Here is a 265,240-nt window from a genome sequence, read left to right as displayed (position 1 = left end):
CGTCTAATATACCTGTTAGGGGTTAAAAAAAACACATCTCCAGCCTGCCAGCGAACGATCGCCGCTGGCAGGCTGGAGATCAACTCTCTTACCTTCCGTTCCTGTGTGCGCGCGTTCAAAGGAAATCTCGCGTCTCGCGAGATGACGCATATATGCGTGACTCTGCGCAGGGCTGCCACCTCCGGAACGCGATCCTGCGTTAGGCGGTCCGGAGGTGGTTAAAGAGGACCTTTCACCGATCCTGGCATTGTGAACTAAGTATCATGACATATACAGCGGCGCCCAGGGATCTCACTGCACTTACTGTTATCCCTGGGTGCCGCTCTGTCCTCCGGTATGTTCGGGGACTTGGTTATAGTAGGCGGAGACTTAGGGGACTTGGTTATAGTAGGCGGAGACTTAGGGGACTTGGTTATAGTAGGCGGAGTCTGCCCTTGTTCTGCTGGGCGTCTCCTTCTCCTAGGCTGTAGCGCTGGCCAATCGCATCGCAGAGCTCACAGCCGATTGGCCAGCGCTACAGCCTAGGAGAAGGAGACGCCCTGCAGAACAAGGGCAGACTCTGCCTACTATAACCAAGTCCCCTAAGTCTCCGCCTACTATAACCAAGTCCCCTAAGTCTCCGCCTACTATAACCAAGTCCCCGAACATACTGGAGGACATAACGGGAGAACGGAGCGGCGCCCAGTGATAATAGTAAGTGCAGTGAGATCCCTGGGCGCCGCTGTATATGTCATGATACTTAGTTCACAATGTCAGGATCGGTAAAAGGTCCTCTTTAAATAGTATGGGCGTTTTCAGTTGCGGTGATACCCATGATGTTTATTAGGGATGAGCGAATCAACTTCAACTTCAGATGAAACATCCGAAGTCGATTCGCATATAATTTCTGAAAGTGTTCAGCTCAACTACCGATGCCCCATTTGGCCACACAGGACATCAATAGGTATCTCACTTGGTCACGGCATCTAAAGCATTTAATTACCGCGATCGGCATTATTGCCAGTCACAATAATTAGCCGCAGGTGGGATCTGCTGGCCATGGTGCCCGCTGCACGTGCGAGCAAGCGCCATGTTCACACATCGCTCCAGCACCGTACATGTATGGCGCAACCGGACGTGACTTAAGAACCAGCGCCGTATTACGACGCAAGGTCCGCGGTACGCTGGGGCACGATCGCGGGGGAATCGGGGCACCATAACTGCTCTTACCGGCAGGTAGCCATGCCGGGTAAGGGCAGCATGGTGCTGTACCGCCCCCCTGCAGCTCCAAGCGCTGCGATTGGCTGGTCAATGAGGACTGGCACATATACAGCTGTGGGGCGGGGGTAGGTCAGGGGGAGGTGACCAGTGCTGAACTGGTCAGCACTGGTCTCCTTCAAGGTGAGGCAAGGGACACCAGTTTTTGGGGTCCCCTGCCAGCGCTGCGATTGGCTGGAACAACACTATAGCTGCACAGGAAAGGGCAGAACCTCTCTAAATGCAGCCATCCTAGCTGTGACTGCATGCAGAGAGGTTCTGTGCCTTTCTGTGCTGCTTTTGGCTTGCTGGGACTGAGACCATGAGCCGGAAACGACTTGAGTCAATTCGGAAATTCCTACACTGCAACGACAATGCTCAGTGCCCACCACAAAACGACCCGAAATTTGACCGTCTGTTCAAGGATAGGCCTGCCAATGACCACTTTAACACCAAGTTTGCTAAGGTGTACAACCCAGATAAAAATGTCAGTGTAGATGAGTCCCTATCAGGGGCGGACTGAGAACCCTCAGGGCCCCTGGGCAAAATAAATCAAGGGCCCCCTTACAGGCCCCACCGATGTTCTGCTGCAAGCCCCACCCTTGTCCCGCCTCCATGCCCCGCCTCCAGCCACACCCTACACAATCTTTAATAAGATTTCAAAGTTAAAGTGACACAAAAGGCACCCAGACCCCTTCGGCTCATTGAAGGGGTCTGGGTACAGTGTCCCTTTTGCAAATCGAGCTGCAATGTTCTAGAGAAGCTGCATTGTTCACGTTCCAGCAATAAGTCAGCCTCTAGTCGCTGGCAGCCACCTGAGGGCTTCCTGGAGTAAAACAGACCTTTGGTCCGGTCTCTGACGCTGGACGTCCTCACACTCTGCATGATGACCTCCAGGGTCAGATTTTTCCCCATAGGAAAGCATTGATTCAATGCTTTCGTATGGGGTGATCTAATCTCAGCGTCCATTAGTGAGCCTCTGTTAGAAACAGTACCCTCCACCTTGTACTTGTTCCACTGATCTTCTACTTGCGAGCTACGTGGGCATGAGTTCAGTCACTTCGGCGCGTGATCCCGCGAGACCCATGACCTACAGCGGCGGGTCTCGCGGGATCACGCGCTGCAGGACGGGATTGCGCACCGAAGTGACTGAACTCATGCCCGCGCAGCCCACAAGTAGCGGAACAATTACAAGAGGGGTGGGGAATAGCCAAATAAAAAAATATTTTAGTGTTGAATCTATTTTTATTGAATAGAAAAAGAACACAACAATCATACATAGCAACCAAGACATTGTATGAAAAGTATATCTCCAATTCCATTTCCAAGACCATGTAAAACATAAAATAAAGTGCACAGATGGATTCAGAGACCACCATATTTCTCTGGGACGCAACCATGAAGACCAGAGAAAACAAATGCCATCAAATAAATGCTAAAGGAGAGGTTCAGCAATATTAGATACATACAGTACGATATGAAGAACCTTGACTACTGAAAGGGAAGGCAAAAGGAACTTAGGACACAATCCTGAGATACTCAGTGATGGCGTTTTGAACAAAGGGCTACTAATATGTAACTCTTAAGTGAAACAGATTAAATCGTTAACCTAGGAGAGACAGGGGGACAGACAAGAACAAAACACGACGAAACAAAAGACAGGGGAGGGAGGGGGGGTGGAAAGTAGGGGGGGCGGGGGGGAAGGGGAAAGGACAAGACATCATATCACGTATCCCAGGTACAGTCACCTGAGACCAACCAGGTTTGAAAACGAGAGGAGCTCCTAAATTGATTCCAAGGTTCCCAGGTTAGTGCAAATGTTTGGACTTGGTTACAGGCCTCAGCTTCCATTTCTTCCATCCTGAATAAGGCATCCAGGGCACGTATCCACGTAATTCTCTGCAAACTGTCTGAGGATCTCCACTGGCGTGGTATGATCTGTCTCATAGAAAGGACAAATGTTTTAAGTACTCCCTTTTTGACATGTTTGATCCTACCCGGGAATATAGAGAGCAGGGCAATCAAAGGGGAGGGAGATATAGTAGACCGGTAAAGTGCATTATACAGAGAAAAAACATCTTGCCACAAAGGGGCGACCCCAGGGCAGTCCCACCAGATATGTAGCATGGAACCAACCTCTGAATGGCACCGCCAACAGGTGTTGGGGACCGATGGATAAAAATGATGCAACTTAACCGGCGTCCTATACCAACGAGTAAGGATCTTATAGTTCAACTCCTGTAAACGACAGGACCTGGATGATTTATGCGTAAATAAGAGGGAACGATTCCATTGCTCAGAGGACAGGGAGAACGTCAGTTCACTCTCCCAACCAGAGGCAAACCCAACACCTCTCATCTGTTCAACGAGTGATAGGTCCCCATCTCCACCGGCACCCAGCAAGCCATATATCAAAGAAATACCATGATCTGGGCCTGTGTTGGCAACACAGAGCTTTTCAAAATTTGTCAGAGGGGCAGACAGCTGCGATCCGGGAGCCAGAGAGCCCAAGAAGCTACGAAGTTGAAAGTAGTGGAACCAGCGGCTCGGGGAGTTTTGGAATATGTGTGATAGATCCACGAGAGGTAGGAGCCCTGAGCTGTTAAAGATGTCCCTAATTAGGATCCGGGGCGGGGGAATTGTGCGGAAGAAGGGGAGATTCTTGATCTGTGAGGGGAGGCCAGGATGAGCCACAATATGCGTCAAAGGACCCGGTGCGGAGATTAACTTGATTTTGGAGGCAAATCTACTCCATAGTTTGATCAGGATCTGAAGTAGGGGAGAACAAAGAGTATGTAGAAGGCTATTTAGTGTTGCTATAGGGAGCCAAAATATCCCAGGTACCATATGGGGCTCGAGGGTGTGTTCTATGTCTACCCAAAGTTTCAGAGATCGTTTGTGTATAAGGTCTAGAACACAATTAGAAATGGAAGCTCTAAAATATGCCTGGAAGTCAGGAAGGCCAGCTCCCCCCACACTCTTCGCTCTGGATAAAACTCTGTAACTCACCCTGGCCTTAGTGCCATTCCAGATAAACCTAGAAGCTAATGACCGCAATTGGGCAAAAAAACTATTTGGTATAATACACGGGGCAGTCTGGAACAGGTAGAGGAATTTGGGTAAGATATCCATCTTTAGGGCATTTATTCTACCAAACCAAGAAATCTGCAGGGGGGACCACTTCTGGAGAGAAGCCTCTACCTTCCTAAATAAGGGTTTGTAGTTCATTTGAAAGAGGAGATTGGGGTTTGCTGGGAGGTTAATGCCTAAGTGGCGAATCGAGTCCGAGGCTACTTTAAACGAGAAGCTTTCTTTAACATGAGAAATTTCCCTGCGTGGTAACGAAATATTCAAGATTTCAGATTTCTGGATATTAACTTTGAAGTTACTAAGCCTCCCAAATCTCTCAAATTCCCGCAGGACCGAAGGAAGGCCTATTCTGGGGTCCGAGAGATAGAGAAGCAAATCATCGGCAAAAAGGGAAAGTTTATGCTCCTTAGTTCCAACTCTCACCCCCTTTATATCTTGATTATTGCGCAGCGCATTAGCTAAGGATTCCATGGTCAGAATATATAGGAAGGGGGATAAGGGGCAACCCTGGCGTGTACCATTCTTGATAGCAAAAGGTGTGGATAAAAGGCCATTAGCCCTTACCTGAGCTGAGGGAGAAGAGTAGAGAGCCATAATACGTTTAATCATTTTAGAACCGAGTCCTAAATGCTCCAGGGTTAAGGTTAAGAAGCCCCAATTGACCCTGTCAAAGGCCTTCTCTGCATCCACTGAAAGTAAACACAGAGGAGACCTAGTATTCCTAGCTCTAGCTATGATGCCCAAGGTCTTCAAGGTACTATCTCGAGCTTCCCTGCCCGGGACAAAGCCCACCTGTTCCTGATGGATATACTTCGGGATGAGGGGGTGTAATCGTAAGGCTAGTAATTTAGCGTACACCTTTAGGTCCACGTTTAAAAGAGAAATAGGCCTATAATTGGAGCAATAAGAGGGATCTTTATCAGGTTTAGGTATAACCGTTATATGGGCCTGTAAAGTTTGGGGAGGGAAGGGGGTTCCCACTGCTATGGAATTAAAAGATTCGAGTAATAAGGGGGATAGCTCATCTATAAGAAGCTTATAAAAGCGTGGGGTAAGGCCATCTGGGCCTGGGCTTTTCCCATTTTTGAGATCTCTTATAACTCCCGCAATTTCTGGGGATGAAAAGTCATCTTCCAGCGCCAAAGAATCTACGCTAGGAATCTTTTCAGGGCCGAATTGGTCTAGATAATCTTTAGTATCCTGTGTAAAGGAAGCAGACGCTGAGTCCCTCCCTGTGTTCAAGTCATAAAGAGAGCTATAATAGGTGCGGAATTCTGATGAGATTTCGGATGGAGCATAAACAATTCCCTTGTCGGATGTGTTAAGTGAGGATATCTGGGTCTGGGGTAACCTAGGATGTAGAGCTCTGGCAAGCCACTTCCCACTTTTATCGCCATATTCAAAAAATCCAAATTTTACCTTATCACGCAAACATAGTGATCTTTGGTCTAGAATTTGAATTACTTGTTGGCGGAGCAGCGAGATATCAGCTTTCAACTGATCAGAGGGGGTCAATTTATTTGAGGTCTCTTTCCCGTCGAGTTGTGAAAGTAGGGAGGAGAGTTTAGCGGACTTCTCCTTTTTGAGTCTAGCGCCATGAGATATGAAAATCCCCCTGAGCACACACTTAAGGGCTTCCCATTTAATCGGCGGGGGAGAGGGGTCTGTTTGGTGGTTAACTGTAAACTCAGAGATGGCCTTCCTAATGTCTGACATGCACACCAGGTCGTTAAGAAGATTGTCATTCAATCTCCACGTGAAGGGACGGGAAGGCGTCTGCTGAAATCTCAGTAGGCCATACACTGGAGTGTGGTCAGACCAAAGGAAGCCATCCATTGAGCTAAGTGGATCCTCCTCAAGCAAAGATTGTGAAATAAATAAATGGTCTAGTCTGGCATAGCTATTGTGGGCTAAAGAATGAAAACTGAAATCTCTGACTCCCGGATGCAGCACCCTCCAGAGATCTACAAGGCGGAGAGAGGACAGGATTTCCCTAAAGGAACGCTGGGATGTCGGAGAGATAGCTGACCTACCAGACGAAGAATCCAGATCCGGGTCCATCACCATATTCAGATCACCGCCCAGGATGATAGAGGATCCATCTGCAAAGCGAGCCAGTTTCCTGAGAATCTTGGAGCCATATGGAATCTGCCCCTGGTTGGGAAAATAGACATTAGCAACCGTGTATACACGTGGACCATCAGACAGCTTGAGGAATACATAGCGCCCCCTACTATCAATATCTGTAGCCAAAATCGTAGGCCGAAAAGATTTATGGAATGCAATAGATACACCTCCTGCTTTTTTGACGGGGTTGGGACTATGGAACCAAGTCGTGTAATACCCACGGTCACACCTGGGAACCGAGGCAAGCTTAAAGTGGGTCTCCTGGAACATAATAAGCATGACCCGCTTCCGGTGAAAGCGATATAGAATCTGGCTACGTTTTTCTGGTTTATTTAGGCCCCTGGCATTATACGTACAAAAAGAGAGAGGGGACATCTTACCGACCTCTGAGAGGAAACTGGATTAAGTGGGGGAGGGAACACGAGGATCCAAACAAAAGGAAAGAGACAAGGACTAACAAGCAACACGCAGATAAAACAACAAAGAAAAAGAAAAGAAAAAAAACAAAACAAAAGAAAAACCTCCTATAAGAGAGAGCCAAAAACTATGGCTCCGAGGTAGACTAGTAAGTGACTATAGTCACGTTCGACACCAGGTGTCGATACCCCTAACGAGGGGAGGAGAGGTCAAGGGCAAGGCAGCAGCCCCACTGACCCCCGGCATATAAAAAGGAATATCAAAGATATATAACATATAGCATAAAACATTAGAACATGAATACTATACACTGAACCAGCGCATTGGGATAATATGTGAAGTCCCACGAAAGCCAATTAGGCTCAAACAGGTGGTCTGGAATGGCGTCTGGGATGCCTCTGCGGTTTCGGGATCGCCTCTTGCCATTCTTCACGATCACTAACGGGCGGCACCATGAGGGGTCTGGGCCAGTCAGGCAGCTCCACCGCGGGGAGATCTAGTGTAGCCAGAAATCTGGGGAGGTCTTCAAGAGATTTGAACGTAGCAGACTTCCCGTTTCTCTTGGCCGAGAGCTGGAAGGGATACCCCCATCTATACAGGATCTCATTGTCCCTGAGTGTGGATAGAAGCGGTTTCAAGGCCTTCCTAAGTTGTAAGGTGCGGCGTGCTAGGTCCGGGAGGATCTGGATGGTATTCGGGCCCGATTCAGGGCCAGCCGCAGCTCGAGCAGCTTTGAGGATGGACTCCTTCTCCTTGTAAAAGTGAATACGGCAAATAATGTCCCTGGGACGTTTCAGGTCCGTTGATTTTGGGCCCAGCGCCCGATGGATCCGATCTATCTCAATGATCCTGTCCGGATTAATTTCCAAAAGTGAGGCAAAATGGCGTTGCGCCCAGGATGGCAGATCTTCTACAGATTCAGGGACCCCCCTTATTCGGAGGTTGTTTCTCCTATTGCGGTTTTCAATATCGTCCATGTGGGTTAGAATGTCCTGCATTTGAGCAGCGTGCTCATTAATGACTGCACGGTGACAATCCAGAGTATTAAAGATCTGCTCCTGTTTGTTCTCCACCTCCTCTACCCTCTGCCCCACATGCCTGATATCCTGATGCAAGGCCGCAATATCTTGCTTGTGGGAAGCTTCCATCCTGCTGAGCAAAGCATCTACCTCAGCAGTAGTGGGAAGGGATTTTAAATGGAGCTTCCAGTCCCAGTCATCCTCATGGGAGAGGGCAGTGGGCGATCTACTGGAGGCAGCCGACAAGGCAGGGGAGCTGTGGTGGGAGAGCTGTGGGCCTGAATAGGCCTCTGAACCCCTGGAGGCTGGCGATGAAGGGACGGACCCCAAGGTAGGACTCACCGCTGCTGCCACTGCTGCATATGAAACCGGAGGTCCTCCGGTGCTATGTTCCCCCTGGTTCCTGGAGGTGAGGGCCGCAGTTTTCCCTCTAGTCAGAGGAGTAGAGGCGCTCGTTTCCCGCGCCTGCTCCGCCATCTTGGAGGTTGTGGCGCCGGATCTCAGGCTTTCAGGCTGGCTGGACGGGCACAGGAACTTTGTGATGTCCCCCGATTCTCGTGATGCGGGTGCCGGGGTGTTAGCTGTGCCCCTCTTGCGACCCATGAAAAATCTGTGGGCTTCTGGATGCTATATGGGGCTGTAAATGCCGGCGGTGCTCAGGAGCTCAGGCAGTGTGCTGCTCACTCCGCCATTGGCCATAAAAAAAAAATATTTTAAACCATAAGGTGTGCTTTTGGTGGGTTTTGAACTAATGGTGGTCTGTGGATGGCACTGTTGTGGGGGCTCTGTGGATGGCACTGTGGGTGACACATATATAGCAGCTTATGCTATATATGTGTCATCCACAGATCCCCCCATAACAGTGTCCCTGTGAGTGAATGACCCCCAATGCAGGGTCTGGGGGCCGGCATCTGGTGTTGTAATGGCAGCGGGCCCGCTCACTGTAATACTAATTTTCATATGTGAACAAGAAGAGAAATCCTCTGCGATCTTCTCCCTCTCTGTACTCACAAACTCAGTAGTAGGCAGGTCGGGCGGCAGCGCAACTCACTGACGTCACGCGCCTGCTCCTCCCACTGACGTCAGTGAGTTGCGCCGCCGCCCGGCCTGCCTGCTACTGAGTTTGTGAGTACAGAGAGGGAGAGGATCGCAGAGGATTTCTCTTCTTGTTCACATATGAAAATTAGTATTACAGTGAGCGGGGCCTGGTGCCCGACCGGTCAGTCCACCCCTGGTCCCTAATACTGTTCAAAGGGAGGATTAGATTCCGCAAGTACCTGCCTAGCAAACGGGTAAGGTATGGCATAAAGATATACATACTATGTGATAGTAGCTACGGGTACACCCACAAGTTCCGCGTTTACAAAGGGAAAGTTTCCCGGATAGAACCCCCACAATGCCCCCCCATCCTAGGAGTTAGTGGGAAGATTGTGTGGGACTTACTGCAACCACTGCTAGATAAGGGTTACCACCTCTATGTGGATAAATATTATGCCAGCATACCCCTATTCAGGTCCCTAATTGCCAGAGGTACTGTGGCTTGCGGCACAGTGCACAAAAATCTGAGAGGCCTCCCTAGATCCTTTGTAGGGTAACCACTGATAATAGGTGAAAGTAGGGCTCTCCTCCACGAGAACATGCTGGTGGTTAAGTACAAGGACAAGAGGGACATCCTTGTACTGACCACCATACACACTAACGCCAGCTCCTCTGCTCCTGTACGAGGTACCACAACCACTGTCCCCAAACCAGTTTGTATCCTGGACTACAACAGGCACATAGGAGGGGTGGATCTTTCAGATTACGTTCTGAAGCCCTACAATGCCACCCGAAAAACAAAGGTGTGGTACAAAAAGCTGGCCGTACACATTGTACAGGTGGCAATGTGTAATGCGTATGTGCTATTTCAATCTTCAGGCCATACAGGAACTTTCCTCCAGTTCCAATAGGTGGTTATCAAGGCCCTAATTTTTCAAACCCAGGCCGGGGAGGGTCCCAGTACTTCATGGAGTCATGGTGCCCGTGTCGTACCAGGGCAACATTTTCCAGGTCAAGTCCCCCAGACAGCAAGGAAGGGAAGGACCCAAAGAAAATACAGGGCATGTTCCAAAAGGGGGATAAGGAAAGATGCAATTTACCACTGCGAAACCTGCCCTGAAAAACCTGGCCTGTGCATGCAGGAGTGTTTTAAAATCTACCTCTCATCCATGGAGTATTAATTTAATTTCATCCTTTATGCTCCCTGTAATATTTCCACTTTATATCTCTGATTTTGTCCACCTCGCTTGCATATCCACCTTCCAACAACCACTACATATTCTTTTCTGTGAGACAACTGTTAGGTCAAAAGTGCCCTTTCCACCCTTTTAAATGTTAGTACGGGGGTGCTCTTTCCAAAATGGGGTCATTTCTTGGGGTTTTTATTTTCTGGGGACCTCAGGAATCTTTTAAATGTGACCTGGCACCTAAAATCCATGTCTGCCAATTCAGATCAGCAAAATCCATATTTTGCTGTTTGACTCTAGAGCCCTGCTGTGCACCCATACATCATTTTTTGAGCACATATGGGGTGTTGCCGTATTTGGGGGAAATGGGTAACAAAATGTGGGGTGCATTTTGTCCTGCTACACCTTGCAAAAGTGAACGGGTGTAGAGCAACTTTTTCTGGAAAGATTTGTAATGTTTCCTTTTCACAGCCAAGTGTTTCCTAATTCTGTGAAACGCCCGATGGGTCAAAGTGCTCACTACACACCTTGAAATATTCCTTGTGGGGTGTAGTTTCCGGAATGGGGTCACTTTTTGGGGGTTTCCACTGTCGGGCAACCTCAGGGTGTCTTCATATGCGACATAGCTCCCAATTACTATTCCAGCTAAATCCGCTCTCCAAAAGCCATATGGTGCTCCTTCCACTCTGAAGCCTGCTGTGTGCCCATACATCATTTTTTGAGCACATATGGGGTGTTGCCGTATTCGGGGGTAAATGGGGAACAAAATGTGGGGTGCATTTTGTCCTGTTACTCCTTGTGAAAGTGAAAAGTGTGGGTGTAAAGCAACTTTTTCTGGAAAGATTTGTAATATTTCCTTTTCATAGCCGGAATGGGGTCCTTTTTTGGGGGTTTCCACTGTCGGGCCACCTCAGGGTGTCTTCATATGCGACATGGCTCCCAATTACCATTCCAGCTAAATCCTCTCTCCAAAAGCCATATGGTAAACAAGAAAAAGACAAAAAACAGCGCCTCATGTGCGGTATAGTCTTAGTAGCAGTATAAGTATATGGTGCGTATTGCGCTTACCAGATACTGTTGTGAGGAGTCAGAACAGCTTTATAAGCCTTGCTGGTATCTGGCCCCACCAGCATCAGGGAATGCCTTGCTGCTGCCTGGTCGGGCTTCAGGAGGATTATTGGTAGGATAAAATGTAAAAGACGTGAGACCACTTCTTAGGCGCTGCTGACATATGGAGGAATCTTCTGGATAGATAAATATTATTTTATTGAGTATCAGTCAACGCGTTTCAAGGGTGGAGCGCCCCTACATCAGGACAATTCACAGGATAAAAGTTTGTTACATGTTGTACAACTTAAAAAGCAGTTTTGGCGGGCTTATCTGGGGGGGAAGGTGCAGGAGCAGGAGCGTGCGTGTTTAGCCTAATGAGGCTCTTTATCAGTGAACCTCCTTATCGGAACACGCCGCTGTTGCTCTGCTCAATCCAATACATTCCTTATATGGTTAAACCAGCGAATTAGCACATCGGTAGGATACATAGTATTTAATTGTATTTGTTGGTTGTCATGGGAGCGCTACATGTGATACATCATACTCCATTCTTTCTGGCGCATGAGCGCTGTATCGGGCGCTAATCAACACCTATCAACCTATCTATTGGGATTGGTAAACTCTGCACAGCGCTGTCTTCTTTGGGCGCTGTGAGGTACACTGCCTCACTGCGCTGTACTCTCATTTGGCAAGCGCTCCCACATCGTGTAGCGCTGGAGCTGTTATTTTTACTGCTCCGATGTACTCACTGCTGGCCAGCGCTCCCCCATCGTGGGGCGCTGGAGCTGCTGTTGTAAATCTTCTATGCCTATGTGTATAGCGGTTCTGTAAACCCTGAACCTTATCATTGCCAGAAGGTAACAGCTCATACCCCCGACGATAGTAGGGACTTTGGGACATTTTTGTAACCTCTATAATAGGGGAATAATTATGTTGAGAGGTAGAGGACATTAGATAGATATACTGCGGGGATAATTCCATTTGGAGGAACAAGGCATTACATAGATATAATCATAAGGTATATCCCTTGCTCTCTATAGTGGCTCACTTCAAAGCATGTAGCAAAAAATACAAACATAAATAAATAAAAAATAATAGACAATAGATAAATACATAAAAGTATAGCTAAAAAAGATACATAAAATGAACTGCAATTGACTAAATAAAACTGTATAAAACCAATTACATAACCATAAATTGGGTAAATGGATAAAGGCGATTATTTAGTACATTTGAGTATATAAGTAACAAAACCATAAGTACATACTGGTTTTCATAGGAGGCGTGCTGTTTCAATATATATATATATATATATATATATATATATATATATATACTGTACATGTATGCACCTATTATGTGCATGTATCTATATATATAAAAAGAATTACTGATATATGGACTAGATGGAATGAAATGGGCCCTAGTGAATACATTGTTTATCATCATAAAATGGTCTCGCTAAGAGTCCCCGCGGGTTAAGCGTATCTAGTTGGTATGTCCAATAAACTTCTTTTTTTGTAGGTTTTCAAAGCGATTAAACGGATTCTCTGGTATGAAATCAATGGGAGTGATTTTTATCTCATGTTTATCTTTTTCTGAGGTGGACGCACAATGTCCGGAGACACTGTGCTTCAAATATTGCTTTTGAATATTATATCTATGTTGGTTTGCGCGACAGTGGAGAGCTTGTGTAGTGTGGCCTACATATTGTAGGCCACATCCACATTCAATGAGATATATCACATAGGTAGAGTGACACGTCAGATGATATTTTATTGGAAATGCCATTATAGTTAGAGGTGAACGATGATTGTTTGTGATGATTTTGCAACATAAACAATTTTTTGCTCCACATCTATAACTCCCTTTTTCCGTGCAACCATTATGTATACTCCCCCCTTGTATTTGAGTATGTTGTTTTGGTTTACTCGGGGCTAGTATGTTTTTGATGGTAGGTGCGTGTCTATATGTAATTTTCGGAATACTAGGGAGATGTTTGGCTAGATATGGGTCCTGCAGAAGGACATGCCAATGTTTTTCAAGGCTTTTTTGTATCTGTCTATAGGATGTATTGTACTGGGTAATGAACCGAACTTCTTCCATTCTTCGTTGAGATTTGATAGTTGTCACTAGGCTTTCCTCCTGAGACTGTAAACTGCTCTTTTTTATGTCGTTTTTCACGAGTTGTTTGGGGTAGCCTTTTTCTTTGAATCTTTTTTCCAAGATCTTTGTTTGTAATTTGAAGTCCTCATTATTAGTGCAATTCCGTCTAATCCTTTTGCATTGGCTGTAGAGTATATTTTGTAATGAGTTGGTTAATTTGACAGGAAATGACGATATCTAGGAATTCCATTTCCACTTTATTGTAATTCGGGGTAAAGGAGATCCCCCAGTCTGTTTTGTTTAGTGACTCACAGAAGGTTTTAGCTGTTTCCTCATCACCATCCCAGATGAAGAACAAGTCATCAATATACCTTTTGTAATATTTGATTCATTTTTGGAAGGTGGGGTGATTTAAAATAAATTTCTCTTTGAATTTCCCCATAAATATACACTGCTCAAAAAAATAAAGGGAACACTTAAAGGGGTTCTACAGTTTGTTTTAACTGATGATCTATCCTCTGGATAGATCATCAGCATCTGATCGGCGGGGGTCCGACACCCAGGACCCCCGCCGATCAGCTGTTTGAGAAGGCAGTGGCGCTCCGGCAGCGCCGCTCTTCTCACTGTTTCCCTCAGGCCCAGTGATGTCACGACTAGTATAAACTGGCCTGGGCGCGGCTAAGCTCTGTTCACTTGAATGGAGCTTAGCCCCACCGAGGCCAGTTGATACTAGTCGTGACGTCACTGGGCCTGAGGGAAACAGTGAGAAGGCGGCGCTCCTGGAGCGCCGCTGCCTTCTCAAACAGCGGATCAGCGGGGGTCCCGGGTGTCGGACCCCCGCCGATCAGATGCTGATGATCTATCCAGAGGATAGATCATCAGTTAAAACAAACTGTAGAACCCCTTTAAACAACACAATGTACCTCCAAGTCAATCACACTTCTGTGAAATCAAACTGTCCACTTAGGAAGCAACACTGAGTGACAATCAATTTCACATGCTGTTGTGCAAATGGGATAGACAACAGGTGGAAATTATAGGCAATTAGCAAGACACCCCGAATAAAGGAGTGGTTCTGCAGGTGGTGACCACAGACCACTTCTCAGTTCCTATGCTTCCTGGCTGATGTTTTGGTCACTTTTGAATGCTGGCGGTGCTTTCACTCTAGTGGTAGCATGAGACGGAGTCTACAACCCACACAAGTGGCTCAGGTAGTGCAGCTTATCCAGGATGGCACATCAATGCGAGCTGTGGCAAGAAGGTTTGCTGTGTCTGTCAGCGTAGTGTCCAGAGCATGGAGGCGCTACCAGGAGACAGGCCAGTACATCAGGAGACGTGGCGGAGGCCGTAGGAGGGCAACAACCCAGCAGCAGGACCGCTATCTCCGCCTTTGTGCAAGGAGGAAAAGGAGGAGCACTGCCAGAGCCCTGCAAAATGACCTCCAGCAGGCCACAAATGTGCATGTGTCTGCTCAAACAGTCAGAAACAGACTCCATGAGGGTGCTATGAGGGCCCGACGTCCACAGGTGGGGGTTGTGCTTACAGCCCAACACCGTGCAGGACGTTTGGCATTTGCCAGAGAACACCAAGATTGGCAAATCCGCCACTGGCGCCCTGTGCTCTTCACAGATGAAAGCAGGTTCACACTGAGCACATGTGACAGACGTGACAGAGTCTGGAGATGCCGTGGAGAACGTTCTGCTGCCTGCAACATCCTCCAGCATGACCGGTTTGGCATTGGGTCAGTAATGGTGTGGGGTGGCATTTCTTTGGAGGGCCGCACAGCCCTCCATGTGCTCGCCAGAGGTAGCCTGACTGCCATTAGGTACCGAGATGAGATCCTCAGACCCCTTGTGAGACCATAGGCTGGTGCGGTTGGCCCTGGGTTCCTCCTAATGCAAGACAATGCTAGACCTCATGTGGCTGGAGTGTGTCAGCAGTTCCTGCAAGACGAAGGCATTGATGCTATGGACTGGCCCGCCCGTTCCCCAGACCTGAATCCAATTGAGCACATCTGGGACATCATGTCTCGCTCTATCCACCAACGTCACGTTGCACCACAGACTGTCCAGGAGTTGGCAGATGCTTTAGTCCAGGTCTGGGAGGAGATCCCTCAGTAGACCGTCCGCCACCTCATCAGGAGCATGCACAGGCATTGTAGGGAGGTCATACAGGCACGTGGAGGCCACACACACTACTGAGCCTCATTTTGACTTGTTTTAAGGACATTACATCAAAGTTGGATCAGCCTGTAGTGTGTTTTTCCACTTTAATTTTGAGTGTGACTCCAAATCCAGACCTCCATGGGTTGAAAAATTTGATTTCCATTTTTTAATTTTTGTGTGATTTTGTTGTCAGCACATTAAACTATGTAAAGAACAAAGTATTTCAGAAGAATATTTAATTAACTCAGATCTAGGATGTGTTATTTTTGTGTTCCCTTTATTTTTTTGAGCAGTGTATTTGCAAATGCCGGCGGTACTCGCGTCCCCATCGCGGTCCCTTTACACTGGTGGTAGATCTCATTATTTTATATAAAGTAATTATTCTCAAGGATAAAGCGTAGGCTCTCAAAGAGAAAGTTAACTTGTGGGGATTTTAACGAGGCATCATTTTCTAAGACCGTTTTCACATACTTTATTCCTAAGTCATGTTGAATATTGGAATAGAGAGATGTGATATCCATTGCTAATCGAGCAGATGTGTCCTTCCAGTCTATTATTTTCAATTCTCGGACAACTGGCTAAAATCATGAAGATAACTTGGGAGGCTTTTCACGTAGGGTTGTAAGTACATGTCCATGAATTGTGAGAGGTTGCTGGTAGCACATTTTGTATTTGATACAATAGGTCTCCCAGGAGAGTTATAGATGTTTTTGTGAATTTTGGGTAGATGATAGAAGTATGGTGTACATGGGGTCTTGTGGAGTAGAACATTTTGTTCTTTTTTATTTATATACTGTTTTTCATACGCTTTTTTTTTACCAGATCGTTTAGTTTTTTTGTAATCTCGGGAAATGGGTCGTGTGTGATTTGTTCATAATAGGTCCATTTATAACTATACTATTCATGTTTCACCAGCCTCCAGTCCCCCCCCCCCCCCCCCTCTTCTCTAATTAATAAAAATTATCATATCACCATCATTGATAACACAGAGTCGGGCGTAAATGCTCTTGTACCATTTCTAAATCAAGCCAGACGTCTGGATACACCCACTGTTCCTTTTTTTAGAAGAAATTAAGCACAACCCGTCCCACCATCGAAATAAAACTCACAGATTACCCATTACTTCCCAACAACAAAAAGAAAATTAGAACACGAGGAAGGAGGGGGGGGGGACAACATCAAAAAAGGAAGAGTCGTATTAATAAAATCTAAAATAGTATTTCCACTCGATCCAAGGAAATATCCACAGTAAGAATATTTAACTTATCTACACATATGTCATCAACCCATGAAACCAGACTCTTACAAAAAGGATTATCTTTTTGTCCCCAGAATAAGTTTGATACCCTGGGGTTGTTTATAGACGTCCAAAAATTCAGACGCAATTTAACAATAAAAAGGCATTTTGATATAGAAAAGAACAAAATACACACACAAAGTAGAACAAAAGAAAAAAACATTGAAATCAATGAAGAGGAAGAAAATACGTCAATTGATAAGCATTGACAATTTTAAACACATACAGTCAGCTCCATAAATATTGGGACATTGACACAATTCAAATATTTTTGGCGCTATACACCACCACAATGGATTTTAAATGAAACGAACAAGACGTGCTTTAACTGCAGACTGTCAGCTTTAATTTGAGGGTATTTGCATCCAAATCAGGTGAACGGTGTAGGAATTACAACAGTTTGCATATGTGCCTCCCACTTGTTAAGGGACCAAAAGTAATGGGACAATTGGCTTCTCAGCTGTTCCATGGCCAGGTATGTATTATTCCCTCATTATCCAAATTACAATTAGCAGATAAAAGGTCCAGAGTTCATTTCCAGTGTGCTATTTGCATTTTGAATCTGTTGCTGTCAACTCTCAAGATGAGATCCAAAGAGCTGTCACTATCAGTGAAGCAAGCCATCATTAGGCTGAAAAAACAAAACAAACCCATCAGAGAGATAGCAAAAACATTAGGCCTGGCCAAAACAACTGTTTGGAACATTCTTAAAAAGAAGGAACGCACCGGTGAGCTCAGCAACACCAAAAGACCCGGAAGACCATGGAAAACAACTGTGGTGGATGACGAAGAATTTATTCCCTGGTGAAGAAAACACCCTTCACAACAGTTGGCCAGATCAAGAACACTCTCCAGGAGGTAGGTGTATGTGTGTCAAAGTCAACAATCAAGAGAAGACTTCACCAGAGTGAATACAGAGGGTTCACCACAAGATGTAAACCATTAGTGAGCCTCAAAAACAGGAAGGCCAGATTAAAGTTTGCCAAACGAAATCTAAAAAAGCCTTCACAGTTCTGGAACGACATCCTATGGACAGATGAGACCAAGATCAACTTGTACCAGAGTGATGGGAAGAGAAGAATATGGAGAAGGAAAGGAACTGCTCATGATCCTAAGATTACCACCTCATCAGTGAAGCATGGTGGTGGTAGTGTCATGGCGTGGGCATGTATGGCTGCCAATGGAACTGGTTCTCTTGTATCTGCTCAGTGTATAAATGAAAGCATGTGGTAAGAGGACCCCTTTGTGCTGCAGGAGATTAACCCTTTAGGGGGAGGGCTCTGGTTACTGACACTTTTGGGGGGCTATTGTTACTTGCTAGTGCATGTGAGGAGCTGTATGCATTGTGGGTAGTGAGGGCAGGCGGGATTAGCCTCAGGGTGAGGGCAGTGGCGGCCATCTTAACTGAATAGTGAAATTGCAGTTTTATGCAGACTGGTTGCTAAGGGCTGAATCTTATTAAATATGGGGTAAGTCAGTCTAATAGTAATTGATTCTGGAATATCATGTTATTAGTAACTACATATATGAAAATTGAAATTAAGGTCTAAATGTGACAGTTATCCTTTAAGGGACCAAAAGTAATGGCACAGAATAATAATCATAAATCAAACTTTCACTTTTTAATACTTGGTTGCAAATCCTGAAGTCTGGAACGCATAGACATCACCAGACGCTGGGTTCCATCCCTGGTGATGCTCTGCCAGGCCTCTACTGCAACTGTCTTCAGTTCCTGCTTGTTCTTGGGGCATTTTCACTTCAGTTTTGTCTTCAGCAAGTGGAATGCATGCTCAATCGGATTCAGGTCAGGTGATTGACTTGGCCATTGCATAACATTCCACTTCTTTCCCTTAAAAAACTCTTTGATTGCTTTTGTAGTATGCTTTAGGTCATTGTCTATCTGAACTGTGAAGCTGTCACGAATGTAGCAGGGGAGAACACCAAAAGACAATCAAGAAGGAAGGGGAAAGACACTAGGACTCATCGCTAGGGAAGGAAAAGGGTCACCACCTATAAAACCCTGCTCCTAGCCCTAACTCCTATCCGTTTGGGCACCTCTCGAAGGTAGAGAAACCCATACACGGGAACTTGGAAAACCCTGGTGACCCTCAGATGCCCTAAAGATAATGACAGGGCAGAGACCACCCGTTCCTTCCCTGGTGAAGGAACTAGCGTCTCACTGAGGCCTAGTAAACAACCGGAAGGGGGGGGGAATACAAAACACGACAAGCGGAACACTTAACTTCAGAGTATGAAGGATGAACAGGACTTCAACACGAACCACACTCCAGCTCTTCCAACACCAAATGAAGCTATCCAGAGCAAGGAGTAATGGGAAAAGTCAGACTAAATAGGGCGATGTAAAGGTCACATGATCCACACCTTAACAGGAGGTGTGGACATACCAGCAACACACAGACAAAGTGAAATCAACAGAGGCTGTCAGATCACTAATGTGCAGATAATCTTTCAGACCTTCTAAAACCTGTCACCGGTGTGACAGTACCCCCCCTTCTACGGGTGATCTCTGGGCACCCAGGACCGACCTTAGCAGGATGAGCTCTGTGGAATGCTCTCACCAGACGACTAGCATTAACATCGGTCGCTGGAACCCACATCCTCTCCTCTGGTCCGTACCCTCTCCAATGAACGAGATACTGGAGGGATCTCCGGAGAACTCGGGAGTCCACAATCCTGCTGATATGAAATTCTAAATTGCCGTCCACCATGACAGGAGCGGGAGGCAAGGAGGACGGCTCAACAGGTTCGACACATTTCTTTAGCAACGATTTATGAAATACGTTATGGATTTTCAATGCCTGAGGAAGTTCAAGACGGAAGGCTACAGGGTTAACAATGGCAGTGATCTTATATGGACCAATAAATCTTGGGTCCAACTTCCAAGAAGGTACCTTAAGTTTAATGTTTCTTGTAGACAACCACACAGAATCACCCACTCTTAGGTCCGGACCACTCGTACGTCTCCTGTCAGCCGCACGCTTATACCTGTTGCCCATCTTTTTCAGGTTATTTTGGATTTTCCGCCAAATAGAAGACAAAGAAGAGGAAAATCGCTCCTCCTCAGGAATGCCGGAATTTTGAGTACCAGAAAATGTACCAAACTGTGGATGGAACCCATATGCCCCAAAAAACTGTGACTTATCAGTGGATTCCCGTCTACGGTTATTTTTAGCAAACTCAGCTAACGACAAAAATAAAGACCACTCTTCCTGATTCTCTGAAACAAAACATCTCAAGTAAGTGTCCAGATTCTGAATAGTGCGCTCCGTTTGTCCGTTCGACTGAGGATGAAAAGCCGAAGAGAAGGACAATTGTACACCCAGACGAGTACAGAACGCTTTCCAGAATCTGGAAACAAATTGAGTCCCTCTATCGAACACCAGAGGGAATGCCATGTAGTTTCCCGATGTTGTCGACAAACACCTGTGCAAGAGTTTTAGCATTGGGTAGACTAGGTAATGCAATAAAGTGTGCCATTTTACTAAAACGATTTACAACCACCAGAATCACAGTTCTTCCCGAAGAATTTAAAAAATCAGTGATAAAATCCATGAACAAATGGGTCCAAGGTCTCAACGGGATGGGCAATGGAAGCAGAGATCCGGAAGGCCGAGTATGTGTCACCTTAGCACGTGCACAGGTACCACAGGCTGACACATAGTCCTCAACACACTTACGCAACCCCGGCCACCAAAATCTGCGAGAGATGAGATCGACAGTCGATCTGCTCACAGGGTGCCCAGCAAGCACCGTACAGTGATGTTCCTCTAAAACCTTGTGACGTAATTCGGAGGGAACAAACAACTTCCCCGGAGGACAAGAGTCCGGAGCAGGGGCTTCCGGTTTCGGCGCGCATGAACGCTCGCGTGTAGTAGGAGCTCCGGACCACGCTACCCGAACTCATAGGAGCCGCCGAAAATCTAGGGGAAAATAACCCCCACGGACGTACCTGCTGAGCCCTCTTGAGCTCTATGGAGAAATTCTTGCAGAAAGGCGTCTCCCGGCAGACGGCATCACCGCTCCAGCAGGAAACGCCGAGACAGAGCAGCAAGATGGCGGCGGCAGCAGCAGGTAAACAGCAGAGGCAGACGAGATCAGCCTCCCAACCCCCACAGCCTAGCTTTGAGTCTACAGAGGCGCAGACTAATGGGGAAGAAACACAGTCGAGTCAGAGCCCAGACTTTACAGCCTCATGCCAGGAAATGGCTGTTGCAGTGGCAAAATTGCTGGCCCCAGATATAAAATCCACATTGGAGGCTACTATGTCCACGACACTGCTGCAGATTCAGCAGGAGGTCTCCCAGCACACGACTCAAATAACAGAGCTGGAACATAGAATCCTACTAGTGGAGGAAGAGCTAGAGAAAACCCAGATGCAAACGAAAGAAGTACTCCACAGTAACCAAGCTCTGAAAGAAAAGCTGGATGACTTGGAGAACCGCTCTAGGCGAAATAATTTGTGGATTGTGGGGCTCCCAGAGTCAATCCCGCCGAATCAACTAATACAGATCTGCGCGACTGAAATTCCACAAGCTTTGGGCTTACAAGGAACGTTCACGGTGGCGAGGGCCCACAGGTTAGGCCCAAAAAGACCTCAAGGCCAAGAGCTGGGCATAAATAGGCCCAGAAACACCATTGTAAAATACCTGAATTACGCTGCAAAAGAGTCGATACTTACCAGTTATCGGCGGAATCCGCAGAGCCTAATTTTACGGGGCCATAAGCTTTTACTCTTCAGTGACTATTCGGCAGAGGTGGCGAGACGCAGGAGAGCCTTCTCGGACATATGTTCAGCCCTGGTGCGGGAAAAGCTGAAGTTTGCCCTTCAATACCCAGCAACGCTGCAGGTGTTCCAAGCGGATGGATCCGTATCTACCTTTCTAACGCCGAAAGAAGCTCGAGATAGCCTAGGAGTGGAGGTGGACTCTCCCGCTCCTCACAGCGACTCACCTACCGAGGAATTGGTTCCCTGGCAGAGGAAGAAGAGGGTACCGATATCAAGGCCCAAGGTCCCCCAAAGAATCAACGGAAACTGAAGGTCACCAGGCAGTGTTTTCTTCAAGCCGAGAGTCCGCGTGGGGATGAAGAGGATGCAGAGAGACTCATGTGAGATATATGTTTTTCTTTTTTTTGTTGGTTCTACAGTTCCAAGATCTTACTGATGCCTCCTGTTCCAAGATCTTACTGATGCCTTTGTCTTAAAAAAGGGTTAGCGGTAGGGAGGCTAACAGTTATTGAGTTAGGGCGAGAGAGTAATGGATAGCGACAACGACTATACGTTGCCATGCGCGAAAAAAAGTGAAGTAAAAATGTTGGATGATAATGTTGTTGTGTGGGGAAATTTTCAGGGTAGGGAATGTTGGGGAAATGGTGGGGGGTAAGGTGATTCTGCCAAGCGGGGAAACGAGTGGTCACGGGCCTAGGTCTGATGTAAAGATAACACGAGACGTACTGGGGGGTCCGGATGGGGTCCGCCCAGGTGTGCCTCTTGAGCTCTACCTCATGATCTATACATTATGCGTCTGGTGACTTGGAATGTGAAAGGCTTGAGATCACAAACCAAGCGTACAGCTATTTTGAGGCATCTAAAAAAGTTAGATGTAGATGTTGCTTTGCTACAGGAGACACACCTGGGAGACTCGGATTTTTGGAGACTCTGGAAAATGTGGGTGGGCCAGGTAGTGGGTTCCCCATCCCTGGGGAGAAAAGCAGGAGTTATTATTCTGCTTCATAAGCGACTACAATATACTGTCAAGCTCAATATCATAAGCTCGATCACTATATATAACATATATGCGCCAAATTCTTCCCAGCAGCCTTTCTATAGGACACTGGAAATAAATAGGTCACCTGGTGGTGGAGGTAGGTCACCTGGTGGTCGCGGGCGACTTTAATAGGGTACATGACAATGAAGAAGACAGACGCAGCAGCAACCCACAAATGAGATCCAAGATAGGTAAGACAGGCATTCTCTCTCCATTGTTGCAAGCCACAGGTTTGGTGGATGTGTGGAGACACCGACACCCTATGGAAAGAGAGTACACACATTTTTCCCACTCGCAAATGTCATGGTCGCGGCTGGACTTTTTTTGTTGTCCCCGCACTTGCTGGGAAGAACGGAATTTGCAAAAATATCTGACATGGTCCTGTCAGATCATTCTCCAGTGACGCTGCAGTTGCTGGATGATGTTCCACATGGGTCGGATTTCATCTGGAGGTTCCCCCACCACCTCCTGATAGACGAAGATTTTATAGATAGACTCAGAGGATGGTGGTGGGAGTTCTCCCAGGATAATAAGGAGCATAGCTCTAATCACGCCCTATTTTGGGATATGGCAAAGGTGGTATTACGGGGGCAGGTCATGGCGTATACGGCGGGGAAAAAAAGAGAGTCTAGGAAAAAATTTGACTAGGCCACTAAAAAACTTAGGTCTATGTACACTACTTTTCTAAATTGCCCGACGGAGTCCAATAAACTGCAGTGGGTAACGGCCAAACATGCATTTGATTATGAACTAGAACAGATAAAGTGGTTTGGAGATAGCAAAAAAGCTGACCTTTTTCAACATGGCAATAAGGCGGGGAGGCTACTCTCCAACCTCACTAAGCCTTATGCTGCACGACCGCCTATTCATCCCCTAAAAGATGAGAGTGGCGGCCTCTTTAACAAGCCGGAAGACATGGTGAAAATAATGGGAAGGTATTACCAATTCCTTTATACCCGAGACCCCTTTGTGAAAGACAGGGCAGACGAGCTTTTGAATAAAGTATCCTTACCACTGGTGTCGGAAGAAGCCAGAGTGGCTCTGAATTAAAAAATAACTGAAGAGCTGAAAACGACAATTAAATCTCTTGCGAATGGTAAGGCCCCAGGACCTGACGGCTTTCCAGCCGAGTTTTACAAAGCTCTGGTTGGAGAGATAGCCCCCAACTTAACCTCATTATACAATGATATTCTGAAAGGCAATGGGTTGCTGTTATCGGGGCATCTGGCGTACATAACATTAATTCCCAAACCTGATAGGGATTTGACCCAGCCGTGGTCTTACAGACCCATATCACTTATAAATCAAGACATCAAACTCCTCTCGAAAATAATTGCTAACAGGCTAGCCTCTATATTACCAGACATAATAGGAGATCACTAAGTAGGTTTTATGAAGGGGAGGTCGGGGATAACAAATATGCGTAAGGTCCTTGCGGTACAAGACGGAATACGAGGAAAGGGTCCAGAAGACAATCCGGCTCTTCTGGCGCTAGACGCAGAAAAGGCCTTCGATAATGTCAGTTGGGAGTGGCTTTAAATGGTCCTAGATGCTACAGGCTTTACAGGAGAATTTTGGAATTGTATAAAGGCCCTTTATTTTAGACCCCAAGCAAAAATCTATATACCTGGCTACTTATCTGGTACAATAATTCTGGAGAAAGGCACAAGGCAGGGGTGCCCCCTATCTCCTCTGCTTTTCAATTTAGCCCTGGAACCCCTTGTCTTGTGCCTGAAGCATTCGGACCTATATAGGGGCATTGTGGTAGGGAGAGAGGAAGTCAGAGTAACATGTTTCACAGATGATCTGTTGCTCTATCTAGACTCCCCTGACTCTCATCTCCCAAAGGTGTTAGATGCCTTGCTTTATTATGGTTCAACAACGGGATATAAAATAAATGTGGCCAAAAGCCAAATTCTCTTCCTAAATCCTGGCCAGTGGGAACAACAGAAAAAGTTGCTCTACACCCGTTCACTTTCACAAGGGATAACAGGACAAAATGCACCCCACATTTTGTTACCCATTTCCCCGAAATACGGCAACACTCCATATGTGCTCAAAAAATGATGAATGGGCGCACAGCAGGGCTCTAGAGTCAAACAGCAAAATATGGATTTTGCTGACCTGAATTGGCAGACATGGATTTTAGGTGCCAGGTCACATTTAAAAGATTCCTGAGGTCCCCAGAAAATAAAAACCCCAAGAATTGACCCCATTTTGGAAAGAGCACCCCCGTACGAACATGTTAAGGGGTGGAAGGGGCACTTTTGACCTAACAGTTGTCTCACAGAAAAGAATATGCAGTAGTTGTTGGAAAATGGATATGCAAGTGAGTTGGACTAAATCAGAGATATAAAGTGGAAATATTACAGGGAGCATAAAGGATGAAATTAAATTAATATTCCATGGATGAGAGGTAGATTTTAAAAGACTCCTGCATGCACAAGCCAGGTTTTTCAGGGCAGGTTTCGCAGTGGTAAATGGCATCTTTCCTTATCCCCCTTTTGTGACACACCCTGCATCTTCTTTGGGTGATTCCCTTCCTTGACGTTTGGCTTCTTTACAATGCCCATATGCAGCACAAGTCCCCAAAATGTCATCATCTCTGCTGCACTTACTGGGGTCCAACCTAGGGGGTCTAGAAAATGCCAGTGTAGGGTTCTGATCAATGAATTGTTGGGTGTACAAATTGGTTTGGGCCACTATTAGGCCAGGAGCAGCCCCATTCACACGTCCGCAAAATGCGGAACGGAATTGCGGATCTATTTATTTCTATGGAGCCGCACGATGTGCGGCCCAGCTCCGGAAATGCGGACCCACACTTCCGAGTCCGCATTTCCGTTCCCGAAAAAAAATAGAACATGTCCTATTCTTGTCCGCAATTGTGGACAAGAATAGGCATATTCTATTAGTGCCAGCGATGTGCGGTCCGCACATTGCCGTGTCCATGTTTTGCGGATCCGCAAAACACGTTACGGACGTGTGAATGGACCATTTTACTAAATCTTCAGAGAAGAAGATTTTGAAAAAATCTAGTTCAGTGAATCCCGCACTGTCTATCTGTGTTCCGGACCTGCCCTCAAAATCCATAATTTGGGGGTGATAATCGGCAGGGGGTGGGGTCCATATGGGCTCACTCTGGGGGGCTGCCTCGGCTGCTACCCTGGGGCACCTTCTATCTAGGGGGTCCCTCATCAGCAGATAATGATGAGAGGGTAGAGGAGTAGAGGAAAGTGGCATCCTTTTCTCCCTCACTGGCAGACTCAGTATCGGAGGCAAGCATGGCGTATGCCTCTTCAGCTCAGTATACTCGTTGGGACGGACGGGCCATTTTTATTTTATTGGGGTGTAACGTGTGAAATGTGTAAACCTTTATTTAGTGTGAGGGGTGTGTATGTTGTGTTTTCACACGTGAAGGGGCTTGTAATAAATTTGAAATTAAATTTAGAAAAAAAAAGGAGAATTTTAAAATAAATAAATAATTTTATTTTCTACACATAAAAAAAACTTGCAGTGCAAACTGAGCAGACGTGATCAGTAAGGCCTCTTGCTCACGAGGGTGATGGATTGGCTCCGGATGCGTTCAGTGAAACTCGCACCATTTCGCAAGCAAGTTCAGTCAGTTTTGTCTGCGATTGCGTTCAGTTTTTTCCGCGCGGGTGCAATGCGTTTTGATGCATTTTTCACGCACGTGATAAAAAAAAACTAAAGGTTTACAAACAACATCTCTTAGCAACCATCAGTGAAAAACGCATTGCGTCCGCACTTGCTTCCCGATGCAATGCATTTTTGACGCAGCCCCATTCACTTCTATGGGGCCAGGGCTGCGTGAAAAATGCAGAATATAGAACATGCTGCTATTTTCACGCAATGCAGAACTGATGCGTGAAAAACAACGCTCATGTACACAGACCCATTGAGATGAATGGGTCAGTATTCAGTGTGGGGGCTCTGCGTTCATGTCACGCATTGCACCTGCGTAGAAAACTCGCTCGTGTGAAAGAAGGCCTAATGGACACTACTGATCGGTGCTCAGTGGTTGCAAAATGCACATACGCAGATGGTGCGTTCGTGCAAAAATCTAAACTGACACTAACTGAAATTTATATATATCTAACGTTGATATGGAAAAACCAAAAATGTGCAGATGCTACTGAGCACACTGCTGATCGGTGCTCTACAGCACACATCCAGATCGTGCGTGCAAAAACTGTAGTATAAAAATTCACTACAGTGTTAAAAAAGTGAACACTGGCTAAAAATGTAACATATATATATATATATATATATATATATATATATAATCTCTCTATATATATATATATATAATCTCTCTATATATACACTGCTCAAAAAAACAAAGGGAACACAAAAATAACACATCCTAGATCTCAGTTAATTAACCTCTTGCCGCTACGCTAACGCCGAAAGGCGTCATCTCGCGTGAGCCAAGATTTCCTGTGAACAGGCGCGCGCGTTCACAGGATCGGAAGGTAAGCGAGTGGATCTCCAGCCTGCCAGCGGCGATCGTTCGCTGGCAGGCTGGAGATGCGATTTTTTTTAACCCCTAACAGGTATATTAGACGCTGTTTTGATAACAGCGTCTAATATACCTGCTACCTGGTGGTCCCTTTTGTTTGGATCGACCACCAGAGGACACAGGCAGCTCAGTAAAGTAGCACCAAACACCACTACACTACACCCCCCCCTGTCACTTATTAACCCCTTATGAACCACTGATCACCCCATATAGACTCCCTGATCACCCCCTGTCATTGATCACCCCCCTGTAAGGCTCCATTCAGATGTCTGTATGTTTTTTACGGATCCACAGATACATGGATCGGATCTGCAAAACACATACGGACATCTGAATGGAGCCTTATAGGGGGGTGATCAATGACAGGGGGGTGATCACCCCATATAGACTCTCTGATCACCCCCCTGTAAGGCTCCATTCACACATTTTTTTGGCCCAAGTTAGCGGAAATTTTTTTTTTTCTTACAAAGTCTCATATTCCACTTTATTTTTTTGAGCAGTGTATATATATATATATATATATATATATATATATATATATATATATATACACACACACACTGCTCAAAAAAATAAAGGGAACACTTAAACAACACAATGTAACTCCAAGTCAATCACACTTCTGTGAAATCAAACTGTCCACTTAGGAAGCAACACTGAGTGACAATCAATTTCACATGCTGTTGTGCAAACGGGATAGACAACAGGTGGAAATTATAGGCAATTAGCAAGACACCCCGAATAAAGGAGTGGTTTTGCAGGTGGTGACCACAGACCACTCTCAGTTCCTATGCTTCCTGGCTGATGTTTTGGTCACTTTTGAATGCTGGCGGTGCTTTCACTCTAGTGGTAGCATGAGACGGAGTCTACAACCCACACAAGTGGCTCAGGTAGTGCAGCTTATCCAGGATGGCACATCAATGCGAGCTGTGGCAAGAAGGTTTGCTGTGTCTGTCAGCGTAGTGTCCAGAGCATGGAGGCGCTACCAGGAGACAGGCCAGTACATCAGGAGACCTGGAGGAGGGCAACAACCCAGCAGCAGGACCGCTACCTCCGCCTTTGTATAAGGAGGAACAGGAGGAGCACTGCCAGAGCCCTGCAAAATGACCTCCAGCAGGCCACAAATGTGCATGTGTCTGCTCAAACAGTCAGAAACAGACTCCATGAGGGTGATATGAGGGCCCGACGTCCACAGGTGGGGGTTGTGCTTACAGCCCAACACCGTGCAGGACGTTTGGCATTTGCCAGAGAACATCAAGATTGGCAAATTTGCCACTGGCGCCCTGTGCTTTTCACAGATGAAAGCAGGTTCACACTGAGCACATGTGACAGAGTCTGGAGATGCCGTGGAGAACGTTCTGCTGCCTGCAACATCCTCCAGCATGACCGGTTTGGCATTGGGTCAGTAATGGTGTGGGGTGGCATTTCTTTGGAGGGCCACACAGCCCTCCATGTGCTCGCAAGAGGTAGCCTGACTGCCATTAGGTACCGAGATGAGATCCTCAAACCCCTTGTGAGACCATATGCTGGTGCGGTTGGCCCTGGGTTCCTCCTAATGCAAGACAATGCTAGACCTCACGTGGCTGGAGTGTCAGCAGTTCCTGCAAGACGAAGGCATTGATGCTATGGACTGGCCCGCCCGTTCCCCAGACCTGAATCCAATTGAGCACATCTGGGACATCATGTATCGCTCTATCCACCAACGTCACGTTGCACCACAGACTGTCCAGGAGTTGGCAGATGCTTTAGTCCAGGTCTGGGAGGAGATCCCTCAGGAGACCGTCCGCCACCTCATCAGGAGCATGCACAGGCGTTGTAGGGAGGTCATACAGGCACGTGGAGGCCACACACACTACTGAGCCTCATTTTGACTTGTTTTAAGGACATTACATCAAAGTTGGATCAGCCTGTAGTGTGTTTTTCCACTTTAATTTTGAGTGTGACTCCAAATCCAGACCTCCATGGGTTGAAAATTTTGATTTCCATTTTTGAATTTTTGTGTGATTTTGTTGTCAGCACATTCAACTATGTAAAGAACAAAGTATTTCAGAAGAATATTTAATTCAGATCTAGGATGTGTTATTTTTGTGTTCCCTTTATTTTTTTGAGCAGTGTATATATATATATATATATATATATATATATATATATATATATATACACACACTCACCTAAAGAATTATTAGGAACACCTGTTCTATTTCTCATGAATGCAATTATCTAGTCAACCAATCACATGGCAGTTGCTTCAATGCATTTAGGGGTGTGGTCCTGGTCAAGACAATCTCCTGAACTCCAAACTGAATGTCAGAATGGGAAAGAAAGGTGATTTAAGCAATTTTGAGCGTGGCATGGTTGTTGGTGCCAGACGGGCCGGTCTGAGTATTTCACAATCTGCTCAGTTACTGGGATTTTCACGCACAACCATTTCTAGGGTTTACAAAGAATGGTGTGAAGAGGGAAAAACATCCAGTATGCGGCAGTCCTTTGGGCAAAAATGACTTGTGGATGCTAGAGGTCAGAGGAGAATGGGCCGACTGATTCAAGCTGATAGAAGAGCAACGTTGACTGAAATAACCACTCGTTACAACCGAGGTATGCAGCAAAGCATTTGTGAAGCCACAATACGCACAACCTTGAGGCGGATGGGCTACAACAGCAGAAGACCCCGCCGGGTACCACTCATCTCCACTACAAATAGGAAAAAGAGGCTACAATTTGCACGAGCTCACCAAAATTGGACTGTTGAAGACTGGAAAAATGTTGCCTGGTCTGATGAGTCTCGATTTCTGTTGAGACATTCAAATGGTAGAGTCCGAATTTGGCGTAAACAGAATGAGAACATGTATCCATCCTCTGATGGCTACTTCCAGCAGGATAATGCACCATGTCACAAAGCTCGAATCATTTCAAAGTGGTTTCTTGAACATGACAATGAGTTCACTGTACTAAAATGGCCCCACAGTCACCAGATCTCAACCCAATAGAGCATCTTTGGGATGTGGTGGAACGGGAGCTTCGTGCCCTGGATGTACATCCCTCAAATCTCCATCAACTGCAAGATGCTATCCTATCAATATGGGCCAACATTTCTAAAGAATGCTATCAGCACCTTGTGGAATCAATGCCACGTAGAATTAAGGCAGTTCTGAAGGCAAAAGGGGGTCCAACACCGTATTAGTATGGTGTTCCTAATAATTCTTTAGGTGAGTGTATATCCCTAAATACAATTTCTTCTTTTTGAACCAAAAAAAAGGAAAAAATTGGCAAAAAAAAAAAAATCAACACAGAAAAAAAAAAAAAATCAACACAGAAAAAAAAAAAAAAACGCAAACAATAATCCCCAGGGCTGATCAGGCACTTATGCACTGAACAGCACTTGGGGGTCACAGCTCGCACGCAGAAAAAGTGATGCAGAGCTGGAAAATAGTAAAAAGATAAAAAGAACAAAAAAAGCGCACGGACCAAATGGTGTCCGTAAAAAAAGGATGGGGGGGGAGGAAGGGACGGAGGGTAGTTTAGGGATCTGGAATAGCTGCAAATGAAAAAATAAATAAAAAATCAGTGCAATTCCAGATGTTGTTCTTTCGGCAGGAAAGGGTTAGAGCTCTGTGGAGTGAACCACAAGTCCCAGCAAGCCTAAAGCAGCACAGAACCTCTCTGCATGCAGTCACCAGCTAGAATGGCTGCATGCAGAGGTTCTGCCCTTTCCTGTGCAGCTATAGAACTGCCATTGGCTGGAGCGTTCAAAACAAACACTGGTGTCCCCTGCCTGACTTTGGAGGAGACCGATGCTGACCAGTTTAGCACTGGTCACCTCCCCCCACCCCACAGCTGTATACAGCTTCCGGTGCGGAGATGTGCCGGTCTTCATTGACCGGCCAAGCGCAGCGCTTGGAGCTGCAGGGGGGGCGGTGCAGCACCATGCTGCCCTTACCCGGCTACCTGCCGGTAAGAGCAGCCCGAATCCCCTGCGATCGTGTCCCAGCGCCCGGCAGACCTTGCGCTGTACATGAACGGTGCTGGTCCTTAAGGGGTTAATAGCCTGCATTCAGTACATGCATCTCACACACATCAGTGCGTGGTGCAGTGCGTGATGTATGAGAAGCATGTGGGGCAGTGCGTGAGGTGTCGAAGATTACACACTGCTGTCCCCTTGTTCTGCACGTCCATCTTGGTGTCTGGGATGCAGTCTCCACCGCCACCATATTTGCCGGGGTCCTTGGGAAGCGCGCCCGGCTCTCCTTACTATAGGGACCCCAGGAGCTAGCCCCTACTCCTTACAGCTCCCGCCAGCTTTCTCTGCTGCAGGACAGTGTACCAGCCAAACTAACCAATAAACCGGAATTAGTCTTACCGGTAATTCTGTTTCCATGAGATCATCACGACGGCATACAAGGAGATTGACCCCTGACCTCTGTAGGGGCAGGAACAGAGAAAGGTTAAATACCCTCCTCCCACCACCAACACCAGTGTTTCCAAAATCACACAGAGCAACCCGGTGGTGGAAAATAGTGAAACAAAGGTATTACTTCATACCTTCTAGAGACCTACTAGGTCAAAACGATTTAAATCATAGGGAGGGAATAACGTGCCGTCGTGATGATCTCATGGAAACAGAATTACCGGTAAGACTAATTCCGGTTTTTCCATAGCATCATCACGACGGCATACAAGGAGATATAAAAAATATATCAGTTAAGGGGGGGCTACAGCCTGGAGGACTTTCCGCCCGAAGGACAGATCAGAAGATCTGGAAAGATCCAGGCGATAGTGCTTTATAAATGTATGAATGCTGGACCAAGTGGCAGCACGACAGATTTCCTCCAGAGAAGCCCCAGCTCTCTCCGCCTGAGAGGAAGACATGGCTCGAGTGGAATGGGCCCTAATGTTGACTGGACATGTAAGGTTTTGTATCTGGTAACAAAGACTAATGGCTTCTTTGAGCCATCTAGCTATAGAGGACCGGGAGGCTTTTTGGCCCTTAAATCTTCCTCCAAACAGGACTAGAAGATTGTCAGATTTTCTAAACTTCTCAGTCACCGTGATATAGTTTAGGACTGCCCGTCTAACGTCCAGAGAGTGAAACGCCGATTCTTTATCATTAGAGGGGTGCTGGCAAAAAGAAGGTAGGGTAACCTCCTGGCTCCGATGAAAATTGGATACGACTTTGGGGAGAAATCCAGGATCCAAACGGAGAATAATCCTATCATCTAGAATACGGAGGTAGGGTTCCCTGATTGATAGGGCTTGTAATTCCCCTACTCTGCGGGCCGAAGTTATCGCAATTAAGAAGGCCGTTTTCAAGGACCATAATTTTATTGGACAGTCAGACATGGGTTCAAAGGGTGGTAAAGTAAGGCCTGTAAGAACGACGTTCAGATCCCAGGAAGGGACACGGGCGGTGATCGTTGGGCGGAGCCTCGTCGCCGCCTTAATGAATCTTTTGATCCAACGATGGCCGGCTATATCTTGGTCAAAGAAACAACCTAGGGCTGAAATTTGGACTTTCAAGGTAGAGGGTCTAAGTCCCAGGTCCAGACCTTGCTGTAGGAAATCCAGTATTCTTTGGATGTTGGGTTTACGCAAATGTGGCGATTCGTCCCCACTCCAGGAACAAAAACGTTTCCATATCTTAAGGTAAATTGCTGACGTTACCTTCTTTCTGGAGGCTTTCAAAGTAGCAATAACTCCGTCTGACAGGCCCTGAAGCTTCAGGGTTTGGGACTCAGGATCCAAGCCGCCAATTTCAGAAACTGTGGGTTTGGGTGTAGAACTGGACCCTGCTGGAGTAGATCCCCCCGCACAGGAAGGAGCCATGGATCTTGTAGGGAAAATTTTTGGAGGGATGAGAACCAGCTTCTCTTTGGCCATAGGGGAGCGATCACAATCACCGTGGCCTTGTCTTGAAGAATTTTTTGTACCACCTTCGGAATTAGAGGAAGTGGAGGGAAGGCATAGCACAGATTCCAATGCCAACGAATGGCGAAGGCGTCTAAGGCATGAGGTCTGTCCCTGGGGTTTAGGGAACAGAATGTTTCCACCTTTGAGTTTGCCCTGGTGGCAAACAGATCCACGTCGGGCATACCCCATTTCCTTACTACTAGCCCGAATATTTCTGGACTTAGAGACCATTCTGTATGGTCGATTCTGTGGCGACTGAGAAAATCCGCTTCCTGATTTAGTATTCCCTTCAGATGAACTGCCGATATCGAGGCCACATTCTGTTCTGCCCAAGCAAAGATTTTTGTTGACAGTGCTTGTAGGGTTACGGACCGCGTTCCCCCTTGATGGGAGAGGTAGGCAATGGCCGTAGTGTTGTCCGACAGCACTTTTATGTGATGATGACACAACATTTCCTCTGCTACCTTTAACACCTCCCAGACTGCTCTCAGTTCCCTGAAGTTCGATGACTGGGATCTGATCGAATCTGGCCAAGTGCCCTGGAACATACGATCCCCCACCTTTGCACCCCAGCCGGACAGACTTGCGTCTGTTATTACCTGGACCTGGGGAGTTTTCTGCCACGGATTTCCCCGAGATAAGTTTCCGTGGTCTTTCCACCAATTTAGGGACTGCAGAATCTGAGTTGGTGGACTTACTTGATGATCTAGAGAGGATTGGCACTTGTCCCAGACACTCAGGATCCAGGACTGTAGGGGTCTGAAGTGTATTTGACACCAGGGAACTGCCTGAATACAGGATGTTAGCAGGCCCAGCAGACTCATCGCCTCTCTGATAGAGCAGGATCTTCTTTTTTGAAAGGACCTGATCTTTTGTTGGAGAACTGATTTTGTCTCGAGGTAGGAATACCGCTTGCCTTCGGGAGTCTAGGATCATCCCTAAGAAACGAACTTCCCTTGAGGGGGTGAGGACGGACTTTCCTTTGTTCACGATCCACCCCAGATCGTCTAGGATGGAGAGAAAAAGCTTCAGGTTCGAACTGATTTGGCTGAGACTTTCGCTGACTAGAAGGAAATCGTCCAAATAAGGGATTATCATAAGTCCCTGTCTTCGGGCAAAGGCGACCATCTCTACCACTACTTTGGTAAATATTCTTGGCGCAGATGAAATCCCGAAGGGAAGGGCCCTGAACTGGTAGTGATGGACGTTTCCTGATATATCCTGGATTGCAAACCGGAGAAACTTTTGTGAGTCGGTGTGAATGGGAATGTGGTAATAAGCGTCTTGTAGGTCTATTGTGCACATGAAGACGTCTTTGCTTAGCAGAGGGATTGTAGATGCTAGGGTCTCCATCCTGAATTTTTGATAACGGATGAATCTGTTTAGTGGTTTCAGGTTTATGATAGTCCGAAAAGTGCCTTCTTTCTTCCTGATTAGAAATAGGGTTGAATAGAAACCCCTGCCTCTTTCTGGAGGCGGGACCGGTGAGATTACATTCATTAAGTGAAGTTTCTGGACTCCTTGCCAAAGGTTCATTTGGAACCGTGTCAGTGAAAATTTGTTTGGGGGTCTTGAAGACCACTCTATTTGGTAGCCTGCCCCGACTACCTTGGAAATCCAGGGGTTCTGGGAGATGGATTCCCATGACCCCAGGAATCTTGAGAGTCTTCCCCCCACCCCGACGTCATTGCTTATCGGAGGATTTTGGGTGGGAGAAGGATTGGCCTCTTCCTCTTCCCCCTTTTGGATAGCTCCAACGTCCTGATTTCCCTTTCCCCCTGTAGCTTTTTTCTTGACCCGAGGAGGGGCGAAAAGGATACCGGCGTCTGGAGGGGCGATCTTCCGGAAACCCCTTCTTTCTGTCCGCGGCCTTCTCTAGAATCTTATCTAGCACCGGGCCAAACACATATTCTCCAGAAAAGGGTATGGAACAGAGCTTCAATTTAGACGTCTTGTCCCCTGACCAGCACTTCATCCAGAGGGCTCTTCTGGCTGCATTGGAAAGTGCCGCGTCTCTGGCTGAGAATCGGACTGATTCGGCAGAGGCATCCGCCAGGAAGGCCGTGGCGGATTTTAAAAGAGGGAGAGAACTAAGAATTTGTTCCCTAGATGTTCTATCCTTAATATGAGTTTCCAATTCTCCCAACCAAAGATACATGGATCGGGCGACTGAGGTAGCCGCAATATTGGTTTTAATATTGAACATGGACGCCTCCCAGGATTTCCTGAGAAGACTGTCCGCTTTACGATCCATTGAATCTTTAAGTTGGGAGGTATCTTCAAATGGGAGAGATGTTTTTTTGTTCACTTTGGCCACCTGTACATCGATCTTGGGAATTTCATTGAAAATTTTAGATTCCTCTGGATCAAAAAGCAACCTATTTTTGAACGCAGCCGGGACTCCCAGACGTCTTTCTGGATCTGCCCACTCATCAAGGACCATATCCCTAATACTCTCGTTAATGGGGAACACACGAGTTTTCTTGACTCTTAGGCCCCCAAACATTTCTTCTTGTACTGAATGGGTACGTTGCACTTCCTCCACGCCCATGGTCGACCTTACTGCCTTAAATAGGTCGGACATTTCTTCTGTAGAAAAGTAATATCTACGACTGTCATCCACTGAGTCTGTATCAGAGACTCTCTCCCCCTCTTCCCATGACTTAACGGAGTGGGCACTTTCATCCGCCATAACTTCTAGGTCCGAAGGGGACGGAGACCTAGCCCGCTTCCTCTTAGGTTGCGGCAAGTCGGGGGGATTAGTGGACAGGTGGGCCAGGGATGAACGGATCTCTTCCTGAATCATGGTTTTCAATTCCTCTTTTAAGGAGGGTGCTTCATCCCGTACAATATTAGAAATACAAGACTTGCACAACTTTTTAGGGTAGCAGTCAGGAAGTCTGCTATTGCAGGAGATACATTTGAGTGTTTTTTTGATTTTTTTCGGGGCTTCTTTAGCCTAAAAGAGAGGAGAAGGCAGGGCATCAGGGTATGACCACTAGAGGGAGAGAGAGAGAGAGAGCAAGAGGGGGACAGCAGAGGCGAGCTAGCTGCCCCTGGAAATAACTTCCTCTCTCTCTTTTTTCCCCCTTCCACCCATTACAGCAGGAGAGGGGGATCAACAGACTCCCTGACCTGCACAAACAATACCCCCGAAGGGGACTCACAGTTGGTAGCAGCGCCGGTGGCTCAGCTCTGGGGGATCGCTCAGATGCTGACATCGTCCTCTCTGTAGGCAAGGGTTCCGCACCAGTGGGGACCGATCCTGGGAGCGTTCTGACACGGGCGGTAACCAGCGTTTATGCCTCGGTTTTAAACTGGGCTCCACGCTGCCGCCGCGACGTCACTTCCGGGTCGCCGGCCGTGACGTCAGAAACATGCGCTCCATGCGCCGGCGCGCACCCAGCTATCGCCCTTTCCTTAGGCTAGGAGGGAGTCTGCGCCAGGGACAGGCCCCGGAATAACCAGGACGAGATAGCCCTGAACCCCCTGCCCAGCGTTAGTACTTGGACCGCGGGAGGGCAGGGGGACGCCATGCTGGATGCCGGCGTTTTCCAAAGGTAACGGAAAATAAAAAATAAACAGGTTCCATTTCCTTAGCTTCATCTCCCTGCATACAGGGAGACCTTTCTCTGCCCTGTCCTCTGTAGGGACAGGAAACACTGGTGTTGGTGGTGGGAGGAGGGTATTTAACCTTTCTCTGTTCCTGCCCCTACAGAGGTCAGGGGTCAATCTCCTTGTATGCCGTCGTGATGATGCTATGGAAAACAAAGCTGCTTATTTCAGGCACAGGCAGCAGTGATGCACTTCCATGTAGGGTTGTTATGTAGGGTTTTTCCGATACCAAAATTTTTATTCGATTTCGATACCATAAGAAAGTATTGCGATACTCGATACCACACGAAAAAATAGAACACCAAAAAAGGTGCGTGGATTCCGCATTTGAAAAAATAACGAATCGCGCAGTTTTAATTAATTTTTAATTTTTTTGTTCCGGCGTTCACCGCATAGATTTTTTAAATATTTTGATAGTTTGGACTTTTCAGACGTGGCGATATGTGATATGTTTATTTATATATTTTATATGTAAAATTGGGATAGGGGGCGATTTATACTTAATAATTTGGTAGGGGTTTTTTTTAAACTTTTTTTTTCATCCCTTGTCCTATTCACCCTGATAGAGCTCTATCAGGGTGAATAGGACCTCACACTCTCCCTGCTGCCCTGTGCAAAGTACACGCAGCAACAGGGAGGTTACCATGGCAGCCAGTGCTTCAGTAGTGTCCTGGCTGCCATGGTAACCGACCGGAGCCCCAGGATTACAATGCTGGGGCTCCGGTCAGAAGCTGTCACTGCCACCAATGAGGAGGAGGGGACCTTGTGGCTACTGCCACCAATGACTTTAATATTGGGGGGGGGCACACTGCGCCACCAATGATAATTAACCTTTAATACAGGAGGTGGGTGCCGGCAGCAGAATCACATAGCTGGGAGTTGCAATCAGCGGCAGTTAACCCCTTAGGTTCTGCACCTGAGGGGTTAACTGCCGCTAATCGTGGCTATGTGATTCTGCTGCCGGTATTTGTATTAAACATTCACTTTCATTGGTGGCGCAGTGTGCCCGCCCCTCCTCCCCTCTCTCTTCTTAGCGGCAGCAGCAGCGGCACAGGGGGAGGGAGAGACTGCTTCTATGCTGTGCTGCTAAAGGGGACATGAGTGCGCCCCATGTCCTCTGATGCTAGGCTGTGCAGCCTAATATTGATAAATGCCAAATCTTGGTATTGTATCGATACTGGGACAAAGGTATCAATTGGGTATTGATATTTCGATACCCGCTACAACCCCACTTCCATACGTTCAGAGCGCCCTGCGCTGATGAATGGCATGTAAAAGTCTACGGCGTATTGGTGCACCTTACACTTTTTTCAGAGTAAGACAGCCTGAGCAGGCATCTCCGACGCTTGTACAGGCGTTACTGCGACCTCTGGTCTGAAGTCATCCCAACAGTCCTATATCATCAATACAGTGTAAGGCCCTCCTGCACACGAACGTGTGCGGCCTGTGCTGCGGACCGCAAAGCATGGACACCGACCGTGGGACAGCCGCATACGGATCGCGGACCCATTCACTTGAATGGGTCCATGATCCGCCCGTTCCACAAAAAGATAGGACATGTTCTATCTTTTTGAGGAACGGAACCCCACAAAAGCATCTCCGTAGTGCTTCCGTTCTGCATCTCTGGTTTGCGGACCCATTTAAGTGAATGGGTCTGCATCCGTGATGCGGAATGCAGACGGAATGGTGCACGTGTATTGCGGATCCACATATGTGGTCCGCAATACGCCAACGGGACACCCGATGAACAAGCAAACGGCAGATCGTGCTAATTACAATCTGCCGCTGGCAAATAACTGTGCAGCATGGAGACAAGCAGTGGTACAACGACCGCTCCTCCGCATACTGCGGACAAGATGGCTGCATGTTATAGGAGCCGTCTCCTCAGCAGGCGATTCCTTCATTATCACCTGTAAGATCTGCCTATGTAATACAGCCTTTACACACACTACCAACATACAATCCCACACAAGACACCCCCCTCAGCATACACACAGCTGCCCCCCCATCTCAGTCTACAATCCAACCCAGCCCCCCATATACAATCCAGCCCCCTCCGTCACAGCATAAAATACGACACAGCCCCCCTATACAACCAGATACCCCCTCCGTCAACATCCACAACCCCCAGTGTACAATCCCTCATTTACAGCCCAGACACCTCTCTAGAACAGACCCCCCCATTTCAGTGTACAACCTCTCACATACTGCACAGCAGATACCCCCCTACCCTTTGCATCCACACAGCAGCCCCCCACACCTCAGTGTACAACCCCTCACATACCGCACAGCAGCCCCCCACACCTCAGTGTACAACCCCTCACATACCGCACAGCAGCCCCCCACACCTCAGTGTACAACCCCTCACATACCGCACAGCAGCCCCCCACACCTCAGTGTACAACCCCTCACATACCACACAGCAGCCCCCCACACCTCAGTGTACAACCCCTCACATACCGCACAGCAGCCCCCCACACCTCAGTGTACAACCCCTCACATACCGCACAGCAGCCCCTCACACCTCAGTGTACAACCCCTCACATACCACACTGCAGCCCCCCACACCTCAGTGTACAACCCCTCACATGCCGCACAGCAGCCCCTCACACCTCAGTGTACAACCCCTCACAGCAGCCCCTCACACCTCAGTGTACAACCCCTCACATACCGCACAGCAGCCCCCCACACCTCAGTGTACAACCCCTCACCTCAGTGTACAACCCCTCACATACAGCACAGCAGCCCCCCACACCTCAGTGTACAACCCCTCACATACCACACTGCAGCCCCCCACACCTCAGTGTACAACCCCTCACATACCGCACAGCAGCCCCTCACACCTCAGTGTACAACCCCTCACATACCACACTGCAGCCCCCCACACCTCAGTGTACAACCCCTCACATACCGCACAGCAGCCCCCCCCCCCTCAGTGTACAACCCCTCACATACCACACTGCAGCCCCCCACACCTCAGTGTACAACCCCTCACATGCCGCACAGCAGCCCCTCACACCTCAGTGTACAACCCCTCACAGCAGCCCCTCACACCTCAGTGTACAACCCCTCACATACCGCACAGCAGCCCCCCACACCTCAGTGTACAACCCCTCACCTCAGTGTACAACCCCTCACATACAGCACAGCAGCCCCCCACACCTCAGTGTACAACCCCTCACATACCACACTGCAGCCCCCCACACCTCAGTGTACAACCCCTCACATACCGCACAGCAGCCCCTCACACCTCAGTGTACAACCCCTCACATACCACACTGCAGCCCCCCACACCTCAGTGTACAACCCCTCACATACCGCACAGAAGCCCCCCCCCCCTCAGTGTACAACCCCTCACATACCACACTGCAGCCCCCCACACCTCAGTGTACAACCCCTCACATACCGCACAGCAGCCCCTCACACCTCAGTGTACAACCCCTCACATACCACACTGCAGCCCCCCACACCTCAGTGTACCACCCCTCACACCTCAGTGTACAACCCCTCACAGCAGCCCCTCACACCTCAGTGTACAACCCCTCACACCTCAGTGTACAACCCCTCACATACCGCACAGCAGCCCCTCACACCTCAGTGTACAACCCCTCACATACCACACAGCAGCCCCCCCACACCTCAGTGTACAACCCCTCACATACCGCACAGCAGCCCCCCCACACCTCAGTGTACAACCCCTCACATACCACACTGCAGCCCCCCACACCTCAGTGTACAACCCCTCACATACCACACTGCAGCCCCCCACACCTCAGTGTACAACCCCTCACATACCACACTGCAGCCCCCCACACCTCAGTGTACAACCCCTCACATACCACACTGCAGCCCCCCACACCTCAGTGTACAACCCCTCACATACCGCACTGCAGCCCCCCACACCTCAGTGTACAACCCCTCACATACCACACTGCAGCCCCTCACACCTCAGTGTACAACCCCTCACATACCACACTGCAGCCCCCCACACCTCAGTGTACAACCCCTCACATACCACACTGCAGCCCCTCACACCTCAGTGTACAACCTCTCACATACCACACTGCAGCCCCCCACACCTCAGTGTACAACCCCTCACATACCGCACAGCAGCCCCTCACACCTCAGTGTACAACCCCTCACATACCGCACAGCAGCCCCTCACACCTCAGTGTACAACCCCTCACACCTCAGTGTACAACCCCTCACATACCGCACTGCAGCCCCCCACACCTCAGTGTACAACCCCTCACATACCGCACTGCAGCCCCTCACACCTCAGTGTACAACCCCTCACATACCGCACAGCAGCCCCTCACACCTCAGTGTACAACCCCTCACATACCACACTGCAGCCCCCCACACCTCAGTGTACAACCCCTCACATACCACACTGCAGCCCCTCACACCTCAGTGTACAACCCCTCACATACCGCACAGCAGCCCCTCACACCTCAGTGTACAACCCCTCACATACCGCACAGCAGCCCCTCACACCTCAGTGTACAACCCCTCACATACCGCACAGAAGCCCCCCACCTCAGTGTACAACCCCTCACATACCGCACAGCAGCCCCCCACACCTCAGTGTACAACCCCTCACATGCCGCACAGCAGCCCCTCACACCTCAGTGTACAACCCCTCACAGCAGCCCCTCACACCTCAGTGTACAACCCCTCACATACCGCACAGCAGCCCCTCACACCTCAGTGTACAACCCCTCACATACCACACTGCAGCCCCCCACACCTCAGTGTACAACCCCTCACATACCGCACAGCAGCCCCCCCACACCTCAGTGTACAACCCCTCACATGCCGCACAGCAGCCCCCCCACACCTCAGTGTACAACCCCTCACAGCAGCCCCTCACACCTCAGTGTACAACCCCTCACACCTCAGTGTACAACCCCTCACATACCGCACAGCAGCCCCTCACACCTCAGTGTACAACCCCTCACATACCACACAGCAGCCCCCCCACACCTCAGTGTACAACCCCTCACATACCGCACAGCAGCCCCCCCACACCTCAGTGTACAACCCCTCACATACCACACTGCAGCCCCCCACACCTCAGTGTACAACCCCTCACATACCACACTGCAGCCCCCCACACCTCAGTGTACAACCCCTCACATACCACACTGCAGCCCCCCACACCTCAGTGTACAACCCCTCACATACCACACTGCAGCCCCCCACACCTCAGTGTACAACCCCTCACATACCGCACTGCAGCCCCCCACACCTCAGTGTACAACCCCTCACATACCACACTGCAGCCCCTCGCCCCTCACACCTCAGTGTACAACCCCTCACATACCACACTGCAGCCCCCCACACCTCAGTGTACAACCCCTCACATACCACACTGCAGCCCCTCACACCTCAGTGTACAACCTCTCACATACCACACTGCAGCCCCCCACACCTCAGTGTACAACCCCTCACATACCGCACAGCAGCCCCTCACACCTCAGTGTACAACCCCTCACATACCGCACAGCAGCCCCTCACACCTCAGTGTACAACCCCTCACACCTCAGTGTACAACCCCTCACATACCGCACTGCAGCCCCCCACACCTCAGTGTACAACCCCTCACATACCGCACTGCAGCCCCTCACACCTCAGTGTACAACCCCTCACATACCGCACAGCAGCCCCTCACACCTCAGTGTACAACCCCTCACATACCACACTGCAGCCCCCCACACCTCAGTGTACAACCCCTCACATACCACACTGCAGCCCCTCACACCTCAGTGTACAACCCCTCACATACCGCACAGCAGCCCCTCACACCTCAGTGTACAACCCCTCACATACCGCACAGCAGCCCCTCACACCTCAGTGTACAACCCCTCACATACCGCACAGAAGCCCCCCACCTCAGTGTACAACCCCTCACATACCGCACAGCAGCCCCCCACACCTCAGTGTACAACCCCTCACATGCCGCACAGCAGCCCCTCACACCTCAGTGTACAACCCCTCACAGCAGCCCCTCACACCTCAGTGTACAACCCCTCACATACCGCACAGCAGCCCCTCACACCTCAGTGTACAACCCCTCACATACCACACTGCAGCCCCCCACACCTCAGTGTACAACCCCTCACATACCGCACAGCAGCCCCCCCACACCTCAGTGTACAACCCCTCACATGCCGCACAGCAGCCCCTCACACCTCAGTGTACAACCCCTCACAGCAGCCCCTCACACCTCAGTGTACAACCCCTCACACCTCAGTGTACAACCCCTCACATACCGCACAGCAGCCCCTCACACCTCAGTGTACAACCCCTCACATACCACACTGCAGCCCCCCACACCTCAGTGTACAACCCCTCACATACCACACAGCAGCCCCCCCACACCTCAGTGTACAACCCCTCACATACCACACAGCAGCCCCCCCACACCTCAGTGTACAACCCCTCACATACCACACAGCAGCCCCCCCACACCTCAGTGTACAACCCCTCACATACCGCACAGCAGCCCCCCCACACCTCAGTGTACAACCCCTCACATACCGCACAGCAGCCCCCCCACACCTCAGTGTACAACCCCTCACATACCACACTGCAGCCCCCCACACCTCAGTGTACAACCCCTCACATACCACACTGCAGCCCCCCACACCTCAGTGTACAACCCCTCACATACCGCACTGCAGCCCCCCACACCTCAGTGTACAACCCCTCACATACCGCACAGAAGCCCCCCCCACCTCAGTGTACAACCCCTCACATACCACACTGCAGCCCCTCACACCTCAGTGTACAACCCCTCACATACCACACTGCAGCCCCTCACATACCACACTGCAGCCCCCCACACCTCAGTGTACAACCCCTCACATACCGCACAGCAGCCCCTCACACCTCAGTGTACAACCCCTCACATACCGCACAGCAGCCCCTCACACCTCAGTGTACAACCCCTCACATACCGCACTGCAGCCCCCCACACCTCAGTGTACAACCCCTCACATACCGCACTGCAGCCCCTCACACACCGCACTGCAGCCCCCCACACCTCAGTGTACAACCCCTCACATACCACACTACAGCCCCTCACACCTCAGTGTACAACCCCTCACATACCGCACAGCAGCCCCTCACACCTCAGTGTACAACCCCTCACATACCACACTGCAGCCCCCCCACACCTCAGTGTACAACCCCTCACATACCGCACTGCAGCCCCCCCCACACCTCAGTGTACAACCCCTCACATACCGCACAGCAGCCCCCCACACCTCAGTGTACAACCCCTCACATACCGCACAGCAGCCCCTCACACCTCAGTGTACAACCCCTCACATACCACACTGCAGCCCCCCCCCACCTCAGTGTACAACCCCTCACATACCGCACAGCAGCCCCTCACACCTCAGTGTACAACCCCTCACATACCACACTGCAGCCCCCCCACACCTCAGTGTACAACCCCTCACATACCACACTGCAGCCCCCCCACACCTCAGTGTACAACCCCTCACATACCACACTGCAGCCCCCCCACACCTCAGTGTACAACCCCTCACATACCACACAGCAGCCCCCCACACCTCAGTGTACAACCCCTCACATAACAGACTGCAGCCCCCCCACACCTCAGTGTACAACCCCTCACATACCACACAGCAGCCCCCACCTCAGTGTACAACCCCTCACATAACAGACTGCAGCCCCCCACACCTCAGTGTACAACCCCTCACATACCCCACCGCAGCCCCCCCACACCTCAGTGTACAACCCCTCCCATACCACACTGCAGCCCCCCCACACCTCAGTGTACAACCCCTCACATACCGCACTGCAGCCCCCCACACCTCAGTGTACAACCCCTCACATACCGCACTGCAGCCCCCCACACCTCAGTGTACAACCCCTCACATACCGCACTGCAGCCCCCCACACCTCAGTGTACAACCCCTCACATACCGCACAGCAGCCCCTCACACCTCAGTGTACAACCCCTCACATACCACACTGCAGCCCCCCCACACCTCAGTGTACAACCCCTCACATACCGCACTGCAGCCCCCCACACCTGTGTACAACCCCTCACATACCGCACTGCAGCCCCCCCACACCTCAGTGTACAACCCCTCACATACCGCACAGCAGCCCCTCACACCTCAGTGTACAACCCCTCACATACCACACTGCAGCCCCCCCACACCTCAGTGTACAACCCCTCACATACCACACTGCAGCCCCCCCACACCTCAGTGTACAACCCCTCACATACCGCACAGCAGCCCCTCACACCTCAGTGTACAACCCCTCACATACCACACTGCAGCCCCCCCACACCTCAGTGTACAACCCCTCACATACCACACTGCAGCCCCCCCCCCCCTCAGTGTACAACCCCTCACATACCACACAGCAGCCCCCACCTCAGTGTACAACCCCTCACATAACAGACTGCAGCCCCCCACACCTCAGTGTACAACCCCTCACATACCACACTGCAGCCCCCCCACACCTCAGTGTACAACCCCTCACATACCACACTGCAGCCCCCCCACACCTCAGTGTACAACCCCTCACATACCACACTGCAGCCCCTCACACCTCAGTGTACAACCCCTCACATACCACACTGCAGCCCCCCCACACCTCAGTGTACAACCCCTCACATACCGCACTGCAGCCCCCCACACCTCAGTGTACAACCCCTCACATACCACACTGCAGCCCCCCACACCTCAGTGTACAACCCCTCACATACCGCACTGCAGCCCCCCACACCTCAGTGTACAACCCCTCACATACCGCACTGCAGCCCCCCACATACCACACAGCAGCCCCTCACACCTCAGTGTACAACCCCTCACATACCGCACAGCAGCCCCTCACACCTCAGTGTACAACCCCTCACATACCGCACTGCAGCCCCCCACACCTCAGTGTACAACCCCTCACATACCGCACTGCAGCCCCTCACACACCGCACTGCAGCCCCCCACACCTCAGTGTACAACCCCTCACATACCACACTACAGCCCCTCACACCTCAGTGTACAACCCCTCACATACCGCACAGCAGCCCCTCACACCTCAGTGTACAACCCCTCACATACCACACTGCAGCCCCCCCCCACCTCAGTGTACAACCCCTCACATACCGCACTGCAGCCCCCCCCACACCTCAGTGTACAACCCCTCACATACCGCACAGCAGCCCCCCACACCTCAGTGTACAACCCCTCACATACCGCACAGCAGCCCCTCACACCTCAGTGTACAACCCCTCACATACCACACTGCAGCCCCCCCACACCTCAGTGTACAACCCCTCACATACCGCACAGCAGCCCCTCACACCTCAGTGTACAACCCCTCACATACCACACTGCAGCCCCCCCACACCTCAGTGTACAACCCCTCACATACCACACTGCAGCCCCCCCACACCTCAGTGTACAACCCCTCACATACCACACTGCAGCCCCCCCACACCTCAGTGTACAACCCCTCACATACCACACAGCAGCCCCCCACACCTCAGTGTACAACCCCTCACATAACAGACTGCAGCCCCCCCACACCTCAGTGTACAACCCCTCACATACCACACAGCAGCCCCCACCTCAGTGTACAACCCCTCACATAACAGACTGCAGCCCCCCACACCTCAGTGTACAACCCCTCACATACCACACTGCAGCCCCCCCACACCTCAGTGTACAACCCCTCACATACCACACTGCAGCCCCCCCACACCTCAGTGTACAACCCCTCACATACCGCACTGCAGCCCCCCACACCTCAGTGTACAACCCCTCACATACCGCACTGCAGCCCCCCACACCTCAGTGTACAACCCCTCACATACCGCACTGCAGCCCCCCACACCTCAGTGTACAACCCCTCACATACCGCACAGCAGCCCCTCACACCTCAGTGTACAACCCCTCACATACCACACTGCAGCCCCCCCACACCTCAGTGTACAACCCCTCACATACCGCACAGCAGCCCCTCACACCTCAGTGTACAACCCCTCACATACCACACTGCAGCCCCCCCCCACCTCAGTGTACAACCCCTCACATACCACACTGCAGCCCCCCCACACCTCAGTGTACAACCCCTCACATACCGCACAGCAGCCCCTCACACCTCAGTGTACAACCCCTCACATACCGCACAGCAGCCCCTCACACCTCAGTGTACAACCCCTCACATACCGCACAGCAGCCCCTCACACCTCAGTGTACAACCCCTCACATACCACACTGCAGCCCCCCCACACCTCAGTGTACAACCCCTCACATACCACACTGCAGCCCCCCCACACCTCAGTGTACAACCCCTCACATACCACACAGCAGCCCCCACCTCAGTGTACAACCCCTCACATAACAGACTGCAGCCCCCCACACCTCAGTGTACAACCCCTCACATACCACACTGCAGCCCCCCCCCACCTCAGTGTACAACCCCTCACATACCACACTGCAGCCCCCCCACACCTCAGTGTACAACCCCTCACATACCACACTGCAGCCCCTCACACCTCAGTGTACAACCCCTCACATACCACACTGCAGCCCCCCCACACCTCAGTGTACAACCCCTCACATACCGCACTGCAGCCCCCCACACCTCAGTGTACAACCCCTCACATACCACACTGCAGCCCCCCACACCTCAGTGTACAACCCCTCACATACCGCACTGCAGCCCCCCACACCTCAGTGTACAACCCCTCACATACCGCACTGCAGCCCCCCACACCTCAGTGTACAACCCCTCACATACCGCACAGAAGCCCCCCCCACCTCAGTGTACAACCCCTCACATACCACACTGCAGCCCCCCCCACCTCAGTGTACAACCCCTCACATACCACACAGCAGCCCCTCACACCTCAGTGTACAACCCCTCACATAACAGACTGCAGCCCCCCCACACCTCAGTGTACAACCCCTCACATACCACACAGCAGCCCCTCACACCTCAGTGTACAACCCCTCACATACCACACAGCAGCCCCCCCACACCTCAGTGTACAACCCCTCACATAACAGACTGCAGCCCCCCCACACCTCAGTGTACAACCCCTCACATACCACACAGCAGCCCCTCACACCTCAGTGTACAACCCCTCACATACCACACTGCAGCCCCCCACACCTCAGTGGACAACCCCTCACAGCAGCCCCTCACACCTCAGTGTACAACCCCTCACATAACAGACTGCAGCCCCCCCACACCTCAGTGTACAACCCCTCACATACCACACAGCAGCCCCTCACACCTCAGTGTACAACCCCTCACATACCACACTGCAGCCCCCCACACCTCAGTGGACAACCCCTCACAGCAGCCCCTCACACCTCAGTGTACAACCCCTCACATAACAGACTGCAGCCCCCCACACCTCAGTGCACACAATCAGTTCACTTCATGTGAGAGAAAAAAATCACACTTTTAGAAAAAGCGCGCGGCTCTCCTGTTTCCGACCCACGTGACCTAGGAGTGCCACGTGATGTTGTGACGTCACCGGCCCTTCCGGGTACAGTATTTACACATCGGGCGATGTTCTAGGTGTCACCAGACCTCCGTGTCCGCGGCTGTGCTCCTCAGGTGAGCGCCATGTCCAGCCTCCAGAGACCGGCTCCTCCCGCACAGAATGTCACCCTCAGCCTGGAGCAGGTGAAAGGTAAGTGCGGGTGGAGGTGACATGAGGTACATTCTGGGTGCACCCCCTTCATGCCAGTCTCTAATGCCGCCATTCTTACCAGTCACAATCCCTTCTGGTGCCCCTGTACCTGCCAGTCATGGGGTTCTTATAAGTGACCGTCATATTGTGTGCACCCTGACTGGCAATTACCATGGGCCCCTGGTGATCCCCATACATGCCAGTCACAGGGGTCCCTTAAAGGGCAGCTGTCAGCAGTTTTGTACCTATGACGCTGGCTGACCTGTAGCATATGCGCTTGGCAGCTGAAGGCATCTGTGTTGGTCCCATGTTCATATGTACCCGCATTGCTGAGAAAAATTATGTTTTAATTTATGCAAATGAACCTCTAGGAGCAACAGGGGCGTTACCATTACACCTAGAGGCTCTGCTCTCTCTCTGCAACTGCTGCGCCCCCTGCACTTTGATTGACAGGTCCAGGTGTGGTCACGTTTTCACTGCCCGGACCTGTCACTTAAAGTGCAGGGGGTGCGGCAGTTGCAAAGAAAGCAGATCCTCTAGGTGTAATGGTAACGCCCCCGTTGCTCCTTAAGGTTCATTTGCATATACCGAAACATCATTGTTCTCAGCAATGCGGGCACATATGAACATGGGACCAACACAGACGTCTTCAGCTGCCAAGCTCACATGTAACAGGTCAGTCAGTGTCATAGGTACAAAACTGCTGACAGATGTCTTGCTATGTTGCCCCTTTAGCGCCACTCAGTTTTTATAACTCAGTTCCGATGCACCAGTTACATTGTTGCCATACATGCCAGTCATGTTTTATCCCCATAAGTGCCAGTCACAAGGTCTCCTTAACTGCCAGTCATGGTGCCGCCCATAATAGCCTGGCCTGGTATTAGCGTCACTAGCAGTTTTCATAGTTGTGTGCCCCTGAAACACTAGATATGTTCTTCCCATACTTGCTCGTCATGTTGTACCCCCTGTAAGTGCCCGTCTCTATAACTGGCAGCCATGGTGTACCCTAGGTGCCCCTGAAGATCGAGTTACATGTCCTCATATACACCATGCACAAGGTTCCATTCATTGCCAGCCTTTGTGCCCGATTAGTGGCACTTACAGCTCTCATAGGTGAGTGCCCCTGAGGCAGCAGTTCCGGTGTTCCTGTACATGTGATATGTGACACAGTGAGAGGTTTGGTCTGGGAAAGCAGGTATTTTCCTCCCAGCATGTGCAGCCAGGTGAGGTCAAATACCGGACCGATTTGAAGTGCCGGTCCGGGTTTTGGCAGCACCTGGCTGTCCTTAAATAGGCAGCTGGGCTCAGAAGCCAGGTCTCTGTGTTTAGGATCTGGGAGCCTGGTGTCTGGATGAAGACTTGCTACCTGTTTGGAGTGAAAACAGGTTGGTGCTGCTGTGGTCAAGGACTCTTTGAGGCAGAATTGCCGCATGGTGTGAATTACCACCAACACAGCAAGGTGACTTTGGTTGATTATGACTGCTTGTTTTGTCACTTGCCTAAAGTGTGAATAAAACACTGAACTGTTTGGTCCAAAGAACTTGTTGTTGCCTCTATACTGCGTCCGCTAATCCTGAGCGAGTCCCCACAAGTGCCATCCACGGTGCACCCTAAGTGCCTGTTATGTTGCCCCATAGATGCCAGTTAGTGTGCCCCTAAAATACCAGTCGTGAGGTCCTATAAGTAACAGGCCCTTTGTGATCAGGATGAGGTTTTCAGTCTTATTCACTTACAGGAAGCACCGATGTTGAAAACTATGAAGAATTTTAGCGCGATGTATATCTCACTGTGTGGTGGTCCGTGGTCCGTGTCTTGCTCCCACGGGTGACTGTGTCTTCTGTTGCAGATGCATTAGGGGATGTGCTGGACGCCCTGCAATCTCCCACCGGAGCCGCTCGCCTGGAGGAGGCCAGAGAGAATTCTGGGAACGACCTGGGGAAAGTGCTGCAGCTCCTACTCCCCGCAGCCGTGCAGATCCAGCAGGAGGTGCTGCAGAACTACGGATTCAGCCCTGATGGGGAGGGTAAGGCTCTGCTGGGGATCAGAATTGCCCCCCCACTGTGCTTTCGCATTGCTTACAAATACTTTTCTCAGTTAAAGGGGTCCAACATTTATGTTGTATCCATCAGTCGTATTCTATAAATGTCCAGTGCGTGCGCATCCCACCTCTGGGACACACTCCAGTCTCAAGAATAAGACCCCATTGTGCTCTGCAGTGAATGGAGAGAAAGCCGTGCATGTGTTGAAGCGGAAGGGGTTGCTAATCAGTGGGGGTATCAGCATGGATGGGAACTCCGCCAATCATATATTGATGGCCTGTGATAAAGGTAGGCCATCAAGGTTGTTTCCTGCAAAACCCAATGTCACATGACTATGTTAGCCAGTGAGCGACTGCGCAGATGACACTAAGCTGTGTGGTACTGTGCAGTCTATGGAAGATGTCCATAAAATACAAGCTGACTTGAACACTCTGATTGGGCATCAACTTGGCAAATGAGGTTCAATGCAGATAAATGTAAAGTTCTGCATCTTGGTAGTAATAATCTATGTGCTTCATATGTCCTAGGGCTGGGATGCTCAACCTGCAGCCCTCCAGCTGTTGCAAAACTACAACTCCCAGCATGCCCTAATAGCTGTAGGCTGTTGTGCAGGCATGCTGGGAATTGTAGTTTTACAACAGCTGGAAGGCCGCAGGTTGGGCATTCCTGTCCTAGGGGATGTAACCCTTATAGAGAAGGATTTGGGTGTCCTTGTAGATCATAGACTAAATTACAGCATACAATGTCAATCGGCTGCTTCTAAGGCCACCAGGATATTGTCATGCATTAAACGAGGCATGGACTCGCGGGGCAGGGATGTGATATTACCACTTTATAGAGCGTTCATGCGGCCCCATCTGGAATATGCAGTTCAGTTCTGGGCACCAGTCCATAGAAAGGATGCCCTGCAGCTGGAGAGAGTACAGAGGAGAGCGACTAAACTGATAAGGGGCATGGAGTTGTAAGGAAAAAAAATGGAAGAATTACATTTTGATTTAGTCTTGAGAAGAGACGTCTAAGGGGGGACATGATTAACCTGTACAAGTATATAAATGGGCCATACAAAAAAATACGGTGAAAAACGGATCCATGTAAAATGCCGTCAAAAGACGAGGGGGCGCTGCCTCCGACTGGAGAGGAAAAAGTTCAGTCTCCAGAAGCGTCAAAGCTTCTTTACTGTAAGAACGGTGAATCTGTGGAATAGACACCTCAGGACGTGGTCACAGCAGGAAGAGGGGACGGGTTTAGATAAATTCTTAAATGTACATGACATTAATGCTTATGAAACCATGTAGAAATCCGAGTCTCGCTTCCTTCTGGGATTCACATCCCCACCTATCCCTTGGTTGAACTTGATGGACTCATGTCTTTTGTCAACCATATAAACCATCCAGAGCATGGGTCATCAGGATAAAAGCCTTGGAAGCCCCTTAAATCGCTTCTCTTCCACACTCCCTGTTGTCAGTCAGTTGCTCGCACCCTTCTAGGTATCTCCCCCTCCAGCAGTTGACTGTAGAGCTTGATTTAATTCCTGATGGATCCGACCCCCTTCACGTGCACTTTGCATTCTTCTTCTTTTTTTTTTTTTTTTTTTTCCAGGTGTCCTACGATTTGCTCGTCTGGTGAAATCCTTTGAGTCCCAGGACCCGGAGATCGCTGCCATGTCTAACAAGCTGAAATCATTCTTCCTCCCCCCCCTGCCCCTGCCACCTCATACCGGGCTGCCCATCTCCTCATCCTAGGGCTGCCCCTTCACCCCGGGCCGTGGCCTGCTCACTACATACAGGACTGTGCCGTCAGATCTTGCTCCACTGTTATGTGCAATTAAATGTTTTTTTTTTTTTTTACCAAGACGTCTGTGTATTGTGAGCCGTGCGATCCGATGAGTCCATGGCTACCCCAAGAAGTCTGCGCCGCCACTTATATAGCACAGACCAGGGAAACCCTGCAGCCAAGATGGCCTCCCCCTACCTTGTGTCACAGAGCATTAAAGGGGAACCCCACCTTACAGCTAAATGCAGTGAATAGCTAATATGCTGTTACCACGTATGGACACAGACGGCTGCCCGCTCTCTGTAGCAGCACGGTGCTTGTCTTTTAGTCTCAGTGTCACCATAAGGAATGTCTCTTATATTGATTGACTTGACCCAAGGTATGACGGGCCTTCTTTCTTCTTCTCACTCCTGCATAGGGATAATCAGTTGCTAAACATCTTTGGTGCCACTTTTCTTTAGTAGAAAGAAAAATCTGGTTAAAATCCAACCCATCTTATGATTGATGATATTTTTGCAAGTGGCCAATTCCCTGGACTAGGCGAGCTTTGATGGAAAATCCTTGGGATCTGCTGACCAGTATGTAACGTGTATGTCCAGGTTGTTCAGTATCGGGCTCCATGCACACTGGAATGTATATGATGCAGATTGCAGTCTCTTCATAGAAAAGGATGCAGTCTGCAGAATGACTTGCCACGCTGAAGATTTCAAAATCTGCTGTTGTTGGCCTTGTAACACCACAAATGCCCTCTAGATGGCATTGCTCTCCGTTAGGAAACCCATTAGACATGTTAAAAAAGGAAGGAAAGCTGTGCGCTCTATTCCTTTATCATGGCGTATCACTTTGTAGTGGACCTGTCACTCCTCCACAGGCCCGGCAGCCGCTTGGTTGACTGAACCATAACTTAACACCACCTAGAAACCAGTGGCCTTATGTTCTTGGCGGTCATCCAGTTTTCCCAGAAGTGGATATAATGACGAATAGAGAATTGAATGTTCTGAGTGAATTTCATGTTAAAGCGGTAAAAGCAGAATTGCGTTACGGATTCCGTTACCACGGACCATAATGCAATTGTATAACGGAACGCCTTTAGAGGCATTTCGTTATTCATTCCGTCATAATAGAAGTCTATAGGCTGCATAACGGATCCATCCCGTTTCCGTTATGCAGGGGAGTCCTATCCTGATCCTGAGTCCTCTCCTGCATAACGGAAAAACCCGGAATGGACACGGAAACAAACAACGTTCGTGTGTATGTAGCCTAATGGGTAGCTATCAGGAGTGGACAATCCCTTTAAATAAAATGGTAAAAAATACAAAAAAAAAAACTTTTTTCCTGTTACAAAATTCTTTATTATGTCAACCAATATAAAAAAAGTTCTTCCACACTTGCCATTATTTTTTTATTGGGTCTTTTTTTGTTTTGCTTGTAAAAATGCCATGATATTCTTTGTATTTATTTATTTATTTTTGTTTTGTGTTTTTATTTTTTTTGTATGAAGAAGTGTATGGTAAAACACCCAATTACTGGTAAATACCGCACCCTGAGCATGCTGTGATTGGAAAGAGACCGTCAATGTCTTAGATTATAAAATGCCTTACAAACACTTATAATTCTATTGGTCAACATGTAATGCACGGCTGTGCCATTTTTTTTATATTTTTTTTTTTTTTGGTACTAACAAGGTAAGGCCAGAAGTGCTGTTCCACCTCCCAAAAAATGGAATAAAAAGTAGTCAACAGCCGTGTGTACCGTAGAATGTTGTAACTGAAAACTTTTGCTCCTCCTGAAAATATAAAGGTGCGTTCACACGCCAGATTTTTGGAACAGGTTACAGCTCTCAAACCACCTCCCATTGTCTTAGATTAGAGGCTGAGCCTCCGTTCACGCGGCTGGATTTTTCAAGTTTTTTTTTTTCCCCCCATGGCACAGCCACTGCGCGGAGACTGCAGCCGGAGCCTGCTCGCTGTTCAGCTCCGTCCAGTGGAGCCAAACTGAAAATGGGACCGCGGCAGAAACTGCAGCATTTTAGGCCGTGGCATACGTGGGGGATTTTGGCACTGTCCAACGTGTGAACATGTCCTAATCCCTCACAATAACTGATTACACAATAAAAACACGTTTTTAAAATAATCGTAAAACAAAAATCTGACATTGCCATTAAAGGGGTTATTCAACCCAAAAAATGGCTGGGCCCCTTACACAGATTGTACTTGCCTTGCTCTCCAGCACCCGCGCCGCTCCTGATGTCCGCACGGCTGCTGCTGCACTTGGGTGGATCAAAAAATACGGGGGGGAACTAAAAAGGTATGATGCACAGAACTCCCCCTTGAGCCCTAGAATAGCTGCATCCCCTAAGGGGTTAAGTATGTTGTCATCTTAAGATCCGGCCACGTGTGACTGAAAATCTGCAAATCCTGGTGTGGATTTTGTTTTGCAGACGTCATAAATACTGCGGCAGGCTTGTTCCCCCTGCATTGTCCTCAACGTAAATATGCAGTGGATTTAAAATCCGTGCGTAGGTCAAGTTACATTTTCTGCAGTGTGTAGATATTTGTTAAAATCTCATTGATTTTGATGCTACTGTATTCACTGCGGAAGACCCTGAGTGTGCACGTTACGTGGCCGCGAGGCTACTTGCACACGTTGCAGATTACGCACAAATTTTGGAAGCATAATGCAATACCAATAGAGTGAATGATATCAGACAAATCTTATAACCACTTTGCTTTTTCTGCGCAGAAATTGACCTGCCGGGTGGACTTAGAAATGTGCGGCATGTCAACGGTTTGCGTGGATTTCACCCTTTGCAATGCAAGGGGTGAGATCCGCAACAAAACAAGTAACTCAAGTGAATGTTGGTGCAGAAATGCAGAGAGATCCGTGCGGTATATCTGTTTTTGAGCCCAGCCCACACCAGTACGTGCACCACGATGTTCACTTATGTTATGGTGCAGTGTAAAGTGTATGGAGCGGACTCGCACACTAAGCCTGCAGCATCCGTGGGGTTAGGTAGAGGGAGGGGGCTCCCTTGTTCTTCCGATCGGAGCCCCCGCGGCGAAATCGCAGTGCTCCAATTGGTTGACATGACAACCCATGGCCTTAAAGTTCCTGGGACTGTCATGGCTAACAGCTTCTGAGAATCCTATAGACAGCAATGGTATCCTATTGTGGTCTATGGGACAAGTGATTAGAAGATTGCATGTTCAAGTTTAGTGTTGAGCGAAGCGAACTTCGGATGCTTCATCCGAAGTCGCTTCGTTCAAAACTTCGGAATAATACTATACGGAGATGTATGGGCTCTGAGTTTGTTACCAAGTTGCTTGTGACTTGGTTGAATAACTTCGGTAGTTCATTTTTAAAGTGGAAAACCACTTTAAAATTTGAAACCGAACTCGGCCTCGGTTCTGACCAGTACCTCCAAAAAAAATAAATGCAAAGTGATCAAATTGTACCAATAAAAACTACAGTTCACCCTGCAAAAACAAGCTCTCATACAGCTCTGCAGATGGAAATATAAAAAACATTATGGTTGTCAGAAAATGGGGACGCAACCCTTTTTATAAATGTTTAATCATACGCTTTAATACTGACCGACAGAATACGGATGTCATGTCATTTTTAGAGCACTATGATCATCATAATATCAAAACCCTTTATCATTTTGTTTTCCAATTTCACAGGACAAAGAATTTTATTTCCATTTTCCAGTAAGAGCTGGTAAGATAAACAGAGCCATTAAAAAAATACAACTTGTCTCACTAAAACAGAAATGAAAAAAAAAAAAGAAAAGATTGCTCTTGGAAGGTGGAGAAAGGAAAAGAAAATGAAAAGATAAACATAGGCCGTGTCCGGAGGGGGGTAAGCTTATCCTCCCAGCTCTCTCCCATTAACCACTTCACATCTGGGTGATTTGCCCCCTTCCTGACCAGGCCTAATTTAGCAAATCTGACATATCTCACTTTATGTGGTAATAACTTTGGAACGCTTTTACTTATCCAAGTCATTCAAAAATTGTTTTCTCGTGACACATTGTACTTCATGATAGTCCTAAATTTTAGTCAACATATTTCACCTTTTTATTTATGAAAAAATCCCAAATTTACCAAAAATTTTGAAAAATTAGCAATTTTCTAAATGTCAATTTCTCTCCTTTTAAAACAGAAAGTGATACCTCATAAAATATTTTCTACTTAACATTCCCCATATGTCTACTTTATGTTGGCATCATTTTGGAAATGTCATTTTATTTTTTGGGGACGTTAGAAGTTTAGAAGCAATTCTTAAAATTTTTAAGAAAATTGCCCAAACCCACTTTTTAAATACCAGTTCAGGTCTGAAGTCACTTTGTGGGGCCTACATAGTGGATACCTCCATAAATGACCCCATTGTAGAAACTACACCCCTTAAGTTACTTAAAACCGATTTGACAAACTTTGTTAACCCTTTAGGCGTTCAACAAGAATTCAAGGAAAATGGAGATCAAATTTTTAAATTTAACTTTTTTGGCAGATTGAGGGTTAACAGCCAAACAAAACTCAATATTTATCACCCAGATTCTGCGGTTTACAGAAACACCCCACATGTGGTCATAAACTTCTGTATGGGCACACAGCAGGGCGCAGAAGAAAAGGAGCGCCACATGGTTTTTAGATGCCATGTCCCATTTGAAGCCCCCCTGATGCACCCTTACAGTAGAAACTCCCAAGAAGTGACCCCATTTTGGAAACTAGGGGATAAGGTGCCAGTTCTATTGGTACTATTTTTGGGTACATATGATTTTTTTGATCATTCATTATAGCACTTTATGGGGCAAGGTGACCAAAAAATTGGTTGTTTTAGCACAGTTTTTATTTATTTATTTTTACAGCGTTCACCTGAGGGGTTCGGTCAAGTGACATTTTTATAGAGCAGATCATTACGGACGTGGCGATACCTAATATGTATACTTTTTCTTATTTATTTAAGTTTTACACAATAATAGCATTTTTGAAACAAAAAAAATTATGTTTTAATGTGTCCATGTTCTGAGAGCTATATATATATATATTTTTTTTAGCGATCATCCTATGTAGGGGCTCATTTTTTCCGGTATGAGGTGACGGTTTTATTGGTACTATTTTGTGGGACATATGCCTTTTTGATCACTTGGTGTTGTACTTTTTGTGACGTAAGGTGACAAAAATTGCTTTTTTTGACACAGTTTTAATTTTTTTTATGGTGTTTATCGGACTGGGTTGATCATGTGATATATTTATAGAGCCGACCGTGGCGGACGCAGCAATACCAAATATGTCTATTTTTTTCTTTTCTATTTTTAATTTTTTTTTTTTTTTTTTTTTTACATTGTGAAACCTTTTTTTTTTAATTTTTTAACACTTTGCATCCCCCATAAGGTCATACAAGACCTCTGGGGGACATTTACTTCACTTTTTTTTCTTTTCACTGTTGATTTCTCCTGTAACTGGGGCTGACATAGTAGCCCCAGTTACAGAGGAAATGCAGCCCCCAGAGAGGCTGTACAGCAGCAATACAGCGCTGTACAGCCTCAGTGCAGGGCGGATCGAGGTCTCTGAAAGACCTGACAGCTCCTGCACTCTCCGGCCCCGGCGATCACATGACTGCCAGGCCGGAACAGGAAGCGCATAGCGCTTCCTGCTCTGTATACACAGTGCTCGGTGTCCCTGCCTTCTCTAAGGGTTGCCCTGCTGTCACTGACAGCGGGCAACCCGATCAGCAGCTGCACGATTAGCGTGCAGCTGCGATCTCTGAAAGGGCGTTCTAAAACGTCCATTAGGAGATGGAGAACCACCTCTCGGACGTTTAAATTCAATGGGCGGACGGGAGGTGGTTAAAGGGGTTCCTCCATGAATAATGCAAAAAAATGACAATCGGACATTATATACTACATAAAGCTTGAATCAGCCCCGTACCTCAAGTGGATCCCGAGATCTCCGCATTCATTGCTCCAATTGCTCTGCTAGATTTATATCGAGCTCAGGGGGTATGCCCATTTGGTTGTAGCTCAGGCAGTGTGTCCTTTTTGCTGCAGCTCTCTCCCTATCACAGCCCAGGAGGCACTTGAAGGATGGAACTGAGCATGTGCGACCACCTCAGTGAGTTAAACAGAGAAATGAGAATAAGAACAAACAGCAGGTGGCGCTATACAGATACGTTTTATTGAATACCTCAGTGGCTATCCTAAATATTTAAAGGTGTTATGCCCCTTCTGTAAAACATGCCACCCAATGGTCGGGCACCTCATATAGATAATACTTACCTCGGCACCCGCATAGCTCCTGCTCCCTGTTGCGGTGATCAAAACATGCGGGGAGGGGGGAGCCAATCGCAGCCCATAATGCTAGGGAGGCTCATCCCTGTTCCGGCCTTCTATTGGCTGACACCCAACCCCCTCCCCCAGGGCGCTGTATATTTTGATTCATGCAGCTGTGCAGGGAGCAGGAGCTACGTGGGTTCCGGGGAGCAGGGTAAGTATGATCTATATGAGGGGCATGTTCTTGTGGTGCAGCTGACGGGTCACCTTATGAGACGATCATGCAGTGACGTCCTGGAGGGTTATTTGCATAGACATCTACGTGGAATGATTCCTGTTCTGTGACAATTTCCATACAACATAATCCTGACCTGTGTGTCTTTACAAGAGATTACAATAGGTTCATACTAATAAAAGCCATAGCCCGACATTTGCAAATCCGTTAACTGCTGAGGTGCTGGATCTCAACAGTTCTCATCTACTGGGTACAAGCCGGTGTTTCTCACGTAAAGGGGTTATCCCACAAAAAATCCACAAGTTAGCTGATAAATGTATGACTGCTGGGACCCTCACTAATCACTAGAACGGGGCTCTTAAGTCCCTCTTCCTGACTACACGACCACAGTGAACATAACTTTCAATGAAGCGGTGGTCACACATGCACAGTACCGCTCCCTCCACAGGCTATGGGCATGACGGAGACCACCGAGCGCACTACTTTCCTCATCAACCCCATAGACAATTAAAGGAGCAGCAGGGCACAAGCATGCACGATCGGCTTTACTCCAAGTCAACATATCTGCACTGAGGAGCAACCATATTAACTTTATGCATTGACATAAGTATTCAGCCTCTTTACTCAGGACTTAAAGGGGTTCTCTGGGAATTAAGAAAATTAAAGTACTTAAATATTTCTGTATTGTAATATACACTGCTCAAAAAAATAAAGGGAACACTTAAACAACACAATGTAACTCCAAGTCAATCACACTTCTGTGAAATCAAACTGTCCACTTAGGAAGCAACACTGAGTGACAATCAATTTCACATGCTGTTGTGCAAATGGGATAGACAACAGGTGGAAATTATAGGCAATTAGCAAGACACCCCCAATAAAGGAGTGGTTCTGCAGGTGGTGATCACAGACCACTTCTCAGTTCCTATGCTTCCTGGCTGATGTTTTGGTCACTTTTGAATGCTGGCGGTGCTTTCATTCTAGTGGTAGCATGAGACGGAGTCTACAACCCACACAAGTGGCTCAGGTAGTGCAGCTTATCCAGGATGGCACATCAATGCGAGCTGTGGCAAGAAGGTTTGCTGTGTCTGTCAGCGTAGTGTCCAGAGCATGGAGGCGCTACCAGGAGACAGGCCAGTACATCAGGAGACGTGGAGGAGGCCGTAGGAGGGCAACAACCCAGCAGCAGGACCGCTACCTCCGCCTTTGTGCAAGGAGGAGCACTGCCAGAGCCCTGCAAAATGACCTCCAGCAGGCCACAAATGTGCATGTGTCTGCTCAAACAGTCAGAAACAGACTCCATGAGGGTGATATGAGGGCCCGACGTCCACAGGTGGGGGTTGTGCTTACAGCCCAACACCGTGCAGGACGTTTGGCATTTGCCAGAGAACACCAAGATTGGCAAATTCGCCACTGGCGCCCTGTGCTCTTCACAGATGAAAGCAGGTTCACACTGAGCACATGTGACAGACGTGACAGAGTCTGGAGACGCCGTGGAGAACGTTCTGCTGCCTGCAACATCCTCCAGCATGACCGGTTTGGCATTCGGTCAGTAATGGTGTGGGGTGGCATTTCTTTGGAGGGCCGCACAGCCCTCCATGTGCTCGCCAGAGGTAGCCTGACTGCCATTAGGTACAGAGATGAGATCCTCAGACCCCTTGTGAGACCATATGCTGGTGCGGTTGGCCCTGGGTTCCTCCTAATGCAAGACAATGCTAGACCTCATGTGGCTGGAGTGTGTCAGCAGTTCCTGCAAGACGAAGGCATTGATGCTATGGACTGGCTCGCCCGTTCCCCAGACCTGAATCCAATTGAGCACATCTGGGACAACATGTCTCGCTCTATCCACCAACGTCACGTTGTACCACAGACTGTCCAGGAGTTGGCAGATGCTTTAGTCCAGGTCTGGGAGGAGATCCCTCAGGAGACCGTCCGCCACCTCATCAGGAGCATGCACAGGCGTTGTAGGGAGGTCATACAGGCACGTGGAGGACATACACACTACTGAGCCTCATTTTGACTTGTTTTAAGGACATTACATCAAAGTTGGATCAGCCTGTAGTGTGTTTTTCCACTTTAATTTTGAGTGTGACTCCAAATCCAGACCTCCATGGGTTGAAAAATTTGATTTCCATTTTTAAATTCTTGTGTGATTTTGTTGTCAGCACATTCAACTATGTAAAGAACAAAGTATTTCAGAAGAATATTTAATTAATTCAGATCTAGGATGGGTTATTTTTGTGTTCCCTTTTTTTTTTGAGCAGTGTATTATATACCATTCCCCCCCACCCAACCCCCATTGCTTACTGCTTGCAAAAAAAAAAAAAAAAAAAAACAGCCCCTCCCTAACTCTCTCCCCCCTACCCCCGCTGACAGCTATCGCAGCCATTTATGCCATAATCGGGCAAATCGATGTTTTTTCACATGAGAGCTTAAATGGAATTCTTCTGTGACAAGTGACAGTCGAGTAAATCTCACCCAATTGTCAACCGTGGGCACAGCACTATCTCCCCAGAGTCGGATAATATTTTTACTGGCCTGGAATAATAATTTAGCTGCTATTTCTCGCTGTTTAGGGTTGCCTATTTTCTCCATAACTCCGAGAATACATATTTCGAAGTCCCGAGGGACTTCGAAAGAGTGATACTCGTCGATTTGTGTAATCACCTTCTCCCAATAAACCTGAATAACACCACACGTCCAGAGAATATGGATATCATCCAGTCCCTTCTCTCCACACTTTAGGCATCCAAATTCTTTGAGTCTGTAACTTTTCATCAGGAACTTAGGGGAATAGTATAGGCGGTATAGTATATTAAATTGTGTAATTCTTTGAGAGAAACTATTTGTAGGTAACAAAATCAGGAACTATGGGAAATGGCTATTCAAGCTAAAAATAAGGTATATTTTTAGCTCGAATAGCCATTTCCCATAGTTCCTGATTTTGTGATGGTAAAACTGTGCTCCATTTATGCATTAAGCATTTAACTGCTTTTTTCTTTGTTTTCTGGTGTAGCAAACTCTCATATATTTTAGATATCAGTTTTTTCCCTGCTGTTAATCTGGAAATTCTTACTAGTGGGGGAGGGAGAGCGGTGATCTGTGTCCTCTTTCCTATCCTTGTTCGCAAAGCCTGTTTCAATTGTAAATAATAAAACTCCAGATTTTTATTTCCCAGTCCATATTGGTTTTTTAACTCTTGATATGGGATATTATCCCCATTTTTCCATACCTGGCCCAGTTTAAAAATCCCATTCTTGCGCCAGATTTCCTGCTCAATGGGTTTTAATTCAATCAAATGGCAATTATCCCATAGTAGAGTATCCGTATGGAATTCATTTTGGGTCCATAGCGCTCTAGCTTCCTTCCATACTTTGGACAGCAATTCCATAATCGGTATCGTGTTAGGTCGCTGCAGCGTTAAGGTTTTAGCCTCAACTATTTGAAACACATTGCAGTGATCCAGCTTTTTATCGATTGCTGCAATTAGGGTCTTATATCTTTGTGAATTGCTCCAAACTATCATGTTTTTAATATGGCCAGAGATGAAATAAAGTTCCATGTCTGGGACCGATAATCCGCCATTCCTCTCATGTATATTCAGTATTTCTGCTCTAATTCTGGTTTTTTTACCTCGCCAAATCAAATCAGCCAATAGACTGCCTATTAGTTTGAAAAAAAAAAATTTGAATTATTATCGCTGCATTCCATAGAATATAATTGAGAGGGGGTGGTAGACACATTTTCACTAGTGAAATATATGAGCTGCCATTGAAATATTACGTTTTTTCCAGAGATCTACTTTCTTCCTAATTTTTTTTATTAAGGGTACAATATTTAATTGGGCATAGTCCTTAGGGTCTGAGGTTATCTGTATTACTAAGTACTTAACTGGTTCTTGTGGACTTTTAATTTCTAAGGGGCCTGGTATGAACTCATTCAGAGGATCAATCGGAATACAGGCCGATTTAGACCAGTTTATGTTAAGCCCAGCATATTTACTGTATTGATCGAAGATCTGGAGTATTCTGGTTACTGATGCATGCTTACCCACAAACAACCAAATATCATCTGCGTATAAAGCAATTTTTTCCTCATGAACACCAAACCTGAACCCCACTATTTCTTTATCTTGTCTAATCATGTTGGCCAAGGGTTCCAGGGCAAGGGCGAAGAGCATGGGGGAGAGAGGACAACCCTGCCTGACCCCCCTATTAATCTGTATATTATCTGAATATTCTCCGTTCACTATTACCCTTGCAGTGATGTCCGTATATAATAGCTGGACCTATGCTACAAAATTGTCTCCAAAGCCCATATTTTTTTATGTCGATATCAAAAAGGGCCATTCTATAGTATCAAATGCTTTCGAAGCGTCAATTGCCACAATCATACGTTCCCCACTATTTGTGGGTTCAAGCTGGGTATTCACTAGGGATCGACCGATATTGATTTTTTAGGGCCGATACCAATAATTTGTGAACTTTCAGGCCGATAGCCGATAATTTATACCGATATTCTGGGAATTTTTATTTTTGAGAAAAAAAAAATTTCCTACACAAATCTGCTGAAAATTACTATGTTTATTGTTAACGTGTATTTTTTATTTTTTTTTGTAAATCTTTTTCATTTATACTTTGATATTTTTGTGGGGTTTTTTTTTTTTTTTTTTTTTTTACTAACTTTTAGCCCCCTTAGGGACTAGAACCCTTGTCCTATTCACCCTGATAGATCTCTATCAGGGTGAATAGGAGCTCACACTGTCCCTGCTGCTCTGTGCTTTGTGCACACAGCAGCAGGGAGCTGAACATGGCAGCCAGGGCTTCAATAGCGTCCTGGCTGCCATGGTAACCGATCGGAGCCCCAGGCTTACACTGCTGGGGCTCCGATCGGAGGAGGAGGGGAGAGGGGATTCTGTGGCCACTGCCACCAATGATTAATACTGGGGGGGGGGGGGCGCACTGCGCCACCAATGTTTTTACTATTGGGATTGGGATGGGGTGGGGGGCGCACTGCGCCACCAATGTTTTTACTATTGGGATGGGGGTGGGGGGCGCACTGCACCACCAATGATTAATACTGGGGGGCTTGGGGGGGGCGCACTGCGCCACCAATGTTTTTACTATTGGGATGGGGGTGGGGGGCGCACTGTGCCACCAATGATTAATACTGGGGGGCTTGGGGGGGGCGCACTGCGCCACCAATGAAGATAAGTCTCTCAATCATTCATATACAGGAGGCGGGAGCTGGCTGCAGAATCACATAGCCGGCTCCTGACCTCTATGAGCGGTAGCTGCGATCCGCGGCACCTAAGGGGTTAACTACCGCAGATTGCAGCTGCCGCTCATAGAGGTCGGGAGTCGGCTATGTGATTGTGCAGCCAGCTCCCGCCTCCTGTATATGAATTAATAAGAGAGTTATCTTCATTGGTGGAGCGGTGGCCACAGCCCCTCCCCTCCTCTTATCTTCTCTCCTCTCATTGGCGGCAGCAGCAGCACAGGGGGAGGGAGACACTGCTTCCTTCTCCCCTGTGCTGCGGAGGGAACACAGAACGCGCTGAGAGCAACGCTCTCTGTGTTCCCAATACGTTATCGGTATATCGGCAAAATAGATGCCGATACCGATAACGGTCAAAATCCTCAATATCGGCCGATAATATCGGTAAAACCTATCCCTAGTATTCACGAAGTATCTCATGGTATTATCAGTTGTGGTTTTGCCTGGAATAAATCCCGACTGATCCTCATGTACAAGCGTCGTAATAACCTGCTTAAGTCTATCTGCCAGAATCTTAGCCAAAATTTTATTGTCAGTGTTGATTAATGAAATGGGACGATATGAGTCCAACAAACATGGGTCTTTATCCGGCTTTAGAATCAGTGTAACCAAGGCTTCCCTTAGGGAATCCGGCAACTTCCCAGACTCCCTCGAGGCAGTCCAGACGGCAATCAGTTTAGGTATTAATATTTCTTTATATTGCGCGTCTATTTCAAACGGGATGCCGTCTATTCCTGGGGCTTTATTTTTTGTAATCTTTGTTAAGATTTTTTCCACTTCCCCAGTACTTATGGAACTATCTAAGCTCTCACTCTGTTTTGATGTTAATGAGTTTATAGTAGTTTTTTCCAAGAATTTTTGTATCTCTGCCATATTTTTATTGGTCTTACTGCTGTAAATATCCTCAAAATACTCATTAGTCAGGCTTAACTTAGTAGCCTGGTCAACAATATTTTGGCCCCGTTTATTCACTATACAATGAATATAGTTCTTTTTTCTTTGGGCTGCTACTAACTTTTTGCCGGGTATATGTGCATATATATATATAGTTATCCCTAACGTAGTTTTGTTTATGTTGTTCTGCTAACAAAAACAGGTCATCCTTAATTTTTGTTTGTTGATCTACCCATGTTTGATAGTTTTGCTCTTTGGGATTTTCAATATACTTTTCCTCAAATTTTACAAGCTCTTGTTCTAATATATCAATTTCCTTTCTTGTTCTCTTTTTATATATTGCTGTGTATTTTATGAAAATCCCTCTAATAAAGGCTTTTGCCGCATCCCACACCACTTTGATACCCGCTGAACCTTCGTTAATACTAAAGTATTCCTTTATCTCTTGTAAAACTTTATCGTGTATCCCCATAATATTTATCCATCCAATATTTATTTTCATCCCTCTATTTTTATTATAACTTTTTTTTATATTAGTGGTAATTGGACTATGATCTGAATTCCCCCGATGACCGTATTTAATCCCATGAATATCAAGTGAACCTTTATCATTAGTGAATACTAAATCAATGCGTGACAAACTCCTGTGAGTTTTTGAAAAACAGAAGTATTTTTTTAACTTTGGGTGCCTTTCTCTCCAAATATCAATCCATCCGAATTCTTCCGTGATATTTTTTAATTTGGATCCAGTACAACAGTTCTGAATATTTCCTATTCTACATCTGTCTATTGTCTCATCCATTACATGGTTAAAATCTCCTGTGATTAAAAACAACCCCTACAACAAAAACAAACAGTATAACCAGTACCCGCCCTGCCCGTCCCTAACCCGTCTGGATGAGCCAGGATTCCAATCCTGGTTCTCTAACTTAGCATTCCCCTCCCGGATCGCACCCAGCCCAGGTGCCCCTCAGATCTTCTTCCTTTTTGTCCACTCTTCTGCCTCCCCTGCCGAATCAAAAAAACAAGTTTTGTTGTCCCATTCTATTTGTAATCTGGCCGGGAATAACATTGAATATTTCACATTTTTTCAAACGCACATTTTTTTTACTTCAATAAACTGACTCCTCTCCTTTACCGTTTCTCTTGCGTAATCAGGAAAAAGCATTACTTTTGTGCCAGAGTACTCCAACCCTCCCTTCCCTCTAGACCTACGCATTATCTCCTCCTTGTCCCTAATTGATCTTAAATTAATTAATATTTGTCTTGGTCTTGTTCCGGGGGGGGGGGGGGGTTTGCCGGGACCCTGTAGGCTCGTTCAACATAGTTTTTATATTCTGAGATGTCCTGACCGAGTTGTTCTCTCAGCCAGGTTTGTATAAAGCCACCAAGGTCTCGTCCTTCCACCCCCTCCGGGACCCCAAACATCTCAAATTGGCCCTTCTAGACCTATTTTCTAAATCTAATAGTTTGTTCTTTAATTCTCTATTCTCGTCCTTTAATATAGTTTTTTCCTTGACCACTGTCTGTAGGAGGTCCTCCGAGTCTGATATTCTTTTCTCTGCTTCTATCAGCCTGTCTTTATATTTTTGTAAATCTAGTCTGAGGAGGCCAATCGTCTCCTTAATACCTCCAGTCTGAAGAGAAAGGTCTTTTATCGCCAAGCTACAGTACTTTATTTCCCGAAATATATCTGGCAGACGGGCTCAAATAATTTTGTACAAAACGATTTGCCAAGTATCTCTAACTTATTAGTTTAGCATTTGCAAATATTATGCAATTTTGTACTTTATTTGGTTTGCAGTGAGCTGTTGCATTGCTTTTTTTGTTTAACAGTCTTGTTCTCAGCCATAGCAACGTGCCCCTGCGCTTTGGGATGTGCTGACTGACCCCCTTTTTTCCCTGCAGTTCGTGCTGGAGGTGTGGCTGCCTCCCCAGTCGTGCACTCCTGACCAGCTCGTCTGTCCAACAGGTTGATTTTAATTAGTGTTAGTATATAGCTTGGCCTGCTCCTCCTCACTCACTGAAGCCATATGGCACCAGGAGAGAGATAGTGTGTGGACTCTCATTGCAGTCCTTGGTGACCATGTGGCGCCAGGGGTGGCGTGGAGTGGGCCCGGCGTGCATGCTGGTAACTGCTTTCCCTGGATACAATGGAGGCCATTTTGGCACCGAAAATGACAGAAATTCAGGTGGGCCCAGCATGTAAGTGGAACCTGCACTTTCTGAATTATATGATAGCCGCTATGGCACATAACAGGTATATTTAATGTTAGGAACCCGTCTAACTAGAGATTGCCTTGACGTGCGGCAGACGGGCACAAATAATTTTGTACAAAACAATTTGCCAAGTATCTCTAACTTATTAGTTTAGCATTTGCAAATATTATGCAATTTTGTACTTTATTTGGTTTGCAGTGAGCTGTTGCATTGCTTTTTTTGTTTAACATATCTTGCAGACTAGGTACCTGTTCCCCCGCAGTGGGGGTACTTCCCTCTACCGCATCTGACTGCTTACTACCTCTCTCTCCAATCTGGAAATCCTCATCTGCTATCTTCAATATACTACTCTCGGCTGAACCAGAGTGTTCCCCCTCCTGATCTTGAGGTATATCATCCTTTTTTTTCTGTCCCTGCATGATTTCTGTCCCTGCTTCGATTTTTCTGCTTTTTTAAACATTGGAGAAATTGAAGTATTCAATTCTGGCTGCCCCCTCCCACTCTTCCCTACCCCCTGTCTAGCCATTGCTTTCTTCCGTAATTCCACAAAAAAAAGACAACCTCCCCACACACATCCACAGGAAACGATGCTATTATGTACATATAAATTCAACAATAGCCCTGTTCTCCGTCCCTTGGGTGTATTTGGCGCAGTTGCGCCTGGAGTCTCAAGCCGTTTGAAATAGTTAGCTCTATTAAAGGGTTAGCACCTCAAAAAGCATGCAATGGTAGAACAGTTCGATTACAGGGTAAGCAGAACAGTCAATTGGATTAATCGATTAGTGCAGTTAGTTTCATTTGCACCCTTCCAACATTTCCATATCTTGTGTGGAATAGCCGGCTTGTGCAATTGTTTAGTAGATGAACAGTTGCAGAATGCACAAAGCGATTAGCTAAGTCAATCAGTTAGTCAATCAGTTAGTACAGTTATGTCCATTGCACTCTTTCCGCACCAGCATAGATGACAAATTTATATTAACGGATTAGCAGTTAGTCAAAAATAATGCTAATATACAGTCTTCCATCCATTGCTGCTAGTTAATATACAGGGTGGGCCATTTATATGGATACACCTTAATAAAATGGGAATGGTTGGTGATATTAACTTCCTGTTTGTGGCACATTAGTATATGTGAGGGGGGAAACTTTTCAAGATGGGTGGTGACCATGGCGGCCATTTTGAATCCAACTTTTGTTTTTTCAATAGGAAGAGGGTCATGTGACACATCAATCGTATTGGGAATTTCACACGAAAAACAATGGTGTGCTTGGTTTTAACGTAACTTTATTCTTTCATGAGTTATTTACAAGTTTCTCTTTGTTTACAGCCATTGACATGTCACCGAGGTTAACACGTGAGGAGCGGATAGAAATTGTGTTGATGTCTGGTGAACGCAGTAACCGGGTCATTGCAGCAGATTTCAATGCAAGACACCCTACGAGACCACCCATCTCCCATGCTACAGTTAGCAAACTGCTTGCTAAGTTTCGTGAAACTGGTTCAGTGTTGGATTTGCCAAAATGTGGACGCATGAAATCTGTCTCTAATGAAGAAACATCAGTGGCTGTCCTAGCTTCATTCAGCAAGAGCCCACAGCGATATGCGAAATTGCTACATGATGATGTGTTTCCCTCTTTATGCACTGAAGCTGGCACGTTCCCTGAGTTTTTCCAGCAAGATGGTGCACCACCACATTATGAGTGTCAGGTCCGAGCATTCCTAGATGAACAGTTTCCTGGGTTGGTCGTCGTGGGCCAGTTGAATGGCCCCCAAGGTCTCCCGATCTGACCCCCTTAGACTTTTATCTTTGGGGTCATCTGAAGGCAATTGTCTATGCTGTGAAGATACGAGATGTGCAGCACCTGAAACTACGGATACTGGAAGCCTGTGCTAGCATTTCTCCTGCGGTGTTGCTGTCAGTGTGTGAAGAGTGGGAGAAGAGGGTTGCATTGACAATCCAACACAATGGGCAGCACATTGAACACATTTTATAAGCACACCATTGTTTTTCTTGTGAAATTCCCAATAAGTTTGATGTGTCACATGACCCTCTTCCTATTGAAAAAACAAAAGTTGGATTCAAAATGGCCGCCATGGTCACCACCCATCTTGAAAAGTTTCCCCCGTCACATATACTAATGTGCCACAAACAGGAAGTTAATATCACCAACCATTCCCATTTTATTAAGGTGTATCCATATAAATGGCCCACCCTGTACTATCTCTGCCATGATTGTATGCCTCCCAGATTCCTGCTATATTCTCCGGTTTCCACCCCAGAAGGGGAGTAGACAAGGAGGCTCCAATATTTCTTTGGCCCGCTGACCTAACAGACAGAATTGGCACCGTCCAATATTCGCCCCTTTTCCTATTTAAACGACCAGCCTTCCACAAACCCCCTCACCCAAACAGGTATATTCAGCTAAAGAGACACCGGCCAAACCCAGCACAGAGCTTTCAATATCGCTTTAGGGCGACCTCAGTATCACTCAATAAGTTGCTGCCAAAAATAGCATGCCGCAATATTTTTCAGCCCGGCATAGATTCTATGCCTTCACCTGTTTCCCGTTTTGGGAGCAAAAAAGAAGGGGGGGGGGGGGGGAGAGGTGGCCAGCTGCAGTTGACATACCAATCCTCCTGGTCGCTGTATCGCTGTGTCACCTCTACTCGCTGTGTTTGGATCCCGGTCACAATCGCAATCCAGGTCAGGGCTCCTCTGGATTGCAAATGTCCAATATCTCTCTGATAGCTGGGGCCGTCGCATATCAACAGCGGCGTCAGGAGCATTAGGAACGAGTATCAGGTCAGAGCAAGGCAGGGCTTCGGCAAGCAGAGGAGCAACCAAACGGCATCACACACAGGCAGGGGACTCAGCGTCCGATCGGAGGCATGCGCATCGTCAGCGGGTCAAAGCAGGGCAGGACTTTCGGCAGGCAGAGAAACAGCTGAGCGGCATCTCACATAGGCTGGGAGCTCAACCTCCGGTCGGAGGTGCGCGCGTCATTAGTGTGCGTCCGCACGCATGCTCCTCCCCAAGCCTCCCATGGTAGACGAGGTTAAAGTGGCCATTGATAGGTTACATCTGAAGAAGGCACTAGGTCCAGATGGGATAACAGCAGAATTTAAAAGAAGTTCAGAGACCACTTAGCTCCAATCCTCGTGGATGTGTACAAAAACTGTCTAGAAAATCACCTGATGCCTCCGTCTGTCTGAAGGTAAGGAGCCTAGTGACATCAAGAACTGGAGGCCAATTGCCCTCTTGAATGTCGACAGGAAGATTCCGGCAAAAATTCTGTTCTCTAGGTTAGTCTGTTTGTCCCATGCACTGTTGGCAGGCTGTCAGTTCGGCACAGTAAAAGAACAGAACATCTCTGGAGCAGTCATCTCGATAAAGGGAGATGTTTGAGAGATGTAAAGCTCTGAGGTGTGGGAGATATGTTGTATCTTGACCCGGCTAAAGCCTTTGACAGAGTAGACCACGAGTATCTATGGGCCACTTTGTTAAAGTACGGTATTCCGGGACAATTTATTGATTGGCTGTAGACTTTGTATAGAGAGGCAGAGAGCTTTCCTCTGGTTAATGGTTGGCAGGGTAAAACGATCAGGGGTGAGACAGGGTTGCCCGTTGAGTCCACTGCTGTATGTGTTTGCCTTAGATCCATTCCTGAGATCACTGCAGGAGTGTGATTTTAAGGGGGTGCCGGTCCCCCATTGCTTGCCTCTAAATGTGTTGTTGTCTATGCGGATGATGTTACTGTGGTGATATCTGAACCTCGTGAGGGGCAGATGTTGTCTGCAGCCATCAGAAGCTACTCTGAGGCCTCAGGGTCTCTGGTCAACCTTGAGAAGAGTCAAGCTTTTTGGACACTGAATCTGTTCCAGAGTTTGACCTGCCACAATTTGTGAAAGCCTCCACCTATATTAAGATCTTAGGGGTTAAATTTGGGAGGGACAATAATGCCAAGAAAAATTGGTATCCGGAAATGCAAAGGTTCAGCGATGGAAGAACTGGAGGCTGACCTATACAGAAAGGGTTCAAATGTTGAAGACTTACCTGGTCCCTGTCTTCTTATATGTCTCTGTCATTTTCCCTTTGCCAGAATCTTTCTCAGCTAGGCTCTTTAGCCTGTTCTTCCAAATGTTATGGGGGAACAGTTTGAACCTGATAAAGAGGGGTATAATGTATCCACAGAGGAGAGAGGGTGGGCTGGATATGATAAATCCAAGGGTGTTCTTTGACTCCATGTTTCTAAAAGTTAATTTTGGTTACTTGGACTCAAATAATAGTCCTCTGTGGGTAAACAGTGTTAGGGGCTGGATATTGCCTTTTGCAGAATTTTGGATGCTAGACGGCAGTCTCAAGAGGAAGAGATGAACGCAGGACTACCTCCCCCAGTACTTGGACTATGCCCTGAAGTGCGTCAGAAAGTGTAGGATAGAGAAGTCTTTCATAGGGAGTAAGACAAGGAAAAAACTGTACTTTAAGATATGTAGGGATTTCTTTTGCTCCCCACTTGCTCTGAAGCACTGTCCGACCACCACTGTGCAGGAAAGTCTGAGGTTGCTCAATGGGAAGCGACTCCCCGCTAAACTGTATGACATTACCTGGCTGTCACTACAAGGGAGGCTCTTTGTCAGAGGTACTTTAAAGAGGACCTTTCACTAGTTTAACAACTAAAAACTAACTATATCAGTGGGCAGAGCGGCGCCCAGGGGTCCCCCTGCACTTACTAGTATGTCTGGGCGCCGCTCCGTTCGCCCGGTATAGGCTCCGGTGTGTGCAGCTCCCTCTTTTGTACTGGGCGGAGTTTTTGTATTAGGGTTGTCCCTTGCTGCAGCGCTGGCCAATCGTAGCGCACAGCTCATAGCCTGGGAGTCCTGTGCGCTACGATTGGCCAGCGCTGCAGCAAGGGACAACCCTAATACAAAAACTCTGCCCAGTAGAACAGAGGGAGCTGCACACACCGGAGCCTATACCGGGCGAACGGAGCGGAGACATACTAGTAAGTGCAGGGGGACCCCTGGGCGCCGCTCTGCCCACTGATATAGTTAGTTTTTAGTTTTTAAACTAGTGAAAGGTCCTCTTTAAAGTACTTGTCAGATAGGAAGTGTCCCCTGGGATGTCCACAAGAATAGACCACAAAACATTTCATAACTGAGTTCAGGGGAGGAAGGGACGCTGTGTGGAGCAGGGACAGACTGTTAGGGACACAAATCGCTAGCTAATAGGGCCACAAAAGTCCTTTTAAGGACTAGTGTAGGTGTGCTATCGATAGGTGTGACCTACTGAGGGGTGTAATATACTTATAATATACTTTCTAACATAGAAAGTATATTATAGTGCATTTGTATTGTGCAGCAGTTGTGTGCGGTTCTGCTGTGACACTGCCGCCAGAGTGCCAAATGCTATTGGAACAAAAAATTTCTACTGGTGTGATATACCAGTTGCCCCCTCAAAAAACTGATTGAGGCAGGGGTGTTATTTACCAATATCATACGTTCTATATCTGGCGCTCCCAGGACCCCGGCACATGGCTCCTCAGTGTGGGCTTTTTTTAATGTGTCCGCTGCTAACAATAGTGTTGCCATCTGCAGCCTGTGCAACACATAAGTCAACACATAAGTCGCGGTAAGCCCAACACTCACCTAGGAACGACCGCCTTAAGAAGGCACCTGGCCTCCCATAACCAAGCCCAGTGGGAGCAACGCCGTCAGAACCCACAAAGCCACACTTCCGGTGTTCCACGTCCTGCCTCTTCTCCTTCTCCTTTCTCCTCCCAGTTATCCTCCACTCCACCTTCCACCGTGCCGTCGTCTCATTTATCTGGCAAAAGGCAGGCTTCCTTGCCCCAAATGTTCGAGCGAAAAAAGATGATGACGCCAGATAACCCTCTTGCCCAACGGCTGACCGCTGGCTTGTCAAAACTGCTAGCCCGCCAACTACTGCCATATAAACTGGTGGACTCGGAGGCCTTTAGAAAATTTGTGGCCATTGGAACACCGCAATGGAAGGTCCCCGGAAGGAAATATATAGACACGTGGTCTAGCAAACACGGGCAGGGAAGGTACATAACTTTTACTGCCCACTGGGTTAACCTTCTGATGGCTGTCAAGCATGTAACCCGTGGTACCCGTGTGGATTTGGTGTTACCGCCACAGATTGAATGCAGGTCTTCCTCTTCTTGTCCTCCTCCTAGTCTATCCTCCCTCTCCTCCTCGGCTGACTCCTCCTTTTCAACTGCTACTGCCTCTTCCGCTGCACCCCCCAAGCTCCCCAGAACCGATTCGACGTGCCAGGTGAGACGTTGCCATGCTGTGCTGCGTCTGTTGGGCCTGGAAGCCAAGAGCCACACGGGTCCTGAACTCCTTTCAGCTTTGCGGTCACAGGCCGATCAGTGGCTAACCAAGCTCAATTTGACAGTTGGTAAAGTGGTGTGCGACAACGGTGTCAATCTGCTGAGCACGCTGAAACAGGGCAAAATGACACACGTTCCGTGCATGGCACACGCCCTGAACTTGGTCGTGCAGCGATTCGTTGCCAAATACCCCGGGGTCCAGGATGTCTTGTGGCAGGCCAGAAAATCTCTGCCCATTTTAGAAGATCTTACACGGCCATGGCTCGCCTTGCTGACATTCAGTGGCGACACCACCTGCCCGTCAGACATCTGATTTGTGACTGCCCGACGCGCTGGAACTCCACCTTGTATATGCTTGATACGTGCAGTTAACGACTACCTGTACGAACTCTGCGGCAGGACAGGTTCTGGGGAGCTTGGTTTCTTTTCACCGCGCCAGTGGCTGCTCATGCGCGACGCATGCAGAATTCTGCGGCCATTTGATGAGATCACCAAACTGGTCAGTCACAGCCAGGGCGCCATCAGTGACATCGTACCTTACGCCTTCTTTCTTGAGCGCGCATTGCGTCGTGTCATTCGAGGAGCAGGAAGATGAGGAAGTCGCAAGGCTGGATGAATTCCCAGGGAGGGCTACTCCATCTGAGACAAGTCAACAACAGGAGTCTGAAGAGGAGTCAGAGGAGGATGGTGGCTGGGGGGAGGAGGATCAAGAAGAGCATGCTTTAAATGTTTCTGGGATCCCTGGTGTTGTCCGTGGATGGGGGGAGGAGACCGATGACGACATTATCCTGGGCGATGATCAGGAGCCAGGGTGCTCCACCGCTTCCAGTTTAGTGCAAATGGGGGCCTTCATGCTCCAGTGTTTGAAGAGGGATCCCTGTATAAAAAGCATAATGGGCAAGGACCAGTACTGGGTGGCAACGTACTTAGACCTCCGGTACAAACACAAAATGGCGGAAATGTTACCAGCATCATGGAGGGCTGTCAGAATGCAGCACTTCCAGGCTTTGCTTTGAGAAATGCTGCATTCTGATTTTGCGGGCGCTGGCAGAGGAATTTCCACTCACAGAGAAACAGTTGCGGGTACCAATCGAACAGCGCATGCAAGAAGAGGGCGGTTTGAAGATGTGTTGATCACTTCGGATTTGAGATCATTCTTGCAGCCAACCCATCGACAGCCGTCCTCCATATCGAGCCTCAGGGAACGCCTAGATCGAAAGGTGTCCGACTACATTGGGTTAACGGCCGATGTGGACGCTCTGAGAAGCGATGAACCCCTGGACTACTGGGTGGGCACGCCTGACCTCTGGCCAGAACTTGCACAATTTGCCATGGAACTGTTGGCTTGCCCCTCGTCCAGTGTCCTGTCCGAAAAGACGATCAGCGCAGCAGGGGGGATCGTGACCGATAAGCGGACTCGCCTAGCTCGCGACAGTGTGGACTACCTCACATTTCTAAAAATGAATGAGGCATGGATCTCGGAGGAATTCAACACATGTGACGAGTCGACCATGTTTGATTGAAATTCCTCATGACAGCCCACAAATATCCGCTACCACCCAGAACAAATCATGTTCCCTGTCTTAGGTAAATACAGCGGCATAAAAGGCCTTTTATGTCCGTTGATTGCCTAATTTTTGGGGCCTGTACTGGCCGACAGTTACATATTTATCCTGTGACTGCCTAATGTACCTCCAGCCACGGAATCCAAAGTTCTTTGCTGTCAGGTGAACGCCTATTGGCTAATTTTTGGGGCCTGTACTGGAGTGGCAAGTTCTCACAACAAAACTTAGTGCACCAATCACTAATATCTCATGAGACCTTATAAAATGTGAAGTTGTGTGTACCGCGAAAAAATTAATCGCAACATTAGGGATTTTCGCAATGGCGCTTTTTTTAAACACTCGATCTGCATATACAGCGATTGTTATAACATGCATGTGAAATGTAATCAAATACACTGCTTTAATGTCAAATTACTTACAGTGATCAGAAATTCTTCCTCAATGTCGCGAAAATTGTTGCCAACCATCTTTTCTGATCGCATCCAACTTCGGTCTGGTGGAAACCCAGTTGCTGTAGTAGGCAGCGCCTATTTTGCGCATGCGCATAGGCGAAAATTACATTGCCGATATTTCGCATTGAAAAAAATAATGAGTGGAAATCACAAATTCGAATAATACATCTGGTATGTCACTGTCCATGTTGTGGGACGATTTGTGCACTACTTACTAGAAGTGGCTGCAAATACGTATGACCTGAAGGTATTCCAGGTTCACCTGCCTTTAAAGTGAATGGGGTCCGCCGCGAACCGTCCCAGCTGATGTTCGTCCATCACTAATAGTAGTCATATTCTTGTACATAGGAGGCAGTATTATAGTAGTTATACCCTTGTACACAGGAGCAGTATTATAGTAGTTATATTCTTGTACATAGGAGGCAGTTTTATAGTAGTTATATTCTTGTACATAGGAGCAGTATTATAGTTGTTATATTCTAGTACATAGGAGCAGTATTATAGTAGTTATATTCTTGTACATAGGAGCAGTATTATAGTAGTTATATTCTTGTACATAGGAGGCAGTTTTATAGTAGTTATATTCTTGTACATAGGAGGCAGTATTATAGTAGTTATACCCTTGTACACAGGAGCAGTATTATAGTAGTTATATTCTTGTACATAGGAGGCAGTTTTATAGTAGTTATATTCTTGTACATAGGAGCAGTATTATAGTTGTTATATTCTAGTACATAGGAGCAGTATTATAGTAGTTATATTCTTGTACATAGGAGCAGTATTATAGTAGTTATATTCTTGTACATAGGAGGCAGTTTTATAGTAGTTATATTCTTGTACATAGGAGCAGTATTATAGTTGTTATATTCTAGTACATAGGAGCAGTATTATAGTTGTTATATTCTAGTACATCGGAGCAGTATTATAGTAGTTATATTCTTGTACATAGGAGCAGTATTATAGTAGTTATATTCTTGTACATAGGAGCCAGTATTATAGTAGTTATATTCTTGTACATAGGAGCAGTATTATAGTAGTTATATTCTTGTACATAGGAGCAGTATTATAGTAGTTATATTCTTGTACATAGGAACAGTATTATAGTAGTTATATTATTGTACATAGGAGCAGTATTATAGTAGTTATATTCTTGTACATAGGAGCAGTATTATAGTAGTTATATTCTTGTACATAGGAGCAGTATTATAGTAGTTATATTCTTGTACACAGGAGCAGTATTATAGTAGTTATATTCTTGTACATAGGAGGCAGTATTATAGTAGTCATATTCTTGTACATAGGAGGCAATTTTTATTGGTATAAAACAAACATAAATACAGAAATACTTTTTCATCATAATAAATCAGACTTTTTCATCATTCAGTATAAATTATACATGTTCATCAGGAAATAAAAAGCATATTAACTGTAACTTAAAAGCACATTTTAGCTAAAGCAGAAAAAGAAGAAAAGTAAAATAAAATAAGAAACAAACACAGTTACATCGTACACTTGAACCGTCAGTCTAGATGGACGTTCCTCCATAGTTTTATATTTTCCCCTTTTTTCCTGACCTCTAATGACCGGATCCACCTAAGTTCTGACATGATGAGGGTTATAGCTGTGGTATGATGGAATGGTTCGTTATGGATGGACACTCGGGTTCTGGTTTGCCAGTGGTAATATTTGATGACGGTGATTATCAGATACATGGTCCCCCGGTCGATGTTATTCACATGAGATGTGACACCATAAATTATTTCTGGGTATTTTAGGGACTGTAATGATGGGATTTTTAGCTTGGCGGATATGTCATGCCAGATTGTCCGCCCACCCCAGCACTCTGATATAAAATGGAGCATAGTCTCCTCCTGCTGACAACCTAAGGGACACATGCGATCTGACACACTGAGGAATTTTAGATTCCCCCTGACAAAGAGTTTTCCCTGCAATGAGAGCCAGCCAATATCACAGAACTTAGGGGGCAGCCTTGGTCCATTCAGAAGCCTCAGACTATCCTGTAAGGTTGAGGTTGGACAGTCTGGAAGTGCTAGCTGTAAACAGTAGAAGGTCCTACATACTCTGGAGTATAGATCTTTCCTGGTTTTACTCTCAATGAAAGACTTGTCTATACCCCATTTCTTCAGACATCTTACACCATAGTCCAGGTACTGGGGGAGGAAGTCACGAGTCAATCGGCCCCTCTCGAGACTGCCGCCTCGCATCCAAGGTTCTGCAAAAGGCAATATCCAATCCCTGATACTATTTACCCACAGGGAGCTGTTGTTTGAGTCCAGGTCACCAAAATTAACTTTAAGAAACATGGAGTCAAAGAAAACCCTTAGATTTAACATATCCAGCCCACCCTCTCTCCTCTGTAGGTAGGTGATCCCTCTTTTTACTGGGTTCAACCTGTTCCCCCATAACAGCTGGAAGAACAGGCTAAAGAGCCTAGCCGAGAAAGATTCTGGCAAAGGAAAGACGACAGAGATGTACAAGAAGACAGGGACCAGGTAAGTCTTCAGCATAGTAACCCTTTCTCTATAGGTCAGCCTCCAGTTCTTCCATCGCTGAACCTTTATATTTCCGGCATCCAACTTTTCCTCCCAATTTAGTTTGGCATTATCTTCCCTACCAAATTTAACCCCAAGGATTTTAATATGGGTGGAGGCCTTCGCAAACTGTGGCAGATCAAAATCAGGGTCAGTATCCGATGTCCAGAAAGCTTGACTCTTCTCAAGGTTGACCAGAGACCCTGAGGCCTCCGAGTAGCTTCTGATGGCTGCCGACAACATCTCCACCTCACGAGGCTCAGATATCACCACAGTCACATCATCCGCGTAGGCAACAATACTCAGGGGCAGGCAATGGGGGACTGGCACCCCCTGAAAATCACACTCCTGCAGTGACCTCAGGAACGGGTCCAAGGCAAACACATACAGCAGTGGACTCAGCGGGCAACCCTGTCTCACCCCAGCCTCAACCCTGAACGTGTCACCCTGCCAACCATTGATTAGAGGAAAGCTCTCAGCCTCTCTGTACAAAGTTCTCAGCCAATCTACAAATTGTCCCGGAATGCCGTACTTTGATAAAGTGGCCCATAGATACTCGTGGTCTACTCTGTCAAAGGCTTTAGCCTGGTCCATACCTACAACATATCTCCCACACCTCAGAGCTTTACATCTCTCAAACATCTCCCTTATCGAGATGACTGCTCCAGAGATGTTCCGCCCTTTTACTGTGCCGAACTGACAGCCTGCCAACAGTGCCCGGGACAAACAAACTAACCTAGAGAACAGAATTTTTGACAGAATCTTCCTGTCGACATTCAAGAGGGCAATTGGCCTCCAGTTCTTGATGTCACTAGGCTCTTTCCCTTTAGACAGCAGAATTAACGAGGACACCCTCATGGACGGAGGCATCAGGTGATTTTCTAGACAATTTTTGTACACATCCACGAGGATTGGAGCTAAGTGGTCTTTGAACTTCTTATAAAATTCTGCAGTAATACCGTCTGGACCTGGTGCCTTCTTCAGATGTAATTTATCAATGGCCACTTTAACCTCCTCCACCGTTATTTCTGCTGTTAAAGGAGAAAAGTCCAAATCTCTAGTATCAGGCCCTGGAGTTGCCTCCAAAAATTGGGTCACTTTTTCCTTATCCAAAGCCTTCCTCTGAAACAAGTCAGCATAGTAGCATCTCACCACCCCCAGGATACCCTCCCGAGATTCTTGTAAAACTCCCTGGGAGTCAGTGAGACCTGTGATCAGTTTTTTAGCTACGCGCTCCCGGCAGTTCTCAAAGGGATCAGGAGCCCCTAAGGACCCATAATCCCGTTCAGCTACCAGGGAGGTGTACCTGCTGTACTGATACTGCCTTATCTCAGATTTCACCCGGTCAATCCTTTGTTGGTCATCCCCACCCATCGAATAGAGTGACTCCAATTCTTTGCGCAGTCTCAGATACTGGCCATACTTACTCTTCCCCTTCTTAACTGACAGTCTCTGTAAGAGGGACCTGATCTCCTCCTTGACATCCTCCCACCAGTCAGCCATGTTCTCATAGAAATCCACTCTGTCAAGTTGGTTCTGAAAGAAAGAGTAAATGTATTCCTGGACAGAGCTATCATCTAAAAGACTAGCGTTCAGTTTCCATAGCCCTCTACCAAGATCTGGATGCTTAGTGGCGCCCAAACAAAAGTACAAGGCCAAATGGTCAGAATAAGGGACTGTCTTTTCCCTTCTTTCACTGATGGCTTCAGTAGGACTCACCAGAGCCAGATCTATCCTACTACTGCGTCCTGCACAGGTGTAAGTGAACTTTGGACGCCTAACACCCTGTACAAAAACATCAGACAGGCTGGCCTGCAGAATAATGTTGTTTAGGACCTTACAGTCCCTAGTAAGGGGTCTACCACTAGGCCTGTCACTGGTTGTAGTGGTGGCATTAAAGTCTCCAGCCATGATAATAGGAATAGATGTGAATAAGTATGGCTTAACATCATTAAAAAGCTGAGTCCTTTCGCTCACTGTCTGTGGCCCATAGACGTTAATAAGCCGGAGTCTTCTACCTCGGATGGTAATCTCTAGCAGAAGGCACCTTCCCATCGAGATCTCCGTTAGTCTATGTACAATTACATCATGGGTGTTAAACAAGATAGAGACCCCGGCATAAGGCTCCACAGACATCGACCAAAAGGACGGACCAGACTGCCACTCTCGCTCTGCCTCTCGTATGAGACCTGAGGTGTTTAAGCGTGTCTCTTGCAAGAAAAACACATCGGCCTTGAGGTATCTCAGGTGTTCGTAGACGGCATGTCTGGTCTTTCTAGCTCTAATACTATTCACATTGCTGGTGACCACTTTAAGATGGAAGTCTGCCATCAGGAGAAGAAGAAGAAAGATAACCCCCATCATCATAAATCAGGGTCAGAGTTTTCTTGCTGACTACCAGTTTCCATATCCCATACAGCCTGTGACTCGGCATGAAGAGGTCTCCTTTTTGTGGGAGGATCCCCTCCTGGGTCGTCATCACATTCCGCCATCATACGCTTCAGCTCTCTCTCTCGGAGAGCACACCGTATCTGTTGGTTGTTACAGTTCCATCAGCCTGCCTGTCCACTCTCATTTTAGTGGGTTTTTGGACGGTGGTCCATTCACCCTCAGGCCTGCGGCTGGACTTATCTTTTTTCCGTTTAAGGATTTTATTTTCCCCAGTGGTGGGTGCTGGGGCAAGCGAGGAGACAGACACTGGATGCTCTACAGGCTGCTCCACAACCTCCATGTCCCCCTCGGTGTTACCTGCCTGCGGGTGGTCCGGCACAGTATCATTCATGTGTGGGGTCTCTGGCACTGTGTATAATGACCCTGACAATAGCGCTTCCTCCTCCTCCTCCTGCTCCTCATCTGGGACATCTGCCCCTTCCACCAAGTCCTCATCAGGGAGATTTCTACAGATGTTATGCCACGCTTCAGGACAGTCTCTATGGGGGTGACCGATGTTACCGTTACACCTTATGTTCTGGCAGGTGGCGCTCACATGGCCGATGTCCCCGCACAGGCTGCACTTCATCATGGTGCAGACACTCGCCACGTGACCTGATTTCCCACACTTGAAGCATAGCCTGGGCTGACCAGCATAGAAACAAACCCCTTTCTCCCGGCCAATGAAGAAGGAATTGGGAAGGTGATGGGTGATGTTCTGGTGCTGGTGTAATGTAACCAGGACCCTCCATCCCCCAGTCCAGATTCCATCCTCATCCCTGGTCTTGGTCAGGTTTGACTTGAGGTCGCAATGCCTCCTGAGCCAGATAATAATATCCTGAGGGGGGACAGACTCGTTCCAGAAAATGATGGTGACATTTACAGTGTCAGGCTTAGAGATGGGAATGAAGCTGAACTTGTTCCACCCCTCAGTATCTCTGACCCGGGTGTAGAGAACCCAGAACCGGTCCAGATCAGACATGAGCTTGAAGCTAATATCATAGCCCTGTCTGTCTGGGAGGTTTATTACTGCCAGGATGTTGGCTGGCAGGAAGCCCATCTGGGTGCACAACATGTCTCTGACCACACACCTTCTGTCAGGGAGATCTTCTTTTGCCCCTTTATGTCTAAACCTGACAACGTTCCTTCTCTTGAAGGCCTGGCCTGTGTATCTGGCGTTAGAGGGAAATGATGGAGAACCCCGACTCCAAGCATTCCCAGATGTCTGACCAGTACCAGTATCCTGCGGGGGGCGACGTGTGGGCTGCTGACCGCCCGTACTGTGGGACTCTGCTGCCTGTGGTGTAACTAAAGGGGGGAACTCCTCAGCCTGAGACTGCACTGCCCCCTCCCCACCATCAATACCAGGGTTCTCTATGTTCCCAGCAGCCATAGATGACTCCTCCGCTGGAACATTATCACCCACAGAGACATCAGCAACATCAGACATGGCAGCCATAGAGGACTCCTCCACAGGGACATTATCACACACAGAAATATCAGCGACATCAGACATCTCAGCAGCCATAGAGGACTCCTCAGCTGGGACATTATCATCCACAGAGACATCAGACATCTCAGCAGCATTACAGTCCTCAGTATTAACCCCCTGCACCCCACAGTCCTGAGCGTCCTGCTCAGACACACCCTGAGGTGCTGCTACAGTGTTACCTGTAGGTGTCAGTCCACAGTCCTCCTGCAGTGCACTGCCTCCTGGGACTTGTGGTGTCTGCACTGCCACTTCATTGCTGTAATCAGGTAAGAGTCCACAGTTTTCATTTTGTGCAGTACTTACTGCTGGGACTTGTAGTACCTCACCGGGGGCTGATGCAGGACTTGGCTCTTGTTTCTTAGATGTACTTTTCTTGTACAACTCTCTCTCCTCAAAGGGAAGAGTTGCTGGCTGTAATATGGGTCTTACGTGGGACTGCAGGGTTTCAGACCTAGATGTTGATTTGGTCCCAGAGTTTTTGTCCTTCTCAAACCTCTGCTGGTTCCGGTATGTCTCTCCCACTGGTCCCATTTTCTCCAAGACAGAGTCGATCTCCTGGGCATTGTCAGCGAGTTCCTTGGCCAGTGAGTCCAGCTTCTTGTCCAGTAAGGCCTGCTTGCCTGGGTTTGCAGCCTTTAGTTTGTATGTGCAGTTTATCTGTTTCTGCAGGTACAGCTTATGTTTCTTCAGCGTCTCCATTCTCCTCACCAGTGCTGGGATCTGATCAGCCAGGTGGAGCTCAGGTGGCTGCTTCGGAGGCCTCTGATTGCTGCTGGGGAGTTTTGCAGGCTGTTTGTTTGCAGTACAGGTTTCTGTCTGTCCTGGAACAAGAATCTGCACTTTTGGTGCAGAGCCTCGCAGTCCCTGGAGTTTTGCGGCTGCTGTCACTGCTCTTGGGTCACAATCTCCTGGTGGGCGACTGGATCCCGGCTGTGTAGCAGAGACGGTACTGGTAGCACCTTGAGGTCTTCCTCCATTACTGCCTTTGATCTCCTTCACAGCTTGCATGCCCCCAGACTTTCTGCGCTCAGAACCTATCACCACACGCTGCTGCAGATTCTCCTGGATGGTTTGCTTTTCCAGAGATGTCCTCCTCTGCCTCCCCGGGGTGGAGGTGGATTGTCCACCTGAGGCCGGCAATGGAGATTGTCTCAGCTCCTGCACACTCTGCACGGTTCTTACTTCTGGACTCTCCAACACTTTGGTCTTGCACACAGGTGACCCTTCATTCACACTGGCAGGTGGTTTCACCGGACACTTACTTTTTCCTTCTTCTTCTCTTACGCTGAAACTGGTACTGCTGACATACTTTCTGTCCATAGAAACTTTGGGATTTACATCCCCTGACGGAGTTGTCTGGGTGCTTCCCAGATTTGGCCTAGAAGCCTGGGCCTTGCTTGGGGAGCTTCCCCCCCGGGGGTGGCCACTCCCTGGACTTTCTCCAGACATCAAAAGCCTCAGGAGAGCTCCTGACACACAACCTCTCAGCAAGGAGGCAGTATTATAGTAGTTATACCCTTGTACACAGGAGCAGTATTATAGTAGTTATATTCTTGTACATAGGAGCAGTATTATAGTAGTTATATTCTTGTACATAGGAGCAGTATTATAGTAGTTATATTCTTGTACATAGGAGCAGTATTATAGTAGTTATATTCTTGTACATAGGAGCAGTATTATAGTAGTTATATTCTTGTACATAGGAGCAGTATTATAGTAGTTATATTCTTGTACATAGGAGCAGTATTATAGTAGTTATATTCTTGTACATAGGAACAGTATTATAGTAGTTATATTCTTGTACATAGGAGCAGTATTATAGTAGTTATATTCTTGTACATAGGAGCAGTATTATAGTAGCTATATTCTTGTACATAGGAGCAGTATTATAGTAGTTATATTCTTGTACATAGGAGGCAGTATTATAGTAGTTATATTCTTGTACATAGGAGGCAGTATTTTTAGTAGTTATATTCTTGTACATAGGAGCAGTATTATAGTAGTTATATTCTTGTACATAGGAGCAGTATTATAGTAGTTATATTCTTGTACATAGGAGCAGTATTATAGTAGTCATATTCTTGTACATAGGAGGTAGTATTATAGTAGTTATATTCCTGTACATAGGAGCAGTATTATAGTAGTTATATTCTTGTACATAGGAGCAGTATTATAGTAGTTATATTCTTGTACATAGGAGCAGTATTATAGTAGTTATATTCTTGTACATAGGAGGCAGTATTATAGTAGTTATATTCTTGTACATAGGAGGCAGTATTATAGTAGTTATATTCTTGTACATAGGAGGCAGTATTATAGTAGTTATATTCTTGTACATAGGAGCAGTATTATAGTAGTTATATTCTTGTACATAGGAGCAGTATTATAGTAGTTATATTCTTGTACATAGGAGGCAGCATTATAGTAGTTATATTCTTGTACATAGGAGGTAGTATTATAGGAGTCATATTCTTGTACACAGGAGCAGTATTATAGTAGTTATATTCTTGTACATAGGAGGTAGTATTATAGGAGTCATATTCTTTTTTTTTTTTTAAATCAATAGTTTTTTATTCAAGTTTTTCAGGAAATCATTGACATACATTGACTTTGTTGAAGTAACAATATACAATTTTGTTGTATTTCCTTGAGCAGTTTAACAAAATCTTACATATATAAATAAAAATAAAGAAAAGGGGGTAAGAAGGGGGAGGGGATAGGGGGAGGGATATAGAGTGTGGGGAGGGGTGAGGAAAAGACAAAGACAGCACATCCGAAAACATACATGATAGCAAATATAAGTATTCAGTCAGGAGTCATATTCTTGTACATAGGAGCAGTATTATAGTAGTTATATTCTTGTACATAGGAGGCAGTATTATAGTAGTTATATTCTTGTACATAGGAGCAGTATTATAGTAGTTATATTCCTGTACATAGGAGCAGTATTATAGTAGTTATATTTTTGTACATAGGAGCAGTATTATAGTAGTTACAGTTGCAAGAAAAAGTATGTGAACCCTTTGGAATGATTTGGATTTCTGCACAAATTGGTCATAAAATGTGATCTGATCTTCATCTAAGTCACAACAATAGACAATCACAATCTGCTTAAACTAATAACACACAAAGAATTAAATGTTACCATGTTTTTATTGAACACACCATGTAAACATTCACAGTGCAGGTGGAAAAAGTATGTGAACCCTTGGATTTAATAACTGGTTGAACCTCTTTTGGCAGCAATAACTTCAACCAAACGTTTCCTGTAGTTGCAGATCAGACGCGCACAACGGTCAGGAGTAATTCTTGACCCTTCCTCTTTACAGAACTGTTTCAGTTCAGCAATATTCTTAGGATGTCTGGTGTGAATCGCTTTCTTGAGGTCATGCCACAGCATCTCAATCGGGTTGAGGTCAGGACTCTGACTGGGCCACTCCAGAAGGCATATTTTCTTCTGTTTAAGCCAGTCTGTTGTTGATTTACTTCTATGCTTTGGGTCGTTGTCCTGTTGCAACACCCATCTTCTGTTGAGCTTCAGCTGGTGGACAGATGGCCTTAAGTTCTCCTGCAAAATGTCTTGATAAACTTGGGAATTCATTTTTCCTTCGATGATAGCAATCCGTCCAGGCCCTGACGCAGCAAAGCAGCCCCAAACCATGATGCCCCCACCACCATACTTCACAGTTGGCATGAGGTTTTGATGTTGGTGTGCTGTGCCTCTTTTTCTCCACACATAGTGTTGTGTGTTTCTTCCAAACAACTCAACTTTGGCTTCATCTGTCCACAGAATATTTTGCCAGTACTGCTGTGGAACATCCAGGTGCTCTTGTGCAAACTGTAAACGTTCAGCAATGTTTTTTATGGACAGCAGTGGCTTCCTCTGTGGTATCCTCCCATGAAATCCATTTTTGTTTAGTGTTTTACGGATCGTAGATTCGCTAACAGGGATGTTAGCATATGCCAGAGACTTTTGTAAGTCTTTAGCTGACACTCTAGGATTCTTCTTCACCTCATTGAGCAGTCTGCGCTGTGCTCTTGCAGTCATCTTTACAGGACGGCCACTCCTAGGGAGAGTAGCAGCAGTGCTTATCTTTCTTCATTTATAGACAATTTGTCTTACCGTGGACTGATGAACAGCAAGGCTTTTGGAGATACTTTTATAACCCTTTCCAGCTTTATGCAAGTCAACAATTCTTAATCGTAGGTCTTCTGAGAGCTCTTTTGTGCGAGGCATCATTCACATCAGGCAATGCTTCTTGTGAAAAGCAAACCCAGAACTGGTGTGTGTTTTTTATAGGGCAGAGCAGCTGTAACCAACACCTCCAATCTCATCTCAATGATTGGACTCCAGTTGGCTGACACCTCACTCCAATTAGCTCTTGGAGATGTCATTAGTCTAGGGATTCACATACTTTTTCCACCTGCACTGTGAATGTTTACATGGTGTGTTCAATAAAAACATGGTAACATTTAATTATTTGTGTATTATTAGTTTAAGCAGACTGTGATTGTCTATTGTTATGACTTAGATGAAGATCAGATCACAATTTGTGCAGAAATCCATATAATTCCAAAAGGTTCACATACTTTTTCTTGCAACTGTATATTCTTGTACATAGGAGCCAGTATTATAGTAGTTATATTCTTGTACATAGCAGTATTATAGTAGTTATATTCTTGTACATACGAGCAGTATTATAGTAGTTATATTCTTGTAGATAGGAGCAGTATTATAGTAGTTATATTCTTGTACATAGGAGCAGTATTATAGTAGTTATATTCTTGTACATAGGAGCAGTATTATAGTAGTTATATTCTTGTACATACGAGCAGTATTATAGTAGTTATATTCTTGTACATAGGAGCAGTATTATAGTAATTATATTCTTGTACATAGGAGCAGTATTATAGTAATTATATTCTTGTACATAGGAGCAGTATTATAGTAATTATATTCTTGTACATAGGAGCAGTATTATAGTAGTTATATTCTTGTACATAGGAGACAGTATTATAGTAGTTATATTCTTGTACATAGGAGCCAGTATTATAGTAGTTATATTCTTGTACATATGAGCAGTATTATAGTAGTTATATTCTTGTACATAGGGGGCAGTATTATAGTAGTTATATTCTTGTACATAGGAGCAGTATTATAGTAGTTATATTCTTGTACATAGGGGGCAGTATTATAGTAGTTATATTCTTGTACATAGGAGCAGTATTATAGTAGTTATATTCTTGTACATAGGAGCAGTATTATAATAGTTATATTCTTGTACATAGGAGCAGTATTATAGTAGTTATATTCTTGTACATAGCAGGCAGTATTATAGTAGTTATATTCTTGTACATAGGAGCAGTATTATAGTAGTTATATTCTTGTACATAGGAGCAGTATTATAGTAGTTATATTCTTGTATATACAAGCAGTATTATAGTAGTCATATTCTTGTACAGTGATGGTCAGTTCGCAGTGTTCGCCAGCGAACACATGCGGGCTGCCATCTTTAGTAAGGTAGACTCACCCGTCCGGCGATGCACAGGTAAGCCCTTGCCTGTGCCTGTGCGGGAGCTGGTCTGAAATCAAATTCAGTCACTGGGAGCAGGCAGTTCTGAGAACAGCCGCCGGGGCCTTCATCGGGCTGTTCTCGGAACTGCCTGCTCCCAGCTAACAGACGAGAGTCTTGGACGACGGACCCATCTACATTCATTAAAAAGTTCCTAATCAGATATGTGAAAAAAATCTTTTATAGAGAAAAATTTTAAAAGGTTTTCTTTTTTTTATTTTATATTTTCACATATCTGATTAGGAACTTTTTAATGAATGTAGATGGTCCCTCGTCCAAGACTCTCGTCTGTTAGCTGGTGCAGAGAACGAGTCGAGATGCCAATGCATAGCGCGTCCAGCCCATTGATTCTAGTGGATACTGTTATAAAACATCGCAGTGCTTCATTGATCCTGTGATGGCGCTACAGAAGACGTTTCCCACCGAGCGTAGACGTCGTCTAGAGGTCCCAGCAGCCGGACGTGATCTCTCTGCCTTTTATCATGAGAATTAAACATACCAGCAAATTTTTCTCCTGAGCTGCTTGTTTGCTACAATGGAACAGTGCAAGTAAAATGAATGAGAGCCTTTAGTTCACAGAGGCTTGTTTAGACTGGATACAATTGTAGCAAACTTCGATTAGGTCTGCGCAATAATTTTTTTTTAGCCTCAGGGTGTAAACTGGCACAGTTCCATTCAGTGACAGTAAGCAGAAATCTTGAAACCGTCGAGAAACGAAAACACACAGTGTATTAGAAAGATGCAGAACTTTTCATTATGCAATGAGTGGATAACGCTGCTTTTTTACAAAGCATTCCTTGTGTCTTTGTTACGCCCTTCACCCATTCTTTCCTGGGTCTCTATCTCAATTCCTATTTTTGCCGCACTCTCTCCGTCCTGGCCCTGTCCTCCCTCCCACCGGCACGACATTGCACTGAAGTGTTTGTGTAGGAGGAGGTTTTGCCTGGTTACCTGTGGGTTGTATCAGACAAGCCTCTCACCTGAGAAGCCAGCTACTATACTCTGATTTACAGCCTGACTGCACACATCACCGTGCCTTCGACTTTGGCCGTCTTCCTCGCACCTTGTACCCGTCTCTATCGGCTGCATATGCCTGGGGCCTCCTGGCCTTTTGTTTTGCAAGCTTATGTTGCTCTGAGTATTGTGCAGCTGAGCTTACACAATGTGTCTGAGGTGCAGAGATAAAAATGAGAAGTAGAAGCTTTAGAGAACACAGGCTTCCTGTTTGAGAGAGCGAGAGAAGGATTAACTGAGGCAGAAAACTTCTTTTTTTTTTTTTGCAAAGTGAGAGCACACTCAGTGGGGAAATGAAGTCAAGAGGAGAGATGCAGTGACAGGTCTGCTTCACCACAAGAGAGAGGTCTCTGGATAGGTTGTGGAAGAGAGGTGAACGTGAGGGAAAGTTGGCTGGTGGGACAAAGTAAGAGAAAGAGGAAGAACCCTGACGACAAGTCACTGCACCGCACGTGAAGACCCAGCTGAAGACTTCAAAGATGGTCAGGTGAGCAAAATGTAGATTCTATCATCTATCATTAGTGATACAACCTTCTGTATCTCCTGCCTGTCTCCATGTTCTTGAGATATGCAAAGTCGGTTTGCGTTCTATCCAGTGACCGGTTGGTAATTTCAGTATTCTCCACCATCCATTCTTCTGAGTTCTTGGACTTATCTTCAGGCTGCTACTCATAGACTGGTCTTACCTTCTTAGCATCTCATAGTACTGGGTAAGGATTTCCAAAACATTTGTGTTGGACCCTGGTTTTACTGAAATACGATTTGTTGGCTATAGAGTTGAGATGCCACACGGAAGAAATTATTATTAAGTTTCACAATCTTGGCATCCTGACTTAGCAGAGTATTTCTGAGAACCATGAGGTGGACATTATTTCTCTTTGTTGGAACATTGCCTATGAGATGATACTCTATCCATTGTTTGTCCCAGAAACTTGACATCAACTTTTGGTTCATATTCTCCTGTTCCTCGCTTGGCATCTACTTTAACATCTTGGAGCTTTATTTCTCAGATAGACCATTATGGGGAAGACTGTCGCTGGATTTAAGTCTAAAGGCTTCATAGCCTTAGGCCATGGTTTTAATGTCTCAGTAAACTTCCTGGTCCAATTTTACAAAGATGTAAAAATCATCTTGGATAATTATATATGTATAAAGCTGCTCTTTTTTTTAACTAGGGTACCTTATTTAAGGGGAACCATATCCTTCTACCTTATATACAATATTTAACATATCCTTCTACCTTTTACTGTGCCGATTGGATGAGGCTGGGAAGATATCTGACAGATGACTGATGAAGTATCGGGTTGTCGATGGCCATCTTAAGGTTATACTCTATTCAAAAAGTCCTACCAAGCTGGTCACACCACTCTTTGTATAATATCTGTGTATATGTTGTGTACCCTTTGATGTACACAAGACATAGTTGGTGGAATAAAAAAAAAGTTGAAAGTTCCAACTCCTAGTTTATCCTGAAAAAGGCAAACCTCACCTATACATGGCAGAAACCAGCTAAAAATAAAAAAATATAGTTGGCAAAATTCCTTATTGATTACCTTGACATTATTATCATCTACAGCCAAGTTGATTTCCACTCCTGGTGACTGTACGACCATTGTTCCTCCAGAACATCTCGCCTGCTGTTTGGATTTTCAAGCTTCTCAATTACTTGTTCACGACTCTTGAGACAGATTTTTTTTTTTAAACATTTTTCAACTTTTGCACAATAAACATTTTTTTTCACAAAAGAACTTGATTTTGTGCAGCAGCTTTTCTTTTTGTCGATGGAGCGGTGTGAGGACTTTTTTTTTTCGCCTAACAGCTTGCGGTTTTCATTAGTACCAACAGTTTTTTCATGACTTTTTATTCCATTTTGGGAGGAATAAATAACAGCAATTTTGGCCAGTTGTAAAAAATATTTTCAAGTGTTCATTGGGCAGGATAAATGCACATACACATACAGCTCAGTTGTGTCAAGCTCCAGAAAAAAATACTGATCTATGTGCCGAGCCTAAGAAAAACGCGCTGGATGTTTTTTCTCTCCAGCGCACCAGGGAAAAACTGATCCTATAGCTTTCTATGGCATGGTTGATATCATAGCATCCAGCGCATCAGTTTTGATGGCGGGTATCTCCTAGCACCAGAAAGAAAAACTCTACATGCAACGCCAATAGTTTTTTTTTTTTTTGCCTGGCTCCGGCAATAAAATAAAATTTAAAAATAAAACAATTTGCCAGGCATAACTGATAACTGTCACCTTTTTTTTTTTTTTTTTTTTACTTTTGAAAACTTTTTCAACTTTTTTTTTTAATCCCAGTAGGGGATTTGAACATTTGATCCTTTAGTCACTTCTGTATTACTTTGAAATATTTCTGTATTGCAGATTATAAACTCTGACAGGCAGCCCATTAGGCCTTGCCCTATATCAGTGATGACTAACCTTGGCACTCCAGCTGTGGTGAAACTACGACTCCCAGCATGCTCCATTTATTTCTACTGAGTTTTGAGAGCAGCCAAGCAAGGGGGGCATCTTGGGAGTTGTAGTTTTACCACAGCTGGAGTGCCAAGGTTAGCCATCACTGCCCTATATATATATTTATTTATTTATTTTTTTATATATAAAATAATATATATTTTTTTACCTTTTTATATGTATATATTCCTATTAGCCATCACCAGGGTTAGGGTTAGGCTTTGTCAGGCACAAGTCTGTCACTATTAGACCATCGGCCTCAGTGGTCACAATGCCAGGGTGACAAAGGGAGTCTTGTAGGGTGAACCAGCTCACCTGCCACATGTATTGCAGTCCTTGGGTGCACAGGAAACCATGGTGAGACCTCTTGAGACAAGGATAAAAGAGAAAAACAATCCAGCACTCCTGTAATTTTTGAGCCGTCGGTTCTTTTATTGCGCTGATAAAAATTTGTACAGTGGTACAACCTCCATTAGTGTCATTCGCAGTCTACGCGTTTCGAACTAAGCAGTTCTTATTCATGACTCCATGTGGCACTTTAATCCATGTAAAATATATATAGACTCCTGAGGGAAAAGGGTTCCTCCTCTGTAGGGGAGGAGACCACTCAGGTATCTAGCTGGATCCAAAGTCCACATGATGGCTGAAAACCTTTTCACATGTGATTAATTAAAACTGTGATTCCCAACAGTGAAAATACCAAAGACAGTTAACACAGAATAAAATGCAAAAAATTACATATATGTATTTACAAATAAAATGATCAAAAAGCTGGATCTAGGCCATATGCTTGTCCAGTGGTCCGATAATCTGTGTCATGTGCATTAAATTTGATGTAAGGCAATCGAAAATAACATGACATAAAGCAGGAAACAGGGGAAAAGGGAGTCAGTTGATGATTCCCTGGCCCCAGCTGCAGGTTGTCCCTCCATGTCATTTTTCTCAGTGAGGAAATTAAAGAGATTGTCCAATTTGTTTAAAAAGTACTACAAAGAGTGTTAAAATAATAAGAGATTGTATACTTTCCACTTCAGCACTGCTTCTTTTGATATCAGTTGGACAATCCCTTTAATTTCCTGCTTTCAGCTCTATCCACTTGCAAAAGGTTTCACAAAAACTGCTGCACCTTCTAATGCAAACCTGCAGTTTTCCTCCATGGCAGTCAGCACGTGGACAGGTGGCAGAGTTGTCCCCTGTAAATAGGACTTTAGAATCCTCTGTTGTTCTACATGTCACATTTTCTATGTAAATCAATGTCTCTGTATCAGACTCAGTATACAGTGAGCTCCCCCTAGTGGTGACTGCAGCCAGGCAGAATGTTATATGACCATGTCAATGCAGGGGATTTGGAGTTCTGTATAATATGCCAAACAAAGCTTTGATTTTCATGAAGATTAATTAAGAAATTAATCAGAACTGTCGGAACTAAAAAGGACACTTTGAAAAAAGGTGGACATGCATTTAGGCTCAGCTCTTAGTAATGTTTGGATTTTCCCAACCTAAATAGGAAATTGGAAAAAGGGAAGAATATTTATATCTATGATTTCTTCTGTAGGAACTGACTTGTTAGAAAGATGTTTGTAAACATAGCTTCAATTTTAGCCTATAGAGACTTCTGCAAAGCAATGGCAAGTATGACGGCACTTACAGATGCCTGAGTGATATGTAGAGGGGTTTCAACCTTAAGTTGGCCATACACCTTAGAAAACTGTCTTCGCTATTCATTACGACTCCCTGCCCTGCATACACATGCAGGCTCGGTTCAGCTGAGTATACATATGTTCTCAGTAGCATACACCTCTGCTGGCAGCTTATCATCTTTGCATACAGAACAATCGGGCATGTTGAAATCCAACAGCCTGACCCTTCTTTGCCTGAAATCTGCCATCAGGACACCCCTGTTTACAACAGATGGTCAGCAGGTATTCTGGAGATAGGTATAGGTCTGAGAGGTGGGACCCTCATCCTATAAATGTCTAAGGTGGAAATACCCCTTTATTTCCTTCCCACACCATGCTGTAAATGTAAGCCATGGCAATTATCATGTTCCTGCACCACGCCATACATTTATGACATAGCGATGCCGTCGGTTTAGGAACTGAGCGGCCATCAGCAGCGGGTGTCTGCTGAAACCCCTGAGATCCCACTGTCTGTGGCGACCATGGCATCTAAGGGCTTTATAGAGGAAGTAGGCTCTCTCTCTATCATCGAGTCCCCATCACGCAATTGCAGGGTCCTGATGGTTGTTATGGCAGCTGGGGGTGGGGTTGCCACCTTTCCCAACAAAAAATACCAGCCAAGTTAAGCCACACCCCAAAGGGGGTGTGGTTGTGGGGGGTGGCTTAACACGGGGTGTTAAGTCAATATCATACTGTGGTTCCCAATAATATTAATGCCCCCATTAGTGCCCCCCAGAATTAATAATGCCCCCATTAGTGCCCCCCAGAATTAATGCCCCCTATTAGTGCCCCCCAGTAAGAGTAATGGTCTCATTAGTGCCCCCCAGTAAAAATAAAGCCTCCATTAATGCCCCCCAGTTAGAATAATGCCCCCATTAGTGCCTCCAGTTAGAATTATGTCCCCATTAGTGCCCGCCATTAGAATAGTGCCCCCAAGAATAATAGTGCGCCCTTCTCTGCTTCTGCATTAAAAAAAAAAGCACTCATCTCCATTTGCTCGCACCTCTGTGAATGCTCAGGACAGGACCTGCACTCCAGAGTGATGACGTCTCGCAGGTCCTGTCCTCCAGTCAGCAGCGCGAGCAAATGGAGGAGGTGAGTGATTTATATATATTTTTTAATTAACAGGGGGAGGGGGGATAGGTAGGGGACGGTAAAGACTGTACTAATGAGCGCTCTACAGTGGAAGCGCTTATTAGTAACAGTCAGCACAGGAAAATACTAGCAATTAACATTGCTGGCAGAAAAAGATTACCAGCATCGGCAGGGCCACTAAAATACCGCCTCTGCCGGTGAGATACCGGCCGGGTGGCAAGGGCTCCAGGGCTGCCATGTATGGAAGACTGTCAGGCCTTGCCAGAAGCAGGATCTAATAAGCCAAGTGTTAGTGTAAAACTGACAGGTACAATACACTGCAATAGATAACTATAGCAGTGTATTGTATCAGAGATCAGACCATCGTATGTTCAAGTCCCCAGATGGGACCTAAAAAAAGAGATAAATATTTAAAATAAAAGAAATTGTTCTTTTCCCCTTAACTAGTTACTTATATTTAGTAAAAAAAAGGGAAAAAATAAAATAGACCACACATATTTGGTATCACTGCATCCACAACAACCTAATCTATAAAAGGATCACATTACTTATCCCACACTTGAAAACCATAAAATAAAAAATAGTTTCGGAATTGCTGTTTTTGTCACCTCATCTCACAAACAATGGTATTAAAAGTGATCAAAGAGTCATATGTACCCAAAAATGGTACTAATAACAACTAAAACTCGTCCCCCCAAAAAACATGCCCTCACACAATTGTATGGATGTTAGTATATGATGATGCAAAATACAACAGATTTTTAATACAAAGGTGATTTTAGGATGCAACAGTAGAAAAACATGGAAAAACAATATAAACTTTGGATTGTCATAATGGTATCAACCTGCAGAGTAAAATTATCATATCATATATACCGCATGGTGAACCCCATAAAAAATAAAAAAAACACTGATGGAATTGCAATTTTTGTCCAACTCTACTCCTAAAAACTAAATAAAAAAGAGACCAAAAAGCCAAATGTAACCCCAAAATGGTACTAATAAAAACAACAGCTCGTCCCGCAAAGAAAGAATCTCTCACACAGCTAAATCAATAAAAAAAAAGTTTTACAGAGTTACGGCTCCTACCATTTCAGCAAATTCCATGTTACAAAATGCATATGCCGATCCTTCTCTTCTGAGGGCTGCCATGTCCCCAAACAGCAGTTTATGACCACATATGGGGTATTTTTATACTTGGGAGAAATTGTGTAACAAAATATTTAGGTGCTTTTTTTCTTTTTACCCCTTGCATCTATTAGAAATGTATTTATTTTTTTCACGATCCAATGTTAATAAAGGCTATGAAGCATTTATGGGGTCAAAACCATCATTACACCCGCTGAATTCCTTGGGGTTGTAGTTTCAAAAAATTGGGTTATTTCTTTGGGTTTCCACTAAACGGGTACCTCAGGAATACTGCAAGTTCAACATGGTGCCCAAATCCATTCCAGTAAAATCTGTGTTTCAAAAGCCAAATGACACTCCTTCCCTTCAGAGCCCTGCTGTGTGCCCAACCAGCAGATTACGACTACATATGGAGTATTGCTGCACTCAGGAGAAATGGCATAATAATTTTTGGGGTGCTTTTTCTCCTGTTAAGTCTTGCAAAAATGAAAGATTTTGAGCTAAAAATATATATTATTGTCAAAACTCAATTTCCCCCAATTCTAATAAATTCTAAGAAACACCTGTGGGGTCAAAATGCTCACTGCACCCCTATATTAATTCCTTGAGAGGTGTGGTTCCAAAACAGGGCCTTTTGGGGCTGTTTTTTTATATTTTAGCAAAGAACTTAAAATGGCACTTGAAGAACCTCCTAAAAAACATCCACAAGATGTTCCTTCAATTCTGAGGCTGGTATTTTAGTCAAGTAGCACTCTAGGGATATTTCTAAAAACTGCAGAATCAGGGTAATAAATGTGGGGCTTTAGTTCTATTTTACCACCTGCTGTGTTCCAAAAATGGATTAAAATTGAAAATCTACGAAGAAATACATTTTTTTAATTTTATCTCCATTCTGTATTAATCCCTTTTAAACACCTGAAGGGTTAAATTTCTTAAATGCCATTTTCAATGCTTTCAGGGGTGGCGTTTTAAAGTGGGCTGATTTATATGGCGTTCTAATATATAGGCCCGTCAAAGTCACTTCAGAACTGAATTGGTTCGTAAAAAATAGAATTTGGAAATGTTCTTGAGAATTTGTAAAATTAATGCCAAATTTATAAGCCTTTTAAAATAAAAAAAAATTAAAGAATGGTTGAACAATGAAGCCAATGTAAAGTTGGCACGTGGTACATTTTAATTATTAAAGGGATTCTGTCACCAGATTTAACCCTATTTAGCGCGCAGGCGCGGTGAGAAAGCTGGCAGCCTGCGAGCGTCTTTCCCTCACCGCGCCTGCGCCGAGATTTCACTAGAGCACAGGACTGGCAGACAGATACGAGCGCTGCCTGGCCCTGTCAATCAGGACTTGGAGGGAGGCGACAAAGGTGGGAGAACGGAGCCTCTAGGAGCAGGAACAACGCCCCCCCCCTGCTCCTAGGGGCTAATTAGCATATTATAAAAGTTCAATTTCTGGCGTAACGGGGGCATAGATAAAAGTAGGAATAGGCTAGTTAGGTTTAAGCTGACATTAGCACATCGCTAATGTCAGCTAGCCTAATAGGGTTAAATCTGGTGACAGAAACCCTTTTAACTATTTTGTGAGCTATGACTTTCTGTATTCAAATAGAGATATTCAAATTTGGAAAATTTCATTCATTTTTGTTTTAATAAATAAAGTACCATAATTTACCACTAACATAAAGTACATAAAGTACAATGTGTCACAAAAATCGCTTGGATAATTAAAAGCATTCCAAAGTTAATACCACATAAAGTAACATGTCAGATTTAAAAAATGAGGTTGCATCCTTATGGGTTTAAAGGCATCATCACCCTGCAATAAAAAAAATTCTTATCTATCTATCTATCTATCTATCTATCTATCTATCTATCTATCTATCTATCTATCTATCTATCTATCTCTCTCTCCTATCTCATATCTATCTATCTATCCTATCTCATATCTATCCACACTCCTATGCAAATGATAAAAAATGGAAACAAATTATTCAAAACATCTAAATTTATTCAGTATCGGGTATGAGCACCACGAGCAGAAATACACGCACTTACACACCTTGGCATCAGTGAGGTTATGAATCGTTGTCTGAGGAATGTTCTGCCATGCTGAATGCACATTCAAACAAAGTTTTGACTGAAGCGACTTCAGATCTATTATCCGAAGCATGCTTCACTCAACCCTACTCAAGAGAATAGACCTTTATTCCAGTCCCCATTGCCGTCTTGCTGTGCACCATTGTGAGAGGTGGCGTGAAGTCAGTGGAAGGGGAAGCTGGAAGTCTGGCAGCTCGTATCCCAATGTTGTGCAAACTCCTTCTGATGGTTTATGTAGACACTGTTTGCCACCCTAGGCTCAGGATATGACATCCAATTTCACTTGCAGTACAGAACAGATCACTACTCATCGTTCTTCTATTCAGATGACCCATCCGTGAAGAGGTTCTCCTCTCTGCACCTCTTGCTGTCATTCCAGTTACTCATTGTTCTCCCCACCACCAGGATACACAGTCTTGACCAGTGCTGTCATCTCGGTCTAGGCTCGTAGCGATCTGCTGGAGTGATAAACCAAGGTCTATCAAGCCAAGGATTCTGTCTCTCTAAGTGTGCGACAAGTGTTGATGACTGCCACGCTGATGACCATGAGGCATCGCACAATCATCCCAACTTGATATGATTTTTGAGGTTTCATGTGGCTAAAAAACTTTACTTTCAATTTGGCTTTTGTGCCTCTCACACATGCCACAGATTGGAGCTAGTTGCTGGAAAATGTGATAATTTGCAGATCTTGCCAACATCTGCTACTTCCTCGGCTTGCATAAACTTACGGCTTGTCCTTCTTGGTGGTGTGGTATCTGTCTATCTATCTCCTATCTATCTGATACCTAGCTTTGATCGGTGGGGGTCTGAGCGCTGGGACCCCCGCTGATCTCTAGAACGAGGGGAGTAAGGCGCATATGTCGCTCTTTCTCCTTGCTGCATAAGACATTAGATCCATTTAAGTCTATGGGCCAGTCTCAATTCCTCCATCTACAGTGAGGAGAGGGAGCACGATATGTCTATTAGCAGGGTCTTTTAGTTTGACTAGCCGACATAATGCACTGTACTACAAAAGAAGCGCTGTGTATTATGTATGTGATCAAGAGATCACTTGTTTAAGTCCCCTTATGGGACTAATAAATATAGTAGAACAATTTAAAAAAAAAAGGGTTTTTAAATTGAAACAAAGTACCCCCCCCCCCCCAAAAAAAAAAAAAAGAAAAAAAAAACTTTAGTCTTTACTATAAAAAAATACAAATTTGCTATCTCTGTGTACAGTATGTAATGACCAATACTATGAAGGCTGTGCAGTGAATGAAGTAAAAAAGGCCCTGCTAAAAACAAGCCCTCACACAGTTCCATCGAAGAAAAAATAAAAGTGCTATGACTTTCAGAATATGAACAAAACCAGATTTTCAGATCATGTGCCATTTGTGCACGTGTGACCACTGAGGTCAAGTACCCATTGTGCTTTATAATCCTTACCCTTGTACACTGCTGTGTGTGGGAGTACGGGGCCGCGCTGTGCGCTATACAGGCCGGAGCATACGTCGCTCCTCCTGCCTGTACCAGCGCTGCTCTCGCAGCAATGTATGCTCCAGCCTGCACAGCGCTCAATGCAGCCCCGTACTCACACACACAGCAGTGAATGAGAGTACTGATTCTAAAGCGCAATAGGCACCTGAACTTCATGTGCCTATTTCACTAGAAAAAGTAAAAAAAAAAAAATTTAAGTATCTTTCAAATATTATTTTCTTCACATGTAGAATAGGTTTTAATAAAGTTTACCCACATGTTTAGGTACACTTTAAAACAAATTCAATGGAAGAGTGTTGTGGGCATGCTCTGTAAAGAAGCAGAGGGTTACTGTGCAGCCAAGGGGGAAGAAGAGCTGATGGACCCTGTGTTATCTGCCTTCATCTTCCTGTGATGACCTTGCCCCAATCTACACAGCACAATCTGGAACGTGATAGGAGGTTTTTAGCACATTGACTTGGTGTTTTTCTGATACAGAGCTCCACATCCCCTGCTTTCCTTCACAGCCATAGAGTTATATGATAAAGTTCTTGCTTCCTGCATCCACCACCAGAGGGAGCTCACTGCATGCAGATTTATCAGGCTTACATTTCTTACCTACAGACATCTGTCTTCAGAGTGCTCCCTCTAGTGGTGGTAGCAGCCAGAAATGTATCATGTAACTATAGCTGTGTGAAGAGAAGAAGAGGATTAGGGGCTCTGTATCAGAAAAACAGAGCATCGACCGCTATGAATATATACTGTCTATATGCTGTATATCTATCTATATTTTATTTATGTTTGTACATATTTTTGGTACATAATGGGGGCATTTATGAAAGCTTTTCCAAGTGGCAAGAAAAGGGACAGGGCTTCATGAGGGCCATTGGATTTACTATAAATTACACCAGGAGAACTTCCACTAGGGCATCCATAGTGGCCACCAGGTGAAAACATCTTTCTGTGGTGATCCGGCAGCTATGTCTTGCCCGGCACCCGACCTGCTCGCTCAAGTAGCGACGGAAAAATATATTGCTGTAGACTTGTGCTGTCTGCCTTCAAAAGCTGGTAGGCAGTAGTTAAAGGGTTACTGTTGCAGTGACCCAGTGAGTCACTGCTAAAGGGTTATTGTAGTGGATAGCGGCTAAAAAGTTAATGTTCTGATTCATAGAATGGTTAAAGTATTCTTTTTCTTGTGCACTGTAAATCCCAAAATGGTGGGATATAAACATCAAATAGTTCACTGGCAATCATAGAGTGCAGAGTGATGGGCTGGCTCTAGCCTCTAGTTAGAAAGAGTCTTTGCTGAGCAGGTATAGAGAAAGGACATATATGTGTGACATGCAGACAAGTAGGCCTAGTCTAGGGAATCTTCATCTCTGAGGCTGAAAGTTGACGGAGAGCAACGGAACAGACCTCTTCAGATGGTTGAGAACCACTTAAAGGCTGTGCCTGGACAGACAGTAAGGTAAAAGCTTGTTTATTGCAACAGACTTTACTGCATATGGAAACGGTTGATTGCCTCTGGCACCCATCGTACTCTGAGACGGACTGGCCATCACACATCACAGCCTGGGAGTTGCAGAAAGAGTTAATGAGAATGGAATTATGGGCCTGGTCATTGACTCCACCATCATCCGTCGGCCCTTCATCTGCACCTGCTCTCCTGCCTCGCACCCCGCGAGCTATCTACCTAGCATCAAGGGAACTCTAACCACTAGCAGGCAGGAGACCCCAAAATTCCAGGGTGTCCTCCAAGGAATGCGCCCTCCTATCACTTAACAGGCCATGGAGTGAAAGGGTGAGGACTGCCACAATGGGAGCTACCACCCCCATCATTACCACTGCCACCACCACTCTCCTCCTCTCGCTCTCCCTTCCTGGGCCTGCTGCAGTATATCTTTACAGTGGTCAGTGCACCATTTTTCAGATTCAGACCTTCAAATCTCCTGCTTAGACATAAATGATAATGTCCCCTCACCACTAGGGGGAGCTTATTGCATACTACAGTATGTCATTATTGAGTTCAGTGTATTAACAGTATGAAGGAAGCTGCTAAGCTCCCCCTAGTGGTGGCTGATGGAGGTCAGAATTTAATTCTCTGATATAATCCATTATGTGACTATCCAAGTACAATAAAGCTTCTGTTGGATGATGCTCCAACTCAGAGACATGTTGTGCTGACATTTAACTGCTTTCTTTTTCTTTTTAATTTTTGATGTCATTTTATTAATTAAGTTCTGAACCTTCTTCTGTGTCATAAATCAGGTGATAATCTCCCTGTTTCATGTAACATTTCCAGGTGGTTTCACAGAGACATAACCGGGTTGGAGGCCGAGGCCCGTCTAAAAGCGAGAGGCGTCCATGGCAGTTTTCTTGTGCGTCCCAGCAGGAAGAGGCCTGAAGACTTTTCGTTATCTGTCAGGTCAGTCCACAATGAACGCGCAGGTTGTTATGATATTGATGATACCGGGTCAGAGGAGTCGCATCTGAGCGGAATGGCACCCTGTAGTTCTCAGGATCAGTAGGTGTCCCAAAAGCTTGACATATTACTGGGAAACCATCTGCCATTCAGCCCAATTGTGTATAGAGTAGGGGATACTTTACATCTACATAACATCCCCTAAAAGTGCAGGTCATGGGTCCAAAATCTATTGTTTACCTAATATCCAAACTGCTTTTGCTGCTTCCTCCTGACATCATGGGCTAGTGCTGAGAGCTCTCACAGGTTCCCCGACTATCAAACTGGAAAATATGTCCACCGTATTACAAGCGAAAGAGCATACATACAATAGAAGTAGCATATGTGGCTGGCCCGTGGCCCCTGGAGAGGGGGGCCCTTTCCTGTACTAGGGCCTTGTGTAGTGTCAAGTAGCAGCTGAAAGGGGCCTCATCTAGCTTTGCTATAATGGCCCCCATGCACGCCGTTGTACCATAGATGCCAACAGTCCCAACCTGGGATGACAAAGAGGTGAAGTATGAGCAGAATTGGGCATTTTGGGGGCTTCGCCAGGACACAGCATATCTTGGTCACTTGCACATAGCAACCAATCAGATTCCGCCTTTCATTTCTCAGAGGCCCTTTGGAAAATGAAAGCAGCATCCTGATTGGTTGCTATGGGCAACTTGCCACACTTGTTTACATCATGGCCTAGATTTTTATCCTCCCCATGCGAACTGTGGGAGTGTTTTTTATTTTTTTTATTTTAAATAAATGCATCTTATGCATCTACTAATACATCTTAAAGGGAACTCCACCCTAGTGACGGATAACCTTTTATGTGAACTGTATGACTTCCGGGACATAACAGTATAATTACGGGGACTGTCCTTAATTTTCAGAAACGGTCCTGCAGTGTTCTGTAGAGACACGAAGTCCACGTCCCCTTGATAACTACTCCACGTCACCTGTCTCCAGTGCCCTAGGAGACTATGCATATACAGCCGCTCCTCTAATTAAGTCACTGTGCTATTATAAGCCACTGAGCAGCGATTTACAGTAAATCCTCCCTATAAAATGCAAATATCTGATGATTTTTTGCTGTTTTGTCTTTCCACTTTTTCCAGCGACGCTTCCTGCGTATAATGAGGAAGTGCGACTTTTACACAATCTATATGTGTGACAGACCTCCTGCTTGAGTAACATGAATGCTATGCGATAGTCTGAAGATCTTGTGTGATGACCTCCATTTCCTGTAGTCCTTTGTGCCAAAGCAGCACAGAGTATTTCAGGAGACAAGTGTGCTAATCTTGTGAGGGGGGCGGGGGATCTCTCAATTCAGCATTACTTATGTGACCGTGGAGCTGTCATAATGAAGGGAATGAAAGCAAATCATAGATGGTGGAAAGACTTCTCCTTCCCCAGCAGCACAGAGGATTTCAGGAACTGATTGTACTAGAAAGGTGGCAGCGACAAAAGCAGTGTCCTCATGCGATGAGGGTCACAAGTCGGAGGTCACAGAATGAGACTGCGGCATGCAGTGGATGGAGCTGAGTCCCCTCCAGCAGTACAGAGTATTTTAGAAAAGGGTTAGCTCCTTTTTAGAGGGCAGTCATGTACTCATTATGTCAAGGAGCACGGGACTGAATATAAAAAGGACCAGGGGCCATGGAGGGCATAGAATGAAAGTAGCAGGGTCTCCCAGAAGCACAGAGTATTTCAGAAGGCGTGTGGTGAACTTGTCTGGGGAGTAAAGGAGCGACATGTCCTCTCCGGTGATTATGTAAGTGATACAAGGCTGCATGTAATGAAAAGCAAAAATCATAGACAAGAGCACGAAAGATATGTTGTAGGGTCTCCAAGCAGCACAGAGCATTTCAGGAGGTGAGTGTGCTCATCATGAGAAAGGCAGTAACCTCCTCATCTACAGTCCTACTGTTCATGGTGCAGGTATCGTTACCTCCTAGGGTGGGGATCTAACGGATTTTTGGCTCTTCTTGCCCCCTTTAGGGTGGAGGAGTCAGTGACCCATATCCGGATACAGAACCAAGGCGACTACTACGACCTATACGGCGGAGAACAGTTTGCAACGTTGACGGAACTGGTGGAGTATTACACGGGACAACACGAGTGCCTGCAGGACACGGATGGAACCATCATCCCACTGAAGTACCCCCTGAACTGCTCCGACCCCACCAGCGAGCGGTGAGACCCTGCCGTGTACTAATGTCACCAGTGTCAATATGTTGTCTGAGTGGTAACCAGTATGGCTAGGATACAGCACCCATCATACTGGTTGTCATCCAACTTTTCTGGACTCTTGAATGGTAACTGTACAAAACAGTTCCGTTTTTCAGGGCTCTGGGAAAGCTGGGTGATAATGTAATCTAAGAAGTGGGTATATACTGTGTGAGGTGGTATATACACTGTGTGAGGTGGTACATATACAGTATGAGGCGGTACATATACTGTGTGAGGTGGTACATATACTGTGTGAGGCGGTATATATACTGTGTGAGGTGGTACAGTACATATACAGTATGAGGCGGTACATATACTGTCTGAGGTGGAACATATACTGTGTGAGGTGGTATACTATGTGAGGTGGTATATACACTGTGTGAGGTGGTACGGTACATATACAGTATGAGGCGGTACATATACTGTGTGAGGTGGTACAGTACATATACAGTATGAGGTGGTACATATACTGTCTGACGCGGTACATATAGTGTCTGAGGTGGAACATATACTGTGTGAGGCGGTATATACACTGTGTGAGGCGGTATATACACTGTGTGAGGTGGTATATACACTGTGTGAGGTGGTACAGTACATATACTGTGTGAGGTGGTACAGTACATATACAGTATGAGGCAGTACATATACTGTGTGAGGTGGTACAGTACATATACAGTATGAGGCGGTACATATAGTGTCTGAGGTGGAACATATACTGTGTGAGGTGGTATACTATGTGAGGTGGTATATACACTGTGTGAGGTGGTACATATACAGTATGAGGCGGTATATACACTGTGTGAGGTGGTATATATAGTGTGTGAGGCGGTATATACACTATGTGAGGTGGTATATACACTGTGTGAGGTGGTACAGTACATATACAGTATGAGGTGGTACATATACTGTCTGACGCGGTACATATAGTGTCTGAGGTGGAACATATACTGTGTGAGGCGGTATATACACTGTGTGAGGCGGTATATACACTGTGTGAGGCGGTATATACACTGTGTGAGGCGGTATATACACTGTGTGAGGCGGTATATACACTGTGTGAGGCGGTATATACACTGTGTTAGGCGGTATATACACTGTGTTAGGCGGTATATACACTGTGAGGCGGTATATACACTGTGAGGCGGTATATATACTGTGTGAGGCGGTATATATACTGTGTGAGGCGGTATATACACTGTGTGAGGCGGTATATACACTGTGTGAGGCGGTATATACACTGTGTGAGGCGGTATATACACTGTGTGAGGCGGTACATACAGTGAGGAACAGAAGTATTTGAACACCCTGCTATTTTGCAAGTTCTCCCACTTAGAAATCATGGAGGGGTCTGACATTCACATTGTAGGTGCATTCCTACTCCGAGAGACAGAATAAAAAAAAAAAAAATTCAGGAAAGGATTTTTAAAGAATGTATTTATCTTGCACGGCTGAACAGAAGTATTTGAACACCTGAGAAAATCAGTGTTAATGTTTGGTCCAGAAGACTTTGTTTGCAGTTACAGAGGTCAGACGTTTCCTGTGGTTCTTGACCAGGTTTGCACTGCAGCAGGGAGAACTTACAAAATCGCAGGGTAATACTTCTGTTCCTCACTGTATACTGTGTGAGGTGGTATATACACTGTGTGAGGCGGTACATATACTGTGTGAGGTGGTATATACACTGTGTGAGGTGGTATATACACTGTGTGAGGCGGTATATACACTGTGTGAGGTGGTATATACACTGTGTGAGGCGGTATATACACTGTGTGAGGCGGTATATACACTGTGTGAGGCGGTATATACACTCTGTGAGGCGGTATATACACTGTGTGAGGTGGTATATATAGTGTGTGAGGCGGTATATACACTGTGTGAGGCGGTATATACACTGTGTGAGGTGGTATATATAGTGTGTGAGGCGGTATATACACTGTGTGAGGTGGTATATACACTGTGTGAGGTGGTATATACACTGTGTGAGGTGGTATATACACTGTGTGAGGCGGTATATACACTGTGTGAGGTGGTATATACACTGTGTGAGGTGGTATATATAGTGTGTGAGGCGGTATATACACTGTGTGAGGCGGTATATACACTGTGAGGCGGTATATACACTGTGTGAGGTGGTATATGGTGTGTGAGGCGGTATATATAGTGTGTGAGGCGGTATATACACTGTGTGAGGTGGTATATACACTGTGTGAGGTGGTATATATAGTGTGTGAGGCGGTATATACACTGTGTGAGGTGGTATATATAGTGCGTGAGGTGGTATATACACTGTGTGAGGCGGTATATACACTGTGTGAGGTGGTATATATAGTGTGTGAGGCGGTATATACACTGTGTGAGGCGGTATATACACTGTGTGAGGTGGTATATTTAGTGTGTGAGGCGGTATATACACTGTGTGAGGCGGTACATATACTGTGTGAGGTGGTACATATACTGTGTGAGGCGGTATATATAGTGTGTGAGGCGGTATATATAGTGTGTGAGGTGGTATATATAGTGTGTGAGGCGGTATATACACTGTGTGAGGCGGTATATATAGTGTGTGAGGCGGTATATACACTGTGTGAGGTGGTATATACACTGTGTGAGGCGGTATATATAGTGTGTGAGGCGGTATATACACTGTGTGAGGTGGTATATACACTGTGTGAGGTGGTACATATACAGTATGAGGCGGTATATACACTGTGTGAGGTGGTATATATAGTGTGTGAGGCGGTACATATACTGTGTGAGGCGGTACATATACTGTGTGAGGTGGTACATATACTGTGTGAGGCGGTATATACACTGTGTGAGGCGGTATATACACTGTGTGAGGCGGTATATACACTGTGTGAGGTGGTATATACACTGTGTGAGGTGGTACATATACAGTATGAGGCGGTATATACACTGTGTGAGGTGGTATATATAGTGTGTGAGGCGGTACATATACTGTGTGAGGCGGTACATATACTGTGTGAGGTGGTACATATACTGTGTGAGGCGGTATATACACTGTGTGAGGCGGTATATATAGTGTGTGAGGTGGTATATATAGTGTGTGAGGCGGTATATACAGTGTGAGGCGGTATATACACTGTGTGAGGTGGTATATATAGTGTGTGAGGCGGTATATACACTGTGTGAGGCGGTACATATAGTGTGTGAGGTGGTATATACACTGTGTGAGGTGGTACATATACAGTATGAGGCGGTATATACACTGTGTGAGGCGGTATATACACTGTGTGAGGTGGTATATATAGTGTGTGAGGCGGTATATACACTGTGTGAGGCGGTATATACACTGTGTGAGGTGGTATATACACTGTGTGAGGTGGTACATATACAGTATGAGGCGGTATATACACTGTGTGAGGCGGTATATACACTGTGTGAGGCGGTATATACACTGTGTGAGGCGGTATATACACTGTGTGAGGCGGTATATACACTGTGTGAGGCGGTATATACACTCTGTGAGGCGGTATATACACTGTGTGAGGCGGTATATATAGTGTGTGAGGTGGTATATACACTGTGTGAGGTGGTATATGGTGTGTGAGGTGGTATATACACTGTGTGAGGCGGTATATACACTGTGTGAGGTGGTACCTGTATTTTTCAGACTATAGGATGCCCTGGACCATAAGGCAAACCCATAATTAAAGCATAAAAGAAATGATAAAAAACAGATTTTACTGTATATGTTTAAGTACCCGATCACAATGCCAGTCACTGTGCCCCACTACATTGCCAACCACAGAGTGCCATTGAATTGTCTGTCATAGTGCCGCATTATATTGCCTGCCACACTGCCCTCACCTTCTCCTTGAGCTTACCATTGAGGGTCGACCATTTACTGTTTGAAGGTATCATGACTTTTCCTTGATGTCAGACAGAGAGAAAGATTGAGCAGTTGGGGTTCAACATGCCTGATCTGTTTGTTCCCAGGGGAGATATGCCACCACCAGAGGTGTCTGGACGAGGCTCCCTCCCCTCTACCCGCTGAGAACACATGCATGCTCAGCCAAACTGAGGAATAGCTGTTGAGTAACAAGCGCTAGTTGTCGATAAACATGCCTACAGCTTTAAAGCACATTTAAAGGGGTTTTCTGGGTTAGTGATATTGATGATTAATGATCAAAATATTGACGATTGATCTATTCTCAGGACAGACCATCAGTATCAGACCCGGCACTCCTGCCGATCAGCTGTTATCTTCTAACTCCAGGGCCTGAACTACACAGCGCCCTCCATTGTGTAGTGGACGGAGCTGGTAACTGCAGCCCTGCTTCCATTGAGTTAAATAGTTCTGTGCCACTGCAGAAAAGCTGATTAGTGGGGAGTCAGTCCTCCCCCAATCAGGTATTGATGGTCTATCTGAGGATAGGTCATCAATATAATTAACCCAGAAATCCCCTTTAAACATAGCAATTTTATATAATCCCTTAAAGGGCTATTTCCATTTCAGAAGTGATGCCATATGGATAGGATATGTCATCAATGTCAGCTAAGGAACCACTCTTATCTCTAGCACAGGACCCCCCTAAATTGAACACAGAGATGCTCTCCTTCACATCAGGGGCCCCGTTCTGGAGATAGCAGCAGGTACCAGAGGTGGTGTCTGCACCTATCTGACATTGATGGCATATCCTAGCGAAATATCATTAATGTCTGAGATGGGAATACCCTTTTAACCAGTGGCATAGCATGGGTTGCCAGCAAGTATTGCGCCGACCTAACCTATGACACGTGATCGCCAGGTCCACTGGAGAAAGGGGCTATGCCACATTCACTGCATTAACCCTTTCTCAACCCATGCCTCTATGTAAACCATCAATAGAAGAAAGGAAATAAAAATGGAACACATAAATGACATACGTTACCCTCCCTAATAGCAATGCATACCATGATAAAGGACAAAATACCTACCCAGCAGCATCAGATACCACCATTCAGAATATAACATCTCCCAGCAGGGTCAAATAATCACCACCATGCATCATAAAATACCTCCCCAACAGCACCTAATAAATACCACCGTGCAGCACAAAATGCCACGCCAGCAGTAACAAATACCACAGTGCTGTATAAAACATCTCCCCAACAGCACCAAATAAATACCCCCACAAAGTACAAAATAACCAGCATTATTGTCTCCTGACAACCCATTCCCCTGGCAGAAGTATTGTCCCCTGACAACCCCCACATCACTATCAGCAGCATTGTCGACTAAACCCCCCCCCCCCCCCCCCCCCAGAAACAGTATTGTCCCCTAACAACCCCTCCCCTGCTTGCAGCAAAATTGTCACCTGATAACCCCTCCCCCACTGACAACAACATTGTCTGCTAACCACCCCCCGTTTGCAGCAGTATTGTTCTCTGACAACCCTTTCCCACTGGCAGCAGTGTAATCCCCATATGTCTCAGCTCATTTGGGGACTTGCAGGACAGGAGCAGTGATGCTGGAGTTGGAGGGAGACAGCTTCTCCTGAAGTTCTTCTGTATAGAAAGCATTTGGAAAGTCTTCAGACCCTTTCACATTTTATGTTGCTCCTTGTGCGAAAATAAAAAAAATGTTACGTTTTTCCCCATTATTCTGCACTCAACCCCCCATAATGAGAAAGTTAAAACAGAAAGTTGGAAATCTTTGCTAATTTATTGAAAAGGAAAAACTAAAATCTTGCATTGACATAAGTATTCAGCCCCTTTACTCAGGACATAAGTATTCAGCCCCTTTACTCAGGACATAAGTATTCAGCCCCTTTACTCAGGACATAAGTATTCAGCCCCTTTACTCAGGACATAAGTATTCAGCCCTTTTACTCAGGACATTGTTGAAGCACCTTTGGCAGTGATTACAGACTCTTCTTGGGGATGATGCCACAAGGTTTGCACACCTGGATTTGGGGATTTTCTGCCATTCTTCTCTGCAGATCCTCTCATGCTCTGTCAGGTTAGGTGGGGCCGTCGGTGGACAGCCATTTTCAGGTCTCTTCAGACACGTTCCATTGGGTTCAGGGCTCTGGCCGGGCCACTCAAGGACATTCACAGAGTTCTCCCTAAGCCGCTCCTGTGCTATCTTGGCTGTGTGCTTGGGGTCATTGTCTTGTTGAAACGTGAACCTTCAACACGGCCTGAGGTGCAGAGCGCTTTGGGTCAAGTGTTTATGAATAATATCTCTGTGCTTTGCTCCATTCACCTTTCCCTCCACCCTGACCAGTCGCCCTGTCCCCTCAGCATGATGCTACCACCACCATGCTTCACTATAGGGATGGTATTAGGCAGGTGATGAGCAGAGCCTGGTTTTCTCGAGGCATGCCACTTAGAATTGAGGCCAAAAAGTTCAATCTTGGTTTCATCAGACCAGAAAATCTTGTTTTTCACTGTCTGAGGGTCCTTTAGGTGCTTTTTTGCAGATTCCAGGAGGCTTTCGTGTGTCTTTTACTGTTGAGAGGCTCCTTTTTGTCCACTCTGCCATAAAGCCCAGATTGGTGGAGGCTGCAGTGATGATGGACCTTCTGGAAGTTTCTCTCATCTGCACACAGGATCTATGGAGCTCAGCCAGAGTGACCACTGGGTTCTTGGTCACCTTTCTTACCAAGGCCTTTCTCCTCTGATTACTTACCGGTAGTTTGGTGGGGTGGCCAGTTCTAGGAAGAGTCCTGGTTGTTCTAAATTTCTTCCATTTAGGTATTATGGAGGCCACTGTACTCTTGGGAACTTTCAGTGTAGAGAAAGTGTAGATGTCTCCTTCTCCAGCTTTGTGCCTCCACACAATCCTATCTCTGAGCTCTACAGGCAGTTTTTTCCTCCTCATGGCTTGGTTTTTGCTCTCATATGCATTGTCATCTTTGAGATCTTATAGACAGGGCTGTGTCTTTCCAAATCATCTCAAATCAACTGAATCTACCACAGATGACTCCAGTCAAGGTGTAGGAACAGCTGTCAAGTGTCATAGCAAAGAGGCTGAATACAGTTACGCACTTAGGTGATACTGGCCTAGTGGTTGTTTGGTGATGGGTGTCTTGGCTGTAATCCCTCACCTTGCAGCAGTGTTTTCAATGCTGCTGTAGCAGTTCGTACTCCTGTCTGGAATCTCAAGGCTTAACTTGAGGAAAATTGGAGTACTTCTCTCTGGAGAATTTGTAACAGGAGCAGGAGATCTGCAGATTGCCTCCTCTCCTTTCCATCTCTGCACAGGAACTCCCCCTTTTGGCAGGAAGTAGGATGAGTCCACTCCTTCCAAGAGGGGAAGAACAGAGGGGTTAGCCCCTGTCCTTGCCAGCCATTGCCGACCATTCCTTGCTGCGAACTTGGGCCAAAACAAACAACAGAATACATAATGCACAACCAGGGGCGCACAAAATCACTGGGTCCTATCGCAAGAATCTAAATTGGGCCTCCATGCCCCATTCATAGCCGCTCCCTCTACCCGTTCCTGGCCAGTATATACAGCATGTACATATATTACATATAAATTACAGTTTGTACCTCACATATCAGTACACTGCTGTATATACTATATACAGTCCCTGACAAAAGTCTTGTCGCTTCTCTATTTTGTAGAAACTCCTGCTATTAACCTGACTTTTAATTAATCAATTGGTGTTAGAAATAGCTCATGTGAAAAGCTAAAGCCCTCCCAAATGATGTTTAATGCACTGAAATAAATTAGTTTCACTGAAAAAAGATTTATCATTTAATCAAGACAGAAAGGTCAAATTTTGGCAAGACAAAAGTTTTGTCGCCTATACAGAAATTGAACAAGTTTGCTGCAAATCCAAAAATATGTCAGCAAATTAAGTAGTGGTGCTGTGAGATCCAAATTTAATATCTTGTATGACTTCCATGAGCTTGAAGGACAGCATCCATGCGGTTTGGCAAGGATTCATGCCTCCCAGAGTTCATCAATAATCTTTGGTTTTGTCTTCCATGCTTCCTCTTTCATCCTACACCACATATGCTCAATGATGTTCATGTCTGGAGACTGGGCTGGCCAATCCTGGAGCATCTTGATTTTCTTCGCCTTAAGGAACTTTGATGTGAAGATGGAAGTATGCGATGGAGCACCATCCTGCTGCAGAATTTGGCCTTTTTTATGGTTGGGAATATAAGAGGTAGCTAAGATTTCTTGGTATTTTAGACTATTGATGTTGCCTTCCACCCTGCAGATCCCTCGCACACCCCCATACTGGATGTAACCCCAGACCATGATTTTGACTCCACCAAACTTCACTGTTTTCTGGGTAAATCTCAGCTCCATGCGGGTTCCTGTAGGTCTCCTGCAATATTTGCGGCGACTGTGGTGTAATTCAACAGAAGATTCATCTGAAAAATCCACCTTCTGCCACTTTTCCAGCGTCCATCCTTTTAGCAGGCTGTGGGCCTTGGCAAATGCCACACGCTTTTTCAATTGTCTTTTGTTTAGTGCTGGCTTATGGGCACTGATTCGACCATGGAGGCCATTTCGAGACAGAATCCGACAAACTGTTCTGGTTGACACAGGGACTTCAGGTGACCAGGTCTCGTGGAGCTCTGCTGCAGTGGAAAATGGGCTGGCCTTGGATTTTCGAGCCAACAAACGGTCCTCTCGATCAGTTGTCTTGCGGGGTCGGCCTGACCTGGCCTTGTCCAAAACGTCTCCAGTCTCTTCAAATCTTTTTTTTATCCTCGGAACTTGACGCTGAGACACATTGAAGGTGTCTGCCACATCAGCAGTGGATCTGGTCTTCAGCCTCTTGATCATCAACACTTTAGTCTCCAGGTGAATCTTAGGCATGTTTGCAGAGGTCTAGTTGCAGTTGATGTGAAGGTCTAGTGTACTGGGGTTCTTTTTATACACACCTGAGACCTAATTGATCCATTATTAGTCACAGGTGAGGCTCATATGACAAGGCGACAACACTTATGTCTTGGCAAAAATTGACTCAATGGGCTTTACCAAGCTGTGAATATTAGAATACTTTTTGTCAGTTTCGTTTTGCACTGAAACAATATTACAAAAGCTGTTGGGATTAAAATGACCCATTTCTTGTAACAAAATCTTGATTAGAAATATATTTTATATATATACTTCAGGTCAATTTGTACACAAGCGACAAGACTTTTGTCAGGGACTGTACAGTCAGGTCCATAAATATTAGGACATCGACACAATTCTAACATTTTTGGCTCTATACACCACCACAATGGATTTGAAATGAAACGAACAAGACGTGCATTAACTGCAGACTGTCAGCTTTAATTTGAGGGTATTTACATCCAAATCAGGTGAACGGTGCAGGAATTGCAGTTTGCATATGTGCCTCCCACTTGTTAAGGGACCAAAAGTAATGGGACAATTGGCTTCTCAGCTGTTCCATGGCCAGGCGTGTGTTATTCGCTCATTATCCTAATCACAATGAGCAGATAAAAGGTCCAGAGGTCATTTCCAGTGTGGTATTTGCATTTGGAATCTGTTGCTGTCAAGATGAGATCCAAAGAGCGGTCACTATCAGTGAAGCAAGCCATCATTAGGCTGAAAAAACACAACAACCCCATCAGAGAGATAGCAAAAACATTAGGCCTGGCCAAAACAACTGTTTGGAACATTCTTAAAAGAAGGAACGCACCGGTGAGCTCAGCAACACCAAAAGACCTCATACTGGCAGGAGTTAGGGAAAGGCCTAGGGATTACTAGGAGGTCCCCATCCCTCTTCCTTAGCTTTTGAGGCCTAGACTGTTGTCTATTTCTTTTGTGTGTATCTGGTGTTTTCCCCTTCCCCATTACCCGTGACATTATCAACCGCTCAAAATACAGTTATCTTTTGTTTTGTCAGTGCAGCTATGGATACTGTTTCTGCACTGGTCGATCATATGCAGGGACTGTCTTTGGAGGTGGCTGACCTCCGCACGGCCGTTGCACAGTTTCAGAGACCACAGGCGGTGGGTTCCGGCAGCGGGAACCAGGCCTGCCCTGAACCTAAGGTCGCTCTCCCGGATAGGTTTTCTGGGGGCAGTGACAACTTTGTTCGGTTCAGGGAGTCGTGCAAATTATATTTTAGACTACGTCCTAACTCTGCTGGGGACGAGAGTCAAAGAGTAGGGATTATTATTTCATTACTGAAAGGTGAGCTCTGGGGCTTATCTAGGATGACCCAGATCGGATTTTTCTGTCTGAATCTAAATTGCGTGGCTTGCGGCAGGGAGAGCGTTCTGCGGAGTCCTATTGCTCTGAATTTAGTAGGTGGGCAACTGATACGGAGTGGAATGACCCAGCTCTCCGTAGTCAATTCTGTCATGGGCTGTCTGAGAACCTGAAGGACGCCTTGGCATTTCACGAAAAACCTGAATCATTGGAGGCGGCCATGTCTCTAGCTGTACGTATTGATAGACGCCTGAGGGAGAAATCTAAGCTTCCTCTCGCCCGGGACATAATATCATATGGGGAAGCGGCCGCTTCTGACACTCTGGGTAAAGAGACACTGTCTGGTGATGAGACAATGCAATTGGGTCAGGTCACTCCTGGACCAGGTGATAAAAACATTAGGGTTAAGAAAAGACTTTGCTTTTTCTGTGGTAAAGGAGGACATTTTGTTAACGTATGTCCTTATGTTATACATCAAGGTGAAAAGGAAAAAAAAAGTCTGTGTCTAGTCCTCTTCTCACTCTTGGTAGTGTGGGTGGTGAATCTGAGAATGTTCTTTTGTCATTTACCGGTAGTACCCTATTTCTCCTGCCTGCCAAGGTGGCGCTAGACTCCAAAACTGTGGAAATTGAAGTATTTATTGACAGTGATGCAGGGGTTAACTTAGTGGATGGTCAGTATGTCCGTATGCATGGTTTGACAACAAGCGCATTAGACAAAGATATTTCTATGTTTGCGATTGATTCCGCCTCTCTCTCTCAAAAGTGTCTGTCTCAAATGGTGCAGGACATTCACCTAAAGGTGGGAGATTCTCATATTGAATCCATTTCATGTTTTGTGCTGGAGGGCTTGCCTGCTCCTCTGGTGCTAGGTTTACCATGGTTAACCAAACATAACCCTACCATCGATTGGCAAGCGAGACAGATTCTCGATTGGAGTGATTACTGCATTGACAACTGTCTCAGCACGTCGCTTTCTGTTGTAACTACTAAAATGTTACCTTCTTTTCTTTCAGATTTTTCTGATTGTATTCTCTGTGAGTGGAGACCAGGAGTTGCCTCCTCATCGGGAGTATGATTGCCCAGTCAACCTTATTCCCGGAGCTAGATTGCCAAAGTCTTGGTTGTATAATCTTTCTGAACCCGAAAGAGTAGCCAGGCGAGAGTACAGGGTGGGCCATTTATATGGATACACCTTAATAAAATGGGAATGGTTGGTGATATTAACTTCCTGTTTGTGGCACATTAGTATATGTGAGGGGGGAAACTTTTCAAGATGGGTAGTGACCTTGGTGGCCATTTTGAAGTCGGCCATTTTGAATCCAACTTTTGTTTTTTCAATAGGAAGAGGGTCATTTGACACATCAAACTTATTGGGAATTTCACAAGAAAAACAATGGTGTGCTTGGTTTTAATGTAACTTTATTCTTTCATGAGTTATTTACAAGTTTCTGACCACTTATAAAATGTGTTCAATGTGCTGCCCATTGTGTTGGATTGTCAATGCAACCCTCTTCTCCCACTCTTCACACACTGATAGCAACACCGCAGGAGAAATGCTAGCACAGGCTTCCAGTATCCGTAGTTTCAGGTGCTGCACATCTCATATATTCACAGCATAGACGATTGCCTTCAGATGATACGAGATGTGCAGCACCTGAAACTACGGATACTGGAAGCCTGTGCTAGCATTTCTCCTGCGGTGTTGCTATCAATGTGTGAAGAGTAGGAGAAAAGGGTTGCATTGACAATCCAACACAATGGGCAGCACATTGAACACATTGTAAGTGGTCAGAAACTTGTAAATAACTAAATAACTGAAAGAATAAAGTTACATTAAAACCAAGCACACCATTGTTTTTCTTGTGAAATTCCCAATAAGTTTGATGTGTCAAATGACCCTCTTCCTATTGAAAAAACAAAAGTTGGATTCAAAATAGCCGACTTCAAAATGGCCGCCATGGTCACCACCCATCTTGAAAAGTTTCCCCCCTCACATATACTAATGGGCCACAAACAGGAAGTTAATATCACCAACCATTCCCATTTTATTAAGGTGTATCCATATAAATGGCCCACCCTGTATATCACCGAGAGTTGGACTAAAGGTCATATTAGACCATCGAAATCACCAGTGGCTGCAGGGTTCTTCTTTGTTAAAAAAAAGGATGGAACTCTTAGGCCATGTTTGGACTTCCGTGAGCTTAATCGCATCACTATCCGTGATCCCTATCCCCTTCCTTTGATCCCAGATTTATTCAATCAAATTGTCTGCGCCAAGGTGTTCTCTAAGTTGGATTTGAGGGGGCATATAATCTGGTAAGAGTCAAGGAAGGGGACGATACTCTTGAGGGTCATTTGGTTTGACCAATGCTCCTGCTGTTTTTCAACACTTCATCAATGACATCTTTCATCATCTGGTGGGCAGGTTTGTGGTGGTTTATCTGGATGATATTTTAATTTATTCCCCTGATATGGAGACGCATGAGGATCACGTGAGACAGGTCTTACAGATCCTAAGAGAGAATAAATTGTATGCTAAGATGGAGAAGTGTGTGTTTGCGGTCCCGGAAGTGCAATTCCTGGAGTACCTACTCTCATCTTCGGGTTTTCGTATGGATCCGGAAAATGTCCATGCTGTGTTGGACTGGGATCGACCGGAAAGCACTCATGCGATTTTTGGGGTTCGCCAACTACTACTGTAAATTTATCTTGAATTACTCAACTGTTGTTAAACCATTAACTGATATGACTAAGAAAGGCGCGGATTTCGCAGTCTGGTCTGATGAGGCATTACATGCTTTTTCAGCGATAAAGGAATGTTTTGCTTCTGCTCCTATTTTGGTGCAACCGGATGTGTCACAACCATTCATTGTGGAAGTTGACGCATCAGAGGTAGGGGTTGGAGCAGTCTTGTCGCAGGGTCCTTCTCCTAGCAAATGGCGCCCTTGTGCTTTTTTCTCTAAAAAACACTCTACTGCCGAAAGAAATTATGATGTAGTTAATAGAGAGTTGCTAGCCATTAAGTTGGCTTTTGAAGAATGGCGTCATTGGTTGGAAGGAGCGATTCCTCCCATTATGGTAATTACTGATCACAAAAATCTGGTCTACCTGGAGTCGGCTAAACGTCTGAACCCAAGGCAGGCCAGATGGTCGTTGTTTTTTACTAGATTTAATTTTATTGTCACTTATCGCCTGGGGATTAAAAACATCAAAGCGGATGCTTTGTCGTGTAGCTTTCCCGGGGGGAGGGGGGGGGGGGTGTGATTTGGAGGATCCTGCTCCGATATTGGCTGATGGGGTGGTTGTATTCGCCATTTATCCAGAACTTGAGGCAGAGGTGTTGGAGGCCTCCAGGAAAGTTGTTCTTCCCTTCGGAACTACGGCACATGGTGTTTGAGGAACATCACAGTACTGTTCTTACAGGACACCCTGGGAGCAGATCCACTGTGGATCTCATTTCCCAGAGATTTTGGTGGCCAGGGTTACGTAAATGTGTTGAGAGCTATGTGGCAACTTGTGAGACTTGTGCGCGTGCCAATGTGAGTCATGCTCGGCCTTCAGGATCTCTACTTCCCTTGTCTATCCCATCCCGACCCTGGACTCATTTGTCCATGGACTTTATCACAGATTTAAAATCAAAAGGAAGAATGGTAGGGCACACCAATATTCGGTACCACACGGATGGTTAATATACCAATATTTTATTTTATTTAGTGATATACACTGTTAAATATACATACATAAAAATTACACTCTTAAAAATAATAAAATAGTAAAACTATTAAATACAATAAAACATAATATGATTATATAAATTTGCAATATTGTATATATAAATTCTATGCTTTATGCCTGAAAGGTTTCAATAGTTCTACTATATTTGCACCAAATTACGTTGAATGGTAAATAGTATCCTTCCAAATGGGTTATTTAACCCAGTCGATGCCCCAATAGATGAAGTGGGGAGTGAATCTGCTATTTGAATAAAGTCTTTTTAAAGGGTTTCTATCACTTGGTATGACATAATTAGCTGTCAGACACTAGCGATCTGCTAGTGTCTGCTCTGGCCAACCATCCTACTATAATCACTTGTGGGGCAGCGGTTTTGCTAAAAAACTAACTTTTATAAATATGCTAATGAGCCTCTAGGTGCTATGTGGGCGTCATTAGCACCTAGAGGCTTCGTCTACCTTCATACACAGCCGCCGCCCAGCGCGTCCCTCCAGCCCGCCCATGTCCTCCTCCGTGTGACGCAGCGGCCGAATTCTCGCGCATGCGCCGTGCGCGGCTGTATTCGGCGCATTTGAGATGTGAGCTCGGAGAGGTCAGACATTCAATGCGCATGCGCCAAATACATCCGCGCATGCGCATTGAATGTCTGACCGCTCCGAGCTCAGACATCTCAAATGCGCCGAATACAGCCGCGCACGGCGCATGCGCGAGAATTCGGCCGCTGCGTCACACGGAGGAGGACATGGGCGGGCTGGAGGGACGCGCTGGGCGGCGGCTGTGTATGAAGGTAGACGAAGCCTCTAGGTGCTAATGACGCCCACATAGCACCTAGAGGCTCATTAGCATATTTATAAAAGTTAGTTTTTTTAGCAAAACCGCTGCCCCACAAGTGATTATAGTAGGATGGTTGGCCAGAGCAGACACTAGCAGATCGCTAGTGTCTGACAGCTAATTATGTGATACGAAGTGATAGAAACCCTTTAAATAGTCACTTATATTACTGCGGCTGTTGCGACTCAATAGTCGCTGTGCGTATTTAATCGTTACACTGTTGCTGCCTGTAAATAGAGAAGAGCCGAAGCTATTGTACTCACAGTTTATAATGCAGTGATATCGGCTTTTACTGCGTCACAGGTGGCGTCCCACGTGTGGTAAGCAATTGTTACACAGGTTGCAGCGTGTAAAGGTGATGCGACTTCGGGATCCTCAGTGTTTTTATATGGCCGTGCTGTATTGGAGGTCAGTCGGTGATGTATTCCTTCTGCATTTGAACAGATATTTTGCAGGAGTGGACTTTGCCACAAGGCCGACTCTCCAAACAAACAGGTATCCGGCTTGTCTTTGCTTTTTCAAGATAGAAAATCACCGGTGATTTTCTATCTTGAAAAAGCAAAGACAAGCCGGATACCTGTTTGTTTGGAGAGTCGGCCTCGAGGATCCCGAAGTCGCATCACCTTTACACGCTGCAACCTGTGTAACAATTGCTTGCCACACGTGGGACGCCACCTGTGACGCAGTAAAAGCCGATATCACTGCATTATAAACTGTGAGTACAATAGCTTCGGCTCTTCTCTATTTACAGGCAGCAACAGTGTAACGATTAAATACGCACAGCGACTATTGAGTCGCAACAGCCGCAGTAATATAAGTGACTATTTAAAAAGACTTTATTCAAATAGCAGATTCACTCCCCACTTCATCTATTGGGGCATCGACTGGGTTAAATAACCCATTTGGAAGGATACTATTTACCATTCAACGTAATTTGGTGCAAATATAGTAGAGCTATTGAAACCTTTCAGGCATAAAGCATAGAATTTATATATACAATATTGCAAATTTATATAATCATATTATGTTTTATTGTATTTAATAGTTTTACTATTTTATTATTTTTAAGAGTGTAATTTTTATGTATGTATATTTAACAGTGTATATCACTAAATAAAATAAAATATTGGTATATTAACCATCCGTGTGGTACCGAATATTGGTGTGCCCTACCATTCTTCCTTTTGATTTTACCATTGTTTTTAGAGGATTGGGTGAATCCTCTTGGTAGGTGCACCCATTTCCACTCTTGATTATACAGGTGAGCCCTCTCTAAACACTTATACCTTGATTTATCACAGATTTGCCTAATTCCTCAGGGAAAACGGTGATTCTGGTGGTTGTTGACCGCTTCAGCAAGATGGCGCACTTTATACCATTATCAGGTTTACCTAATGCCAAAACTCTCGCTCAAATGTCGATAACATTGTGAAACTACACGGCATTCCCTCTGATCTGGTGACTGATAGAGGGACTCCATTTGTTTCCAGATTCTGGAAGGCGTTCTGCACTCGTCTGGGGGTCCAATTGTCCTTCTCTTCGGCCTTTCATCCCAAGTCGAACGGACAGACTTAGCGCACTAACCAGGATCTGGAGACTTATTTGAGATGTTTTGTCTCTGAGACTGAAGAGGAGTGGTCTTAATTTTTTTCGTTGCCCGCGTTTGCCATAAATAACCGTAGACAGGAGTCCATTGATAAGTCGCCGTTTTTTTGGTACATATGGGTTCCTTCCGCAGTTTGGCACATTTTCTGGTACTGAGATGTCTGGTATACCTGAAAAAGAAAGATTCTCCTCTTTAATCTATTTGGTGAAAGATTCAAAACAATTTAAATAAAATTGGCAAAAAGTATAAACGTATGACTGACAAGAGACGTGTGAGGACCTGAGAGTGGGTGATTGTGTGGCTGTCCACAAGAAACATTAAGTTGAAGGTACCCTCTTGGAAGTTGGGGCCAAGGTTTATTGGGCCATACAAGATCTCTGCCATTATTAATCCGGTTGCTTTTCGTCTTGAACTTCCGCAGGCTTTGAAAATTCATAATGTGTTTCACAAATCATTGCTGAAAAGATATGTTGAACCTGCTGAACCGTCCTCCCTGCCACCCCCTCCTGTCATGGTGGATGTTAATCTTGAGTTTCAGTTTGCCAGGATAGTGAACTCATGTGTTCTTCGTGGATCTCTTCAGTACCTCGTGCACTGGAAGGGTTATGGTCCAGAGGAAAGAATGTGGGTTACTGCGACCGACGTGAATGCCAGTCGCCTTGTGAAGGCCATTCACAGGTCGCAACCTGATAAAGTCGGTTCTGTGAGTCCGGAGGTCACCAGTAGAAGGGTGGGGGGTACTGTCACGGTCCCTCCCGTGACAGAGGTGAGAAGATCGGATAGACTTGCTCCACGTGAGGCTATCTGACAGGTCTCTGTTTTCCTCTTAGCATGTTGTTGTTTGGCAGGATCTCACCTCTCCTCAGGTTCTGCTCGTTATTAGTGATGGGGCTCTATTTAGGTCCACCTCACACTGCTGACCATGCGGTTGATATTTCCTGTTGGAGTTGCTAGAGCTTGTTTGTTTTGGATCTCCTGATTCGCCAGACATCTCAAAGCTAAGTGCTTGTTGCCTTTTCTGTTTATTGTTCTCTGGTGTGTTTTGTTCTAGGCCTCAGGGAGACGCGGGTTCCTTCATCTGGGAAAGAACCAGCTGTCTCGTCTCCTGCTACCTATCCTAGGGCTCGTCAGTTTTAGCAGGGCCTAGGTATACGGCGTATGAGCATTTCCACCATCAGGATCTGCTCATACCGGCAGGGGTTAGGGAAAGGCCTAGGGATTATTAGGAGGTCACCATCCCTCTTCCTTAGCTTTTGAGGCCTAGACTGTTGTCTATTTCTTTTGTGTGTATCTGGTGTTTTCCCCTTCCCCATTACCCGTGACATTAGCTTTCTCCACTGATGATAGGGATACTGTACTGGAGCTGAACAGTAATGAGTGTAATTAGGGGGCGGGGCCTTTGGTTCCTTGTTGGCCCCTTTTCCCCACGGGCCCCATAGCATCTCTGTGGTCTGCCTCTATTGGAGGTACTCCACGGTACACAACAATATACAGTTTGTAGTACACCATTATCTGGGGTTCTACACTATGAGGGGGTGAAGGATCTTTGGTGTTATCATGGGTTCTGCCCCTGCACCCTTCTAACCTCAGAACTACACCATTGTTAGTGCAGGATGGGTGAAGATAGGACCTTTATCTTTCTCTGAACTGCACTCATGATACAGGGTTCACATAATCAGTGTGATTCCAGAGGGGAGGCAAACCAGGCTGGTGCAGTGAGCTGCATTTATATTAATATAAGCAGATATATAACGCGAGTTTGACCGCGACGCGTGGTTGATTAAGTGTGGTTGATTAAGTGTGTGACTTAAGATTAAGTGAGGGAGTATCTGAGAGCTAAATAATTTGTGGACATTGATGAGTGGCTGTGTTTGACTGTATTTTGTGCTGTGATAACACTTTTTTTTTTCTTTCTCCAGGGGTTGCACAGGTGAGCAATTAGGGTGTGGCTGTTTAATTAGGGTGTGGCTGTCTAATTAGGAGACTTTAAAAACTCAGCAGTAAGAACAGCACAGCCTTTTTGATTCCAGAGGGGAGGCAAACCAGGCTGGTGCAGTGAGCTGCATTTATATTAATATAAGCAGATATATAACGCGAGTTTGACCGCGACGCGTGGTTGATTAAGTGTGGTTGTGTAAGTGTGTGACTTAAGATTAAGTGAGGGAGTATCTGAGAGCTAAATAATTTGTGGACATTGATGAGTGGCTGTGTTTGACTGTATTTTGTGCTGTGATAACACTTTTTTTTTTCTTTCTCCAGGGGTTGCACAGGTGAGCAATTAGGGTGTGGCTGTTTAATTAGGGTGTGGCTGTCTAATTAGGAGACTTTAAAAACTCAGCAGTAAGAACAGCACAGCCTTTTTGATTCCAGAGGGGAGGCAAACCAGGCTGGTGCAGTGAGCTGCATTTATATTAATATAAGCAGATATATAACGCGAGTTTGACCGCGACGCGTGGTTGATTAAGTGTGGTTGTGTAAGTGTGTGACTTAAGATTAAGTGACTTTAGATTCAGGGACTTCAGAGGGGGACTGCAATTAGCCTGTATATTATTACTACATTGTATTGTATTTTTTTCTTTTGTGGTGTAATCCCCATTTAGTATGTGTTGCACAATTGACAACGCAGTCCAGTGCACATCTTGCATGATGTATGCAGTCCTGGAACAGCCGTTCCAGGGTGAATTTCTTTGTTCAAGATGTGAGCAAATTACCCGTTTGGAATCGCTAATCGAGTCTCTAAATGGGCAAGTTGCAACACTGAGAGGCATTGACAATTTGCAAAAAAGTTTGCTTCTCACCGAGCAAGCACTCTTTGGGGTAGATGAGGGAGAGGGTGACAGAGAGGAGGCTGAGGAAAGTGAGGTAGCTAGCTGGGTAACATTTAGAAAGCGGGGTAGAGGGAAGAGTGCCAGGGAGGCTAGCCCTGATCTGACACACCCCAACAAGTTTGCACGTTTGGCAGATGAGGGGGATGTCAGTCCAGGGACGGCACTGCCGCAGCCGGACACTTCCTCTGCCAGTCAGGGGAATGTCAGCTCCGGTAAGCAGGGGACCAGGAGAGCAGGGCAGGCCAGACAGGTGCTGGTAGTGGGAGACTCAATTATTAGGGGAACAGATAGGGAAATCTGTCACAAAGACCGTGATCGCCGAACAGTGTGCTGTCTTCCTGGCGCTAGAGTTCGACATATCGCGGATCGGGTTGACAGATTACTGGGAGGGGCTGGAGAAGATCCAGCGGTCATGGTCCATATCGGAACCAATGACAAAGTTAGGGGTAGGTGGAGAGTCCTTAAAAATGATTTCAGGGATTTAGGGCAAAAGCTTAGGGCAAGGACCTCAAAGGTAGTATTTTCCGAAATACTACCGGTACCACGGGCCACACAAGAAAGGCAGCGGGAGATTAGGGAAATTAACAAGTGGCTCAAGAACTGGTGTAGGATGGAGGGGTTTGGGTTCCTGGAGAACTGGGCCGACTTCGCTGTCGGCTACAGCCTCTATCGTAGGGACGGGCTGCACCTCAATGGGGAAGGAGCAGCTGTGTTGGGGAAGAAGATGGCTAGAAGGTTGGAGGAGTGTTTAAACTAGGGACTGGGGGGGAGGGTAATTACACTATAGAAGGGGAAGATAGTGCAGATAGAGACCGGGGGCAAGGTAGTGGGACTGGGGGAGAAATGGAAGGAGGGACAAGAACAGTTCAGAAGGAAAGGTGTAGGGTAAAAAATATACATAAACCTCTCATATGTATGTATACTAATGCCAGAAGTCTGACTAATAAAACTGGTGAACTGGAATTAGTGATGTGTGAGGAGGACTATGACATAGTGGGAATAACTGAGACATGGCTGGATGATAGCTATGACTGGGCAGTTAATGTACAAGGTTACAGTCTGTTCAGAAAGGATCGTCAAAACCGGAGAGGTGGAGGGGTCTGCCTTTATGTAAAATCTTGTCTAAAGCCCACACTCCGTGAAGATATAAGTGAGGGACATGAACATGTGGAGTCACTGTGGGTAGAGATACATGGAGCTAAAAACAACAATAAATTACTAATAGGAGTCTACTATAAACCACCTAATATACCAGAGTCCACAGAAAATCTACTACTAAACGAGATAGACAAGGCGGCAAATCATAATGAGGTGGTTATTATGGGGGACTTCAACTACCCAGATATAGACTGGGAAACTGAAACTTGTATATCTCATAAAGGAAACAGATTCTTGGCAATAACCAAAGACCATTATCTCTCCCAACTGGTTCAGGACCCGACTAGAGGGACGGCCATACTGGACTTAATATTAACCAATAGACCTGACAGAACAACAGACGTGCAGGTTGGGGGACACCTGGGAAATAGTGACCATAAAGTAATAACCTTCCAATTATCATTCAAAAGAGCGTTTCTACAGGGAGAAACAAAAATACCAAACTTCAAAAAAGCTAAATTTAGCCAACTAAGAGAGGCCATAGGCCTAACTAACTGGGACAAAGTCCTCAAAAATAAAAATACAGCCAAAAAATGGGATATCTTTAAAAACATCCTAAAATCTCATTGTGAGAGGTACATACCGTATGGGAATAAAAGGTTAAGGAACAAAAAGAAACCAATGTGGATAAACAGAACTGTAAAGAAAGCAATAAATGACAAAAAGAAAGCATATAAAACCCTAAAACAGGAGGGTAGCACGGAAGCACTGAAAAACTATAAGGAAAAAAACAGATCATGTAAAAAACAAATAAAAGCGGCCAAACTAGAGACCGAGAGATTAATTGCCAAACAGAGTAAAACTAACCCTAAAATGTTCTTCAATTATATAAATGTTAAAAAGTATAAATCTGAAGGTGTCGGCCCTTTAAAGAGTAATGAGGGGGGAGTCGCAGAGAGCGACGAGGAGAAAGCAAAGCTGTTAAATATTTTTTTCTCCAATGTATTCACTGAGGAAAATAAACTGTCAGATGAAATGCTGAATGCTGAAATAAATTCGCCATTAAAAGTGTCCTGTCTGACCCAGGAAGAAGTACAACAGCGACTTAAAAAAATCAAAATAGACAAATCGCCAGGACCGGATGGCATACACCCCCGTATCCTAAGGGAATTAAGTAATGTCATAGCCAGACCCTTATTTCTGATATTTGCGGACTCTGTACTAACAGGGAATGTCCCACAGGATTGGCGCATGGCAAATGTGGTGCCAATATTCAAAAAGGGTCCAAAAACAGAGCCTGGAAACTATAGGCCGGTAAGTTTAACATCTGTTGTGGGTAAACTGTTTGAAGGTTTTCTGAGAGATGCTATGTTAGAGCATCTTATGGGAAATAAGCAAATAACGCCATATCAGCATGGCTTCGTGAGGGATCGGTCATGTCAAACTAATTTAATCAGTTTCTATGAGGAGGTAAGTACTAGACTTGACAGCGGCAAATCAATGGATGTCGTGTATCTGGACTTCTCCAAAGCATTTGACACTGTACCTCATAAAAGGTTAGTATATAAAATGAGAATGCTCGGACTCGGAGAAAACGTCTGTAAGTGGGTAAGTAACTGGCTCAATGATAGAAAACAGAGGGTGGTTATTAACGGTACATACTCAGATTGGGTCACTGTCACTAGTGGAGTACCTCAGGGGTCAGTATTGGGCCCTATTCTCTTCAATATATTTATTAATGATCTTGTAGAAGGCTTGCATAGTAAAATATCAATTTTCGCAGATGACACTAAACTGTGTAAAGTAATTAACACTGAAGAGGACAGTATACTACTACAGAGGGATCTGGATAGATTGGAGGCTTGGGCAGATAAGTGGCAGATGAGGTTTAACACTGAGAAATGTAAAGTTATGCACATGGGAAGGAATAATGCAAGTCACCCGTACATACTAAATGGTAAAACACTCGGTAACACTGACATGGAAAAGGATCTAGGAATTTTAATAAACAGCAAACTAAGCTGCAAAAAACAGTGTCAGGCAGCGGCTGCCAAGGCCAATAAGATAATGGGTTGCATCAAAAGGGGCATAGATGCCTGTGATGAGAACATATTCCTACTACTTTACAAATCACTGGTCAGACCACACATGGAGTACTGTGTACAGTTCTGGGCTCCTGTAAACAAGGCAGACATAGCAGAGCTGGAGAGGGTCCAGAGGAGGGCAACTAAAGTAATAACTGGAATGGGGCAACTACAGTACCCTGAAAGATTATCAAAATTAGGGTTATTCACGTTAGAAAAAAGACGACTGAGGGGAGATCTAATTACTATGTATAAATATATCAGGGGGCAGTACAGAGATCTATCCCATCATCTATTTATCCCCAGGACTGTGACTGTGACGAGGGGACATCCTCTGCGTTTGGAGGAAAGAAGGTTTGTACACAAACATAGAAAAGGGTTCTTTACGGTAAGAGCAGTGAGACTATGGAACTCTCTGCCTGAGGAGGTGGTGATGGTGAGTACAATAAAGGAATTCAAGAGGGGCCTGGATGTATTTCTGGAGTGTAATAATATTACAGGCTATAGCTACTAGAGAGGGGTCGTTGATCCAGGGAGTTATTCTGATTGCCTGATTGGAGTCGGGAAGGAATTTTTTATTCCCCTAAAGTGAGGAAAATTGGCTTCTACCTCACAGGGTTTTTTTTTTTTTGCCTTCCTCTGGATCAACTTGTAGGATGACAGGCCGAACTGGATGGACAAATGTCTTTTTTCGGCCTTATGTACTTATGTACTATGTTACTAGTGTAGTTATTGTTCAGTAATGTCAGGTGGCCCACGGACAGACCAGCCCACCTGGAATCTGCCAGTCTGGGCCTGGGTATTGGCTTCACAGTGCCCTGGCTGCCAGGTGCCCCCTTGCTTTTTGGTGCCCAGGGCAAACACTCCTCTGACCCCCCCTCCCCCATGCTATACCACTATATTTAACACCAAATGATGTAACTGTGCTATAACTTAATACAGCTCACATTCCATTCCCAGTCATTTAACTCCTCAGATACTGCGGTCAATAGCGACCGTGGTATCTTACCGGTTAGACAGAGGGAAGAGGCAAAATTGCTATGTTCTGATCAGTTACTATGGCAGCCTGGGGCCTTGTGAAGACTCCCAGACCTACCATAGGAAATTGCACGTTAAACTGTGCCTGTAGTACAGCCTAATAAGCAGCCTGTCAGTATCCCACAGACTGCAGTAGTATTCTATTGTAGTCTATGGTACAAGCGATCAGAAGATCACAAATTCAAGTCCCCTAAGAGGACTAAACATTACAGTGAAAAGAAAAAATTCAAGGCAAGAGATACTAAATATTCAAATCACCCCCTTTCCCAATATTACATATAAAAATAAACATAAGATGTATCACTGACTGCATCTGAATATGTCTGAACAAATAAAATATAAAAATATTCATCATGTGCAGGGAATCTGTCATCTCGTATCTATCTATCTATCATCAATCTACTTATATCTATCTATTTATCTATCTCTCATATCAACCTATGTAATGTATATCAATCTATCTGTCTAGATTACAAATACCTAGAAAACTGTTAAAGGGGTTGTTCCAGCTGTGATTTAGATATTCAGGTATTAGACCTAGTGCAGCCATGAATGGAGCCTAAGGTGTCACACGGAGTTTATCAGCCTTTTTTGTCGCATTTTTAATGTTCTTCTATGTGTCCAGATGTTACTTTACAGTCTGTGGCGCATTATAAAACACAGGACGTAGCGGTGTAGCGGGATATGCAAATCCTATGTAACCAGGAGAGCTGCCCGCTGCACCTTGGACGGACAAGTTAAATCCAGTGAAATATTAACTTCCCAGTAAAACTCTAACTGTGCAGACATTATAGCCATATGTAATGCTATACAGTATTCTGGGCACATGAGAGGCTTAGATACACCTCACAGAAGAAAGTATCACACATGATAGACTTAGATACTCCACTCAGAAGAATGTGTCACACATGATAGACTTAGATACTCCACTCAGAAGAATGTGTCACACATGATAGACTTAGATACTCCACTCAGAAGAAAGTATCACACATGATAGACTTAGATACTCCACTCAGAAGAAAGTATCACACATGATAGACTTAGATACATCTCTCAGAAGAAAGTATCACACATGATAGACTTAGATACATCTCTCAGAAGAAAGTATCACACATGATAGACTTAGATACATCTCTCCAGAAGAAAGTATCACACATGATAGACTTAGATACATCTCTCAGAAGAAAGTATCACACATGATAGACTTAGATACATCTCTCAGAAGAAAGTATCACACATGATAGACTTAGATACATCTCTCAGAAGAAAGTATCACACATGATAGACTTAGATACATCTCTCAGAAGAAAGTATCACACATGAAAGACTTAGATACATCTCTCAGAAGAAAGTATCACACATGAAAGACTTAGATACATCTCTCAGAAGAAAGTATCACACATGATAGACTTAGATACATCTCTCAGAAGAAAGTATCACACATGAAAGACTTAGATACATCTCTCAGAAGAAAGTATCACACATGATAGACTTAGATACATCTCTCAGAAGAAAGTATCGCACATGATAGACTTAGATACATCTCTCAGAAGAAAGTATCACACATGAAAGACTTAGATACATCTCTCAGAAGAAAGTATCACACATGAAAGACTTAGATACATCTCTCAGAAGAAAGTATCACACATGATAGACTTAGATACATCTCTCAGAAGAAAGTATCACACATGAAAGACTTAGATACATCTCTCAGAAGAAAGTATCACACATGATAGACTTAGATACATCTCTCAGAAGAAAGTATCGCACATGATAGACTTACTTTCTTCTGAGAGATGTATCTAAGTCTATCATGTGTGATACTTTCTTCTGGAGAGATGTATTTATTACACATGATAGACTTAGATACATCTCTCAGAAGTATCACACATGATAGACTTAGATACATCTCTCAATAGACAGTGTGACATATGACATACAGCAGCTGGGCAGAAAGTATAGCACATGATAGGCTTAGATACGGCGGCCCAGACACAGTATCACATATGAAATCAGTATCAGATGATAAGCTTTAGATACAGATGCTTCACAGATAATAACACATAACAGACGTAGATGACTTAGAAAACAGTTTCATAAATGATAGTACTGGATACACCTCTCAGAAGTATCACACATGATGGGCTTAGATACCTTTCTCAGAAGACAGTATGGTACATAATAAGCTTAGGTACACTGGCTAAGCAAACAGTATCACACCGGATAGGATTAAGATATAACAATTTAGCAGAGAGTATTATTAATGGTAGATTTAGATTGCAGAGTATCACACAGGAAAGCCTTAGGAACAGCAGATTAGTAGAAAGTATCACACATAATTAATAAGCTTAGATACATCACTTAGCAGTGAGTACCACGTAATAAGCTTAGATACCCTGGATCAGCAGACACTATGACAGATAAGCTTAGATGCAAGGGTTCAGCAGACAGTATCACACATGACAGGCTCAGATACTCTCAACCTTATCATGGACCACATGTATGTTTTTTTTTATTTCTTATCTCTTGATAATTAAAGGGGCACACCCACCCCGGATATTTATGACATATACAGGATCTGACGGGTAGGGACCCAGACCCAGCTAGTCAGAGCATCTGGTGGAGAACTTGGGTCTCCGAGTCTCCCAATCAGTGGGTGACGGATCCCCAGAGGTGGTATATGCCATGAATGCATAAAGCAGGAGTACCCCTTTACGCTCTGTAATCTCAGTAGTATATGATCTCCTCGCAGTCTGAGACGTGACGTTATTTTGGGCACAGGATGAGGTCTGCCTCACTTCACCTCTCCTGTCTCATGTAACAAGGATGTGGTGTCGTCTAAGTTTAGAACGTATAGGGCTTATTATAGTATCTGCGGACTGGGCAGGAAGAGCACAAAAATGGCCGGTCAGTGTCAACCTATATATCTGTTCCTGCAAAGCTGTGTGACCACCAGTATGACCAGTCACCCAGCTTTCCTGGAAGTCCGATGGCATATGTGCCTAGGTGCTCAGGGCTGGTATACCTTCCCTCCTGACTGTCATCCATAATTCCCAACGTTTGGAAAGGCCAAGGAGGGATCATTTTTTACACTAAGCCATGCCTCTAACCCTGCCTAATGCCTATCTATACACCCCAAATCCTGCCAAGTCCCCTTAATGCCCCCAGACAGTAGATTGCCCTTTTTGTGCCCCTACACAGTAGAATAGCCCCTTGGTGCCCCCACACAGTAGTTATGCCCTCCTTACAGTAGTGTTGCCCCCTTTGTGCCCCGTTGCAGTAGTTCATCCCCCTTAGTGCTGCTGTTACCACAGTGTAGCCCCCTTAATTCCCCTGTTACAGTAGTGTAGCCCTCTTAGTACCCCTGTTACAGTAGAGCAGTCCCCTTAGTGCCCCCCATTGTAGTAGTGCTGCCCCCTTAGTGCCTGTTACAGTAGTGCAGTCCCCTTAGTGCCTGTTACAGTAGAGCAGTCCCCTTAGTGCCCCCCATTATAGTAGTGCTGCCCCCTTAGTGCCCCCCATTACAGTAGTGCAGCCCATTTACAGTAGTGCTGGAAGTTTACTGTTAATAAAATTAAAAAAAGAACGCTCACCTAGCCCCACTCCCCCGATAAACAGAGCACATCCTGCTCCCCTCAGCAGCAGGCACTATGAGGTGACATCATCGTGCCTGCTGTGCCAGGCAAAGGTTTGCACATGCTGATTCCCCGGCCTGTGCGCTCTCATACACAGCCTAGCAGGCGCGATGACATCACTGCATCACACCTACTGCTGGAGAGCACAGGCCGGGGAATGGTGGAGCACCACTGCATCACACAGATACAGTTGAAATTGGGCCATACCTCAGCCGTTGGGGCCGAGGGACAGCTGCCAAACTATGGGACTGTCCCACTGGATCTGGGGTGGTTGGGAGGTATGGTCATACAGGACCAGATGATGAAATGGTCTGCCCTATAGAATAGAGGAAGTTGTAGTGTGCACATAAGATTAGTCACACGCATGTTCATTCAGATGGTGGAACGTGTCCACACTTATCTTTCAGTTCACTTTTACTCTGTACAGACTAGAAACATTCTCATGCTATAGGGAAACCACCAGCAAGCTGCTGCTGACAGATCTGCTCTTCCTATTTTATGTCTCTGTTTAGTAGCTTAGAGGGTTATTCCCATCACAGATGTTTATGGTATATCTACAGGGCAGGCCGGAAATGTTTGAAAGGTGTGGTTCCATGTATGGCACCCTCACCTATCATCGGAATGGGGTTCCCGGTGAGGTATATCCAGGAGGGGTATTTCAGGGGTATCTTGCTGGGATATTTCTAGAAGGGTGGTCACCTATCATTAGAATCGGGTCCCCGGTAAGGTATATCCAGGAGGGGTATTTCAGATACAGTACAGACCAAAAGTTTGGACACACCTTCTCCTTCAAAGAGTTTTCTTTATTTTCATGACTATGAAAATTGTAGATTCACACTGAAGGCATCAAAACTATAAATTGACACATGTGGAATTATATACATAACAAACAAGTGTGAAACAACTGAAAATATGTCATATTCTAGGTTCTAAGTAGCCACCTTTTGCTTTGATTACTGCTTTGCACACTCTTGGCATTCTCTTGATGAGCTTCAAGAGGTAGTCCCCTGAAATGGTTTTCACTTCACAGGTGTGCCCTGTCAGGTTTAATAAGTGGGATTTCTTGCCTTATAAATGGGGTTGGGACCATCAGTTGCGTTGAGGAGAAGTCAGGTGGATACACAGCTGATAGTCCTACTGAATAGACTGTTAGAATTTGTATTATGGCAAGAAAAAAGCAGCTAAGTAAAGAAAAACGAGTGGCCATCATTACTTTAGGAAATGAAGGTCAGTCAGTCAGCCGAAAAATTGGGAAAACTTTGAAAGTAAGGGCTATTTGACCATGAAGGAGAGTGATGGGGTGCTGCGCTAGATGACCTGGCCTCCACAGTCACCGGACCTGAACCCAATCAAGATGGTTTGGGGTGAGCTGGACCGCAGAGTGAAGGCAAAAGGGCCAACAAGTGCTAAGCATCTCTGGGAACTCCTTCAAGACTGTTGGAAGACCATTTCAGGTGACTACCTTATGAAGCTCATCAAATTAATGTCAAGAGTGTGCAAAGCAGTAATCAAAGCAAAAGGTGGCTACTTTGAAGAACCTAGAATATGACATATTTTCAGTTGTTTCACACTTGTTTGTTATATACATATACATAATTCCACATGTGTTAATTCATAGTTTTGATGCCTTCATAGTCATGAAAATAAAGAAAACTCTTTGAATGAGAAGGTGTGTCCAAACTTTTGGTCTGTACTGTATTTCAGGGGTATCCTGGTTGGGTATTTCTAGAAAGGATGGTCACCGATAAAGGTTTCTCCAGAACCAGGGGGTCTCCAAGTGAGGTTTCTCCACTGAGGTATCTCCAGAAAAGGGGTCTCTGGTGACATATTTCCAGAAGGGGTTCCGTGGTGAGATATCTCCAGAATGAGAGCATTGGGTAAGGTATCTCTTGAAAAAAGGGTCCCAGGTGAAGTATATCAAGAGTGTGAGTATTCGATGCAAAATCTCCACAAAACAGGTCTATGGTGAGGTATCTTCAGAACACGGGTCAATGCTGAGGTATCTTCAGAACACGGGTCCATGGTGAGGTAAATTCAGAACACAGGTCCATGGTGAGGTTTCTTCAGAACACGGGTCCATGGTGAGGTTTCTTCAGAAGACGGGTCCATAGTGAGGTTTCTTCAGCAGACGGGTCCATGGTGAGGTTTCTTCAGAAGACGGGTCCATAGTGAGGTTTCTTCAGAAGACGGGTCCATAGTGAGGTTTCTTCAGAAGACGGGTCCATGGTGAGGTTTCTTCAGAAGACGGGTCCATGGTGAGGTTTCTTCAGAAGACAGGTCCATGGTGAGGTTTCTTCAGAAGACGGGTCCATGGTGAGGTTTCTTCAGAACACGGGTCCATGGTGAGGTTTCTTCAGAACACGGGTCCATGGTGAGGTTTGTCAAGAATCAGGGGTCTTTGGTGAGATATTTTCAGAATTTGAGGTTTCTCCCGAATGGAGGTCCTCAGTTAGATATCTCAAGAATGGGGATCCATTGTGAGGTATCATCAGAATGGGGGTCCATGGTGAGATATCATCAGAACGGGGGTCACAGTGAATCAACGATTGCATATAGGAGGGGAATTAATGGAGAGGTGTCCCTTCCGGATCCTTCATTATGGTTTCATGACCTATCTATCTATTACATAAAAAAAGAATAAGAGCAGCACTGTAGAAAAACTCAAAAATGTAAGGAGTGCCAGCGGCTATGGATCTGACTAAATCACCAGATAAAATAAAAAAGTTCCACGGCGCCTCTGTATGGTGAAGAAAATGTGTCCTTTATTCCCCCATGCAACGTTTCAGGCAACTTACTATCTATCTGTCTGTCTGTCTATCTCTTCTATGTTCTATATATAAGTGCACACATATTACATATAGTATCTTCTGTCCTGACCGTTTCACACCTCGGGCCCCTGCAGTAACCAGCCTTTGCTCTCAGTTTCCCCTTCTTCCCTTCTCGTCTCTCCACCCATACCGCGCTCCGCCGTGTCCCTCTCAGCTTCCTTCTTGCGGTTGGAAAATTCTCTGCCCTGTTTTGAAATAATTTGTCACTGCATTTTCCATCATGTGACTTCTAACAACTCAACCGCACTACTGCCTTGTGCAAAATGCAAACCGCTCTGCGTGGCACGAGGACAGGTGCGAGCGGCGTCAGGTTATTACAGTCTCCGATACAGAGACGCCGTGGATATAATGTCCAACATCTACCTGCATGCCCCCTCCCCCCTCCTCTCCAGATTTTGATTTCACAGTTTACATGATGCTGAGTAACTTGGTAAATACTTTATTTATCTTGTACTGGTCCTCAGTTTTACATATGTCTTATACTCCAGTCACATCCAGAGCTGCATTCAACACCTTGCCAGTTTGTCCTGTTGACTCCAGGATTCCCTGCTGGTTCACTTTGTGTATAAACAGGGCTTTATATCACAATGCAGTATAAGGCCACCATACCCACAATGCCTCGCAGCAGGAAGTAATAATCCTGAGCTCGGTGTCTGCTATTACATTACACAAAATCTCATTCTGCTTTTTAGCATTTACAAGTTAAGCTTTTAAGCCGCTGGGAGACGCCAGTGAGGAAAGGGTAAAATTTAATTGCATAATAAATTCACATGCCCTCAGCACAAAGGACAAGTGTATAGTGTATACTAGAGACTGATGATGTCACAGCTGGCTTACATATTGTGGCTGATGCCCTGGTAGACATATGGCGTTGTAGTTTATTATGTGGAATGTACTGTGATTGCTGCAGTAACTGCACTGTTATTGAAAACGTACCTCGCAGGATGGGGTTAACAACCACGTGCCTCATAATGCTGGGCCAAGTTTAGAGGTCAGTGGAGGGGTCACCCCTAGGTCTTCATACTGGGGGCCATATGAAATGATAAATAGCAGTACCCTGCAGAACTCATGTCCAGTAACACTACGGCAAATAGGCAGCTGGAGAGAGAGAAACCCAGCGTAAGCTCACATGGTAGTTAGCTAGCAAGTGGAGGTGAGGTTTGCTGGTTGCTTAGCACTTGACCTGAGAACCTTGCCAGGAGCTGAGAAGCAGCAATACCTCAAGCAGCAGGGGTAGCCGACTTGCAGTTCCTGGCCCTTCCTTCCCTCAATGTTCCATGTTTGTACTCTAGTTACTTCCAAACCTTCATTCAGAATTATATAAAACAACTTTTTTTTGTTAAAGGTGTTGTCTGACCTAAATGGAAAAGGAAAAATGACAGGCAGGAACTGGTGTTAAAAAAAACAACTTTACTAGCCTTGCCGTGCTGGTGCTGCAGTTCCTGTCCCCACCAAACTGTAACTGTGACATTTTGATCCCATTCATGTGACTGTTGAACTCAATCACTGGCCACGTGTGCAAAAATGGCACAAGACTGCAGAGGCTCATCAGTCCCATGGCGTTCGTGCACACATCACTGCAAAGGCCTGCCGTTGGCTGCAGCAGTTGCTTGATCATTTCCAGTCTGGTGGGGACGAGAGCCGCAGTGGTGGAACGGCAGGACTATTGAAGACCCATTTCACTGTTATTATTACTGTGTTCTGTGGCTCGTATTGCAGCGTGACAACTGTATCACCACTTGACTTTTGCTCATGAGAGAATCTCACCTAGCCGTTTGTGTTTTAACAGCTGTATTGTAATGTGCTGTGGATATTTTTACTCTACTTTGCATTCTGCTTATCAGAATGTGTTAACGATCTGGGCTAGTTTTCCACTGGTCTTCATTTACACTTCTATAGAGCGCTGCCACCTAGTGGATATCTGGTGTAATAGTGTATTGGTATTGAGGGATGCTCAGGGGCGGACTGACAACTCATGGGGCCCCCGGGCAATAGGAGATTATGGGGCCCCTGTGTGTCCCCCCACCCTCAAGCCCCACCCACACACAGCCCCACCCACATATTGCACCGCCCACATCACCTACACTTGGTACAGAATTTCTCTTCACTATGTTCAAAATAAATGTTTACTAATTTTAAAAAAATCACGCCCTCCACCACAACACAAGCGTATCTCAGACTCCTCAGCAATACAACTCGCAGTAAGGCTCCATTCAGACGTCCATAGAATGGGTCCGCATCCGTTCCGCAATTATCCGGAACGGGTGCGGACCCATTCATTCTCTATGGGGCCGGAAGAGATGCGGAGCGCGGCCCCCGATCTTCCGGTCTGCAGCTCCGCAAGAAAATAGAGCTTGTCCTTTACTTGTCCGCAATTGCGGACAAGAATAGGCATTTCTATGGGGGGTGCCAGCCGGGTGTATTGCAGATCCGCAATGCACTACGGACATGTGAATGGAGCCTAATGTGCGATGTGCAAGTACATCACAGATCACCTCAGCAATAAAATGCATAGAAAAGTGCAGTGTGTGAGTATCGCAAGCTCCACAGCAATATAATGTACAGGAATGTGCAGTGTGTGAGTATATCATAGCCAACCATGGGGAAGCATTGGGAGGCTATTGCGCATGCGCGGCTTCATAGGGATGCTTTGAATCAATGCATTTCTATGAGGATTGTTTAGCGTGAATGCCAGTGTTGCACGTTGTGGACTAGGAAGAAGCTTCTCTAGTGGCCGTCTGATGAGTGGCCGTCTGATGAGTGGCCGTCTGATGAGTGGCCGTCTGATGAGTGGCCGTCTGATGAGTGGCCGTCTGATGAGTGGCCGTCTGATGAGTGGCCGTCTGATGAGAGGCCGTCTGATGAGAGGCCGTCTGATGAGAGGCCGTCTGATGAGTGGCCGTCTGATGAGAGGCCGTCTGATGAGTGGCCGTCTGATGAGTGGCCGTCTGATGAGTGGCCGTCTGATGAGTGGCCACTAGACGTGTTCCTTTGCAGTAATGTAAATACTGCCCTTTTTTCTGAAAAGGCAGTGTTTACATTAAAAAGCTTGCAGAGACATGCTATAGACTCCAGAACTACTACGTTTAGCTGTTGTGGTTCTGGTGACTATAATGTCCTTAATATAGAGGGGGGGGGGGGAATAATCAGCACAAAAGTGTCAAATAAAATGGCTGTATCATTATTCTAAAAATTAAAAAAGCACAACTTCTGACACAAATACATGGTATTTTGCAGATTTACTTTTTTTTTTTTTTTTTTACAATGTGCAGATAGTACTGTACTACTAACCCCTCCATCCACCTTCTCCAATAACCCAGCACCCTTACTCACATAAAACAAGTGATATATATATATATTATAGCTTATAGTGAATGACTGTAAATACTTACAGTTCTGAAGACTCCAGCGGCTCAGGACCAGTGCTCTGGGCAGGAAGTGGGCACCGCTCTGCAGTTCAGGAAGGAGACCTTTAAGATGCACCTATGTTTTAGAAGGGGACAATAGGAAAAAAATATATTTTTCATTACACCTCAGGTCAGACCACCAATCAGACCCCCAATGTTAATCAGACCTCAGCTGACAGCCCCAATCAGACCCCCAATGTTAATAAGACCCCAATAAGACCTCAAATCAGACCCCCAACCAGACCTCAGCTCAGACCCCAATGTAAATGACCCCCAATCAGACCTCAGATGAGAGCCCCATGCCTCTCATCATCCCCATACCAGCCCCCATGCCTCTCTGTAGCCCCCATAATCAACCCTTATGCCTCTCATCAACCCCCATTATCAACCCTTATGCCTCTCAGCCAGCCCCCATTATGCCTCTCAGCCAGCCCCCATTATGCCTCTCAGCCAGCCCCCATTATGCCTCTCAGCCAGCCCCCATTATGCCTCTCAGCCATATATCAGCCCTTTATTTATGACCCCCAGCCCCATCAGACTTCAGATCAGCCCTTAATGTCAAACCCCCTTCAGACCTTATATCAGCCTTTTATTTATGACCCCCATCAGACCTCAGATCAGAATAAAATAAAAAACTACTCTTACCTCTCCTGCGCTGCAGCTCCTCTTCCTCTCCGGCAGCAGTCGCGCTCCCCTGTGTTCTCCGGACGGCGCTGCACTGTCACCTGACGCACACTACGTCCTGACGCTGTACGGGGTCAGGACAATGCAGCACCGACCCCATCAAAGAAGAGCAGAGAGGATGAGTACCGGAAGCACTTTTAGCACTTGTTCCCTGCTCCCGGACCTAATTCATACTAGTGAGCGCTTCCATAATGAAAGCGCTCACTAGTATTCGCTTTATAAGACGCACAGCAATTTTCCCCTTACTTTTTTTTGGGGGGGGGAGTGCATCTTATAAAGTGAAAAATATATTTCTACCGAGTTAGCCAGTGAATAAAAGATGAGATTCCTCAGTGGTTGATACCTTTTAATGGCTAACTGAAAAGATGATGACAACATTGCAAACTTTCGAGGCTACTTGAGCCTCTTCATCAGGTGTCTCTTAAGACACTATCTAAAGAGTCAAATATTTATACACTGAAGTACATAGGAATAGTGATGTAGATGAAACAAGTGATGTAAAGCAGAGCAATATGAGGGGAGGAGGAAAGAAACAGTTGTAGCAGTAAATTGTTGGAGCAATTAGGAACACAAGAGGAACATTCCCCTTCAAACAGACCAAATGTAAGACCTGTCCATACATAATGACCACTGACAAGGTGCAGCTCTCCAATACAGATCAGGACTACAAGATCCCAGATACCTTCACCTGCACCACGTCAAATGTGGTCTATTTCATTGTATGGATATGTGGAGAGAATCTCTAAATCGCACATCCTCATACCTATGCTTCTGATATACAACTGTTTTCAATTATCAGCATTTCTTATGATAAAACATGGCTATACAGCGATGCTATCAATCATTTGCTGTGCACTATAGAGAGGCAATTAGTATACAGTTTGATCAAAGCGCATAGGCCCACTTACCGCGACAAGGATGCCTCTTGTTTAAGTGGGAACCTACTCTAACCATGGCGCAGAGCCGTGCGGCAACCAACACGCCTCCACACCGCTCCAGCAGGCAACGGGATCCAGCAGCCGCACAGTGGCCCCACTGTACAGTGAGGCCACATGGGCCCCGGGTCCCATCACTCCACCAGCACGGCACAGAAGCAGAGACGGCCGCCGTCCAGCGCCGCATGTGAACTGGTGCAAATGGCTCACCTGTTCACAGCCTCTCAGGAACTCCAACTGAGATGTTGTATATCAGAAGCATAGGTATGAGGATGTGCGATTTAGAGATTCTCTCCACATATCCATACAATTTATGCTATAAACTTCTTTTCCCCCCTCCCCTGAATCAGCACTCCTCCCCATTCGGCTCAGGTGCTTTTTAATTAGCAGAAGTCTGCAAAGGGTTTATAAATTCCTACCACATCTCAGTTGGAGTTCCTGAGAGGCTGTGAACAGGTGAGCCATTTGCACCAGTTCACATGCGGCGCTGGACGGCGGCCGTCTCTGCTTCTGTGCCGTGCTGGTGGAGTGATGGGACCCGGGGCCCATGTGGCCTCACTGTACAGTGGGGCCGCTGTGCGGCTGCTGGATCCCATTGCCTGCTGGAGCGGTGTGGAGGCGTGTCGGTCGCCGCACGGCTCTGCGCCATGGTTAGAGTAGGTTCCCACTTAAACAAGAGGCATCCTTGTCGCGGTAAGTGGGCCTATGCGCTTTGATCAAACTGTATACTAATTGCCTCTTTATAGTGCACAGCAAATGATTGATAGCATCGCTGTATAGCCATGTTTTATCATAAGAAATGCTGATAATTGAAAACAGTTGTTATATCAGAAGCATAGGAATGAGGATGTGCGATTTAGAGATTCTCTCCACATATCCATACTATTTCATTGTATGTACCAAATGTCTCTATGTCTGTGAAACTGGTCAAAAACTCCGAACAAATCTTAGGGACAGGAGAATCTGGGAATACAAGGTCATGATAACATTTGACATACTCAGATCAGAAATGAATGTGTCTCATGGATTTATGTCCTACATCAGACCTCGCATTCATGGACTGAACATCAATTAGAAGACAATAAAACCTTCACGCTTCTTATCTGTAATCCTCATCTATAATTGCTTCGAGAATTTACTGCTACAACTGTTTGTTTCCTCCTCCCCTCATATTGATCTGCTTTACATCACTCGTCCCATCCACCCGACTATTCCTCTGTACTGTGGTGTATAAATATGTGACTCTTCAGATACTGTCTTAAGAGACGCCTGACGAAGAGGCCCAAGTAGCCGTGAGAGCTTGCAATTTTGTCATCTTTTCAATTAGCCATTAAAATGTATCAACCATTGAGGAATCTCAGTCTTTTTATATCTTTCTCTGAAGATCATTTAGCTGGGCATCTCCTACAGGGTGACCTAGTGAAGACATTATAAGCTAAATTATATACTGTCATCAATAACATATGTAGATACAGAATAAGATATCTATATGTTCAATATTTCCACAGCTGGTACCATGGCTATCTTTCTGGGCCAGATGCAGAGAAGTTGCTGCTGCAGAAGGGGGAAGCGTGGACCTTCCTTGTCAGAGAGAGTCGTAGTAAACCAGGAGATTTTGTCATCTCTGTCCTGACAGCTGATGTTAAAGATGGCAAACCCCGGGTGACCCACATCAAGATCATTTGTGAGGTAATAATACTATAATACTGCCCCAAAATTCATTTATTTCAGTAATGCAACTTAAAGTTAGAATATTGTGAAAAGGTTCAATATTCTAGGCTCAATGTGTCACACTCTAGTCAGCTAATTAATCCATACCCCCTGAGCAAAGGGGACCTGATATTGTGGCTTTGGGGTTTTCATAAGCTGTAAGCCATAATCATCCAAACTATAACAAATAAAGGCTTGAAATATCTCGCTTTGCATGTAATGAGTCTGTCTCATGTATTAGTTTTACCTTTTGCACGATATTCTAATTTTTCGAGTTTCACCTGTATACAAGAATATTACTATAATACTGCATCCTATGTACAAGGATATAGCTACTATAATACTGCCTCCTATGTACAAGGATATAGCTACTATAATACTGCTCCTATGTACAAGAATATAACTACTATAATACTGCCCCTATGTACAAGAATATAACTACTATAATACTGCTCCTATGTACAAGAATATAACTACTATAATACTGCTCCTATGTACAAGGATATAGCTACTATAATACTGCTCCTATGTACAAGAATATAACTACTATAATACTGCCTCCTATGTACAAGAATATAACTACTATAATACTGCCTCCTATGTACAAGAATATAACTACTATAATACTGCATCCTATGTACAAGAATATAACTACTATAATACTGCATCCTATGTACAAGAATATAACTACTATAATACTGCTCCTCTGTACAGGAATATAACCACTATAATACTACCTCCTATGTACAAGAATATAACTACTATAATACTGCTCCTATGTACAAGAATATAACTACTATAATACTGCCTCCTATGTACAAGGATATAACTACTATAATGCTGCTCCTATGTATGAGAATATAACTACTATAATACTGCCTCATATGTACAAGAATATAACTACTATCCAAATAGGGGAAGCGACTGAGAAGTTTCTCTCCTCCCTCCAGCTGCCTACTATCACCCCATCACAGTCGGTCCAGCTCCTATCCCCTATCACAGACTCTGAAATCAGCAAGGTCCTCTCCTCCATACCTTCCGGGAAAAGCCCAGGCCCTGACGGCTTTACCATCTACTACTACAAAACCTTTAAGCACATCCTGATCCCACATTTTAACATCCTTTGTAATTACTTACTCCAAGGAGGTTCCCTCCCCCCACAATCGCTATCGGCCCATATCACGGTAATTCACAAAGAAAATAAGGACCCCCTAAACTGCGGGAGCTACCGCCCTATTTCGCTTTTGAACACTGATGTGAAATGGTGGGCTAAGATTTTGGCCCATCGGATCCAGTCGGTTCTCCCTGACATTATTAATAGGGAACAGGTAGGATTCGTCACTGACAGACAGGGGAGTGAAAACACGGTCCGCGTCATACACTTAATCACGCATGCTCGGCGGAATTCTATACCGCTAGCCCTTCTCAGTACAGATGCAGAGAAGGCCTTTGACAGGATCAACTGGCATTTTATGTCTCGGGCACTGTCAAAATTTGGCCTTCCGGACCAGTTCATCCAGTCCATCTTCTCACTCTATTCGCTCCCCTCTGCCAGGATTTGGATCAATGGCACACTCTCTCCAACCTTCCCCATTACCAATGGGACGAGACAAGGTTGCCCATTATCACCGGCCCTCTTTGTTATTGTTATGGAGACACTGCTGGCTAAAATTAGGCAAGATCCGGACATACAAGGGATCACCTTGGGATCTCATACTCACTTGACAGCTGCCTTCGCAGACGATCTCTTAGTCATCACGTCCAATCCCACGACCTCATTTCCCAGGCTCCAAGCTCTTTTTGAGGAATATGGTTTGGTCTCTAATTTCAAGATCAATTATGGTAAGTCACAGGCCCTAAATATTTCCTGCTCAGCCGCTTCCATAGAAATGATCAAACGCTCCACGGCATTTACGTGGGCCCCCAAGTCAATCCCATTTTTGGGCACCCATATATCAGCGAATCCTGAGGACCTTTACGAGCTTAATCAAGCCCCTTTACTTAGATCCATTAGAGCACACCTGCAATCCCTAAAACTCCCGTTCATTTCGTGGATTGGAAGGAAGAATTATATTAAAGCCTTCATTGTCCCTAGACTACTTTACTTCATTCAAACACTACCTATTTGGCTACCCCATTCCTTCTTTGTGGAGGTCCGCAGAATCTTCTCAGCATTTGTATGGTCAGGTAAGTCCCCCAGAATAGCATACACCACCCTCACTCGGGAGAAAAGATTGGGAGGTTTTGGCCTGCCAGACATATACCTTTACTATAAAGCGGCAATGCTAAGCAGAGCTCTAAGCCTCCTCTCCTGGCGCCCTCTCAATCTTGCCTCCCAATTGGAGTGTGATATGCTCACCTATAAAGATAAACTGGTCTTATGGGGTTTGCGGAAAAGTACTGCTAATAACATTTATGCCTCGCCTTTGTGGAAGGGCTTACTGTTAGAGTGGTCCAAACTATAGGCCTCAGTCCTTAAGTTCCCTAGTATGAATATCCCCCTGCACCTGCTTCAGGCCCATATTCATCCAGCCACCACTGTACCATCAGGAATTTGGGCCCTACTATCTAGCTTAAGGTTACAAGATATTATATCTGAGTCTGGTGCTTTAAATTGGAGTGATGTTTTCGCTCTTCCAAAGGTCCAAAAGGCTTCCTTTTTGGCAGTTATGGCCTTTAAAAAGGACCTAAAGCTTATTGAAAAGGTCCCACGACCCACAAATGATCCCTCATGGATGGAGGGGAAGATTTCAGTAGGCCAACGCCCGCGGAATCCTCTCTCCACACTATACAAGGAACTGCTCTCCTCCGCCCCTCCAGATCTATGGTTTCTCTCAGCTTGGGAGAAGGAGTTATCCATAACTTTGTCAGAACCTGAGAAAGCTTTTATCCTCACACACTCACACGGATTCAACCGTTGCATTAAGATACAAGCTAACTCCTACAAATTGCTCACAAGATGGTATAAAACACCAGAATATCTTCATAAGATCAATTCTGATATCCCCGACCGTTGCTGGAGGTGCGGGGGAGATGTTGGTTCTCTTTCTCATATATGGTGGAATTGTGAAAAGATCCGGCCTTTCTGGATAGAGATCGAAACTATTATAAATAAGACCTGTAAAAACCAGGTTAGATTAGACGCAAAACTCCTAATGTTATGGTGTCCTAATGACACGCTGACCCCCTCAAGGTCAAATCTACCGACTATGCTTATAACAGCAGCTCGCCTATTGATTCCATTGTTATGGAGAAATGATTCTCCTCCATCCCTCTTGATGTGGACCGAGAAGGTGGATCAGCTTTACCGGTTTGAGGAGCTTGCACACTGGGAGACTCACTCTAGAGCAAAGTTTATCAAAACATGGTCCCCTTGGAAGCTTTATCGTAACTTCTAGATTCACACGAAGCATATGATAGACATCTATTACCCCCCCCCCCCCCTTACCTCCTTTTCCCCCTCCCCTCTTCCCATGTCTTGTCTTTACTTTTCCGTATTAATTTCTTTTATGCACATATTAATGTGTTATTGAGTCATGTCGCCACTGCACTTGAATTGATGCGCTTAGTGAATAAGCATTTGTCCAGCTGCGCCTGGTATTTAAGTGATTGATTTGTCACATGGCTATTTGCGTTTTCTTCAATAAAAAGAAATTTGATTAAGAATATAACTACTATAATACTGCTCCTATGTACAAGAATATAACTACTATAACACTGCTCCTATGTACAAGAATATAACTACTATAATACTGCCTCCTATGTACAAGAATATAACTACTATAATACTGCCTCCTATGTACAAGAATATAACTACTATATTACTGCTCCTATGTACAAGACTATAGCTACTATAATACTGCTCCCTATGTACAAGAATATAACTACTATAATACTGCCTCCTATGTACAAGAATATAACTACTATAATACTGCTCCTATGTACAAGAATATAACTACTATAACACTGCTCCTATGTACAAGAATATAACTACTATAATATTGCTCCTATGTACAAGAATATAACTACTATAATACTGCTCCTATGTACAAGACTATAACTACTATAATACTGCTCCTATGTACAAGAATATAACTACTATAATACTGCTCCTATGTACAGGAATATAACTACTATAATACTGCCTCCTATGTACAAGAATATAACTACTATAATACTGCCTCCTATGTACAAGAGTATAACTACTATAATACTGCCTCCTATGTACAAGAATATAACTACTATAATACTGCTCCTATGTATAAGAATATAACTACTATAATACTGCCTCCTATGTACAAGAATATAACTACTATAATACTGCCTCCTATATACAAGAATATAACTACTATAATACTGCCTCCTATGTACAAGAATATAACTACTATAATACTGCCTCCTATGTACAAGAGTATAACTACTATAATACTGCCTCCTATGTACAAGAATATAACTACTATAATACTGCTTCTATGTATAAGAATATAACTACTATAATACTGCCTCCTATGTACAAGAATATAACTACTATAATACTGCCTCCTATATACAAGAATATAACTACTATAATACTGCTCCTATGTACAAGAATATAACTACTATAATATTGCTCCTATGTACAATAATATAAGTACTATAATACTGCTCCTATGTACAAGACTATAACTACTATAATACTGCTCCTATGTATAAGAATATAACTACTATAATACTGCTCCTATGTACAAGAATATAACTACTATAATACTGCTCCTATGTACAAGAATATAACTACTATAATACTGCTCCTATGTACAGGAATATAACTACTATAATACTGCCTCCTATGTACAAGAATATAACTACTATAATACTGCCTCCTATGTACAAGAGTATAACTACTATAATACTGCCTCCTATGTACAAGAATATAACTACTATAATACTGCTCCTATGTATAAGAATATAACTACTATAATACTGCCTCCTATGTACAAGAATATAACTACTATAATACTGCTCCTATGTATAAGAATATAACTACTATAATACTGCTCCTATGTACAAGAATATAACTACTATAATACTGCCTCCTATGTACAAGAATATAACTACTATAATACTGCCTCCTATGTACAAGAATATAACTACTATAATACTGCTCCTATGTACAAGAATATAACTACTATAATACTGCCTCTTATCTACAAGAATATAACTACTATAATAGGAATTCAAGAGGGGCCTGGACGTATTTCTGGAGCTTAAAGGGAGTCTGTCACCACATTTCAGCATATTAGACCGATCAAATAGGGTTATATGATCCACCCAGAACTTAAAAACGGTACCTTTGTTGTAGAAAACGGACTTTTTTCTTTTAGCCGAAAATGAACTTATAAGGTTATGTTAATGAGCCCTCTCAAGTGCCCAGGGCGGTCTCTCAATCCTCGGAGCCCCAGGAAGCACCTCCTAAACGGCTCATAACCCCGCCCTCCGTGCGCCTCTGCCCGCCCGTTTACTCCCCTCCCCTGTCCTTTTCCAATGCGGCTGAGCGGTCCAAATCGTAGCGGGCGCATGCGCAGTAGGTATCGCGATGCCCTGCCAGGAGCGGGCATCGCATTGCGCATGCGCCCGCTACGATTTGGACCGCTCAGCCGCATTGGAAAAGGACAGGGGAGGGGAGTAAACGGGCGGGCAGAGGCGCACGGAGGGCGGGGTTATGAGCCGTTTAGGAGGTGCTTCCTGGGGCTCCGAGGATTGAGAGACCGCCCTGGGCACTTGAGAGGGCTCATTAACATAACCTTATAAGTTCATTTTCGGCTAAAAGAAAAGTCCGTTTTCTACAACAAAGGTACCGTTTTTAAGTTCTGGGTGGATCATATAACCCTATTTGATCGGTCTAATATGCTGAAATGTGGTGACAGACTCCCTTTAATAATATTACAGGCTATAGCTACTAGAGAGGGGTCGTTGATCCAGGGAGTTATTCTGATTGCCTGATTGGAGTCAGGAAGGAATTTTTTATTCCCCTAAAGTGGAGAAAATTGGCTTCTACCTCACAGGGTTTTTTGCCTTCCTCTGGATCAACTTGCAGGATAACAGGCTGAACTGGATGGACAGATGACTTTTTTCGGCCTTATGTACTATGTTACTATGTTACTATGTAATACTGCTCCTTTGTACAAGAATATAACTACTATAATACTGCTCCTATGTACAAGAATATAACTACTACAATACTGCCCCTATGTACAAGAATATAACTACTATAATACTGCCCCTATGTACAAGAATATAACTACTATAATACTGCTCCTATGTACAAGAATATAACTACTATAATACTGCCTCCTATGTACAAGGCTATAACTACTATAATACTGCTCCTATGTACAAGAATGTAACTACTATAATACTGCTCCTATGTACAAGAATATAACTACTATAATACTGCTCCTATGTACAAAAATATAACTACTATAATACTGCCCCTATGTATAATAATATAACTACTCTAATACTGCTCCTATGTACAAGAATGTAACTACTATAATACTGCTCCTATGTACAAGAATGTAACTACCATAATACTGCTCCTATGTACAAGAATATAACTACTATAATACTGCTCCTATGTACAAGAATGTAACTACTATAATACTGCCTCCTATGTACAAGGATATAACTACTATAATACTGCCTCCTATGTACAAGGATATAACTACTATAATACTGCTCCTATGTGCAAGAATATAACTACTATAATACTGCTCCTATGTACAAGAATGTAACTACTATAATACTGCCTCCTATGTACAAGAATATAACTACTATAATACTGCTCCTATGTACAAGAATATAACTACTATAATACTGCCTCCTATGTACAAGGATATAACTACTATAATACTGCCTCCTATGTACAAGAATATAACTACTATAATACTGCCTCCTGTGTACAAGAATATAACTACTATAATACTGCCTCCTGTGTACAAGAATATAACTACTATAATACTGCTCCTATGTACAAGAATATAACTACTATAATACTGCTCCTATGTACAAGGATATAACTACTATAATACTGCTCCTATGTACAAGAAAATAACTACTATAATACTGCTCCTATGTACAAGAATGTAACTACTATAATACTGCCTCATATGTACAAGAATATAACTACTATAATACTGCTCCTATGTACAAGAATATAACTACTATAATACTGCCTCCTATGTACAAGGATATAACTACTATAATACTGCCTCCTATGTACAAGAATATAACTACTATAATACTGCCTCCTATGTACAAGAATATAACTACTATAATACTGCCTCCTATGTACAAGAATATGACTACTATAATACTGCTCCTATGTACAAGAATATAACTACTATAATACTGCTCCTATGTACAAGAATATAACTACTATAATACTGCCTCCTATGTACAAGAATATAACTACTATAATACTGCCTCCTATGTACAAGAATATAACTACTATAATACTGCCTCCTATGTACAAGAATATAACTACTATAATACTGCTTCTATGTACAAGAATATAACTACTATAATACTGCCTCCTATGTACAAGAATATAACTACTATAATACTGCTCCTATGTACAAGAATATAACTACTATAATACTGCCTCCTATGTACAAGGATATAACTACTATAATACTGCCTCCTATGTACAAGAATATAACTACTATAATACTGCCTCCTGTGTACAAGAATATAACTACTATAATACTGCCTCCTGTGTACAAGAATATAACTACTATAATACTGCTCCTATGTACAAGAATATAACTACTATAATACTGCTCCTATGTACAAGGATATAACTACTATAATACTGCTCCTATGTACAAGAAAATAACTACTATAATACTGCTCCTATGTACAAGAATGTAACTACTATAATACTGCCTCATATGTACAAGAATATAACTACTATAATACTGCCTCCTATGTACAAGAATATAACTACTATAATACTGCTCCTATGTACAAGAAAATAACTACTATAATACTGCTCCTATGTACAAGAATGTAACTACTATAATACTGCCTCATATGTACAAGAATATAACTACTATAATACTGCTCCTATGTACAAGAATATAACTACTATAATACTGCCTCCTATGTACAAGGATATAACTACTATAATACTGCCTCCTATGTACAAGAATATAACTACTATAATACTGCCTCCTATGTACAAGAATATAACTACTATAATACTGCCTCCTATGTACAAGAATATGACTACTATAATACTGCTCCTATGTACAAGAATATAACTACTATAATACTGCTCCTATGTACAAGAATATAACTACTATAATACTGCCTCCTATGTACAAGAATATAACTACTATAATACTGCCTCCTATGTACAAGAATATAACTACTATAATACTGCCTCCTATGTACAAGAATATAACTACTATAATACTGCTTCTATGTACAAGAATATAACTACTATAATACTGCCTCCTATGTACAAGAATATAACTACTATAATACTGCCTCCTATGTACAAGAATATAACTACTATAATACTGCCTCCTATGTACAAGAATATAACTACTATAATACTGCTTCTATGTACAAGAATATAACTACTATAATACTGCTCCTATGTACAAGAATATAACTACTATAATACTGCCTCCTTTGTACAAGAATATAACTACTATAATACTGCTCCTATGTACAAGAATATAACTACTATAATACTGCCTCCTATGTACAGGAATTTAACTACTATAATACTGCCTCCTATGTACAAGAATATAACTACTATAATACTGCTCCTATGTACAAGAATATAACTACTATAATACTGCCTCCTATGTACAGGAATATAACTACTATAATACTGCTCCTATGTACAAGAATATAACTACTATAATACTGCCTCCTATGTACAGGAATATAACTACTATAATACTGCCTCCTATGTACAAGAATATAACTACTATAATACTGCCTCCTATGTACAGGAATATAACTACTATAATACTGCCTCCTATGTACAAGAATATAACTACTATAATACTGCCTCCTATGTACAAGAATATAACTACTATAATACTGCTTCTATGTACAAGAATATAACTACTATAATACTGCTCCTATGTACAAGAATATAACTACTATAATACTGCTCCTATGTACAAGAATATAACTACTATAATACTGCCTCCTATGTACAAGAATATAACTACTATAATACTGCCTCCTGTGTACAAGAATATAACTACTATAATACTGCCTCGTGTGTACAAGAATATTACTACTATAATACTGCTCCTATGTACAAGAATATAACTACTATAATACATAGAAACATAGAAACATAGAAACATAGAATGTGTCGGCAGATAAGAACCGTTTGGCCCATCTAGTCTGCCCAATATACTGAATACTATGGATAGCCCCCGGCCCTATCTTATATGAAGGATGGCCTTATGCCTATCCCATGCATGCTTAAACCCCTTCACTGTATTTGCAGCTACCACTTCTGCAGGAAGGCTATTCCATGCATCCACTACTCTCTCAGTAAAATACTGCCTCCTATGTACAGGAATATAACTACTATAATACTGCTCCTATGTACAAGAATATAACTACTATAATACTGCTCCTATGTACAAGAATATAACTACTATAATACGGCTCCTATGTACAAGAATATAACTACTATAATACTGCTCCTATGTACAAGAATATAACTACTATAATACTGCTCCTATGTACAAGAATATAACTACTATAATACTGCTCCTATGTACAAGAATATAACTACTATAATACTCCCACTACAGTATCTAGAAGAATGTCTCGCTGATAAGCTGTGTGTCTCTGTAGGGTGAGAAGTATACACTGGGGGATAAAAAGTTTGATTGTCTCACGGATCTAATTGAAGCTTACAAGAAGAGTCACATAGAGGAAGTATCTGGAGCCTTCGTGTATTTGAAAAAGGTAAGAGCAGAGTATATTTACTGTAGTTGGTGTTCTGTCCACCCAATGTCCATCTCACCAACATTACCAGTGATATGATGGGACCATTATCAGTGGGTTGACTAGTTGGACAGAATGGTTGCATTTGGAAAACTGAACCTGACTTACTGTATATGTCAGTCACACTGATATTCACCATTTTTATGGTCTCTACAAATGTCTTCTCTGATTTTTCACTTTGTTTTGTTCTCCATTTGGATGTCTCTTTACCATGACCTTAGTCTCCTTTTTTATGTCCCTGTCTATTTCTCCTACAGCCCTACTACTCCACCAGAGTCAACGCAGCTGACATTGAGAGCCGCATGAAGGAACTAGATAAAAAGTCAGAAAAGGAGGAGTCTTCGAAGGCAGGATTTTGGGAAGAGTTTGATGTAAGTTGTTCATCTGTTATTAAACTATAAAAACTTAGAAGAAAGTGTTCAGCTTGGGATGTTTTTGGAGGGTGGAGGTTTTGGATTATTATGGTGGACTCCCCTCCTTGTATCTTGAAGCCGTACTTAATCTACTCATCATCCTTTTATTTTAGATTTTATTATATTCGTTTTCTCTTCTATGCTATCCTATCGGCTTCGTATTATGGCAGTCTCGGTTTAACCCTATTTCATATCCAACTTTTTTCCCAACTAGTTTGGACTTAGTTTGAAAGACCTCATTGTGCATGGAGTCCTCATATTGCTTATGTTGTCACATTTTAGCTGTAGAGTAGGCCATACATATTAGACTAATGCTGGCCAAACCTGCCAATTTGTGCAGAACCTGCCAACCATGTAATGCGTGTGTGTGTGTGTGTGTGTGTGTGTGTGTGGTCCCAACTGCCCATTTTGGAATTCAGCATGCCAAATTCTTTCGTTCTTAGGAAGACACCTACCAGAAGTGTCTCGCTGAGTGTCTAGGTGTATGACGAGATCGTGAGGAATAGCTGTCAGACAAACATTCAGCCATATGCCTTATCTAGTGTATGGCCAGCTTAAATATTGGGCAGAGCTCGGACACGATAGGCCTCCAGGAGCTTTGTCAAGAAATGAAGCACAGTAATTGCCATCACTTTAACCTAAGTAGTCAGATGATCGCCTACTTCTGGATCAACTGGATGAGTCCTACCAAATGTTGGAAATGTTGGACAAAACACACAAAAAAACTTTAAGCATCTGTCCTAAATTTGGGGGTACCTATTTGGTGTTGGCCATTGGGAAACCATATACATCTAGTTCCCTAGAACCATTGGCCAAAAAAGTCAAGATCTGGCCACTGCCATCTTACCTTTGCCTTCCTCATTTGTGTCTTCGAGTAGGGTTTGGGGATGATGGCTGATATGAAGAAACCTAGGTGTTGTGTCTCTTTCCTCTACAGGCTCTTCAGAAACAGGAATCCAACTTATTATACGAAAGAACAGAGGGTCAAAGGCAGGAAAACAAAAGCAAGAACCGATACAAAAATATCCTTCCATGTGAGTTTGCCTGGTTTCCATCTCATTTCCACTTTACTGACATACCCCATATACATCTAGCAATAATTACAATGACACCTCCTTCACCTCATTGTGGTCAAGAGAAGCTCAGATGTAGATCTCCTGACAGTTACAAACAAGGAAGCATCTTTCAAATGACAACCGCTCCTTCTGTCAGCATGGAATGGAGCAGTTGTCCAAACATGGCTGCTCTATTATCCATTTTCTGCAACTCAAGCAGAGGCAATCATCTGATGAACACAGGAAAACTAAGCTAGAAAACGAATTTCTAGGGTGGGGTAGGTTAACCTTGGTTGTTGAAAGGGCGGGTCCCACCACTTACCATAATTCTGTTTCTCTAAAAAAAATATCCCTCTTATCTTTCCAGTTGACCACACAAGAGTTATGCTACATAGTGGAGATCCAGATATTCCAGGCTCAGATTATATTAATGCCAATTACGTTACGGTGAGTGCCTTGGGTAGAAGGAGAAAAAGGCAACACGATATCGTCAGGAAATATTGGGAGTGTTTAAACAATATTTAAAAAACTTCTATATTGTATGGTTTCTGGTTTCCTTCTATATTGTCCTAACACAGTACAAGGATCTTGAGTAATTGTCCAGAAAGAGGGTCACAACCTTCTTCTGTACTAGGCGCTCTTTCACCATTTCTTCCCTTTGATAACTGAAGGTTTCCTCTGTCTTACACTTTTCCCTTGGAACCTGAAAGTTAAAAAAAATTAAGGTCAGTTTCAGAAATGTAAAAAATGTCACTATTTTTATTTTTTTTACGATCAGAACCAGCTGATTGGTGAAGATGAACCTTCCAAACGTTTCATTGCATGTCAAGGGTGTCTATTGTCCACCACTGGAGATTTCTGGCAGATGATCTGGCAAGAGAACAGCCGGGTTATAGTGATGACCACAAAAGAGATCGAGAAGGGACGGGTGAGGCTTCTCATTGTCACTTCTGTTTTTTGTTTTTTTTTATACCGGTACTGCTGTAATTTGTTATCTAAGGGTACTTTCACACTTGCGTTGTTGGATTCCGGCAGGCAGTTCCATCGCCGGAACTGCCTGCCGGATCCGGCAATCTGTATGCAAACGGAAAACATTTGTAGACGGATCTGGATCCGTCTCACAAATGCATTGCAATACCGGATCCGTCTCTCCGGTTGTCATCCGGAAAATGGATCTGGTATTTATCTTTTTCACATTTTTAAAGGTCTGCGCATGTGCAGACCGCAAAACCGGATCCGTTTTTCCGGAACACTTGGGGCCGGATCCGGAATTAATGCATTTCAATGGAAAAGAATGCCGGATCCGGCATTCCGGCAAGTGTTCTGGGATGTTGGACGGAGAAAATAGCTGCAGTATTTTCTCCGTCCAAAAACCGTACAGTGACTGAACTGAAGACATCCTGATGCATCCTGAACGGATTCCTCTCCATTCAGAATGCATTAGGATAAAACTGATCAGTTTTCTTCCGGTATTGAGCCCCTAGGACGGAACTCAATACCGGAAAAGTTTAACGCAAGTGTGAAAGTACCCTTAATCAGAAAGTTTTAGTTCTTATATATTTCTAATATACAATGCATTCTGCACTTAATACCTCATAATCTGGAAGTGAAATCAGATGCTGAAAAGTTATTGCAAAAAGGAAAAACTAAAATTTGGCCTGCACATAAGTATTCAGACCCTTTGCTATGACATTTGACATTTAACTAGGGGGACATTTTTCTTGATCATCTTTGAGATCAGGGCCGTCTTTAACACGTGGAAAAAGGGGCAGAAGCCTCTTGAGCCCTGCTGGCCACTGCCCACAAATTCAATGACATCGAGTGGCGTGATTAGGGAGGGGGGGGAGGGCACGCCCCAGGTGTCAGGCTGTCAGCTATACAGGGGGGTGCTGCAATGCCTGCCTGCATGTGGGCACTCCAGGCAGCGAACTGTGAGAGAGTGAGAGTTGTGATTCTCTTAGGAGAAAGGACCTTAGATGACATCATCACCATGTGACCAGTAACATAGCGATATTACTGGTCACATGGCTATGAGGTAATCAAAGGTCCTTTCTATCTACCAGGAGTGTTGCTGCAGGAGAAATTTGCCTTAACTGTGGAGCTTTTTTTTTGTGAAGATTACATCAGGAAAAGGTGACAGGGGCTGTTATGCTAATATACTGCAAGCTACTGTATAGTGGGGTGCTGTATACTGTGGGGTGCTATACTGCTCTACTGTATACTATGGGGTGCTGTATATTGTGGGGTGCTATACTGCTCTACTGTATACTATGGGCTGCTGTATACTGTGGGGTGCTATACTGCTCTACTGTATACGGTGGGGTGCTGTATATTGTGGAGCGCAATACTGCTCTACTGTATACTGTGGGGTGCTGTATACTGTATAGTGTGGCGTGCTGTATACTGTATAGTGTGGGGTGCTGTATACTGTGGGGTGCTATATAATATACTGTGGGGTGCTGTATATTGTGGAGTGCTATACTGCTCTACTGTATAGTGTGGGGTGCTGTATAGTGTTGGGTGCTGTATAGTGTGGGGTGCTGTATATTGTATACTGTGGGGTGCTGTATATTGCGGAGTGCTATACTGCTCTACTGTATAGTGTGGGGTGCTGTATAGTGTAGGGTGCTGTATATTGTATAGTGTGGTGTGCTGTATAGTGTGGGGTGCTGTATATTGTATACTGTGGAGTGCTGTATACTATGGGGTACTGTATACTCTGGGGTGCTGTATAGTATGGGGTGCTGTATATTGTATACTGTGGGGTGCTGTATATTGTACACTGTGGGGTGCTGTAAACTGTATACTGTGGGGTGCTATATACTGTGGGGTGCTGTATATTGCGGAGTTCTATACTGCTCTACTGTATAGTGTGGGGTGCTGTATATTGTATACTGTGGGGTTCTGTATACTATGGGCTGGTGTATATTGTACACTGTGGGGTGCTGTATACTGTATACTGTGGGGTGCTGTATACTATGGGGTGCTGTATACTGTATACTGTGGGGTGCTGTATACTGTGTACTGTGAGGTGCTATTGTAACACCCCAGAGTTGTGTTACTACACGCCTCTAGCCCGCTACTATCTCCTAAGTGCCTTTATACTGTCATCTGATGTAACTTATATTATGTCCTCCACAAATGTGCATATAAATTTATGTTAAATGTAATTGTTCCTGTAATTTTCCTGGTTACCAGTAGGTTGCAGCAACTCATTGGCAAGTACTGTTTAGTGTATCTGAGCTGGAATGGATTATTTCAGCTTAGCTCCCCCTGTGTGTGGAGAAGTGGACTGGTCCTACATCCTGCAGCATGGGTGGAGAAGGAAGTTAGAGTCAGTGTAGCCCACCCCCTGCTGGGGGTAGGGTGTGTGTGTGAGGCATTCCCCTGCATAGGGAAGACAGCAAGGACCTAGTCTCGACTGAGACTTGGCCATATTCCCAGTCTGAGCACTTTCAGCTCTGCTGGAGGAGGAAAGCAGAAAACTACAGACAAACTCCAGAGTTCCAGGAAGAAAGCATCCCCTGAGAATCCATCTGTAAAATTATAAGTCCAGGGTCCTAGGAGAAGCAAATTCCTCCTCAGCTAGTCTGTCCCCACCAAGCAGAAGTTACCAGATAAGTGCAGAAGCTAATCCTGCCATAGTCACAGAGCTACCAAGCAGACGTTTTATCCTGCAAGCTCCACATTTAAAGCAGAAGTACTCATTCCTGCCAATCATTGCCAAAACCTGCTGGGACCAAGAGACCAAAGCTGTATACTGCTTGGATGCAAGTTATTTCAAGTAAAGCAACGTTTGAACTTCATCTAAAGGTCTGGACATCATTTATTCTGCAGAGTTCCTCTATTACTCCTACTATGACTACACTCAAATTTATTGCAAGTGAGCCAGGAGTCCAGCTGTACCCAGGTAGAAGACACAGTGACACAATTACCACAAAACTATAGAGACATTATAGGCCATTACACCACTCTGGCATTCCTAATCTGGGACGTGAGTTATAACACCTTGGAAGGGCCCTGGGATAATGCCCTGCGCATGCTGCAATTGGCGTCACGAACAAATACAGACTATTATTCACCTGACCCGGCCACTGCATTAAAGTGGTGTCAGCATACCCGTTCCTGGTCACTGCACTATACTGTATGCTATACTGCATACTGTGGGGTGCTATACTTTATATTGCATACTGTGGGGTGCTGTATACTATAGGGTGCTATACTGCATACTGTGGGGTGCTGTATACTGTGGGGTGCTGTATACTGTGGGGTGCTGTATACTGTGGAGTGCTGTATACTGTGGGGTGCTATACTGTATGCTATAGGATGCTATACTGCACACTGTGGGGTGCTATACTATATATTGTATACTGTGGGGTGCTGTATACTATAGGGTACTATACTGCATACTGTGGGGTGCTGTATACTATGAGGTGCTATACTGTATGCTATAGGATGCTATACTGCATACTGTGGGGTGCTATACTATATACTGCATACTGTGGGGTGCTGTATACTATAGGGTACTATACTGCATACTGTGGGGTGCTGTATACTATGAGGTGCTATACTGTATGCTATAGGATGCTATACTGCATACTGTGGGGTGCTATACTATATACTGCATACTGTGGGGTGCTGTATACTATAGGGTACTATACTGCATACTGTGGGGTGCTGTATACTATGAGGTGCTATACTGTATGCTATAGGATGCTATACTGCATACTGTGGGGTGCTATACTATATACTGCATACTGTGGGGTGCTGTATACTATAGGGTGCTATACTGCATACTGTGGGGTGCTGTATACTATGGGTGCTGTATTGCTGTATACTGTGGAGTGCTGTATACTGTGGGGTGCTATACTGTATGCTATAGGATGCTATACTGCATACTGTGGGGTGCTATACTATATATTGTATACTGTGGGGTGCTGTATACTATAGGGTACTATACTGCATACTGTGGGGTGCTGTATACTATGAGGTGCTATACTGTATGCTATAGGATGCTATACTGCATACTGTGGGGTGCTATACTATATACTGCATACTGTGGGGTGCTGTATACTATAGGGTGCTATACTGCATACTGTGGGGTGCTGTATACTATGGGTGCTGTATTGCTGTATACTGTGGAGTGCTGTATACTGTGGGGTGCTATACTGTATGCTATAGGATGCTATACTGCATACTGTGGGGTGCTGTATACTATAGGGTACTATACTGCATACTGTGGGGTGCTGTATACTATGAGGTGCTATACTGTATGCTATAGGATGCTATACTGCATACTGTGGGGTGCTATACTATATACTGCACACTGTGGGGTGCTGTATACTATAGGGTACTATACTGCATACTGTGGGGTGCTGTATACTATAAGGTGCTATACTGCATACTGTGGGGTGCTGGGGTGCACTGCAACGCTAGGGTGAACTGCAGAGCGGTGCCCACTTCCAGCCCTGAGCCCAGCTGCCCAGAGCACTGATCCTGAGCCGCTGGAGTCTTCAGAACTGTAACTATTTACAGTCATTCACTGTACTCTACCAGGTGTGTGGATTTTTTTGTGTGTGTGTGTGTTGTGTTGGAGGGCGTGATTGCCTGCTAGAGTGTGGGAAGGCGGGATCCAGGGGCCCAAGTAAATTCTTGCCCAGGGTCTAATCAATATTAAAGACGGCCCTGTTTGAGATGTTTCTGCACCTTGATTGGTGTCTCCTGTTGTAAATTCAGTGGATTGGACGTGATTGACGAGATACAACCTGTAGAGCTCAGAGACAGGATTGTGTGAAGACACAGTTCTAGACAAGGGGACCAAAACATTTCTGCTGCACTGAAAGTCTTACATGGAAGACATTTGAAACAACCAGGACTCTTCCTTGAGCTGGCTGCCCCTCCAAACTAAGTATGCTGCGTGCAGATGGAAGAATCTTCCAAAAGGTCAACAATCACTGCAGCCTCCACCAATCTGGGCTTTATGGTAGAGGGGCTAGAAAGAAGCTTCTCCTCAGTAAAAGACACATGAAAGCCATCTGGAGCTTGCAAAAAAGCACCTAAGGGACTCTCAGATTGTGATCAACAGGATTCTCTGGTCTGATGACACCAAGATTGAACTTTTTAGTCTTAATTTTAAGCTTCATGTCTGGAGGAAAGCAGGCACTGCTCATCAGTTGCCCAATATCACCACTACAGTGAAGCATGGTGGTGGCAGGATCATGCTGTGGAGGGACAAGGAAACTGGTCAGGGTTGAGGAAAAGCTGAATGGAGCAAAGTACAGAGATATTCTTCATGAAAACCTGATCCTGAGCGCCCTGGACCTCAGGTCTAAGGTTCACCTTCCAACAAGACAATTATTCTAAGCACACAGCTAAGACTACATAGGAACGGCATAGGGACAGCTCTGTGAATGTCCATGAGTGGCCCAGCCAGAGCCCTGAACCCAATGGAACATCTCTGGGGAGATCTGAAAATGGCTGTCCACCGATGGTCCTCATCCAGCCTGACAGCGCGTGAAAGGATCTGCAGAAAAGAATGGCAGAAAATCCCCAAATCCAGATGTGCAAACCTTGTGGCATCATCCCCAAGAAGACAGGAGGCTGTAATCACTGCCAAAGGGGCTTCAACGAAGTCCTGAGTAAAGGGCTGAATACTTATGTCCTGAGTAAAAATGTCAATGCAAGATTTTAGTTTTTCCTTTTTGATAAATTAATAGATTTCTAACATTCTGTTCTCCCTTTTTCATTATGGGGTATTCAGTGCAGAATGATGGGGGAAAAGTGGAATTTTTTTTAATTTTTTTTAGCACAATGCCACAGCCACCACTAGGAGGAGCATATGACTTGCGGTTTATATATTGAACTCAATGCAGCAAGCTCCTGAGCTCCCTCTAGTGGTGACAAAAAATATCTATATGCAGTAAGCTCTGCTACTCTAGTGGTGGCTGTATTTATGTCTGCAGTAAGCTCCTGAGCTCCCTCTAGTGGTGACAAAAAATATCTATATGCAGTAAGCTCTGCTACTCTAGTGGTGGCTGTATTTATGTCTGCAGTAAGCTCCTGAGCTCCCTCTAGAGGTGGCTATATTTATGTATGCAGTAAGCTATTGAGCTCCCCCTAGTGGTGACTTTATTTATCTGTATGCAGTAAGCTCTTGAGTCTCTCTAATAGTGGCTGTATATATCTGTATACAGTACGATCCTGAGCCCCCTCTAGTGGTGGCTGTATATATCTGCATATAGTAAGCTCTCAAGCTCCTTCTCGTGGTGACTGTATATATCTGTATGCAGTAATCTCCTGAGCTCCCTCTAGTGGTGGCTGTATATATCTATGTAGTAATCTCCTGAGCTCCCTCTAGTGGTGGCTGTATATATCTATGTAGTAAGCTCTCAAGCTCCTTCTAGTGGTGACTGTATATAGTAATCTCCTGAGCTCCCTCTAGTGGTGGCTGTATATATCTGTATATAGTAAGCTCTCAAGCTCCTTCTAGTGGTGACTGTATATAGTAATCTCCTGAGCTCCCTCTAGTGGTGGCTGTATATATCTGTATGTAGTAATCTCCTGAGCTCCCTCTAGTGGTGGCTGTATATATCTGTATGCAGTAAGCTCTTGAATCTCTCAAACAGTGGCTGTATATATCTGTATACAGTACGATCCTGATCCCCCTCTTAGTGGTGGCTGTATATATCTGTATGTAGTAATCTCCTGAGCTCTCTCTAGTTGTGGCTGTATATATCTGTATGTAGTAATCTCCTGAGCTCCCTCTAGTGGTGGCTGTATATATATGTATATAGTAAGCTCTCAAGCTCCTTCTAGTGGTGGCTGTATATATCTGTATGCAGTAATCTCCTGAGCTCCCTCTAGTGGTGGATGTATATATCTGTATGTAGTAATCTCCTGAGCTCCCTCTAGTGGTGGCTGTATTTCTCTGTATGTAGTAATCTCCTGAGCTCCCTCTAGTAGTGGCTGTATATATCTGTATATAGCAATCTCCTGAGCTCCCTCTAGTGGTGGCTGTATATATCTGTATGTAGTAATCTCCTGAGCTCCCTCTAGTGGTGGCTGTATATATCTGTATGTAGTAATCTCCTGAGCTCCCTCTAGTGGTGGCTGTATATATCTGTTTGTAGTAATCTCCTGAGCTCCCTCTAGTGGTGGCTGTATATATCTGTATATAGTAAGCTCTCAAGCTCCTTCTAGTGGTGGCTGTATATATCTGTATGCAGTAATCTCCTGAGCTCCCTCTAGTGTTGGCTGTATATATCTGTATGTAGTAATCTCCTGAGCTCCCTCTAGTGGTGGCTGTATATATCTGTATGTAGTAATCTCCTGAGCTCCCTCTAGTGGTGGCTGTATATATCTGTATATAGCAATCTCCTGAGCTCCCTCTAGTGGTGGCTGTCTATATCTGTATGTAGTAATCTCCTGAGCTCCCTCTAGTGGTGGCTGTATATATCTGTATATAGTAAGCTCTCAAGCTCCTTCTAGTGGTGGCTGTATATATCTGTATGCAGTAATCTCCTTAGCTCCCTCTAGTGGTGGATGTATATATCTGTATTTCGTAATCTCCTGAGCTCCCTCTAGTAGTGGCTGTATATATCTGTATATAGCAATCTCATGAGCTCTCTCTAGTTGTGGCTGTATATATCTGTATGTAGTAATCTCCTGAGCTCCCTCTAGTGGTGGCTGTATATATATGTATATAGTAAGCTCTCAAGCTCCTTCTAGTGGTGGCTGTATATATCTGTATGCAGTAATCTCCTGAGCTCCCTCTAGTGGTGGATGTATATATCTGTATGTAGTAATCTCCTGAGCTCCCTCTAGTGGTGGCTGTATTTCTCTGTATGTAGTAATCTCCTGAGCTCCCTCTAGTAGTGGCTGTATATATCTGTATATAGCAATCTCCTGAGCTCCCTCTAGTGGTGGCTGTATATATCTGTATGTAGTAATCTCCTGAGCTCCCTCTAGTGGTGGCTGTATATATCTGTATGTAGTAATCTCCTGAGCTCCCTCTAGTGGTGGCTGTATATATCTGTTTGTAGTAATCTCCTGAGCTCCCTCTAGTGGTGGCTGTATATATCTGTATATAGTAAGCTCTCAAGCTCCTTCTAGTGGTGGCTGTATATATCTGTATGCAGTAATCTCCTGAGCTCCCTCTAGTGTTGGCTGTATATATCTGTATGTAGTAATCTCCTGAGCTCCCTCTAGTGGTGGCTGTATATATCTGTATGTAGTAATCTCCTGAGCTCCCTCTAGTGGTGGCTGTATATATCTGTATATAGCAATCTCCTGAGCTCCCTCTAGTGGTGGCTGTATATATCTGTATGTAGTAATCTCCTGAGCTCCCTCTAGTGGTGGCTGTATATATCTGTATATAGTAAGCTCTCAAGCTCCTTCTAGTGGTGGCTGTATATATCTGTATGCAGTAATCTCCTTAGCTCCCTCTAGTGGTGGATGTATATATCTGTATTTCGTAATCTCCTGAGCTCCCTCTAGTAGTGGCTGTATATATCTGTATATAGCAATCTCATGAGCTCCCTCTAGTGGTGGCTGTATATATCTGTATGTAGTAATCTCCTGAGCTCCCTCTAGTGGTGGCTGTATATATCTGTATGTAGTAATCTCCTGAGCTCCCTCTAGTGGTGGCTGTATATATCTGTATGTAGTAATCTCCTGAGCTCCCTCTAGTGGTGGCTGTATATATCTGTATTTCGTAATCTCCTGAGCTCCCTCTAGTAGTGGCTGTATATATCTGTATATAGCAATCTCATGAGCTCCCTCTAGTGGTGGCTGTATATATCTGTATGTAGTAATCTCCTGAGCTCCCTCTAGTGGTGGCTGTATATATCTGTATGTAGTAATCTCCTGAGCTCCCTCTAGTGGTGGCTGTATATATCTGTATGTAGTAATCTCCTGAGCTCCCTCTAGTGGTGGCTGTATATATCTGTATGTAGTAATCTCCTGAGCTCCCTCTAGTGGTGGCTGTATATATCTGTATGTAGTAATCTCCTGAGCTCCCTCTAGTGGTGGCTGTATATATCTGTATATAGTAATCTCCTGAGCTCCCTCTAGTGGTGGCTGTATATATCTGTATGTAGTAAGCTCCTAAGCACCCTCTAGCTGTTGCTGTAGACAGACAAAATGCTATAGTTCAGCTTTATGGTGGATGTTGCCTTTATGGTATATTTGGCACTGACTGTTTCTTTCTTGTCACTGACCATTTCATTCCATACCAGACTAAATGTGTCCCCTACTGGCCAGATGCCGGGGCTGATGGAAAGGAATTTGGAAACTTTTGGGTTGAAGTTCTTACAGAACATGAGGCCATGGAGTACAAGGTCCGGACTTTACGAGTGTCCAGCCTGCAGGATGTAAGTATGCACCTGATCACTAGAGAAGGGGCAGATTCATGAAGAATCAAATAAAAATATGAAACAACTTTGCAAATAGCCTTGATTTAAAAGTCTCCTACCGTCTTGAGTATACAGCTCCTATGCAGACCTATGTGTAGTCTGATCCTGCACTATCTTCCATTTGCCTTCTCTTCTTCTGTCCGTAGTTTATGAAGAGAGAGCTGAGTAACACATGGCTGCAGGATCAGACTACATACACATGGTTATAGTTTGTAGTCTGTAACCATGGAGACACATAAGTCTGTACAGGAGCTGTAAGCATAAAATGATTGAAAACAGTCTTGAATACCAATCTCCAAAGTTGCTTCTTTTTAGAGGCTTTGGATCAATAAATATTAGTTTGCAAAAACAACCCTATCAGGGTTAGGGCTCATTCAGATGGTCGTATGCTGTCCGCGAATATGCGGCGCTGCAAAACAAATGAAACATGTCAACATGTCCTATACATTGAAGTCTATGTGTCTGCAAAAATGCGAAATGCAATCCGTTTTTTTGCGGACATGCTGAACTGATCCTCATTTTTGCGGACAGCGTACGGCCGTCTGAATGAGCCCTTAAAGAGGTTTTCCAAGAGTTTTTTTTTTTACTGATGCTCTATCCTCAGGATAGGTCATCAGTATCTTATCAGTGGGTGTCCGGCACCTGGGACCCTCGGTGATTAGCTGTTTGAGAAGACACCGGTGCTAACAGTAGCCCCGCGGCCTTCTTATACCTCACCAAGCACAGTGCGCCGCCGTACATCGTATAGTGGTCATGCTCAGACTCTTTAACTTCGCCTAGGCCACGTGTCCAATGAACGTGATGTCACATGGCCTAGGAAACGTTGGAGAAAGCCGTGGCGCAACTGCGTGCACCGGTGCCTTCTCAAACAGCTGATTGGCGGTTGTCCTATGTTACCTGCAGATCAATCCCCTGTAAGTTCAAGCCTCTCACGGGTCGATCCTCCGTTCAGGAGACATTTTTCCCAATGTACATGCATAGGGATTGTCAAGGGGTGCGGAGAAGTTTCTGTGGCCTAAAAACAACTTCCTAGGAAAAATCCAGCAGTGAGAATCCTGAAGAAGTCATGCTCTTCATCACATCCGACGTCAGTAGAGGCAGATCATTCGGGAGGTCTAAAATAAATTTTAAAAATATATAGAAAACGATATAAACCTCACTTGCAAGAACATAAAGCATGTATGAAGTAAAAATATGCAATAGGTTTCCACCGAATTTCCGGTCTTCTGGCGTCCACAGGTCCAGAGTGGCTCAGATTCATAGTCTATGACGAAGTGGCTGTATCCTGGATTTCTGATGTGTGCCGGACTATTGGAATTTCCATGTGGCCGTACCGCAGCGTCTGGCTATTGTGTCCCCGTCATGGCAAGGTCTTTTATGTTATTTCAGAGTGGCAGGACCCGGGATATCTTTCACTACCAGTACCTGAGCTGGCCGGACCATGGCGTCCCTGCCGACCCTGGAGGTGTCCTGAGCTTTCTGGGGGAGGTGAATCGCATGCAAGAGAGCATTCCTGGAGCGGGACCCATCATTGTACATTGCAGGTAATGTCAGGCCCATTTCTGAACATTCTTGTACTTGTGCTCCAATCACATCCAAAGCTGCATACAAATCGTGTTGGCTTCTAGTTAGCCCTAAGACTCCTTGAACTGAAGTCGCCTTCCTGCTGCTCCAGGTTATGTACAGACCATGCTTCGATGTGATGCTGTCAGGAGGGCTGGTTCTAGCAGAATATTTGGCAGGAGAGTGTTTCAATGCAGCTCTGGATGTGGCTGGAGTATTAAAAATGATTTAATAAGTCTAATATAAGGTAAAGAAAGTTACTTACTGAACAACAGATGTAGATAAGTTGTAAAATGACAGTAAGAAGCGGAGATCTGCTAATTTACTAGACAGAAGCCAAAAAGTGCCTCATCTGTCGTCTCCTCTGCTCCATTCACAGCGCCGGGATTGGCCGTACCGGGACCATCATCGCCATTGACATGTTGGTTGACACCATCCAGACAAAAGGTAAGAAGGAAAACAACTCCGTCTTCCTGCTGAGATTGTGCTTATACACAACAGCCAAGTGGCGCGATCAGAGCTGCAGTGTAAAGCATAGAGGAGGAATAGAGCAGCAGCCTTGAGCCTCTGATGAGACAGCAGGTGGATTTCAGGCTGCCACAGACTCGATCAGATGATGTAACTAGGCTGTAGTCACCGCTCATTGCTAGCTATAGACATGCACTTTAAAGGGGTTGTGCACCCTGCGGCAGATGGGCTGTAGGCTCTGTCCTGCATTGGAGCCTTGTAATGTAGGACGCAGGATGCGGAATTGGTAAGAACAAGGGCCGCGGGTAGTGTCACGTGTCCTGACATGCTCTAAGTCAGTGAGATGTGTCCTGACATGGGCAGCAGGCCGATGACAAACCAGGATTCAAGCATGGGGGGTAAGAGAAAACTGCAAATGAGGTAAATAAAACAAATCCAAGGACGAATGGGAGCTAGACTAATTTATGAAAATACACTGTAGAGAAAGGGGGCGCAACCTTTTCTGGTTGGGGGCCACATTGCCAGACTAAATGAATCCCAAGGGCCGAAAAAGTTAAAGAGGTATTACTAACTTAAATACTGTATTCATGGCGTATTGTACAGTATACAGTATATACTGGGAATTTCTGGATACACCTCCAGGATTCCCATCTGATGGGAGAAAACATGGAAAATACATGCGAGCAGCCACAAGACATAGACTTACATGTCTGTCCCCAGATGATTGGGGGCCACACTGAATCATATTGAGGGCCACAGGTTGGACACCCCTGGTTTACAGTGAAAAGTAGCTTATGTGATTAGAACGTGGGTCATCAACCTACAACTTCCAGCTGGAGAGACGGAGGTTGCTGATCCCTGGATCAGAACATGGCAAAGCCTCTCCACCAATTTCCCTTAAAACTCCGTTTTTTTTAAAAACTTTTAAATGGAGGGGATAAGCGTCTAACACGCACTGGTGCTGCTTATCCAAAGAAAAGGTTACTAGGAACCCGTCTGTGACGGCTGATGTGTCTCCTACAGGACTGGACTGCGACATTGACGTGCAGAAAACCATCCAGATGGTGAGGTCTCAGCGCTCAGGGATGGTGCAGACGGAGGCTCAGTACCGCTTCATCTACACCTCTATCGCCCAGTACATCGACTCGGCCAAACACAAACTGCAGGCGCTAGAGGTACAGGAAGTATGGTGGATGGAGAGTATGGAGGCTCTGAGCATTACAGTCGAGTCCCATTATTCTGACCCCCTGCTAATCTCCAGAGTAACCGCCGTGTACAGCACGGACAGCAGCTAGAAAGGCCGAGTGACTCCATAAGGTCCTGGTAGGTTGTCACGAGTATCCGGAGCCATGCTGACTGCAGAGCATCTCACAGCTGCTGGAGAGGGCTTTGGGGAGGATGCATAGAGCGAACACGGCCATGGAGGTGGTCCTACAGATGCTCAGTTGGGTTTATAGTCTGGGGAATTAGGGGCCAGGGAAGTACTTGGAAGTCTTGGTCATGCTCTTCCAACCAATGTCGGACATTTCTAGCCCTGTGTCATGTCGCATTGTCTTGCTGGAAGATCCCATTTGCCCCAGGGAAGACAATCGGCATGTATGTGTGTACCTGATCTGCAAGAATGGGTTCATACCCAAATTGGTTGAGAGTCACTTCTGCGTGGATGAGAATGCCAGGAAAACATCCCCAAGACCATAACGCCTCCCCCACCGCTTGTGTTCTTCCAGAAATGGCTGCAGGGGGTTCGTTCTCTGATGTTTCTCTCCTGACGCGCCAACGTCCATCCGTTCAACAAAGTAGAAAACATGACTTATCAGAGAAGGCAACGCTTTGCCCATCAGCGGAGGTCCAATTTCGATACTGCAGCGAAAATTTAAGCCTCTTCTGCTAATGCAACTTCGTTAGTAGAAGAGCAGTGACCATCCGTCTGCTTCTGAGGTGGCCCCCTGGTTCATTTTGGGGGGGGGGGGGGGGGGAGGAGGCTGCTGCACCATAGTGTGTTGGTCCACCCAGGGTCGATTCCAGGTCCATGTGGGCCCTCTTGTGGCATTTTGCACAACACACGAGGCAAGAAAACTGCATGTATTATATATGGTGCCAAATACAATAGACAGAACACGCTACAGCGTGAATATATGGGAATCAATCCTTATGTCCCTATTTTATTTTTTTATCTACCCAGTGTTTTAATCCCTCAGGTCTACTACTCACAGTATTCCGTTTTTACTGTACACCCTCTAAAGAGAAACAGACAGACATTGAATATGAAAATTATTTTATTTGGACATACTGTAAAGACATAAAACATTTGAAAATATATGGTCTGGGGGTCTGAATTTAGAAGACCGGGGTAAGAGTTTAGGGGTTCTGGTCTATGTTCCGAATTTAGGAGTCTAGTCTGGGGCTCTGATTTTATTTAGGATGTAGTCTAGGGTATGAATATAAGGGTCTGAATTTAGGGGTCTAATTTGGTGCTTTCATTTATTTAGGTCGTCTGCAGGCAGAATTAATTTTCTGTAGAGGGTGGGGGGCAACTACAGAATATAGATAAATTATTAGGACCCCAGGAGTTTGCATGGCGTGTGTGTGTGTGTGCGCTACCAAATGCCACGTACTAATGCTACATGGTGTGGTGTTTTTGGGGATGGATCCCCCAGCCTCTACTAATAGGAGAATAATGAGCAACAAGCCTTTTTGTGGGCGAATTCCTTAGAACCCCCCCCAACCCCCGTATACCTCAGGCTACCACATACTATGTACACACATGTATATGGATGAGGAAAAGAAATGCACAGCAAGCAGTAAAGCAAATATTCCTAAAGGCTCTGTCAGCAGTGAGGGATAAGCTAGCAGTAATGACATGCTGCTGAGCCTTTAGGAATATTTGCTTTACTGCTTGCTGTGCATTTCTTTTCCATATATACATTACATTGTATGTGGTAGCCTGAGGTCTAAGGAATTCCCCCACAGAGAGGTTTGCTGCTGAGCGCTCAATTCATTATTCTCCTAAAGGCTGCATTAGCCCCGCAGCCGCCACCTCATGTTACTGGTCACACGTCACAGACTCCCATCTCACACTGCCCTACAACTCCTACCCTGCTCCTGGTTACTTCGGCGCTCAGCTGCTATGCTGTCTTCAGCTGCACTGCCGCTGCTGATCAGCTCTGCCTCCGTTCCGCCCCTGCAGTGATCAGGTTCATTCATGTTCCTCCAGCAGTCCTCCTCCGATCTGTCTCGCAGGCCTGGCAATCCTGTGAGATGTCAGCGCCGCCGCAGCAGCATAAAGTACGTCAAAATGTTTAAAAGGGGGCGCAGAAACGAGTGGGCCCCTAAGGAACAGTGGGCCCCGGCACACTTGCCCGGGTATGCCGGGTGCTGACGCCGGCCCTGGGTCCACTCTCACTCACCTTCATAGCTGACGTTCACCTCTCACATCATTGGCACGTGGTGCTCCTCAGTTTCCATGTTGCTTATTCACAATGGTGCCATTTGTCCACTCACCATTCACTTTCACCCCAGCAGCACGAGAACAGTTCACACTGCACAGCTTCAGAAATACCGCCACCTACGGCCCGAAAGTCAATAATCACCTCTTCCTGCAACTGATAAATCTCCCCTTTTACCCATGACACAACGATGTGTGCAGACAGCCTATCACGCTCCTTATATACCCACTGAGCCAGCTCAGCACACCTTATATACCCACCAAGCCCGCTCAGCACACCTTATATACCCACCGAGCCCGCTCAGCACACCTTATATACCCACCGAGCCAGCTCACCACTCCTTATATACCCACCGAGCCAGCTCACCACTCCTTATATACCCACGAGCCAGCTCAGCACACCTTATATACCCACCAAGCCTGCTCAGCACACCTTATATACCCACCGAGCCCGCTCAGCACACCTTATATACCCACCGAGCCCGCTCAGCACACCTTATATACCCACCGAGCCCGCTCAGCACACCTTATACACCCACCGAGCCTGCTCAACACACCTTATATACCCACCGAGCCCGCTCAGCACACCTTATATACCCACCGAGCCTGCTCAACACACCTTATATACCCATCGAGCCCGCCGACATCTAAAGTAGGACGTGGTCAGAATAATGGGACTCGACTGTGTGTGTAATGATATTCCTTTAGTGTGGCATCTGTTAATCCAGAGTCTGGCAGTGTAATGTGGAATCACAGAAGAGCAGAGGCCTGTAGTAAACATCATGATGGGTTCTGTCCGCTCGGCCTTCTGATAGATTCCAGGTTATTCTCCAGTTAGTACCAGACTATCAGGTCTTCTGGACGATCAGACCGAGGATTGAAGGAATTTGCTTTAACAAAATTCTGTGTCCAACAGAAAACAAAGGCTGGAGAATCAGAATATGGAAACCTGGGTCTGTCTATGGCCAAGATGAAGGTTTCCCGGAGTTCCTCCAAGTAAGATGTCCATCTCCGCACCCGTAATGTTCACCCCTTGCCAGTGCACACGTTCTCACAACCATCTCGGCTCTGCTATGTTTCAGGACTAAAGATGAAGGAACAGTTTATGAAAATCTGAACGCCAGGAAAGATAAAAAAGAAAAAGTTAACAAAAAAGTTTCAGCGGAACGGGAGAAACCCCGGACCTCTCTGAAGAAGAAGTAGTGACAGAGGTGAAAAGATCTCCAACCTGCGGAAAGTTGAGAGTTGTAGTTGAAAGGCATAGATTTGAGATCACTGCCATAGACACCGCTGTTCAATTTAAAGGGGGGCTCCACAGTTGTGTCTCTGAGAATATCAGGCTTAGATACACAGACAGCATAGGATTATATGAACAGACTCTGTAGGCAGTATCACACCTGATGGGATGAGCTACACAAACTCAGGCCACGGTATCACACATGGACCTAGATGCACAGCTCAGTAGACCATATCACATGAAATGCTTAGATACTGCAGCTTAGCAGGCAGTATCACATATTATGTTTAGATACAGCAGCTCAGTAGACAGTATCACACATGATGGGCTTAGATACACAGCTTAGTAGAGAGTATAACACATGATGGGCTTATGTATGAAGCAGCTTGACAAAACAGTATCACACTACAGGATTAGATACACAGATTCAGCAGACAACATCACACATGAAATGCTTAGATACTGCAGCTTAGCAGGCTGATTACTAAGCACCACATATGCTTAGATACAGCAGCTCAATAGACAGTATCACACAACAGGCTTAGATACACCAGTAAACCAGAAATGGTTGATATTGTACATTCGGAGATACAGGTGGGGTATAGGGGGTGGTCTGTATCAATGTATATCAATCATTGCCCCCTAGTGGCCAAATATAGAAGTGTTCTGAGTACAAGCGCTTCTGTCCTGTTATGTTACAGAGCGGAATAATGAGCCCCTGGTGTTTTCTTCTTTCTTGACAGTTCGGATCTCCTCCGTATTCCTCCAGCATCTCAAACCATTTTTACAGATCCAAGACTGCCCTGCCCCCTCCTGACGTCACCACTGCACACAACTTGGACAGTTTTGCTAGAAAATAATGTGAAATTACTGATAATTTAATAAAGTGTTACGCATGCAGTGACTACCAGGCATCACTCTAATGTCGTATCATTACCGCTGTTTGTGCACAATGCTGTGGCATCCCTACCAAAACCAGTGAGTGCAACCTAGTCACTGGACCTACCTCACTCTCTAACGGGCGGGTTCGCATTAGTGTTATGGAATTCCGTTATAGGGTTCTCTAAAAATTGGAATTTTAGGACCGAATGCAAAATGGAAACCTTTAAGAAGCATTCAGTTTTGCTCCGTCCTAATACATGTCTATGGCCACAAATAACGCTTCCGTTTAGTTCTACGGAAAAACTAGTCCTGTCGAGAGGACAATTTTTTCCGTCATGTATAACGGAAAAACCGAACTTTTATATGTGCCCATAACAGTTCCGTTTTGTTCTGTTATAAACGACGGAAAAAAATAGTCCTGCCGACAGGACTATTTTTTCCGTAGAACTAAACGGAAGCGTTATTTGTGGCCATAGACATGTATTAGGACGGAGCAAAACTGAATGCCTCTTAAAGGTTTCCATTTTGCATTCAGTCCTAAAATTCCATAAAACGGAATTCCATAACGCTAATGCGAACCTGCCCTAAAGCCTCATTCACACGTCAGTGATTTCCATCAGTCATTGTGAGCCAAAACCAGGACTGGAGCCTCCAGAGGGATAAAGTATAAGGCCTCATGCACACGACCGTTGTGCGCATCCGTGGCCGTTGTTCCGTTTTCCTTGATTTTCTGCGGACCCATTGACTTTCAATGGGTCCGTTGAAAACTCGGAAAATGCACCGTTGTTCATCCGCGGCCGTAATCCGTGTTTCCTGTCCGTCAAAAAAATATGACCCGTCCTATTTTTTTTGACGGACAACGGTTCACGGACCCATTCAAGTCAATGGGTCCGTGAAAAAACACGGATGCACACAAGATTGGCATCCGCGTCCGTGATCCGTGGCCGTAGGCTACTTTCACACAGACGGATCGCAGATCCGTCTGCATAAAAGCTTTTTCATAGTGATGGGTACGCTTCAAGTTAGAATATACTAAGAACTGTGTACATGACTGCCCCCTGTTGCCTGGCAGCACCCGATCTCTTACAAGGGGCTGTGATCCGCACAATTAACCCCTCAGGAGGGGGCACACCCTCCTCCCTCCCCAGTTTTAAATTCATTGGTGGCCAGTGGGCCCCCCCTCCCTCCCCTGTATTACTGTACATTCATTGGTGGCCAGTGGGCCCCCCCTGTATTACTGTACATTCATTGGTGGCCAGTGGGCCCCCCCTCCCTCCCCTGTATTACTGTACATTCATTGGTGGCCAGTGGGCCCCCCTCCCTCCCCTGTATTACTGTACATTCATTGGTGGCCAGTGCGGCTCCCCCTCCTAATTAAAATCCCCCCCCCCCCTATCATTGGTGGCAGCGGAGAGTTCCGATCGGAGTCCCAGTTTAATAGCTGGGGCTCAGATCGGTAACCATGGCAACCAGGACGCTACTGCAGTCCTGGTTGCCATGGTTACTTAGCAATTTTTAGAAGCATTATACTTACCTGCGATGTCTGTGACCGGCTGGGCGCTCCTCCTACTGGTAAGTGACAGGTCTGTGCTATAAGCAATGCGCCGCACAGACCTTTCACTTACCAGTAGGAGGAGCACCCGGCCGGTCACAGACAGCGAAGGTAAGTATAATGCTTCTAAAATTGCTAGTAACCATGGCAACCAGGACTGCAGTAGCGTCCTGGTTGCCATGGTTACCGATCAGAGTCCCAGCGATTAAACTGGGACTCCGATCGGAACTCTCCGCTGCCACCAATGAGGGGGGGGGGGGGATTTTAATTAGGAGGGGGAGCCGCACTGGCCACCAATGAATGTACAGTAATACAGGGGAGACAGGGGGGGGGGGGCCCACTGGCCACCAATGAATGTGCAGTAATACAGGGGAGGGAGGGGGCCCACTGGCCACCAATGAATGTGCAGTAATACAGGGGAGGGAGGGGGGGCACACTGGCCACCAATGAATTTAAAACTGGGGAGGGAGGGGGGTGTGCCCCCTCCTGCCTGGCAGCACCTGATCTCTTACAGGAGGCTATGATACGCACAATTAACCCCTTAGGTGCGGCACCTGAGGGGTTAATTGTGCTTGTGCGGATAACAGCCACCTGTAAGAGATCGGGTGCTGCCAGGCAGCAGGGGGCAGTCATGTACACAGTTCTTAGTATATTCTAACTTGAAGCGTCCCCATCACTATGGGAACGCCTGTGTTAGAATATACTGTCGGATATGAGTTTTCACGATCTAACTCAAATCCGATGGTATATTCTAACAGAGGCGTTCCCATGGTGATGGGGACGCTTCAAGTTAAAATATACCATCGGATTGGCGAAAACTCTGATCCGATGGTATAATAGGGACTCCTGACTTTACATTGAAAGTCAATGGGGGACGGATCCGTTTGCAATTGCACCATATTGTGTCAACGTCAAACGGATCCGTCCCCATTGACTTGCATTGTAAATCAGGACGGATCAGTTTGGCTCCGCACGGCCAGGCGGACACCAAAACTTTTTCCTTCATGTCCGGATCTCAAAAAAAAAAACGGTCGTGTGCATGAGGCCTAAGGGAAAGATCTGCACCTGTTCTGTGTTTAGAGTCGCACCTGGTTTTGGCTCACACTCACTGATGGAAATCACTGACGTGCGAATGTTTTATCGCCGGCCGGTCCTTGGTCTCATGTTCCTCTTCTAATATCTTATAGTCCAAGAGGCAGAAGAGATCCTGTATGTGCTACATTACAGCAGTGATCCCCAACCTGATAGCTGCAGACTGTCAGGGCATGATGGGAGTAGTTGTGCAACAGCTGGGGAGCCACGGGTTGGATACAGGTAGACAAACATGCTCCCCCTCTCACAGGTGTAGACAGGCAGCCGCAGCTTCCAGTAAAAAAAAAAAAAAAAAAAATCTAAAACGCCGCAATCCGTACGTTATCAATCATCAGGCGCCTGACTGCGCTTTGTTGTGTGCAGTACACTTGACTTGTCGGTATAACAATCTCTCATGTACAGAGACTGGATGATTCCGACGACGTTGTGTCCGACAGACGCACAAGGAACTGCAGGTTAGGACTCGTTCAGATGGCCGTATGTTTTTTGCAGACTGTAAAAATGCAGATTTTTTTTTTGTGGACAGTTCAGTCTGTCCGCAAAAAAACTGAATGTATGTTTCAGTGGTTCCGTATTTCTTCCGTTTTTTTTCGGATCCATTAACTTGAATGGAGCCACGGAGCTGAGTTTTACTGACAAACATAGGACATGCTCTTTTTTGCGGCGCCGCAGAACGGAACAACGGATGCAGATAGCACGCGGTGTGATGTCTGCATCTTTTGCGGTCACATTGAAATGAATGGGTCCGCACCAAAAATGCAGAACGGGTGCGGAACAAAACATACGGCCGTCTGAATGAGCCCTTAATCTGCTAAGAGATACCCCAAATCTCATTAGATGCCCTGAACCATGTATAAAAGGGACTTCGGATAGATGGTGCGGTACACTAACCATTACTGTACGAGAAATACCGGGTCAGAACAACGCCGACCTCTTCTCTGCCCTATTTCATGTCAAATCAACCTGAGTAATCAGACACAGACTGATATCAGAGAGATGACTGGCAGCGACCACATGTCATCCCCCATCTTAAAGGGGGTTTCCAGGAATAATTACTCCTCGCAGTATGCCTCCCTAAACAGAAGAGTCATAGTTACCTGCTCCCCACTGTGACAGTCCTCCGCTGTGTCCATGCTCCGGTCCCCGCCGTGTTGACATTAGTCACTGCACGGACATAGTCACATGCTCCGCTGCAGCCCATGATCGGCTTCAGCAGTGATGTGCCGCTTGTGGTCTTCAGCACCAGATGTCAACACCGCGGGGACTGGACAATAGACACATGCGGAGCAGCGGATAACTGTGAATCTTCCGTTTAGGGAGTCAGACTAATTATTACTAGAGAACCCCTTTAAGCTGCACTATCAATCAGATTTTATAACACTTACACTTATCAATGAATCTCCTTCACAAATCTCAAGGGAGAAGAAAAATATGGATGCTTTCTTCCAGAAACAGTGGCATTACAGCTCGGTCCCATTCACTTCAATGGAGTGGAACTGCAGTACCAGACACAACCCATAGATGGAAGTGGCGCTGGTTTAGGAGAAAAAGCAGATATTTTTTCTTTTTATCATGGACAACTCCTATAATTTGCTACTCGGTCTTTGAATAAAAACACACAAAAACCATAAAAACATGCAGATCACCGGGTATTGCAACCATTTATAAAAAATAAAAATAAAAACTCCCAGAAACGTTCAGAAGTATCAGAATTTTTTTTTAATAAAGTTCACATAATTGCGTCGCCTTTTTCCGGGGACACAATCCACTCCGTGTTATCCTGGGGTAATGTCAGCGCAGCCCGTGTCCTGCCCAACAATGTGTGTGGGGCAGACTCCGATCGTTCTGGGGGTGAGGGTGAATAGATGGAGGGAGGGTGTAGGGGGGAAATTACATGAGGTCTTGGGCAGTTTTGGTCCCGTTCATCATTTCTTGCCTTTCTGGGTTATTATGAGACTGTCGCTGCAAAGAGGAAAAAAAAAAGAAAAAGTGTGAGTGTCAGGAAAATGAAAGAATTACAGCAAAAACCTATTATACAGCATGGCTGTGGGGTCAGGGGACCAAAGTTCTGACTCAGACTCCTACATAGATGGCGAATAATAAAAGTGGTGACGTCGGACATGTTCTCACTGTCATGTAAGTAATCAGGAACTTAGATAGAACTGAAACCATATTTATTGCAAAGCAATTTCTGAAATTTCTGTAAGTAAATATATAATGCACTGTTAATATAAGACACTGTTACACACTTAATAATTGTAAGATCTATGAATTTGTCCTCAGAAGACGTTCGGAAAGCTATAAATGTATGTCCTGGAAATGCAGAGAATCCTAAAAATGGGAAAGAACCATGTAAGAAGTGGGGCTGCTGTATCCAGTGCTGCCTTGGAGGGGCTGTCTGTCACAGGGGCCCATAGTTTCTGCTATGGAAAGATTCATACTTACCTGCAGCTACGGCCCGGCGCATCGGCCTCCGCGTGTCTTCCTGTCCCCGGCTTGTTTACTTGGTCTTTGGCACGGGCATGACCATGCGCTCCTCTACAGCCCAGGATTTGGACTCAGCAAGACGGGTCCACAAGAGGCTGCAGCAGAGCAGATGATCACGCCTGTGCTGGGGGTGAATTAAACAAGCCGTGGACCGGAAGATAGACACAAGATAGCCGGTGTACAGGACCGGGACCGAGGATAGCAGGCAAGTATGAACCTTTCCATAGCAGAGGCAGGCTGCGGGCACCTGTGAAAAGTTACTTATTCTCAGACAACCCCTTTATTGTGGTCTTCCTGTTTTTCCAGCTGTTCTGAGAGGACTACAGGGATACCCAGTAGTGAACTTTCTCCTCTGGTCTTTATTGCGGAGCATGTGCAGCACAGTTTCTGGCATTGTAACTAAGGGCTTTGGAGCAGCATGAAGATACCCAATATAAAAGGGACAGGAGAGGGGAGACCGGATTCTCTACCATCACTAGAACTCGCTGCTTATCACTGTGTATAGTATTAGGGACAGGGGAGAATAAAGGAGAGGTGAGAACTGATTATCTATCATCACTAGAACACCCAGCTTATCACTGTATAGTATAAGGACAGGAGAGAACACAGGAGAGGTGAGGACTGATTATCACCACTAGAACACCCAGCTTATCACTGTATATAGTATAAGGACAGGAAAGAACACAGAGGTGAGAACTGATTATCCATCACCACTAGAACACCCAGCTTATCACTGTATATAGTATAAGGACAGGAGAGCACACAGGAGAGGACAGCTGATTATCTATCACCACTAGAACACCCAGCTTATCACTGTATATAGTATAAGGACAGAAAAGAACACGGAGGAGGTGAGAACTGATTATCTATCATCACTAGAACACCCTTCTTATCACTGTTTATAGTATAAGGACAGGAGAGAACACAGCAAGGGTAAGAACAGATTATCTATCGCCACTAGAACACCCTGCTTATCACTGTATATACTATAAGGACAAGAGAACACAGAAGAGGTGAGAACTGATTATCCATCATCACTAGAACACTCTGCTTATCACTGTATGTACTGTAAGGACAGGAGAGGACAGAACTGATTATCTATCACCACTAGAACACCCAGCTTATCACTGATTTTGATAAATAAAGGGTCTCATAAAAAATGGTTAACATTTCTAAACTTTTCTAAATTCCTATGAAAATAAATTACACAATATTAATAATTTTTCTTAAAGGGTCACTGACTTCACAAATCTTTTGAGATTTCATAGACACATATGAAAAGTTTATATAGCTGGGGGTCTAAGCGCCGATACCCCCACCGATCCATAGAACGAGGAGAGAGAAGCGCACACATAGTCTGCTCGCTCTCTTTGCTGCTGGAGATGGAATCGAGGCAGGGATTATAGACTTCTATGGAGCCTGTCTCGTTCAGTGAGGAGAGAGAGCAGACAATGTGCGCACTTCTCTCCTCGTTCTATGGATCGGTGGGGGGTCTCAGCGCTCAGACCCCCACTGATCTAAACTTTTGAAGTCTATTCGTTCGGATCTTCGTTTTTAATGCTATTTCTGTACAGCCTCAAAATGTATTGGCTCCGTGTAGGCAAAGTTAGTATTGCCTAAAGTCACGCAAGACTTCAATTACTTTTAACATAGGAATCCAAAGTGGGCTTTAGTGCTGGCAGGTACCTCGTTACCAAAGTCCACTTCGGATTCCTATGTTAAAATGTTTTTAAAGACGCAGATAGGAATACCGAAGTCTCGCTCAACATTAATTCTGCTGACACAGAGCCAATACATTTTAACGCTGTATGGAAACCGCATTAGAAACAAAGATTTTGAACTAATCGACTTGGGATTTATGATCCGAACCTCGATTCGCTCAAGCCTGATCAAGAGTTGTGTGAACAGCTAGTAACCCTTCAAGCTGGAGTCAGTGCAAAAGTATTCAACCCCTCTTAATGTGCCCTGAAAGTAAAGGTCAATCCGAGTCACTTCTAATCGACACAAATCTTTTGGAGTTTTTCAAGAGGTTGAATACTTTTGCAAGGCACTGTACACGGCATAATGTCACATCATACGTGCTACATGGCGCTTCCAGTCTGTCATCCAATTGGGGCTCATTACTGGCAGCACCTGCCCAGCCTGAACTGGCTGATAACAGGGAACAAACTGAATTCCACAGTTCAACAGTAAACGGGGACTTACCTCCCTCTGCAGGGTTCACATCATCCCAGATAAGAACAGCAAAAAAGAAAAAAAGAAAAAACAAAAACATAAATCAGTGTATGCAATAAAAACCAAAATGATCAACACATGAGTGTCCAGGGGTTCACATACGTTCCGACATGTAATGTATATAACCAAATGAGGACTTTATATACACAAGGTGGTGAGACACACTGGCGGCCATCTTGTGCATGTTTTCTTCGGATTGCTGACCTCTCCAGCTCAGAGCACTGATTTTGTGATTCTTTAAAGAGTCCCTGTACTTTCACACAATTTTATTTCATTTAATAGAGAATGGCGTAACTTTCCAATTTCCCCCCTCCTTATCTGCTCTGGAGCTGAAAACATACATAGCGGGAAGGAAGGGAAATGTCGTCAACAGCAGTACAGTGTTGGCAGACTTCACAGAGAGAGGGAGACGCTCCCTGCTTCTTAGTGAAATGCATGTAGCTGTGCAGCCGAAAAATACTTTAAGTAAAGCCCCTGTTCCTTTACAGTTAGGATTGTATAAATAAGCACAGTCATTATGCAAACTTTTTTTTTGAAAGCTCAGGTAAGCTTTAAGCAGCTCCAACCTACAGAGATTTCACCATATTCTCATACATTTATGCGACACATTTAACAATCATTTGGTGAACATCATGGAGAACCATAAAACGATACAACAAGAGATTGATCGTTTTTGGGATACTAATTATAATTCAAGGCTAAAAAGGCTAAAAGTTAGTAAAAAACAAAACAAAAAAAAAAACAAAAATATTAAGTATAAATGAAAAAGATTTACAAAAATAAAATAAAAAATACACATTAACAATAAACATTAATTTTCAGCAGATTTGTGTAGGAAATTTATTTTTTTCTCAAAAATGAAAATTCCCAGAATATCGGTATAAATTATCGGCTATCGGCCTGAAAGTTCACAAATTATCGGTATCGGCCCTAAAAAAATCAATATCGGTCGATCCCTACCCTATATAAGCAAAGAAATGCACACGAGAAGTGGATTAAGATATGGGAGGCTCGAAATCCTGATGGTACATTCAATTCCTGTATCCTTTTTCCTTTCTTTTCTGTTTCTTTGAGTAAGGCCTCATGCACACGACCGTTGTTTTGGTCCGCATCCGAGCCGCAGTATTTGCAGCTTGGATGCAGACCTATTCACTTCAATGGGGCCGCAAAAGATGCGGACGACACTCTGTGTGCTTTCCGCATCCGTTGCTCCGTTCCATGGTCCGCAGAATAATAAAAAAAATTATAACCTGTCCTATTCTTGTCCGTTTTGCGGACAAGAATAGGCAGTTATATTAATGGCGGTCCATCCGCAATTTGCGGGGGGGGGGGGGGGGGGGGGGGGGGTTCAAGGTGATTGCTTAGGGGAAAGAAAAATGTAATAATATTGAGTTTAGACTTTGTATTAAGATTTGATTTGTATTTGTTTTACTTTAATAAAGATATTAAATTAATAATTAAAAACAAAACTATCATTTGGTAAACTGTGCACCTTTCATACTAAGGCTACTTTCACACTAGCATTTTTGCTGGATCCGGCATGGTTCAGCAAAAACGCTTCCATTACTGATAATACAACCGTCTGCGTCCGTCATGAACGGATCCGGTTGTATTATCTTTAACATAGCCAAGACGGATCAGTCATGAACTTCATTGAAAATCAATGGGGGACGAATCCGTTTTCTATTGTGGCAGAGATCCGTCTTGCTCCGCTTCCCAGGACGGAAAGCAAAATACAACATGTTACAGTTTGGTCTCTGGTATGGAAACGCGATTAAACTGAATGGAATGCATTTCGGAGCATTCCGTTCTGTTCAGTTCCGTTTTGTCCCCATTGACAATGAATGGGGACAAAATTGAAGCGTTTTTTTCCGGTATTGAGCCCCTATGACGGATCTCAATACCGGAAAACTTAAACGCTAGTGTGAAAGTACCCAAAGACATTTTACCGCACCTGGTGAAGGCATCATCCTGGAGGTTGAGGAACAGGTTGTCAGCGTTCAGGTATATGCGGTTCTGGGATCCAGCGATCTGAAAAAAGAAAATGGAAATTTACCTCAGAGCAAATGGTTCCCCAATTCAACGTGGTGGAGCATAGTGGTATGGTCCACCAACAGAAAGCAGGCACCTTGTTATCTTCCTCCAAAAAAAGACCATAACCCCACAACGCACATGACCCATACAGAGCTCTGTCCCTCATGTATATCAGCCCCTCTACAAGACTATTTTGGGTGGTGGTCTCCATCTATATATTCTACTCACCGTCTTCGCTATGCTCTGTGCCGCCCGGATCCGCCTCAGTTTCAAGTAGCCGGGGTTTTTACTGAGAGCATCACCAATGTAATAGCTGGTCAAGGAAAAGTGAACACACAGGACGGCGGCCATGATAAATATCCCCTCCATATCCATGATACTTAAATGTAATGTCCCCAACAGAAGCCCCCCACCCCCGTCATCAGTTACAGTGTCTATGGGAGGAGATGCCACGTTTGGCTGAGAAGGATATCATCTTGGCAGCTGTAGCTTCTCCCTCGGCCTGGACAATCTTGTGTTTCTGGTCCTGCTTGGCTTTCTCCACCAAAAACTGAGCTCGCTGTGCCTCCTGCTGAGCTGTGAGAACAGAAATGATCAGATTGTGGAAAAAATCTTTACCAGGTTTATAGCTTCGACTTTCTGATATAAAGCTCCAAATCCTCTGCAAAGACGAGAAATATTAACATAATCCCTTCCTGCGGCCACCACCAGGGGGAGCTCACTGCAGATGGATTTTCGAGTTCTATCCACGTGCAGTGAGCTCCCTCTAGTGGTGGCTGCAGGCAGTCAGAATTTTCCTACCCGTGTGAAGAGGAGCAGGGGATTTGGAGCTCAGTAACAGAAAACTGATGGAAATGATATAATGGAGACCCAGCACAGAATTCTGGACATATTTGACATATTTACAGGCGATAGGTGGAGATGGAGGAGAAGGTGCGGATTTCACTTACCAACTTGCTTGGACTCGACGGCCGCCGTGTATTCCCTGCTGAAGCTCAGTTCAGTGATCGCAACGTCATCCAAGATCAGACTGAAATCCCTTGCTCGTTCGGTCAGCTCCCGACGGATCAAGAGAGAGACCTGAGAGGACAGAAAACACGTAAGGAACCAGCGAGACAGACGGGAGAAGGAGGAGAACGCTTCATGTAGCACACCAGGCACAGAGCAAAGTGTGCATCCTTCAAATACTTCCCCACCTTCTGTCATTGGGTATTTGCACTACTTTCCCTGCGGACAATATTACAGGGGTCCTCCAACAATTTAAAGGGGTCATCTCGCTGATGGCCGTGGCTCCTTGAATTCCTGGCAATCAGTCGCGGGGTGTGGGGAGGTTTGGCTGATACTACAGAGCACCCATTGAAATGAATGGGAGAACATTTAAAGAGTCTATGCCAGCATGATCAACCATATTAAACCAGCCTGGTAGGGTTGATCGTGCTGATTAAAATGATCCCTTTCTTTTAGGGGTGCACTGAAATGAAAATTCTGGTCCGAAACCGAAAATTCAGGATGCCCTTGACCGAAACTGCCTTTTTGCCCAAATACTTTTAAAATACTTTTTTTTAAATGATTGGCGCAGTTATGGAGAGGGGGATCTGTGGGTGGCGCTGTTATGGAGAGGGGGATCTGTGGGTGGCGCTGTTATGGAGAGGGGGATCTGTGGGTGGCGCTGTTATGGAGGGGGGGGGGGATATGTGCACTGTTATGGGCATAACAGTGCACAGATCCCTTTCCCCATAACAGTGCACAGATCACCCCTCCCCATAGCAGTGCCATAGACCGATCCCCCTACCCATAACAGCCCCGGCCCTGCTGTTCACAGCATCACTCACTGCATCTTTATTTTACCTTACAATCGTGACGCTCCAGTAACAACTCTGCAGGCAGAGCGGAGGGCGGCGTAACGTCACTTACTCACGTGACGCACCTGCTCCGCCCACTTTATGAATGAAGGAGGCGGAGCAGGCGCGTCACGTGAGTAAGTGACGTTACGCCGCCCTCCACTCTGCCTGCAGAGTTGTTACTGGAGCGTCACGATTGTAAGGTAAAATAAAGATGCAGTAAACCGCCCGCCCGGCGCCCGCCCGCAGATGGTGGGTGACAAATCCCACACCCCATATTTTCGGCCGATAGGTAACAATATCGGCCGGAATGGATTAGGTACATTTTCGGCCGATATTTTCGGCTGCCGGAATTTCGGTGCACCCCTACTTTCTTTTGATCTGTATTTTTAACAGCTGCAGAGATATTTGCATTTTATTTATATGCAGATGAGCACATTGGAGCACCAAAAGGCCGGGCTGAATCTTGGAGCACTCCTCCTGAATCCTTGGAGACAACCTCCTCCTTGACACCTGTATGACATGTCCCAATATGCCCCCCCCCCCAGAATCCCCATCTCCCGCTCCGAAGTGGGGGGCCTTACCTGGGCTCTCTGTGTGATGAGCTGGGAGGCATTGAACTTGGCCACCACACTCTTCAGCACCTCATTAACAATGGAGGGCAGGACTCTCTCTTCGTAATCCAAGCCGAGCCGCTGGTACAACTGGGGGAGCTCAGCGGCCAGAGGGCGAGACAGGACACGGAGGGTGATGTTCACCATCTGCAGATCTGGGAAAGAAGAGCGCAGCAGCTGCAGCATTATAACCTGCACAGAACGCAGACCAGCACTACGCAAACATTGCTGCACAACGTATGCTAGATGCAGCTAAACAACATTGCACACGCTGAAGCCAGACAGAACGATGGGCGATATTTAGAATGATTTGCACCATGTGTTACTCCAATCACTTCCAGAGCTGCATTCAAAATTCCACTGAGAGCTATGTGAAATGCCAGATCACAGTGCAAAGAGGAAATCCTACCTCACATACATATACAAGTCAGGGTTTCTCAACTCCGGTCCATGGGACCCACCTACCGGTCAGGATTTCAGAATGTCCTGTGGTAAGTCCTGATGCATGGACACTAATGATATCACCTGCTCAATACTAAGCAAATCCTGAAAACATGACCGGTAGGTGGGTCCCGAGGACCGAAGTTGAGAAACCCTGCTATAAGTCAATGTTCAACCCTTTATAATAAGCCTTGAGACATGTCTTGGATAATAAATAAGCCAGCATCTCATCTGCAGCCAGCTGTTTTGGGGTGATTGCCCCTCATCAGTGCAGAGCAGAGAGTACTGGCTTAACTGGGTGAGAGGCTAAGTCAGGATTTGGGGAGGAGGGGGGGGGGGGGGGGGGTCCTACCTTAACCTCTCACCCAGTTAAGCCAGTACTCTCTGCTCTGCACTGATGAGGGGCAATCACCCCAAAACAGCTGTCTGCAGATGAGATGCTGGCTTATTTAATATCAGTCATGTCTCAAGGCTTATTATAAAGGGTTGAACATTGACTTCTAAGATAGCTGCCTTACATCTGGGGTCCTCAGAGGCAGAGCTTGTTAAGAGCTCATTTGCATCCCTTTTCTTGCCAGAATTCCAGAGGAGCACATATGGCCTATAAGTCTCCTCACACCGACTAAGGTGCTCTACACCGGGACTGTTCCAAGAGGTAGTGGCCCGATTGTTCTCCTGCAGCGAAGGTCAGATCCCTGTATAGAGGTTAAATGGTGAAAACCAGGGGACCACCAGGACAACGCCCTTAACAAGCCTGTTAGTTGGTACAGTGGATCTCCACCGTTCGATAGTTATAGCCTGTATTTTTCCCAGGTGGTATTGGAAACAGTCAGCAAACCTGTCGCCAGTTGAGTTCTTATAATGCACTGGGTGCGGTGAGGCGAGATCTAGTTATTATTTCCTCTCTCAGTTTGTGGCACTGTCGATGTGGTGAAGCTTACACTTCTCAGATGACCACAGCAGGTTGTGTGAAGACACCAAACAAGCAGGGAACGCTGCGAGGGTCACACACATTATGGCATAATCCAGCAATGTGGGGACATTACTGAGGGGTACACTGTTCTAGGTTCTCACCTTTGGACCCAGTAGGGGAGGAGATTTTTCGGGGTTTTGCTCTGATATCATAGATAATTGGATACTGGAACCAGGGAATCCTGCAAATACAAGACACATTACAAAGAGATACAGGACGAGGAGGAAACAGTCAGCAATACCATGACACGCCAGCCTTATTACTGCTGCTATGCAAGAAGAGAGCATCAACAAGTGCTATAATACTTCATGACAGGTCCTCCAGCGTGGAAGACCTGTCACCAGATTACTGCTGCTCCCCCACCATCTGCAGGAAAAGTTCCACTAAACCGGCGTGGCTACTTACCCAGGGCAATTCAGCCCGACAGCTACCTGGTGGGCATCATTAACGGATACGACTAAGGCTAAGTTCACATATCCATTGTGAACGCCGGCAGAGAAACAGACTGGAAGGGGGAGGGGGGGGGGGGGCTCTTCTTCGCAAAAAAAGATGAGTGAATCAGAGACCCACAGTGGTGAACAGAGGGGGTCATGCTCGCACGGCTGTTCTTCCTTCGCTTTGGAGGCACCTTTCTGGAGACAGGACAGGTGGGACCCGCATCTATCTGAAATGTGTGCCACGTGCTAGCGAGATGAGAAAAACCCTTTAATGTGCAGTCCTATGTAAAAGCAGCATACCGAGGACAGATCCGTATTCCCAGGAGCCAAATTGGTGATCAGTTTCTAGGAGCGCTGAAGAAATACACCGGACTTATAGTTTATAAATGGTGCAGTCGTCCCCCCCGTGCCTCAGTCAACCCCTCAGGGCTACCAGGAGGACCTGTCCCCATACTATACTGCTCTTACATAGGACTGCACATTGCGATTACAGATCCACCATATTGCGAGCTGTAATGCCCTCACCAGGCGCGTGGAGAGGCAGGGGTTAATGGGAAGGAATCTGCTCCTGTCAGGTCTCAGAGATCTTCCTCCTTCTGGTCACAGCGAGAGCACAGATTTCGGATTCACAATTTACGCTGCGGATTTCACCTTCTGCAATCTGTGGCAAATCCGCACGATTTGGGGACTGCGGCGGTGGCCTAGACTCTCTCTATAGCGATGTCTGCCCCAGGGGCTGGTGATCACAGCGACATGAGGGGCCATCACTTACAAAACCCTGGAGAATCCCTTTAACTGCTGCAGGCTTGATCGGAGCACAGAGAGTAAAAGGGGTTGACCAGGGATATCCAACCTGCGGCTCTCCAGCTGTTGTAAAACTACAACTCCCACCATGCCCTGCTGTAGGCAGTCTGGAGAGCCTCAGGTTGGCCATCCCTGTAGTAGAGCGTTCCCGCCGCCGGCGTCGGACTGATATGCCATCACTTACAAAACCCTGGACAACCCCTTTAACTGCCGGGATCGGAGTCTCCTCCAATCCTGGCAGGTCCTTCCACCAGTGATCACAGGGCCACGATGGAAGGGGCTGCACTCATACACATATGGGGGTCATTTATCAAACTGGTTTAGTTGCCCATAGCAACCACAGCTCCTTTGGAAAATATAAAGTGGAATCTAATTGGTTGCTATGGGCAACTAAGCCAGTTCTACTTTACACCAGTGTGATAAAGGACCCCCATACTTCTGTATAAGAGCCGTATACACAAAACGGTAGGAATTATTTTAATAAAAGACGATTTGCAAAGTTTTTTTTCCTTATTTTAGATGCACTGAAAAGAAGCAAAATGGTTGCAAAACTCTACACGCCCTTAGTGCGCTGGGAACTATGGGAAACATAAGGATTGCATCGACTGAACGCCTGTGGCTTCGGTTTATCTCGTGATGCTATACGGCCCCTGGTAGCATTTCCAGCGAGATATCGATGCATATCTGGACCCTAGGAAAGCTGGGTGGAAACGTGAGAAATTGGCAGCAGCACCGCTAGATGTCAACCCTACCTGAAGTGAAGCCCCTCTGAGAAGATTTTGTCCTGCTGCACTCCGCCGATCCGGTTAAAGAAGATGGCTCGCTGACCGCCCTCCACTGAGGAGAGAGAGAGAGGGGGGGGGGGGTGAGAACTGCGACTGTTCCGGGGGTAGGAGGCTTCTAGGGGACACTTACCTGTAAAGACAGACTCCTTCACGGCATAGGCCACAGCGCCGGCACCCAGCAGCAGCTTCAGACCCGTCCCCAGACCCCGGGGCCCAGCGGGCAGACGACCAGCAAAGTCCTTCAGGTTCTGAGCCATGATCTGCCGAGAAGAAAAAATAATAAAAATTACCAGCATGATGACGATGATGAGAGGTTACAAACTTTCTAACGTACAGATCTCTGCTGGCTGTCAGTAAATAAAAAATGGTTTATTGTAAAAACGTTGCTCTTTACATGGGAGAGCTCTGATACACTGCAGCAATTCCTGCACCGGTTAGGACGGGTTTTTCAGCTTCAGCCTCTGCATGTAACTGTTCACTGACGGCAAGCAGAGTTCTTGTAAGCAATGAGGGGATTGAAACACAAAGTATATTAGAAAGTCACAGCCTATTTCATTACACAGGGACACTGGCATCAACCGCCTGATTGGCACAATATGTGATAGGCGGGGGTCCCGGCAGGTCACCACCAAACATCAAAAATGGCCGGGCCGCTCAGCGTCTACAGATGTGTCAATATCGGACCCCCCCCCTTTATGGTAAAACATCCGTGTGATGACGGGGCCAGAGGATTACATCAGACTGGAGAATGACAAACACACAGCCCCCCCCCCCCGAACCTACCCAACCTTCACCCCCTAAGACCCACCTCAGCCCATCCTAAACCTTTACCCCCTGAGCACCCAGATCTGAACCAACCCCAATCCTCACCCCCCACATCCAACCCTTATCTTCAATCCTCATCTGACTCCTTTTGCTTCCTTACCCCAACCCAATGTCCGACACTAACCCTTACCCCCTGACCTCCAATGTCCAAACCTTAACCCCCATGACCAACCCTAACCCCCCACATCCAATGCTAACCTTTACCCCCTGTCCCCGCCCCCAATCCAACACTGAACTTCAATCCTCATCACGGAACGTTTACCCCAACTCCATCCATTAACCCCCTCTTGTCCAATCCTAACCTTTACCCCCTGACCCCCACATCCATCGCTAACCTTTACCCCCTGACCCCCAGCTCCATCGCTAACCTTTACCCCCCGACCCCCACATCCATCGCTAACCTTTACCCCCTGACCCCCCATCGCTAACCTTTACCCCCTGACCCCCCATCGCTAACCTTTACCCCCTGACCCCCCATCGCTAACCTTTACCCCCTGACCCCCCATCGCTAACCTTTACCCCCTGACCCCCCATCGCTAACCTTTACCCCCTGACCCCCCATCGCTAACCTTTACCCCCTGACCCCCCATCGCTAACCTTTACCCCCCGACCCCCACATCCATCGCTAACCTTTAGCCCCTGACCCCAACATCCATAGCTAACCTTTACCCCCTGACCCCCCATCGCTAACCTTTACCCCCTGACCCCCCATCGCTAACTGAACTTCAATCCTCATGACGGAACGTTTACCCCAACTCCATCCATTAACCCCCTCTTGTCCAATCCTAACCTTTACCCCCTGACCTCCCCACATCTGACCCTGAACGGCACCAGCACACTGAAGGACATGCGATTTTCTAAAGAAAAAAACTAACAAACAACCGCATACGACAAAAAACGCACGCAATGGTGCATGCGATCATTCACAGGACATCCTGCCGCCCGTCACTACGGTGCTCCTGCTCACACACATGACACATACATGTAGACTGGCCCCCACGTCCTTACCCTTCTTCTTCTTCTGCTCTTTCACGTGTCCCCTCCTGTATGTCAGCCCCGGCAGTAGAAGGACACCGGAAACGCGCACCCACCTGTCAGCTCCGGGCAGCCGCTTCTCACCCTGCACTATAGTTCCGCTAGTTCCGCGTCACGTGATTCGCCTGCCAATCACAACATGGCGCCCGCACCGGAAGCTGCTCTCTCGCCATCCACGGCCCCAGCAAACATGGCGGCGCGCAGGGGACCCACGAGTGTAAATCACACAGAGGAAGGGGAGCCGCAAATAAAGCGGCGGAAAGACAAGAGGCTGATCGTGTTACTGGAGGGGGCCAGCCTGGAGACCGTGCGGGTAATCAATGTGGAGAACTAGAAGTATCAGCATGGCCCCGGCTGCTCATGGTTGGTGGAAGGGTCTGAGCCTGGAGTAGTTATCATGTGTGGTCTTTACAGTGATTATAGAACTCCGCACCTGTAGAACCCCCACAATCAGCAAAATGGTTTGACCCATTTCTCTTTAGAATTTGTGTGTATCTGCGTGGCACGTTCCATTGTAGTCATGGGGGGGGGGGATGAACAGCTGAACAATGTCTCTGGCAGTGATCTCCGACTTATGGCTTTCCAGCTAGGGTATGTAGGGCATGCTGGGAGTTGTAGTTTTGCAGCAGCTGATCGGCCACGGTTTGAGCCTCACTGGTCATGGGCGGCAGGTTTGGGGTACTGGCTCCACTTGAAGATAAGTCGTCCGCTGTGGTAAGTGACCGGTCTTAGGACTCGGTTTGATAAATCCATTTCCTGTTCCAGGTTGGGAAAACATACGAATTATTAAACTGCGACCAACATAAAAACATCCTGGTGAAGAATGGGCGAGACCCTGGCGAGGTGCGGCCGGACATCACCCATCAGGTAGGTTGTCACCGGCTTCAAGGCCATCTCCACTTGTCTCGCTGCTCCGGCCCCTGCAGGGAGGCCCATGCAGCTGACCCCCGGGGGGCCCTGGTGGCTGTTTTTAGCTACTTTTTAATGTGTTTTTAGGTTGTAATGGCTGCGATGTTTAACCCCTTTGGTGACTTCCAGCGTATGTGCGGCTCAGGATCTGGTCTTGATATGCAGGGGCCGCAGGCCGCCTTATACAAGTGACTCTGATCCCAGCAGGTTAACCCCTCAGATACCCTGGTCAGTAGTGACCATTAGCACCTGATCAGGTAGATGGAAGAGCAATGGCTGTGTGTGCTGAGAGGTGGTCATGGCCGCTGGGGGCCGACTGAAGACCCCCCCCAGTCCTGTAGTAACACTTTCCCCTTAAAGGGGTTTTCCCTTCTCAGACAATGGGGGCATCTCGCTGGGATATGCCCCCATTGGCTGTTAGGTGCGGGTCCCACCTCTGCAACAATAACCAATATGATCTACAAATGTAGCAGCAATGGGTAATTACAGCAAGATATCAAATAGCAGCAATCTAATAGCAGCAATAGTATTGAGATTGTGCGTTTAAACAACCCATGTTCCTCCTACACACGGCAGGGAGTACGGCTAATAGCAGCACTGATAGGAATCCATCAAGGGGAAACCGCAAAAGTCCTTGCATAGAAAGATCTTCCCATGTTCCGGATCCAGATAGCTTTTAATATTCACAGCTCCGCTCCTGCCTCACTGTGCTAGCGCATGCTTATAGGTCACCAAATATAACAGGAGAGACCAGCAGGCGCAATGCGGTGAGAACTCGCGGTGACGTCTCTTTACCAGCATGCCGGTGCAAGGTGTAGCCCATACGCGTTTCGGGGATGTGGCCCCTTCCGCGTATTGCACCGGCATGCTGGTAAAGAGTCTCCCCTGGATTTGAATTAAGTTTCTGAAACGAAAAGCTCTGGCGATGTTTGGCTTCACTGAGCGCACAACCCGCTGGTGATACTGGACACAGAGTCAGCGGATATTCGCTCTACTGCAGATCACCGGAGCAGCGGTCTATAACAGGAGACGCCACCGCGAGTGCTTACCGCATTGCGCCTGCTGGTCTCTCCTGTTATATTTGGTGACCTATAAGCATGCGCTAGCACAGTGAGGCAGGAGCGGAGCTGTGAATATTAAAAGCTATCTGGATCCGGAACATGGGAAGATCTTTCTATGCAAGGACTTTTGCGGTTTCCCCTTGATGGATTCCTATCAGCGCTGCTATTAGCCGTACTCCCTGCCGTGTGTAGGAGGAACATGGGCTGTTTAAACGCACAATCTCAATACTATTGCTGCTATTAGATTGCGTTTTTTTATGGCTGGATTTTAACCATTGCTGCTATTTGATATCTTGTTGTAATTGCCCATTGCTGCTACATTTGTAGATCATATTGGTTATTGTTGCAGTTTACTTTGGGCTACTTATTATGCTGTTATATCACAATAGATATTTTTAGACAATTGATTTTCTATCTATATCAAATAAATATCTCAATTTTTGGCTACACATACAGAGTGCCTGGTCTATCTTCCCATTTTTACTATATATACACATGTTGCTGATGGTTGCCGTGGACGTGGCTGTGGATCACATTAACATCCATGGATTTCTTTTGAGGTGATTGCAGTGTATTGTGTAATTCCCCATCGGGGTGTGGATACGGGATGCTGCGCACCTCTTTGGTGTATATTGGATGTTTGCGTGTCACAGTACGGACCTGGTACCCGATAAGTGCCCATCAGCCTTGTGGGGACACACGATGGTCCAGACGTATAGATGCCCTTTGCTTCTCTGTATAACTTTTTCCATCCTGCCCTTTCTCTCCATATTTTATATAATAAAGTGATATGAATTTGGATGTATTATCTCCACCGGCTTCTTTGCTATGACCTTGTCTGTGACTCCAGGTGGAACGTTGTGCTGTCGACTATAGACGGAGGTTGGTCTTCTGAAGCTTTAAGATGTCACTTCCACTGATCTGGGCCATACAGACTAGATGGCTGCTCATCAACCCTCCAGGATTGTCTACAGCAGGGGTCAGCAACCTCCCGCACTCCAACTCCCAACATGCTCCATTCACTTCTGAAGTGCTGACAAAAGCCAAGCAAGCGTGCATGTTGGGAGTCGTCGTCGTTTCACCGCAGCTGCAGCGCCGGACGTTGCTGATCCCTGGTCTAAAGACACGAGGGGACGGTGCCTAGGAGTAAAATCCCCCTTAAATCTGCCTGGTGTATGTAATGCTGAGCGTGTCTTACCCTCCGCAGAGTTTGCTGATGTTGTTGGACAGTCCTCTGAACCGGGCCGGATTGTTACAAGTCTATATCCACACACAGAGGAACGTTCTCATCGAGGTCAACCCACAGACCCGCATCCCCCGAACCTTCCCCCGATTCTGTGGTCTGATGGGTAAGTAGCCGTTTACACGCTGGGGCTGCGTGAACCTTAGAGGGGCTATCGCAGGATGGGTCATGTGGGGGTCTGACCATTGGGACTCCGAGTCCGCTCTTAGAAGGCAGAGGGTGGTGCACATGTCGGCCCGGTGCTCCATTCACTTCTGTGGCCCTGTAGAATAAACGGATCGCCATGTGCACTGCGGTTCCATTCCGAGAGGCGACTCAAGAACTCCTAGCTCTCAGGATGGCGGGGGGTCCCCCCTGTACGACCCCGCCCCACTATCCTGGGCATGCTTTTTGTGGCGGGCCACCTTACAGAACGCACAATGTACAGACTTCATTCCGTTCTCTCTCTTCTTTAGTACAACTGCTGCATAAGCTGAGCGTCCGAGCTGCCGATGGACCCCAGAAACTTTTAAAGGTGAGAGCCCCCCCCCCCCCAAAAAAAGTGTTTGCATTGAAATAACATTTTTAAAAATCCTGAAAAGCTTATCAAATCTTGTAGTTCATCGGCCCATCATGAAATTGGTCATTGTCCAGCCCCCGGTTTATGGTTCAGAGATGGTGGTCCTGAGCTGCTGCAGAACCCCTCTATGATGACCACATACCCTAACACAGTGGCATGCTTTCAATAAAGACAGACCACGTGACCACTATGGGGCCTGGGGAGGAGAGAGGAGTCTGGCATTGATCATTGATCATCTTCTTTGCTGCGTCTGTTCAGAGATGAAAAAAAATTGCATTTTTACAAAGTAGCCACTAGGGGGAGCTCAGTGCAAAGGCATTATAATAGCTTCCTATGCACTGAGCTCCCCCTAGTGGTAGTTGCAGGGAATCGCCTTTGTAATATGTGAAGCTGGAGAATTTATCAATGTATTTAAGTCATACTTTCACACTGGCGTTTTGGTTTCCGTTTGTCATATCCGTTCAGGGCTCTCACAAGCGGTCCAAAACGGATCAGTTTTGCCCTAATGCATTCTGAACGGAAAAGGATCCGCTCAGAATGCCTCAGTTTGCCTCCGTTCCGTCTCCATTCCACTTTGAAGGAGGAAACCAAAACGCTGCTTGCGGTGTTTTGGTGTCCGTCTGACAACTAAACCAACATTTACAGCAGAAAGCTAACTTTTTGGGCGGATCCGTCATGGATCTGCAAAAACGGATCCGTTACAATAATACAACCGCATGCATCCGTCATGAACTGATCCGTTTGTATTATCTGTAACATAGCCAAGGCTGATCCGTCATGAACTCCATTGAAAGTTAATGGGAGACGGATCAGTTTTCTATTGTGCCAGAGAAAACGGATCCGTCCCCATTGACTTTTTCAATGGAGTTCATGACGGATCAGCCTTGGCTATGTTACAGATAATACAAACGGATCCGTTCATGACGGATGCATGCCGTTGTATTATTGTACCGGATCCGTTTTTGTAGATCCATGACGGATCCGCCTAAAAAGTTGGCTTTCTGCTGTAAATACATTCAGGATGAGCACAGTATTTTTGATGCACGTGTTAAACTTTTTCCGACACAGATGTCACAGAGGTGGGTGAGGCCACGGGTGACTTTTTTCTTTTTTGTTAGAATTCTTTTTTTTTTTTATTAAAATTTCTTCGGCTTAGTAAAAAATTGTAAATTTGTCAGAAGTCTGGGGAACAGTGCTTTGCCTTCCGCATTGTCTGGGAGCGATTGACGCATGAGCACTGGAAAATAGGTGGGACTAGGAGGATGGACTAGGGTTGTCATGATACCAACATTTTTATTTGATTTCAATACCATAAAAAAGTATTGCGACACTCGATACCATGTGAAAAAAATAAAACACCCATAAAATGCACGCAGATTTTTTAAACATCCGGCCCATAATAGAATAGTCCTATCCTATTTTTTGGGGGGACAAGGTGACAAAAAAATGGCGAATCACGCAGTTTTTATTTTTTTCTGTTACGGCGTTCGGACGCGATATGTAATGTTTATTTATTGTTTATATATTTTAGATGTAAAATTGGGAAAAGGGGGTAATTATTTTTTTTTTATTAAACTTTTTTTACTTTTTGTTTAATAACAATTTCCTCCCTTAGGGGCTAGAACCCGGGATCTTTTAATCCCTTGTCTAGAGCTCTATCAGGGTGAATAGGACCTCACAGCCTCCCTGCTGTCCTCAGCGGCAGGGAGTTTACCATGGCAGCCAGGGCTTCAGTAGCGTCCCGGCTGCCATGATAACCGATCGGAGCCCCGCGATTACACTGCTGGGGCTCTGAACTGCCACTGCACCACCAATGAAGAGGGGGGGGGACCCTGTGGACACTGCCGCACCTGAGGGGTTAACTGCCGCTGATCGCAGCTCCCTGTCATAGAGGTTGGGTGCCGGCTATGTGATTCTCATTGGTGGCACAGTGGCCACAGCCCCTCCTCTTCCCCTCTCTCTCTCCTCATTGGTGGCAGCGGCACAGCGGGGAGGGATAGACTGCTTCCTCCACTGTCTGAGGGAACATGGCGCGCGCTGAGAGCAGCGCGCGCCATGTTCTGTGATACTAGGCTGCGCAGTAGCACAGCCTAGTAACGGTAAAAGGCAAATCCGGGTATCGAATCGATACTGGTACAAAAGTTTTGATTGGGTATTGATAATTCGATACCTGGTGCACCCCTAGTATGGACAGGAGTGCTTTTCAGGAGACTCTTGGATTGTGCTGCTTGTTTCTCTCATCCTGGACAGGGGAGATTCCGGATGTTTGGGAAACTGTTCTACAAGGTGGACAGCTGATAATTCGGGGCGAGCGAATCCGTGGAAGTTCAGGTTCGGCCGAACTTCAGGTCAAAGTTCGGGTTTGGGACCCGAACTTGTCCCCGAACCCCATTAAAGTCAACTTCACTTTATTATTTTCTGTTATAACATGGTTATAGCTGAAGATAATAGCATTCTTAAGACAGAATGCAAAAGAATATGGCCATTTAGGGGTAAAGAACAAAACAAAACCCCTCGCCTCATCCACTTGATCTATTATCTATCTTCTTTCTGCAGGACCTGCGATGATGTCACCGCCCTCGCCATGTGGCGACATCATCGCAAGTCCTTTGGCAGGTCCTGCAGAAAGAAGATAGAAGAGACTGCGGCAGCGCGATCAAGTGGATGAGCCGAGTCAAAAAAAAAATATATTTTTTTTATTTAAATTTTATTTTTACCCCTAAATGGCCATATTCTTTTGCATTCTGTCTTAAGAATGTTTGTTTTTTTTATTTTCAGCTATAACCATGTTATAACGGAAAATAATAAAATCTCCCGCACGCCGACCCCAAGCCCGGATTTTTAGTGAAAAAGTCCGGGTCTGGGTACCTGAACTCACAAAGTTCGGGTTCGCTCATCCCTAGTGATAATGTCCGATTCCTGGGATCACTAAAATAGGGAAACTGAACCCCCCGTTCGTCCTCGCTGCACGGCCGTAGTGAGCAGGAGACTAAATGGGTGGAGACCGTACCAGCACCGTGCCGCTCCAATCAGTGTCTGTGGGCCCGATGGAGACCGCTGAGTACAGCGCTGCACTTCTGGCTGTGGCTGTGCCCGGTACTGCAGCTCAGGGCGTAACTTTTTTTATATATTTTTTATCTCCAGGTTATTAAGAATCCAATAACAGATCACCTTCCTGCTGGGTGCTTGAAGGTCGGCACCTCCTTTCAGGGTGAGAGCGTTCCTTGCGTTCGGGATCTAGTCGCCACCGACCAGCCTATGATGATCGTAATCGGAGCGTTTGCACATGGCTCGGTGAGTCGTCAGTCAGTCGGATACATGACCGATGGGGTGGCAGCAAAATGAGCATTCACCCCTCAGAAAGTGTATTGGATATAAGACCTTCCCAGTCCACCCCAGGGGTCCCCTGATGGAATAGAGGACCATAGAGGGCACCAAATCCTCCAGAACATTTGCCGCTCTCCTCCTGCCCCCTCTATTTACTTCCCTCCTAGGGTCTACGTCATTTGGACAATCGTGCAACAATAATGAGGGCCACCAGGTGGCGCTGTGTATAGACGTCCCTCAATACAATAGTGATCAAACCCCAAAACTGTGGGAAGGATTAGGTCTGTACAGATTTTCAGCCGTAGGATTTAAGCATTTCTACTCCATGACAGCAAGCGGAGATGTTTGAAACAAAGATTGTATTAGAAAGTTTCCATTAAACAGTAATTCAACTATATTCACCCAATGAATCGTGCTCCTGGAGCATTTGCCTGCCCATAAATGGGGAGTGGTAGAGGAGATGGTGGACACTGGACTGGCTGGGAGTTGTTGTCCTCCAGTCTTATTTCACCCCTTCCTTGTAATACATTGCAGTCTTTTTATTTATTTTTTATTTATTTTTACTTGCAGGTTAATGTAGATTTCACGGAGCGCCTCGTGTCCATCAGTCAGTATCCTCTGTCCGCAGCCCTGACCTCTGCGAAGATCTGCACTGCTTTCGAAGAAGTCTGGGGGGTGGTATGAAGACACCGGGAACTCCCTGCTTCTTCCTTATTCCAAACTCCCTGTGTTCTCTGTATTGTTTTTCACTTATCGAACCCTTCATATGTAATTACTGTATATGTCTTTTAAATTTAAAAATGTAAAAAAATCCTAAAATGTGAGATGGGAATATTTTCACACCAGAGATTTTTTTTTAAAAAGTGTAGAAATTTAACCCTTTATAACCTGTGACTCTCCAGCTGCTGTTACATTACTTATCCTGTACTGATCCTGAGTTACATCCTGTATTATACTCCAGAGCTGCATTCACTATTCTGCTGGTGGAGTCAATGTGTGCATACATTACTTATCCTGTACTGATCCTGAGTTACATCCTGTATTATACTCCAGAGCAGCACTCACTATTCTGCTGGTGCAGTCACTGTGTATATACATTACATTACTTATCCTGTACTGATCCTGAGGGACATCCTGTATTATACTCCAGAGCTGCACTCACTATTCTGCTGGTGCAGTCACTGTGTACATACATTACATTACTTATCCTATACTGATCCTGAGTTACATCCTGCATTATCCTCCAGAGCTGCACTCACTATTCTGCTGGTGCAGTCACCATGTACATACATTACTTATCCTATACTGATCCTGAGTTACATCCTGTATTATACTCCAGAGCTGCACTCACTATTCTGTTGGTGCAGTCACTGTGTACATACATTACTTATCCTGTACTGATCCTGAGTTACATCCTGTATTATACTCCAGAGCTGCACTCACTATTCTGCTGGTGGAGTCACTGTGTACATACATTACTTATCCTGTACTGATCCTGAGTTACATCCTGTATTATACTCCAGAGCTGCACTCACTATTCTGCTGGTGGAGTCACTGTGTACATACATTGCTTATTTTGTTATATATTTACACAGCAGAATTGTGAGTTCAGCTCTGGAGTATAATACAGTCTGTATTATAGTACTATCTATTACAGATAACACTGCTGCTCTATAGTGGTAGTCACTCACTCAGGCAGGTATTTACCAGGGAAGCTGCACTGCCACAAGTTCATCGGATTTGCCCGTTAGATGAAATTATTCTCTACCCACAGGACAGGGCAGAGCTGTTAGATCTGTGGGCTCCCGCCGGTGGGGGGCCCGTACCCCTGAAATGAATGGAGTTCGCGCTTTGCCTCTTCATTCATTCTCTATGGGACTGTTGGAGGCAGCTGAGTACAGTTCTTGGCTACTTCAGACAGTCCCAAAGAGATGAATGGACCTTCTTCAGAGTACCCCTTTAATACTAGATACACAGACATAGTCCCAAAAAATAAAGCGAGCCGTTGTGTTCTTTATATATTGTTTTTTTTATATAGTTTTATATAGATTTATACCAGAGATCAGTGTTATTTCATTCATTGTCGTGACCCCCATTATCCGAGCACCCCTTTACAGGGGCAGAGACGTGAACGCGGTGGGGAGGAGACAGGAAGGGGATAACACTTTAAATAGGAACAAAAGGAAAGGTCTGGTTGAAAAAAAAAACCTTTTTGGGGGTTGGGGTGAGATGAGTGGTCTTGGGCCCTCGTGTCTATAGGTTGTCGGCCATTTTTGAGGACTATTTCAGTACTGAGCGGTCTCTCTCTCTCTCTTTCTCAGTACTTTAAGTCTCTGGGGATGGAGTAAAGCTGAACCCCAGAAATGAGATGGGGGAGGGGGTGTGGTGGACCAGAAGGGAATCGGTAGCAGCCTCTCAGGGACCTAATGTAAAAACATCACATGAGACGGTTACAAACACGGAATGGAGGAGCGGAGGCGGCGAGGTTTCCCCTGAGAAATGGTAACGTAAACGAGGGGGAGGCATCCGGAAGGACAGACACTGTGGACGTGATACACAACCCAGCCAGCGTCGGGGTGGGTGGCGCTCTTCAAGAGACAGCCAGGCTGTGACACACGCTCCAGAGAGAGGAGAAGATGGTGGGACATGTCCCAGGCTGAGTGTCTTTACGTTGCACTCGTCGCTTAGAGTGTCGGAGAAGTAGCAGAAGAGCGCGGTCAGAAGTGGCGCGCACCGCACAGTTGTGTCAGGATGTGGCATACACACCAGACGATGGTGGGGATGACACATAAGCGAGAAGTACACGGATGCACGGCTGTCAAAGAGATGACTCTCAAGGTGACTCCTCAATTGGCTCCTCCTTCTCCGAGACAGATGATTTCTGTGCCGGGGCCAAGCCGCCAGACTGCAAAGACTAAAGGGGAGAGGACATTGAAGATATATACTAAGCAAGGTCCTTTTAAAGGGCATCTGTCAGCAGTTTTGTACCTATGACACTGGTTGACCTGTTACATGTGACCTTGGCAGCTGAAGACATCTGTGTTGGTCCCATGTTCACATGTACCCGCATTGCTGAGAAAAACGATGTTTTAATATATGCAAATGAGCCGCTAGGAGCAATGGGGGCGTTGCCATTACACCTAAAGGCTCTGCTCTCTCTGCAACTGCTGCTCCCTCTGGACTAGGCAGTGAAAACATCATCACACCTGGTCCTGTCAAAGTGGAGAGGAAGCAGCAGTTGCAGAGAGAGCAGAGCCTCTAGGTGTAATGGCAACGCCCCCGTTGCTCCTAGCGGCTCATTTGCATATATTAAAACATCATTTTTCTCAGCAATGCGGGCACATATGAACATGGGACCAACACGGATGTCTTCAGCTGCCAAGGTCACATGTAACAGGTCAACCAGTGTCATAGGTACAAAACTGCTGACAGATGCCCTTTAATACACATCACAAAAGTAACCATTTCTTAATAGCTTGCTTCTGAGCTGAGATATGATCAGTCGTAGTTACAGGCCTGAAGCCTGAGGCTGCATTACTGAGAGATTCCCTTACGTCCTAACCAGTGGCACAGATGGGGTATTTCGCCCCCCGTGGACTGGTAGGACAGGTGGAAATTTTATTGACACTAATAATTTAATAATTACCTAGACCCTCCCACCTCCAATAAAAGGGGGGGATCACCCCCAGCCCCCTTGTGTTTTTTTCTGTCCTCCGGACAGGTTTGGGCTGGTGGAGAACCCCCTCTGGGGTAACTTGGCTGTTCCTCATTCCTGCGGCTGTCCGCAGGGTAATCTCTGCCGCTCCCGTGCTGTGTTCTCGGGGCGGTGAGGATGGTTGTATTCGGCCCACTTGTGGCTCCTGCTGTCCTCTATCTAGGCCCTCCTGAGCACTGGAGCATGGAAACAGCGGCCCCACGTGTTTCCGGTGGGTCGCCGCAATTTTGGAAGTGATGTCTCCGGCTGTGACGTCACTTCCTGTTTCTAGGAGAAGTGTTTTCTCCTTTAATAATGTACTTTTTTCGCGAATTTAGCTATTTTGGCTCCCTCTTAGCCTAATATTTCTATATTGATCTTGTTTTTTTATATTTTGGCGCTAGCTCCGCCCCTTTTTGGCACCACGGTTGCTATTTAAATCCTGCACCAGTGGTCATTCTGCCTCCTAGAGCGCAGGTGTATGGGTATGCTATACTCTGTCTGTCTTGGATATTGGTGAAGTTCCCTTCTTCCAAGCGGTTTTCCTTTGTTCAGCGAGTGCTGTCCTCTGCTATTTTACCCTTTGCGGGTTTTGCTTGAAACAGGTCTCGGTTTTTCGGTGAAAAAGCCTATTTGCTTGGATTCCTTTCCTCCTTACAGTCTTAACAGTTAATTCTGTTTGTTTCTTGTAGCCATGTCGTCTACAGGGGACAGTGATCGGGACCCGGGCAGGAAGAGTTCTGGCAAAAGAGGTCATCTTCTATGCCACGATTGTCAAATTGTCCTGGAAGACATTTATTTTTGCGATGTCTGCCCTGTAGAGCTAAGCTTCTTCCCCAGCAGGAACCAACGGTTCATGATGTAGTCGACTGGGTGAAGAACTACATGGAGTCTAACATGAACCAGGTGAACTCCTCTATAGAGGAGCTGAAGCAGGCCTTAGGATCTAAGCGCCAAAGACCTTCATCTCCTCATCGGGCCATGGAGGTATCGGGGCTCAGGATACCAGACAGGGTTCTATTTCCTCTTCTTCCGAAGATGAGGATGGATTTTCCTACTTCTTCCCTCCCGAGAAGGCCCAGCGGTTGCTGAGATCCATCCGGTCGGGGGACCAGGATGTGGATCAGGGTGAAGCCTCTACCTCCACCTCTAAGGGGCCCAGGGCCTTTAAAGCAGACGATTCCCTCCTGTCATTAATGAGGACAGAGTGGAAGAAACCAGAAAAAGGTCCCGTGCTGATCAAAAGATTTAAATCTGTCTTCCCGGTAAGAGAAGATAAATTGTCCTCTTGGGGGCCAGTACCAAAGGTGGATATGGCCATTTCCAAGAGGACCATGGTACCATCGGACGGCGGTTACAAGTCTTCAGAATCCCATGGACCGCAAGGCTGATTGCGCCTTTAGGCGCGTTTATTCCTCTGCTTCAGCTTCTGCCTCGGTCGCAATAGCGTCCTCTGAAGTGGCGAATTTTCTCAAGACCAGGTTCGCTCAAATTCAGTCTGACCTAGACCAGGGGGTCTCTAGGGATGACATCTTGGCCTATTGTAAGACGGCCGGTCTGGCAATTGATTTTTTGTGTGACGCTGCTCCACAACATCTAAAATTGGCTTCCAAGACTATGGCGCTCTCAGCCGCGGGCAGGTGTCCGCTCTGGCTAAAACCCTGGAAGGCTGATACAACTTCCAAGCATAATCTCTGCGCCATGGCATATGAACCCGGCAGACTTTTTGGGACAGAGCTTGACCATATTATGGAGGGACTGTCGGATAAGAAGGTCAAGTCCCTCCCCCAACAGCCCTTTCGTGGTCAGGGCAAAAGGTATGGGTCCAGGTCTGTCCAAGTCTACCAGGTATCCCTGAGATATAATGCGGAGCACCCAAGGGTCTTGGATGTGGATCTGACAAGATTCTTGAAAGTGTTGTAGGCGACAGCCTACGGGAATATGGGGAGCAGGGAGATCTGAGAATCCAGTCAGACCGGCATGGTACCAAGATCCTCGAGGCGGCCCGCAATCAGAGCGTCGAGGATTTCTTGGGGGGCTTAGGGACCCTGGAGGATTACCCCCCCCCCCCCACGGGAACTCCAGAGAGATTGGAGTTCCCGTAGGGGGGGGGGGGGGGGGGTTCCAGGGTCCCTAAGCCCCCCAAGAAATCCTCGAAGCTCTGATTGCGGGCCGCCTCGAGGATCTTGGTACCATGCCGGTCTGACTGGATTCTCAGATCTCCCTGCTCCCCATATTCCCGTAGGCTGTCGCCTACAACACTTTCTAGAATCTTGTCAGATCCACATCCAAGACCCTTGGGTGCTCCGTATTATATCTCAGGGATACCTGGTAGACTTAGACAGTCCCCCATTCGACAAATTTGTGCTAACAAGACTGCTTCCGTCCAGAAGATTCTAGAGGACTATATCCTGGAGTATCTTCGGAAAGGGGCCTTAGAGGAGGTGCCTTTTTTAGGATCAAGGAGCAGGTATCTAATCCCCAGTTTTCCTGGTACCCAAGGTGACCGAAGACTGGAGGATGATTATAAATTTGAGATATTTCAATCAGTTCATCAAACGCAAGTATTTCCGGATGGAAACTATCCAATCAGTGATCAATCTTCTATGGCCAGGAGATTTCCTGGTAACCTTGGATCTCAAGGATGCTTACCTCCATATTCCCAACCTTCCTGGGTCCAGAAGATTCTTAAGGATCGTGGTGCAAGTCAGGGGAGTCCTAAAACACTTTCAGTTTGTGGCCCTCCCGCTTGGAATTGCTTCGGCCCCACACACATTTACCAAAGTGGGGGTTTCCGTGGTGGCAGCTCTAAGACTTCAGGGTCTGAGCATCATTCCATACCTGGACGATTGGCTCTTCAGAGCTCCTTCCCAAGCGATCCTGTCCCAACACATCCAGCGGGCTGTAGCCTTCCTCCACCAGCTAGGATGGATAATCAACTGGAACAAGTCCCATCTCCTGCCAGCTACCGCAGTGGAGTTCCTGGGATTCGTGGTGGACTCAGTGGAAATGACAATTCATCTTACTCCCGAAAGAACGCTATCTGTTCAAGAGACAGCCCGCTCTCTCTTAGTACCTCGGAAAGTAACCATTCGTACTTTGATGAAAATGTTGGGACTAATGTCATCAACCGCAGAGGCGGTTCCTTGGGCATTATGGCACCCACGTCCGCTACAATCGGAGGTACTAGCCAAGTGGAATCACAATCTAAATTCCGTGCACTCCCTGTCTTATCGTGCCCGATCCTCCCTAAGATGGTGGGCCCATCTGGAGGACGGCAAGTCCCTGATCCAACCCTCTTGGATCATACTTACCACAGATGCATCCCTAGTAGGCTGGGGAGCACATCTTCTGAACAAGACAGTTCAAGGAATCTGGACATCTCAGGAGAAGTTATTGTCATCGAATCTCCTAGAAATCAGGGCGATCAGATTAGCCCTTCATCATTTCGCTCCCTGCATTCAAGGCAAAGCGGTGAAGGTACAGTCAGACAGCATGACCGCTGTAATGTACATCAACAAGCAAAGAGGCACGAAGTCACAAAGTCTCCTGAGAGAGATAGGTGTGATATTGGATTGGGCAGAATTGAACCTCACCCATTTATCAGCCGTCCACATTCGTGGAGTCCACAATATGATTGCAGATCGCCTGAGCCGAGGTCTTCCAACCGGAGAATGGTCTCTCCATCCAGATGTCTTCAAGGAGATAACGCTCAGGTGGGGCATGCCAGAGGTCGATCTCATGGCAACGAGGTTCAACACCAAGGTGGAGTGGTATTGCTTCCTTTACAGGGAGGACAACTCGGTGGCAAAAGATGCACTGTCAATCCCATAGAAGTTCGGGCTGGCCTATATCTTCCCTCCAATTTCCTTGATTCCAAGGGTATTGATGAAAATCAAGCAGGACCAAGCGTCAGTCATCGCCATCATTCCATACTGGCCGAAAAGAGCTTGGTTTACCCAACTCATTCAAATGAGTCGGGGTCAATTTTGGAGGCTTCACCCAAAGAGAGTACTGGTGTCGGGGGACACTCAGATCTCCTCAAATCTTCAAATGTTCAACCTGACAGCCTGGAGGTTGATCAGTCCCTTCCTAGAATAGAAGGGCTATCGGGGGTCTGTCTTGATAACCCTACAGCACTCCAGATCTGAGACTACTAACAGATCTTATTCAAGAATTTGGAAGATTTTTTCAAAGTGGTGTTCCAGTCGTCAACTGTCATCCACAGACGCTTGCATGCCTACCATCCTACAGTTCCTGAAGTTCTTGCCTACCCTTATTCCAAAGGTGCCTTCATTCAGCAACATCAACCAGGTAATTTCTCTTCCAGTTTTGGCTCCACTCCCCTCCTCAGAAGAAAGAGGGCTCCATACCCTCGATGTGTCAAGATGTCTCAGGATTTACCTGGAGCGGTCCAAGGTATTTAGGAAAGATGAAAATCTCCTTATCCTTTTTTCCGGGTAAGAAGGCCTCTAAGCCCTCCATCAATCGATGGATTAAAGAGGCAATTCGGGAGTCTTATTTATATGTCTCAGGGTTCTGAGCCACCTGAGTTTGTAAGGGCCCACTCTACTCGAGCGGTGGCTACTTCCTTTGCCGAAAGAAGCTCGATTCCACTGGATGTCATCTGTAAGTCGGCTTCTTGGAGTTCTCACTCCACTTTTATCTCACACTATAGAGTGGATTCTAGGATAGATAGCTATTCCTCATTTGGCCAGACAGTGTTATCCTCCACCAGGCATGAGGGCCCTCCCATGGGGGTGTCTACTTGCTAATCCCCATCTGTGCCACTGGTTAGGACGTAAGGGAATCGTTAATTTCTAACGATAATTTGTTTTCCCTTAGTCCTAACAGTGGCACACAAATATCCCCCCCCCTTAGTTATTTGCTGTTAGATTGTTTACACTATTGTTGCTTATTTCTTCTTAGAACTACACAAGGGGGCTGGGGGTGATCCCCCTCTTTATTGGAGGTGGGAGGGTCTAGGTAATTCTTTAATTATTAGTGTCAATAAAATTTCCACCTGTCCTACCAGTCCACGGGGGGCGAAATACCCCATCTGTGCCACTGTTAGGACTAAGGGAAAACAAATTATCATTAGAAATTAACGATTCTGATGAAAGGAAGTCACCTGATTACTGGGGTGCTGCCATAGAGACCTTGTGCAGAGTCATGAACAGCCTGGCATGAATAGTGGCAAATACGTATGTGTGCATTGATGTATATGGTGGTTTGGATCTGCACGTGACAAAATATATCCTAAAGGCCAGTTCACATGGACTATTTTTGAAACAAAAAAATCTGCATGGAATATGGCTAATGTGAGTGCGGGCCCGCGGCAGAAATCTGGGGGTCATCCTGAAATTTAAGCTGCAGATCCTTCGTCCGAATTTTACACACAACAGATGAAGTGCGAACATAGCCTCAGACTGGAAATTTGGATGCAACCAGTCTTGGCCTTAGTCGTCCTTTTTTTACAGCTGCAGTTTGTTACAATGTATCAGTGTAGACTGCAGAACTGCGTCTTGCTCACAGACTGATACATTGCAACAAATGCAAGAGCTGTGTGAGCAGAACTAGGCTGTGGGTCTCTGACTATGAGCTACACTGATTCCATTCACTGTCAGCAAGCAGAGATGGTGCAGAATTGGAGCACAAAGTGTATTAAAACATTACTTGACCCCTTTCCTTTATGTTTTACTGACACAAATTTACTGACCTCCATTGGGTTCACAGTTATGGTCATCGCAGAGTCCTCCCAGAATGGGTCACGTTGATTGGCTGCCTCTATCTCCGCCCCCTCGGATCCTCTTTGCCTCACATTGTGTATCCTCGAGAGCCCCAGAGTAACAATCAGGGCCAAGAAACCGATGCAAACAACAATGATGACCATGGCAACGCCCGGAAATACTACGAAGAAGAAAAGGTTATTACACGTACCATGGTCACCAGCAGGGGGCGACCACACGTGCATTTCACTGCCACTTACCTGAGCTGCGATTGGCGCTGACCAGAGTGTGGCCTGATAACTCCGCGGGGGCCTGGTGCATGTTGTGAATAAACTGCTGAGGAGATTGGAGGTGACTGGGGGAGATGGCGTGAATCCCGTGTAACACGTCAACCTGCAGCGAGAACGGGAGAAGATCACACGTGTAGATTCAAGGCTACATGTACCCCGGGGTTATAATCAATAATTATGTATGTGCCCAATGTATTTTATTATAGGGGATGTAACACACATAACCACCAGCAGATGGCGATGTCTCATTCTATATTCAGAACCAATAAACTGCATGTAATGGTTGGGCACTGATCTTTCGTTGGGGCCCCTGGGCACTGAATTTGGAACTTGCCCACCATATATAGCACAATGCTTTGCAAGATTTTACAACCTTGACTAGTGTGAAGCAATCCGAAGATGCAAGGGAGCAACCTTATAGTATCACATGCGCTACATAGAATTGTACCTTGCAGCATATTCTACACCCATGTGCACCTGGTGCTGCGGGTCCCACCTCTGAGAACAGAGCCCGCAAAGTGCCAGAGGGTGCAGCCCCGAAAATAGCCATGAACTGGCTGGGCTATTTCCGTCAGCGCTCCCATAGGAATGAATGGAGGGTGGCCACACATGCGCAGTGCTCCAGCCGGTGCTTTGCGGGCTCTGCACCTATCGGACATTGGGGGCATATCCTAGCCTGAGACAAGAACAGTTTTGCCCGAGCTCTCCTCAGTCTTTGAGGGAAGGACACACAGTTCAGCCCCAGCAGAACTCTGGCTGCAGGCTGAGGTGAGGAGGGCGGCTTTAACCCTTAATATCTCAGGCTGTGTAGCATCTAGAGACGTGAGATGACAATTTAAGCTTTAAAACAAAACAATGATCGCAGCATCAGCTGTTCTACATTGGGAGAGACATCTTTTAGAAATCGGGTCGGTAATGAAAGCAGCAGGTTTCTGGAGAATTTTTCAGATTTTAATGTGACTTGCTGCACACAGCGTCCGCCGCTCTGCGGCCGGATCTACGCCGCTCCCCATTATAGTAAATGGGGCTGGACGGACTGCAGGAAACTCACTGATGTACACTGTAGTCATGGATCCGACAGGCTGTTTCCCTGCCGGAGTGAGTAATGCCAGTGTAAGAGACTAGTGTCCATTTTTGTAGTGATTGGGGCCCCCTTGCCTTTAGGGCCCCTGTATACTATGAAGCGCTAACAATGCTGATGGTTAGGATGAAGTGGCAACGCTGCTAGGAGAGGATGACTGTCTATTGTCAGTACATCGCACATAGACGCCCGCAATCACTGTATATTGATGTATAATAGTCACATATAGCAGCTCTGTGCCCAGGGAAGTCACATTCAGTCCAAGCTTCTCTGTTCTAAAGCTAGAGCTTCACAGCGACATGAAATCAGACACAAATTAAGGCAGAATCACAGAAATTACTTCAATCTTTCCATATTCTGGTATTACAGTAGTTATCTAGGGGGTACATAGGAGCAGTATTATAGTAGTTATATTCTTGTACATAGGAGCAGTATTATAGTAGATATATTCTTGTACATAGGAGCAGTATTATAGTAGTTATATTCTTGTACATAGGAGCAGCATTATAGTTGTTATATTCTTGTACATAGGAGCAGTATTATAGTAGTTATATTCCTGTACATAGGAGCAGTATTATAGTAGTTATATTCTTGTACATAGGAGGCAGTATTATAGTAGTAATATTCTTGTACATAGGAGGCAGTATTACAGTAGTTATATTCTTGTACATAGGAGCAGTATTATAGTAGTTATATTCTTGTACATAGGAGCAGTATTATAGTAGTTATATTCTTGTACATAGGAGGCAGTATTATAGTCGTTATATCCTTGTATATAGGAGCAGTATTATAGTAGTTATATTCTTGTACATAGCAGGCAGTATTATAGTAGTTATATTCTTGTACATAGGAGGCAGTATTATAGTAGTTATATTCTTGTACATAGGAGCAGTATTATAGTAGTTATATTCTTGTATATAGGAGCAGTATTATAGTAGTTATAGATTTATACATAGGAGCAGTATTATTGTAGTTATATTCTTGTACATAGGAAGCAGTATTATAGTAGTTATATTCTTGTACATAGGAGCAGTATTATAGTAGTTATATTCCTGTACATAGGAAGCAGTATTATAGTAGTTATATTCTTGTACATAGGAGCAGTATTATAGTAGTTATATTCTTGTACATAGGAGCAGTATTATAGTAGATATATTCTTGTACATAGGAGGCAGTATTATAGTAGTTATATTCTTGTACATAGGAGCAGTATTATAGTAGTTATATTCTTGTACATAGGAGCAGCATTATAGTTGTTATATTCTTGTACATAGGAGCAGTATTATAGTAGTTATATTCCTGTACATAGGAGCAGTATTATAGTAGTTATATTCTTGTACATAGGAGGCAGTATTATAGTAGTAATATTCTTGTACATAGGAGGCAGTATTACAGTAGTTATATTCTTGTACATAGGAGCAGTATTATAGTAGTTATATTCTTGTACATAGGAGCAGTATTATAGTAGTTATATTCTTGTACATAGGAGGCAGTATTATAGTCGTTATATCCTTGTATATAGGAGCAGTATTATAGTAGTTATATTCTTGTACATAGCAGGCAGTATTATAGTAGTTATATTCTTGTACATAGGAGGCAGTATTATAGTAGTTATATTCTTGTACATAGGAGCAGTATTATAGTAGTTATATTCTTGTATATAGGAGCAGTATTATAGTAGTTATAGATTTATACATAGGAGCAGTATTATTGTAGTTATATTCTTGTACATAGGAAGCAGTATTATAGTAGTTATATTCTTGTACATAGGAGCAGTATTATAGTAGTTATATTCCTGTACATAGGAAGCAGTATTATAGTAGTTATATTCTTGTACATAGGAGCAGTATTATAGTAGTTATATTCTTGTACATAGGAGCAGTATTATAGTAGATATATTCTTGTACATAGGAGGCAGTATTATAGTAGTTATATTCTTGTACATAGGAGCAGTATTATAGTAGTTATATTCTTGTACATAGGAGCAGCATTATAGTTGTTATATTCTTGTACATAGGAGCAGTATTATAGTAGTTATATTCCTGTACATAGGAGCAGTATTATAGTAGTTATATTCTTGTACATAGGAGGCAGTATTATAGTAGTAATATTCTTGTACATAGGAGGCAGTATTACAGTAGTTATATTCTTGTACATAGGAGCAGTATTATAGTAGTTATATTCTTGTACATAGGAGCAGTATTATAGTAGTTATATTCTTGTACATAGGAGGCAGTATTATAGTCGTTATATCCTTGTATATAGGAGCAGTATTATAGTAGTTATATTCTTGTACATAGCAGGCAGTATTATAGTAGTTATATTCTTGTACATAGGAGGCAGTATTATAGTAGTTATATTCTTGTACATAGGAGCAGTATTATAGTAGTTATATTCTTGTATATAGGAGCAGTATTATAGTAGTTATAGATTTATACATAGGAGCAGTATTATTGTAGTTATATTCTTGTACATAGGAAGCAGTATTATAGTAGTTATATTCTTGTACATAGGAGCAGTATTATAGTAGTTATATTCCTGTACATAGGAAGCAGTATTATAGTAGTTATATTCTTGTACATAGGAGCAGTATTATAGTAGTTATATTCTTGTACATAGGAGCAGTATTATAGTAGTTATATTCTTGTATATAGGAGCAGTATTATAGTAGTTATATTCTTGTACATAGGAGGCAGTATTATAGTAGTTATATTCTTGTACATAGGAGCAGTATTATAGTAGTTATATTCTTGTATATAGGAGCAGTATTATAGTAGTTATAGATTTATACATAGGAGCAGTATTATTGTAGTTATATTCTTGTACATAGGAAGCAGTATTATAGTAGTTATATTCTTGTACATAGGAGGCAGTATTATAGTAGTTATATTCTTATACATAGGAGCAGTATTATAGTAGTTATATTCTTGTACATAGGAGGCAGTATTATAGTAGTTATATTCCTGTACATAGGAAGCAGTATTATAGTAGCTATATTCTTGTACATATGAGCAGTATTATAGTAGTTATATTCTTGTACATAGGAGGCAGTATTATAGTAGTTATATTCTTGTACATAGGAGCAGTATTATAGTAGCTATATTCTTGTACATATGAGCAGTATTATAGTAGTTATATTCTTGTACATAGAAGCAGCATTATAGTAGTTATATTATTGTACATAGGAGGCAGTATTATAGTAGTTATATTCTTGTACATAGGAGCAGTAATATAGTAGTTATATTCTTGTACATAGGAGGCAGTATTATTGTAGTTATATTCTTGTACATAGGAGCAGTATTATAGTAGTTATATTCTTGTACATAGGAGCAGTATTATAGTAGCTATATTCTTGTACATATGAGCAGTATTATAGTAGCTATATTCTTGTACATAGGAGCAGTATTATAGTAGCTATTTTCTTGTACATAGGAGCAGTATTATTGTAGTTATATTCTTGTACATAGGAGCAGTATTATAGTAGTTAAAGACTTATACATAGGAGCAGTATTATAGTAGTTATATTCTTGTACATAGGAGGCAGTATTATAGTAGTTATATTCTTGTACATAGGAGCAGTATTATAGTAGTTATATTCTTGTACATAGGAGCAGTATTATGGTAGTTATATTCTTGTACATAAGAGGCAGTATTATTGTAGTTATATTCTTGTACATAGGGGCAGTATTATAGTAGTTATATTCTTGTACATAGGAGCAGTATTATATTAGTTATATTCTTGTACATAGGAGGCAGTATTATAGTAGTTATATTCTTGTACATAAGAGGCAGTATTATAGTAGTTATATTCTTGTACATAGGAGCAGTATTATAGTAGTTATATTCTTGTACATAAGAGGCAGTATTATAGTAGTTATATTCTTGTACATAGGGGCAGTATTATAGTAGTTATATTCTTGTACATAAGAGGCAGTATTATAGTAGTTATATTCTTGTACATAGGAGCAGTATTATAGTAGTTATATTCTTGTAGATAGGGGCAGTATTATAGTAGTTATATTCTTGTACATAAGAGGCAGTATTATAGTAGTTATATTCTTGTACATAGGAGCAGTATTATAGTAGTTATATTCTTGTACATAAGAGGCAGTATTATAGTAGTTATATTCTTGTACATAGGGGCAGTATTATAGTAGTTATATTCTTGTACATAGGAGCAGTATTATAGTAGTTATATTCTTGTACATAGGAGGCAGTATTATAGTAGTTATATTCTTGTACATAGGAGCAGCATTATAGTAGTTATATTCTTGTACATAAGAGGCAGTATTATAGTAGTTATATTCTTGTACATAGGAGCAGTATTATAGTAGATATATTCTTGTACATAGGAGCAGTATTATAGTAGTTATATTCTTGTACATAGGAGCAGTATTATAGTAGTTATATTCTTGTACATAGGAGGCAGTATTATAGTAGTTATATTCTTGTACATAGGAGGCAGTATTATAGTAGTTATATTCTTGTACATAGGAGCAGTATTATAGTAGTTATATTCTTGTACATAGGAGCAGTATTATAGTAGTTATATTCTTGTACATAGAAGCAGTATTATAGCAGTTATATTCTTGTACATAGGAGCAGTATTATAGTAGTTATATTCTTGTACATAGGAGCAGTATTATAGTAGTTATATTCTTGTACATAGGAGGCAGTATTATAGTAGTTATATTACTGTACATAGAGGTCAGTATTATAGTACTTATATTCTTGTACATAGGAGCAGTATTATAGTAGTTATATTCCTGTACATAGGGGTCAGTATTATAGTACTTATATTCTTGTACATAGGAGCAGTATTATAGTACTTATTTTCTTGTACATAGGAGGCAGTATTATAGTACTTATGTTCGTCTACATAGTAATATTATAGTTGGTGTAAAAAGTGCATACTGGTTAATGGTGTCATTTTCCTTCCCCCACTCCCTCAGTGGGATGACTATGGCTTCTGTGTATGACATCTCTGCAGTGCAGTAGTTTTGTACATACCTCAGTATAGAGCTGGTTGCTTATATATCTTCCATTCATCTCACTGCAGGATACATGAAATTTCCGTGCATACAATGAGGCCCGGGCTGCTGTGCGGTAACTGACACTGCGCAGGATATCCTCATACACCGCTACATTCTGCACGCCTGGATAAGACAGACATTTCAAGGATTCCATGCCACATTGAGGTCTGGGTATCTGATTCTATTAGAAAGACCCATTACCTGTAATTCGCAGACTCCGGGAGCTGTTCTCGGTTTCAAGCCCGCGCTGCCATGCGGAAGAGACGTCCAGGGACAGGCTTTCATATTCAGGGTTCAGATCCTCCCCCACGACCCCCATCTCACATCTCTCCAGGGCGCACTCGATTCCATCAGGAGACTGCACATCTAGATACATAGAGGCACAGGGTGGAAAATAAACGCTGCAGATTTCACTCTTTGCAAAGGATAGGGTTGAAACCTTCAGCAAATCTGATTTGGGCACACATTTTTGTGGATTTTGCAGCAGATTTGAGGCAGAATGCACAAAGGATTTTTCCACCACAATTTACACCCCAAGCCAATAAGAGGCAGTGCCAGTTGGAGACCATAGGGTAGGATCTAGAAATGTCACCCACCTGATCTTGGAGCTCTTTCCAGCTTGTTGGGAGATACGTTATGAGAAACAGTGCAGGTAATCCTCAGGTCTGGAAATATAGGAACACCTAGGGGCCCCTGGAAGTCAGACACAGGGTGTGCTGATCGAGGGGACCCAGCTAGTTGGACCTGTGGAGCATCAGGCTGCAGTACCACAAGGTACCCATCTAGATCAGGTATAGTGAGACATCCCTCATCGGTGAGACACCTGGAGAAAGAGACGCTGAACTCATTATCACCACACACAGAACTTAAAGGGTATTCACCTAATCTTAAAAAAAAGCAAGCAGCTTAGAGGATCTGGAGAGTTTTCTCAGGTACTTGATAAGATTATGGTGCTCTGCTTTTTTCAGTACTGGCCATTGTTCTCCTGTTTAATCCATCGACTTGTAGAAATCTCAGCTACCTCTTGCCACCACTAGAGGGTGATGTGTAGAGAGCTAGGCTCCTACAGAGCCCTCTAGTGGTGGCAATAGGTATGTATAAATATGGCACAACTGGAAAAGACGCTCTGTACTAGAGAAACAGCCAGAACTGAGTCTTTCACTACTTACGACCTTACATGATGCCATATACATTGACATCAAGATGCAAGTGATTGAATTACTACCCAAAAAGTTGACAGACCAGACAAGAGATTAGTTCCAAAGTCTTCTTCATATTATGTCGTCTTCTGCTGGACAACATGGACTCCTCTATCAAAACCCAAGCCCATTTGATGATCTATTAGCCCTGTGGTGGTCCAGTCCAACACTACCAGCCTCCCATTACAGCTGCAATTGCTACAGCCATAGGGTATACCACAGAGGCAACTCAATTGGTCATGGTTGATCTAATGACGTTGGCCGTGTCTTGAGAGCACCCACCTCACTGTTGTCTGCAGTTTAAGGGGTCTCACTCCTGGTGTTGGAAACTGTAAAGAGTTGAGGTATTCTACATGCTGCAGAGCTCGGCTGAAGGACGGGGCATCATCCCCTTCCAGGGTCAATTGGGATTGAGCAGGATTGACATGGACCTGAGGAATGATGTGAAAAGGGTCTTATATTGACCACCCCATACTAGGGTGACAGACTATAGAATTCCAGTATATACTATATGTATGGACATAGTAATAAGTCATGGCATCTACCAATCTTATATCAGTTGCATTACCTTCATTCCTTTCCCAAGGCTGTCAAAGTCAGTATATTGGAGGCCCTCCTTGCAGGCATATAGACACTCAATCACTTCCCGAGAATCCACTGTACCCAGGCGCAGGGACAGTCCAGAGACATAACCGCGCAGGAAACGGCCGACGGTGGAGCCTGAGTACAAGAAAGGGATAGAAGGCCAGAAAGGTGAAGAAAGTGTGTCCTACAAGCTTCCAGCAGGAGAAGGCTGAGGACTTCTTCAACATGTTGCTACATCATGGGCACCATTGCCTAATGGGCGTTGTACAAGAATCTCACACAATGTCTGGGGCCCTCATATACATTGACCACCAAAAGTTCCAGTTGACCAACGGTGACCACCAACTATATGGAGCGCACAGAAGTCAGTGAAGTCTTTGGGCATCTACAATGGTAACAGAAGGGTCTTACAGCATTTCCACTACATGATGTAGGGAAAGAAGAAAGTCACAATACCTAAATTACATGAAAATTGTATCATGTGACTTAATGAGCATGAGCCAAAATTTCTGTTGCACGTGGACTGAATTTTAAGCATCGTCTCCTGCGGACCAACAGTTTCCAGTTTGGGCTTCAGCCTAATCTAATGTGGAATTTTGGATCCTACCTGATGATCTTGATTAGAGATGATCGAATTTCATATTTTGAAATTCGTTCACGCTTCGTTTGGTGGTAAAAGAAGAATTGCGTTATGGATTCCGTTACCACGGACCATAACGCAATTCTATGACTAGAGGCATTCCGTCATAACAGAAGTCTATAGGCTGCAAAACGGATCCGTCCCATTTCCGTTATGCAGGGGAGTCCTCTCCTGCATAATGGAAACATCTAAAGGCATTCCCTTATGCATTCGATCATAGAATTGCGTTATGGTCCGTGGTAACAGAATCCAAAACGCAATTCTGCTTTTACCACCAAACGAAGCGTGAACGAATTTCATAACATGAAATTCGCTCATCTCTGTTCTTGATGTTTCAACTACATTCACTTTTACAGAAATCGTTAAAAGAAACCAACACATGTTTATGCTGGTAGCGGCACATTATACCCTAAATTTGTCATATCACATCTCAGGGGTGGTGCCCACGGGTGGAAAACCCTTGAAGACAGCTATGGCCATGATAGCTCCCATACAGTTGATCAGTTGCAAAACCGAAGGTGCCACCAACTATTTCCCAATAGAAAGTGTCCTAGAAGGGGCAAAGGGGCTTGGGGGTGCAACCTCATCCAAATATCTAAAAGCCACTATCCGCTGATATAGATCTGGAATGCATTGACTCCACTGACCCCTTGCCTCAATGTCTCTATGATGTATTGGAACCAAGCAGGTCCATATTCAGGTTTCATTAGGGTTGTGAGTATCAAATAAGTGGTTTAGGCTAAGGTGGGTTTTGTAGATATGAGTGAGGCACAGGTCAGGAGATGTGGGTACAGGGTTGATAGGTTAGATCCATGCAGAACCTACATGTACTTCACTCTTTGCACCTATCTTTCTAGGATTCCTAAACTCAGTTTCTTCATTATTGTTTTCCATCACTCCTTACCCGTCCAGCAGCCACCGATCATCATCCTCGCCTGGCGCTTCGGAGAAGTAAGGGCTCCATTATCATGCATGAGTGCAGGGTCGTAAGTCACCCCATCTACATACAAGGATACAGTCGGGAACTCAAGGCTCAGAGCATAATGATGCCACTCCACGTCACAAACCTGAGAGAAACAAATGACATGTAGATTGAGGTAATGGGTCCAAATGCGATGGACAATGTTATAACAAGCATACAAGCAAGCAAAGAGGTCTAAGGAAAGACGATAAGTGCTGGGTAAGAGAGCAAGAAGGATCTAAGGAGGGGAGTAAAGGAGGAGGTAGGGATGGAGGTACGAGTAGGGATGGCGGAAAGCTACAATTCTGCATGTAAAATTCCATGTTATAAGGCAGGCCCTATTGTGCTGACCACTGCCTGTTGACTGGAGTCTTTTACAGTCATCAGCCAAGGAATAACTGGCCTCCCAATGGCATAAATTGAATCTTTGCAAAATGGTAGCATGTAACCCAAGATGGGTTTCGGTAAGTGAGGCAAGAGGATAAGTGAGGAAGAAGAGAATATGGGAACTGTAGGCGAGAATGAGAATAGCTGTCAGGGTAAAGAGGAAAGAGAGAAGGTGGAGGAAATGGATGAGTAGCTAAAGGGGGGATACGAGTAGATAAAGAGAAGGGATGAGTCGGTAAGGAAACGAGAAAAGTTATGTGTGAATAAGGTGGAGGGAAGAGATGGGATGGTAAGGAGAGAAGGAAGGAACAGGTCAAGTAGACATGAGCAATGAGTGGGTAAGGTTGGGAGAAGAGGTGACCTCAGAAGAAGGAGAGAGCAAAGAAACTAGTATGTAGGTAAGGAGAAAAAGAGAAGATGGAGATGATAGGTGAGTAGGTTAGCAGACAAGGTTAGCAGGTTAGAAGAGAATGGAAGAGTTGTGAAGGCGGAAAAAATGGGAGAGTGAAGGGACTTGATGGTAAAGAGGAAAGAGTAGACAACTGGAGAAGCACAGGAGATGGAAGAGGACGTAAGGGGGGAAGAGTAGGTAGGGTTGGAGATGAGTATTGATAGATAAGGTTGGTAGATGAGAGGGACAGGTTGAGTTAGGAAGGATGACGGAATGAGAGAGTGAGGAAGGAATGAGTAGGCTAGGAGAAGGGATAGGTAGATAACATTGACATGAGTGTTGAGTAGATAAGGTAAAGAGCAGAGAACAGAAGAAGATGCATTTAGAAGTAGGACATTGGAAATGGACGGGTAATGAGAAAGAGGAATGAAAAGTTACAAAGAAAACATGATAAGAAAAGGAGGAAAATAAATAGGCGGTAAGAAGAAAAGAAGAGATTAAGAGGAAGCAGAGAATATTCAGCAGGTATGATAGAAGAAGGGATAAGAAGATAAGTAGAAGGCAAGGAATAAGTAATTAGGATGAAGAGAAGGAACTAGCAGGAGAAGAGGAGGAGGACTGAAGAGACAAGCAGGGATGGAGGACAGAAGGAGTGAGCCGGGAATGTGGAGGGTCGATAGTAATGCAGGTTACATCTGTGCTGGGAGGGAACCACCGACCAGTATACGAGGACAGGAGAACAGGCTGACACAATAGACACTAAGAGAAAATAGGCCAAAAAGGAGAAAAGCCAGGCCTAGGGGCAGGGAGCCATGCTGTGAGCAGGTGGCATAGCAACATGCCAGGCTTCTCCCGTCCATCTCCTCCCCCACACCTACAAACGCTGTGCGGACCACATTCTCTTCTTCTGGGTTCTGATGACTACAAATGAATCTAATGAGGCGTGAAAAGAGGCACTGAAGTCACTGTGCCCCAGGCTGGTGCCTCTTCTGGTTTACAAAATACACAAGAACTGAGACTGTGGACGAGAGGAGAATGAAGGAAGGTGAAAGAAAGGAGAAATATCATAGGGAGGAGGGTGAGATAAGAAGAGAGAGATAAGCTGGTATGGAGGAGCCATTCATTACAGCATAGAAAGCAGAAGTCATCATCAGAAAGGTGTCAGTCCATGTCCAGATCAGTCCATGTCCAGATCCGTCAATGTCCAGATCAGTCAATGTCCAGATCAGTCAATGGCCAGATCAGTCAATGTCCAGATTAGTCAATGTCCAGATCAGTCAATGGCCAGATCAGTCAATGGCCAGATCAGTCAATGGCCAGATCAGTCAATGTCCAGATCAGTCAATGTCCAGATTAGTCAATGTCCAGATCCGTCAATGTCCAGATCAGTCAATGTCCACATCAGTCCATGTCCAGATCCGTCAATGTCCAGATCCGTCAATGTCCAGATCAGTCAATGTCCAGATCAGTCAATGGCCAGATCAGTCAATGGCCAGATCAGTCAATGTCCAGATCAGTCAATGGCTATGCCGGATGTTCTCGCTACTTAGTTGCAACAATGATGGGCTGTAGACCTTGTATGACTCTAATAGGTGCAACTTGAGGCAAATGCCCTTTGGTGGCTGCAAAGATTGCAACCGCTGCATCCCCATAGAGAACAGAGAAGACAGCATGGGACGCAAAGGGTCAACTATAGATATCCTAACGGGGGGAGGGAGGGGAGGGTCTCTTCAGAGTAGAAGGCAGGATCCAGCACATCCCTGCATTACACATACCACTTATTGATTTCAGTGGGAATGGCGCAATGCTTCTGTAACACCCCAGAGTGGTGTTACCACTTCTGCACCCTGCTACTGTCTTTATTGGTCTAACCTCATGTCATCTTATGCATTTATTCCAGGTCCTCCACACTGTGCATTTTTTATGTTATGTAAATGTTCATGTAATGTGCCTGGTTCACCAGCAGGTGGCAGCAAATACGGCAGAGCTGTATGTAGATAGAATGGAACTTACCATTCCATTCTAACCCCCCTCTGGAGAGAAATGGGCAAGCCCTACTTCCTGCAGGAAGGGTTGGGACCAGTTAGCTTCAGTCTAGCTTACCCCCTGCTAGGGGAAAGGTGTGCAGGGGTACGTCTCTGCTGGACGTGCCCACACCAGCCACAGCACCTTAAGCTCTGCTGGCCATGGAGGCCAAAGCTTAAAGCCTCAGGAGCCAGGAGTAAAGTTCCCTGGCATAACCTAGAGTCAGACTACAGAAGTGAAGTGCAGCATACAGCAGAAGCTGAGTTATACAGCTAGCCTGTTAGTACAGCACAGTCAGAGAAAAATAGATATAGCAGAGTGGAGTTTGCCTGCCAGTTTCATGCTAAAGCCTGCTGGAACCAAGACAAAGCCTGTAAAGTGTACTGGAGAACGCTTATGCAGATTCAAGCTGCCATTGAACTTCATCTCAAGGTCTGGACTCAAGTTATTCTTTTATCCCTCAATTATTCCCCCTATTTATTGCTTCGGAGCCAAAGCCTGGGGTCCAGCGGTATACAGGTAGGAGCACCGTGACACACATAAAGAGACATTTTAGGCCGCAACATACCACTCAGCATTTCCTATACCTGGGACGCGCGACATAGAGGGCCCTAGGGGGAGGCGGCCGTTGCACTTAATTTCCCCTGTGAAAGCGCTGTGGAGAAACACTAGCTGCTAGGTTCTCCTACACAATACAGCTGATCCCATGTGAACATCGTATCATTTAAAGGTCCTTCTAACTAAAATGTGTATTTAAAGTCAAATAGGACGACCCCCCCTTAAAGGGAATCTGTCACCAGTGACCTCCTTATCAAACTGTGTGCATAGGCACATAGATGTGTTTCACCTGATTAAAACACTGTTTTCCTTTTGTTGATCTGACGCTCTGTCCCCGAATTATGATACTTTTCCCTAATATTCAAATTAGTCCTTTGGTGCAACAAGGGCATCGCCGTTGCTCTTGTTGCACCCAAGCTCCACCTCTTTCTGTGGCTATACCCTGCCTGGCTGTTTTGATTGACAGGGCAAGGCAGTGACAAAGCAGAGAGGGAGGGGCTGGCCACAGAAGGGAGTGGAGCATGGGGGCAAAAAGAGCAACGGTGACGCCCTCATTGCACTAAAGTGCTAATTTGCATATTAGGAAAAAGTATAATAACTCTGCAATGGAGTCGCAGATCAGTAAAAGAAAAACTGCATTTTGATCAGGTCAAAAATTTCCTTTAAATTGCATGCACATCCTGTGATGTTGGAAATAGTATTTGCCCACGTGCATATTATTGCAATAAACCTGCTTGTATGCAAGAAAACTGCACATAAATCAGTCTCCCAAAATGTACTGCTAACCCAAAACGCTCCCTCTTAAAGGGTCATCCAAGATTAGAAAAACATGGCTGTTTTCTTTTATAAACAGCACCACCCCTGTCCGCAGGCTGTGTCTGGTATTGCAGCTCGGATCCATTGAAGTAAATGGGACTGAGCTGCATTACCACACACAGTCCACAAGGTGGTGCTAACAAGATGCTTCTCTTTGCCCACACAATTTTTGTACAGGTGTGGCGGTGTTTTATGGGAAGATAGCAGCCATGTTTTCACAATCCTGGAGCGGAGGTCATAGAGGAAGGTAAGTGTGCAGGACTTGGCGCCTAGAGCCTCTGCCTATGGTGCCTGGCGGAATAACCTCTTCTCTTGTATTGCTTTGCATAGTGCCAGGGAAGTTGGTTTTCCTGAAAATTGCCTCTCAGTAAGGGCTCATGCACACGACCGTATGTATTTTGCGGTCCGCAAAAAATACGGATGACGTCCGTGTGCATTCCATATTTTGCGGAACCGAACAGCCAGCCCCTAATAGAACAGTCCTATCCTTGTCCGTAATACGGAACGGAAATACGGACATAAGGAAACGGAATGCACACGGAGTAACTTCCGTTTTTTTGCGGACCAATTGAAATGAATGGTTCTGCATACGGTACGCAAAAAAAAAAACGGATCGGACACGGAAAGAAAATACGTTTGTGTACATGAGCCCTAATGGAGTGATTTTTCTCTTAGGAGTATATTAGGGAATTGCTATATATGCGATTTACGGTGGGTAACTGCAGCGGTCATAAACAGCCTTCTTCCTCGCTGTCCGTCTTGCCGCATCTCTTTACCGCAAACCCTTCTTGGCACGCGCGCCCCGTACATGGAATATTCATCATTACAGCTCATGAATATTCATCCCTGCCCAGAAGATGCTTATATTCATACCGACATGTGCACAGAAGTCAGAAGCAACTGCAGAGGCAATTACCATTGTACACAATCTGTTCATCAGCCGTATTCTAGCCAGATCCTTGCAGCAGCACAGAGTATTTCAGGAGATAACTGTGGAGCGAGGCAGTGACCTAGCTCCAGATGAGAGGTCTGCAACCTGTGACTCTCCAGCCGTTGTGAAACTATCACCCCCCAGCCGCACGCGGCCAGGGCATGCTGGGATTTGTAGTTTCCCGACAGCAGGGGGGAACCATAGGATGCAGGCTCCGCTGATTTTAATGGGATATGCCAAGACCCAAGACGAAGGACAGGGGTCAGACAGGTGGCATTTCAGTCCGGCGGATTCTTTGTTTCCATGCAGAATCTGTCAGCCAGCAGCACAGAGTATTTCAGGAGAGGAGCGTGCCGATTCCGTGAACGGGGAAGCAGCCTGTCCACCGATGTGATGATGTTAGTAAGGACAGGGCTGCATGTGACAAAGGAAGTGTCATGAGGAGGAGAACTATATGGTGGAAGGATCAGAGTCCCCCAGCAGCACAGAGTATTTCAGGAGAGGAGCGTGCGGGGGAGCAGCCTGTCCACCGATGTGATGATGTCAGTAAGGACAGGGCTGCATGTGACAGAGGAAGTGTCGTGAGGAGGAGAACTATATAGTGGAAGGATCAGAGTTCCCCAGCAGCACAGAGTATTTCAGGAGTGCACTGTGCTGACCTGAAAGGAAGTGTCATGATTTGAGGACAGAAATGGAATTATACAGTGGGACTGGGAATTATACAGTGAAAGGACTGGAGTTCCTCCGCAGCGCAGAGTATTTCAGGAGAGCATTTCATGAATGATCTACTGTAGGGATACAAAGCAGCACAGAGTATTTTCAGGACAGCTGCGCGCTGACCTTGTGGGAAGTGTAAGTGTCGTGATCTGAGGAGAAGAGCGGAGACAATGACTGAGGAATATACAGTGGAAGGGTCAGAGTTCCTCAGCAGTGCAGAGTATTTCAGGAGTGCACTGCGCTGACGTCGGTGAGGACGCGGCTGAGTGTGATAGGGCCAGTGTCCAGGCAGTCTTATCCCCCATAATCCATCCTGTATACAGGGCCTCATTAACCCTTGCGTTCCTCTGCCTTACCTGTTCCAGCTTCCAGAGGAATTTGACAGGGTGGGAGCTGTCCAGGAGGGACCAATAGAGGAACGAGATCCTACAGCCGTGCACCGCCAGAGTGTAGTGGGAGAAGCTGCCGTCTGGGAGAAAGACATGAAAAAAGGGGCTATAACAAGAAGAAACCCTTTGTAGACCCTTCCTCAGTCATTAGCTGTTGCAAAACTACAACTCCCAGCATGCCCTGACCGCCCCCGCTGGAGAGCCCCTGTGCTCTTACCATTCTGGACAGTGTTGCACAGCAGCACCTCCTCTTCCTTCCCGCTTTTCCCTCCGCTGCCCCCTGCATGTTTCAGCCAGAAGGAGAGAGTCAGGTGATCAGCGGCTCCGCCCCCTGCAGGTAACCGCCCAGGAGGAACCTCCACTGATTGAGAACCATTGAACCAAAAGACCGGGCTACTGTCTTGTGTATCCTGTATGGGAAGGCTATGGGTCCAGTTAAATGTCGGGCTTGATGGGGGTAGCAGCTCGACATCCCCTGGGGCAGCTCCTAAAAGCAAGCAGAGGTATTAAAATGCAAAAAAAAAAGTTAACATATGACATCAGTAAAAAAATATAAAATTCTATATAGTTATATCTGTTTCTGGGAAAGCTGGGTGACAACTAATATGGACGCGTTAAAGCTCCAATATATAACTCTGCACTGTCTTTGGCTACCACTCCGCTGGCAAGCATATAAAGGGTTAGCGGTAACGGCCTGATTACAGCATAATAGGGGGGAATTACAGGCCCCACGGGCATCGTGTTACATGGCGTCGGACGTACCGCACAGCTTGCGCAATGATTTCTCGGAGTAGTTATCTCGGTCGCAGCCCTTGGCAATGTGACTCGTCTGGATTTCCACCGTGGCCTGAATACTCCAGATGGGCTCTTCGCAGGTCTCCAGGTGGATGGTGGGAAACAAAGCCAGGCTGCCGCTGCCAGGGACGTACTCGATGCGCTTGTTCCAGCCTGTCGGGGCAGAGAGCGGCGTGAGGACAACACAAGGGCGAGAAATACACAGAGAGAAGCCACACCGCAAGCTGCAGCCCAGGACCTGGCACCGGTGCAGCAGAACTACAACTCTCAGCGTGCTCAGACAGGCTTGGCTGTCAGGGCACGCTGAGAGTTGTGACCCCTGAAGATGCACTGTAAATGGGGCCATAAACCCGAGAGCGGGCCCTATGGTAGAAGATCAAAATGGGGCCCTTTCTGAACAGGAGAGTCCGTATCTTATTCAACCCCCACATCACTTGACGAAAGGCCAGGGAAGACAAGGGCCCCTGGGCCCCTAGCGGCGCCGTTAGGCAAGGCCTGATGAGTGTGACTTTCTAGGGTCTCGTTATAATTCCTCCCCATTACTAATATTTCTCTGCTTGCTGTCACTGAATGGGAACATTCTTGTTTGCATCCAGAAGCCTAAACCTGTATAGATCTCACAGCTGATGGTTTGGCACAATTGCATCCACTTTACCTAACCCGAGGCTGATAAGGTTTTGATTGCAACTACTTTTTTAATCAATGCTTTGTACTGTATGCAGGATTGTGGATTGTTTAGACTGGATGCAACTGTAGCAAACCCTCTGCTGTATGGAGCGTTGGGTCTCCACTGGTTTTTATCAATAGTCATTGTGCACATTAATGGGCCGTTGTGTCAGGACCCGCGTGTCACGGCACCGTCAGTGCTGTATGTCCCGTTGTTCTGGCCGTATATACAGTCAGTGCAGCTGTTGTTCTCTGGACACTAACAATGGCCGTCATCCTGGGTCCCCAAGGGAATGTTAGTAATGTGCAAGCGCAGTAGTCACCGTGCAATTCCACATACCATGTCCTATGGAGAATGCAGTATAAAGAAAGCTCGGCAGCTTTCCAATAGGCTTTGCACATTTCATTTCTCACCATTTTCAAGATCTCTGCTTGCTTTGTTGACATTTAAGAGACTGAAAACCTGACCTGATCATGTCCGGATCCCCCAGGTGCAGAGCTCATTACAGCGGATCAGCTGGGTAGATTGGACATGATCAACCTATGGAACGAAAGAATGATTCCATTTACAGACAGCAACCAGAGATAGAGAAAAGGTTAAAGGGGTTGTCCCACAAACCAGCACCTGAATACTTTTGTAATTGCATGTAATTAAAGGGTTTCTGTCACCAGAATTAACCCTATTACACTGGCTGACATTAGCGATGTGCTAAGGTGAGCAGACCCCAACTCTCCTAATCTCATGCTTATAGATGCCCCCGTTACTGCACAATTTTAACGATATGCTAATTAGCCTCCAGGAGCGGGGGGGTGGGGGGGGGGGGGGGGGCGCGTTGCTCCTGCTCCTAGAGGCTCCGTTCCCCAGAGTGCCATTCCCACTTCTTCACCCCGCTACTGTCTCTAATGGGCTAACAAAGCGTCATCTTGTGTGTTTATTTCAGCTCCACTACCCTGTGCATTCCTATTTCTAATGTACCTGTTATGTTCACATGCAATGTGCCTGGTTCACCAGCAGGTGGCAGAAAATATGGCAGAGCTACGGTTAAATAGAATGGAACCTTCTATTCCATTCTAACCCCCCTCTGGAGAGAAGTGGGAGAGTCCTACTTCCTGCAGGAAGGGTGGGGCAGAAGTTTAAGTAAGGGTACTTTCACACTTGCGTTTGAGGATTCCGTTGACGGAACTGCCTGCCGCATCTGGAAATTGGTATGCAAACGGATAGCATTTGTTTCCGGATCCGGATGCGGATACGGCTTACAAATGCATTGAAATACCGGATCCGTCTCATCTGGAAAAACAGATCCGGTATTCTTTTTTTTCCCACAGATTTAAAGGTCTGTGCATGCGCAGACTTGGTACCGGATCCAGCATTAATACATTTCAATGGAAATGAATGCCGGATCTGGCATTCCGGCAAGTGTTCTGGAATCTTGGCCGGATAAAATACAGCAGCATGCTGCGGTATTTTCTCCAGCCAAATACAGTAAGAGTGACTGAACTGAAGACATCCTGATGCATACTGAATGGAATGCTTTCCATTCAAAATGCATTAGGATAAAACTGAAGCGTTTTATTCCGGTATTGAGCACCTGTGACGGAACTCAATACCGGAAAACTTTATCGCAAGTGTGAAAGTACCCTTAGTCTAGCTTACCCCCTGCTAGGGGAAGGAGGATGATCTGGGCACGTCTCTGCTGAACGTGCCCAGGCCAATCTAAGCCAGCTAGAGCACCTTCAGCTCTGCTGGATGTGGAGGCCACAGTTTAGAGCCTCAGGAGCCAGGAGAAGAGTTCCCTGGCATAATTAAGAGACAGACTATAAAGAGAGAAGTTGCAGCATAAAGAAGAAGCTAAGTTATACAGCAAGCTTGTCAGCACAGCAGAGCCAGAGAGCAACAGATGTAGCAGAGTTGAGTTTGCCTGCCAGAGTTTTAATGCCAAAGCCTGCTGGGACCAGGACAAAGTTTGAAGATTGTGTCTGATGAAAGTTTATCAAAAGAAAGCTGCTATTCAACTTCATCACAAGGTCTGGACTCAATTATTTCTTCAAATTCCTCAACTATTCCCCCATATTTGTCTGCTTCGGAGCCAATGCCTGGGGTCCCACCGTATCCAGGTAGGAGCACCGTGACACTCACTTACACTAGAAGCAACATTTTAGACCACCCTATACCACTCGGCCATTCCTACACCTGGGTACCGCCACCATTACAAAAGGGGCCTGGGGATGGGTGTTTGTTGCAAATGTGGAGATCTCTGGATCCATGTGAGGTACAGGACTGGTTCTAGCTTTGTTAGAAAGAGATTGTCATGTCTTATATGATGTCTGATTTTCATTTTTTACATTAGTCATGGGATCACCCCTTTGAGCATTGGAAAGAAAAAGTATTAGAAAGTTGCAGAGTTTTTTTTAACCTTGGTAAAAATACAAACACCCCTATGTTGTTACCTCTCCAGCTGGGTTTGCAGGTGGGCTTCACTTGGATCTCCACCTCCGCGTCCTCCACGGCGCGCTTCTTCCCGCAGTCATACGCAGTGACCGTAAATCTGATCAAGCGCTCACCACTGGCCTGCAGGGGCTGCGTATTCTTTATATATCCTGCCAACAAGCAAAGCAAGCTAAGCAATCCATATGGTCAAATTAATACAACATTAGGAGCCATTCATGAGTTTTTGGAACCTTCTATCAGTCATCCCATTGAGGAACACCACAGTGAGCCTTTCCCCAGCCTGAAACGCCTGATAATAGAGGACAATAGATATTTGATTTTGATGACACAGGGAATTTAGAGAAGATAGACTTTTGGCTTGGTGTCCACTGCAGCTGGGTCTGGCTGTTGACTTACCATCGTTATCGATTGTGAAGGGCACGTTGGGGGTGAGGATCTGGTAGAAGCAGACCTGGCTGTACTGAGGAGAGCAGTCCTGGTCCCACGCCTGCACTCGGAGGACCCGTTCGTACATACGACCCTCAGTGACTGAAGCTCTGAAGACCTTCTCACCAAACACTGGGGCAAATTCATTGACGTCGTTGACTCGGACATGAACCGTGGCTCTGTTGTGGGCATCAAAGAGGGGAAAAAGTGAGCTACACACACAACACAGCGAAATGATAGTATTTATACCTGAACATAATCTCCAAGGCTGCTTCGAAGGTCACTTGGGACCAGAGCTGGATTAAGGTTGCTATAGGTCCCTGGGTCAAAAAAAACAACCTTTAATGCCAGACCTTTATCTCACCTCTGCAATCAAGACTTCACCTGACCCTTTACAGCAGCCATATATGGGAGAGGTGGCCATGCATGTCCATAGCTCTCTCCACTAAGGTTTATAGAAGTTATGGTGACAGCCAACAGGCCAAAGACTCCCACTGGACTACAAAAGACAAAGTAACATGCATACGTGACCACCTCTTTTCTGGCTTCCCCTTGTACCTCTCATTGAAGAAACCTGGTGGGTGTTTGGAACTTATTTTCGGGTACTGCTCCATGGGAAAAATAATGCAAATTAGGTCATGTTAGTCAAACCAAAGACTTATCTAAAGGGAAGAGCAACCCATCTGTAGGTAGCTGTTTCAGGTCATTTCCCTTCATCAGTACTGAATGGGGTCCAATACAGGTCCAAGGTCAATGAATTTGGCTGGGTGAGATGGCCTAGTTGCAGCGAAGGTGGCGGGATGGGGGCTATGGGTTCTCATTGAAGAGCCCCAGTGGGTGTATGGAGACTTATTGTCCAGCCAACCAGTATCCTGATCTGTACTGACGAGGAGCAAGAACCGCCAAAAACAGCTGCCTACAATAGGTCGCTCTTCCATTTGGAGGAGTTGATGGTTTTGCATAACCAAGAGCTTCAAAGGAAATAATGGAAAGCCTCTAGTGACCACATCTAACTACATCACAACCATGGGCATCATTCATGACAAAGTTTCTCTGCCATGGGTGACGGGGGGAAATATCCAAAAAGTTGCCCATTTAGCTCTTTCCCATTGAACGATAAAAGAAGAAATGATCTCAATTTATGAGGTGGTGAGTGCTTCAGATGTTCTTCGAGTGATATTGGTTCATCGGTCTATGGTTTGGTCACATACAGATTTGCTCACTTGTGAGATTTCTTGCTGTTGCTCCCGTCCGGTCCCTCTCCACAGTCATGTGCCTGGATGGTGAAGGTGTGCTCTCTCTGGGCCTCACAGTCCACCGGACCCTTTGCTCGGATCAGACCTTCACCAGTTGTCCGATCTAGCACAACAGCTTCAAAGGGAGATCCAGCTCCATGAATCCGGAACCCACAGATTTCACCTGTGATAGGAAAGATAATTATTTTGGGATGCAATCGTACAGATCTGTGGTCTCCAACCTGTGCCTCCCCCCCCCCCCCCCCCCCGGTTGACATGCTGGAAGTTGTAGTTTCACTACAGATGGAGACCACTGCCATAGATTTTAATTCCAGCATTACATTGACCAGTACCTGCGTATCTCAATGGAGCATCTTTGTCCAGGGCAAAGAGAGGTGGATTGAGTAAGACCGTGTTATCGTTCTCCATGATGATCCCTTGGTACTGGGCTTCCATCCATGGTTTGTGTTTGTTACCTAGAGACAGATTTCGGATATTCTGTAATTAGAAGCTGTTTCAAAAGAGGCAGGATTATCTGTACATTGGCAACAGACAAGTTGTGTAGGGCCACACTTTATAATCCCACCATGTGCAACTCAGTTCAAATCCAAGGAGGAGAAACCATGATATTCCCCCAGTTTTTCCTTGTGTTTTCTCCACATCAATTGGATTCGTATAAAATTTGCCCAAATTTCAAACCCAGACCCCCTAAATATATTTAAACCACTATACTATTATTAGACCAGACCCCCTCAATATATACAGATCCCCCATCTTAATATCAGACCCCAGACCAGACCCCTAAAATAACTTTAGACCACAGACCAGACCCCCTGAATATATTCAGAACCCAAATTTCCTGTATAAATATCTGACCCCTAAACAATATACAGCAGAAAGGGAAATCCAGCATCCATGGAACGAAGATCCTTATTGAAACATCTCAAAAAACCAGAGAGGACAAACAATGTGTCTACGCGTTTCGGATCCATACACACTGATTCTTACTCACGACATGGAATAAGGTTGTGGAGTTCTGATGTGTGTGCCTGGCAGGCTGGAACCTAATGAAAGCCCGGCCCTGCCTGCCTTGTATCCTAGCCGATCACGACTCTCTGACGCAGCCTAATGGTGGATGTCAGAATAATACATTGCATTGTATTACAGAAGAGATCAAAAGATCATCTATGTCCCTTGTGGGACTAGTAAATAGTTTAAAAAAGGTTTAAAAAAGTTTTATTAAATTAAAAAATTCCAAGTTAAAAAATACACCTTTTTCTATCGAAAAAAAAGCTTTTCAATGGAAAAAACTAAAGCTAAAGCTAAAATAAAATTCCATTCATCTATCAATTATCATGTACTTTATCCCATATGACGAATGCTGTAAAAAAATACAAAAAAACAATTCCAGTTTTGCTTATTCACCACCAAAATATCGAAATAAAATGCAAAAAAAAATGTTATGTAGCCCAAAATGATCCCAATGCAAAGAAGAAGTCGTCCTGCAAAAATGAAGCCCTCACACAGCTCTGCAGAACGAAAAAATAAAAAAGTTATTGGTTTTGGGAGGCAGCAAATTTTTTTTTTAAAGGATTTTTATTGTGCAAAAGTAGTAAAACATAAAGAACTATAGGTATTTGCTATCACTGTAATTGTACTGATTACAGAGAATAAAGTTCTTGTACTATTTATGCCAAAAAATGAATACTGCAAAATTTATAAAGGAAAAACTCAGTGTCGGTAATGCTGTTTTTTTCCCATCCCCTCAAGAAAGAGTTGATAAAAGGTAACGAATAAGTCATGTGTACCCCGCAAGAAACATTGTTGGAAAAATAAAAAAAAGTTACAGCTATTGGAATGCAACAATAAAAAAATACAAAAAAATTGCTTGGTCACTAAAGTTCAAAACAGGCCGGTCACTAAGGGGTTAAACCCTTTGCACCCTGATTGTAACTGTACGCCTGAGGTGGGCAAGGTGTGTATGGAGCGGGCTAATGGGCTGTGTCTGCTCTATAAACAGCTGACACCCATCTGCAGAGCCCAGAATCAGAGATGACTCCGATCCTGGCCGTTTAACCCCTCAGATGCTGCAGTCAATAGCGACCGCTACACATGAGAAGTTAGACAGAGACAGAGGGCTCCCTCTGTCCTCCAATCAGAGCCCCTGCAGCGAAATTGTGGGTTTCTGATTGGTTACTATGACAGCCTAGAACCCTGTGAAGACTCTCAAGCCTGCCATAGCATGCTGCCTGTTAAGTCCTGGGTGCGGCAGAGCTTAATAAGGAGCTTGTCCAAATCCCATAATCTGCAGTAATAGTCTATTGCAGTCTATGGTACAAGCGATCAGAAGAGCTCATGTTCAAATCCCCTAATGGGACTAAAAGGTACAGTAAAAAATAATAAAAAAAATTGTAAAATTATTCCACTTCCCAATGTACATATAAAATAAATAAATAAAAAATAATCATAGGTATCACAGTGTCCGAAAATTATAATATTAACACATTTATAGTAAAAGAATAATAATTAAAAATGAAACATTTGCTGTCCGAATGTGGAAATGCAAAGAAAATATTTATTTTTTCAAATCTTTTCATTTTTCTTTAAACTAGTAAAACATAAAAATTCTATAAATTTGATATCTCTGTAATTGTATTGGGCAGAAGAATACGGTCGTCATGTCATTTTTGGTGCAGAGTGAAAACCATAGCTCACAGCTGACAATGATCCTGAATTTGCCAGAATTGTCTCAAATTTTCAGAGACGATCACAACAAATTCCTCTTGTCCAATTCATGTAAACCCTGCCCAGACATGGGGGCTCGTACATTCAGCATTCAGTGGTTATTATGGCTCAGAGAGTTTGTACGGGCCACTAATACCGCCGTACTTAAGCCCTTTGCATATAGGCAAAATTGAGACTAACACAGGGACTAACACAGATGCCTTTAGCTGCCAAGCGCACATGCTACAAGGTCAGCCAGTTTCAGACTTTTTTAGGTCCAACATCATAGCTTTTTTAATACAGAGCTCTAAATCCCCGGCCTCGATAGGGACGCAAATTTTTCAAGCCCTTTGCCAGCTTTTGGGCTTATTTGCGCAACATTTTTGATGCATTTTTATAGTACTCACCACAGTTTTGTTTTTTTTGTTTTTTTGGGGGGGGGGGGGGGGGGGCGTTTGTAAATGGCCATGGTTAGCCATCGAGGCAAATGAAGCTATATTTATTAACTGCAACTTTTTAAACTTTTTTAAATTGCCACTGAAGTCTGAAGTTCAGTAAAGGGGGTGATGTAGAAACATCATAAGACAAAAGCGCTAGAATTAAGGATGCACTAAATGTAGCAAACATATCTGACAATTTATAAATTTGGCACAAATTGCAGCAATGCAGATTCCTGCAGAACTGACTTCAATAATTATCCTCATGATAAATTCCCCCTTAGAGCGTAAAAGGAGAGGAGAAGAGGCTGATTCAGAAATTAGGAAGACGATGGGCAATAGAATTTAGAGAAGAAAAGCTGAGATAAAGACAAGGAATGTAAAGGTGAGGGAGGAAATAAGGAAAGAAGAATACTGAGATAATAAAGGAGATCTTAACATAAAGATGGAAGGAGATATACAAGGAAGATGTAAGAAGGAGATGAAGAAAATAAAGATGAGGAAGGAAGGAGATTGAGAATATAAAGTCAATGTAGAGAGGAGATCAAGAACAGAAAGCTGAGGACAAAAGGTGATATAGAGAGGAGAAAGATATGGAAGGAAGGAAGGAAGGAAGGAAGAAAATAAATGTGATATAGGAAAGAGATGAGGAACAAAAGGATGCTTTAGAGAGGATATCAAGAATGTAAGAATGATGTTAGGAGGAAGTCAATAACACGGGTATGGAAGAATATGTACAATGGAGTGATAAGGAGATAGGTGGATTAAGACGGTAAAGGAAAGAGACTGAGAAAGAAAAGATGTGAATGGTTGGAGAGTATGGACATAAAGCTGACGGAAGATGAGCTTTGAAGGGATGATGAGTCCAGTGGGTTAAGATCCTGAAGTAAGGAAAGAATTAATAAAGAAGATTTGAAACATGAGGAAGGAAAGAGATCAGGAGAATAAGGGTGATGTAGAGAGAAGATAAAGAACATGAAGTTGGTGTAGGAGGATATCTGGAATATAAAGTTGATGTAGGAAGGCGATCAAGAACAAAAGGATGATTTAGGGAGGAGATATAAACTGATCAAGAAGGAGACGATCAAGAACATAAAGATAAAGTAGGGAGGAGATTATGAACACAAGTATGAAAGAATAAGGACAATGGTGCGATAAGGAGGTAGGTGAATTAAGACTGTAAAGAAAAGAGACTGAGAAAGTAAAGAAGAAAAAGAAGATTATATATAGAGAGATAGAAGAAGATGAGCATTGAAGGGATGAAAAGTCATGTGGATTAAGATCATGAAGTAAGGAAGGAAGAAAATTAATAACATTAAGATTAATAAAGAAGATTTGGAATATAGCAATGAGTGAGTGTAAAAAGGAGAGAGAAGGTAAACATAAACATGAGGAAGAAAAGAGCATAAGGATGATGTAGAGAGAAGATCAAGGAAAAGTCAGCTGTCTAAAATTAATACAGATAAGTCACAGGGGCCTGATGGGATACACCCAAAGCTATTAAAAGAGCTCAGCGGTGAACTAGCAAAACCATTAACAGATTTATTTAACCAATCACTGGTAACAGGAGTCATCCCAAAAGATTGGAAATTAGCAAATGTTGTGCCCATTCACAAGAAAGGTAGTAGGGAGGAATCGGGCAACTATAGGCCAGTAAACCTGACATCAATAGTGGGGAAATTAATGGAAACCATACTCAAGGAGAAGATTGTGGAACATCTAAAATCCCATGGATTTAAAGATGAAAAACAGCATGGGTTTACTTCAGGGAGATCATGTCAAACTAATCTTAGAGATTTTTTTGATTGGGTGACTAAAATAATAGATGGCGGAGGTGCAGTAGACATCGCTTATCTAGACTTTAGTAAGGCTTTTGATACTGTCCCACATAGAAGGCTTATCAATAAATTGCAGTCTTTGTGCTTGGACTCCCATATTGTTGAATGGATTAGGCAGTGGCTGAGGGACAGGCAACAGAGGGTTGTAGTCAATGGAGTATATTCAGACCATGGTCTTGTTACCAGTGGGGAACCTCAGGGATCTGTTCTGGGACCCATATTGTTTAATATCTCTATCAGCTAAATTGCAGAAGGCCTCGATGGTAAGGTTTGTCTTTTTGCTGATGACACAAAGATTTGTAACAGGGTTGATGTTCCAGGAGGGATACACCAAATGGAAAAGGATTTAGGAAAACTAGAGGAATGGTCAAAAATCTGGCAACTGAAATTTAATGTTGATAAGTACAAGATAATGCACCTGGGACGTAAAAACCCAAGAGCAGAATATAAAATCAGTGATACAGTCCTAACCTCAGTATCTGAGGAAAGGGATTTAGGGGTCATTATTTCAGAAGACTTAAAGGTAGGCAGACAATGTCATAGAGCAGCAGGAAATGCTAGCAGAATGCTGGGGTGTATAGGAAGAGGCATTACCAATAGAAAGAGGGAGGTGCTCATGCCGCTCTACAGAGCACTAGTGAGACCTCATTTGGAGTATTGTGCTCAGTACTGGAGACCATATCTCCAGAAGGATATTGATACTTTGGAGAGAGTTCAGAGAAGAGCTACTAAACTAGTACATGGATTGCAGGATAAAACTTACCAGGAAAGATTAAAGGACCTTAACATGTATAGCTTGGAAGAAAGAAGAGACAGAGGGGATATGATAGAAACTTCTAAATACATAAAAGGGAATCAACAAGGTAAAAGAGGAGAGAATATTTAAAAGAAGAAAAACTGCTACAAGAGGACATTGTTTTAAATTAGAGGGGCAAAGGTTTAAAAGTAATATCAGGAAGTATTACTTTACTGAGAGAGTAGTGGATGCATGGAATAGCCTTCCTGCAGAAGTGGTAGCTGCAAATACAGTGAAGGAGTTTAAGCATGCATGGGATAGGCATAAGGCCATCCTTCATATAAGATAGGGTCAGGGACTATTCATAGTATTCAGTATATTGGGCAGACTAGATGGGCCAAATGGTTCTTATCTACCGACACATTCTATGTTTCTAAAATAAAGGCGATGTAATGATAAGATCAAGAACATAAAGATGATGTAGGGAGGAGATTCAGAACATATGAATGATGTAGAGAAGAGATCAAGAACACAAAGATGGAGGCATATCAGCAATGGTGCAATAAGGAGTCAAGTGGATTAAGAATGAATTAAGAGATGAAGAAGGAAAATAATTGAGAAAGCAAAGATGAGGAAGGAAGGAGATTACAAACATACAGAAGGAAGAAGATCATTAAAGGGAAGAAGAAGCAAGTAGATTAGGATCATAAAGATAAGGATGGAAGGAAGGAAGATGGATCCCATTAACATTAGGAAAGAAGATTTCGAACATAAACCAGTAAGGAGAATGAATATGAACATAAATATGACGAAGAAACATATTGATAAAGTAGAAAGCAGATCAAGAAAGTAAAGAGAAGGAAGATAAAGGACATAAACATAACAACATGAAGAGGAAGATCAGTAACATAAAAGAAGCAAGTAGATAAGGAACATGAACATAAGGAAGGAGGGAAAAAGATTAGGAACATGAACATAAGGAAGACAATTAGGAACACAAAGAATAAAGACAAAATCAGGAACATAAACATACAAAAGGAAATAAAAAACAAATACAGTTGCAAGAAAAAGTATGTGAACCCTTTGGAATGATATGGATTTCTGCACAAATTGGTCATAAAATGTGATCTGATCTTCATCTAAGTCACAACAATAGACAATCACAGTCTGCTTAAACTAATAACACACAAAGAATTAAATGTTACCATGTTTTTATTGAACACACCATGTAAACATTCACAGTGCAGGTGGAAAAAGTATGTGAACCTTTGGATTTAATAACTGGTTGAACCTCCTTTGGCAGCAATAACTTCAACCCAACGTTTCCTGTAGTTGCAGATCAGACATGCACAACGGTCAGGAGTAATTCTTGACCATTCCTCTTTACAGAACTGTTTCAGTTCAGTAATATTCTTGGGATGTCTGGTGTGAATCGCTTTCTTGAGGTCATGCCACAGCATCTCAATTGAGTTGAGGTCAGGACTCTGACTGGGCCACTCCAGAAGGCGTATTTTCTTCTGTTTAAACCATTCTGTTGTTGATTTACTTCTATGCTTTGGGTCGTTGTCCTGTTGCAAGACCCATCTTCTGTTGAGCTTCAGCTGGTGGACAGATGGCCTTAAGTTCTCCTGAAAAATGTCTTGATAAACTTGGGAATTTATTTTTCCTTCGATGATAACAATCTGTCCAGGCCCTGACGCTGCAAAGCAGCCCCAAACCATGATGCCCCCACCACCATACTTCACAGTTGGGATGAGGTTTTGATGTTGGTGTGCTGTGCCTCATTTTCTTCACACATAGTGTTGTGTGTTTCTTCCAAACAACTCAACTTTAGTTTCATCTGTCCATAGAATATTTTGCAAGTACTTCTGTGGAAGTACTTCTGTGTGCTCTTGTGCAAACTGTGAATGTGCAGCAATGTTTTTTTTTGGACAGCAGTGGCTTCCTCTGTGGTATCCATTCTTTTTTAGTGTTTTGCGTATCGTAGATTCGCTAACAGGGATGTTAGCATATGCTAAAGACTTTTGTAAGTCTTTAGCTGACACTCTAGGATTCTTCTATACCTCATTGAGCAGTCTGCGCTGTGCTCTTGCAGTCATCTTTACAGGACATCCACTCCTGGGGGGAGTAGCAGCAGTGCTGAACTTTCTCCATTTATAGACAATTTGTCTTACCGTGGACTGATGACCAGCAGGGTTTTTGGAGATACTTTTATAACCCTTTCCAGCTTTATGCAAGTCAACAATTCTTAATCGTAGGTCTTATGAGAGCTCTTTTGTGCGAGGCATCATTCACATCAGGCAATGCTTCTTGTGAAAAGCAAACCCAGAACTGGTGTGTGTTTTTTATAGGGCAGGGCAGCTGTAACCAACACCTCCAATCTCATCTCATTGATTGGACTCCAGTCTGCTGACACCTCACTCCAATTAGCTCTTGGAGATGTCATTAGTCTAGGGGTTCACATACTTTTTCCACCTGCACTGTGAATGTTTATATGGTGTGTTTAATAAAAACATTGTAACATAAAAAAAATTGTGTGTTATTAGTTTAAGCAGACTGTGATTGTCTATTGTATGAAGATCAGATCACATTTTATGACTAATTTGTGCAGAAATCCATATCATTCCAAAGGGTTCACATACTTTTTCTTGCAACTGTATATGTGATTAAAAAGATCAGGAACATGAACATAAGGAATAAGATGAACAATTAGAAGAAGATCAGAACATAAACAATAGGAATTAGATCAGGAACGCAAAGCTAGGAAAGCAAGAATACCAGGAACATGAACATAAGCAAGAAGATCAGAAACATGAACATAATAAGGAAAAAAATCAAGAACATGAACATAAGGAAGAAGATGAGAACCATAAACAACAAAAAAAAAAGATCAGGAAGATAAACATACAGAAGAAGATCAGAATCAAACATAAGGAACAAAGAAGACCAGGAACATAACCATAGAGAAAAAGAGCACAGACATAAACAATAAGAAGAAGATCAGTTACATAATACTACAGAAGACGATCATAAACAAACATATGGAAGGAAGAAGATCCAGAACATGAACATAAGGAAAACCCAAGGAAATAAACATAAGGAAGGAGGAAGATAAGGAACATAAAAATGGAAGGATATGAATAATGAAAAGATGAAGAGACAAGTGTAAGAAAGAAGGAGACTATGAACATAAACATATAACAAGATGGATAACGGAGAGATGAAGAAGAAGGTAGATCAGCAATGAGAGTGAAGAAGGCAGGAGACTGAGTATGTAGAAAGATTAGGAAAGTAAAAGTCTAAATGGTTGAGAATGAGGAAGGTAAGATGAGGAATAGAAAACCTAAAGAGAAGCCCAGCACAGGCCATCACTTTGCAGACAGCAGACAGAGATCAGCTGTAATCAACAGAGGAACCTAGCAGCATGTGTCCAGTTCACCTGCAGTGCCGCCACAGGAGAAATGAAGTATTACACAGCCCTCATTTAAATCATTGGGATTTCCATGTAATGTGGGGCTTACTTTTTGTAACAAAATTACAGTGCATCAGGAAATGGCATAAGAGTGTAACTAATGGGGGTCGAAAATAAAGAGCCACAGCCAGACATATGTAGACACTGGACACCCTTTTTATTATTGGGTTTTGCACCTTTAGTCACAAATTGGATAAAGTCCAAGATAGTTCATACTTCCCCCAAGCATTAGCACAAGAAGTGTTTATCAGGAGCTTCATGGAGTAGATCTCCAAGGTAGAACAGACATACACAAACCTGAGCCCAATGCCAAGTGTCTGCTGTAGTGGTGTAAAGCCACCACCGCGGGACTCAAGAGCAGAGCAAACATAATCTGGCATACTGATGTATTCATATGGTTTTGGTGGTTTCCAAAAGAGAATTCTTGTACGAGAAGTGCCTAATGGAAGAGGAATAATGGTTTGGGTCTGGTTTTCACGGATTTAACTCCTTCCAGCTAAGTGAAATCCGGTGCTCTAGTCTAGCAGACTCCAGGACACTTGTACACCTACAACTTTGGGGGACATTACAATGTACGGCAAAAGTACCCTAGACCGCATGGCTATCCTGGGCAGTGCTGTATGTAAGAGAGAGGTGAGGGAATTAGGAACCAAAGGGGGATGTCTGATTGGTGGACTTGGTGGGCTCTAAAGTTTTCTAGTAAGGGATGGTCTGGGTGCCAATTCTGATGAGTCTTAATAACGGCCCCAAACGTCCAGCAGATGACAACCCCATTTGGAGGTGACTTTGGAGCCAATCACCTGCCACTAGGGTCTTTTTCTTATGGGTTGCTCCCAAATTAGGGTGGGCATCAGAAACCACACCAGAGATGTGGCTATTTGGGTTGTAAAGGTATCAGTTATACCCAGGTCCTGATGCCTGAGGCTGCTCAATAGTCCTTCTACCACATAAGGATCTGGTTTTCATAAATTTATCTCCTTTCAGCTAAGTGAAATCTGATGTTCTAGCACAGGGATGCCCAACCTGCGACCCTCCAGCTGTTGCAAAACTACGACTCCCAACATGCCCTGATAGCTGTAGGTTGTCCAGGCATGCTGGGAGTCAGAGTTTTGCAACAGCTGAAGGGCTGCAGGTTGGGCATCCCTGCTCTAGCAGACTTCAGGACACCTCGAACTTTGGGGGACATTGCAATGTATGTCAAAATTACCGTAGACCGCATGGCTATCCTGGGCAGGGCTTAAAGTAAGAGAGAGGAGAGGGAATTGGGAACCAAAGGTGGATGTCTAACTGGTGGACTTGGTGAGCTCTAATGCTCTCTGAGAAGGGAGGACTGGTTGTCAATTATGTTTATGTTGGGTCTCAATAATGGCCCCAATTTTTCAGCAGTAGACAATCCCATTTGGAGGTGACTTTGGAGCCAATCACCTGCCACTAGGGTCTATTTGTTATGGGTTGCTCCCCAAATTATGGTGGGCATCAGAAACCACACTAGGGGTATGGCTATTGGGGGTGTAAAGGTAGCAGTTGTACCCCGGGGCGTGGTCCCTGAGGGGGCCCAACAGTCTCTCTACCACATAAGAATATGCCAATATTATAAAAGGCACATGGTACGTGAGGGGTCCTGGTGCAGCTTCTGCATTGGGGCCTACAAGCTCCAAGTTTTGCCTCTGAACCACAGTCCGATGCCGTAGCCAGACTGCAAATTCAAGTGGAAGTGGTCATAGCCAAATCCAATGTAGATGCTCACCAAGACCTAGAAGCTCAAGGTGAGACATTTGGGAGTGTACGTACTTTTGCTCATGTAGTGCATATCTGGACAATGGTTTCTTCAACCTAAGCTTCTCCAGCTGTTACAAAACTACAACTCCCAGCATGCTCTGACGGCGGCAGGTGGCTTTATAATCTCACCTCTTGGAGACGTGCAGCTCTTTGTGGTGTTTGTATGTGACAGTGAGCGATGTGTCTGTTTACCCCATACATTATGCATATGATCACATGCCCGTTTTGTCTGCCGAGCTGTTTTCATAAATCATTAACTCCTTTCGCTTCTGAACACAAATAGAACGTGCGACGAGCAGCTGTCACTTTACACTGTCCTCAGCCATCGCTATATCGGGATCACGCTGAGCTTTACCAACCGGGGAATTGATTTTTTTCCCCTACATTAAACGATCCTTCACAAAAGCCCCCCGAGTCCCTGACCTTCACAGCCGGCGCATTCCCTTCAGTTATAGTTATTGCCTAGCAACAACCAATGCGGGAGGCTGCAGCCAAATACACAGGCCTTATTGATCAAAACAGACTGTCCATAGCAACCAATCAGAGCCTGGCTTTCATTTCACAAACATCTTTAAATAAATGAAAGCTGAGCTGTGATTGGTTGCTAAGGACCAGTCTTCCTGTTAGTTTCGATAAATGAGGCCTAGTGGGTCCATTGGCAGACCACAGCCTAAGGGTCCATTCACACGTCCATAGAATGGGTCCGGATCCGTTCCGCAACGTTGCGGAACGAATCCGGACCCATTCATTCTCTATGGGGCTGGAAGAGATGCGGACAGCACACAGTGTGCTGTCCGCATCTGCATTTCTGGAGAGCGGCCCAGATATTCCGGTCCGCGGCTCCCGAAAAAAATAGAACATGTTCTATTCTTGTCCGCAATTGCGGACAAGAATAGGCAGTTCTATGGGGATGCTGGCCGGGTGTATTGCGGATTCGCAATACACTACGGACGTGTGAATGGACCCTTAGGCCAGCTGTTCGTTCCCAATTGCTGCCCACTTTTTTAGCTGCATTTACAGGCAGCCATCATCGTCTCTGTATAGGGTGGCCACCCGGCCAGTGATTTAGTGCCTCTGCCGCTGCGGTATTTTTCTCTACCAGCAATAATAATTGCCGGCATTTTCCGATGTGCACTTGCTACTATTACTAACGAGCGCTTCCACTGTGGAGCGCTCATTAGTGCAGCTTTTGCTCCTCCCACTCTTAAGCTTGTGTTAAAAAAATAAAAATAAATAAGAACTCACCTCCTCCATTTGATCGCACCGCTGTGAACACTCGCTGCTCACTGGAAACTCAGGACAGGACCTGCTCTCAAGCGTGATGACATTTCGCAGTATTGACTGGAAGCAGCAGGACCTGCGAAACATCATCATGCTGGGGCAGGTCCTGTCCTGTGCATCCAGTCAGCACTGAGTGTTCCCCATGGCATGTTCAAATGGGGGAGGTGAGTTCTTTTTTTTTTTTTTGCTCAAGCAGAGAAGAGGGCATTAGGGGCACTAATAGAGGCATTAGTATTACTGGGGGGCACTAATGGAGGCATTAGTATTACTGGAGGGCACTAATGGGGGCATTAATATTACTGGGGGCACTAATAGGAGCATTAGAATTACTGGAGGGCACTAATGGGGGCATTATTAATTCTGAGGGGCACTAAAAGACATTAATATTACTAGGGGGCACTATTAATTCGGGGGCAGGCACTAATGGAGGCATAAATATTACTGGGGTGCACTAATAGGAGCATTAGAATTACTGGAGGGCACTAATGGGGGCATTATTAATTCTGGGGGGCACTAAAAGACATTAATATTACTAGGGGGCACTATTAATTCGGGGGCAGGCACTAATGGAGGCATAAATATTACTGGGGTGCACTAATTGGGCATTATTAATACTGGGGGGAACTAATGGAGGCATTAGTATTACTGGGGGCACTAATGGAGGTATTAGTATTACTGGGGGGCACTAATAGGGGCATTAGTATTACTGGAGGGCACTAATAGGAGCATTAGTATTACTGGAGGGCACTAATGGGGGCATTATTAATTCTGGGGGGCACTAATAGAGTCATTAATATTACTGGGGGGGCACTATTAATTCGGGGACAGGCACTAATGGAGGCATAAATATTACTGGGGTGCACTAATTGGGCATTATTAATACTGGGGGGCACTAATGAAGGCATTAGTATTACTGGGGGCACTAATGGAGGTATAAGTATTACTGGGGGGCACTAATAGGGGCATTAGTATTACTGGAAGGCACTAATGGGGGTATTATTAATACTCGGGGGGCACTAATGGAGGCATTAATATTACTGGGTGCACTAATAGGGGCATTAGTATTACTGGAGGGCACTAATGGGGGCATTATTTATTTCAGGGGGCACTAATAGTCATTAATATTACTAGGGGGCACTGTTAATTCGGGGGTGGGCACTAATGGAGGCATAAATATTACTGGGGTGCACTAATGGGGCATTATTAATACTGGGGGGCACTAATGGAGGCATTAATATTACTGGGGGCACTAATGGGGGCATTATTAATTCTGGGGGGCACTAATGGGGGCATTATTAATACTGGGGCCTCTAATGAGGACATTATTAATACTGGGGCCTCTAATGGGGGCATTATTAATACCGGGGCCTCTAATGGGGGCAATATTAATACTGGGGCCTCAAATGGGGGCATTATTAATACTGGGGCCTCTAATGGGGACATTATTAATACTGGGGCCTCTAATGGGGACATTATTAATATAGGGGCCTCTAATGGGGACATTATTAATACTGGGGCCTCAAATGGGGGCATTATTAATACTGGGGCCTCTAATGGGGACATTATTAATACTGGGGCCTCTAATGGGGGCATTATTAATACTGGGAGCCACATTATGACATAGCGACATTATGCAGAACCGCCCCCAAAACGGATTCTTTATTTTGATCATCCGTTATGCCTATTTTGCAACCGTTTGTGTCAGTTCCATCAGATCTGTTATTTTGGACAGAAGAAAAAGTCCTCATCGCAGAACTTTTCCTTTCTTTAAAAAATAACAGATCTGATGGAGAGGTCATCAATATTAAACCGCTGCTCAACCCCTTAAAGGGAATCTGTCACCCCGATTCTGGACCACTGATACATAACTAGTAGTGCACATATGGAGTCCAGATCACTATTCTTTATTTTCCTACTGCCCCCTGTTCCCCCGCGCTCAGAGCTGCACTGAACGACATTGTCGGCACTGCTGTGCAGGCGCTCAGGAGCAAAGGCTGGAATGTGTTTAAAATAAAGAACGAAAACCCACTCACCTATTCCCCGCCGCTCACTTGCAGCACTGAGGGCCCCGTGTCCGCTGCTTCCCGGCCCCTCGTGGACAGGAAGGGTGAGGTCCCATGCGTGACCACAGAGGCCTGAGTGGTCATGTGCCGTGTGACCAGCCCTTAATTGATTTTGGATTGGGGGTTGGACATCCCCTTTAAAGGGCTTGTCCAGGATTAGATAAGGATGGCTGCTTTCACCCTAAAACAGCACCACCGCCATCCACAGGTTGTTAGCCTATTAACTTTAAGGGCTCCGCTGCAATACCAGTCTCAACCCATGGGCATGTGTGGCGCTGTTTCTGGAAAAAAACAGCCATACTTTTCTAATTCTGGACAAACCCTTTAAGGACCCTGCAAACAGCCTTTCAAGTAATAAACAAGAATATTCAAGGTGTTAATATAAGATGAAAATCTATATTTTTGCGCTGATATTCAGTCCACAGATAATCCAAAATTATAGAGGAGAAGATCTCGGTGGCATCAGATGACTCGGGGCTCCCTAGTTTGCAGCGAACATGATTTACTGATGATAATCATCCGTTTTCATTTTGTCCTCCCACACAAAATGTAGAAAGGACCTATCCTGGGATTCATGAACAAAATGCTAGAACTACAGTAAAGACTGACACTCACATAAGTAAAGGAACAAACGGGAAATGTAATTTTTCCTGAAATTTGACGAATTAACCATTACAGTGCGGTAACAAAGAGTCCGCGGAAAGCTGGGTGACATCTACCGATTGACTGTTATACAGATGCTATCCGCTTCTGGGAAAGTTGGGTGATTGACAATTAATATGTTGTCCACAACAAGGGTTGTCACACAGCTTTCATGACACATTTGCTCTTAACCAGACTCCTGGGGCGGGGGACGCCTCTAATGGCAGACATATTGTCCTTCACCCAGCTTTCCCAGAAACAGATAACGAAGAGCGAGTTGAACAGAACCGATGACAAAGTGACAGAAGAGGACGACTCCGGGATATACTTCATGCGGATCTTGAGGTTTTTAGAGGGGATTGCTGTAATATCGTGGCCTGCGTGGCGCTGTATACCGTCATATATATTACGGGGAGCGCCCCCTATTTCTATACTGACCTTTATTGCAGGTAACAGCGCGCAGAACGGCGGCGACGAGGAGCACGGACAGGCAGACCTTACTCTGGATCATCTTGCTGCACATACGGGGTGTCTCGCTGTATTAATCAATGGTGTCTGCAGATTTCATGCGACGCTTCTGTAGGGGAGCAAAAAAAAAATCCCAATATCAATCAAGATGAACGATTTTTCTCCCTCTCTCCGTGACATCACACACGGTCTAGTCTATCGAACCTGTCGGCGCAGTCTCTCTCCGTCAGACAGCTGTCTCTATGCTGGCAACTAGCAGTCTTTTTGGAGATTCCAGCAGTCTATCCCACCAAATTCTGACCGTTTGAAGGGTTAAATTTAATATTTTAACTAACCCATATATAAAAAATAGAACCAGTCCCTCTAAGGACCCCCCCCCAATACAACCCCACTGTGTCACGCAAGCTCTAATGCATCTTCCAGACTACAGTCTCAATGTCACCGCTTGCAAATAGTGCCCCCCCCTATTTTCTATTGCCGTACCCCCCCCCCCCCCAACCCTGGGTTCTGTAACCTGCCCATCTGCTCCTCGTGCGATGCGTCCCTGTATCCGTGCGGTGGGATTATGCTGGATGCTGTAGCAATTGCTCTGGATCAACGCTCTGCCCTGGTGATGCTCTGCAAGAAATGCACAACCCAGGGAGGATGCTCTGCAGCTGCACCTCATGCTGCTCACCTGTAATGCTCTGCTTTTGGGTGGGGATTTTAAAAGGATTATTGCTCAGGAAAAAATTGCAAAAAAATAAAAAAATAAACAAAAAATTCTTGATGGCTGCGCTGAGAGGAGGAATGATCTGCTGAAAGGTGTACTCCAGGGGGTGGGAGAGATGCTCTGCGTCGGGGAGGGAGATGTTGAGCTTCAGGGGGATGCTTGGCTCCGGGGGAGGGTCTGTGTAATGTCCTTAGGATGGAGCCGAGTCTAGCAGCACTGCAGGATGACATCAGCCGTAGACTGGCAGCTCTGCATAGCCAATGGGAAAGCTGCTGCAGGTGGTGGAGGGGAGAGGAGGGCGGCGGTGGTCCTCATCCCCCCCACTACCTTGTGCTTCATGTCCTCTCCGCTTCCCTCCCCTCCCTCTCCCCCACCCACCATATTACATTCTGTCTTCCCACATCAGTGTCTCTACGAGGTCCCTACAGCCAAGGCGTGAGATGACGGAGGGGGGACGCGGTGGGGGCCGGGGGGCACAAAAATAAAATGGCGTTCATGAGTGATGACAATATTGTATGTACTGTAGGTAGGTATTCACACAGGAAGGTCTACATCAGGTGACGGGTAGGGCCCGGCCAGTGGTTTGTAATGAAATCTAAGGCAGAAAATAAGAAAACCGTGAATGATTCATTTGTCCGTTCATTCTGGTAATAATATATATATATTTCAAATTCCTTTAATTTGGAATCTGATAATCCAGACAGGACCAAAGAAGACATTCTCGATTTTGGGCCATAGGGGAAAAAAAATAAAACTCAGGCGACCATCACGAAAATGATATTTTATTCTGTTTTGGTCTTCCTTATGGTCTTGGCTTTTGTTTCTTTGTCTGATAATCCAGAATATCAGAATTCAGCACTAGCCAGGTCCCACAGATGCCATTTAACTGCGGGTATACACCAGAGGGGCAGATTTATTCTCTAACTTTACAAAAGTTTACCTTTCTATGGCCGTCCAATAATCCAGAACTTCATAACCCATCTTCTGCAGAATCAGTTATTGCAGGATTAAAGGAATATTTTTACATAGTTGTAGTTAATATGGAATCAATAGGACCCGATGAGTGCTGGGATCATCAGATATGCCGGATTAGCAGGTGGTCATGGCAAAATGTTTGAGATGATGGCTGTATGGTGAGAGGAAGTCATGCAGAGTAAGTGATAAAATCGTGTTTGTATTGCAACTTTTATTCTTCTACACTGCAAAATAATACACTGTACAGTGCTGCCACTACACACTGCAAAATAATACACTGTACAGTGCTGCCACCATCATACACTGCAAAATAATACACTGTACAGTGCTGCCACCATCATACACTGCAAAATAATACACTGTACAGTGCTGCCATCACCACACACTGCAAAATAATACACTGTACAGTGCCGCCACTACACACTGCAAAATAATACACTGTACAGTACTGCCACCACCATACACTGCAAAATAATACACTGTACAGTGCTGCCACCATCATACACTGCAAAATAATACACTGTACAGTGCTGCCATCACCACACACTGCAAAATAATACACTGTACAGTGCCGCCACTACACACTGCAAAATAATACACTGTACAGTGCTGCCACAATCATTCACTGCAAAATAATACACTGTACAGTGCTGCCATCACCACACACTGCAAAAAAATACACTGTACAGTGCTGCCACCACCATACACTGCAAAATAATACACTGTACAGTGCTGCCACCACCATACACTGCATAATAATACACTGTACAGTGCCGCCACTACACACTGCAAAATAATACACTGTACAGTGCCGCCACTACACACTGCAAAATAATACACTGTACAGTACTGCCACCACCATACACTGCAAAATAATACACTGTACAGTGCTGCCACCATCATACACTGCAAAATAATACACTGTACAGTGCTGCCACCACCATACACTGCATAATAATACACTGTACAGTGTTGCCACCATCATACACTGCAAAATAATACACTGTACAGTGCTGCCACTACACACTGCAAAATAATACACTGTACAGTGCTGCCATCACCACTCACTGCAAAATAATACACTGTACAGTGCCGCCACTACACACTGCAAAATAATACACTGTACAGTGCTGCCACCACCATACACTGCAAAATAATACACTGTACAGTGCTGCCACCACCATACACTGCAAAATAATACACTGTACAGTGCTGCCACAACCATACACTGCAAAATAATACACTGTACAGTGCTGCCACTACACACTGCAAAATAATACACTGTACAGTGCTGCCACCATCATACACTGCAAAATAATACACTGTACAGTGCTGCCACTATACACTGCAAAATAATACACTGTACAGTGCTGCCACCATAATACACTGCAAAATAATACACTGTACAGTGCTGCCACCACCATACACTGCAAAATAATACACTGTACAGTGCTGCCACCATAATACACTGCAAAATAATACACTGTACAGTGCTGCCACCACCATACACTGCAAAATAATACACTGTACAGTGCTGCCATCACCACTCACTGCAAAATAATACACTGTACAGTGCTGCCACTACACACTGCAAAATAATACACTGTACAGTGCTGCCACCATCATACACTGCAAAATAATACACTGTACAGTGCTGCCATCACCACTCACTGCAAAATAATACACTGTACAGTGCTGCCACCATCATACACTGCAAAATAATATACTCTACAGTGCCGCCACTACACACTGCAAAATAATATACTCAGCAGTGCCGCTATAAACCTTATACCGGGGTGGGCTCCCCAGGATACAGCGAAGTCACGAACGAGGAAAACAACTTCAACACCAGGTTTTGCCCAAACAGTATTTTACTTAAATGTGGCAATGAACACAACCACAAATGCTGGGAACATACAATAAATTTACATACACCCAGCCCGAAGGCTAAGACCCTTGTGCTGCACAGAGCGGCGCCCTCCGATGGATGCAGGAGGAAGGTGCAGTAATTTACCTACTGGCGGGCACAACTAAACAGCCACGCTTTACCTGTTACCCTAAAAAAATCAAGCAACTGTTTGGGTGTGTGGCACGGGCTAGCCTGCGGTGCAGCACAACAGCTTACCATCTTACAGTGCTCTACAGTATTTCCCCTCCCATAACTGGTCTTGAAGCATGTGCCTGAGTATTCATTCTGAGCAAAACGCCAGCCTGGCTTGAGTTTGTGGGAAATTTATCAGCTCTCCAGTGTGAAATGTCACGTTAAATTGTGGAGTCCTTGCAATGAACAGCCAGCAACACTTGTGGCCTGACACAAACAGAAACCCTATCTAACTAACTACAGGCCTGGTCTCAGTCTCTGAAATGAGGCGCCAACACTGAAATGAGGTGCGTGCACGATCTTACCAACCCGGGTCTGCTCTGCCTCAGCTGGTGACTGTGAACCGCACAAATGTCCCCCCAAAATGCATGCGGTACCGCAGAGTATGTTGCTTTGCTCCTCAGCTCTCATCAGCGTTCCTGGAAGCAATCCTCGTTCCTCTGGACAGGATCAGGGTCTTAGATACAATCAGCTTCACTTAGCTGCAGCTCTTGTCACTGAGGATGCTAATGGATCCTCTGCTCACACACTTCCTCAGCTTCCTCTAAGATGGATGCTCCCTTTCTTCTACAGGCTTTGTAACTCCACCTCTCATGAATATGGAAAATGCAGTCTGTAGCTGTGTTTAGGAAACAGCAGCATCTTGTGGTCAAACAGCAGAATGTCAGTCCAGATCATTTAACTTGATTTACACAAACAGTGGTCAGACAATGAGAGCTGTTTCCCCATCTCACATCCCACCCCACTAGAGGTTGTTGTCCTCGGCAACCCTCCCCATTCAAAATCATCCTGGGCATAGCGCTGTGGGGGCAGACCAGCATTGGCCTGGTTGATCTTTGCAGAGTGATAGGCTCAGAAGCACTGGGGACGTCAGGCACATCTAATTTGGCTCTACCTCATAGACTGGGATGGCAGGATCTACCCTCCTCTTCACTGTGTATGGGACCGCCTCCTACCACCCATCCAACTTCCCAGACGGCAGCTTGGCTCTGACCATCACTCGATCACCCAGGGCATACCCATCCCACTGCACTGGTTTTGGGTTACCACTTGTCTCAGGCGCTCCCCCACAACCTTGTGGATCGCTCTCAGCTGGCGGCGGTGCTCTTGCATCCATGTGGTGGTATTTTTCGGTGGTGGCTCCATCGGATCAGGCATGTGGATCTTTAATCTCCCGTCCGGCTCTCCCAAACATATGTGGGGAGTATCTGGTAGAACTGTGTACCCTATTGTTATAGGTCCACATCAGTTCAGATAGGTACTCCGGCCTCCAATCCTTTTGGCTGTCCTCCAGAGTCCGCAGCATCTGGAGCAAGATGCGGTTGAATCGCTCACACGCTCCGTTTCCCTGGGGGTGATAGGGGGTGGTGCGGGAACGTTCAATCCATACAGTTGGTACAACTCATTCATTAGAGTACCCTGAAAACATGCCCCCTGGTCCGAATGTATCCTCCGTGGACACCCGAACACCTGTATAAAGTGTTTGCAGACCGCTTCAGCGTCTGACTCTGCTGTCTGGTCTCTGGCATACTTTGTGAAATGATTTGTCATGACTAGACAGTACGAGTGTCCCGAGGTAGAGTACCCAATCTGTACATAATCAATCATAAGAAGCTCTAGGTGCGCTGAGGTAAGGATGGCCTGGACAGGAGCCAGCTGTTCAGTACTCTTACTCAGCCCGCAGGGTCAACACTTAAGACATGCCTCGGCCACCATGTCTGCCAGATCTGCACAGTATACCAGCCGTTGGAGCCACTTGAACGTTTTGTCGCTCAAGAAATGGGCACCCCTAACATGGGCTTCCTGAGCAGCCTTCAGTCCCAATGACATGGGGATGACAATCTGTTGCCGGTACTGCAGCTCTCATTGCAAGTATATGGTCCGACACAGGAGGCTTATCCCACTACCTCAACAACCTCTGGCCCTCTGGAGTCAGTCAGGCCTGCTCTTCTGGCCGAGAGCTTGGTCCGGACCCATTACTTCACTTTCCACATGTCCGGGCAGCCATTCTGGACCCTCTCCCAATCAGCCAACGTCTTTCCCAGCACCATTGGCATCTCGAACGCCACCCCACTTGAATGTGCCACGTCATAGAACATGAGCAATCGACCAAGCTCAAGAGTTTCAGTGTCCTCTAGCTCCTCGTCGGCACTCTGAGTCGACAACCCTACAGGGACTAGGGAGAGTGCATCGACATTGCCATTCTCCCTCCCTGACCGGAACTTGGTATTGGTACTTAGAAAGGCGAGCCAACCACCTCTGTTCAAGAGCACCAAGCTTGGCATTCCCCAAATGTGCTAACGGGTTGTTGTTTGTCATCACTGTCAGGTACTCTGCGAACCTTTCGGTCATAGACCACACAGTGGCGGATCCAGAGCCTGGTCTCGGGAGGGGCAATTTCAGATTTTTTTCTGTCCGCCGCCACAAAACAATGGTGCTTATAGAACAGACTACACAGTGTATGCTATATGTGTATATCAAACATATTTCACATGAAAACTTACAATTACTTGACTTGGCCCTTGGGGATCTCGGACGCCACTTCAACACTTTGGCCGGGGGCTCGGCGGAGCTGATGTTGTGTTTTATCCTAATGAGAAAGATTTCATAATAAGGATTTGGAGAATGGGCAGAGGGATAGCAAAGCAGGGAGAGGCTGGTGCTTCTACTAGGGGGTCATTCCATGGGGGAGTAATAAAGCCCCCCCAGTAGAAAAAATTCTCCTTATAATGTGACAGTGCAAAAAATACCCCCTTGTAATGCCCCCAGTTGAGCTAATGTCCCCATAGTGCCCCATAATGTCCCAGTATAAAATACCCCTATATAGTGCCCCTAGTAAATGCCCCCATAGTGCTCCACACCTCAGTAGATGCCTCAGTAGATGCCCCTATAGTGCCCCCAATCATGTGCCAGTATTAATAACAGCCCCCCATGTGCCAGTATTAATAACAGCCCCCATGTGCCAGTATTAATAACAGCCCCCCATGTGCCAGTATTAATAACAGCCCCCCATGTGCCAGTATTAATAACAGCCCCCATGTGCCAGTATTAATAACAGCCCTCCATGTGTCAGTATTAATAACAGCCCCCCATGTGCCAGTAATAACAGCCCCCTGTGCCAGCAATAACAGCCCCCCCCCTGTGCCAGTAATAACAGCCCACCCCTGTGCCAGTAATAACAGCCCACCCCTGTGCCAGTAATAACAGCCCCCCTGTGCCAGCAATAACAGCCCCCCCCTGTGCCAGTAATAACAGCCCACCCCTGTGCCAGTTATAACAGCCCACCCCTGTGCCAGTAATAACAGCCCCCCTGTGCCAGCAATAACAGCCCCCCCCCTGTGCCAGCAATAACAGCCCCCCATGTGCCAGTATTAATAACAGCCCCCCATGTGCCAGTATTAATAACAGCCCCCCATGTGCCAGTATTAATAAAAGCCCCCCATGTGTCAGTATTAATAACAGCCCCCCATGTGCCAGTTATAATAACAGCCCCCCATGTGCCAGTAATAACAGCCCCCCTGTGCCAGCAATAACAGCCCCCCCCTGTGCCAGTAATAACAGCCCACCCCTGTGCCAGTAATAACAGCCCCCATGTGCCAGTAATAACAGCCCCCCTGTGCCAGCAATAACAGCCCCCCCCTGTGCCAGCAATAACAGCCCCCCCTGTGCCAGTAATAACAGCCCCCCCCTGTGGCAGCAATAACAGCCCCCCCTGTGCCAGTCATAACAGCCCCCCTGTGCCAGTAATAACAGCCCCCCTGTGCCAGTAATAACAGCCCCCCTGTGCCAGTAATAACAGCCCCCCTGTGCCAGTAATAACAGCCCCCCTGCCAGTAATAACAGCCCCCCTGCCAGTAATAACAGCCCCCCTGCCAGTAATAACAGCACCCCTGTGCCAGCAATAACAGCCCCCCTGTGCCAGTAATAACAGCCCACCCCTGTGCCAGTAATAACAGCCCCCATGTGCCAGTAATAACAGCCCCCCTGTGCCAGCAATAACAGCCCCCCCCGTGCCAGCAATAACAGACCCCCCTGTGCCAGTAATAACAGCCCCCCCTGTGCCAGTAATAACAGCCCCTCCCCGTGCCAGTAATAACAGCCCCCCTGTGCCAGTCATAACAGCCCCCCTGTGCCAGTCATAACAGCCCCCCTGTGCCAGTCATAACAGCCCCCCTGCCAGTAATAACAGCCCCCCTGTGCCAGTAATAGCAGCCCCCCTGTGCCAGTAATAACAGCCCCCCTGTGCTAGTAGGAACAGCCCCCCTGTGCCAGTAATAACAGCCCCCCTGATCCAGTAATAACAGCCCCCCTGTGCCAGTAATAACAGCCCCCCTGTGCCAGTAATAACAGCCCCCCTGTGCCAGTAATAACAGCCCCCCTGCCAGTAATAACAGCCCCCCTGCCAGTAATAAAAGCCCCCCTGTGCCAGTAATAACAGCCCCTATGTGCCAGTAATAACAGCATTGTATATATTTAAAAAAACAAACAAACATACTTACCGCCATGTCAGCGATGCGATGCAGGCCTCTTCTGGCCTGTGTCCTGCTGTCACGGCGGATGTGCACTCAGACTCACAAATAAACCACCAACCAGGCTCTGGGCGAGAGACAGGGGAAGGGTCACCTCCTAGCTAATCCCTGACCTCTTTCCCTGCACTGCTCAGCCCACATGCAGACCTTGGTGGTAGGTATGATGTGTCCCCGTGCCTGGGCTGAAACTCCCTAAATTCCCTGAGAAATAGGAGCAGCCTGCTCACACAGAACCTGGATGGGAGAGATGACACAAAACAACCAAACTTAAAACTACACTTATCTTTCTGAGCTGGAACAGACAACCTTCCTTCCTAGCTTCCAAGACCACAGTCAAGACCACAGTGATTCCTATAATCCACTCAGAGCACTGGGATGGTGTGCTATTTAAACTAATGACCCCACCCAGTGCACCTGATGAGAGGCGGATCCAGCACGGCTCCAAAACAAACACTAAACTCGTGCTGCTATCCTGGCCGACCTCCGCACATCGTCAGAGCGGGGCATGACACCTGCGCTGTATGGCTCAGGCGGCGCGATGACGTCATCACGCCGCCTGCACGGCCTCTGATAGGCTGCGGGCCTCGTGCCTGCAGCCTATCAGAGGAAGGGAAAGGGACACGCCTCTCCCTCCCCTGCCGCAGCACAGGCATCTGTATTGCTGTCCTGAGGACGGCGATACAGATGACTGGAGATGAGCGCTTCCACAATGGAAGCGCTCATCTCCCTGTGCCCCGCCGCCGCCAGCTCGGGGGGGGGCAATTGCCCCCTTGCCCCCCCCCTTGATCCTCCACTGAGACCACACCAGTACCAGTAGTTCCAATTTAAAGGAGCTATAGTTGTCAGTCCATCCTGGACTTGGGATAATACGGCCCCCAGACCACCAGACCATGTAGACTTCCGTCAGTGTACAGCAGGAATGGTGTGTCGAACCACACATAAGCCAGAATCGGGGCACTGGTCAGTGCCTCCTTCACTGCTTCAAAGGCCTCTTGTTGCCAGGGTCCCCACTCAATGGGACGATTCTTCGAGCCCCCCCACAGTTCCCCTTGATAACTCGCCTAACGGGCCCACCAAATTAGCAAATTTGAGTATAAATCTCCTATAGTAGCCGGCCATTCCCACGAATGCCCGCACCTCTCGTAGTGTACGTGGCTGGGGCAATTTCTGGACGGCCTCCACCTTGCTGGGGGCTGGCTTTACCCCCTCCTGGGTGACCAAATGTCCCAACTACTCTATCTACTGTTGAAACAGTTGGCATTTCTTGGGCTTGATCTTGGTCTGGCAGCCATCCTAGGACCTGTCGCAGCTTCTAGAGGTGATCCTCAAAAAAGGCTCCAAACACTACTATGTCGTCCAGGTATATCAATACCAACTTGAAGTTGAAATCTGCCAGACAGTGCTCCATCAACCGCTGGAATGTTCCTGGGGCATTGGACAGGCCGAACGGCATCCGGTTGAATGCCATCTTCGCTTTGTCCTTCTTGGCCACCGGTACCTGCCAATACCCAGATGAATGGCCAGGTGAAGAGTCAACAATAACTTTGCATGACTCAGGGAAGACAATGACTCCTCAATCCGCAGAAGGGGGTAAGCATCCCGGACGGTCTGGGCATTCAGGATCTGATAATCCACACAGAACCGGAGACTCTCATCTTTCTTCCACACCAAGACTACTGAAGCAGCCCAAGGACTTTGACTCTCCTGGATCACCCGGTTTTACAACATGCTGGCCACCATGTCCTTCACCTCCTGGTACATTTTCGGCGGGATTTGCCTGTAACGATCCCTGATGGGCGCAGCATCGCAGGTGGGGATTTTGTGCTCGATGGCACACCGGAAGTCCTCATCATGTTTCGAACGCCTCCTGAAATTCCCAAAGGGTGTCTTCCAGCAACTTTTGTTGTCCTGGGTCTTGCAGTCCACCCCCATCCAAACCATTAACACTCCCCTGTTGGGGTCTCCCTTTGATGGACCTCTACAGCATAGGTCCAGGCTGATCTCCTTTCTGGCTGTAGCGTGAAGCCCCTTCGTCAAGGGATGTCCCCTTCGGACATATAAACTTTTGCCAGCAAGGTATTCCCAGGTACGGTTAACTCGCAGTCTTCAACATTGAGGCAGTGTATAGGCACTCATCCATCCTGCACAATAGAGAGGGCCAGGGCTACCAGTGGGGAGTTTGCGTTTCCTCCTGGTAAGCGGGCTCGATTAGGACCTCCAGTCCATTCATAGTATATATTGAGGGTAGCGCCTCTTTTAGACTGAACATGCCCATCTACCTGGGACTTCTGAGCAGAGTACGTATGTAGCTGGTTACTACACTGCCCTGAATATTGTAGGCTTAGGTAAGTCCAAAGAGAGGCAATATATTTAGTGTTAGGGACCCATCTGCGGAAGCCACCTTGACGCCTGGTAGATGGGCCCGACACACGTTTGATCAAATATGTGCGCTAAGAGCTTCCATTAACTCATTTATAGTCGGTATTGTACCACTTTTATTTAGAATGATCCCCATTTCTTAGCTCTATTGTTTGTATGTATAATGGTGTGCAGCCATTTTATTTTTTATAATCATTCTTGCTTAATGGATATGCACCTGGGATTCTGAAGGTTCTAGTCTAAATTCTCTTAGCATCTCTGTTATTGCTTCCATCTTCCAGCTCCATCATATGTCTAAAGTGTCTTTCAAAGAACTCCAGAGGCATAAGGGTGCACTCCAACCCTGTATCAACTAGACAGCGTACCTTCTGGCCTTCCAACTCGGCTTTCATAACAGAGCTGCTGGCATACAGGTCGTGTTCCTCATGCATAGGGCTTAGCTTCTGGTGTACTGCCGCAGGATGCCCAGCTACTGTGGCAGTCAAAGGTTTAACGTCGGCTTAGACTTCATCAGTTCTGGGCACTTTCTGGTGATATGGCCATACTGTCGACAAGCCCAGCAGAGGGGCCCTCTTTTGACTAGCCCCCGCACCTGTAGCATGGGTGCTGCTCACTACTCTCGCCGCCACAGGCATGTGCTCTTCCTCTCTCTCCACGGTGGCTAGGTAGACACTGTAGAATGTCATGTTGGCCGGGTCATCTCTTGCAATTTGTCCTGTAAGAACTTGTTGGAGAGCCCTACTATGAACTGATCTCGTTGTAGCCGGTCCACCTCTCGGAAGGCTCCCATGGCCTCTGGGTCTCGCCGCTGTATTTCTTTTAACGTCTCCTGTAGGGCATTGGAGAACTGCTTCAGAGTCTCGCCCTCTCGCTGTGGTCGGTTGAAGAAGTGGCTCCGCAACTATATTACTTTTGCACGCCCCCCCTGGGCTCTCTCCAGCAGGGAAAATATTTTCTCTAGGGTGTCTCTCTCGGATTCGGGCCTTGCCATCACTGTCCATCTGACGTCAGCCTCTAGAGACCCTAACGCAACCTCTGCTCGCAGCTCAGGGGTCAGGTTACACATTCTAACCGAACTTCGCACCATTTCAGTCCACTCCTGCAACATCATGTTTTTACTGTCAAATTTTGGCAGATGACGCAATAGCGCCCCCACGGGGATGTACCCTACTGGGGTGGGCATGGCGGGGGCAAGATGTATCAGCGGTGTTGGGGCAAGTTGGCATTGCACTAGCGCACCCTGAGTTGGGTCCTGGACCAGTGCCATTCGTGCCAGGGGAAGGTCTCCTGCTGCGTTCCCGTCCATAATGGTCCCTGTATCCTGCCGACTATGCCAAGTTGTAAGCTGTGTACTGGGGTGGGCACCTCAGGATACAGCGAAGTCACAAACTAGGAAAGCAACCCCAACACCAGCTTTTGCCAAAACAGTATTTTACTTAAATGTGGTAATGAGCACAAACACACATGTTGGGAACACACAATAAATCTACATACACCCAGCTGGAAGACTGAGACCCTTGTGCTGCACAGTGCGGCACCCTCCGATGGATGCTGGAGGAAGGTGCAGTAATTTACCTACTGGTAAACAGCCACACCTTACCTGCAAATACCCTAAAAAAAATCAAGAACAACTACACTGCGTGCAGAATTATTAGGCAAATGAGTATTTTGACCACATCATCCTCTTTATGCATGTTGTCTTACTCCAAGCTGTATAGGCTCGAAAGTCTACTACCAATTAAGCATATTAGGTGATGTGCATCTCTGTAATGAGAAGGGGTGTGGTCTAATGACATCAACACCCTATATCAGGTGTGCATAATTATTAGGCAACTTCCTTTCCTTTGGCAAAATGGGTCAAAAGAAGGACTTGACAGGCTCAGAAAAGTCAAAAATAGTGAGCTATCTTGCAGAGGGATGCAGCACTCTTAAAATTGCAAAGCTTCTGAAGCGTGATCATCGAACAATCAAGCGTTTCATTCAAAATAGTCAACAGGGTCGCAAGAAGCGTGTGGAAAAACCAAGGCGCAAAATAACTGCCCATGAACTGAGAAAAGTCAAGCGTGCAGCTGCCAAGATGCCACTTGCCACCAGTTTGGCCATATTTCAGAGCTGCAACATCACTGGAGTGCCCAAAAGCACAAGGTGTGCAATACTCAGAGACATGGCCAAGGTAAGAAAGGCTGAAAGACGACCACCACTGAACAAGACACACAAGCTGAAACGTCAAGACTGGGCCAAGAAATATCTCAAGACTGATTTTTCTAAGGTTTTATGGACTGATGAAATGAGAGTGAGTCTTGATGGGCCAGATGGATGGGCCCGTGGCTGGATTGGTAAAGGGCAGAGAGCTCCAGTCCGACTCAGACGCCAGCAAGGTGGAGGTGGAGTACTGGTTTGGGCTGGTATCATCAAAGATGAGCTTGTGGGGCCTTTTCGGGTTGAGGATGGAGTCAAGCTCAACTCCCAGTCCTACTGCCAGTTTCTGGAAGACACCTTCTTCAAGCAGTGGTACAGGAAGAAGTCTGCATCCTTCAAGAAAAACATGATTTTCATGCAGGACAATGCTCCATCACACGCGTCCAAGTACTCCACAGCGTGGCTGGCAAGAAAGGGTATAAAAGAAGAAAATCTAATGACATGGCCTCCTTGTTCACCTGATCTGAACCCCATTGAGAACCTGTGGTCCATCATCAAATGTGAGATTTACAAGGAGGGAAAACAGTACACCTCTCTGAACAGTGTCTGGGAGGCTGTGGTTGCTGCTGTACGCAATGTTGATGGTGAACAGATCAAAACACTGACAGAATCCATGGATGGCAGGCTTTTGAGTGTCCTTGCAAAGAAAGGTGGCTATATTGGTCACTGATTTGTTTTTGTTTTGTTTTTGAATGTCAGAAATGTATATTTGTGAATGTTGAGATGTTATATTGGTTTCACTGGTAAAAATAAATAATTGAAATGGGTATATATTTGTTTTTTGTTAAGTTGCCTAATAATTATGCACAGTAATAGTCACCTGCACACACAGATATCCCCCTAAAATAGCTAAAACTAAAAACAAACTAAAAACTACTTCCAAAACTATTCAGCTTTGATATTAATGAGTTTTTTGGGTTCATTGAGAACATGGTTGTTGTTCAATAATAAAATTAATCCTCAAAAATACAACTTGCCTAATAATTCTGCACTCCCTGTATTTGGGTGTGTGGTACAGGCTAGCCTGCGGTGCAGCACAACAGCTTACAATCTTACAGTGCTCTACAGTATTCCCCCTCCCATAACTGGTCTTGTAGCATGTGCCTGAGTATTCCTTCTGAGCAAAACGCCAGCCTGGCTTGAGTTTGTGGGGAAAATGATCAGCTCTCCAGTGTGAAATGTCACTTTAAATTGTGGAGTCCTTGTAATGAACAGCCAGCAACACTTGTGGCCTGACACAAACAGAAATCCTATCTAACTGACTACAGGCCTGGTCTCAGTCTCTAGGGTTCTAGGCTCCAACACTGTGGTGAGGTCCGTACACGATTAGTCTTACCAACCCGGGTCTGCTCTTCCTCCACTGGTGACTGTGAACCGAACAAATGCCTCTTCAAAAAGCATGTGGTCCCACAGTGTATGTAGATTTGCTCCACAGCTCTCATCAGCGTTCCTGGATGCAATCCTCGTTCATCTGGTCAGGATCAGGGTCTTGGACACGATCAGCTTCACTTAGCTGCAGCTCTGGTCACTGAGGGATGCTCCCACACCTGGATGTTGACGGATCCTTTGCTCACACAGTTCCTCAGTCTCAGCTTCCTCTAAGATGGCTGCTCCCTTTCTTCTTCAGGCTTTGTAACTCCACTTCTCGTGAATATGGAAAATATGCAGTCTGTAACTATGTTTAGGAAAGAGCAGCATCTTGTGGCCAAACAGCAGAATGTCAGTCCAGATCATTTAACTTGATTTACACAAAGTGTTCAGACAATGAGAGCTGTTTCCCCATCTCACACCACCACTACACACTGCAAAATAATATACAGGGAGTGCAGAATTATTAGGCAAATGAGTATTTTGACCACATCATCCTCTTTATGCATGTTGTCTTACTCCAAGCTGTATAGGCTCGAAAGCCTACTACCAATTAAGCATATTAGGTGATGTGCATCTCTGTAATGAGAAGGGGTGTGGTCTAATGACATCAACACCCTATATCAGGTGTGCATAATTATTAGGCAAAATGGGTCAAAAGAAGGACTTGACAGGCTCAGAAAAGTCAAAAATAGTGAGATATCTTGCAGAGGGATGCAGCACTCTTAAAATTGCAAAGCTTCTGAAGCGTGATCATCGAACAATCAAGCGTTTCATTCAAAATAGTCAACAGGGTCGCAAGAAGCGTGTGGAAAAACCAAGGCGCAAAATAACTGCCCATGAACTGAGAAAAGTCAAGCGTGCAGCTGCCAAGATGCCACTTGCCACCAGTTTGGCCATATTTCAGAGCTGCAACATCACTGGAGTGCCCAAAAGCACAAGGTGTGCAATACTCAGAGACATGGCCAAGGTAAGAAAGGCTGAAAGACGACCACCACTGAACAAGACACACAAGCTGAAATGTCAAGACTGGGCCAAGAAATATCTCAAGACTGATTTTTCTAAGGTTTTATGGACTGATGAAATGAGAGTGAGTCTTGATGGGCCAGATGGATGGGCCCGTGGCTGGATTGGTAAAGGGCAGAGAGCTCCAGTCCGACTCAGACGCCAGCAAGGTGGAGGTGGAGTACTGGTTTGGGCTGGTATCATCAAAGATGAGCTTGTGGGGCCTTTTCGGGTTGAGGATGGAGTCAAGCTCAACTCCCAGTCCTACTGCCAGTTTCTGGAAGACACCTTCTTCAAGCAGTGGTACAAGAAGAAGTCTGCATCCTTCAAGAAAAACATGATTTTCATGCAGGACAATGCTCCATCACACGCGTCCAAGTACTCCACAGCGTGGCTGGCAAGAAAGGGTATAAAAGAAGAAAATCTAATGACATGGCCTCCTTGTTCACCTGATCTGAACCCCATTGAGAACCTGTGGTCCATCATCAAATGTGAGATTTACAAGGAGGGAAAACAGTACACCTCTCTGAACAGTGTCTGGGAGGCTGTGGTTGCTGCTGCACGCAATGTTGATGGTGAACAGATCAAAACACTGACAGAATCCATGGATGGCAGGCTTTTGAGTGTCCTTGCAAAGAAAGGTGGCTATATTGGTCACTGATTTGTTTTTGTTTTGTTTTTGAATGTCAGAAATGTATATTTGTGAATGTTGAGATGTTATATTGGTTTCACTGGTAAAAATAAATAATTGAAATGGGTATATATTTGTTTTTTGCTAAGTTGCCTAATAATTATGCACAGTAATAGTCACCTGCACACACAGATATCCCCCTAAAATAGCTAAAACTAAAAACAAACTAAAAACTACTTCCAAAAATATTCAGCTTTGATATTAATGAGTTTTTTGGGTTCATTGAGAACATGGTTGTTGTTCAATAATAAAATTAATCCTCAAAAATACAACTTGCCTAATAATTCTGCACTCCCTGTACTGCACAGTGCCACCAGTACACACTGCCAAATAATATACTCTACAGTGCTGCCACTATACACTGCAAAATAATATACCGTACAGTGCCTCCACCACTACACACTGCAAAATAATATACTGTACAGTGCCTCCACCACTATACACTGCAAAATAATATACTGTACAGTGCCACCAGTACACACTGCCAAATAATATACTCTACAGTGCTGCCACTATACACGGCAAAATAATATACTGTACAGTGCCTCCACCACTGTACACTGCAAAATAATATACTGTACAGTGACACCACAATACATTGCAAAATAATATACTGTACAGTGCCTTCACCTCCCTACACTGGAAAATTATATACTGTGCAGTGCCTCATATGCACTGCAGAAAAATATACTGTACATTGCTGCTATCACCATACATTGCAAAATAATATGCTGCACAGTGCTGCCACTACCATACACTGCAAAATAATATACTGTATATTGCCACCACCATGATCAACTGTAAAATAATATACTGTACAGTGCCGCCACCATACACTGGAAAATATTATACTGTACAGTGCCATAACCACCATACACTGCTAAAAAATATACTGTATTGTACATTGCCATAAATCCTGCCATTCACTGCTCAAATAATTCCATGATAGTTGTAATATCAGTATGTACTGACAGTGAACCTTAACTAGAATCCCACCAGCTTTCTCTGCCTACTTGCAGAACAAGCTCTAAGTAGCAAGCCCGCAACTGGTGGACGTTCCCTACTCTACTAAGGTGCAAGTATGGCTGGTCGTATCTCTCTGGTAAAAATGTGTCTACTACCCGCTCTGAACTATATTTTGTGGAATACACCGGTGATGATCCCCAAAAGATTTTTTTAATTAATAACCAGTCTATTAACGTTTTTAATATGGCGTGGGAAAAAAACGAGGATAAAGGCACAAATAATGTGCATTCAGGAGAAGGAGGGTGGATTATCAGTACCAGACTTTATTACATCTCTGGTTACATAAAAAATATGATAATATGGGGTAACACGCAAAGATATAAGAATTTAATAGCAGGGATCAACAAAAGACTGGAGAAATGTAATATTTTTCAAATATTGGAAGCAGGCATGTTGGTGCAACAGGAACGTAACAAGATACCTCTGATTGAGCTGATGGCTAAAACTTGGAAGGTGGCAAGAGACTTGTGGTCCCAGAGTGGTTTCCATCCCGATATCATACTGTAGGATAATATCTATCTCACAGAATTAAAGTCGATTGAACAAAAAATTTGGTGGAAACACGGAATATATAAATTAGGCCAGGTATGGGAAGAAGGGGATACAATTCCTTATGAAAAACTTAAAGATAATTATCAACTGAAAAATACAGAGTTGAGGTTTTTTCATTTTCAACTAAAACAGGTACTGAATAAGACGCTAGGAAAAGGCACACAAATAAATGCCCTACCGCAGCCTCTAGTTAATATCACTAACTTAACACCAGGGAAGAAATTGGTTTCAAGAATATATCAATGCTTGTTACACCAAAAGACCAAGAGAAGAGCAGTGGATAGTCTAAAGAACAAATGGCGGTCGGAACCTAAATACTCAACGTGAAGAATTTTGGGATCTGGCCAAATAAGATCTCAAGGAATTTTTCTCATAGAATTATTCAATTTAATATACTGTACCGCCTTCACTATTCTCCCAAGATGTTAATGAAGTGTTACAAGTCTGAAGAGTTTAGGTGTCCAACATGTAGTGAGGTAGGAGTGGATGATATACATGTATTATGGACATGTGTAAAAATCCAAGAGTATTGGCAAAAGGTCTATGAAAAAATAGAGGAATACCACCAGTTTAAAGTGCCAAGGCAATTTGAAAAATGTATTTTGGGGGTGATGGATGGAATGGAAGTCCCCCAACATCGAGAGATAGCTTCCAAACTTCTACTCCAGGCCAGGAAATGTATTGTTGGACGATGGGGGGGGGGGGGGGGGGGGGGTCCGTCAGAGTCTCGGAGGAATTTCATTTGGTAGGTAATCGGAAAAAAAATAGATTCGCTAGGCTATGGCAGCAATGGTTAAGTAAAAAATAAGCGGTTGGGGGGGACCGGGGTATGTGGGGGGATTGGGAGAATGGGGAGGTTGAGGAGGGGGAAGAGAGGAGAGATTTTTCTATTTTATTTTATTTTATTTTTATTTTTTGGTTCCTTAGAAGGAACAAACGGCGCGCAAGGGAGGGGGGGGGGGTAATATATATAAATGAAATAATTGAATACGAATGTTTCGGATATGGTTGCAAAAAATGTCACCTATTGAAATTTTGTAAATGATTGGAAAAATCTAATAAAGATTTACTATATAAAAAAAAAGGTGCAAGACAAACAACAATGGAATTCCCAGTGATAACCCTAGAAATATACATGTCTTATCCTCATTTCCAGTGCAGTTTATTGCTCCCAGTTGTCAGCCCCTTAAGGTCCCACTTTTGCAAACTTTAATTCATTTTTATTAAATACCTCCTGTCATTTAGTACATGTGTTTCCATGATTACAGACTACAAACAAACCCTGTGCAGTAGTCTGATCTCACAGTTGCCTGTCACTTCACTACATTAGCCTCTTCCTCCACTGCCTGTTGGTTTTCATGAAGAGAAGTCGGAGGGAGACACAGGGCTGTAGACACAAAACGGACGTCAATTTTTAACCACGATTATTTACAGAGTTGTTTTTTTTTTTGGGGCACATTGAGGCAAAGAAAAATGGTTGAGACAGTGTACAGGTGCTGGATACCTGGGTGATATAAATCAGAATGATTACATTCACTGACAGCAAGCATTGCTTTTGAATTGAAACACAGACTATATTAGAAAGTTGCAGGACGTTTCATCATAGAATGATTACATTTTATTTGGGTTGACCATATTAAAATATAATTGTGTCCCAGTCACGTAGGATCTACTGCCTGCCCGACACCCCAGTATGCTGCTGGCAGGTTACGTAAGGATTTATGTAATTTGTGTGTGTTCTCAGTAACGAGATCCTGCCAGTATCGAGGGGATTAGTATAAGACACAGAATAGGGATACATTTCTAATCCCAAACTCTTTATCACCGCAGAGACGCCCAGCGCGCTCACTCTACACACAGGATTATATAATAAATACATACGTCGTTCACGCCCCGCTCCATGTGCTGGTTCAGGTTGGACTTCTGGTCAAGAGGCTTTCAGTGTGGCCCAGTATCGAAATCAGATTTTATAATAAATAGTATAACAAATAGTATATAGTAAATGGTATAATAAATAGTTTATAGTAAACAGTATAGTATAATAAATAGTATATAGTAAATAGCGAAATGGGAGTGACCCTTTAAGAAGAATCTCCACGTTTTCAGGTCATTTTGGTGCTGACTTATTTCCTGTTTTATTTTGACAGCCATTGTTAGAGCTCAGTTTCTCTGATCCAAAGCTACAAATCTCCTGCATAGACCGAGATTTAAAAGCTGAAATTCAGTCTACTTGCATCCACCACTAGAGGGAGCTCACTGCATACTGTATCTTATAATTGAGTTCACTATGTAACCTATCTAAGGCTGCAGTTACATTTGCGTTGTGAGATCCTGCAGGCTGTTTCGGTAGAGGAATATCTGGCATAGATGGATAATGCTGTCAACCCCTGGGTCCCCATTGACTACAATGGGATCCAATGGGGATCTGATTGCTTTCCTGCATAATGGTGGCCTTGGGCTGGATTAAAAGTCATATATATGCAGGTCTTTTTGTCCAGGTGAAAACTGGTATTTATGCTGGAAAGCGGGCTGGATCTCAATTTACAAAGGGATCTGGCGGTTCACAGCATTATCTGGCTATACTGGATACGGAGAACTCCGGTAAGCTGCCGTAACAGTCTGCATGATTTCACAATGCAGATGTGAATGTAGCCTTAGGGTCCATTCACACGTCCGTGGTGTGTTGCGGATCCGCAACACATCCGGCCGGCACCCCCTATAGAATAGGACATGTTCTATCTTTTGCGGAGCTGCGGAGCGGTAGTTCGGGGCCGCGCTCCGCAAATGTGGAAGTGGAGAGCACATAGTGTGCTCTCTGCTTCACGTCCGGGCCCATAGAGCAAAATTGCGGAACGGGTGCGGACCCTTTTGCGGACGTGTGAATGGGGCCTTACACTGTAAATGACATCCTGTATTATACTCCAGAGCTGCACTCACTATTCTTCTGGTGGAGTCACTGTGTACATACATTACTTATCCTGTACTGATCCTGAGTTACATCCTGTATTATACTCCAGAGCTGCACTCACTATTCTGCTGGTGTAGTCACTGTGTACATAAAGTACATTACATTACTTATCCTGTACTGATCCTGAGTTACATCCTGTATTATCCTCCAGAGCTGCACTCACTATTCTGCTGGTGCAGTCACTGTGTACATACATTACATTACTTATCCTGTACTGATCCTGAGTTACATCCTGTATTACACTCCAGAGCTGCACTCACTATTCTGCTGGTGGAGTCACTGTCTACATACATTACATTACTGATCCTGAGTTACATCCTGTATTATACTCCAGAGCTGCACTCACTATTCTGCTGGTGCAGTCACTGTGTACATACATTACATTACTTATCCTGTACTGATTCGTAATTACATGCTGTATTATACTCCAGAGCTGCACTCGCTATTCTGCTGGTGGAGTCACTGTGTACATACAATACTTATCCTGTACTGATCCTGAGTTACATCCTGTATTATACTCCAGAGCTGAACTCACTATTCTGCTGGTGCAGTCACTGTGTACATAAATTACATTACTTATCCTGTACTGATTCGTAATTACATGCTGTATTATACTCCAGAGCTGCACTCGCTATTCTGCTGGTGGAGTCACTGTGTACATACATTACATTACTTATCCTGTACTGATTCGTAATTACATGCTGTATTATACTCCAGAGCTGCACTCACTATTCTGCTGGTGGAGTCACTATGTACATATGCAACCAGCCGGACCGCAGGGGCAACACGTGAGATGACGGTGGGCCGATGAGGGTAGTAGTTAATTTACTCACGGTTAGCAGAGCCTCCCTGGGCCGGCAGTGCAGTGGATGGGAAGACAGCACTAAATCCTCAGGGGCACTCTTTATTGCAGGGAACACCAGCCAGATGGAAGTTGAGGTGCCCTTGATGGTAATGGGTATGCTTAGGGTGCTTTGGTGGATGGGCCCCTGTGTTCGTGACGCCAGCACTGTAAGGTGCAAATGTTGAGAGTTGTAGAAAGGATGAGGAGTCAGTTGTAGTAAAACACAGTTGAACTTTTACTGAATCAATGGTCTCAGGACAGTTATTACGGTTCAGAAATATAGCAATAGTAATAATCCAGATGTTACTTTGGCTGTAACTCCTTAATACAGGTCTGGCAATTGTCAGTTGAGGAGTTCTCTAAGGCTGTTACTTTACAGGCAAAGAATTGACAAATTTGCAGTCCACTTTCTAGCACTCAGGTATTGAATATAATGGTTTCCTATTTATCTTGAGCAATCAAATAAGGGAGTTCTGCCTCGTGGCAGGCAAACTCTCTGCTACATTATTTGATGCAGGATGCTCTCCTGAAATATTCAGGTTCACTATGTTCCCAGAAGGCATTAAGTGAAAAGAGGACAATTCTGCGCACTAATTATCCAGTTGTGTCCAGGTACCTTTAAGTTCCTCGCGGTCACTGGTGCTTGTGAAGTCCCTTGGCTAGACTCAGCTCTAATCTTCACTAGACTTGCTTTATAGTCATACATAGACTTACTGTCTTGTGCTGGGCTGCTGTAAATACTTGGCCTGTCATCTCCAGGCTTGATCAGGGCCCAGAGGATAGAAATGCAGCTACATCTCGGACTGAGCCTGTCCTCCTCCATACACTTCTTTCTCCTCTCTCTTTCCTTTTTAGACTGAATTCGCTTCCTATCCTAGCACACCCCCAAGCTACATATATTTTGTGGCGCCAGCACCACCTAGGGGCGAATAAATATATTGACAATGCCAGCCTGATATTAGGAAAATACAATATATTAAATACATTAAATATGACATTTATCAGCAATTTAAAGTTCCCACATAGAGCACATAGTGGGACACTGCATATACATTCCATTACTTAGGGAAATGGGAGCTCTGTTGTGAGTAAGCTGGTGGAAGGAGCCCTGATCTGTCAGTGTCTGCCTCTGAGGTGACCGTTGTTATATGGGGTCTGTAAGAACGGATGCTGTTATCAGATCCGTTACCTTTTCTCACTACCCAAAATGTGACCTCCCAAGTGATTAGGACCTTTGCTTCTCCCCAGGAATGTGATGTATGAGTTCACTAGATATAAAATATAATGAAGCGTCCAGATCCCTGCGCTTCCTGCACTAATCACATTGTCTGTCACAAATACAGGACTCTGTATCCAGGACTGGAGAGCCGTGGTACTCCGCAGCGGATGTCATTGCTTAGATAAAATGCAGCTGCCATCTGGTAACTTCACTGAAAACCTGTACAGACCTAATGCTTCTCACAGCTGAGGGTTTGTTATGATTGTCGCCTGCCTGTTTTGTAAGCCCGAACTGCAGTTTAACCCGCACTGATACATTGTAACAAACTATTAGAACAGGATAGAGCTTTGAGCGGGCAATGTATTTAGCTCACAGGGACTGGTATAACTGTAACAAACACTCAGCTGTGATTATTAGGTCCATAACAGGTTACAGCATGTATTGTAGTGGGCACTACCTGGTCAGTATTGTAGTGGGCATTCCCCAGTAAGTATTTTAGGTAGCACTACCTGGTCAGTATTGTAGTGGGCACTACCTGGTCAGTATTGTTGTGGAGGACTTTCTCCGGTCAGTATTTTAGGTAGCACTACCTGGTCAGTATTGTGGTGGGCACTCCCTGACCAGTATTGTAGTGGGCACTGCCTGGTCAGTATTGTAGTGGGCACTTCCTTTTCAGTATTGTACTGGTAACTCCCTGCTGAGTACTGAAGTGGGCACTTCATGTCAGCATTTTTGTGAGGACTCCCTTGTTAATATTTTAGTGGCCACTTCCTGGTCAGTAGTATAGTGGGCAATCCTCGATCAGTATCATAGTAGTCATTTCCTGGTCAATGTCAATACTCCCCAGTCAGTATTGTACTGGTCACTTCCTGGTGAGTATTATAGTGGGCACTCTAATATCAGTATTGTACTGGGTACTCCGCAGTCAGTATTGTCATGGTTACTCCCTGGTCAGTATTGTAGTGGTCAATTCCTGGTCAAAATTGTAGTGGACACTCACCAGCCAGTATTGTAGTGGAAACTGCCTGGTCAGTATTGTAATGGGCACTCCTGGTCAGTATTGTTGTGGGCACTCTGTGTTAAGCATTGAAGTCATCATTGAATTAATGGGCACACCTCAGTCAGCATTGTAGTGGGCACTCTCTGGCCAGTATTGTAGTGGGCACTCTCTGGCCAGTATTGTAGTGGGCACTCTCTGGTCAGTATTCTAGTGAGCACTCTTTGGTTAGAATTTTAGTGGGCACTCGCCAATCAGTACTGTAGTGGGCACTCCTCAATCAGTATTGAAGTGGTTTCTCACCAGTCTGTATTATAGTGGGCACTCCATGTTTAGTATTGTATTGGGAACTCCCTGCTGAGTACTGAAGTGGTCACTCCTAGTCAGCATTTTAGTGGGTACTCCCCAATCAGTATTGTAGTAGTCGCTCCACAGACAGTATTGTAATGGACACTTTCATGGTCAGTTTTGTAGTTGGCACCTCCCATCGTTATTGTAGTGGGCACTCCCCAGTCAGTATTTTAATGGGCACTATCCAGTCAGTATTTTAGTGGGCACTGCCTCAGTCAGTTTTGTAGTGGGCACTCCCCAGCCAGTATTGTAGTGAACACTCTTGGTGAGCATTGTAGTGGGAAACCTTTGCTTAGTACTGAGGTGGGCTCTCCCAGTCAGTATTGTAGTTGTCACTGCCCGGTCAGCATTGTATTGGGCACTTCCTTGGTCAGTTTTGTAGTGGTCAATCGTCGGTCAATATTGTATTGGTCACTCCCCAGTCAGTATTGTAGTGGTCACTCCCCAGTGAGTATTGTAGGGGGCGTTTCCTGGTCAGTATTGTAGTGGGCACTCCCCAGACAGTATTGTAGTGGGCACTCCTCAGTCAGTATTGTAGTGGCACTCCCCATTTAGTATTGTAGTGGCACTCCTCAGTCAGTTTTGTATTGGTGATGCCCCAGTCAGTATTTTATTGGTTACTCCCCAGTCAGTATTGTAGGGGGCACTCCCTAGTCAGTATTGTAGTGGGCACTCCCCGGTAAGTACTGTATTGGCACTCCCAGGCAGTATTTTAGTGGATACTCCCTAATCAGTATTGTAGTGGGCACTTCCCTATCAGTATTCTTGTAGGCACTCCTGGTCAGTATTTTAGTGGATATTACATATTGTATTGGACATGCCGCAGTCAACTCTAAACACGGGTGGGATGGCACCGCAGGAAAATATCTCAAAAATATAATCTTTTTTTTTATAGGTTGTGAACCATTCTACAACCAATAATCATAAAAAATATAAAAGTAACTTTTAAAATAGTTTGTATTAAAACTCTCCCGCTTTGTGTGCACAGCTCCAATGCAAAACAATGCATTAAAAAATATTCAGACTACAAACAAACCCTGCGTAGTGCAGTGCCCTTTTACGCAGCAGGTTTATATCACCTGTCACTCACGTCACAAATGTGTCCAAGGGGACGTCTCAGGATGCAGGGTGCCCGGCTGCAGCCATCTCGTTTTGGTGCCCAGCGCCGCCTTCTGAATTGAAATCGCAGCCCTCCCTTTCATTAGAGCCGCCTACCTCAGTTCATCGCTGCCTCTCTAACGTCCGCTCTCCTCAGCCAGATCCCGCGCGTGCGCACTAGGTATAACTTGATGCGCCCGTGCGGACTCCTGGCAGCGGCCTCGTTAAGCGAAGTGCGCATGCGTCAAGGCAGGTTCCAGCGAAGTGCGCCGGCCGGCGCATGCGCACTTCGCTTAACGAGGCCAGGAGTCCGCGGGGGCGCATCAGGTTATACCTAGTGCGCACGCGCGGGATCTGGCTGAGGAGAGCGGACGTTAGAGAGGCGGCGATGAACTGAGGTAGGCGGCTCTAATGAAAGGGAGGGCGGCGATTTCAATTCAGAAGGCGGCGCTAG

At 45.3% G+C, this 265,240-nt stretch overlaps 5 protein-coding genes across 5 annotated transcripts; 3 read left to right on the top strand and 2 right to left on the bottom strand.

Annotated features, from left to right (window-relative positions):
* The first annotated feature begins 48,114 nt into the window (after positions 1-48,114).
* On the top strand, positions 48,115-53,106 carry C6H12orf57 (chromosome 6 C12orf57 homolog). The gene is made up of 3 exons (XM_040437285.1): positions 48,115-48,272; positions 50,119-50,295; positions 51,911-53,106. Exons 1-3 carry the CDS (start codon positions 48,206-48,208, stop codon positions 52,051-52,053), a joined length of 387 nt encoding a protein of 128 aa, XP_040293219.1. The 5' UTR covers positions 48,115-48,205; the 3' UTR covers positions 52,054-53,106.
* A 35,243-nt stretch (positions 53,107-88,349) lies between these two features.
* PTPN6 (protein tyrosine phosphatase non-receptor type 6) lies at positions 88,350-169,104 on the top strand. Its single transcript, XM_040435641.1, has 16 exons — positions 88,350-88,906; positions 100,646-100,768; positions 102,794-102,988; positions 139,379-139,559; positions 149,454-149,567; positions 149,864-149,977; positions 150,957-151,053; positions 151,442-151,521; positions 151,853-152,002; positions 161,310-161,444; positions 162,876-163,030; positions 163,429-163,496; positions 164,541-164,692; positions 167,879-167,958; positions 168,045-168,173; positions 168,943-169,104. Exons 1-15 carry the CDS (start codon positions 88,899-88,901, stop codon positions 168,163-168,165), a joined length of 1,773 nt encoding a protein of 590 aa, XP_040291575.1. The 5' UTR covers positions 88,350-88,898; the 3' UTR covers positions 168,166-168,173; positions 168,943-169,104.
* Positions 169,105-173,431: 4,327 nt separating this feature from the next.
* Positions 173,432-186,358, bottom strand: PHB2 (prohibitin 2). Its single transcript, XM_040436293.1, has 11 exons — positions 186,210-186,358; positions 184,507-184,636; positions 184,344-184,428; positions 182,452-182,531; positions 180,907-181,091; positions 179,432-179,561; positions 178,954-179,057; positions 178,710-178,787; positions 178,402-178,478; positions 176,418-176,423; positions 173,432-173,687 (listed from the first exon to the last, which is right to left on the bottom strand). Exons 2-11 carry the CDS (start codon positions 184,631-184,633, stop codon positions 173,651-173,653), a joined length of 909 nt encoding a protein of 302 aa, XP_040292227.1. The 5' UTR covers positions 184,634-184,636; positions 186,210-186,358; the 3' UTR covers positions 173,432-173,650.
* A 35-nt stretch (positions 186,359-186,393) lies between these two features.
* On the top strand, positions 186,394-194,147 carry EMG1 (EMG1 N1-specific pseudouridine methyltransferase). The gene is made up of 6 exons (XM_040436294.1): positions 186,394-186,549; positions 187,002-187,103; positions 189,414-189,555; positions 189,905-189,963; positions 193,153-193,302; positions 193,906-194,147. Exons 1-6 carry the CDS (start codon positions 186,427-186,429, stop codon positions 194,017-194,019), a joined length of 690 nt encoding a protein of 229 aa, XP_040292228.1. The 5' UTR covers positions 186,394-186,426; the 3' UTR covers positions 194,020-194,147.
* Positions 194,148-195,411: 1,264 nt separating this feature from the next.
* Positions 195,412-250,899, bottom strand: CLSTN3 (calsyntenin 3). Its single transcript, XM_040438237.1, has 18 exons — positions 250,834-250,899; positions 249,462-249,587; positions 224,686-224,830; positions 224,321-224,516; positions 223,068-223,276; positions 222,671-222,820; positions 219,524-219,709; positions 218,979-219,248; positions 218,729-218,841; positions 212,491-212,653; positions 210,930-211,081; positions 210,644-210,792; positions 209,759-209,985; positions 209,364-209,528; positions 209,140-209,285; positions 203,019-203,151; positions 202,749-202,939; positions 195,412-196,249 (listed from the first exon to the last, which is right to left on the bottom strand). The coding sequence occupies exons 1-18, from the start codon at positions 250,897-250,899 to the stop codon at positions 196,169-196,171; spliced, it is 2,868 nt and encodes a 955-aa protein (XP_040294171.1). The 3' UTR covers positions 195,412-196,168.
* Between the last annotated feature and the right edge of the window lie 14,341 nt (positions 250,900-265,240).

Source organism: Bufo bufo, chromosome 6 (genome assembly GCF_905171765.1).
Source record: "Bufo bufo chromosome 6, aBufBuf1.1, whole genome shotgun sequence".
In the NCBI taxonomy this organism is placed as follows: Eukaryota; Metazoa; Chordata; class Amphibia; order Anura; family Bufonidae; genus Bufo; species Bufo bufo.
Note: the sequence above shows the minus strand (reverse complement) of the source record. Positions and strands in the feature narration are given on the sequence as shown.

Bases quoted from the DNA above. Each gene is read 5' to 3' on its own strand.
- C6H12orf57 (XM_040437285.1), top strand. From the start codon at position 48,206: ATGTCCAGCCTCCAGAGACCGGCTCCTCCCGCACAGAATGTCACCCTC. The intron at 48,273-50,118 runs GTAAGTGCGGGT...CTTCTGTTGCAG, and splicing joins CAGCCTGGAGCAGGTGAAAG to ATGCATTAGGGGATGTGCTG. The intron at 50,296-51,910 runs GTAAGGCTCTGC...TTTTTTTTCCAG, and splicing joins ATTCAGCCCTGATGGGGAGG to GTGTCCTACGATTTGCTCGT.
- PTPN6 (XM_040435641.1), top strand. The intron at 102,989-139,378 runs GTGAGACCCTGC...ATATTTCCACAG, and splicing joins TCCGACCCCACCAGCGAGCG to CTGGTACCATGGCTATCTTT. The intron at 151,054-151,441 runs GTGAGTTTGCCT...TTATCTTTCCAG, and splicing joins ATACAAAAATATCCTTCCAT to TTGACCACACAAGAGTTATG.
- PHB2 (XM_040436293.1), bottom strand. From the start codon at position 184,633: ATGGCTCAGAACCTGAAGGACTTTGCTGGTCGTCTGCCCGCTGGGCCC. The intron at 182,532-184,343 runs GTAGGGTTGACA...TTGTATTTGCAG, and splicing joins TCAGAGGGGCTTCACTTCAG to GATTCCCTGGTTCCAGTATC. The intron at 178,788-178,953 runs ATATCCTTCTCA...ACCAGCTATTAC, and splicing joins AAGCTACAGCTGCCAAGATG to ATTGGTGATGCTCTCAGTAA.
- EMG1 (XM_040436294.1), top strand. From the start codon at position 186,427: ATGGCGGCGCGCAGGGGACCCACGAGTGTAAATCACACAGAGGAAGGG. The intron at 187,104-189,413 runs GTAGGTTGTCAC...TACCCTCCGCAG, and splicing joins GGCCGGACATCACCCATCAG to AGTTTGCTGATGTTGTTGGA. The intron at 189,964-193,152 runs GTGAGAGCCCCC...TTTTATCTCCAG, and splicing joins GACCCCAGAAACTTTTAAAG to GTTATTAAGAATCCAATAAC.
- CLSTN3 (XM_040438237.1), bottom strand. From the start codon at position 250,899: ATGCATGAGGAACACGACCTGTATGCCAGCAGCTCTGTTATGAAAGCC. The intron at 224,831-249,461 runs GTATTGATATAC...TTCTAATTACAG, and splicing joins CAGATTTCAACTTCAAGTTG to AATATCCGAAATCTGTCTCT. The intron at 211,082-212,490 runs GTAAGGAGTGAT...TCTTGTACTCAG, and splicing joins GATCGGTGGCTGCTGGACGG to GCTCCACCGTCGGCCGTTTC.